This window comes from Scomber japonicus, chromosome 9 (genome assembly GCF_027409825.1).
Source record: "Scomber japonicus isolate fScoJap1 chromosome 9, fScoJap1.pri, whole genome shotgun sequence".
NCBI lineage: Eukaryota > Metazoa > Chordata > Actinopteri > Scombriformes > Scombridae > Scomber > Scomber japonicus.
This window is the reverse complement of record NC_070586.1, coordinates 22,056,209-22,340,710: the sequence shown is the minus strand read 5'-3', so window position 1 is coordinate 22,340,710 and position 284,502 is coordinate 22,056,209. Positions and strand designations below refer to the sequence as shown.

General features: G+C 40.2%; 21 protein-coding genes and 1 non-coding gene across 33 annotated transcripts; 13 read left to right on the top strand and 9 right to left on the bottom strand.

The window, feature by feature from the left end:
* The first annotated feature begins 4,228 nt into the window (after positions 1 to 4,228).
* fam222aa (family with sequence similarity 222 member Aa) lies at positions 4,229 to 51,252 on the top strand. Of its 2 annotated transcripts, XM_053325235.1 has the most exons (3): positions 4,229 to 5,122; positions 31,664 to 31,806; positions 47,727 to 51,252. In XM_053325235.1, exons 2-3 carry the CDS (start codon positions 31,710 to 31,712, stop codon positions 49,190 to 49,192), a joined length of 1,563 nt encoding a protein of 520 aa, XP_053181210.1. In that variant the 5' UTR covers positions 4,229 to 5,122; positions 31,664 to 31,709; the 3' UTR covers positions 49,193 to 51,252. The 2 variants fall into 2 exon arrangements, with proteins under 2 accessions (XP_053181210.1, XP_053181211.1); XM_053325236.1 differs by lacking the exon at positions 4,229 to 5,122 and having other exon boundaries at positions 31,353 to 31,806.
* A 7,497-nt stretch (positions 51,253 to 58,749) lies between these two features.
* trpv4 (transient receptor potential cation channel, subfamily V, member 4) lies at positions 58,750 to 70,374 on the bottom strand. Its single transcript, XM_053325225.1, has 16 exons — positions 70,167 to 70,374; positions 68,806 to 69,245; positions 68,058 to 68,215; positions 67,284 to 67,436; positions 66,312 to 66,452; positions 64,553 to 64,851; positions 64,261 to 64,440; positions 63,997 to 64,152; positions 63,159 to 63,251; positions 62,956 to 63,029; positions 62,475 to 62,640; positions 62,326 to 62,392; positions 61,293 to 61,597; positions 59,819 to 59,946; positions 59,235 to 59,356; positions 58,750 to 59,111 (listed from the first exon to the last, which is right to left on the bottom strand). Exons 1-16 carry the CDS (start codon positions 70,173 to 70,175, stop codon positions 59,011 to 59,013), a joined length of 2,592 nt encoding a protein of 863 aa, XP_053181200.1. The 5' UTR covers positions 70,176 to 70,374; the 3' UTR covers positions 58,750 to 59,010.
* A 3,645-nt stretch (positions 70,375 to 74,019) lies between these two features.
* Positions 74,020 to 77,439, bottom strand: gltpa (glycolipid transfer protein a). Its single transcript, XM_053325246.1, has 5 exons — positions 77,337 to 77,439; positions 74,803 to 74,861; positions 74,580 to 74,713; positions 74,329 to 74,479; positions 74,020 to 74,202 (listed from the first exon to the last, which is right to left on the bottom strand). Exons 1-5 carry the CDS (start codon positions 77,437 to 77,439, stop codon positions 74,020 to 74,022), a joined length of 630 nt encoding a protein of 209 aa, XP_053181221.1.
* A 1,420-nt stretch (positions 77,440 to 78,859) lies between these two features.
* tchp (trichoplein, keratin filament binding) lies at positions 78,860 to 83,388 on the top strand. Of its 2 annotated transcripts, XM_053325238.1 has the most exons (13): positions 78,860 to 78,927; positions 79,250 to 79,444; positions 80,488 to 80,698; positions 80,788 to 80,844; positions 81,181 to 81,249; positions 81,624 to 81,797; positions 81,941 to 82,053; positions 82,148 to 82,214; positions 82,310 to 82,482; positions 82,573 to 82,654; positions 82,743 to 82,928; positions 83,110 to 83,253; positions 83,348 to 83,388. In XM_053325238.1, exons 2-13 carry the CDS (start codon positions 79,254 to 79,256, stop codon positions 83,378 to 83,380), a joined length of 1,500 nt encoding a protein of 499 aa, XP_053181213.1. In that variant the 5' UTR covers positions 78,860 to 78,927; positions 79,250 to 79,253; the 3' UTR covers positions 83,381 to 83,388. The 2 variants fall into 2 exon arrangements, with proteins under 2 accessions (XP_053181213.1, XP_053181212.1); XM_053325237.1 differs by having other exon boundaries at positions 83,110 to 83,373.
* A 294-nt stretch (positions 83,389 to 83,682) lies between these two features.
* On the bottom strand, positions 83,683 to 99,317 carry git2a (G protein-coupled receptor kinase interacting ArfGAP 2a). Of its 6 annotated transcripts, XM_053325231.1 has the most exons (21): positions 98,974 to 99,317; positions 95,526 to 95,659; positions 94,982 to 95,094; positions 94,725 to 94,830; positions 94,535 to 94,621; positions 94,306 to 94,436; positions 94,100 to 94,194; positions 93,792 to 93,837; positions 93,314 to 93,365; positions 93,146 to 93,218; positions 92,905 to 93,002; positions 92,196 to 92,307; positions 91,942 to 92,084; positions 91,688 to 91,837; positions 89,425 to 89,673; positions 88,429 to 88,518; positions 86,756 to 86,838; positions 86,394 to 86,585; positions 86,005 to 86,136; positions 85,349 to 85,412; positions 83,683 to 85,038 (listed from the first exon to the last, which is right to left on the bottom strand). In XM_053325231.1, exons 1-21 carry the CDS (start codon positions 99,023 to 99,025, stop codon positions 84,826 to 84,828), a joined length of 2,415 nt encoding a protein of 804 aa, XP_053181206.1. In that variant the 5' UTR covers positions 99,026 to 99,317; the 3' UTR covers positions 83,683 to 84,825. The 6 variants fall into 6 exon arrangements, with proteins under 6 accessions (XP_053181206.1, XP_053181201.1, XP_053181202.1 ...); XM_053325226.1 differs by lacking the exon at positions 86,005 to 86,136; XM_053325227.1 differs by lacking the exon at positions 86,005 to 86,136 and having other exon boundaries at positions 93,314 to 93,362.
* A 1,268-nt stretch (positions 99,318 to 100,585) lies between these two features.
* ankrd13a (ankyrin repeat domain 13A) lies at positions 100,586 to 109,304 on the top strand. Its single transcript, XM_053325233.1, has 15 exons — positions 100,586 to 101,215; positions 102,677 to 102,812; positions 103,083 to 103,207; positions 103,299 to 103,344; positions 103,589 to 103,732; positions 103,830 to 104,019; positions 104,788 to 104,854; positions 104,970 to 105,051; positions 105,171 to 105,232; positions 105,318 to 105,448; positions 105,572 to 105,729; positions 105,856 to 105,993; positions 106,921 to 107,081; positions 107,188 to 107,252; positions 107,400 to 109,304. Exons 1-15 carry the CDS (start codon positions 101,108 to 101,110, stop codon positions 107,596 to 107,598), a joined length of 1,812 nt encoding a protein of 603 aa, XP_053181208.1. The 5' UTR covers positions 100,586 to 101,107; the 3' UTR covers positions 107,599 to 109,304.
* Positions 109,305 to 116,573: 7,269 nt separating this feature from the next.
* Positions 116,574 to 123,141, bottom strand: slc6a4b (solute carrier family 6 member 4b). Its single transcript, XM_053325548.1, has 13 exons — positions 122,913 to 123,141; positions 121,782 to 121,916; positions 121,382 to 121,601; positions 121,091 to 121,229; positions 120,858 to 120,992; positions 119,813 to 119,916; positions 118,763 to 118,890; positions 118,560 to 118,672; positions 118,005 to 118,136; positions 117,795 to 117,894; positions 117,551 to 117,651; positions 116,770 to 116,937; positions 116,574 to 116,654 (listed from the first exon to the last, which is right to left on the bottom strand). Exons 1-13 carry the CDS (start codon positions 123,139 to 123,141, stop codon positions 116,574 to 116,576), a joined length of 1,785 nt encoding a protein of 594 aa, XP_053181523.1.
* A 6,135-nt stretch (positions 123,142 to 129,276) lies between these two features.
* sgsm1a (small G protein signaling modulator 1a) lies at positions 129,277 to 168,008 on the top strand. Of its 2 annotated transcripts, none has more exons than XM_053325223.1 (26): positions 129,277 to 129,321; positions 129,461 to 129,504; positions 145,120 to 145,195; positions 152,978 to 153,140; positions 153,425 to 153,577; positions 153,668 to 153,735; positions 154,430 to 154,575; positions 155,002 to 155,139; positions 155,556 to 155,680; positions 156,275 to 156,342; positions 156,483 to 156,646; positions 157,064 to 157,199; positions 157,300 to 157,443; positions 157,939 to 158,068; positions 158,565 to 158,629; positions 159,351 to 159,496; positions 160,191 to 160,319; positions 160,406 to 160,588; positions 160,994 to 161,065; positions 161,331 to 162,542; positions 162,874 to 162,998; positions 163,437 to 163,519; positions 163,663 to 163,772; positions 163,903 to 163,999; positions 164,422 to 164,589; positions 166,666 to 168,008. In XM_053325223.1, exons 1-26 carry the CDS (start codon positions 129,303 to 129,305, stop codon positions 166,752 to 166,754), a joined length of 4,053 nt encoding a protein of 1,350 aa, XP_053181198.1. In that variant the 5' UTR covers positions 129,277 to 129,302; the 3' UTR covers positions 166,755 to 168,008. The 2 variants fall into 2 exon arrangements, with proteins under 2 accessions (XP_053181198.1, XP_053181197.1); XM_053325222.1 differs by having other exon boundaries at positions 161,268 to 162,542.
* A 2,240-nt stretch (positions 168,009 to 170,248) lies between these two features.
* Positions 170,249 to 170,321, bottom strand: trnak-uuu (transfer RNA lysine (anticodon UUU)). Its single transcript has one exon. It is a non-coding gene; the product is annotated as a tRNA-Lys (tRNA).
* A 916-nt stretch (positions 170,322 to 171,237) lies between these two features.
* On the top strand, positions 171,238 to 173,113 carry gatc (glutamyl-tRNA amidotransferase subunit C). The gene is made up of 5 exons (XM_053325669.1): positions 171,238 to 171,586; positions 171,703 to 171,753; positions 172,383 to 172,552; positions 172,652 to 172,755; positions 172,969 to 173,113. Exons 1-5 carry the CDS (start codon positions 171,389 to 171,391, stop codon positions 173,028 to 173,030), a joined length of 585 nt encoding a protein of 194 aa, XP_053181644.1. The 5' UTR covers positions 171,238 to 171,388; the 3' UTR covers positions 173,031 to 173,113.
* Positions 173,114 to 173,664: 551 nt separating this feature from the next.
* LOC128364777 (polyubiquitin-B-like) lies at positions 173,665 to 174,707 on the top strand. Its single transcript, XM_053325387.1, has 2 exons — positions 173,665 to 173,852; positions 173,967 to 174,707. Exon 2 carries the CDS (start codon positions 173,977 to 173,979, stop codon positions 174,433 to 174,435), a length of 459 nt encoding a protein of 152 aa, XP_053181362.1. The 5' UTR covers positions 173,665 to 173,852; positions 173,967 to 173,976; the 3' UTR covers positions 174,436 to 174,707.
* Positions 174,708 to 176,696: 1,989 nt separating this feature from the next.
* Positions 176,697 to 177,327, top strand: LOC128364759 (polyubiquitin-B-like). Its single transcript, XM_053325363.1, has 2 exons — positions 176,697 to 176,745; positions 176,838 to 177,327. Exon 2 carries the CDS (start codon positions 176,848 to 176,850, stop codon positions 177,325 to 177,327), a length of 480 nt encoding a protein of 159 aa, XP_053181338.1. The 5' UTR covers positions 176,697 to 176,745; positions 176,838 to 176,847.
* Positions 177,328 to 180,128: 2,801 nt separating this feature from the next.
* LOC128364518 (uncharacterized) lies at positions 180,129 to 180,828 on the top strand. Its single transcript, XM_053325061.1, has 2 exons — positions 180,129 to 180,204; positions 180,295 to 180,828. Exon 2 carries the CDS (start codon positions 180,305 to 180,307, stop codon positions 180,770 to 180,772), a length of 468 nt encoding a protein of 155 aa, XP_053181036.1. The 5' UTR covers positions 180,129 to 180,204; positions 180,295 to 180,304; the 3' UTR covers positions 180,773 to 180,828.
* A 3,450-nt stretch (positions 180,829 to 184,278) lies between these two features.
* On the bottom strand, positions 184,279 to 187,412 carry pxmp2 (peroxisomal membrane protein 2). The gene is made up of 5 exons (XM_053325672.1): positions 187,192 to 187,412; positions 186,644 to 186,766; positions 186,212 to 186,374; positions 185,644 to 185,763; positions 184,279 to 185,536 (listed from the first exon to the last, which is right to left on the bottom strand). The coding sequence occupies exons 1-5, from the start codon at positions 187,395 to 187,397 to the stop codon at positions 185,468 to 185,470; spliced, it is 681 nt and encodes a 226-aa protein (XP_053181647.1). The 5' UTR covers positions 187,398 to 187,412; the 3' UTR covers positions 184,279 to 185,467.
* A 710-nt stretch (positions 187,413 to 188,122) lies between these two features.
* unga (uracil DNA glycosylase a) lies at positions 188,123 to 191,025 on the bottom strand. The gene is made up of 6 exons (XM_053325687.1): positions 190,701 to 191,025; positions 190,523 to 190,618; positions 189,561 to 189,658; positions 188,849 to 188,937; positions 188,592 to 188,770; positions 188,123 to 188,497 (listed from the first exon to the last, which is right to left on the bottom strand). The coding sequence occupies exons 1-6, from the start codon at positions 190,995 to 190,997 to the stop codon at positions 188,357 to 188,359; spliced, it is 900 nt and encodes a 299-aa protein (XP_053181662.1). The 5' UTR covers positions 190,998 to 191,025; the 3' UTR covers positions 188,123 to 188,356.
* Positions 190,830 to 193,096, top strand: alkbh2 (alkB homolog 2, alpha-ketoglutarate dependent dioxygenase). 2 transcript variants are annotated; one of them, XM_053325688.1, is made up of 5 exons: positions 190,830 to 190,933; positions 191,974 to 192,290; positions 192,370 to 192,568; positions 192,648 to 192,975; positions 193,007 to 193,095. In XM_053325688.1, the coding sequence occupies exons 2-4, from the start codon at positions 192,026 to 192,028 to the stop codon at positions 192,961 to 192,963; spliced, it is 780 nt and encodes a 259-aa protein (XP_053181663.1). In that variant the 5' UTR covers positions 190,830 to 190,933; positions 191,974 to 192,025; the 3' UTR covers positions 192,964 to 192,975; positions 193,007 to 193,095. The 2 variants fall into 2 exon arrangements, with proteins under 2 accessions (XP_053181663.1, XP_053181664.1); XM_053325689.1 differs by having other exon boundaries at positions 192,648 to 193,096.
* Positions 193,097 to 193,263: 167 nt separating this feature from the next.
* On the bottom strand, positions 193,264 to 200,918 carry usp30 (ubiquitin specific peptidase 30). Its single transcript, XM_053325686.1, has 13 exons — positions 200,812 to 200,918; positions 198,476 to 198,585; positions 198,213 to 198,386; positions 198,012 to 198,115; positions 197,807 to 197,905; positions 197,366 to 197,411; positions 197,190 to 197,284; positions 197,040 to 197,099; positions 196,837 to 196,923; positions 196,641 to 196,721; positions 196,186 to 196,408; positions 195,988 to 196,096; positions 193,264 to 194,901 (listed from the first exon to the last, which is right to left on the bottom strand). The coding sequence occupies exons 1-13, from the start codon at positions 200,880 to 200,882 to the stop codon at positions 194,649 to 194,651; spliced, it is 1,512 nt and encodes a 503-aa protein (XP_053181661.1). The 5' UTR covers positions 200,883 to 200,918; the 3' UTR covers positions 193,264 to 194,648.
* Positions 200,919 to 202,897: 1,979 nt separating this feature from the next.
* Positions 202,898 to 208,748, top strand: svopa (SV2 related protein a). Its single transcript, XM_053324911.1, has 16 exons — positions 202,898 to 203,032; positions 204,250 to 204,407; positions 204,814 to 204,899; positions 205,004 to 205,102; positions 205,415 to 205,486; positions 205,747 to 205,871; positions 205,960 to 206,023; positions 206,133 to 206,258; positions 206,351 to 206,479; positions 206,572 to 206,645; positions 206,757 to 206,833; positions 207,296 to 207,400; positions 207,877 to 207,988; positions 208,093 to 208,174; positions 208,268 to 208,357; positions 208,456 to 208,748. The coding sequence occupies exons 1-16, from the start codon at positions 202,998 to 203,000 to the stop codon at positions 208,666 to 208,668; spliced, it is 1,647 nt and encodes a 548-aa protein (XP_053180886.1). The 5' UTR covers positions 202,898 to 202,997; the 3' UTR covers positions 208,669 to 208,748.
* A 1,560-nt stretch (positions 208,749 to 210,308) lies between these two features.
* Positions 210,309 to 214,394, bottom strand: LOC128364378 (D-amino-acid oxidase-like). Its single transcript, XM_053324910.1, has 11 exons — positions 214,347 to 214,394; positions 213,331 to 213,526; positions 213,131 to 213,245; positions 212,650 to 212,726; positions 212,328 to 212,393; positions 211,677 to 211,731; positions 211,475 to 211,579; positions 211,301 to 211,383; positions 210,896 to 211,013; positions 210,520 to 210,618; positions 210,309 to 210,441 (listed from the first exon to the last, which is right to left on the bottom strand). Exons 2-11 carry the CDS (start codon positions 213,522 to 213,524, stop codon positions 210,316 to 210,318), a joined length of 1,038 nt encoding a protein of 345 aa, XP_053180885.1. The 5' UTR covers positions 213,525 to 213,526; positions 214,347 to 214,394; the 3' UTR covers positions 210,309 to 210,315.
* A 2,090-nt stretch (positions 214,395 to 216,484) lies between these two features.
* On the top strand, positions 216,485 to 235,745 carry ssh1a (slingshot protein phosphatase 1a). Of its 2 annotated transcripts, none has more exons than XM_053324983.1 (15): positions 216,485 to 216,758; positions 218,817 to 218,854; positions 225,926 to 226,026; positions 228,660 to 228,724; positions 229,466 to 229,587; positions 230,036 to 230,104; positions 230,301 to 230,366; positions 230,657 to 230,851; positions 231,003 to 231,096; positions 231,267 to 231,395; positions 231,605 to 231,651; positions 231,768 to 231,914; positions 233,179 to 233,379; positions 233,488 to 234,178; positions 234,349 to 235,745. In XM_053324983.1, the coding sequence occupies exons 1-15, from the start codon at positions 216,543 to 216,545 to the stop codon at positions 235,435 to 235,437; spliced, it is 3,270 nt and encodes a 1,089-aa protein (XP_053180958.1). In that variant the 5' UTR covers positions 216,485 to 216,542; the 3' UTR covers positions 235,438 to 235,745. The 2 variants fall into 2 exon arrangements, with proteins under 2 accessions (XP_053180958.1, XP_053180957.1); XM_053324982.1 differs by having other exon boundaries at positions 233,488 to 234,190.
* Positions 235,746 to 243,898: 8,153 nt separating this feature from the next.
* On the top strand, positions 243,899 to 277,690 carry LOC128364460 (coronin-1C-A). 2 transcript variants are annotated; one of them, XM_053324985.1, is made up of 11 exons: positions 243,899 to 244,002; positions 258,303 to 258,499; positions 269,030 to 269,152; positions 270,622 to 270,751; positions 270,955 to 271,136; positions 271,684 to 271,803; positions 272,073 to 272,177; positions 272,277 to 272,422; positions 272,594 to 272,651; positions 272,789 to 273,031; positions 274,830 to 277,690. In XM_053324985.1, exons 2-11 carry the CDS (start codon positions 258,305 to 258,307, stop codon positions 274,947 to 274,949), a joined length of 1,422 nt encoding a protein of 473 aa, XP_053180960.1. In that variant the 5' UTR covers positions 243,899 to 244,002; positions 258,303 to 258,304; the 3' UTR covers positions 274,950 to 277,690. The 2 variants fall into 2 exon arrangements, with proteins under 2 accessions (XP_053180960.1, XP_053180961.1); XM_053324986.1 differs by lacking the exon at positions 243,899 to 244,002 and adding an exon at positions 253,278 to 253,372.
* Positions 277,691 to 282,424: 4,734 nt separating this feature from the next.
* On the top strand, positions 282,425 to 283,165 carry tmem119a (transmembrane protein 119a). Its single transcript, XM_053325993.1, has one exon. The coding sequence runs from the start codon at positions 282,425 to 282,427 to the stop codon at positions 283,163 to 283,165; it is 741 nt and encodes a 246-aa protein (XP_053181968.1).
* Positions 283,166 to 284,502: the final 1,337 nt, after the last annotated feature.

Here is a 284,502-nt window from a genome sequence, read left to right as displayed (position 1 = left end):
ACACTGCATAACCGCACCACATTTTAATAGAGACATATAATGACCTGACATTGTGAAATAAACAACATTTCATCTCAGGGTATCTGTGTGTTTTGTCTGCAAGATGTTTTAAGTTAAAAATGTGAAAAAAGGCCACAGTTACTTTTAATTTCCGGTTCAAGTTTATGCTCCTGTAATGTTCTGATTTTGCTGCTCTTTTACATTCATTTTGAGTTGGTGAACAGCAGTAATGGTACCCACCCCAAAAACACACCCAGCCCAAACATTATGGGCTCTGTATAACCTCAACTCGAGGCTGAGCGCATGAATGTTTGCAAACAGCTTCCTGTGTGTGTGTGTGTGTGTGTATGTGTGTGTGTGTGTTGAGTATGCGGGTTGAGTCTCAGGAAAACATCTCCGACTGGTCACACACAGGAAACTAGATGCTTTCGAAGGTTGAACCAAAGTGCAGTTCAAGAAAACAGCCATCTGAGACATAAACAAGTGACAATATTTGTGTCAAGTCAAGTCAGCTTCACTTATACTGAATCTAGGATAAAAAACAAAGTTACAAAGCACCTTTCAATCACTCTGAACAAAATAAACTGTTGAGGAACCCCACATCCTTTTAAAGTGCCAAACTTCACGTCAATCCAACTTGGTTTTTATTGCATGTTGAACACTAAACACACTATAAAGATAGAAGAACAAATGCTAGAAGAAAAACACACAAAATAGACCAAAGTTAGAATAACACAGATTAAATATTGCGGTTCTATTGCTTCACTACTACAACAAGGCCATAGGGAGAAAAAAAAATAAAAAAGTGTAATCTCTTTTTAAAAATATCAACCAATCTTTTTTGAAGGTTGCACCAGAAGTTGAGGGCTGCAATCGCAAACACACAGTTCCCCTCCAATTCCAACGGAGACGTGAGATTTCCAACAGCCACACACAACACAGGAGGATGTTGTAAAGATACCAAAGTTCAGGAGTAACACTTCATCGTCTGGGTCTGTGTGGCTGCTCTGGCCTCTGATCTCTGTCCTGGCTTCCCCTCTTCTCTACAACATTTGACTGTCAGTATAAAATCCCCGGAGAGGCATCTATTTGCCAATTGCTGAGACCTAAAATATTGCAAAAGATGCTTGTCTTGTCAAGCACTTGCAACAGCGGGATTTGATATATGCTTACACACACAGTATTATTGTAGCCAACAGACTGAGTAAACTGAGGATGGTGTACTGTTTGCTTAAGTTATAATAGGGGTCAGATATGTCATATTAATTTAAGATGTTGATATTGTCATCAATACAGAGCAGTTTTAGCTGGTTTTTTGGTTTTTCATGACAGTTTTTAGCTTCAGGCCTTTTGCTCTTTTAGTCAGTTCTCTACTTTCATGTCGATCTCTCCTCTCCTCTGTCAAAGCCATTTAAAAGCAACACTATGGAGACTCAACCCTGTGTAGCAGGTGACATCCCAGCAACATTATCCCCTATTATCAAGCCTTTCGTGTACCCGCCTTATTCTGTTTGATACTTCATACCCTTGCTCCCACTCCAGTCTACTCTTCCTCCCCTGCCACCTCTGGCTGCCCCCTGATCTCATCCTCCACCTCTGTGTCCTCTAACCACTTGACACCTTTTCAGATTCATCCCCATCAGTTGGCAGACAGCGTGCATTTCACCCGCAGGGCACAATGCAGCGATCCTGGCGAATCAATGGCAGATAAATCAATGCTATCTCTTTTTTCCATGCCTCTGCTGCCATCGATTTTTTTTTTCTGTTACTTTGCTGTTTGTGGAGATTTGAACTTTGCTCAATTAAACTGAGTTCACTTTCAGGAACAAATTGTAACAGCGTAAGGCTTTCAGGCTCTGAGACAGACACTAATGTTAGCTCTGGATGGGGCCTACAAGAGCTTTATTTATGAGATGCCCGTTCAAACAGAGGCTGCTGTGGTTTTTATTGAAGCTGAACCTGGATTTATTGTGAACCCCTCTTTCAGATGAGGCATGCCAAAAGCTTGCCTTGATTGCAAGGTCTTTCATTTTCAACCAGAGCTAATACCTAAAACAGAGACAAAGCAAATATCCTTTGATCATATTACCAAGAAAGAAGGAGGCCCAATTAGCATGTGAATAACCCTTGCTTTGGTGTTGTAGGAAAATGCTCACAGGGTTTCTTGGCAGGGAAATATCAAATATGATTTCCAATCTTGGGGCTCTAGATGCTGTCACTGGGAATGATTCCTTGGAAATGCACAGACCTATTTTGAAAACTACATTTAATATAGCCCACAGAAAATTATCCTCTGTGATATTCCGCTAGTCTCCCCCATAAATAATTCATTGTTTTTATGTGCCCTCATGCTGCCTTGGGGATTGGAACAGCTGAGTGTTTTCACAACGTATTTGTGTCCAATCTTCTGCGTATTGGGCGTTCTCTAATCAAACCACAGTAAACATGCCTTGAATGTTTGTTGAGTCATCTGCTTATCAGCTAATCAAATGGCTTATTTGCCTGCCTGCCTGCCTCACTAGAGCACAACACAGCTCTGGTTGAGTATTTTTCAATTAATTGTTCATGTGTTTGATTGAGTATGCAGTCACACAGTGTAGGTGATATGATTGAACTCTGCAGGCTTTAATGTATGCTCTGTAGGTCCACTGCAACAATGAAGGAGTGAAAGTATTGAAGCTAATACATTTAAGGGAATGATACAAGCAGGCGCTCTGTTGTTCTGGAAGTTGCACCTTTCTTGGAACACTTTTCATTGTTTTAGTTTTTTGTCATGCAGATTTCAGACCACATAAAAGACAGTACATGAACATACAATGTCTGTCTATTTCTCTGAGAGGTGTTTCTGTGAAAGAACTAGCATGAAAGTGCAAGTCATAGAGATAATTTCAAAGGCAGAAGCCAGGACAGCGACATGGAGCTGCCAGGGATTGGTGAGCAATCAGATAGGGCAGAATTGATGACCTGGCTCAGGATGGATTTCTTGGAGCGGGCTGCCAGACCGAGGTAATACTTTCAGGCTCTTATCAGCACTGGCATAAGCTGAGTGCTGCATCACCCACTTCCCAGCGTCAGCTTATTATGAGAGTCCATGATGTGTGATTGCTTGTACTGCCTTTGTGTGTCCCAGGGTCTGCGTGCACCAGACACAGTTGGCAAGAAGACGAAGAAGAGGAGGAAGAATACTAAGGGATTCTGTCAAAGTAAGACTCTCCACTTCCCCACTGTTGTAATGACATTTTGCAAAAAAATAGGTGTTTTGCAAGGTTTCCAGTGTGACTCATATAAGCCGGAGGTGTCAGTGATGGAATTCTGCAAAGTTAAGTAGACAGTCACAGATATGTCATACTTTTAAGAAATACTGCCCCATTCTTGCTGAAATAAATTTAGGCAATGTAACATTTGAGGTAGTCAGTGGATACATGCTGCATAGTATATGTGTAAGAGGAATCGTTGCTGCAAGAAATGATCTAAAATAACACACCTCAAAGTATAGATCACCTAATAAATCTGACATCTTGTAATAAACTTTGTATCCCTAAGGATACAAGCCAAACTTTTGATATTAAGAAATGATGATTGCAAGGCTTATTACCGGTAAGGGATACTTCTTTATGAGTTTCAAACCAATTACGTTAAAGATCATTTCACCAATTCATAAACAGCAGATTGATTGTGCGTGCTAATTACATTTAACTTCATTCTGGTTGCATAATAACTTAATTTCTCTCGGTATAACTGCTACAAAGCAGCATTCCTGCGGCAGGAGGTGATACGGTTTCTTGCTCAAGGGCACTTCTGCGGGGTAGATGCCTGTAGGTTTGAATCCAATAGGGGATGGTGGCGTTAACCTTTAATTAAGCTGGTGTTTTGTGTGTGTGTGTGTGTGTGTGTGTGTGTGTGTGTGTGTGTGTATGTGTGTGTGTGGGGGGGGGGGGGGGTCGCACTGAAACGCTGCAAATGATAAAATCGTGAATAAACATCTCAATCTGCATCCTGCCACTGCAATTTATATTAGACGTTTTTTTTTTCGTTTTTTGTGAATAAACAACGTGGTTTCAGACGCTTGGACGCCGAGCATCTCTATGGTAACAGTCCTCAATTACCGATGATTGGCCAACCCGTGGGAATGTTTCTATTCCCTCAGTACAGTGATTGGTCGGTGGGCGGTCTGTGCAGCCTGACAATCTGCAGCGTTCCGGGTTATTGTCAGTCTCGGCAGCTCGGCACAAGGGCAGGACCGCATCCCGGAGCTGCCTGAAGGAGCTAGCTCTTTAATCAGACTTAACCATTTGTTTTTTGGTTAATACACCAAAGAGAGCGTCTTGGAGCGTTGCTATCGAGGTTACTGGACAGCCTCAGCTGGAAATCTGAGTCTGAATCGGGAGGCGAGACATCTCAGAGAGGCTGCCGACACCGCGGAGAAAGTGACGGACGGAGCAGAGCCTGATCACCGGGATTTTATAGCGCATCAGTTAAGGATATTCCAGGCAGCAGCTTTGGCCCAGCCTTGATTTCTTTCAGGGTACCTTCACACAATATTGCCTAGATAATTTCATAATATTTGCTTGATACATTTCACATAAGGTCGTCTTTGAGCAGACGGACCACTTTAAACCCATGCGTAACAGCAGTGGATTTTGGAATACTGCGTAGCAGTTCAACCATCCAGTCATCCGATTAACAGTTTGGTTATTTGGAGGTATCTACAAGCGAGAAGAAGAGCAACCAGGACCTTTTACTTTGTTCCGGAGGCTAAACGTTAAAAACCCGAAGCGCACTTGGTGCGCAATTCTTCCGAGGACGCTCCTGAAATTGCCGACCTGCGCTTTTGCCCTCGACAAAAAATTGGCAGCCGAGTCGAGAAAAAAGGCAAAGCTTATTAACTTTGCAGGCTAGAGGCTAGAGTGTGGAATCTAATTCGCAGGGTTGCCGGTGTATTTGCATACCGTCGGAAGAGGAGGATAAACTTAATCAACATTTGACATCGACAAAGCGGCTGCTGGATTTTGGAGAACAGAATGAATCCTTTTTAATTTGGACCACAGAAGTGAGAGGCAGATTGCTCAGTGAATGCTACAATCTGCATGGAGTTCTAGTCTGCACTACGGAGCAATTTATGGTAAATATATTGTATGGTGAATGTTTTATCTTTCAGGTCTGTCATTCTTTGTAACCATTAACGTAGCCACCGCCAGAGCCCCGCTGAATTCTTTTGGGATGGTAAATAGCGGAGCGGGAGAGAATAATGAATGTTTGTAAATGCTCACTTTTCCCAGGATGCTGCTCACATAACGATGTCTCAGATTTAAACCCTTTGTGTTCATGCGTGACCCACAATAAAGGAAGTGTTGTAAAAATCGACTTGTTAGAGAGCCGCTCCCGAATGGCTTTAGGGACTGCTCTGTATTGGTCTTTTCAAGTGTGGGTAGCAATTAGGTGTATTGTCGAGGGTATTGCACCGCAGGCACCGCAGGCAGGAATATGTGGCACTGGAGGAGTTGCGGCTCTGAGCAAAAGGTGCGAATTTCTCATCTGTACGCCCCCGTGCGTCACTGCGTGTGAGGAGGGTGACTGTAGTGTCTGCTGCAATTAGTGATTTTTCACCCTGGAGTGCTAATGATATGCAATCTCTTTTTATAGTGCCCTCGCATATTGTGACAGGCTTTTATCAAAGAACTCATAAAATTCATGGAGATGTGCGCGTAAAACTGAAAAACTTTTGTACTGCATTGAAGTCTGGAGGCGATTTGTCATTGTCTTGTGAATTCTTCATTAAATGTGTCCTCTATCTGTCTGAGGTTTGAATGCAAATAGGAATGTCTGGTTATCTTGTATTTGAATATGAATGTCAGCTGATAAAGTTTTGGCAGTTTCTACTCTTGTGAACTTTGAGCTTTATGGGCTGCTGAGGTTGCTCTGCAATATTTAGCTTCACCACTCACATGGCACATAAATGAGCCTGCACATTATGCTGACTGTGCAGTGGAAAGGCTGCACACTTTGTTTTATCATTAGACTACAAGCATCCTCAAAATTTATCTTCCTCACTGGCTCCAGTCATTCTCTTCCCGGCAGCCCCGCAGACAGGCAGCTTGCTGAATGTAATATGGGCCCCTACAGCAGGGCAGGCGCCCCCACAGTCAGGGCACCTGCCATAGAGCCTTCCTGGCTGTATTGAATAAAACATCCAGTGATGTATGAGGCAGTGGCTGCACCCGAGGGGGCAGAACTGCCTCATTTACTTCCTCCACTCTGCGCCTATGACCTGCTGAGCAAATTGTGCTCATATTAGCTCTGCGGCTGCTCCTCACCTAAACAAATAGTCTCCCCAGCATAATGCTCGCCTTAACTCAACATGATGGTCCGACAAGGCAGGGGAAAACGGAATGACAGAAAAGCTTTAATATCTAGGTCACTGAATTACCTTTTGGAGTTTGTAGTTCTTGTTTAGCCTCTTTATTTTCTGGCTTGCTGTTAGGTCTTTTTTCCTCTCGTATTGGACCTTCAAGTGCCTCACTGCATGCTCAAGACTTTACTTACATTTCATCTTGCTTGCTTTTGTCTTTCACCATGTTTCCTGTTGGTGTCTACTATCAACTGTTTAAAAAAGTCTTAAGAAATATCAGTGTTACCAACATGTGAACCACACCTGTAATTTACTCTACTGTGCTCTACTTGTAAACTTAACTTACTGAAATAAAATCTGATATACTTAGGCTGCCAGCATTTGGAAGGTTGAGAACATATTTTAGTAACGTATTAACAAAAAGTAACACCCAAAAAGAAACCAGGCATTTTTGTCAATTTGCAACTCAAATTGCATATCAGTTTGATTGATTGATAGCATATCCATTCCTTACCATATTCTTTTCTTATTAAAGCGGCTGCCTGAAGTGAATAAGTGAGCTCCACTCATGAATATCGTTAAAGTCGCTGAAGTTTAATTTCCTGCGCTGTGTATTAATCTTTTTTAATCCCTGCATGGTTTGATTGTCTCAACACCTACCCAGAGGCAGCAAAACTCATTTTAGCACTTAAGATGACTAAAATAGTAGATACAGATGTGTGTGTACGTGTGTGTGCGCACATGCGCGTGCATGTGTTGCTAAAGATCTTCCCACCCCTGAAGTGTCTAAACTATGCCTGTCCATTCTTGTGTGTCACTTAATAATGAAAGTGCTTATTTTTATTCACACAAATGAAATAATATTTTAAGAATAGATGTTGCTGTCTACAGATTCCATTTATAGAATAACATACTGTAGATGTAATCATTTTTAAAAAAACAACTAATGTTTTGCTCTGCCATCAAAGAAAAGACAACCATTCCTAGATAAGCTGATATCCTAGAAAAACATGAAGCTTCTTACGTGGAAATATAATTGAACACTTTAAGGAACATGAACATTTCCTCTTAAAGCCGTCAGCAGCAGCTCATTAGAAAGCTGATCAAAGTGTTTCATTTCAGAAAAGATCTATAACCGTTCTTGTTTAACACTTTTCATGTGCAGGCAAACAAAAGAGACGTTTCCTTTCTTGTATTTTATAATGTTACATGATTTCATACAAACTCATATGTGTGATTTGTATGGCACAACAGTAGCCAGGATATAGACTCATGAAGATAAATAAAACAGAAGAGTTACACACATCGTGAAGAAACAAACACAAACCCTTTAGCCAGTCAGTGTGAATGAACAGAGGTCAAAACTTTTTTTTTTCCCCAGTAGAGATGATGGTGTTGTTGGGATCTGACATGTAATATACAGGCAGGGTGGTTCTGTTTGACTTCAGTGTTTGCATACTGAAGCATACCTTATTAGACTGTTAGCAGCTACAGTACATCAAACTCAACACTATATATATATATTGTAATGCTGGGTGATGATTTGACCCATAGTTGTATGAGCCGCACTGACAAAGTCAAACAAGCAGTTTCTTCCCAGTCTGTTGATTTTTCTTTCTTTTCTTTCTTTATCTTCAGTGCCAAGGTCAAATACAAAAAAAACATATAAAACTGCTTCTTAGCTTTCAATATTTTAAGGCTCCATTATCAGTTAGTCTGCCTATTACTTGAATGATCAATAATCATTTTGTCTATAAACCTGCTATCCTTTCTTAGAGCTCATAGTGACTTTTTATCTGACCAAAATCCAAAGATACTTAGTTTATCATGTATGACACAGAAAAGCTTCAAATCCTCACATTTGAGAATTTGCAACCAGCAAAATCTTTGTGCTTTTGTTGATGATTAAAACATCAATGTCTGTTTACTAATCAATTTATCTTTGCAGCTTTACAATATTTGATCAACTATGAGACATCTGTAACACTTCTATTTCCCCGTGATATTGATATGTATGAATGAAGTCATGGTGTTTAATATCTACCATAGGTTCTGAAATACCTGTTTACTCTTATGATGACAGAATGAGATTTCACTTATACAACTTAATAATTGATATCACACAAATAAATACATAAATCTTCAGTATACTGGCTGAGATTTAGCAGTGAAACAGTGTTAAATACAGTGCAGGCGTCTTGTTGACATAAACAGGAGTTTAAGCATTTCAATTTGAGCATGTTTTTTTTGTTTAGCGTGGAGTAGCTACACACAAATAGACTGCAGGCATGTGATGGCACACATGCCCCCCTGCAGTGTTTCTGATGAGTGGTATACTGTATGTTAGAGAGATGCCGTGTGTTCTTCTTTGCTTGTTACTCCGCTGATGGTTTCCTGTCATGTCGGCTGTATACGGTTTACCTGACCACTGTTGTGCTCACGTGACCTGAGCTGCTGTGATGGCAGACGTTGGCAGCTCTTCATCAGGGTTATCTGCAGCCACTTAGCGCATGACGAACGGTGATGATCCTCCGACCCCCCCCCCCCCCCCCTTCCCTCTCTCACCCTCTGTCAGGCTGAATGGAAGTCACGTCTCGCCAGGCCCTTAAGGTTAATGTATAGCCTTTAATTTGGAAAGGTTAGTGCTTCTTTTTTTTTTTTGGTTTAAAAATGTACATGGAAAATACAGTCAACAGGAACTGTGCAGTTTATAGTTGGTTAATGAGTATACTAGTGTGAGTGCTGTGCAGTTTATAGTTTGCTCTATAACCCAGCCAGAAAAGTGAGGGCAGGCATGCTCCTTCCAAAGTGTTCTTGGGAGAAGAATAAAGCAAATCTGACAAGCTCTCCAACAGCGAATTTGCTCTCCTTAAAAACAATGCCGCTCTTGCCTTCCTCATGGTCACATTGATTTGTTCTGGGTGACAGTGCAGGCTGCTGTGAAATCACCCCAGCGCCATTGATCTCAAGGAGAGGAGGAGGAGAGGGAATGAGAGCCTGGCGACAGTGAGCAACATGGGAAAATCCTCAGTGTGCCCCCTTCAACCTTAACCAGTAATAAAATGAAGGCTTTGGTTACTATCAGATCAGGCCCCGCTGTACTTCTCCAGCCACTGTATCGCAGTCTAGCCGGCGCTTTGATTTGTTTTGGAGGCCCGTACATGCTGTTTGATTTGCTATTGTGCCTCGCCATGTTTCACATTATCAGCTGAACTCTTTATTGCCACTGTTTTCCATGCCAGAAGCAAGGCTGTTTTTATCTCATGCAGGCCTCTGATTAATCTCCCCCTCTATGCTGGTGTACTTTAATCTTGAATGGGAGATATCTGATTCTCCTCGGCTATTGAGGAAGATCAAACTTTAATGGAACAAGGAACTGCACATCATCCTAATCTCCATCTCCTTGCATTTTGGTTGACTGCTCTCCCTCGGGCTTTGTAGCTTTCTGCAGAAGCAGGAAATACATCAGACAGATAAGATGTTTTCTCTTCATGCTTTGGTAATTTATTCCCTGTTGACAATAGCCACCACTTTACATCTCTGCTGTTTGATTACCTGGTTGAGGGAACAGCGGGTAAAAGCATGAGAATTGACTGACACGTATAAATGGCTATCCTGTATGACCTAAATGTGTGAAACTTTCCCAGAAGCTTTAATTGGGATTTCTTCACAGTTTAATCCTAGCATGGGAAGCGTACTGGCCCTGTCTCTATTTATTGACATGCAAGTGATTGGGCCATGTGTGACCTACGTCATCTGTCTATAATAGCCTGAGGAGAGATACATCAGCTGCATGGAAGTATCAAGGTTCAATGCGTTTGATTATACTGCAGTCAATCCAGGAATTAGCTATTGACTGCTAGTTTCTCCATTCACTTTCTCCATATCACTGAATAACAGTGCGCATTATGCTGACCAGCATCCGGACTGCGACTGGCTGGATGCATATTGTTGCAAATGGATAACACTTATTTGGTGTCACACCTCCCACAGTCGGTTTGTGTCTGTGACAAAAAGAGGCTATTACCCAATTCTAAGGCAGTTTCTGTAAGGTAATGAAATTTCCACTGACTGGAGAAAACAATGTAGTCTGGTCTGGATTGTAATTGCAGCAGCAACCTCACCATTTCCCTGAGTTCAGCGTGAATGCAACACGATTTAATAAAACTCTGGAGATTTTTATCATTTATTGCCAGCCCTGGCAGTCGCATCAGGGAGAGTAAGCTGAGGCTTGTGCAGATAAAACTCATTCAATTTACTTGTTGAATTTTAACCAAGCCAGAGACCATTTACAAGAGAACCAGCATATGACCCACCGGGAAACGTTTATGTATGTGTTTAGGGCTACTGCAGGTCAGCTATACGTTGAATATGAAGCCGCCATTTCCTTAATCTAAATGGAGGAGTAGCTGGAATTTCCATCATTTTCTCTCGTCTTATTATGTGTGTCAAGAGAGGGTTGAAAATCCGTAGGATATTAGGCCCTGAGGCCAAAGAGCTTCTGTGTGCCTGCCTCCACTCACATACAAAAACATAGGAACATTGACATGAGGACATGTATGGACACACACACTCAGACACACACACACACACACACACACGCACACACACACACACTCACTCCTAGCCCTGTTTTATTACCTCCTGCCTGCTGCTGGAATTGCTTTCCTCCCTCGAGTGAGCCAGGCAAAGCCGGCTTTATTGTGTTAACCTATTTGTGTGTCAAGAGCGATTGCAGCGTTCTTTATCTCTGTTTGTATTCGGACGGGGAGACGGCAGAGAGAGAGCGAGGAAGAGGGAGAGAGAGTGGCGGAGGAAAGCAGGGAGGGGGGTTTGCACAGGAGCCAGGCGAGCCACCGGAGTTAGACGGATGGCCGGTCACCTCGCTCCACTCTGGAGGATAATGACTGGTTGCTTAGCAATAACCCACCCCCACCCCTCTTCCAGACTTGTATCCAGAGTAATCACTTTTTTCCTCTAAAAGAACTCATATATAATTACAAGCCCACTGCCTAATGGGTCTTTTCATTTATTTAGGAGAGTGGGTTGAGATCTGGAACTGGAGATTTCAGTTTGGGGGGTGCATATCGGATCCTGTTTGTTGTAGGCCGCAGTGTATGTATGTGTGTGTGTGTGTGTGTGTGTTGGTCAGCACGTGTTTATATCTGCTTTGTGTTGAGCAGTTGGTGGAGTTTGACCAGGATTACGATGGGGCCACAGCTATATTTCCTGTTAGATAGCTTCCACTGTACAACCTCTGACCTACGTAATGCAGCAGTGGCAGCGCATTGAGCCACGCAAGCGCACACATCCACATATTCACGTTTTGATGGGCGACCAGAGGCTATGAGTGCTGCTTCTTGTGAGCTCTTAGTTTTATTAACATTTTTATTGAGTTGAACAAATTGCTGACCTTTTGTGGCATAATGAATGGCGCGGCCTGCTTAGGAAAAATGAGAGTTTTGGCAGAAGTGACTGGCGTCAATCCAAGCTGTTTAACTCATGATTTGCAGCATGTTTATTCAGCAAGCGACAACAGTTAATACTGTGTGAGTGTTTTCGAACATTTCAAGTCTTTCTCAACTGCTGTTTTTTTTTTTTTTTTTTTAATCGCAATCCTCAGTTAGGATGTTAATCTATAGACTGTCTTTAATCGGCACTGTTCTGCTGCAGGTCTCCATAATTTTAGGTAACTGTGTTTTTTAAGTGGCAGGATAAAGGTATAATATCTGAACATGACCCCAATTTAAACTGCTTTTCATCACCGGCAGCCACTGATGTTGGCACAAAGTCTGGAGTCGTTCTAATGCTCAGCCAATTATCCTCTCTGCTTTTGAAAATAGATTTTTTTCCCTTCCCTCTTTTATGAAGAAGTAAAAAAAAATAATTTGAAATTCCTTGTGAAGTTCATAATAAACTTTCACTTGTTTTTATGATGATAAAAAGTCATGGCTGCTCAAACAGACCTTGTGGATCAAATTAAATGTTCTGACTTATGCCAGTGTAGCCAGTTGGTGTTGCATTCGACTGTTCATTTTTGGATAAACAAATTGCAATTTACAAAAAAAGAAAAAATCAGTTTTGTTATTGAAGCTTCTTTAAATAGTGTCAGCCGTGTCTGATATTTACCCATCTGTGCTCTCTCTCCATATCCTGTTCAGTGCCATCTTTCCTTATCCAGGCTCATGCACCATTGCTAAAAGTGACAGCTTTGCACGTCCTGGGAACTTCATACAGATAAACTACACATACAGCACTATCCCCTACCCCCATCTCTGTGGCATGCTTCTGTGGTGCGTCTATAGGAACAGCTGTCCAGCTGTCACCGCAGCCAGCCAGTCAGCCGCTCTCCAAGGCAACATCTGTAGAGACTGAATGCACAAGGGCAGCCTGCCGTTCTCTGCCCGTCCCCAAAGACCGTGGAAGTGTGTCAAGCCTTTTGGCTGCACATTACCACTGACCACATCAACCGTATCACTGGGTTTGATTGAATGTTATCTGCTCCTTTGCCACTTAAATAAGCTCTGAGAGTATTTAGTTTTTTTTTTGTCACCACCTTATGGTTTCTTAAAAACAGAATGTGACTGCACAGCCGGAAAACATGGCACATTATCGTATCCATTAATAGTCATCTGCCTCTGTGTGGATATGTGTGTGCGCGTGTGTGTGTGTAAACAAAATCCCAGCGAGCAAGGTGCAATGGCCTGGAACTGACGAGAACCCACTGGGAGAGTCTCTCCTTGATGTAGCGCCCCACTCCCCCTCCCCACCATCTTTTCCTCTTGGCAGCGGAGCGACGGTGAGGCAGGCAGCAGGGGGGTGGGGGGGGGCACAGAGCCATGTGAGTGGGGAGATGAACAGAGCTGCGGTCCCCTCTGTCAGCCACAAACTAGGATCAGGCACATCGCATGGGACTCTCTCCTGGGATGAGCAAAGAGAAGAGGGGAGAAAGCAGCTGTTCAGTGTTTTTCTCTTACTCCTTCACCAGCTCACTTGTGTTTTTTTTACCCTCTCTGTTGTCTTCTCTGAGGCTGTCATTAGCTTCTGTCGTGCTTCTTTTTTTTCTTTTCTTTTTTGCTGGGTTTATCTTTTAAAGGAGGAAGTGCTTTGAGTGTTAGCGTAGCGACATGGATGAAATGAAAATTTGCACTTTGAAAGTGTCATAATCATTCCTGTGCCTCTTCTTGGATGTTTTTAGGAACTATTAAAGGACTTGATTTCTTCATCAGTTCTCTTGATAACTGAGGGCCTCTCAGGCATACTGTGCCTCTCCCCACAGACAGCTGCAGACTCAAACAGGCTCTGGGCGAAGTTTGATGGATCCTGTTTACTGGAGCTGAGAGAATGCCTGGGTATCTCAAATTAAGTGTCACTTAAAGCTTGTCTTTTAGTCAGCTTTCCATTTTGTTCCCCCATCTCTAGTGACAGCACTGTGCTGCCAATTGTAACAGGGATTGAGAGGAAGACATTTGGTGATTACACATTCTGTCATGATTGAGGGGTGAAGCCAGCAACTTAAGGGAAAACTAAATTCCATATGGCTGCAGTGAAATCTCTCCACCCATACTGAGTTACACTCAAACAGCCCCTGTCCTGATGACAGGGAAATCGCCTGCTCATGACTTATCGTTTTATCATTCAAATTTACCCCATTGATGCTTGCTGCTGTGATTGACAGCTAGGCTTGAAAGCCACAGCTATCTCAATTGAGCTGCGGCAGCCAGTTGGTAACCGTGACAATGGTCTCTCCTCTTTTCCTTGTTTTCATACTTTTTCTGCTGTCACAGAAACCTCACTGATTGCTTCTCTGCCAAGACAGCATCCTATTAATCTTTTAAATAAGGGCCGCAGCCCAGCAGTATTGTTTGCAGAAAACTGAGAGGACCTTGTGAGACCACACTGAAAAGGAAAAAGGGGCAACTGGGGCTGAATCCGTCTCATTGTGGCAAGAAAGCCGAGCCTCCTTAAAATCAGCAATATTAGAAATCTAATAGCTGCTGTGGAGATAGATGGGTGTGGAAGTCTGAATATAGCCAGCACACTCTGACCCCACCTGATGACTCTGTGGGCTCTCTTGTCCTCTGCTGCTCTCAGCTTTGCTCTTCAGGGGCATTCGGTGTTTTCACCTGCATCATGGCACTCTGAATAAAAGCCACTATGTCTATGGCCATTTTCTTTTTCTATGCATTTATTGATCCATTTCAGTGTGGTTGGAATAGTTGTTGTTTTTTTCTGAGCTCAAACAGCACAACAGCAGCATATTTCTGAAATGGCAAACCATTGATGTATTGTGATGTGACCTAGGGAAATAAGAATAACAGCTCAAAATGTTGTCCCTCTGTACTTAGCTGACAATTTGTTTGAAGGAGACAAATGTGAATGAAATAACGGTGTCCTTGCACAAATGTGTTTTTTTACAATGTAGAAAAACCTATCTCACCTCCATCTTGAAAAGGCTTTCTGCACTCTAATTTCATGGACTAGACTTTTGTGTTTAATTAGGTGTGATTTGTGAACATTTCCCAAGTGGCGGAAAGTGTTTTTTTGAGTCTTTCTACTTTCTTGTCAAGTGACTGTTAATGGAGAATTGCTGCAATTCTCCTCACACCTTCTGCTATGTAGTGAATGTCTTCCTGTGCAAAATAGCCCCATAAACCAAACTTTTCAAGGATGAGGAACAAGTGGCAGTAGTATTTGCCATTGGAGTAGTTTGGAAGTTTATGCCCTATAAAGATACTGAAATTATTGGATCACTGTGTACCTTCTTTGTGTCTTTGTCTCATGTCTGGCCATGGAAACCCAGCGAGGCAGGGCAACCTAGATGACTAATTGAATCCCAGGTCAGAGCCACATGATAGCAAGACTGCTGGTCAATGGAAATGGATATACTTTCCTGGGGAGGGAGTTTCAACTGCTTTGTGATCATCTGTGTGTGTATGTGCGTGTGCATGTGTGCGTGCGTATGCGCACGTGTGGGCATCAGTGCATGCACACATGCATGAGCATTTGAGCATAGAGCTATTCATAGTTTTTCATCCTCTGTGTCTCATCATTGCTCCTCCACTTTGAAAACACAGGAAATCAATCCATTAATAACAACTTCAGAACAATATAACAGCCCTATTTATATAGGCTTAAGTCTGGCACTTCCCTGTAATCTCACATGATGCTGCTGGAAGAATATTGAGTGTTTGAGCAATAAGAAATCATTGAAGTGAAGCATTTGTATTTTTTAATTATGTGCTTTTTTAACTAGAAAGAATTGCATTCTAGTTGTGTATTATTTAACAGCAGTTTTAAGTTTATCCACTTCAGGGTTTTATGGAAAAATGTCGTAGTGTTTTGCAGAGGTAAAGGTTTTCTATCCTCTCTGTGTATATAGCCTCACTGCACTGCTTTTTATCAACAATGAAGTTGTCTGTGCTTTACATGCAGCTTTTTATGCAGAGAGACATTCAATGTCTGAAACAGTTGTCCTTGAAATGTGCATTAAAGTGCAAGTCTCTGTCTTTCTTCTGAACATGCAAATGTATGTGCGCAGGGATGTCTTTTTGTTCTTGTTTGCTGGTTAAACACAAACACTGCTGTACCCGATTCACACACAAGCCCCCTCCACCTGAGTCTGATCCCCGGCAACCAGCCGGATTGCTTCGCATGCAGCCACGAGCCTCCTCCCCTCCACCCGTCACCCAAATAAGATTCTCTCAGTTCCTCCAGTTTCAAAGCACTCGCATTGCTCGACTCTGTCGAAGCATGCCCCTCCTCCCTGACCCCTCCTCCTGGAGACAGCACTCTTGACCTGCTGCCCCATTGTTTCCAGCGGGGATAGATGGGGAGCCGCCTCTGCCGGCGCGATCCTTCACTCAATAGCTGCTCCATCTGTTGACTGCGTGACTCTGGGTTACAAGCAGGGATTTTGCTCCGTCTGTGCAGGGTGTGAAAGGAGCTATCTCAGGGGGCTTCTTGAATAGGGTTTTAAAACTGCAGTTGCAGGGTGTTGTGATGCCCCCCACCACCCACCCTCCCCACCCGTCATCAGCACAACACAGCCGGCTGGGTGTGTGCAGGATGAGAGGCCGTCATTGTGCCTGTTCACAGGCCCCTAGGCAACAGGGTCACCTTGTCCCCAAACAAATGCTGCCCTCAGTGGGATTGTTGGCACTATGTGTCTGTGTTTCCATGTGTGTGTGCATGTGTGTGTATATGTGCGTGTGTGTAAAAGGGGAGTGGGTATTTGAGTATAAGAATGCATCATCAGGATGAGGGCAGAGGCCTTGGCTGTGAGGACATTTATCTAAAATCTCTGCCTTTCACATCAAGGCCTATTCAGTGCAACCCGTCTGCGTCAGGCTTTCAAAGGACATCACAGATAGAGAAACACTCTGGGGCTGCTTTACAGGTCAAACTGCTCTCACTGAGCATTTAGACCAACAAAGCTGCTGATGTCATTTTGTATTCCTCTTGTATTTTGAGCTTAGAAAGAGGAAAAAAAAACATTGGAAAACATTATCCTTATTATAATAATAATAATAATAATGATGCATTTTATTTAAAAGGCACCTTTCAGTGTGCTCAAGGACACATTACAAGGCACGTATAACACAACAACAGTACATCAAACAATATAAATCAGGTACAGTTAGTGCAAAGATAAAGAATAAATATGAATGTGACTACAAAGTGCATTAGTACAATAAATAAACAAGAACGTGATTGCATAGTTAGTGTGAGACTGAGTAGGCCACTCTGAATAGGTGCGTTTTCAGGCGGGATTTAAAGGTGGAGACAGAGTCAAAAGTGCAAATGTCTGGTGGGAGAGAGTTCCATAGGCGGGGGGTAGATCGGTTGAAGGCTCTTGACCCCATGGTGGTTAAGTTGGCAGAGGAGGATCAGAGAGATCGAGAAGGTGTGTAGATGTGAATAAGTTCAGAGAGATATGATGGTGCCAGGTTGTGAAGGATCTTAAAAGTGAGGAGTAGAATCTTGAAGTCAATGCGGGATTTGATAGGGAGCCAATGAAGTTGCTGCAGGGCGGGGGTGATGTGTTCAATAGAGGAAGTTCTGGTTATGATACGAGCGGCTGCGTTCTGTACCAGTTGGAGTTTGTGAAGAGATTTCCACGGAAGACCAAAGAGGAGAGAGTTACAGTAGTCCAGACGGGATGTGATCAGGGTGTTTACCAGGATAGCAGTGCAGGTTGGTGAAAGTGAGGGACGGAGACGATTGATGTTGCGTAGATGGAAGTATGCAGACCGAGTAACGTTATTGATGTGGGCTTCAAAAGATAATGTGCTGTCCAGAATGACACCCAGGCTCTTTATCTGAGGGGATGGAGGAACAGTGGAATTGTTGATGGACATGGAGAAAGTGTTGAGTGTTGCTAAGGTTGATCTGGTATAGATGAGGAGGACCTCAGTTTTGTCGCCGTTGAGTGAGAGCCATGATTTTATTTCCAGTAAGCAGTCGGATAGAGCTATGGGTGGCAGAGTGGAAGTAGGCTTAGTGGAAAGATAGAGTTGGGTATCATCAACGTAACAGTGGAATTGTATATCAAATTTCCTGAGAATGTGACCAAGAGGCAGAAGATAAATAATGAACAGGAGGGGGCGAAGGACAGAGCCCTGGGGTTCCTTGTTTTGTCTTTCATGAATTTGACTTCCCGTCTCTTGATTTAGGGAAGAGTGCTGCTTTGGACCTTTGAGGCTGTTCTGTTCTGCGGTTCGTCCTCTTTAACAGGGGGTATTTGTGAACAAAGCTAAATCTGTGGCTGTTTTGACAGCTGGTTCACCTTCAGTAATTAATGTTGAAATTGCTGTCTGCCAGACTTTGTGCTGAGGTCCTCTGTCTATCTGCGTGGGAGTTGTTATTTGGCATTTCCTCTTAAGTGAAAATAAGCAGGATCCTGCCCTCTGGGATCCTTTTCTTTCTCCTGAATAGAATTCCCTCCCATCAACTAAAAGGATGTTTGGAATGGTTTTGTTTATGGAATTGAATTCTTTTATTTGAATAAATAGGTTAAAATGCTTGTATATACTTATCGTGTCTAGACTTTTATCTGCTCTTTTTTTCTCTCTCCCATGCTTTAACATGCTTTTCGACAGTAAATACATCAACTGCAGTTTAATTCAGCTCTTTCTTTTGTTTAAATGCAATGGGGTGGTCCTCCTGGTTTCTCTACTCTTGCCAGGAGCTTAGTCCTGAAGAGGCACAGCCAAGCACCCTCATCCCCCCTGCTTCCTGTTCTTTTCCTTTATCACTCAGCCACAGTCAACCACAGCTTCACCACAGGGGCCCAAACCCCTTAGCTGTCACAGGATGTCCCCAGCACACCTTTACTTCACTTAAGATGATTAAAGTTAGTAGGTCTGTGCTTTTGTGTCATCTGTGTGCTTGTTTCGACTTTACCTTTCTTCGTCAGGCTGAAAAAAGACACAGTGAGCAACAGGCATCAGACAGAGAAGCAGGCAGTTGGTTCAGGCATGGAGGCCCCTCACCAGACGAGATCGAGTTAAAGGAGGAGGGGGTTGTTGAGTGGAATGAGTGGAGGTAGAAAACTGCAGTGACAGCAGAATGAATAAATTGAAAAATTCTCTCATTGTAAATTGTCTATCGCTCGTGACAAACGATCTGATAGGCGAGCGGCCCGGGTTTCCGACGCATCCGTCCCAATAGAGCTGTGAATAACTGGTCTATCTCCACACTGCTTAGCACTGGCCCCGCACTTAATAATTCATACAGTGTGAAATATTTTCCCCGGTACAGATATGCCAAAGAGCTGCCGCCAGCAGGCGTGGGCGGTGAGGGGGGTGTCCCTGCGGTGCTAATTTGGGGGATGGTGACGTGCATAGATTTCTAAGGGGGCTCTAGTTTAGAGGAGATGCCTCAGACACATTTGCTCTCCTGTATGCTCTGTCTGTTATTGGAAAGAGCTGAGCTGGAGATACAGAGAGTGAGAGAGATAGTGCAGATGACATTTAGCTCATGGCTGATCAGTCTGGAACTGGGAACAGAGCTGGGAAATACATTTCCATTTAAGCTGACTGAACTCAGTTATCAGTGACTGTGGGGACAAAGGGAGGCTGCAAACCTGCTAAGTACTTTTTGCTGTTTGCCCCGGTGAGTGTTGTGGTTGGAGTTGACATCAGTGGCAGCAGGTGTCTGTGGACACCTGGTTTATGTCTCCTGTTTCCATCAGGTGACTCCTCCTGCCTCGAGCTTCTTCAGGAGCTCAGCAGCCAAAAGCCGCTCTCATGGTCCCTGACCTTATTGTCCCCTTCATTCACAGTGCTTAGCTCACACCACCTTATTCTCCACGGCAATGAACCCAAAGTTATAATGGCCCCAGTCGCACATGCTTGTCTGTGATAGTGCCCTTCCATGTGTGTCATTTTTGTGCAGTGGTGCTGTGTGGTTTTGTCTGGCTCGTTCTGCTGCTCAGTCCTGTACAAACTGGGTTTTTATGGTCTGCATTCAGGCCCTGATACCAATTATGCAAACTATTAAAAATTTAAGGGGGACAGTCTTTTATAATTTAATCCTAAAGTAATAGATTCTATTAAAAATGCATGAGAGGAGCTTTATAGATGGAGCTAGAATTAGTGTCTATCAAAGACTCCAGTCAAGGATGCAGGGGGAATGGGCAGCAGGAGTGGTGGTATTGCCTCATTATTCAAATAGGATATGATTACCATAGAGCAGGAGTCCCTCAGAAATGAAGCAGAACTCGCTGGCCACTGTGATCATGAACAGAAGGAGTCTAGTTGGGCTCCTCAGAGGAAATTCTCCACGTTTTCCGGTGAAATTAAACCGGTTTTATATTTCCTGTCTTAACTTTGACAAATGTGATTTGTTGTGGTTTAAAGCACTCTGTCGTTGAAATACTCTTTGTCTTCTTGGGTTTCTCCTCCCTGGTATCTCGCTCAAGATTGTTTAGTCTTGTCCTTGCTGAAAGCATGTAGAAGGTGTTCAAGCATGAAAACAGGAAGCCTGCAGTGTTGTAACTTAATGGCTCATGCAGCAAGCGAGCCGTAGACCTTTTACTGGGCTTGACACTCCTTGGTTTGCCCCACAGAGCTTCCTGGACAAGTGGAAAGCAGAGTGAAGAAGTCTGACTTTCCACAGTCTATGTAGTGTTTTTATAAAATCAACAGTATTGCACATTTTTACTTTAGAACTTTTCAGTCATTTTGCACTCCAATTTATCCTACTCTGGCAGGGGAGTGCACCAAACAGTTTTTCTGCATCACAGGTTTTATGGGCTACAGATGGCAGTTGAATTTCAATCTGTTGTCATTGTGATTTGCTTCAATAATTACAGGTAGAGAACTGCTGTGATTCAGATACGAAAACAGCCCCTGAAAGTGCTCTGTGCTTATTAATGTGCTGAAAGAAGTGGTTTTAAAAAGTCAATAAAAATTGGAACCCTCATGAAGCTTATATGGATTTTAAGTTCTGCCTCTGAGGTAAATTCCTTGCCTATTTGATGTAATGGTTGCCTGTTTATGGAATAAATCCAGTGGGCTTAATCGATCATCTCCGCGGAAAGGTCAAGAGGAGAAGCTCTGGTATTTGAAGTGCTTATCCCATGGAGGAGTGCCAGAAATGTGACACCTCCTTATGAGTGGGCGGTGGCGGGCAGATTAGTGACGGACAGGGTGGCCCAGGGGGATGATTTAGGGAGATTCAGCTCTAAATACTCTGTGTATATCAGAGAGAGAAAGAAAAAATGTAAGCTGCCTTCACCCAATCCCTTTTTTAAAAAAGCATATTAGTATAAATTAAAAAAAGATATATTCTTTCCAAAAAAAAATAAATAAAGAAAACAAAGGTTGCACAGCTGGTGGTGAAAGGTGAACAAAAGTTTATTGGTTTTAACCTCCTGTCCACGCTACCCAGTTAATGTTGCTTGAAGTTACCAGTCGGTTTCATCCCTCTGCAGTCTAATCTAATCTGGAGTGGGTGGCTGTGGGCAGCATCTGTGCTCCGAGTTGAAATAGGGCATTCTCTCTGCCTAATCCTCTATCCAGGGATCACTCAGTAGGGTGAAGACAATTACCAGTCTGCTTTCTCATGCTAATGGAATCTCTAACTAGATCTTACAGAGAGAGGAAAAAAATAGATGGAGGAAGAAGAGAAGCAGGGACAATGGCGCAGAAAGATGACCCAACTAAAATGGGTTTTTAGATTACCATTTAATTATTGATAGAGACCCAGTTGCAAGGCCTAAGGTCAGGATTTGGAGAGCATTTTCTGAGAAAGGAGATAGATTATCAAGTTATTTTGGTGTGTGTGTGTGTGTCTGCCTTTCACCTTTTTATCACCTGCCTCCAGCAAGGTGTCTGGAGTGGTTTTAAATTGCATTAATATGCAGGAATTTATAGATTGCCTCCCTTGGCATTTCTGCAGGGAGGGGAAGAGAGTATTACAGTCTCCATCTGCACTAATTACTAGGTCTTGGCAGTGTTACCTGTCTCTTGTGAAGGACAAACCAAGGCGCTGAGCAGTAACGCACTGAGCAGAAGGAGTTCATCTGCTGGGGAGTCTTCAGGAAGAGGGATGTCTCCGGGGCATTTTTACGCTGCTATGTTTGATGTGCTTGGAGCCTTGACTACCATAAAAAATCTCTGCTAGCAACATCAATAAACTAAATGTCTTCGTCCAACTTCCTAGAGCTCAGAGAAAAGCTAACAGGCTTTGCCCCTGATTTCAGTGACAGTTGTGCCTTCACTCAAACTGTTAAAGTAAAATATATCAGCATACATCTTCTGTTAATCCTGGTGGAAACTTAAATTGTCTGTCTCCCTCACGTCTGAAGATTTAAAGTTGCAGCAGCACAAGAGTAAATCTTAACAGGGTCCACCTGCCGTGTTCTCCTTGAAGTGTAGTTCTGAAACCTGAAATAGAAAGTAAGTCTTTGGTCCACCAAATAAATCACAGGAGCAGAGAAATGTATCAAAAATCCTTGAGAGGCAAGAGATAATCAGTCTCCACATATGCTGTTATCTCGGCGATGACCTCGCCTCTCGATTCTCTCGGTGGCTGGTCAAACTCACTGATAACAGCCGCCCTTATCAGGTCCCTTTTGTCATGGAAAGCGTTGACCATTTTAAATCATTACAACCTGCTCGCTTTTTCACTTTCCCCAATCATTGAGCAGTGACACTAAGACCTTGCCCATGATAATGAGAGATCAATACTTTAACTCTTTGCACTTCACGTGGCACAGTAGCAGCCGCCTGTCACTGCCAGGTCTTTTGCATCCAATCTGCATCCAGTGATTCTTCAGCTCAGCCTAAGGTTTCTCAGGTTTCTATGTTTGTCTGTCAGCCTGTCAGAAAGACTTCTTGGATTGCTGCTGCATGAACATCTTGGTGATGTTTGTGCCATCTGTGCCTTTAGCCAGCAGGTGATTACCAAACGCAGCCTCACCTCCCACTCTGTCCAATTGGATTCCCTCTGCTGGCATGGTCAGGGACAGCTTTGAGAGGGAGCATGATGACAACAGCTGGAGAGCACACATTATGGATTGAAGGGGAAGGCTGCTGAGTCTTGGTGATGGAAACTGCAGTGAGGGAAAGATATGTGGAAAAAAATGCCTGCTTCCTTCCCGGCTAGCTTAGCTGTGAGCACTTGTGTCATCCTCTCTTTTTTAGGTCCTTAATATCCAGCAGAGCAAAAATGGCTTTGTCGCACTTCACATATATCAAATGAGATCAGTGTCAACATTTCGACGGTGCACTATTTGATTGCCTTGTGGGCTTCAGAACACACTAATGTTATGCATGACTGGCTATTGGATCTGTGACTCCATCCAGTGAAAGACTCCGGAGTTGTCCTTTGGACCATGGGAATTGGGGTCACCTTAGGCACTGCAGAGAGCGATGTTTGGAGTCGGGCTTCGGCAACTGAGAGAAGAAATCACATTGTTTGAATTTAATTATATTCCATTGATTTATTGAACACCCATTAACAAGCATACATTTCGAGGCAGGGCCATTTTGCGTGAAGGTTTTTTCTCTCTCTCATTCTCCCTCTCTCTGTCTTTTCTCTCGCCTGCTCACTCCATTTCATCATAAATTGACATAAGCCTTTCTTTGAAGTTCAGGAGCCAAGCTGAGGAATGACAGCACAACAAACAATGAACAAAACACAGAAAGACAATGAACACTGTTTGAATATTCAAGTGAGCCACCGTAGGATGGGTGAAGGAAAAAAAGAATCCTTGTTTTATTGTTGTTCCGTTAAGCCGTGAATGGACCTGTCTGGGACAATAAAGAATTGTGTCACATTGGGATAAGAAATTTTGCTATATCAACAATGCTTTACAAATGGTGTGTAATAAGGTTTACTGAGAATATATAAATCCTAGCATGAAAACCAAGAAAGCACAGCTCATTTTTCCCCATTTTGGCTAAAGTTATTGCGGAGGGTGTGTGATTTATGTTTGGAAGTTCAAGTCTGGTGAGGTTGTATCTACAATAAAAAAAATAAAAGGATCTGCCAGAGTGATATTAAGTTTTTTGATGCAGGCAGATAATTTAAATTGTCCTTTGCAGAGGTCCTGGGTCAACAGGATTGCTCTCATGTGTTGTACAGTTTAGCATGAACTTCACAGCTACCCTTCAACAGCATTTGCAGGGTCTCTGAGTAAAAGTGGTATTAGAGGACAAGTGATGCTGCTACCATGCAAAACAACACAACAAAGGCTGAGGCAATAAGAGAAGACTATGTGTTTCCCTTGTGGTTTGTCTGACAATCTTAAACCACGCTCTCATTGCTCAAAGTCCCTTGCTGGCAAAAGCAGGAGCACAGAGGCTCAGTCATGTTGTAAGAACACCTTGGTTGGCTGTATGAGAAACAGACAGTTGGGGGTTTTTTTTTACTGAGGGGACTATCCTAGCTTGCATTTGTTGGTTTTCAGATGGGTGATTAGTGCACCTTTTTAAAATCTAAATTAGGAACTCAAGGCTTTTCAGTTATGACTTGTGTATTTGGTTTGATGCAATTCTGTTTGTTTGCTCTTTGCTCCATTTCATTTTTTTGTTGATAAGATTACTTTTTAAAGCTCCAAATGAAATGCTATATTTTTTTCTTTGCGCTGTGTAGTAACATTCATTTCAAACTCTTGTTTGTCACACAGATTATTTTGTAGTGCAGTGTTTTTTAATTAAACGTTGTTTTCATGCTCATTCCAGCTTCCGTTTAAATATATCTTAGTTATCATACTGCAGCTTCTCTTCCGGCGTCGGCTGGTTCTTTCCTTTCTTCATCAACTCTGTAGCGTAACACATAAACATTTCTTAATTGTATTCTGGTCATGATCAATAGAAAAAAATATGTTCAGTAAAGTAGAATTAGTTCAAGTCTGTTGAAAACAAAGAGGACAACAAAACCTCAAAAATGTTAGCTCATCAACTTGCATTTCCTTGCAATACCAAATAACCCATTTATGCACTTTTCTGTAAATCAGGCTGTTCAGGTCTTGCACTGTACATGTATCACTTATTATTTATTGTAGGTGTAAAAAAGAGCAGTATACACAGACTTCTATAATTGCTGCTTTGGTAAATCCTACCAATAGTTGCACATGTGATATTTTCAGAGAATTGGTGTCTGGTTGTTTCCTAGGATTGAATTGGAAGATGGATTGTTTTGCTCGCTAGCTTTGGCGAGCATAGTGTTACAGGAACAAACCTACTACAAGGTCTACAATATGTGGGGGCACTTTCTATTTCAAAAAACATTCAAGGAAGCAGAGTATGTTATGAATCCAGGGTGCAGATAGCAGAGCTATGTGAGCTGGACAGCAGGGGCAATCCAGTCTCTCTCACCAGAACTGACAGAAAACTAAACACAACAAATGGCCCAATCCTTACCGTAACCACCTGTACGCTAGTATCTTTGTATTTTAACAGTCCTCATCCCAGTTTTTCTAACACATGCACCTAACCTTACTTTGGTGATAAGTGTTAATTTTGTATCTGCTGGGCTTTGGCCGTTTGCCTTTTCTACATTTTTGAGTGTGGTTGCCACATCGCCGTAATGGCTCACTGCCTTCTGTGCCTGTTATTTACCATTAATGAAACCTAGCCCAGCACAAAGATGCAGCAGTTGGCTGTGAAGTCAATTAGTCCTCATTGCTATTACAGGGTTGACATTAGTCTAGGCAGGCGTGTTTTGATTAGAGATGACAGACGACTCGCTGCTATTGGACTGCCAGACATTCCTCACCCTTCATCCCATGGGTGAAGCTATTGAAGCTGACTGGAATATGGAAACCTAACAGCTGAGTGTTTTTGCCAAGATGCCCTTCATTTGCAGAGAAATCTCCTTTTTATAAATACGACTTCACGGAATACGAGGCTGTATAAGCCCCAATAACAGTGACATGCTGCACTGTATATATGAGACTTAGCTGCCAATATGTTATTCCAACACCATATATCATGGCAATAATGCCTAAACTGTAGGCTTTTACACACAATGGCCTTTTGTTGTGCAGGTTATTTATTGTGCTGGTGTGAGGTTGTGCAGAGTTGGTGGGTGAGAGCATCCAGGGGCTTGTATTGTTAGGGAATCAGTGGCTCTTGTTTGTGGAGCTGGGCGGGTTTGTTAACAATGCCTTTTTTATGTCCCAGAGTGTGTGCCTGTCGGCAAACGTCCCCTCAGAATTTTTGTTTGTGTGTTGTTTTGTTGTTTGTGTGTGTGTGTGTGTGTGTGTGTGTGTGTGTGTGTATCAGGGTCGGTGAGCATAACCCTCTCATTATGTGCCATGTCCAAATAGACCAGTTTTATATCAGGCACATGTGAGCGTTAGTGTGTGTGTGTGTGTGTGTGTGTGTGTTTGAATATACAGTATGAGTGCAAATTATTTAGTGCGGATGTGTGGAAAGGGCCGAGCTAGTCCATTACTGCCAGGCCTTCCTAATGGAGCCTTTCACTCTCCCTCCATTCATGTGACGGTATGGTGATGGAGAAGGGGGAGCGGGGGATTAAGGGGGTAGAGGCAGTGCCTTGTTAAAGAAAAAGAAAGGGTTTGAGTGTGTCGATTGGATTAACTTGTTTGGGCTTATTAAGAGGGGAGACACAGCAGCTTGTTAAAAGCACTGCATGGGGCGTCCCACAGTGAGACGGCAGGGTCACCATTCAATTAGGTTGAAGCCCCACCCCTGCTCATTGTGGAGGCTGTCTGCCAAGCTCCCAGACCACAACTGGTCCTACATTGCTAGGGGGGGCTCTGGAGTTCATTGGAGACACTTTAACTAAGGCTAAGACAGTACAATCTCTACAAAAGTTAGATGTTGGTTTAAAAATCATAGAAGTGCAGTATCACCCATCAATATTAGTGCTGATACAATACCTGAATTTCGAGGTAGAGGTATCAAAATATTATTTTAGATACCTTCATTTGAGAAATATTCATATAATTTTCACAACCTCATCGCCAGATGGATTTATAGTCTACATCTGGCAAATTTTGAATGGTTAAGGCTTGGAAAAGATTGTGATCATGATGAATAAAAAAGGTGGATCTTAGGGAATGTGACAGGAAGTGGATCCCCATTCCCTGCATTAAAGTTAGGCCCATCCACACCATTGCTTTCCTTCTTGCTGCCTAAAAGACTCACAACTTCCTGTATTGGCACTAAACGTTGACAGTGGACGTAAATCATGAGGTGTTAATTCCTTGGATACTTGGTCAGTTTGTCTACGGAATTCATTTTTCAAATTTAACAAAAGAAGACAAAGTTCTTCATTGTCAGCAGAAGCAGCCATTCAAGAAGTTTGCCTAAATGCAGTTGTCTAAAATCAGTGTCAATATTAAACTGTAAGAACTTTGATTAAAGTCAGGAACTATCTAATCAAAGGAAATGCAAACTAAACCATGAATCTGACCAAACATTTGATACTTTATTTAAGTACCTGGCAGTTTTTGACACTCCATACTAAAGATTAGGGATGTAACAGTGCACACAATTCATGGTTCATTATGCACCTCTGTTTTGGTGTCACAGTTTGGTATGTTTTTTGTACAGCAGATAAAAAGCAAGGAAGAAAACAATATTTTGGTCCTGTATCTGGAAATATGTAAACATCCAACAATGGCTCATTGGCCAAAACTATTAATGAAACAGTTTAGTTGAGCTGCAGTAGAAAAGGAAATCAACCTTTCTGTTTCCCACAAGGAGTCTGGACACCTGCTGACAGCTGTTTTATGATGATTTATAGTCACTGAGAACTGGTTCTTATGACATGCCGTACAACCACAATGGAAATCAAATGTGTTTCTAGTTGTTCCAAACAGCTTTGCTCAAAGAAAGGGGTTGGGGACCACGAGATGCGAAATTGCGTAAATACTGAGATAACAGTGCATGTTTTGAAAATAATGACGGCAGCGACACTACATGAGTACTGGTAACTAGGCCAACTTAGCTAAGCCAGCGAGCATACATTCATGCGCATGCTACAGTTAAGTGCTGCACTGCCAAAATGTTCCAGGTAGAACTCAAGCACTAGAATTATTCTTCTGCACGTCAGAGAAAGTGGATCATTAAACTATTTTGACAGTAATTATTTGTGTCAGGGAGTGCACCAAACTCAAGTAAGTCATGTACCAAATTGAACATCCTCCACCAAATGGTTCAGGATAAATACACAGACTGTTACACTCCTACTACAGACACTTTTCAGTCCACACGGAAAAACTACTGAGGTTCAGTAGCCAGATCCAGTGTCAGCTACCTCACTCTTTCTTTCACCTGAACATGTCTAGCTCAAAACGCACACATAGACGCCGTTTATTCACCCATGACCACCCTGTTACACCCCGCATTTGGCAGGATGCTTATCTGGGCAGACAGCTTTGGGCGCAGGGAGCCATCTCCTCTGATGTCCTCTGCAGTTTAAGAGCCTTTTAACTAAGAAATAGCCCTCTGCCAAGCCCACTGCCTCTTGATTCCGGCTTATTCCATCATCTCATGGGACTGATCTTACGCCCCCATTGCAAACCCTGCAGCAGCGTTAGCAGAACAGGAAAGAGCCGATAGACATCCTGGCTTTTGAGATATCCCTGCACTGGTGTAATAGGAGACCTGTGACTGGATTTGATGAGTGAGTGAAGTGCAGGTAGTTTTTCAAACAGCATGTATAGCAGTGTGTATGTGTGTGTGTGTGTGTGTGTGTGTGTACTCACACACATTCTCCAGCACCTTCACAGGGATTGACCTAGGCATGACAGGCTGTTTTAGGGCAGCTGGATGATGGGTCATGGGGTTTTGCTTCAGAGATAATTTCCTGCCACTGACAGACATCTGCTAAGTAGTCCAATAACCTAATAGGAGGAGATGAGGCAAAAGGGGGACATGACAAACAAGCCAAAGACTTGCTCCTTCTGCCTCGCTCTTAAAGGCAATAATAGGAGAAAATTGGTTCTTGAAATTGAATTGAAAAAAAGTGGGTCTCTTTCAGTGAAGTATAATGCCTCAGAATACATTTGGTGAGCAGCAAATGGAGAAAAATTGAGGGTAGTTACACGATTGTCTTTCATTTCAGAGAGGGGAAAACTGTGGAGGTATCCCCCCCATAAGACTAGCTTTTAGTCTCAATCTACACCGTGTGTCCCCTTCCTCTCTCTCAACCACTATCTTTTAACAAATGGGCTCTGAGGATGGGCTTGTTGTGAAATTAGTATCCTCACAGAGAGGACACAGAGAAAGGATTATGTGAATAGCCAGTAATGAGCTCAAAGTGCTAGTGTGCTTGGGCCAGGCCTGCCTGTGTGTGAGAGGAAATGGCACTGCAAGCGACCTTTTTTTGCTCGAGCACCTGGCGAGAAATAGAGTGGCCCCTCTCTTCCATCTGCAGTGTGTGTGTGTGTGTGTGTGAGAGAGAAAGAGTGAATTAACAAGACATTCGGAGTCTAAAGTCTAATTTACTTACATTTATCAGGGAGAAGTATTTTTTTGCGAACACTATTTTCACACTGTCATATTTTTGCTGAAAGTGTTGTTTTGTGCAGCTTTTGACAGATTTTAAAAATAGACGTTTGACTTGAATGTTAAGTGTGTTATTCAAGCCTCAGAGTCTGTGGTCAAATTCAACGAAAAATGTTTTTAAAATGTTTTTTATTAGAGAAAGACTGAATTCAATGCAAGGATTACAATTTTTTTGTAAGCTTCTGATCTTTAACTATTCAAACCAGGAACTACCAAATGCTTTGCATTTGTCCATCATTTCTTTCTCAAGCCATACTTTTAATCACAATTGCTTTATGTATAAGAAAAAGCAAACTTGAAACAGTGGCGGTAAATTTGGATCGATTGATAGGAGCTTGTTTTTAAAATGTACAATCTGAGTGAGGAGCATTATTTAGGCACATTTGAATGAAAATCTAGTCACTCAAAAAATATATTTATAAAAGGGATTACCAGTCAACTCATCTAGTGAGATCCATCCTCTTAAACCAATGACTAAATTTTTTTCTTTTTTGAGAAAAGAGGTCAGGTTGGTATACCTTGTTCTGAAAAAAAAAACCACAAAAAAACCCAAACAATTTAGTAAATAAAAATTTGAATCTTCTCATCCTGTTAAAACAGTGACATTTTCTAAAATCTATCTTGTAGATTTCACTTTTTTGAACCAAAATTAAATCTTGGTTTTACACCTTGGTCAACTATTGCATGAAAAATAATTGCATCCTTTTTAAGGTTGGTTTGATTAGTGTTTTCTAATTTTGATGTTTCTTTACCAGTAACCCATATTTTTCCAGATTTCATAAATGAGAGAGAACAGGAGCTGGTGCTTTAAGGACTGCCATTAATTTATCTTGTAATCATTGTAATTGCTTTCTTTCATATTAAAATGATAATCTATAAAACTAAGTAATGGACTGATGGCAGGTGGCTAAATGTTCATTTAGTGATTCACTGAGAAAATAAATAACAGGGGACAAGCCTGTGACAGGCGCATGAGAAATAATTTTTCAATAATCTGCCACGCATCATGGCAGGAGACGCTGTCGCTGACAGCATAGATGAAATATTTGCCTCTGTTCTTTGTTTTAATATGGGAGGAGACCAGCCCAGATGGAAACGATAGTGTTTCATATCAATGCGTTTTGGACAAGAGACTCAAACACATGCACAGCTAAGATTAAGGCCACAATGCTTTTTACAGACACAGCCATGCTTTTTAGGTGAGAGTGGGCTTCTTCAGTGTTATTCACAGTGCAGAGAGAGCATATGTTTCCTGGAAACCAAACAATATCCGCTAAGTGAACTATAGAGGAGTGAATCTCGATCCTTATCATATAAAAACACTTTCTGGACCTAAATGGTTTGCTTTAGCTGTTCTCATCCGGCACATAATCCAAGTAGAAGACTTTGTAATCAGTCATCATTGTGCTATGTGACACTGGTATGTTGCTGATGAATGATACCCTCCATACTACTTGACTGTTGAGGGTTCTTAGTGAGGGAGCTCTGGGTTTCTTTTATATATATATGTGTCCAGTGTTTCCACTGGGGCTGTGATGGGCTTTTTGAGGGGAAACTAGCAGCAACTGCCTCCCTGTTCCTGAGTGAAGGTGGCTGTGGGGAAAAAGGGGGAGAGTAGAGCTGGAGATTTATGGCCTAGAGGGAGATTGATTATTGCCGTCACTAGCCCTGATGTACGGTTGGCAGTCTCCCCCTCCCAACCCATCACATTTGCTCACACACACACACACACACACACTCACACACACATGCAACCATACGGTACAGAACACAGCTACACATACATCCAGACACCGTTCAGTCCCCCAGGCCCTTCCTGACAGTCCCCCAGAGCTGTTGCATGTTAAGTTGTAGCAGACAGACTGCTGTTTTCTCAGCATTACCATTTTTTTTGCTGTCCATAGATAACGCCATCAATCACCACCACATGCATACTGCCCTGGAAGGAATGTGCCTGAGTGTTGCTACTTTCTGAGCTTGTCTATGTGTTTGTTTTGAGGACGGTTTCATAGACAGGAGACGCGGTTGACTGGCTGTGTGAATGTGCTGTTTGAAGCTGCAGAGTGACTGGCCTGGACTGTGCTCTGAACCCATGTCAACCGTGCTGCCCCAGTGCAGGTGTGTGTTTATCATTCAGCACACAGAGCTGAGAGGCAGGCAGCTGTAGGCGTGCTTTCCCAATTACATCCTGGGTGAGAAACCCAGCCCATCTAGCCCAGAGCCAGCTCCTGCCGGCTTGCCGGACACGGCCATGGAGCTTTGACCTCGAATCATCCTGCTTAACTCACTCAATGTTCCTCTTTCTTTTTTTCTGCTCCAGGTTGGCCGCAGAACTCCCCCGGCTGTAGTACTGTGCCCACCTCGCCATGCTGGCCTGTCTGCAGAGGAGGCAAAACCCTCCACCCCAGCACCCAGTGTGTGCCAGCAAGACCCTGGAGCCACCGCAAGCCCTTGGACGGAAATGTGAGTTAACAAAATGACAGAGAGCGATGGAGGTCAGCTCACCAAAAGCTCAGAAATGAGAGAAGCTTGTGCTTGGGTCATGGTGAAGGATGGAAATGGGTAGTTAACCCTGACTGTGAATAAGTGAAAGAAAATAGACTTTCTGGTTTCTGTTATTTGTCACTGTGTCTCCTCGCTACTCTGAGGAATTCTAAACAGTTTCATTCGCTCTGCACTTAGACCTTGGATTGCCATGTTGTTTGGCTACTCATTGTGAGGGTGGCTGTTTAGCTGTGCTGATTGTGCAGTCGTGGCAACAGGGCTGAACAGACAGTGTTTAGCGTGCCTCACTGGCCCTGGGTGACCCTGAGGGTCTGTAAACATTTACAGTGTCTGGCCCTGGCTGTGCCGGCCGCCTGTAAAGCATGACAGCTGCTCTGTTTGCTCCCTGAGCACCACCCTCTGTCCACTCACAAAATGGTGTAAAGGGACAAAGATGAGCCAGAGTTGAAGACTGTTACAGAGTTGGCAAAACTAGTTCTAACCAGTTTGGGATTAGAGAGCTGCTGCAGTCAGGCATCTGGAAGGTAAATTTCTCTCTAATTTTGTTGAAGCTTTTGGATAAGCCTTTTACAGTGAGTCTGGTTCCTGATGAGAAAAAAGAAAGGCCTTTCCTCCTTATTGAACATCCCTAGAGTCTTTAATGGCCTTTGTTTACATGGCAGGCCTACAAGATTCCTCAAGCCGATTAAAAGGACTGGCGGATGGAGAGCAGGGGATCTCTAACCTAGCAGTTTTTACCTCAGCTTAGAGAGGCTTAGGGAATAGCAAGTTCTGTGCTTCTTCATCAGTAGGACATTGTAACCTGTAACCAGACAAGTAAATGGCTTGGCTCTGGGAGAAGAAATTTAGCTCTGTCTGCATTTTTTTTCTCAACTCCTCACTAGCCAATTAGCTACTTCTTAGCTCAAGATCACACTCCAATCACCTACTACAGAGGAAAGGAGACATAGACCACAAGGAGACTGGGTTCTACCTCCGTCCTCGGATCTGGAGTTGTTTTTGCTGATCCGTATGGATGTTTTATATCGAGTTGTAAAGGTGTATTAGAAACAGAGAGGGAATGAGAGAGATAAATAGAGCTCCGGGTGCATTTGGAAGGGGCCACTCTTGAGCCAAGTGGGGTTCAACCAGTCTCACTAATGAGGTTTCAGAGGGAGGTGAAATGAAAGGGTGGACAAAGAGAAACTGGGGAAAATAGAATTAGAGAAGGTAAAGATGGAAAGGAAGGGAGAGAAATGGAGGGAGTCCTCAACAGTCGTCTTAATCGATTCCCTCCTTCCCTTCTTTCAATTTTGCAGGATTAGCCCACTTCCTCTCAGGGTCCTTTTATTGAGGAGCAGCCAGTGGGAGTCAGGGCTCAAATCAATAGAGAAAAAGAACAGTCTCCAGTCTTCCCTTTGCCCTCCCTCTTACTGACCCTCTCTGTCTGACTCTCCCTCTCTTTCTCCACCTGTTAAACCCTTTGATTGAAAGACTACTACAGTGACTGACTTGAGGTTCATAATGAGGATGTTTGAACATAATAGCCTCCTTTCTGTCCTTGGAGAAGGAGGGGGGAGTAAGTGTTGGATTTCCACCACTGTGCAGTTCTTGGCCTCAATACGGCAATTGTTCGTCCAGGCCCAGAAGGGGTGCAGAAAGGCAGACAGTGGGTCTGGCTGCAGAAGTGGGCACACTCAGGTCACCATGCTGAGCGGGTCCCCATGACTGATTGTTCATGGCCCAGTTTGTGCCAACATGGAAGGGGGTTTGTGGGTAAGGTGACCTGGGCTCTCAACAGGAGGCTGAATACCACTATACAGCCCTCAAATAGACAGAGTGAGAGCACAGGAGGGGGATTACCTGGCAGTGGGGTAGAGGTGAGCTGTGTCATTTGCATTTGCTGTCCTTTACACAAAAGTTGTGTGTGTAAGTGTGTGTGTGTAAGTGTGTGTGTGTGTGTGTGTGTGTGTGTGTGTGTGTGTGTGTGAGGGCTAGGATAGCAGAGCAGTTGGGATGAGAGGGTGAGAAGGGTTTTAGAAAAAGCCCCTGCATGCAGATGCAGAGTGGCTGCACAGTTCATTGATGCGACTCCCATTAAAAATCCCTCATACCCTCAATAAAAAAGGACTTAACTGGCTCTACCATCAGCTGGAAGCGTTCAGATCAGCTCGCCAGACAATCAATTTCCCCCAAGCGCGCAGAGCTTAGCGGGAGAAACGGGAGGCGGAGAGCGGGATGTTTCCATTATCACAGCCCGGGCTTGGGGGTGGGGTGAGGTACTGTAGAGCAGGGGTGCAGGGGAGAGAAAGGAGGGAGCGGCAGAGGGAGATGGGGAAAGACAGACAAGTGCAGAAGAGAGAGAGGCAGAAAGGGAGACAGAGAAGCTGGCTTTTCAAAAAGCCATTGACCGCCTGCCCTTAAAAATATCATATTGGATTAGCCTCACAGGGGCGGCCTTTTGATATTTTTTTCTTTGGCCGTAGAATTAAAAGGAGTGCAGAGCATTACTTGAATTATAAATCATAGGCACTTGCTTTCACTGCACCCAAATTCCGCGCATATGCGGCTGCACTCTCCAGCGCCAGCCCCTGTCATTTTTAATTAAATCCCCCCTTATGGGTGACATTTGTAGCTTGCCCCCTCCTTCTTCCTCCCCTCCACGTCTCTCTACCACTGCCCTAGATGGAGACATGAAAGGCAGAGACGGCAGCGGAGCCAGGGCCTCTCATCGTGTTGTGCCCCAGAGAGAGGGCACCCATCCAGACAGATGAGAGAGAAAGGCCCTGCAGGGGGAGAGGGGTGAATGGATGCCACTGACCCTGGCCACCCTCAGCCAGCGGCGACTTCCCTCGCTACCCATCCCTCTACTTGATAGTCACCCTCCACTGTAAGTCTGAAGGTCCAGGGAGCATGGGTGAGCATAACAGTCAGAGAGGGCGATGCACCAGTCCAGTGATGAGTAACACTGAGATGGCTGGACAGGAGGCCCAGCACCACCGCCCTGCTTCTTCCTTGGCCCAGACAGCAATTACTCGGCCACATGTCAACTAAAGAATAACAGGTCCAGAGTCCCTCAATTGACTGGTTGATGCTGATATTTCTGCCTGGCTATCTTCCAAAATAATATCTTTACAGATTTCAGCAGGTTTTCATTTGTTTATTCATGACTTATCGCTTACATGTGTGCCAAGGCATGACATTTTACAAGAAGGGGAATGTCATTGTCACGCTGGGTGTGCACGTTTGTGTTTTTTATCCTGGCGTGCTGCAAATTCTGCCCTCACTAACCACACAGCTCACTGCCACTCCCATATTTGTCCTGTGATTGGATTTGACTTTGGGCTAAAGCTGGGTGTTCCCTCACGTCGCTAACCCCAGCACGGCCTGGCTGCAACTCTTACACACACATGCATACATACACACCAATCGAGCATAGCATACTTTTGGTTACATTGCAATGACTTATGTAATCCTAATTAAAACAAAAACTGTTTCACATCATGCTGAATGCGACTGTATTGAAATCAAACTTGCAAAACCTGTTTTGTTCTCAGTTAAATATCTTGAACTGACTGGTATGAAGTCCAGAAATGTGTCTTGTAAAGGAGACACACACAAACACATAGAGAGTGCAACAGGGAGCACACATGCAGTGGTAATCCTCCGTGACACCACTCAGGAGGCCCGAGGTGCCAATCAGCCAGGTGTAGATGAGAAGTTCCCAGAAGGCCTGATATCCCAGGTTCATGCTATGTCAGGCCAGGTTCAACCCTCTCCCAGCTTGATCGACAGAGACAACCTGGGCTTGTCACACACAGCCTCAGGACATGACATGGAGGTTCACCTGGGGATTGTAGTTCTCCTAATAGCCCTGTGCCTCTGCAGTCAGAGCTGCCAGAGCCATTAGTTTGCTTTGCTTTTAGCAGCTTCCCAGGCCGCACCACCAGCGAGGGGGAATTTGCACAGGTAATAACCTCCAGGCACCTCTTTCCCACTGTTGTCTGAGGTGGTGCGAGACATAACATTGGAATTAGCTGGCCATATCAAATTGCAGTATGTTACTTCATCGGCTGTTATGCTGGAAAAACGTGTGAGCGTTTCCAGTTGAATATTTAAATGTGGTCACGAGTAGCAGCAGAAGGTAGGATACAATGGAACTGGGGTAAAGGGAATAGAGACAGAGAGCAGGAGAGAGAATCTGCATGCACTTGACCTTTTCCCACTGATTGAACTAGCTCGTTTCTAACTCCCATTTGGAATTCCACAGAGTGCCCACAGAGACTGTCATTATTCCACAGTCTGCAGCAGGGAAGCAGAGGTCATGAGGTATTTTTCATGGTGAAAGGTGATTGACAGTTATCCATGGCCTTCCTCCTCCTGGATGCCTACTTATGCAATCTCATTTTGGGGATCGCCTGGTTTGCATAGCCACGGGAAATGTGTCATTCACACTTTCATCACATTGCTATATTGCAAAACCCGGAGTATTAGTAGAGTTTCAGTTTATTTCAGAGGGACAGCCGTGTAATATTGGTTGTATTAGTCTTACCTCATGCATACTATAGCCTATTCTGTCATGTTGGCGTCTCAGCGCTGGCACACAGAGGATCATTTCCGGCTGGCGGCGTCCCACAGAGCCATGCCTTCCCTCTGCCCTCTGCCTTCTGCTGTGAACATGGGGGGCGAAGCAATCTTATTGCCTTGGGAGGTGAGCTTGAGGAAGAGGGGTTCTGCGTTAGTTTTGGTCACAGCGGGACTTGGGTTGAAAAACAGGTTCCCGGTTCCAAAGCCTCCAAGCTGGCATTTGGGCGTCCCAGGTGCAAGGCATCGACACCCTCTGTCTTTGCCTGCCAGAGAGTGGGGGTGGGTTTGGGGTTGTGAGCAAGGGTACAGAGAGTGTCCGCAGTCCCTTGCTGTCCCACAGGAAATGACACGCAGCCTGTGCCATCTCAGAGCTGAGCCCACCACAGACTGACTGAGAGAGGCATTCAGGAGGTGTCACTTACTCCTGGCAGGACACTCAGTGGTCCATTCAGTTTAACCACACACTGCAGCATAGTTAAAAACCAGAATGATTCATCAATTTTATCAATTTATCTGCCTGACAAACATAATATAAAGTTGGTATGCTGTTTTATAAGTGTATAAAAAGTCTTGTTTGGTGTTTAAGACAGCCTTACACACAGTTGTATTTTGTTACAGAACTACTTACCGTACCTATCCACCATAGCTGCATCTGTTCTTGCTAGGGTTTGTCTGTAAAGAGAGCCATTCCTTGGGGAAAAGTTATGTGTAAAGAAATGAGAAGAAAAGAGCGGACAGCAGTACAGTGTGTTTGTTTTGCTGGTAAAAATGTTGATACCATCCTTAGCTGTGGTTTTTCATTATACCGTAGTAGTTGAGAGGGTTTGGTTGGGAAAGAATGAGAGTGCAAACTGACCACAGCACAATGTTGAATGCATTGCTCCTGTGGGACATTAAACTGCGGTTTATTCTCAAGGAGGCCATCTTCACATGAATTGAATGCATCATCATTTTAGGTTACAAAAATGGTGAATCACATCTCCTGGATTATCGGTTTAGATTTAGGGTGTGTTTGAGTGCTAACTTCTGGCTGCTTAATCTAACTCTGAGCCATTGAGGGAAATTTACAAACCCAAACTTGTACCTGTAAGCTTAATCTAGGAGCAACTACAACTCCACAATGGTTCTCAGTGACAGAATCTAGTGCAGCTTCACACGATAAATGTAATTTTTTATTCTTCACCATAGTCTAATAAATGGATAGAAATTGATTTGAACTTTAAACAATCCGTCAATGTGCTTCTGTTTGATTGTTCTGCTTCCCTTTGTTTCTCTTCTCCTCTCCTCTCCTCTCCTCTCCTCTCCTCTCCTCTCCTCTCCTCTCCTCTCGGCATGTGTACTGCAGTGGAGTGCCTTGTTGTCTGTGCAGTGTTAAATATTAATTGGGAATCAGTGGTGGACTTGTCTCCTAAATGATAGAACAGAAGGGCCCAGGCTTGCCTGAGGCAGCCTGCGGGCGCCTTTCTTCTTCCATTTACCTGCAGGCCTGCGCACCGGCACTTCCTCCAGTCTGACAGGCCTGCCCAGGCGCCTCCAGCCTCCCCTCTTCTCTCCCCCACTCTCTTCCTTTTTTCCTCTTCTCTGCTCTGGTTCCTTTCTTATCTCTGTATGCGCTTACAATCTCTACCTCTGGGGTCCTGTACTCCAAACCTGTGTGTGTTTGTGTTGTTGTTGTGTCCATTTGAGTTTGTGCATGACTGTGAATGCTGCTGGCTCTCGGCTGTACATGTAGCCTTTTGAGAAAAGAGTGTCACACTGTGGCATCTTCTCTTAAACAGGGGCCAGGGAGGGCCTGACATAAATCTTTCAGGTCAGGATTTTAGCTTGTTGTGTTCCTTTCTTGGCTTTGTGTCCTGTGTTGAACTCTGCCTCATCAGTGAATTGGTTTGCTTCATCACTGAATGGTTTAATCTGTTTCCTCTTCCTGATGTTTCCCCATAACTGGCCTCACAGTTTGTCTTTCTTTTCTCTGTGAGCCTCCCTGTATTCCTCTCTATCAGCTTTATCATCTGGAGAGTTGCACAGAGACAAAACAACCGGCAGTGGTTGCTTCTTGGTGCACTTGCTAGCTCTAACCCTTTTGGATGGAGTTAATTATGCTCCAAAGATTTGTTTTGTAAAATCGCACCAGTCTGCCCTGCTGTTGTATTTTGAGTCTGTATCTGTTTGCACTGGAGCACAGCTTTTCACAAGGTTCAGTGAGGGTATATTGTGAAGTGGCTTGGCTGATGTAAAATGGAAAGACCAAGAGAAGGAGAAAAGGGCAGCAGAGAGGCAGGGATATAAATGGAGGAGAATAGGGGGTGGGGTTGACTTTGATGCCATAGGAATGAGTTCACAGGCTCATGAGCACAGGCCTAATCGCACATGACAATATCGGCTGGTGTGCCAGTCGCAATGCATAACCACCCCGCTGCTTGTGCTGACTCGGGGTATTTGCTGATAAAGCTCTGCTTTCTAGACCATGCTATATGCACAATGAGGGTGGCCCAGGCAGGCCTGGGGGCTGGCTCATCACAGGCAGCCCGCAAACCGGGGGCTATAGGTCCCCCCATCTATAAAGAGCCATGCATGCACTCCACTGAGCCCTTTGGCCAGACTTGATTATTAAACATAGTAGTTTTGTGATGAATATAGTTTTTTTTCCATTTATTATCTATTATGTTGCCCATTCAGGCCCATAAATTATTGCAAATGGAAAGAGCCTGGCAAACTCATGCTTGAAACAAGGTTGTGGCTGTGAGGGGTTCTGTTCACAGTGTGAAATTTTCAGGGTGGTTATTTTTCTATTGAAATTCCTCTTTTATTTTGTCTGTCAAACATGGAGCTGGGTTCTTTTTGTTTGCTCGTTTTGTTGATGGAGTGCAGTGTGTAGTGTGTGGTAAACATGTTGCCCCAGTTTCTGTGTTTGTTTGGTGCACGGGTGTCCCACAAAAGGCCTGACATGGCTACTCCTGGCCTGCATTCCTTCGTGGCTCAAAGAGGACATAAACTACCCACTGGTGTTGTTTTTCCTGGACACTCAGCTAGATCATCAGTAATTAAAACATGCCATTTGAATCTGTGGGGATCCTCTGTTCAGTTCTCTTTCACGCATGCTGTGATTTCATGCATTGAACAACATAAGATAATAACATGCCTTCCTAAATATCCCTCTCTTTTTTGCATTCCCTCATTACTCACTCTAAGGTTAGAGCTGATAATAGTGTTTTTAATTCCCAACAGAGGCACTAGGTCTGTTATGGTGGTGCCAGTGGTGTTAATGGGGCAGGAATGCAGGGCGAGTGCTTTCCCACGCTGTTAGTTTTCCTCTGCCGGGCGTGTTTGAGACGAGGCTCTGGGCCGGGTAGGCTCTGCTAATGCAGCCAGAGTGCAGACAAATGGAAAGTGACACTTGTGTGTGTAGAATGGTATTTGTGGTGACGCTTTGACTACAGATAATAAAGTGTTCGCCCTGAGGTGATTTTGCCCGGCAAGCACCCCAGATGAAACTCACTTACTCAGAGAGGGAGACGGAAGAGACAGAGAGGGGGGATGAAGACACAGAGAAGGGGATGAGGCAAGAGCAGAGCACAAAAGAAGATAGAGAGGAGGTAAAGAGACAGATAGGATGAAAAAGAAAGAAAGCAGCATCAAGAGACGTGAAGAGAAAAATTCAACCATTTGTAATTTCAATGCTTTATGGGTCAGAGGGTGCAACTCTTTTGCATAGTGATGCATTGCTGTTTGGCAGATTTTAGAGGTCAGATAACTCAGGTTGATATTTGTTCCTTTGACTCCATCTGGTTTTAATGGTTTGTCACATTTATTTACCTGCTGTTTGAAATAAGAAGTAAAGAACATGAGGAATATGTTTGCTTCTTTTTTTACGTTTTTAGGTTTTTAAGGTGTAATTTTGATGATTAATGGTTCAATTGATATTGTTGCTATGAATGGAAGAGGATGTCAATGTCAGGTTCAGCTGGAGTGTTAAAATGTTGGATCAGCTGTTGGTAGAGTTGGTGTGTGTGTGTGTGTGTGTGTGTGTGTGTGTGTGTGTGTGTGTGTGTGTGTGTGTGTGTGTGTGTGTGTGTGTGTGTGTGTGTGTGTGTGTGTGTGTTCTGTCTGCGTGTTCTGTCTGCCAGGCCATGTGTACAGAGGAGTCCTTCAGGATCAATCAATTCTTAGTAATTTCCCCTACAGCCCATAAAAGCCAGGTCTGTCTGGAAGGATCATGAGGTTGCCACATCAAACCAGCTAATTAATTTTCATGGCTGATTCAGTAACATCTGGCTTTAGAGATAGATTCTGATGAGTAAATGTAAACATGACAGTGTCCCATTGGTATAATATTTTACATTTCTTAAGAGGAAATGATTTATAATAGAAACCTAATTAGCAGTTTTGTTCAGTCCACCACTATCATGTGTTACATGTATGAGAAACTGTGAGTAAAATTAAAATATTAATGGATACTTTGGGCAGAAATGGAACATCTGCGGAAACAGATCTTGTCTTTCCTTTTCTCCATCTTAGAGTTATCTGTACCTGTGGACCTTATATCTCTCTCAGTGTGTACGGTATTAACCGCACACGTGCACGGCTTCACTGCAGGCTAACTAAATGACCTCATGCTGCAGTCTGTGTGAGAAGGAAGTCCAAATTAGGCTCTCAATTTGGTATTTCTTTCATCTGCTTGTGCAGGAAATAGGTAGATTAGATCGCAGATGAGATTGGCTTTAATGAAATGAAAGATTAGATTTGGGAGTTATGGCCAAGTTTAAAAAAAAAATCTCTTTTAATGATTAAATCCATTTTTGACATCGTGCCATGTCTGCATGCCTGCAAAGGATCAGTGTGCAGATTGCTTTAACATTCTCATTATCCTCTTTGCTATTTGCGAAACGTGTTGGCAGGTTAAGAGACCCATATGTGATTGCAGTATGATGGCACCCCTTCTGAAAAACTAACTACTGATTTTATTAACATAGTGATTTAGTTGATTAAATGCATTATTTTCTTGTTATTTGGTTTCTAATGTTTAACTCAAAAGTAACTGCATGTGACTATGAGACATAAGGTTTGTTTACTTTGCAAAATAGTTTTTTGATTTAAAAAGTTACATGACAAATGACATTGATAAGTCAACCTCCTCAATAATAAATGTGAACAACTGAGGTACCTTCAGCGAAGACAGAGAGGAGTCAGGTGAAAAGCATGTCTTCTTTTGCACTGTCTTAGAATATGCATTTGTTTGATGATTATGATGACACAGGCAGCTATGAATTCAGACAGCTCTATCCTCAGAGAAATCATTGCAGTTTGATTTTTATCTTTGCAATTATAGATAGCCTGACAAATAATTGCCTTGATGTTTTTTTCCTGTGCTGTTGCACAGAAAATCAACCTTGAGATGAACAGAGGGAGATGAGTGTTCCTAAAAATGTCTTTTCTGATATCAAGCAAGCAGCAGGGTTCCCTTTCCCCTCACGTGCACTTGAATTGATTAGTACTCTGGCTGAGGGCATATTCAACATGTCTGCCCCCTGCAAGGCTGCTCTACCCTGTTGATCACTGGCTCATACATGTGCTTCCCCTGCTCTTTCTCTCCTCAGGAAGCTCCTGTGGGGCACTGAGGCTTTGATTGACTGGCGGCCGAGTCCGCAGGATGCCTCTATTATTATCATCTCTACCTCAGCAGAGAGGCGGGGGCTATGTCCAGGGGGTCTGGCCGACAGCCCTTGCTTTGTGTGCCCGATAGTCAATTAGAGGCAGCGCACTGCCGGAGACGAGTGGGATGCAGGGTTAATTGCAGAGGACCAAACAGCTGGCTCTATCAGGGCCCATTGTGTTTGCAGCAGTTGTCACGGCAATTGAGGCCTGGCTGTAATCGCTGACTAATCAGCCCTGTGCCAGATGACACCTCCATTAGCACAAGGCAGGTATTGTTCAGGACGTGAAGCTGCCTCTGCCTTCCCCCGCCTGCCCGTCCCTTTACAGCAGACTAACAGAGATGGGGAGAGGATGTCATAGACCCTGATCCTATCTGCAAAAGAGCTAAACAATGGCCACAGGTCAAAGGTTCCTCCATGGAACAATGCTGTTGAATCTCCTACATTTGACAAGGCAAACGTTTTTCAAGCTGAAGGATTCTGGAGTGTAGAATTTGAAGACAGTTTTAGTCAATAAATAATTCATTAAAATAACTTCATTTCACTGAGGTTAAGGGAAAAGTGTCCATTAGTGGGGCAGTGTGGTACAAATCTGTGGCCATCTTGGTGGCCTAAAATACATGGTGACTGCAGCATCCCCAGTTTGAGTCCCGTTGGGATCCTTTATTGCATGTTATTCCCAAAAAGCAAATAGTGAAAACAAAAATGTTGTTAAAAAAAAAACCTGGCTTTTTGTAGTTTCATGTACAGTAGGTTGAAAGGACATAATCAGTGCAGCAGCTCATGTCCTACAGCGCATGTCTTTCTCTCAGGGGAAATGTCTCCCACGGACTGAGGTTGATGTTGGACTGAAGCTGACTCTCTGTTTTCTTTCATCATTCTGGCAATCTTTCCCCTGTTGTTTGCCCTAACCTCATCACGCACGGCTCTGTTTGTTTGGCCAAAGTTAATGTGTATTATGCACTCGCTGCTCTGTGAAATCTTAATTGCACTTCAACCGAGCGGTCCTCTCCCTTCATCTAAACAAGCACTTTTCCCCCCTTGCTCACCAGTGTACATGGTCAGATGGGATCAAAGCTTTTGGTAAGTAGGGATACAAGCTTGCAGGAGTGAGTGAGAAAATGCCAAGGGCTTTTTGATGTGTTGGGAGCGTTTTCTCCACTAATAAGAAGAAACTTCTCCAACCTGCTCATAATTTTAGAACACTTGAAACACTAATAAATGAGAGCAAGGGCATTTCAGGCAGGTCGTTCAGACTTTTTCCTCTGCTTATTCATTTAAACCTCTAATTAAAATGCAAAGCATTCTCATGGTCCTCTGGATTTGGTGTTGCACTCTCACACAGCCTCTGACTCCCTATCTCCTCTCCTTTTTTTCTTCACTCCCCTGCTATCCCCCCACCCCTCCTCTCCTGCTCTCATACTCTCTCTCTGTCTGCCTTTGCTTCTTGTGATCAACACAATTTGACCTCTCACTTGGAAGAAGTGCACAGAATTTAATGGATTTTTTACAGTCTATTGCTGTTTTGTACCCAGTGGACCTCATCTTTACCAGGCCTCCCCCTCCACCTCCTCATCCACCCTCACACCAAGAAAATTAGTTCATCAGAATTCAAAATGTACTGCTGGCTAATTAAAGGAGTGTTAATTGAGTGTTCAGAATTGGGTACCCCCTTCACCAAACGCACACAGACACACACACGCACACACTCTCACACGTACGTACACACAAGCACACATGCAATCACAGTGACAGCACTGAGTACACCAAGGACGGTGCGCTTGGGGAGTTTCATGCCAATCAAAAATTGAGAGAAAGGAGAGTGCCCATCCTCCAAGTGAAATGGGATTTCTAGATCATATCATGGCCTACTGCAGCTCAGTCTGGCTCTGTGCTGCCATGTTATCCTATCCCAGCCTTGCTATCTCTGTCTGACCACTGGAGAGTGTAACACTGCACAGATAGCCTCTCTCACTGCGTGCATCGTGCTAATGAGGGGTGGCATTTAGAGATGTGCTGCTCTGACACATGGGCATTGTGTGCCAGGCACTGGGTGATTAAGGACGAAGGTCAGCCCATTAATTGCCTCCCTGCCATCTCCGCTCCCTGGCGCGTGATCTCTCAGAACCAATGCATGTGTTTGCCTGAGCTTTTATCTCATCTCCTATGCACTTCAATCATATGCTTGGTTTGTTTACATTCCTTTCATGTGGAAGTTTTTTTTCTTGCTATTGTAAAAGATGTGCTATCCCAGGTTTCCCTGCTCATTTACTATAAGCTTTTTCATGTGCTTGTGAATGCATATAGCCTCCTGCTCTCAGGAAGGGAAAAAGCATATTCTTCCATCCCCAGGGGAAATAATTAATCCTTACAAGGCTGTCGCATGTCGAAATGAAGCGAGTGTGAAGCATTTAGCCCAGGAGGCATTGCAGGCTGTCGCCCGCACAGGCACCTGTTGTTGTCCCTGCCCTACATTTCATGAGAGAGCGCTGAGCAGAGGATAACAACATGCTCCACTGATGGCAAATGAGACACACAACTGCAGATGCAGGTTTGTGTGTGTGTGTGTGTGTGTGTGTGTGTGTGTGTGTGTGTGTGTGTGTGTGTGTGTGTGCACATGTGTCTGCACATGTTGGAGCCTTATTTCTGTTTTCATGCATTGCGTTTGCATGCACGGCCACATTGGAGAGTGTGCACAGGTGCAGGAAACCCCCTACCTTATGAGGAGGTGAGGGCTCACACAAAGGAGGCAGTGCTGGCTGCCTCAGAGGGTGTTTATCAGCACGCACCATCTGTATGCTGCTGCTCTTAGCTATGATCTACTGCAGCCTAAACCAATAAGTCACAGAGTGCCAGCCCTAAAAAGAGACTCTCTCCTTTAACCTCCATGTCCTCACTTATAGACTTACTGCTCTGGAGGAGAGAGATGTAGAGACCCTGCACATCAAACACCCACAGTGTATACTAGTGTGTATGGGAGTGAAATTACGCCCCAGTTTGTAGCCATACTTACTGTAATCAACTTTGCTATAAAATTTATACCATGGAACTTTTTAAAGAGGAAGCTGGAATCAGAAGCATCCAGATGCTCATTTGCCTCCTCCTCCTCCTCTTCTTCCTTTATGCCTGTGGGTTCTAATAACCGGAAGCCTTTGTGGAGCTGAGATGGGTTTTGTAGGCCTGAAAGGCCTCTAATCCCTGTGGCCTGTGAAGTGTGAAACCCTTTGATGCCAGGTTGGTGTGCCAAAGGCTCTGCCTATTGACAAACAAGGGCCAAGCTGGGAAAAGACGGAGGGAGAGGGCTTTCTCCTCTCTCTCAGAAGAAATGCAGGCTCAGGCATGGAAAATATGGACTCAGTCAGTGAGAAGGAATAGAATTAGCCACCCTTTAATGAATTTCCTGGCTGTTTTTATAGTTTTTTTTTCTCATGTGGCAGTAATTAGGTGGAATGATGGGCATATTGCAGCTGGGGGCTTGTAGGGGCGGCAGGGCACAGGCCCTTGATATGCCTGAAAGCCAAGTATCTTTCCTCATTTAGACCATGTGATGATCAAAGATGTTTTTTTTGCCCTCATGTAAAGAAGATCAGAAAAAATGCTGCCATTCCATTTGCATGTGGACCAGCAATGTGCTTTGAAATGAGCATGTTTTTCTCTTCGGAGCAAATGAAATAAGTCTTCTGTCAGTTTTCCACTGCAAGTCAGAACATCAAAGCAAATGGCGCTGCTGTCACCAGGGAAGCAGAGCTTTGCCTCAGTAAGGTTAGTTAGATCTGAGATAGGCTGGCCTGGCACAGTCAGCGTAGCCCATTAGGATGGCACCAGGTTTGTGCCCATAATCACCCTCATTCAAACTAAGCCATTGAAGCCTGGCTGTTTTTGCAAATTTAGATTATAATTTGAATTATAGTGTTTCTGATTTAGAAAACATGTTATCTGCAGGATGAACAAAACTTACTAGAGTAGTTCTTGCACTAAATTTGGCTTGGGATATTCACAGTCTCTCCCCTCTGCTGTTAAATTCCCAATTTATTTCTTTTATGATATGGATCTTGTAGATTTAATCATTTTCACAGTTGGAGACCCATAGGGTTGTTGAAATGAACTCCCCATGCTATCTGTAATGGGAGCAAAGAAATGAGAATTGTGACTACTTGGCTGTGGAGTCTCTTTAAAATGATTTTGCAATCGGAAAGGAAATGGAGTGAGTCCTAGTCACAGTCTGCACCCTGCAGACTCCTTAGGTCGCCAGGACATTTGCTGACGGCACAGTTATGGCAGTTAATTTTTGTGCGTTTTGTTAGCTTTTGCATAAAAATGTCATTTTTGAAGGGGTTGCAAGTCATTTGTGGCAGTTGATATATTGCTTGTAAATTGAGTTCTTCTCCCAACCCCCCACACTTTTTGTTGCACTGAGCTAAGTAGCCATGAAATTGCCTGAATAATGTCGTTTAAATCCAATCTCACCGCGGCCCCTCACCTCCGTGCCCAACCCCCAAACAATGACACATGGTGGGGTTTTTAGAAATTGCCATTTTCCTGTTTGCCACCTCAATTCACAATGGCCAAGCCTTGGCTCATTGAACGAGGGCCATTGCTATTCTCACTCGCCGCTGTCGCTGCTGAATTGAATTTTAGGATTGGAGTGGTTTCATATGGCAAACAGCACAGTGCATTTACATGTGCATTTATAGCACCGCCTTTGAGACTGGAGGCTGTACCTGCCTTTTGTTTGTTCCATCATGTGTTATTCTAGACATGTAGAAGAAATACGTGTAATAAAAATCTATATTACATGCACACCTAAGCCATTTTTGCACTACTCTTTTATCATGGAAACATTTTGTAGTCACACAAGGGCAAACAGCTGGCAGGTCTTATATTTGATTATATGAGCTTGGCAATTATGCTTGTCTGTTCTTTTACCATTTTTCAGCATGTGTTCATCTCGAAACCAATTTTCAGTGTTATCCAAAGACAAAGTTTGCACATAGCAGCACTCTAGCATTATTGACTTGGCTCTGTTCTAATGTAGTTCACCTTAACCAGGCTAGTAATTCCCGATAGATGTTTAATTGGTTTTTGTAAGGGCCTCTCCACGCACTCCTGGATTGAATAAATGTGGAAATTCTGTGGCCAAGGGTAAGACCCAGTAAGTGATACCACTTATAAATCTCAAATGTGCCACTGCAATTAAACAAGCTTTTATCCCCTCCCCTTCGTCCCTCCTTGCCTGGTATCCAAGGCTAACCCAATTCAATGCTAAAGAGAGTCCGAATTAATTTCACAATGCACTGATTTAACAGCGCCTAAGGTACCAGGCTTTGACAGAATGAGTTTTTAAAAAGATCCATTTGTCTAGGGATGAACTTCCACAGGAGGGTGTGAAAATGAGATGGAAAGAAAGCTCTCAAATGGAGGAGGGGAGTGAAAGAACATAAATGAATGTCAGTCCTGATTTACAATTTGCAGACTCTGTTTTGGTTGTTCTGCTGTATGTCTACTGTCTACATCTGTTTTTTGGTAAATACAAACCCTGGTCTGGTGTTCTTCTCTTATGGAGCCAACTATGATTTTTGTCGATTTCATTTAATGGACTGTTTTTGTCCATTCATTTCACTCATGCTTTTCTCTCTCTCCCTCTCTCTCTTCATCCTTCAGGTGAGCTGGTGGTGCCTACACATTCCCCCCGCTACCCCACTGCGGCAGAACTTGATGCCTACGCTCAGAAGACGGCCAACAGCCCTCTTTCCATCAAGATCTTCCCCACTAACATCAGGGTTCCTCAGCACAAGCACCTTAACCGGACTGTGAATGGATATGACACCACAGGACAGCGCTATAGTCCCTATCCACATATCCATACAGGGGGCTACCAGGGCCTGCTTGCCATTGTCAAAGCCTCTTCCTCATCGTCATCATCATCAACCTCCACCTTTCTCCCTTCGAAAGGTGTTCTCAAGAACTCAGAAGGCAGACGGACTAAGCTCTCTCCTGCCCACATAGCTGTTGCCCCATATCCACCCCCTAGTAGTAGCACTTTAGCCAGTGGCCACGGCCAAATGGTATACCACACTGGGCCCTCAAAGCCTCCAGAAGGCTCCGGGCTGTCGGTTCCCCCTAATGTCACTGTAGCTGGCTCAGTGATTCCTGTAACAGGGGGCCGAGGCCTGGCCTTGCCTGCACAGTCCAACCTCCCCTCCATCCAGAGCATCATTTACCAGATCAACCAGCATTGCCAGGCCCAGGCTCTGCAGCAGGTGTGTCAGGGAGCTGCAACTGCACCATCAAATTCAAGCCCCTCCAAGCAGGGCACAATTGTCATGGGGGTCTCTTCTAGCTCTTCAGGTGGAGGCTACGTGGTAGGAATGGGTCCCCAGGCTAACATGGTATACACAGGCCCTGGGCTGCCAGCTCAAAATGCAGAGTCAATGAAGACTGGGGTGTACGCAGACGGTATGGACTACATCCTCTGGCAGAAACAGCAACAGCAACAACAACAACAGCAGCAGCAGCAACAGGCTGTGCTTCGCATGTACAGCGGAGGCAGCGGAGGAGGGGGCGCTATCAGCAAGTCTCCCGAAACATGTGTTCCAGGGGGAGGGATTATGGCTGCCCAAGTCTCCTCCTCTTCCTCCAGACCTTACCACCTGACAGCGAGTGCCAGCGGAGGAGGCGGGCTGGACAAAGTCAGCTCTTCTCCTTTGAACTGTGTGGGCATGCATGGAAATTTCTCAGTGGGTCAATACTTTGCCCCACCATGGAACAGTGTGCTGGTGACACCTGACAGTGACTGCTACAACCCCCAGGAGCTTTTGGGCTCCTCCACAGGAGGGCCGGTCACAGGGCACAGAGAAATGGGCTACCCCCACCATCATCACCACTATCACCACCACCATCACCCTGCTATAGACAGCGGTGGAGGTTTGTGCTGCAGCCTGCCCAGCAAGAGCTTGTGCAACACGTCTGTACTGAGCAGCAGCTTGCAGTCTCTGGAGTACCTGATCAACGACATCCACCCACCCTGCATCAAGGAGCAGATGCTTGGCAAAGGCTACGAGACTGTGTCTGTGCCACGTCTGTTAGACCACCAGCATGCACACATCCGCCTCCCTGTTTACAGATAGAGGAGGAAGAAGAAGAAGAGGAAAAGAATCAAGTTGTGAATTTGTGAAGAAAATCAAAGTTAAAAAAACAGAGATGTTTTTTTGGGGGTGGGGGGTACAGAATTGTTGAGAGTGGCACTGCTTTAAAAGGTGTGGGAGCTTAGAGAAAAGCAGTTGTTGTGCTGTGTGACCCTAGGTTTGGTGGTTTCGAGGCAGGCTGTATGAATCCCAAATATATGACAGGGGGTGGTGATTGCCAGTGGGAGAGAAAAGGGATTTCAAGATTCTCCAGATGTTCCATTGTGTGGTTTGCCAATAGGAATTTTGGATTGATTTATTTGTCCTTCTGTTTTTTTTGTTGTTGTTGTTGTTGTTTTACTTGCCTGAACTGTTTTTGATGAGAATCATAGCTTGACATGAAGTGCATACGCCACTCATATCCCCCTTACAAATACTAAGGATGAAACTACTGTGTAGGTTGTCACTGAAACGGTCTTAAAGGGCCAAATTTTAGGGCTGCTCACAAAATCCCAAACTCTGAAAAAGTACACAGACACACACACACAGATGGATGATCACACACAGATAGACAAATGTACTGATACATGAGAAGAATACAGTTATAGGCAGTACTCGGGTGTTATGTACAAGGATCATAAGGTTGAATTAAAAGGATAGTACAATATTAGTTATTATTGCTGTTATAATTGATACATAAATTGCACTGCTTGAATCTTGTTAACTTTGAAGTTTGGAATTGGGTAGTTTGGATATGATATATTTAAGAAACTTGAAAAACTTGAACCTATTTTTTGTTGTTTTATATATTTGTAGGTATATTATATGCATTGGCTGCTATGGGGAAAAGCGTCTCGAAATGCTTTTTTTTTTCTTTTTTTTCCACTTTGGTTTTTATGATTTAGTTATTCCTCCTCAAGCTAATGTGCAGTTTCTTATGTCCTGGTGTGAGGCATAGTCGCTGCTTTGGTTCTGTAAGAACCTGGTCTGAGAGCTCTTTTTCCTAACCAACACTGGAATCTACAATAAATCTTGAAATACTTATTTAAAAAGAAAACATCACAAAAAAACTACAAGAAAAAGAAATGTTACAATGAAGAATGTGATTGAAAGGTTATATACATAACCTTACATGTATGTTTATGCGTGTATGTGGCTGAGTGCATGCGCGTGTGTGTATTTTAGTTTGTGTTCTTCAAAATCCTCAGACTTTTTTTTTTTTTTTTTTTTTTTTTTTAAATTGTGTGATTACAAGATTACCACCAAGATCTAAAAGATGATTCACCAGTACCATAAACATCATATCTGAGTAATGTACAGGAGAACTTTTGCAAATTTTACTCCCTTTTATTGGAGGCTTGAGATGCTCTCTGGAGCTGTAGTAGAGTTGAAGTTCTCACAAGACTTCTTTTATAACTGTGGTTACAGTACTAAATCCACTTTCTCTGTCAGGTGTTATCATAATGACAGAAACAGGTGGGGGGAAATGGAAGTCCTATTTTAGGGGTACTAGTCATCCCTAATCCTGCAAACAGAAGCAAAATGAAAACAATCATGCCCTCTCCTCTGGTGTCAGATGAAATGAGACAAAGCTCACTGCTTTTCCTTGTCCATTTTTGCCCCTGGTTGGGATGCATTCAGCCCGGACCAGTCTTAACTTGATGATTCAGAGCATTGAAATATTTATTATGACTGTGAGATTCCCTTGAATGTACTGCACTTAAATTACTGCGATGTTTTATTGCCTTGTGGGACTCAAGTGAAAGAGAAAAATTGGATCAGTGCAGCAGTCCTCTGGTCTTAAATTAGCATTTCTTTTGTCAGTCAAATTTCAATGGTAAATTGAATTTATTAACTGGAGAGAGAGTCAGAGCTTTGTTGTGGGGAAATACTGGCATCAGTCTAGATTTATGAAGTGCAATTATTATGACTGTATTAACATTTTTTCTCTGAGCTTACACCAAAAAATGTAAACTACAGTTGTCAATACATTCCCAATGTACCACATCCCTAATCCCTATCCTTTTTTGTTTTGAGGTGTAAAATAAATTTCTTTAAGAATATATTCAGAAAGCCATATCTTGGCTTTGACGTCTGTCATTATTTTTAAATGTATGTCCTCAAGAAGTCAACAGGAAATTGGGCCCTTGTTTCAGCAGCTCTATGAGATCCAGAATGAAGTGTGAAAACCTCTGCCGTTGCAAAAAGCAAGTGTGTTAAAGTGATCGTCTTTTAAACGTACACTTTGGCCTTCCAAAGATAAAGGACAGACAGCATAGTTGGAAAAAAAGATGTGATGAATTTGTTTTTAACAGAGACAGAAGTAGGAAATAAAGTTTCTTTGATCATTTGCACTCCATAAATAGACCTGTTTTTCCCTTAAGATAACCCTTGCTTAATCTTAACTATGAGCCTTAAATTTTGAGCTAATGGTGTTTGTAGACACGCTACTGTCTTTGAAGGCTGGCAAAGATTTCAGTCGAAAGAATACCGAGCCCCTTGGCTTAAATTTGCACAGTAAGCCTCCTTAACATTCCAGTGAAAATTTTTTTCATGTTGTTTCAACAGCTTAATACCCCAGCCACAGTCTGATTCCAGCATATTTTCTGTCTTGTAGAAATATTTTGACAGATTTACAGATACATCCCGTCCCTAAATCCCCTCCGTTTGGCTTCTGCATCCAAGCATTAAACCCTGTCACATGATGTCGAAGTGAAGAGGAGACACTTGAGGCAGTGGAGTTTCTGGTGTCTGGCCTTTCCCACCAGTGGAGGTCTGAGGCACCAGGCCTCTCTGCTAATGGGAATATTGGGTGACGCCTGGCTGCTGGACACTGCCAGTGGAGAGTATTCATTCACTCAAAGGGCTGAAATCAAACCCATTTCAAATAGCAAGGGATTTCCTATTAGGTACTGAGAGGAATCTGGCCATTTGGAGCCAAGTTCAACTCAACAAAGCATGGAAAATGCCACACAAAATAATGTTTCATTTTTTCAGCCAGTCGGGCAGTTTTATTAAATAGAAGGTGGTATTAAATACCTACATACTAGCTAATGTCTGCATTGTGGCTATTTTTTTTCTATTGTACAGGCTCCAACCTGTCTGTCCCCTGGTCCTTGACGCACATTAATGAGCTCCTATTGATGGGATGCATCTTAGCCCTGCAACTCTGCTCTATTCCACAATTCCCGATTTGGACAATGGACGCTTAGCCCATATTAGGATAATAGAATTAAATTTCAAATAGATTTGTGCCTGAGCTGATCCACGCACGGCTCACTCAGCTGCAGAAGCAGAGTGGCATATGGCATGTCATTATCTAAGCCCACCCTCCCCCTGTCCAGGGCCAACAGGGTTCAGCAGTGCTTAAACAAACTGAAGGTTAGGACTGGCTGGTGTTGAAGGGGAGGACAGCAGGGTTTGTTGGGGGGGTTGCTAAATCACAGCCTCCACAGCGTCTCAGAGGGCCTCCGCACCGCACCATGGCGTCTGGGCTCAGAGGCCTGCTTTAAAAGCTGGGCTGTGTTTGATCGAGGGGATTTGTTTTCTGTTGGATTATACATGGTTGCTCCCTGCCTGGCTGTGGGGCCCTGTGCAATGTGACAGATCTCAGTAAAAAAAAAAAAAGAGAGAGAGAGAGAGAGATACAGGGAGGGATTTTGGGGTCAGAGAAGCCTCGAAGCATCAGTAATCAGGATAATTGCCATGTTCCTGGTGCCGGTATCAGCCTCCCCTCTTTGGCTGTGTGGCCTCACATTTAGATTCAAGCTCTGTAGAAATCACCTGAAAGACTTGTTGTGCCTCAATTTACTAAATTCTACTAAATTAATTCTTTATTTGTCCTTTTTAACGCTTAAAATCAACATTTTAAATGACTCTTCCCATGAAATGACAGATTACACCATCCAAGCACCATCTGAATGAGGACATTGAGATCTGTAACTTACCTCTGTGGCCAGGGACTATTGACTGTTAACACATTTTCAAGGGCAATGAGACACTCACAAGGATGGCCTGAGGGTAAAGTGGAGGAGAATTGACTTACGCTGGTTGTAAAAATCCCTTAGTAAATCCCAATAAGTCCATGAAGACCTTTACCCAGCGCAAAGGTCTAGTTGCATATTATGCACCTTAAGTACTGCTGAGAAGGAAGGAGAAGGGACGGATCCGTTCAAAGCAGGGTCAGTCTTTCACTCTCAAAACAGAGGGGAGGGAGGGTTGGAAAAAAATAAAGGCAGCTGCTCGCTCTGTAGAGTCTTGGCGCCGCTTCTCTAACCTACAGATTACAGAGGGGGGGTAGCAGGGGGAAAACGTCCCCTCCACACCGCTTTGGTCAACCTCAGTCATGTCCCCTGGCTGCCCTTGGGCCCCTAGGGCTCTCATCTCAGACTCCTCCCCAGCATCCCTCCCCAACGTCTACTAGTGGCTGGAGAAGATAAAGTCATGAGGCCAGCCTTCTCCATTTGGCTCCTACCTAGCAAAAATACTTTAATCAATAACTTTGATGTTCCTGAGGAGGCTTGTATAGTTAACCCACCAGCCTGAGAGCTGTATTGCACAATATATTTTTTAAAGAGTTGCCGTGTTTTACCACAAACTAAGAGCACTTGCTTTCTCTTTAGTGCCACTGAATAAAACTGGATGGGTAACGTGAGCACTGTACAATTTGTATTCTGTTTTTAGTATTTATTAAATACCACACAAGGTAAAAATCAGCACAGATGTGGAAATATATAAGGATATTTTCCCCAAAGGCACAGTCCCATAGCTTTTTTCATAATTCCAGGAGCTTACAGAGTTTTATTTCTTCAGCATCACAGCTATGTATGCTCAGCTGAAAAAGCTTATGGCCTCCAAATATTCATCTGGCTTATGTGGTACGTTTATTGCTGTATCCAATCTAAACACAAAAGTCTGGGGATTTTGCTTTTTCTTCCTGTTTCCTTTACTGTTTGTGTGGCTCTCAGAATGTTCATGTGGACAAACAGGGCTGTTTTTTTTCCCGAATGATCTCAAATGTACCAACGCTGCCAAAGTCTGAGGGTGCCGCAACCTTGAGAAAATAATATATATGGAAATGGGAAATCTATAAAGCATCTCTCTTATTGTTCTCCCTGCAGTGTTGTATTTATGTTTAAAAAATGATTTTGTCTCCTCAGGATGAAAAAATGTAAAGAATACCTTGCTTTTTTGAAAATGATAATATATGAGTCTTAGATTTCGAAATAAGAGTCTGAATATGAAAAAAAAAAGCTGTAAAATCCTTTAGTCGTGGGGTTTTCAACTTTTGAATGTGCCTACAGCCAAGCATCCCAGTGATTGCTTACCTTCTACCCTTCTCCAGTTCTGCAATCTCCTCCTAATCTCTCCTCAACCATCATCTTCAATTTGCTGAAACTGCCACTGTACCCCTCCCTCCAACCCAACGACCACAGTAGATATTTGGTCTGTTCCCTGCTTTTTGTCAATCTCAGGACTGAAATTTCTTTATTTTAATGTAGATGCTTGGTTTTCATTTATCCTCTTTTCTCTTATGTATTATTGTTTGACATAAGTAAATAAAGCAGATGACTTCTACGCCTGTCCTGTTGCTATACTCATCCAAAGTAGAACACTCTCTCTCTTTCTTTTCTTCTCTCTCTCTCTTACTGTAAACATCTTCTTATACAATTTTTAAGACTCTGGACTAGGCCTTACTGTAAGGAAGGTAAGCATATTAGTCTTAGGATTCACTCTGCACATCACCACCATATGCCAGCCTCTACAATCCTGTTGTTCATTTGACCCTTTTCACCTTTGTGGCAGCAGTGGTATCACTAGAGCTTCACAGTTCATGAAGAATCCTTGCTGTCATTTGAAAACAACCTCACCTTGGGTAATAAAAAAACAAGAAAAGAGCTAGACTGTGCCGTCTTGTATGGTGCAAATGACATTGATTGATATTTTTCTTGGATAAGGATTTAGAGAAACTGCTCTTAGGCAGAGGCAAGCTAAGTCTCTTTACACGCAATCTACCAAAGTGGTCAAGGTGAGGTGTCCTCTTCTGATGCCTGGATACTGGAGACTAAGACCAAGCTAAAAAACACTTTATAACCTTGTTTGTCAAAAATCTCAGTAGAAACTTCGATCTGTATGCAGCTCCATGCACTTCACCCCAAACACCCAACACCTAAAAACATACTGCGTTAGTTTTTTTTTTGGGGGGGGGGGTTCTGAGTTTATGTTCTAGTGTAAATCTATCAAAAAATTGTATTTATTGTAACAATGTGTTAGTTAGAGTAGGATAATACCAGTATGGCATAGGCCTGCTACAAATTGCACTTCCTGACAACATACACTCAATCTGAATGTTTAACAACATAGGTACCTTCAAGAACTCAATATTGATGCCTTTTTTCCTCCTTTCTCTCCTCACTCACAACCTCTCCACCCACCTAAAACATCAGATAAGCCATAGACTGATGAGCCAGCCGCCTCCACCAGAGCGTGTGGTACTGGGAGAGCGCACTGATTTCATATACGCTCACTCAGACAGAAAAAGAGCTCTGTGGAGCAGAAATGCTTCTCTTATTAGCAAAACTCATTCACCTGCATGCCACATTGAGTCCCTGGCAATTTCACAATAAATCATGAGAGTTGCCTATGGAGGCCAAGCAGCAGGCTGACGCTCCGCTGCAGCCGTGCCCTCGCCTGTCAGTTTAGACACTCTGAATCATTTCGGGTCCAGCAATCGCGTTTCGTCGTAGATGAACTGAAAGGTCATCTCACACGACACCTCACCAATATGTCTCTGGTTCCTCATCTCCCAGTGCTTCCAATGATTGCTCATTCCATTTAGAAATACCACACCTAGGTGAAAAATTTCACTGGGGATCATGGGAGGAACTTCAAGGAATTATTTCAGCAAAGAGAAGATTAGCTGTGAGGGAGCCACAGAACTGCTCTAGGAGTTGTCTCTGAGTCTAGAGAGGGATTCAGTTATGATCTATCCACCTCTTTTGCAATATCACTGAGTGAAATGATCAGTGAGAGTGGGACTAATATGTTGAGAGTGGGACTAATATATGACTAATATAAGAGAGTCTTGCTTCACTGTGTCAGGCTGCTGGACATCAGGTTGACAATGAATGTTGTACTTGAAGCCATCAGACAGTCTGGAGCGTTGTTTAGTGAATGAGTTGGCCCATGTCCAGCCCAGTATCCGCTTGAGACTCATCAGCCTAAACACCTTAAAGCTTAACTGGCTGGACAATAGCTGAACAATTTGTACTGCCAATATCTAAGCTAGTTAGTTTACTTAAGACCTTTTGGCTGAGGCTGTCAACTTTCCCTTACGCATGGTTACTAAATGAGGGCCGTTACAACATGATCGTACTTGGCATCACATAGTTTGTTGAGACACATTTGTGGCAGGGAGCGTACAGATGCTGCAAGCAAGTGAGCCATTTTGTTAACAGCTCACACTTCCTGTGCAAGTGTGTGGTTCCAGAGTTGCTGACAGTGACACTTGCAGGACCGAGCTCTGCCCTACTTAACAGGCTGCAGCGAGGAGGGCAGGCCAAGTTGTCAGCGGCGCTAGGTGCTCACTGCTTAGATAAACCTGGAGGATTAGTGGCCCAGTTAAAGTTGGGGCAAAGAGGATTAGCCTCTTCTGTGAGGTGGCGAGAGATTCCCTGTGTCCTTCAGCGCTGCCGGCCTCAGTGAGAGATGAGAGGAGGAGTGGTGAGGGGTGAGGCACTGGTTATCGTGACTGAGAATCACCACTGTAACATTTTAAAGAGGAGGAAGAAAGGTGAAGTGTAATGATGAAAGGTGAAAGGCAATGAAGCAGTTCATAAATTCATGCCAGCTTGTGGTTTCATTAGGGAAGCAAAAGCCCATAATTACTGGCCAGGTGTTAGAGTGAGGTCAACCTGGGATCTAAAGGGAAAAAAGGGTGCTCCATTCTACAAACTATAACCTATTATAATAATAACAGTTAGCATTGATAATGTCATATTTACAGCTATAATTACAACAAATATTTCTGCCCTACACTAACAGTGGGAATAGGCACAGCCAATGCTTTAGTCTTTCTCTTCTGGGATGTCTACATGCAATAAAGCAGACGAATCTAGACCTCTGCAGCCATCAGCAGGCCACAGAAGGAACTGCAAATGATCAATTCCATAAAAATACTAAATTGAACGCAGAGCAGTGAGAGGACACATTTGCTTGATAAAACAAAAATGGAAACAGATATTATATAATCAGATTTTTTTTAATTCTCTAAAAAATAAAACAGTTTTCCAAATGAAACAGTTCCTCCTTTTTAATGACATATATCTGATCTCTTTCCATAGAGCTGTTATCTAGTAAAATTTTTTTTTTTTTCTGGCTGGTGGTCGTTAGTAGCACATGAAGTATCTCAAGAATGAAATAACAATCAATCATTAAAGTATTTACTGGAAAACATCTTCAGAAAGGCACATGATCAAAAAGACTGAATACAGCCTTCTTTTATAAAATAAATTATGTGTTTATTGTTCTGTGCAGCAATGTACAAACAATATAAAAATGCAAAGACATGTCTTTATAAAAGCAATGTAAACATAGTGAACAATGACCTGTGACCTTCGTCTGAAATTAATTTGTGAAAATGAATTGTACGCCCTATCTGCTCTTAATCAAACTGGCATGTACAACAACACAAATACATGCATATACACAATATGTATCTGTATAGGGCAAGGAGCCAATTGCAATGAAAACACTGCAGCAAATAGGGAGAAGTACATAATGGCAAGGCCTCAGAGTTGATTATGCAAATATCCCAGCTGCAAAGGAACAATAACTCTGGAAATTCAAAGACAAACCATAACATGGGAGGCTATTGTTTGGCATTTGCATATTTGCTTGACAACTATAACCTGCTCATCATGCACATCTTGTTCAGAACAATGTCTTTGTATTCATACAATAACACACATAAGAAACTGGCATAGTGCATTATTTCAGTTCAAAGAAAAGCTGTGCAGCCTGAGCTTGCAGTTTTGCAACTATTTCATTAATAAAATACAGAACATATACTGTCTAAAACAGATATATCCTGTGTCTACCTTCATAGCTTGAATAAAAAAAATGTAATCAGCATATATAGTATACTATAAGCTTTATGGACACATCATATAGGGAACCCTTAAATATAAAGCAAGCAAACATGAGCTGAGGTCTAAGTCTATACATATTTATTGCTGTCCTCTTGAAGAAATACCTCCCATTGTGATTACATTTGTAGATTGGTATTTGTTTTTATCAAAGCTTTGATTATACTGCTAACGCAATAATACAGTAATTATGCTTCTGCTCACTACAAGAAAAGCCATGATTCAGTTTTCTCTAACACGGTAATGAGGTTGGCACTGAAACGTTGTGACACTCTGAAATCCCTGAGTGATGAGCTTCTAACGTCTGAAAAGCAGAGGTATAGTATGATTTTACAGTAAATGTATTTTTTATGCAAGTAAAAAACAAATTAATCTATTTCTTAATGTTACTTTTTCCATTTAAAAAACCTCAGGGTTAATATCTTCAAATCTATTTAGTGTTTTTCATATGGGTCATTCTTTAAGACATTGTACATCCAGTGTCTTTTTGTGTGCTCAGTCTTCCATCTGTCCAGCTGTAATATTTACTACACTTCCTCTGAACAAAAGGCACATGAGATCTGTGCAAATTAGTGCACTTATTGGCCAAATTGTCCCCAGCAGAGTGATCTCCCTGATGCTGATGGCTCTATGCTGTCTCTTTGCAAGAAGGACAGCGCTAGTCCTCTGCAGGCGTCAGTGCCTGGCTGTCAACGGCTCCATCTCTAACACAAGATCACGAGGCCGTGGGCCCTTATTTAACTCCACCACCCGCGGGACGACTGTGGACCAGCGGTCTGGAGGGGGATAAAAAGAACATGGATTTTCTTTTATCTCTATGAATGAGTAAGTGCTGTCCACATGAATATATACTGTGGTTGTTTATGCATTTATTCATAAGAGAACAGCAAGAATCTCACCTCTCCTCAAGGCTCTGACGCTCTGCTGCAACCCGTTAACTTGACTGGTCTCATTCTTGCCTGGATCTTCGTTGATTATTGCCAGGTTTTGATTCCAGTGGCACCAGTTCACCTCATCCACCCTGACATAACATGATAATGTTGGTATGTTAGCAGAAACAATATGGTGTTGAGAATTTCTTCATTTGTTTTTATGTTTTTTCTTATGTATAATATTTGAATAAAACTCCCTTTCATGAAATTTACAACTTTTTTTGACATACTTTATTTCTGCTCCCACTTTTGGGAATTATTTACATCCAATTTAGTTTTCAATGTATACATCTTGAATTGTTAATCACTTTGTTCATCATCTTGGGCAGGTTCAATGGCACACTTGTCAACATTAGAGCTCATCAGTCTTCTTGCATACAGTGTATGGATGTGGTAATGCTGTTCATCTAAATACATTTGTGGTTTGTAGTTAGTGTCTGGAAGTTCACCTTGTCAACCCTGACACAACATGGCACCACTAGGATTGACTGTTGTCTTTGAATTGACATTTGGCTTCACTGTGTAACACTGGTTAGAGTCATGCAAAATACCTGAAGCACCAGCGTCGGTCAGGTGTACCATCGCTGTTCTTCCCCACAGTCACCATCTCCCCAGCTCGAAAGGACTTGCGAAGGCAGACTGGGAAAGATCGCTCAATGTCCAAGATTGTTGTTGCCCACTTGAAATAAATATAATTTAAACATGTTTAATATGTGTATATAAAACAGTATTAATATTTTAGGTGGGGGGTACATGGGGACAAAACTCCATAACAAGCTACAAAATATTATTATTATTTATGGCGTAATAATATTTTTATGTCAATTTGGTTAGAGTAGTCTCTAACCGAATAGACAGAGTAATCTGCAGAGTAACATTAGTATGAATTCTGGAATCATGTTTCTGGCTACTTAATTCAAATCCAACATTTGCTCTTCTTTCGGTTCTGTTTGGTCTACATCAACTTTTTAGGTGCTAAACAATGCTACTGTGAGCAGCGAGAGTAAATAAAAAAAGTTATACTTCAGGACAGAAAGTGAAAACAATAAAAGGTTCTGTAGAGTTGAGGGAATCTGAAGATTCAGGTGATAATTCTCTGTGGGTTCGTCACTACAAGTGGCATCTTTCACATTTAAACCCGTAGTGCAGGACTTTTGTCTCCCCCTTCTGGCAGTTAGAGCGAATAGTACCTGGATGTAAATACAGTTCTATGAGTGCATACATGAGCATCTTTGTTGCTGCTGTAAAACAGTAGATACATTTGTTGTGTGTCACAACTCCAATGAAATGACTTGTTTCACTATCTGAATTTGATCCATTCAGTCCGATAACATTTGGAAAGTTTAGAAGAGCTGCACAATTAAATTATTTTATCACTCAATTTAGCGGAGGGCTAAACCAGAAGTTAGCCAGCTTAAGTCTCTCTCGAAAGTCTCTGGTGTGCATGCTCAATGAGCGTCCTTCCATTCTGGCAATCCAATCATTGCTGGTTGACTTAAATGCACCACTATTGGTGTGCCAGTGCAGGAATATCGCCACAGACACCAGATTAAAAACTCTGTTGTACAGAGATATTTACTTGGTGGTGACAGGCAGCATTGTGTAAACTCAGTTGGCAAGGACTTGAATGTAGGAGACATTCATTTATATATAAAAGCCCTACACTCTAGTTTTAACATAGCAATTTGAGCAATGGTTTAGATAAAAATATTGACTGGTGCATCTTTAAAGGGTTGGTCTGACAGTTTCCACTCTTTCTATAATGAGATTTGATGGTTGAATATTTAAATTTATTTTTTCAAAACTGTAAGCACCACAAATTAAATTTGTTTTTATGACTTGGGGTTTAAAATTACATTTACCAAGACCTGGCCAAATTAAACCAAAACTATCTGCATGGCTAGTTTACCACAAGAGATAACGAGACAGCCCATCAGCCTTTTTAGGTTTTAGGTTATATTTAATGCTGACATTTAAGGTTGAATAAACACTACCCAACACAATTACCAAACACTTCCAGCTCACCTGAAGCTTCCAGATCTTCTTGCTCTCCTTCGACACCTGTCCCACTGTCTCCCCCATCAAAGCGATCAACATGTTGAGCAGTAGCACAAAGGTGAGGATGATGTATGTAACTAACAGGATAAGGAAAACTGCAGGATACTGTGCGCTGTGGATCATGTCCAGCTCTCCCATCCCGATGGTCAGCTTGAAGAGGTCCAGCAAGAAAGTACTGAAGGTGTCTGGGTCCCTGCAATTGGGGTAGGTGGGGCAGTCCCCATCACACACTGAGCCCGGCGGAGGACACACGGTGAGCAGGGACACCAGGGCTGTGGGGTGAAAACAGGGGGACAGATTATATATGTAACTCTATACTGAGAAAGCAATCAATACCACTCTCATATCTGTCTGTTGAATGCAAGGTTACGGCTTGGAGATAGTCAGATCAGTGGGAGTGGGGGAAACAGCTAGCCTAGCTCGGGAGCATGTCTATGTTCCCACAGCCATATGTTCCCACAGCACCTATGTTCCCACGTTTCTAAGAAATTATAAAAATTATAAAACTTCACAACCCAGACAAATGCCATTTATAGAATACTAGCTAAAATAGCAGACATAGATCATCTATATACAGTGTCTTTGCTACATGAATTCAATAAAACAGTGCAGTTTAGATTTTGACCTAAGGTCTGGTTCCCGACACGTGTTTGCAGCATACTTTTTTGCAGCATACTTTTTTAAACCATAATGATGAATTGAGTCCAAATATGTGACAGTCATTAAGTGCGCATATGTGTGATCCACATTTTGGCATCAAAATCTCACTCCAGCCAGCTACCCAAAGTTGGCAATCGTGTTACAGTTGGCTTATTAACATCAAGATTGGGAAAAAAGGGAAACCAGTCTCCTGTCTGCTGTTTCTTTTTTAGAGGACAGACATTAAAGTGAGTGAGTATCCCTTTTGTCATCTCACTCTCATCATATTTACCAAAAGCTAATTATCCCTACAAGTAATGTTGACATACAACAGTAAATTTAAATGACCATAATCGCTTACCTGATGCATATCCAATCATGAAGAGCACATAGACCAGTAGAAATCTAAAAAGATCTTTGAAAAGAATCTGAGAACCAAAAACAAGAAGAGCGTTAAGATGCACGGATAGTGATATTTGAGGTTGGTTGGTCACTGTTAATTTTCTTCACCTTCTGTATCATGATGCTGTAGGTGCCAGTGAGCTTCAGACCTCTGGTGAAGTAAAGGGTGTTCATCCATCCGAGGACAAGTGCAAACACCATCACAGACACATAGGCCTTAATGCCAGACAGGTAGAGAGCAGCTGTGACTATGATGAGTACAGAGTAAATGAAGCTGGAAAGGACAGATAAAAAGTTTGTCAAGGAAACAGCTACAATGCCAAAGTATCTTAATAAATAAGGCAGGATTGCCAGCATTTGGCACATTATAGCCTTTTTGCTCCTGATTTAAATCAACACAGTTCAGAGAGGTGCTCAACATTTTCTGCTCTTTGTTTGGATCATGGGTTTAATTAAAGATGTAAACTATATAACATACCAGTGAGGAGGCTGAGGAATTAATTACATGACTCAATTAAGAGGATACAAAATCCCTCAAGTCAGAGAGCTACAGCAAAGGTGAGGCAGAGGGAGTAAGGACAGGACTTACTACAGCAGTTGAAAGGATCCATCAATAAATAAAGACTTCACCCCGGGGCACTTCTTCAGGAAGAGGTCCTTAATCTGCAAAGTGCAGAAGAAACATTTCCATAAAGGTGAGAACACAGTCATTACAGATTGGAGTTTGCAAAAAAAGAGCCTGAGAGAGACGGCAGCAAGCAACCCGCGAGGCCCCAGAGCCTGTTGACTTACATTGGTGAGGAGGAAGAAGATTCCTGATGCTAATGTGAGGATCTCTCCAGACATCCGCAGGTAGTCTGTGGATGTTTTGTAGGGGTATGGGGGCTGGACAGAAGGAAGCAGAGATTTGTGGATGACAATCAGTTCAGTTTAATTTATAGCTGAAACTATTAGTTGATAATCGATTCCTCAAACGACAGACAATTAATCAGAAGATTTCTCCAGATGAGAAATGAATTGTTTAGGCATTTTTCAAGCAGAGATGTCAATTGCTGATTCCAGCTTCTCAGATATAAGGGATTTGCTGCTTTACTGTGTTTTATATTATCTTGAGTATCTTCTGACCAAAATACATATTAAGAGGTCACTTGGGAAATTGCAATGGGCATTTTTCATCATTTTCTGACATTTGCTTGATTAAGTAAGAAAATAATTGACAGATTAATCGTAATTGAAGATGATCATGGGTTGCAACCCCAATTCAGTTCATTTAGAACTGTTCAGCGGCAAAACACAATATATACACAATATACGTCATATTCAACATAGTATACGGGTAGATAAGAAGAAAAATGGTAAAAAAAAACATGGTGGAAATTCAGAAAACAGAATGTGCATATAGTATTTAGCAATCTAATCTACAGGACATTTAGCCTACATAACTCTGATAATATATATGCCAAATAAGCAGCATGATGGCAAATACCCGCTATGCTAAAAAATATGTTGATGTGGTGTCTTGACAGTTCAGTCCAACATGGGAACATCCAACTCTTTCAGCTCATGAATCACTAATCAGTTCCCATGCAATCTGTCTACACTGTGGACATTTCAGTAGTTTCACACCCACCGTTCCCTCTGGATGGTAATAAGCCACAAGGGTGAAGACGATCATGGTGATGAGGTAGGAAACCACGCTGATGTAAAAGGTGACAGCACCGAACTTCTGCCATTTGGCCCTCAACAGCTCATTAATGGGCTCCACTGCCAACATCTCATGGCGGTTCTGACACCAGGATGAGAAATATGACACAGTTACAATGTAAAAAACTGTCTTACGCCACTTTTTATAGCTGCTATGATACATAAACTTGAACAATGGTGTCTCATTCACCTCGTTGCGACTGTTGTAGACAAGGATCTCCAGCACAGAAGGTTCCTCTCCACAGGTGTCCAGTGAAGACAGGTCATAGAGGGAGGAGTACACCGGTCCGTAAGCCCAGTCCTTAAACTTGCGTGACAGATGACGTACTTCCTCATCTTTGATCTCACGTCGAATAATGTGCTGAAAAACCTGGAAGAATAAAGAGAGGCTGATTAATATTATGGTATGTAGAAATGAAATTATGAATACTTCTTTTATTGTATTGATGTAAATGTCTTCTTATTTTCATCATTGCCCCTACCCCTATCTTGCCCAGCTTGGCCGCCATCATGAGAGGTGACATGCCATCATTATTGAACACTGTCTCCAGGCTGCAGTCTGGGTATAGCTTGGCACTCTTGATTAGCAGCAGGTCATACATCTTTGTGAGGAAACGAGTGTTGTCCTTGGTGTTGTCCGCGATGTGAACCAGGGCATGCAGCACTGTGTTTCCGCGGGAATCCTGGCGCCGCAGGTCGGCCTTCTTGTGTGGATTCTCAGTCAGGTAGTGCACTATGTCAGGCTGGTTCGTGCATGCAGCCAGAGAGAGAGGCAGCTCACCTGGGAAAACAGAGAGGCAGCATTCACTTCATTCAGAATTCACAGGAGATTAAGAAAACTGCATTTCAGATTAAAAATAAGCAAATCAACAGGAGGGTTAATTAAGAACTGTAGCTGGCTTCTGTATGTTTTTGCAAAGCATACTAAACATGGATCAAAGATCTGACTTAAATCCCCGCTATGAAAACAGCACAATTAGCAGTTGTTTGAGGGAGGGGCGCAATGGGGCCAGAGTGCCAAAAGCAGCTGCTGAAAATGAGCCGTTGCCATGGGTGACAGATTACTTTGTCACCTCACATAGAAACGCTCCTCTTCATGGATTTGCACGGGTGCATGCAGAGTGTTAGCGTGAGTCTAAATCCCATTAGCCATCAGCCCTGCCAGGTTCCTGTTCACCTCACTGCAAAGCTCCGCAGCAAATTACTCACACTGTGCCCGGACACGCCGGGATTTGGGAATGACAACCGTGCTAAGTGCAAATAGAAATCATCTCCTCTGTGATGAGTGAGGAGTATAACGCATGAATGTAATCAAATAGGCAATTCTTAAAATTGGGTTGGGTAAAAAATAAAACTAGTCCGTAACATTTCATATCTACCTTTCTTTCAGTGTTGGAGAGCTATATTAAAATCAATTATATTTGGAGAGGTTTAAAATGACACACTGTTATAAATAAAATGAAAAAAACTCTGGGTACTGTATTCAGTAGTGATGAAGGAGGCAGGGACTTAACATACAACAGCAGAGGGCAATGTTGAGTTTAGTTTACAGCCTCTGATATATTTATCCTCTTGGTCTTCCAGGTTTGTGAGGTCCTGCCCATGAGCACAGGATGTTTACTTTACTTCATTGCAGAACACAGACACCTTTCACTGGATGTCCCTCTTCGAAGTATGACATAATGCTTGTCTTTTTATGTGTTTTCGGAGCACTGTTAATGACGGTTTCTCGTACGACACTTCAAGAAACTTTTGGGTGTGAGGTGGAGTTCACCATTGGACCGCAGCAGTGTCCTGACTGCCTTTGCCCAGCCCAAACATGCCACACTAAAAAGAGAGAGGGTGGGGTCTAATGTCAATTAATTTTACCAGGGCAACCAACGTTCTTCTGCCAGGAAAGTATAACATGTATTAACTATCTTATCTTGGCAGCTGCCGTAGTATTCATCACAAAACTTTGATGTCAATTCAGTTGCATAAAATCCTGAATAACCACTTATGGGTAAAACAGAAACTCAGAGCCAGTGGGGAAATTGAAAAAATGACCAATGATGTCACAGAAGCCACAGACACACCACATCATTACTGCTCTGTGAGGCAGAAAATACAGATTTCCAGAACCCTACTTGTCTGCTGTGTTTTATCACCGATATGGTTAGGGTTTGAGGTATACTAAAAATAGAAATGCAGAAGCACAATGAACTTTCCAAACTACATTTATGCGCTGACAAAGGTCATTACCAAAGTAGAAGTAGCCCCCCTCATCCCTGGGCTGGAAGAAGCGTCCTCTTGCTTGGGCGTGAACATCAGCTCCCATCTCCACCAGCAGCTCCACATACTGCTTACAGCGTCGCTCTATAGCAATATGGAGCGCTGTCTGACCTGACAACAAAGAAAAGAATTAATATAGAGAGGTTTTACTAGTAGTACTATTTAAAACTTCTTTCTGTGCTGAAAAATATCATCAGAATCACTTTTGTTTGCCAAGAACTGATTACTTTACTGAGAGGTTTGGAGTTAAATACTGTAAACAGTCAAACTGTAATTAAAAGGAAAAGAGTCACATGAGAGAAGAGTCTGCAGGATTGTGTTTCTCTGACAAACTTTTGTCAATAAGAACTTAAATGAGGGGGTAATAAATAACTGCCTAAATTCCTGATGAGTTAGGCTTACATTTATGTGCAGGTTGTTTTTATAATGTCAAAACCCACACATGCACTTAAACCTTTTCATGTGGTCACATAAAACCCTCACTTTAAAAAAAAAAAAGCACAAAAAGTAGACTCATTTTCAAGCTACAGAGAACTTGTGCAATGTGCAGAGAATGAGTAAATATGACTAACTCCGACAGAAAAAGAGAACAAACTAAAGGAAACAGCATATTTTGTGTTATAATGTTTGTTTGTTTTTAATTTTGCAAACCATTACTTGTGTACAAGTTTTAATGTAAGGAGTGAAAACCAAACACATGAGGCCTGGGTCCACACACATAAATACATATATTCTTTTTGCCAATAATAGAGCCTCTCCCACCAACCCGGCAATCATGTTCAACAAAATATCTCTGCCAGCTTCAACTCAGTGGAAGAAGAAGGGATCCCAACCTTGTATAAAACATATATAAAATTCAAATGTGGCCATGATTTCTTTAAAGAAACCCTTCAAATAAGCTATATCTTACTGAAAGTCAGAATGATTGTGTTATGTTCATACCTCTGTAGTAGACATCCCTGAAGGGAGTATTGATAAACTCTCTGAGGTTTCCAGTCTTCTCTGCTATGCCCACCAGCAGCGGGATGGTGTCGTTTTGACCACCATAAAGGTTCAACAGGGCTTTAGGCAGACATGTCTTACCGGTGGACAGCTCTGGTAGAAAAATAAGATTAAAAAAGGGAATATTTACAGAGGATTACTTATGATTTGTTGATGAATTTATGCTGTATTAATTTAGATATATGAAAAATGAGTGAGAAAGAAAAAAACAAGAGCCTTGGGAAGTGCTGCATGCACATAATTCAGTGTTCATAGGATTTATAGGCACATTTTCACTATTTTTAGACTCTCAGAAAAATCTGTCAGACTCTCAAAGAGTTGGCAGTTTGCTGTGATTTCTCTCTTCTCCCTGTTATAAGCCTGAAAAAACGTCTCAGAAACATACAGGAAGCTTTCCTTGGGCCTGCCCCTGGCGAGACAAAGACTGTGTTATCACTCCACCTTTTCCCTTTCACATCCTTTGAGCCAAAAAACAACAGAGACAGATGAGCAAAGCAATGCAAAAAGCCAAAGGTTAAGGAGTCAGAAGATAAAGTTTGGCAAAAGCAGATTAGTGACTTAAGACTCCGAAATGTCATAGAAACTGTGAATGAGTGACAAATTAAAAGTGGTCCCCTTATACAAATACCCCTATGATCGCTTTTCTGACTCTTGCTTTAGACAAGAAAATAGCAGTTCACTTACAGATGTGATTTCTACCATTTCTAAACATACCTTTGAATTCCTCATCAGTTAACCTCTTTTCGTGACTTTGCAGGTACTCCAACAGGCCCTCGAGGGCCTCCGGGTCACCACGTGACACACAGTCAAAGAGAAGAGAGCGGTTGAATATTTTCATCACCTTTGGTGGGTCTGGACTTGGATCATTGTCACTGGAAATCTCAGTTTTACTAAGAAGACACAGAAACATGACATGATGTAGTCATCACAGATTCACTGAAAGATGCAGCCTTTTTACTTTTCATTGACAGAAAATAAGTAATTCACTCCCTGTAGAAGTTAATGGGTGATTGATGCACAAACCCTCATTGAAGTGATCACCCACACAGACGATAAATAGATCTCTGTGAATGTAGAACAGGTAGGGCAGCCAGGAAAAGGGCAGTAGCCTAAATATTACCTCAACTGCTGCAGAGGAACCAACAACATGCTCTCTGTTAGATCCGTGAATGGGCTGAATAAAGGGCCCACAGTGTGTATGTGTGTGTGTGAACATGCTTCCTCGTGTGGCACACCTCTACAGACTGGCAGTTGTACAAGGTTTTCATTTTTATGACAACATTTTTCCAAACCAACCCTTTTGTCTCTGGAAAAAACATCCAGTCTAGGTTCACTACTGCTAGTGCTAAGTGAACTACAAGAAGTTTAAAGAAACACACAATTGTTAGAACCTGAAAGACACATGAATTAATCTCACACTGATTAGTGAGTACGGTTTAGAGATAGTGAGGCTACTTCTCACCCTCTTGGGAGCTTCTTCCTGCGTCGTTTCTGGTTACTGGTGTTCCTGTAGGTACCATAGTCAAAGAGGGAGTCCATGGGTGCTTTCTTTGGACCTGGAACCACATTTGACTCATATATGGTAGATTCCAGTAGGTCCATGGGGTTGGAAATGCCCTTCTTGAAAGCACCCTGGAACTTCATCCGTAGGTTCTGCCTGCTGTCTGCAGGCTGGCCGGGCGGAACCAGCTCCTGACTGATGTCCTGAATTGCCGGGGAGCCATCCTCGCTCTCAAACAAGTCTGAGATGTCAGACAGGGGGAACGCTCCATCGCCCTCAGGCTGAGCGGCCGCACCATCACCTGCATCTACAGAGAGAGTAGCTCTGGAAGAGGCAGAGCCAAGGGTGTCGGCCTTGGACAAGGCAAGGTGGCACCTTCTCAGGAGGGCAGCAGAGCGGCCCTGGAACAAACACAATATCATAAAAGGTTCTGAGTAAGCTGCATGGCATTTATGTAGTCAGGAAAGTCTTAGAAAAACAAGTCTTAATCTGTTCAAATTTAATAAGACAGCCACGATAGTGTGAAAAGGGAATGTTTCACTTGGTATACATTTCATAACTCATAAACTGTCGGCTTAAAAACACATAGCTTAAAGATCTTCTGCCATCTCAAGCATTTAGTCTTTTCTTTCTGCTCCTAATAGGTGCATCCGATTTATATAATTTGTATCCTTTTTTTCCCTCAGCTGCATGTTTTTCTTTTTCTTTCTCAGCAAGCCAACTACTGTAAGATATCCTTAATAATGGTGGACATGATCACGAGGAAGGATTATATACAGAACAGATGAAGGTGGAAGGAGGATGTACAAATGAGAGCGACAGATCCAGCAGTCGTAATTGCCGACAAGCCAATTTTACATATTGCAGTGTTGAACCATCAGGAAAGTGTGAAAAAAAATATCATGACAGCTTGTTTACCAAGATTTAATGTGATTATGCTGTTAGTATAATTTTCAGAGGAGCTTTTCAGAAAGAAGCACATATACGCTTTTCTTCAGAAAACCGAGGTGGTAAGCCACCCAAATCCTGACACGTTCTTCTCTTTTTCAATTTCTTTAGTCTATAAAAGCCTTAAAAATAGCCAAACAAGCATTAGCTAGGTCTTTACCCTGAAAGTTGATGTTTTATTTTTGTTACATTTGGTCTTTGATCAAGTGAAAAAAACTCTAGGAAATCCTGAAAATAAACAGCGATAAAGGTTTTTGTACACCGGTCAGATAAAAACAAAGTGGCCACGATAAAAAACCTATTAATTAATTAGCAAAGAGGCCCAAGGAATTTCCGCTTGAGAGTTTGACATTTGACATTTAACCCCTCTGTACCTCATTCATCCCTTTTATCACAATGATGTGCCAAATTCCTCTTCAGGAGAAACTGGAAATGATGCTGAAGCATGTGGTCGCCTTAAAGAAACAAAAACATACAGATGACATACAGACAGAAAAAGAAAGAAGCAGGTCCTGAAAAACATACAAAATGAACTTTGGTGTTTGAGGTTTGGGTACGGAAATCATAGCAAAGGACTGATGCCAAGAGCAATAACATGGCTGTGAGTTTGGACAGAAAGATGTGTTTTCTTTAAGAGTCAGGGTAACACCTGTCTGTTCCACACAGGACACACTCAAAAGGTATACAAATGCCCTACAGATTTACTTTTCACAACTAGCTGTGTATAATCTCACATTCAGCCTCTCTGCACACACAGACATACACTTTACAGTAGCTCATCACAGGATATGTTGCACAACATGTCATCCTCACATGTGTCCCTCCACAGCTTCCTTTCCAATCACACGCCTTCTTGAGTTTGTTCATGACATTGACAACTTATCCAAACCAGACACAGCTATGAAGGAGCAACACAAACAGGGGAGCTGAGGCCCCCGCTAAGGGAAGAGGCATGACTCACAACCCTATCTCAAACACAGGATTATCATGCCTTTACACTTCACCGGGCTGTTAAAAAGGCAGAGAGACAAAGAGAGGTTGCCCTTGTGAAACTATTATGAAAGATTCAGAACAGTGGATGGAGTTGTTTAATGGAAGTGTGCGAGGAAAGAGAGGTGTGCAATCAACCTGTCAGAGTGATAAATCAGATTCATAGTGGCTCGCACAGTAAACACTTAATAGAAACGTATAGGAGAGTTTCTGAATGCCCTGAGTTCTGAGTCTAATGTCCCTTCAGAGATGTGGGACTTCCTGCTCTGTCACTGCTGATGTGACATTATACAGAGCTAGAGAGGCTGGAGACCCTGACTGGAGCCAAAAGGCTGCTGGAAATATAAGGAAGAAAAAAAAGGGGGGGGGGCAAACCTAATATTAACATTAAAAGGTAAAAACCTTCCATCTGACAATATATAGTAACATAGAGTATACAGAAGCATGATGTCATCTTGAAAAGCAGATAAACATTATGAACAGTTTCAAACCCTTAAAACAGTGTTAAAGTGCTTAATTACAGTTACATCAGAAATGTAAAAAATAAAAAAAATAAAATACTTGAGATTTTTTTTTTAAGTTTAAGCTTCTTACTCATTATTTGTTTAACTTAAGTTAGTAAAGTAGGAAGAAACTTACAGAAAGCATAAGAGACGTTACTTACCTTGATCTAATCAGCTGATCTTATTTCTTTCTTCTTATTACTTCTTTGTCTTACTTTTCATCAGTTTGTCCACAGTTGAAAAGAGCAGAAAGTTGAATTTTCTCTCTCCTTTGTGACCTCTTCAGGTTCAATGTGTCTCCAGTCAGATTAACTAAAACGATAGAGTCCGTCTGAAGCAGTGTGTAACCGTGGTGAAGTCCACCAGAACAACGGATGCTTTCACACAGAGTCTAGCCTGGGTGGGACCAAGCTGCCTCCACCTTAAATTAACAGGGCTACACCCAACGCGGAAGTGCATGCAGCAGCACTACTACTACTTCCCGCTAGGGGCGCTGAAAACAGGCCGAGTCTGCAATAAAGGCACATTTACAACAAGGTGACTTTTAGGTAGCTTCTCAGTTATTCCTGGACAAATAAAGGTGGGTTTGTACAGTTTACAGTGTACCACGATATCATGTTACAGTTAGTTAGTTTCTCTTCTACTCAGTAATGTGTTGGTGTTCATTAATTAGAAAGGTCTTAATGTGTTTGGCAGGTCACATTAAGCATTTGCTTTGAATGTGAATTTAATTATATATTAGTCAAAGTTCAACTTACAAGATCTATTTTGTAGCTGTACTGGAGTTCTCCATCATAACACATGATCTTCCTCATGGAGGTGGAGTTTGCTTATGGCATTGTAGATGTTGAAATTTCAGGTTTCTGCCCATTTTTGTTGGCTTCAAAGTTGAGATTTATTCTTGAGTTTTCTATCCCAGTTGTCAGTGCATGTCGCTTAGTGCAGTATTTGGCTCAACTCTTTGTAGTAAAAGTCTCTATTCATAATTTGACTTTAGGAATACTACGTACTACATAGTATCAGCAAAATATAAAAATATCAAAGTAAAAACAATTATAGTGTTACATTATAACTGGACAGTTATTATGGCTTATGTAAGCAGCTTTGTAGGTTGGTTGAATTGGAGCTGATTTTCCAGTTGTATATAGTTGAGTAGATTAATCTGTGATATGACACACAATTAGATGATGAACTATATTATTTATTAAATGACAATCCCTATAACAAATTTGTCAACAATCCATGTAAATGTAAATGTATGTAGTGAACTGTAAAATATTTTCATTTTGAAATGTGATGGAGTAGAAGTATAAAGTAACAGAAAATTGAAATGCTTGTGTTAAGTACAAATACATCAAAATGTACAGTAGTACAATACTTATCTGAGTAAATGCACTTGATTACTTTCAAACACTGCCAGTTTCTTACTTTGATCTGTCGTGTAGTATAAACAACATATAAAAAAACACTGTGGAAACATGTAGAGATGCACAAGTAGTAAAAGAAAGAAAATCAAGAGGGAAAGAAAGAAAAACACTAAAACACATGAAGCATTACACAGATTTTTTTTATTGCAAATTATGTTACACATAAGTTGAAAATGTTGGATTTGTTATTTTACACTGCAACATAGTTTCAGACATATCAGTGCATGTACTCCAAACAGTATCATGTAGCCAAAGGCCATCAACATAACATATATCCATGCTAGATATTTTGTCAAAATATCACGTGACATCTAGCCTAGCTCAGCATCTGAAATGTCCCATTTATCTAAACACCATACACAGAAGACAAAAAGTTGTGATGCAACACTTTATGTTATCTCAACAATCAGGTTTCAAGAAAATATACATTTTTTTATGTAAGCACCTGAGAGGAGAGTGGACTGAAAAACACATTGCTTTGGAAGAGAAGCAAATATACAAATGCAACACGTGCATAGCATGGAAGTAACTAACTTCAAGTACAGATAGACCAGACCTTCAGTGATAATTAGGATATTATCACATCTGGCCTGCCTGGTGTGCACAAGGAGACGTGTAAAAAATATATAGGGCAAAAGGAGGAGCAGCTGGCAAAAGGCAAAAATAAATGTGCAATATTAAATGCCATGTACAACACTGTATGTGTGTATGTCAAAACTGTCTACAGTTTGTATAAGTTGTAGTAAATACAGACTTTAACACTATAAAAATTGAATTTAGAGAACTGAAGGTCTCACTTACGGTATCTACAGTAGTTGTAGTACTATACAGTACTTTTCTATACAGTAACTCTGAAACATAAATGATCGCTATGAAGGTGTCAATTATTATTACCAAGTTTTTGCATGATATTCCATGTTGAAGCTTTCAGTTTTGTAACAGTGCTGGTTTCCTGTAGAGTAAATATGTTTCTTGATAACATTTATAATCATCATTGGGCATATAAATATCTAACAATACTTTTTTCAATAAATAACATTTTTTCATATGGAGTTTTTTAAAATAAAGAATGAAGAAATAAAGCATTTAAATCTGCAGCTGCTTTGGGAAACTGTCAAATAACAGTGTTAGAGGAAAGGTGTGAGAAGGCCAGCAAAGCCACAAAGTCAAGTGGAAGTGCACAAACATTTAATTTGTATCCACAGCGTATCATAAATACACTCCCACAGTGAACCAACATGATCTGACCAATGTAAATTACTTTATATACAAAGTGCATCACTGGAGGATTGAGGGATGTCCTGCAATCAGACCGTGTAGTCAAGATCAGCATTCATCTTATTATATATCTCATAAATAGCATCGACGGTGGCAGAGAAGTTGATTAAGAATTTTCTGATTTTCTCCAAGCACTCCTCTTCCTTGACATCTCGGCCCTTGGAGAGAGCCTTCAGGAAATCTGACTTATGTGGGGCAGCGAACAGAGCTGCCTAAAAGCAAAAGATTTAGATGCATTTTATACCCATGCATGTACCTTTCTCAACTAATAACAAAGATCAAACATAAAAAGAAAATACAAGAACAGACACATCTGGCAATATATAATAATAACTAACCTTAAAAAGCTGTTGCACCAACCAGCCATGGTACTTCTTTAGGGCTAATTCATACGCTTTGGTGACATTGACCCGAATGAGGTGTGGGTTGCTGTCATCCTTCTCACCATCCACCAGGCTTTGAAGGAAGACTTGGATAAATCGTAGACCCCTGGTTAATGAAGAACATTTTCACAGAGATTAGAAATGCAGACTTTATTCAAAAAATCACAGAAATCTGAACAATAAATAAAACACAAAGTTTCTCAAACCTTTTCAGCCACATGAGTGCCAATGTTGCTCCAGCCTTGGGCCACTCTGCTCCATGCATTTCCTTCTCCGCCTCCAAAATCTGCTGGAGTGTCTTGAACCGTCCTGGGTTGGTATCATACACTGCCTTGATTTTCTAAAGTGAAACACGATATATCTTAATATATTACAACATTAACAAGAAATATGATGGGATATATTCACATGAAGGCAGGATATACTCACTGTGATATTTCCTGATATATCAGCCTTTATGGGTGCAAAAATAGTAGAGCCAAGGCAGTCTGTGAAGAAATATATTCAAACATATGTAACTGAGAATTTCAGAAGTTAAAATTTACACACAGAATGTGTAAACAAGAACAAATATTACCTTCTCATAAGCTAGTGAGACAACTGTGGACCTGTAGCTTTTAAAGTGCATTTATACATGGAAGATTATATTGATTTGATAGTATCATCTGAAACTTTTGAATTGTATTGGACTTTGGAAACTTAAATTTCCAATCAAGAAACATGCCAAATGTTTGACTCATCAGTGACAATTAAGATTTTCTGAAAGCCCTAAAGTAATTAATATTCAGAAGCTCGAGCTATGCCATTATTGTATAAATTAATTGTTACATTGAGAAAAGGTGAGAAATGTACAAATACGACTATTATACACTGGGGCACAGTGCACAGAGCTCTTGGCCTTTTCAGCAGTACAAGCTCTTTAGTGGGTCATATTGTTACATCTTTGAGCCACAATCAGGGCTTCCATTTGTGTAAAAAATATGCACAAGACTTTCTGAATTTTCCAAACTAATGAAATGGCACAGCACACATGATATTACCATCCTGGATTGGAACATTTAATTTGATTTACAGTATGTATTATATGGTTTCAGTTCAGTGGTGAAAATGTTTTACTTAACTTTCAACCTACATAAGACAAACTTTTAGGTGGAATATTGGTGATACTCAACAGTCTTGCTGCTGATATTAATGGACTGTACAGTAAATCCAACTACCGTTTTCAGAGATGCATCATCATAGTATTATCATTAGGTGTCCTTTAATTAGGCTACTAGAGTGCCTGAGTATTTGGTGACAGGACAGTGAACAATAACATCTAGAGTCCCGACCACACACGGCTCCTGGTTGACCCACTGACACAACAGACAGCTTTCAGCCCCTGAGCTGTTAGTGGAAACTACTCATGACATAGTCTGCTCTATTGTGCTGATGTGATGCATCACCACAATGCTAATGGCTACAGATCTTGTTTCGGAGACATTCTCATCTTTTATGCCTCTCTGTCTGTATATTTTCCACTCTGCTCACAGTATAAAGGTTTTTGTCACAAATATATATATATATATATATATATATATATGTGTGTGTGTGTGTGTGTGTGTGTGTGTGTGTGTGTGTGTGTGTGTGTGTGTGTGTGTGTGTATAAAATTGGAAACTGCTAAATAATGTAATTGAAAAGTAACAGTAAAATCATTTTTACATCAAAAACTAAAAATGTATAATGCAAAAAGTATAAACTTCTGTCAAAGACAAACCCTTATATACTGTGGTATTAACGACCTCATTTGTGCAGTTGTTGGCTCATTAAGGGCTCTGCACACCCACACAAGTATTAACTATTCTGGTTAATTTTTAATTTTATCAGGTTGGTTTTTTTTAAAGATTTTGTTGGCATAGACGCCTTTATGTATTAGTAGACTGACAGGAAACATGCAGCAAAGGACCTCCGATTGGGATTCGAACCGGGTTGGGCTGCATATATGGCATGCGCACACATGGGAATTTTCTGAGGTTACTAAACTGCATATTTAATTATAAAGTTATAACAAGTGTAACAAAATTGAGACTGTGTCCATACAGTCCTAATGAAGAGGTCCAATCAGGCATAATAATTAAAATCACCTGTATGGGTGTACTATGCATGTGTGCGGCTTTAATGGCTTGTAGGAAAGTTGGCCAAGAAATTTTCTAGGTCAGGAAAAACAATGGTGACAAGGAGCAAAGAGGTTAATATCGACATCAGACTTGGTTCCTCTCAAGGGTTTCACATGGCAATTTCAATAGAGGACCTTTGGCATATTAATACAGAATGAAGCTGCACAAAGATGCCCTGATGCACCATGCCGCCAGTGAATGGGCAAGGGGAACTCAACACCGTCCTAATCAATTTTCACAACTTAAAATCCAGGGCGGTCAATTAAATTATGCATGCAAAAGGATTGTGGACAGCTTGATGAAGAGAAATACGATCCAAAAAAGATTATCATTTTGGAAAAGGCAAGATTGTTTCATTATGCTTGATAGAGAGTGTTGTGACAGATTTCCCTCACGAAAAGTTTCGTATTTATTAATCAAGGTTGAACAAATCCCATATGAAAATCTGACAATGCTGGAAAAAGTTGGTCAATTGCAGGCAACATTTGTAAGATAAAATCCTGCATTTTGGTGCTACTTCAGATAATGTAATAGTCAACAGCACTTGAATTAATTAACAGCTATGAATCTAAATGTGTAAACTAATTAAAATCACTTAGTCAATAATTTGGTTTATACTGTAACTGTAAGCTTCTGACAACTCAATCATCATAATTAGCTGAATAACTAGACCTACACATTTGTGCCCATTTCCTCTGCAGTCACTGACAAATTAGAACAAGTTTTCACACAACTTCATATCCAGAAATGTCACAGGTAACTGCATGGCCTCTACTGTGGACTCACACAGTGGAAACTCCACTTACCAAAGAACGGTGGAAGGTATGACACAGCCTCCAGAAACGGTCTTGTTTCCACTTGTCTGTCAGCTGGCAGCTGTCTGAACTGGTGCTCCATTAGCAAAGCCATCGCTTTTAGATCGGGCGCTCTTACCTCCTGAAATGATAGCAACAGGCTGTCCAACCTCCACTGCAGATTTACAGTGACATCAAGCAGAGACTGTGTGCCATACCCCACTCTGAGCACACACAAACAGGCACAAACACATACACACACACACACAGACACACACACACACACACACACACATACACACACACACACACACACACACACATACACACACACACACACACACACACACACACACACACACACACACACACACACACACACACACACACACAGACTCTCTTCACCTACATTGAACCCAGGTGGTAGTGGAATATCCAGCTGACGGCTCATGTGATAGACTTGCTACTGATGGTCACTGATACCACTCAGGTAAAAGAGCTGATAAACGGCGTTTAGACAACAGTCCAGGACAACCAAAGCTCCCAGTGTGCTCAAATCAGCTGACATCTATCTTCCTTTAATTACTTATGCTGTTTGACTGCCAACCAATGGAGAATTAAGGAGAATCACAAAATGAGAATTAAAAATCACCCCCCCCCCCCCCCCACCCTTTCCAAGCGTGTAGGTGAACATATGGTGGCCATGAAACTTGTGAAAAAAGCAAGGTCCTTTCTAAAGCCAGTGTTTTCTACACACTGCACCTTTAACACCAGACAGGTCTCATTTTATGTAATTCTAAAACAACAACAATGATAATACTAGTAACAATACCAATAATATGAGAATACTACTGCTACAGTCAGAGTAACAGTATGCATGTGATGATTACTAGGTAAAAACAGTGACAGCATAATATTGGAGTGGAGATTTGTAAAGATAAAAAAAGATGTACCCAATATGCTACTTATAAATGAATAAATGAATAAAAAAAGAGTCTAATTTTTTTTTTTTACTTAAATCAGAATCAGGTTTTTTTTGCCAAGAAGGGTTGTACATTCAAGATATTTCCCTTGGCATTGTGGTGTATAACAGTCAAAATATACACAAAATTAAGCCGTTCTTAATGATAAAAAAGAAAGAAAGAAGTAGAAATGTTTATCAATTTATCATTAGCCCTACACTTAAGTTGAATACCACATCGCCACCGAATGGCCACTATTGAAATGCTTCAACAAGAGACAGAAAAACAAAATATAAAGAGGTCTGTATTTACACGAGCAGGTAAGGTTACTTATCTTTAACTATTTTTTCTTAGATGATCCCTCTGAAAGTAATGTAAAAGGCCACATAATTTAATTAGTACAGAAAAGTGACGTTACATAGATTTTTCCATGCATAACACTAAAACTGATGACTGAAGTAAATACAGTTCGCGCTTTTATACGAGATCGCAGTTTGTCCTTTCCTTCATTCCGTAGCGTCAGAGTAACTAGGATATTGGTTACTAAGGGACACGGAGGGAGAAAATAAAGAAAGAAATGCAAAAAGGCGTCTGAATTCAACAAGTATCAGGAGGGGACAATCCACTAAACATCTGTGAAGGTAAGAAGTTGTACTATTGAAGTTATACAAGCTCTTAAAGACGGAGTGTTGCCGGGTAACGTTAAGTGTGTGACATTGCGGCGCTTTGTTTTTATTGTTTTGGGTTTTCTCTCTCAGCTAATTGTCCATACATGTCCAACACACGGTAAAAACAAAGTGTACATGCTCATTTGTTGTCTTGTGTAAGAGCGCGACATCCTCACACACAAGCAGACTCAATTATTTAGACCAAGTTGGCCAGGTAACTAGCAAATTAGCAACGCTATAGGAGGAGGTTGAGGTCATTTCTCTTTATTTATGATATATATTAATTGTGATTTAGGTCCATGGCTCAGCCATACTTCTCTGCCCATGCGCCCAGTCGGTCCCGGGTGCTGGCCAGACAGCAAGCCCAGCAGAGGGAGCAGGAAGCCCGGTTGCGGCAGCAGTGGGAGCTGCATGCTCGGTACTTCCAGCAGCAGAATGTCCGCAGTATGAAACAGGCTGCGTGGAGCTCCCACCACTCCTACCATCAGAGGTAACTTCATGCTGACTCATTCAACTCACTCAGCATTTGACCAACAACTTCATAAGTGTTTGCATTAATTGTGGCATTAGATATAAAGCAGACACATCATATCGCTTTATATATATGTATATAGTGTGTGTGTTGTGTAGTGGTGTTTTCTGTGTTCTTCCATGTGTATAGTTCATATGATTGGCTCTGTAAGGTATCATCAGATGAAGAACCAACTCAAACCTATTAAATGTATGCTGGTGCTGGTAGTTTGGAACTCTTAACTAGTTGAACGAGGAGGACCACACAGGGACTTGTTCATTTCATCAACTTCTTCTTTATTTGAACAGCATTGTGCAATATGAAAGCCCAACATTTCAAATTACTCCTTCATCAGGGGCCACACAGGAATACTGGGTTGAAAAACACTTTTTTATACATGTACAAACATCACAAGATCTTGGATAATCATTTGGTAATCAAGACACCATCTGTGTTGCCTGTATTGCTGCATGTGGTTGCCTTACACATACAGCACCATTATTACTGTATATTATTATGGCTCCATTACCAAATTATGTGATTATCTTACAGGGTGCCTTGTGATGTTTGGAAAAGTGATTTTCAACCCAGTCATCCCGTTTGCCCCCCTGATACAGGCATAAGTCAGATTTAGATTCAGTATAATGCTGTTTAAATTAATCTGTGTGGGGTCCTCCTCTTTCAAAACTGAACATTTTCTTCTCATGTATGAGGGCTCTGTGTGACAAAGATAAAAATATGAAAAAGAGACAATGATTCATAAACTATTGCTCCCACTAAAGCAACACAGGCTGACAAATGCTCTTTGTTAGGGAAAAAACAAAAATCACCTGACTAAATCTACAGGTGTGGCTAAGTAAATCTCCAAATTGGAGGGGTAATCTTCAGGGTGTTTATCATACACTAATACATGCATAGCAAATGTGGTGAGAGACACTAAATAATATGTAATCAACAAACATCAATCTATTTTTTTAATTCACAATTCATGTCATTTACATACATTTTATTTGCTTTGTCAGTATGTCAGCATACCATAATCAGAGAGTGAAGGAGGAGAAGAGAGTGAATCTGGAGCAGCGCAGGAATCGACTCAGGGCAATGCTGGAAGAGGAGCAAAAGCAACTGGAGGCAGAGCTCCGGCAAGTGGTCCCGGACAGGAGCACTTTGACAAGTCAGTTAGTGCAAAAAACTGATGAGCTCCGTACAGCGAGAGAGGAAAGAAGAAAAAAGGTAACTACACTGAATTAGTTGAATATTTGCTTGCATGGTTGTTTGTTCTCAGTGTATAATGCTTATAATGCTATTTTTTTTACACCTAGCTTGCACAAGAGCTGCTGAAGGAGCACTGGAAGAAAAACAACACAGAGTTGCGAAAGGTAGCTAAGTTTTAACTATTAATGCAAAAGTGACAACTTGCCAAACTTCTCACTTCAAAGTCTGGTTGTTGATGAAGTGATGAATTGCCTCAGGAGTCCTGTGACTATCTGTACGTCTGAAGAGCTTCACAACTAGAGAAAAGGGACACTTTTTGTCAAGACCTCCATTTGATCTGGAAACAAATAGGGCTTGTGATGCAGATATTCCATGCCTTTCTGTTAACTTGAGTCCAAGATTGACTCAAGACAATGTTCTGGTGTCGCTTCCGCCAGGAGTCAGGTTCATCAGTATCTCTGTCTCATCACTGACAACTCCTGCTTTTAATCTGTCCTCAGGTTGAGTCGGCATTACATAAAGATCATGTTGTCGGCCAGTGGCAAGAGCAGATATCTGAGAAGAAACAGGTAGGAAATTCATCTCAGCTGTCCACACAAGCTGTCACACGGGTGCTTTCAACTTTTTGATCCTTATCGTGAGTTGTTGTACAACACTCAATTTTATTCAAACCAAGCTGCATACCAATTGTCCACCGGTATTAAGAAGTGTTACCTCCCTCATGTAGTGACACAAAGGATCCATAAGTCATTAAATATAGTCATTATCCTTTTACTTGACTAATTATATATGCAACAAATCAATTTTTTATTAAATGGTGTTCATGTCACCTGTGAGCACGGTATCTAGTCAGAAATGTACTCAGGTTAATCTCTTGAACACAATATGTAATTGAGAAAGTTTAGACACCAATTGTAAGTGACCCATCTCCCCAAACATGCAGCAAGAAGAGGCAACGCAGGAGGAGAAGAGGTGGTTTGCAAATGAGTATGAGAGGACCAGAAAAGAGGCTCTGGAGAGGATCAAAGAAGCGGAGGAGAAAAAGAAAGGAGATGAGCGTCAGAGAGCAGAAGAACTTTGCAAGCAGATGGAAGAACTGAAGCTGAGGGAACAAGAGGTATTGGGATATTAGACAAAGTAGAAAACATTCTCTCTCTATATATATGTAGACATAGAGAGAGAGATACATCTCTAATATATATATACACATACATACATACGTGTATATATATATATGTGGGTTTTTTTTTTTTATCTTAGGCGACTCGTCTAAAGAAGGAACAAGAGGCTCTGCTGGCCCAGCAGTGGGAGCTGGAGAAGATAGAGGAAGAGAGGAGAAAGTTGGAGGAAAGGCGAAAGAAGACTGAGATGGGGTAAGTGTAGCTCTTTCTGCAGATAACAAGTCACAAGTGAGATGATATTTCACGCTGGTCAGGCACTGGTATCATTTAATTTGTGTTCCACCAGGCGTTTCCTGATCCGACAGTATCGTGCTCAGCTGAGGAGGAGAGCCCAGCAGGTGCAGGAGGAACTGGTGAGTCTACTTCTGCTGATTTTTACTTTGGTATGTTAAATGTAATCCATCTTTTCTAGTTTTGACATCATTTTGAATCCCTCTGTACCCATTAGGAGGCTGACCGCAAGATCCTGGCAGCCATGCTGGAAGGAGAGCAAGACGACAGAAGGCTGGAGACCGAGCGAAGAGAAAGAGCTATTGCTGATGCTGCCTGGATGAAGCGTGTGATTGAAGAGCAGCTTCAGTTAGAGAGAGAGAGGGAGGCTGAGTTTGAAATCCTTCACAGGTGAGCACCAGGTTTCTGCAGGCTCTCACTCCACAGAAAAGACTACTGTTTTTTACTAAAATACAAACCACTGTGTCTCCCACATTTTAGGGAAGAAGCTCAACATGTGTGGGAGAAACGAGAGGCACAATGGGAAAAGGAGAGGAAAGCCAGAGAGCGGCTCATGCGTGAGGTAAACTTGCTGCAAATGCAACAGAAACCTAATTTGTGTAAAAATATATAATGACTTCTAAATAAGCTGTATTTGTCTTCTTGAAAAGGTACTTGTGGGGAGACAACAGCAGCTGGATCTGAAGATGCAGAAGAACCGTGAGGCTCAGGAGGAGTCCCTGAAGAGACGAGAAGAGCTGATCCAGGAGCTGGAGACGGAGAGGGAGTTCAGACGCCGGGAGAAACAGCAAGAAGAGAGCCGCAGAACAGCACGGATGCAGGAGATAGATGCTCAGGTTGGCATTTATTTCAGTGGTTCCTTCTATTCACTAGTTCATCTTTGGTAACTTTAAGTTTAACTTTAGTCTAGGGCTCTACAACTGACGTCACAATAGAGGTATTGAGCAGCTTATTTCTTTTCATGAGTAAATCATCGCTCCCTATGACTCTGATGTTGTTTGTGTGTGTGTACTGCAGGTGGAGCAGCGGCTCCAAGAAAAGTGGGAAGAGCAGCACAGGGTAGAGCAAGAGGAGGAGGAGGAAAGGGAGGCTCTCAGAATCAAGGAGGAGGAGCTGAGGCTGGAGATGGAGAGTATGGCCAAGAAAGGGTACCAGGAGAAGGTAAAAGATAAAAATCAAGTTGCCTGTTATGTGAATGAGTTCTCAGAGGAGACAGGATACTGAATGTTGTGTTTACAAACTGTCTCCCTCTCAGATTCACAGCAGACCTCGAACAGCCTGGACATGAGCAGCCTGCGTGACTGACATCAAAACTGTGACTGTATATTTTTATGTACTTAGCTTTATTACCTTAAAAAGAATTTGAGTGTTCATGTTGGCTATGAGGCTATATGTTGTACACTGTATGTGCCATTTCAATTTTAGTAATTTAATACTAGTTGTCTGTAGAGAACTGATGTAATTTTTGCACTTTTATAGCTCTTCAAGAAGTTTATATAAATATTAATAAATCTTTCCAATCAAATCGCTTCAGAGTTTTGTGTCAAGGCAACAGAAACAAAAAGTACAAATCTTGCAAACCTCAACAGGTTATATTTATAAATTAAGTTTATTTAGAAAATAGTAATTTTTTTTCCCGAATTGCAACTTCACAGCTGCATGACATACATCCCTGCACTCCATTCAAGTACAGAGAGGGACATTACCTTGATCAGATTTCATTGATGACCTCGGAAACACTTGGTGAGGATGAATCTTGTGCTGCACAGTTATACAGGAGACGCCTAAGAGATCTATCCCATATGTTGCACATTAAATACAAAACTAGCAGCAACAGAACAGAGCACAAAACACATGGACATACATATGGTTATTAGCTCTAAATATCTTGTAACATCACCAACACTGCAGTGGCACACAAGACTGCATAATACAGTGCAGAGAAGAGCCTTGTAGAAACACACCAAATCACTTTTTTTTTTTAACTTAATACAATGACGACAACTTGCTGCTGGTGAAGAATATAACTTGGCCCCTGAACAAGTGTTATTTGCATTCACTGACTTGACAAATGGGAATACATAAATAGCTGCAATAAGTGCACTGCAGACTGGATTACACTTGGGACAGGGGACAAACCATATAAATAGCTTTTCTATGCAACAAACATTAGCATTGCAGAGCTACAAAATGTGCATAAATTAAGTTGTGAACATTAAATGGAAGTAACTTAACAACCAGTTTGCTTACAGTTTGATGACACTTGCATGGTGCAATAATTGAGAGGAAGCTCCTTTTAACTACAAGAGTGTTAGCAATTGCATTCAATGACAATGGATTCATGACTTGTTTATGGCTTTTCAGCATCCATGTCTGGCTTTGGACTAATAACATTACTTGAACCACCATCATCACTGTGCTTAATTCCTTCTCTCAATGAAAAGTATTTACACAATGAGGTGGTTGAACATCATTTGTAAGTAAAAGGGAGTTACTCTAATTGTTAGAGAGTAATCAAGAGAAACGGTGCTGTTACAGCAGCCGGGTATCCGTAAGTAAAGCTGCAGTCTTTCCCTTCACACTCAGATTATGTCCCAAGTTCACTTTAAATATTGTCCATACTTATATTATTCATAAATTAAAATGGACGCATGCATATACCACAAATACAAAAAACAACAAAATCATTTTTTAAAATATAAGAACAAAACTGAGATGCTGACAGCTTTGCTGTTAGTTGGTATTCTCCTTTGTGGTGATGGTTACAAGCTGCTTGGCTGCCTTGGCAATGTCATAAGCACATTGGATGACCTGCTGGGTGACCAGCTGCATGTCCGGTCCTGGGCAGCCCTCTGAAGGCACCGCCTTCCTACACTCGCTCTGAAGCCTGTAAGCACTCGAGGTCAACAAGCGCAGAGAGCTCCTCACCGTCTCTGAGCGTGGCTTCTGTAGAGAAAGGTTGAAATATGATTACTGGAGGAAATTGTCTTAAAGTGTGCAGATTTGTGTCAAGATTGGCTGTTAAATGTTGACCTGTTGACACCACATTGACCTCTGCTGGCTTAGGACTGAACATGGTTGATCTTTATCTTACTAGCTCCCCTTTTCACCTAGTTAAAAGCAAACTGCTTTTTCATTTGAGTAAAGAACCAAGTGATTAGACAAAACCAGCCATCAGGGCCATTATGACATTATCTGTATTTCAATACCTTAAAAATACAAAATTTAAAAACAGATATAATACAAGTTTCCTCACCTTGGGAAAGAGGGCAGCCATTTCTGTCACAGCCACATGTATTCTTTCTGAGCAGGGTATGAAGCTGTGAGGAGGAGAGAACTGTCAATTAGTTTAACATATTCCAGATAAAATGTTTATTACCTACAACAAAAAGTAAAAAAACAACATGCAATTCAGTTGACACAATAATGTACTACATATCATTGACAGCACACCGTGCACCCCCGTGCAACCTCAAATTAACAGCAACTAAAAAACATGCTATTTAATATATGAGTGCACACATTTTAGCATTGTAAGTACAAAACCCTTTTACTGATACATTTAACACATTTCTGTATATAAAAGTTATAGAGAATAGTCAAAACATGTCAGTCAAGAACATCTCACATCAAAAACACACTTAGCTATGTAACAAAAGCAAGTCACAGCATTGATGTAACTTTTGGCACTTTTCATCAAGCAGATTCAAAGGTGGCACTTAAAGAGAAACACTTTAAAAAGGCAACTCTTTTGAATCACACACAAACTGAATACATTCAAGCATTCAGTAGTACATTAAAAGGAAAACGTTTATTAGTAGGTGAGAGAGAAGAAAAGGGATTAGTCAGAGACTGTGTGAGGGAGAGGAAAATAAAACTGTGCCTGGGAGGCAGGGACAGAGGCCAGAGTACCAGGAGGTGGGGTCAGGGGACCGGAGGCTGAGCGGCTGAAGGGGAGATGGGGCCTTCTCAGCCCAGGGCACCAAAGTGCTGAAACATCCCAGGCTATGCCTGAGCCGGCGCACACCTTCACGCTCACACGGTCTGCTCACAGGAGTGAGGGATGAAGATGCCGCAATGCCAAAACAACAACATAGCACCAGAGCAGAGTGGAAGTTGAATGAGGGGGAAGAGTGATGAAAACAGACAAAAAGAGGAAATGATAGGAGATAAACGCAACTGAAAATAACACAATAATAATGAATGTAAGAGGAAGTAAAGTTTTAAAATGGAAGCAAGGAAGTGAGAGTAAAACAAAACACCACCTAAACTAATAGAGATTCTTGTATCATAATTCTGACCTGTCATGTTTGTTATCCTGAGCAGCTCGCAGAAGCTCTTGGATATTCTTGGTGATCTGTTCGGTTTTGCGGATGACATCCTCAGTGCTGGGAAGTGAGGGGTCTGATTCCATCTCTACATCATCCAGCTCAGGGATAGAAGTGCCCTCCCCCAGCCAGCCACTGCTCCTCAGCCTCCCTCTCCTGCACAAACTGCAGGGGGGAAATTCAGAGGAAGAGGAAGAAGAGATGTTTACTGCTAAAAACTAAACTCCCGCTTCTTGCTTTAGAGACAAAATAGCATGTAATTTGACTAACAAAACCCTTTTGGACTGTATTCTTTATTCTTTCACTTCCCGGTTACTGTTGAGAGAAGCTCTTACCCTGAATCATCCATCTCAGAGTCATTGAATGTATTGTCATAGTCACTTTCTGGCATGCTGCTCTGCTTCTCTAACTTCGAGGCCTAGAAGGAAGAGAATTTTAAAAAATGTGATTATATCCCATTTCATTAACAATATCAACCAGAAACAGCTGTGGCGAAATCACAGTTTGAATGCTGCATGTCAAATTCACTGCAACATATATTGTACCCCTTCTGTTTCTAGTGATGCCAACAACAAACAGTACAAACAGTGTCAAATTGTAATATACACAAGTGAAAGCGTACGGCTCTGAAACAAGCCAGTAAAGCTGTGAAGCAAGAGCACAGAATCAACTTGAAGCCATTAACATGATTATCAGTTAGTATGAAACAGATTATGCAGGATTCAGAGTATACACACACATCAGTATGAAATAATCAGAAATCCTAACTTGCTTGAACCTGAGTGGATCTGCTTAAGGCACACATCATATTGGATCATCTGCAGCTTTATCCATTTAGGTTTATGGCATGCCAGAACAAGCAAGTGAGTAACACTTGGCTAGAAACATTCATGATCACAAATGAGTTGGGATTGCATCAGAAAAAAGGACAGACCAGCTTTCCTCATTCTGCAAACTGAAGGGAATAAGACCCCTGAGAGTCATAATGTGAGGATGGAAAGTCAGGGTTCAGATGACTTCATAAGTAAACTTCAAAATCATACAGAACACACATATTGACAAGTAAATGACTAATTTATCTTTACACTAGATGAGGCTCTCTGTGATCTGAGATGTGACTGTAACTTGCAGCTTTTTGCAGATTCAGTGACACACTCAGAGCTACATTTACAAACAGGAAGCAGAGACAAACACTTAAGCCACACGGGCCTATTGTAAAAATGTTCATACCCTTTCAGTCTGTGCCAAAAAGTTTAAACAGAATCCTCCTCTTGTGTGCTGTACAAAATGCTCAAACAGTCCATGGCAGGAAATGCGATCAGCTCATACATGTTTAGATAAGCCTTTTGTTCTGTTTTAAAAGAAGATCAATCTCTTTACACTGTAGAACAACTCCAGGATCACCACAGCGTTTTGGGGGTGTTACTGGAGGAAGTGAGAGCATGCTGTTGGAAGTTCACTGTGCAAAATGGCCAAGCGTTTGTTAGAGACAGAGCAAAAAAGGAAATTTCTCTTTATCTTGAAATTCAGCTAAGGATTCTGTTTCAGGAGTAAACCATGACACATTAAACAGTTAGAGAGGTATAAAACACACATACACGTTTTACATTATAGTTAAAAATAGTACCTCTTCTTTTTAAAGATATATAAAAGTAAAACAATCTTTCTAAACATCATCTGCAACACAGACTTCTTGGTCAAAGAAGCATTAAAATTAGCATGTGCCGCATCACAAGCGCAACTTTCTGCTCAGTGTTCAGTGGTCAGGCAGAGGTTTTTGCATTTGCAAAACCCAGACATTTCCATTTGTTCAGCTGCGCAATGAGGATGATGCTGATGAAGGCAGGTATCTGGTGGTGAGGGCAGCCGGTGAAGGGTTGGCTCATGCAGCAGGAACAGCATACGGAGGAGAAAGGAAAGTGATGGAGGGGGAGGAAGAGGAAGTAAAAGGCTCCCAGTGGACTCGCTGCGTCCCACAAGGTGTGGACTGAGTGAGGATGTACTTAACCTTTTGAGTACTTTCGTCCTTCGACCAAGACAGGGTGGATGGAAATGAGGGGAGGGATGAAGAGGTGGTCACAAAAACGCCCCTTTCCGTCTAAAGACAGGGTTCAAATCACATTTTAAGTAGACAGACTTCTTAAATGAGGAAAAAACTAACAAAAGAAATGCGAGTTAAATGAGATAATGTAATTTCCTTGGACTCAGGTCTCTTAAAAGCAACTTAAATCACTGAAGCTTCATGAAATCTAAATCTATGCAATAACTATTAATTAAATGATTCTATTCTTTCAGAGGGGGTTAGTAAAATCAATGCTATGTAGACAAATCACAAAAGCTCACTTGTTTTTACAGATCATCCTCCTACATATATTCCCAGAGCTCCTAACCATTTCCTTTTTGAGCAGAGTGTTCTGGAAAAATATGACTGAGGAGCCTGGGAGTTAATCCATTGAGAGAAAAGTACCAGAAAACTGTGTTTATACTTATAGCCTTAAATCTAACAGCAGAAGTGTCTTTTCAATCACTTGAACCAAAGAGAGAATCCAAACAGATGAGAAGAATAAGAATGTGAGTTTGTCATGCAGTACAAAACACAGAGTATTTGTATGGTAGTTTTAATGCTTCATCAACATAAAAACACAGTACAAACCTTCAAACCATATCATAATGACAGCATCTTCTTGCACGTACAACTAACTTTTTGTCTGACAAACAAGTAGCACGCCAGTAAACAACAGATGTGCAGATAATGGTCTTGACAATGTATCAGAACTGGACATGATGGGATGTGAAAGGCTGTGTATAAATAGTTTTTGTGCTTTTTTTTTTTTTTTTTTGACTGACTTTTAAGAAAGAAAACTTCCAAATATCAAATGACTAAGGAAAAACATAAAGGCAGAGAGACAGGTGGCAGACAGGGTGAAGACATGAGGGGAAAGTTGAGGAAATAGGGCAGTGGAGAAGAAATGGCAAAGGAGTGCAGGGAAAAGGGCTTACTTACATGAGGTGGGAAGGGTTGCAGGGTGGGGATACCCTCCTCTGGGTAGGGAGTTTCTCCTTTAGGGAGATAGGGCTTCAGGCCTGAACCGGTCTCATACATAGACATTGGCCGACTGGCCCGCGCAGACTGCCGGCGTTTCAAGGCTGAGGGGCTGGAGGGGTCAGGGGAGTCTGAACCGCTGGTGATCTGATAGATATTGGTTGGGACCTGCCGCCTGAGAGAGGTGTTCTCGCTTTGCAGAGATTGCAGCTGGAAGAGACGGTCAGCAATACACTAAGAGGTGCTCTCAGCAAAGCAAGCTTTTCCCTTGCTCTGATCTCTTCTGTCTTTATAGCATACCATTTCAGATTTGATCCTATGGTTCCTCTGATTATTTACATCATACTCACGCATTATAACTACCGTTTAATTCTGCCAAGGCTTTACACTGGCAGAATAAAAGTTATCTTTATAGATATCACATAAAAATTGAAAACAAGCTATTGCCATGATATAGAACGTTGAGTCAATATTTGGATGTGTCACCAATATACAAAACTTTAAACTGCTTCAGTAACAATTAATTAAAACGTTTACTGAAAGCTTGTTTGAGCTCCAGAGAAATATTTTATATTAGAGGTTAAAAACACAAAACGATCATCTTGTTTACTGCCACAACGTCTGCAACATTGACAATCCTTGTGACTGCTGTGATTGATCTGTCTTTAAAAGATAGAATTAAGACACATCTGTTTAGTCAAGCTTTTCATTGACACCTTATGTGTCACACAAATCAGTTTGAAATGCATAAAATTGAATAATAATTATTATTATTATAATTATTATCATTATTATTATTATTATTATTATTATTGTTAGTGGAACAGCTCAAGCCTGTTTCTTGATGACATCTCTTAAAATCACTTACAAAATTTTGCTTTGGGAATGATTTTCTCGAAGTTTAAAAATGCAAAGCAAGTGATAAGCAAGCAAGATTGTTGCACAGTTAAGCAACACAGGTGCAGATTGAGTCAAAGGTGCAGCTACAGTACAGGCAGATGGACTCAAGAATTATGACAGCATAGGAAGCATTCAAGAATGAACAAAATCAAGAAGATTTTGTCAAGAATATAACAGTTTAGGGGAAGAAAAAAAATGCAACTACTTGCATTAAATGCAGAGAAAATGGGAAATCTTTTGTACTGTTGTGAAAAGATGGAGGTTAAATCTCTAAAGCTGCAGTGTGACGCTACACCTGACTGTCCCCTCTGATGATTTTGGAGATTTCTGATCCAACCGATTGTTGAAGATTGGTTTGAAATAACGGTTACTGAATGATTTGTCCAGGAACTTGTGTTTAACAATGAAAAAACTATTCACAACAATGTTTACACGACTACAATATTAACATCCCAGCCCTACAATTACTATAACAGCACACTGCAGCACAATATGTCTACTATAGGCGAGTGCCACAATGATTTTTATTGTGCAACACAATCTAACAGGAAAACAAATAATCTGCATACTTCTTCTAAATAGTCAAATTAAATAAGAAAAGAAAAAACCCCTCACCTGCTAGTTTGTTGGAACAAAATGAGTATGTTTACAACATCTGAGGCCAAAATTGATCATTTAAAAATAGTTGGAGTTTAGTAACTGAGGAATGTAATCTACTAACTTTCTATGAAATGTGACCACTTAGAAAACATGTCAAACAATAAATCCACATGTAACAAACATCCAAAAGCATTCATTGTAATGAGCACACAGTATATGTGATGAAGCAAGGCACACACATACAATTTAAGTTAGTCATTATCTACACTATTAAAGGGATTTTTTTTTTAAACAGTCAATTACGTCATGCATTCTCTTAAACCATGCTTGTTAGTAACATGAGATAGTATAGCCTTTACTCTTAATTATCACACAAAAAGGAGGACTAGACTGTTTTTGTTATGAACTGAGGTGAAGGTGCATTTCTTCTTCTCAAATCCAGAAAAAAAAAAAAAAAAAAGAAATCTCCAGCTTTCATTCAAGCTTTAACACTGAACATGCTGGCCAAAACAGAGGGTGGACCAGCAGGGTGTCACAGCAGCCTTATCTTGCAACACAGTATTCTTGTTCAGGTAGCTAGGCCCTCATTACAAGCCACAGGTCGGGCCTCCACACCAGAGGAGCGATCACACTGGGCAGGAGAAGGGCTCTGCTGACCGCTGTGGCCCCCCCTCAGTCCGGCCCCCCGGTGTTAGTGATCTTATTGTTGGACCACGGCAGATACCTTTTTCTGCATCAGCCTCAGCTCGTCACTCAGGTTGTTGTTGGCTTTCATGAGGTGCTGGATCTTGGCTTCAGAGGCAGAGAGTGCGGTCTTCACGTCCAAGTATTCTTGCATAGTAATTGGGCTATCTGAGAGGTCAGAGTCCAGACTCTGTCGGAGAAAGCGGTTAAAGGCACTTTAGCAAGTATCCAATTATCAGCAAATTGACTTTGTGTTTATCTGCATTTTAATCTGTGAAAGCAATGCTCCGTTACCTTGGTCCTATCTCCTTTGCTTGAGGGGAGCTCTTGATCTGTATCCTCATCAGATGCCACGCTATCATAGTCCGGCTGGTCATTGTCCTGGCTGTCACTACAATGCCTGACACCCACACTTTTCAGGATAAGTTCAACGTTGTCTGGAATCAAGGGACACAGAGAGGAAAACTTATACCTGTGCTACACTTACAAAGAGGAAATGTTCAGGGTCAGTAAGATCTTAATGAATAAAGTAACAGTTGGATACTAACCTTTGGGACTGGCTACTGAATTCCCTTGTTGTCTACGCTTAGCATCACTTAGTATGTCGATCACAAGAGTTGCAAATTCATGTGCATTGAATCTTGCAAGTTTCTGGCGTCCCTAAATGAAGAAAAAGAGTCACCTCATCAGTAATTCAACTAACTTCAAAGTGAATGTGCAGAAGGAACTGAAGGTGCCTATAGTCTGTGTGACATCAACGATTGCGTACGTTTATTGCAGGAGTGCCTTTAATAAAATATTGGTTGCACAATATCAGTTTGAAGAATGCACAGAATGTGTCCTGAATCGTAGCACTTAGATGTCAAAAGTATACGAAAGCAGAGGCACGATATTAGCTCCCATCATCCATCGGTGCCACTTTGTTCTGAAAATGTAACAAACTCAAACAAACTTCTTTCTCATTTCAGTTCTGTTGTCTTGGCCAGTTCTGTTAGTGTGTTTTCTCCCTAAACTGCACTTACAAAATCTCTATTCTGTGTCATTTGGTTATAGACATGGATCACAGCAGCAGGAAATTTTGAAAATTTGGGCGGGGTTTGATCTCCAATTCTTTTGTTAGTGCATGTGTCTCATTGTGAACTCTGGGGGCACAGTTTTGGACTGACGAGCAAAGATTTCCCCTCAGACAGTCCAAAAATCACACCGTGTAAGTGGGCCTTAAATCCTTAGAATAGTAATTATGTGAAGCTAACTTGCCTGGTTTCGTGTTGATGAATATTCTGGATTCACAGGGAGGAAAGGCACCACAGTCGTCTCCGTCACCAGGGTGCTGTGATTCTGTGTAGCTAACCACACTGCAAAGAAAAGGAAAACATGAGATCACACTGTTGTGCGGTTCAGAGGTGTTCATTTAGCACAAGATCAACACCACTTGCATTTAAGTATAAGTGTGTTCTAAGGATATAAGACAGCACAAACAAACAAAAAAAACACGTACCTGCATCAGTCTCTCGTCGGTCCACCTCATCATACACATCCATGGCGAGCTCCTCGAATAAATGATTACTGAGCTGTGTGAAGGTTAGGAAATAATACTATGTCAGACTTAATTCAAGGTTTAGAAGAAGCAGGTCAGTACAATTGAAATCTAACATAAAATACTCACAGACTGCAGCTTCTTCTTTGCTGCCTTGGCCAGTTCTGATAAATCTAAACTGCTACGAACAGAAAATAACCCTCATTAACATGCTGTTGAAATATTTGTCCCACATTAACTTCCACTTCATTGAGATCAATACTTACATGTTCCTTATTCATCAATAGAGAGCAGTAAAAAAAAGATCATATATATTGTTTAAATTCAAAAAACAGAGAGCTTGTTCTATTATTTTGGAATATTTCAATTATCTGCAGCAATTACAGAGCTGTTGGGTATGTGAACTATTTCACTGGGTCTGTTTCCTCTAACAGATAATAAATGCTGCAGCGGGCCCGACAGCATGTTGGAACAGGCCTCAAAGCAAAAAAACAATCACAAACTGCCCTGCTGCACTCACTTTGTCAGCTCCATTTAAGTTGCAGTTGCACTCATTCACTTAGGCTCACTCATTCAAAGACTCATAATTAACAACATGCTTTCTTACCTGTCAGCCATTTGTGGAACAATGAAGTGCTGATTATTTTTATGATCTGCAAGGAAGTACAAGAACTTTCTGGATGATTGCCAACAATATGATCAATACTTGTGGGCAACGTTATCACGTTCTATTTAACAGAATTTAGATCCAGTGTAGTGCATCATCAGTGTACACAAAGCATTAAATACCATGATAAGGTGTCAGTTCACTCTTCAGTCATAGAGAAGTGTAACAAGACAAAACTATCTTTCACTCCAAACCGGTAGAAAAACTGAAAAGCATATTCTTTGTTTTCACACACTCTCATTGTGTACCTGGCTTTCTCCCACACAGGTAGAACGCCAACCGATCAGTAAGTTCATACTGAATCTCCACCAGTCTGTCTGCCAGGTCGTGATGGCCAGCTTCCCTGTGAAGTTATATATTAAAAGTACAATTTAAATATTTTTAAAAGGTGAAATTACAGGGCCATAATATTTTGTGTTAGAATGAAAAAACATGACTGGAAATAATCACTAACCTTGCATAGTCAATGGGAGTTTTGCCATTGCTGTCAGGGGCTCCAGGATCTGCCCCATAAACAGTTAAAAGTTCAGCCTGAGATACTTGTCCTGCCTTTGCAGCTATATGCAAGGGAGTGTTTCCTTTTTCCTGGAGGTGAAGCAAAATGTAAGTCCAACAATCCAGAGAAGAGCCAAAGAAAATGCAAAGATGAAAATGGGGGATTGAATATAAAGAGGGAATCTTACAGGGTGAAAAAAATTAGCTTGCGCTCCCAGAGAGAGCAACCTCAAACAAGTCTCCAGATTCCCGGTGCGTACACTTGAGTGAAGTTGCTGGATGAAAAGAAAACAAACAAGAAACAACCTATGAGCCCAATATTTACAACAAAGTAACACACAAAACATGTCACAATGAGAACTTTTTTTTTCTCATCACCTTGCTTAAATCCTTGGCTGTCAAGCTGTCGTCCTCCCGGCAAGGCATACGATGAACAAATGCCAGCATTTGATATTTGGCTCTTATGAATTCTGATTTGTTTGGGCTTCGAGGGCAACGTGAAACACAGAGATGCAAAGACAAAAAGAGAGAGGCGATGAGTGAGCCAGTGGCACATTTTAACACAAAATCAGTTTATTGGTCAGTAAATGACTATCAAGAGAGGGGAAAAAAAAGAAAAACAAGAATTAACTCACTGCAATTTGTCCTGAGGGTTAGCCTTGCGTTTTCCACTCATCACAGATGCAGGGTCCAGGAGGGAGTGCTCCCATATTGAATTTGCACCATTGCTGTATAATGTCTGCACCATCTAGGTGAAATGAAAAAGAAACTTGTAAATGTGTCCCATTGATTCAGACTCACTGAATGCTGACTCAATGTTAGCAATTCCCTTACTGAACAAACACTCTCTATATTTAGACAAAATCAATAAACCTCAATGAGATCTAATGTACAACTTCATCATCTAATTTATCTTGGGCCAAGACATAGGCTTGCTGATTTCAGAAGTATATAATAATAATAATTATTGTAGTGACATACTGACGCACGTGACAAAATGTGCACAGTCTAAACAAATACACAAACAGGCAAATGCACATTTTGGCTCCTACAATGATCATGAAATGATCTCAAGGCATTTTGTGATATGAAGTTTTGCTCAAACTAAACAAAACAATAATAAAGTAGAAAAGCACATGAGAAGGTGAACATATAATTTTCCTTGTGTGGGGTTATTACCTGAAGCTGTGTAGAAGGCCATGGTGTGTGCATTAGGTGGCGGACTTGAGAGCTGTGTCTGCCCAGACTTCGATGAACGCTGCAGCACTCATCACAAATCAACACACCTCTGTTCACCGAGGCCCAGCGCGGCTCTGTGAGGGGGGAGATAACCACAGCCAAAATCATGACACTTGCAGTGACCTCATTGTTGAATCACTCCAAAAAGTGTTCCCACTCTTCAACTCATCTAAGGTGTGAATGAGAGACAGCTGAAAGGACAATATTGCGTCACCTGGCTTTCACATGTTTCATCCACTGTGGCTTCATCTGTAGATGACCTAAGCTGAGTCAGTTGCATACTGTACAGTACATAGCCTTCCTCAGTTTACATACAGTAACTTTATTTAAAATCACTAACGAGTAGATGTTAGTATCCCACTTCTTTTTCACAGCTACACACTGCAACCCGAAACTAAAAATGTAACTAAATATTTTCTTAACTAAATTGTTACTACTAAAAAAGGTCAGGCTGGCAATACTTTACATTTTTTATTGTCAACAAATCCCAGGCAAAGACCAACACCAATAAATTGATCCTACTAGCTAAGTGTAGTAGCAACCAAAGCCTAACATAGTGTCTCAGTACCACAGATGTGTGAAAACTATTTCCACATCAGTGAGCCACAGCAGTGCGCTGGGTGACATTTTATTATTTACCAGGAACTTTCAAACTGTAGTTAATTTTGAGTCAATCCTACATTCATGCATTGTCCTGCTGCCTGAAATACTCACTAGAGCACCAAATGTGTATTGATCCTTGGCTGAAAATAGTCCCTGACAGATGCACTATTTCCTCTAGGGAGGCAACTAATAATAATTTGCATTATTGATTAATCGGTTGATTATTTTCTCAGTGAATTGATTAGTTGTGTCTGTAAAATCTCAGAAAATAGTGAAAGTGTTACAATTTCAGGAGCTAATAGATCAGCAGGTTCAAACATCTTGTTTTGTCCAATCAACAGTCTTAAATGCAAATATATTCATTTTATTATCTGTGATTAAATCGCCATATTCGATTATTTGTCATATTGTCAATATCTGCCATGTCTGCATTAAAATATACTTAAATCAAAAGAGTTTATTCATTTCCTGCTGATCCATTTATCAGTTAATAGTGGCTGTTTGAGTAACTTTTCATAAAAGCTACTGTGTCCTGTTGCTTCAGGAAATTACTGAGTCTTTATTAAAAATGAAATCCTATATTTTTGAACCTAGGTTTATGTGTTCACTGGTATCGAATGGCCTTGGAAAAGAAAGAATTGAGAAAAGGACAAATAAAAACAGTTGATTTTTGTCTTTTCATAATTTTTGGCATTCTTATCCATTAAAGTCTCTGTGTCTGCAGTGCCAAGCTCACACCACCGTAAGCATTATTTATACTAACACAACACAACAGAACGGAAAAACTATAAAAAGGACCTCAAAATTCAAGTTTGTTAAACCTTGTCCAGTCTGAAATTACTAGAATGGAGAAAGAAAGAAAAAGAAATTAGACTTAACCCTGTAAGCAGTAACACAGGTAGCAAAAAAAACACTTTTAAGGTCTTAATTCACCCGGGTTCATGTGGAGTCGCCCACTGTGCAAAAGGGAAGTGAAGGCTCGCAGTTAAAGGTTGAAGCACCTCAACCTTATTGTTGAGTAATACAGCAGCTTCCTCTTTCAAACACTGAAAAAGTGACAGGCAAATGCTATCAGGGTATTTTGCGCTGCACACTGAGGTAAAATGTGTTGTTCGGAATTAAGTGTGAGTGTAAATGTAAGCTGCAACCAAAATAAATGTGTTTATTTAACCTTGACCTGTTTAACACACTTCCTCTAATTCAAATGTCAGAGTGCTGCTGTCTGTGTGTAGAGACATTCTTCTGACAGAAAACATTTCAGGACCAAAAATACTGTAAATTCATATGACCATCGGATAGCCAATAAACTGTTCAGCAGATTGGGCGGCTGGCATGGTGACAGCACAGACAGTGCGGACTGAGAGTGTCTTAGCAGCAGCTGAGGTACAGAAGGAACAGCTGCAGGGGTTGCCGGTCAGATTCTGGCACCTGGTCCTTGATTTTTAGAGTCTCCTCCTAACTTACTCTCCACCGAGACCTGAGTGCTGGCATGCCTCTTTTACTCTTTCCTCAACAAGTGCTGCTAAATTTAATACCAGATCTTGAAACTCTAAAAATATTCACACCCAACAACTGGTAACAGTGGTATGGAAGGGCAAGTCAGGCCAGCTGCTGCGGAGACATGGGGAGTTTAACTAATCTGAATGACACCATGGGAGACTAAATAGTGGAGGGTTGGGGGGGGTTACTAAATATTTAGCAGACTTGTTATTGTTTCTCTTGATTCCTTGATACTCTTATATTGTGCAAAAAGACAAGTAAACAGTGCATAAATATCTTACTTTATATTATTGATATTTGGTATTATTATTATTTATATTTATACTATTTATTTAATATGCTATACTTTCTAAAAGAAAACGTACATGTTCTTCAGTTACAGTGTGTCACATTAACAATACATAGTGGCACCACAATAGAAAAAAAACTCTGCATTGAAAGCATGCAGTCAATTCATAGTGCATCCTGTTTTGCTTCCTGTGCTTGCTGAAAAACATCACGTCATTTCTATATAAATGGGACGTCTGAAAGTTCCTCACACACACGCACAGCTCACTTCAGCTTTCAGAGAGACATTTGACTGTAAAAGCTGAATTCTTATTTTATTCCTAATACCAATTACAACAAATACATGTGTCTAAAAATAGTGATATAGCTCCGATGGCATTTAATGGACCCAGCAGTAAGTACTCTGTTGATGAAGAAAACAGTTAGTTGCAGCTCTAAACTGGTTTAGTTCAATCACAATTTGTTAAATCTGGGATAAATCTCATAGACCACAACGCTTGGAGATCACTGTATCCACCCACTGACTTTATGAATGATGAAGTCAACTTTCACACAACAGAAATGACAGAAGAGAGCTTGATTTGTAAAACAAACAAAAAAAAGAAAAGTAAAAAGACAGAAAAAAGTTGATTAAGGAGAAAAATTATTAGTCTTCAACTGTATTGGAGACGTCTGCACTTCAAGGGTTACTTCACAAGTAAAATAACAACTGTTGACACACATCCCAAACGCCTGTCTGGTGATATTATTTACAGCAATAAATACAGGACGGAAACAGTGTAAAAAGACAGCCTTTCAGCTCTGATTGCTTCCTCACTCCTGAAGCTATAACACCTGCCATGCTAAAAACAACTATACACTACATATGTGACTCACTGTGAAGCAAAAAGCAGCGCTGATAATCTGATTTACACCAGAGGAGCCAAACGTCGGGGGATAATAACAGCTACCAGCTAGCACGGTGTTACTTAAACACTAACAGGGCTGGTTTGCTTACCTGTAACACTGCAATCAGCGCAGAGTTCAGCGTTTCTCAGGCGTTTAGACATCCTTCACCCAGGAGGAAATTCCTTGTAAAATGAGCTCAGTATTGTGTCCGTTCAGCTAATCATTGGGTACTCGTGGGGATGCCCGCCTGCCTTCCGCGTTAGCTGGAGCTAGCTAATTAAAACAACCCAAACAACGACCTGCGTCCTCATTTAACAGCTCGGCTCGCTTCTCCGTTATAAGCATTATAGTGTTACCTCATAGGGGTAAATGCACAGCGTTGCCTGTAAGTTAACTGACTCAGCAGCGGAGGTAACTGCCCCTGCCCCGTTCTGTTACTCTTTAGTCTGTGGCTCCACACGCAGGTTTTTTTTTCCCTGTAAAACTTTATTTATAAAAGTGTCATTAACAGCGTGTGTGACGTCAGTATAACAAAACAATTAGGCATCATTATGAAATTAACATGTCAAAATCAAAATATACGTCTTCAATTTCAGCTTGTTGATGCAGTCAACGTGATGATAGGATAAAGGGTAAAAGTAATAATTTTTATTTTTTTTTAAAATAACTTCACAGAAAATGGCAGGCAATAAAATATAAATAAAAAATGTCGCGGAGTATATTAATTATATATGCATGGTTCGTATTGTTTATAGGCCTTTATAGATTTATTGTTTATATGTCAAACAATGTCTATCTATCTATCTATCTATCTCCTTTCTATTTTTCTATATTCAATCATGAAAAGTTCAAATCAAATTGATCAACTCCCAGTAAAAATAATCAGCTGAGAGTCCGTTGAGTTTTCTGACTTTTTGCTTTCATGGTGTAATATTAGATCCTTGGGTTCCAGCTAATCGAATCGAAATAATCCTCTTTTCCCCCAGAATCGTGATGTATGTGTATGTATGACATTCATAAGATAGATGTTTAGATGAGTCTTTTTCTTTTTTCTTTAATTATTTATTTGAGACGAGTTTTTGGTGGCAGCTCAACATGGAGCAACAGCACTCCCAGTGGCAGCTAGGACCTACAATAGTGGAGATGAACAACATAGTGTTGTGAGCTTGGTAGACTAACCAAAGAGTAAAGAAACATAAGATGCGCTTGGTTTATGTACCGGTGCAGACAGAGCTGTTCAATAGCTCAGTAATGTCTCTCGGATTTCCATAACGCGACCGTCTTTTAGAATATGTATGGCACATCAATATCACTGCCCTGTCGTAAAATAAATAAATAAAATGAAATAAAAATGATGCCATAAAAGTCTGATAATACAGAAATGAGGACAGCCTTACATGTGTATCAATGGGCCCATCTTTGTGTTTAACACTAAATAAACAAACGTAAAATGGTCCAATCTCTCAAGATACATAATATTATACAAAACAAGTATAGTTTAAAACCGCTAAGTACTGTTATGTGCAGTGTGCATATATTGCACCGTATGTTGGCAGTGACGGTGCTTATATTTAACCTCCCTCTCTAAACGTAACCACCGACGGCCGATCTCATATCGACGTGTTAGGCAATACAGTCGATTTATTGTCTGGATACAATTGATTACAATAATGATAACTCTCCTTAAAATTTGAATTATTTAGCATATGTAAAACGTAAAAGTATGAAACGGAATTACGTTTTATAGGCACTTTTCTTCAGATGTAATGTTCTGGACACCCCCATACGGACATGTCGAATGGTCGCATCCAAACTGGAACTGACAATTTTTCTGAAGGCGTTTTTTCTTATTTACAAATCATGTTTCAGTCACTCAGTTACTCAACGGATTGATGTTATCACGCATATATTAATTTCAGTTTTAGAAATGGTTTGGTAAGCGTCTGTAACTGTTCGATATCCGTTTGATTAAGAGGCGGTTTTATATGTAGGACACCCCTGTCATTATTGTGTGGTACTCCTGGCACTTCCTTGTTCAAAAGTTTTATTTAGAGGAAGACTTGAGGAAAAGTTGTGCCACCGGCGTCCAAATTTCGACTTTGTTGTTGTCAGTTTTGAAGGTCATGGTTAATATTTGTCGCAAAATTTAGCATAACTAGCGTGTAGCTGTCGCAGTTTTCCCATGGCTGTAAGTATAAGAAGCTGGCTAACGTTGCACTGAGAGAGGCTCCGTAAAGAGGAAGATGTCCACAGCTAACATTAGCGAAGATATTAGAGACAAGTTTCCACTGCATGCAGCAGTGTGGCAGAATGATTACAGGACATTGGAAGCACAATTAACGTTGCCACAGGTGAGTAGAAACACTGGAAATGTTACACACCTACACACCGATGTTTTCTAGCTAGATGAAGCCAGAGAGAGAGAGAGTGCTGTTAAATCTGCACAGCCGTCCCAGTTAATGTAGGCCAGTCGTGTTGACAGATGCTCCGTAGTGTCACACACAACACGTTTTTATAAATGTATTCCAGCCTAGATTGATGACTTGTTTCCAGATGTTATTAGAGGATAGGGTTGCAGTGTTTCTGTCTTAAAACAACAGTCAGTTTCCCGAATAAAAAGGTAAATATTGTTGTTGTGTTTTTTTGCTGTAATCGTTCCTATTCATACTGGTCATTAGAAGATGCCTTCATAATGCACTTATAATGTGAGTGATGGTGGCTAAAGTCAACAGTCCTGTTTATCTCAAGCTAATGTGAATTTAAACCGTTCAAATTAATAATTTCAAGTAAATGTCTTTCAACGTTAGGCTACAGTACTTTTAGTGCCAAAAGTCCCTCTTTCTGTTTCTATGCTTCCACAGCAGCTCAACCAGGAAACACTATCTGAGGAAACACAAAGAGGAAATGTGATGCTAAAAAGACTGTAAATGTGGCAGATATCAACTGGATATGACTAATCCAGACCACTGAAGTCTCATATTAGATTAATATAAACACAAAGTGACTGTGTGGACTCACTGGGAATTTTAGCTCCCATTATATTGAAAGCACATTTGAAGAGGATCTTTAAATAGCCAGTATGAACAGGAGGAATGATTACAATGAGGAAAACCTCTTTCACTGTTCATATGGTCACCTGACTGTTGTTTTATGACACACCTATCCATTTAATGCTACTAACCCAATCAGTTACAATGCAACTTACAGACTGTCATGAATTGTGCTATTATTATATTAAAGAGTTTATAGTGGTGATCGTGTCTTGTCATTGATGATTTAAAAAACCTATTCCTGAGTAATCAAACCGGTTGTTTCTCATTTTTACAAAACCATCTCTAATCTCATGGAGTTTTGCTCCATAGTTACTCATTACAATAATGTGTTATGTTTGGGTTATGAGTTATTTGTAATGCAATCACTGTATTTCATGCTGAGAAATAACAAGCTCACCTTAGCAATGTGAGTCATATGAGCACGAGACATGATGCTCAGCTTTGTCAGTAAACTGACAGCGATGTAGACCTAAATTGAAAGTAAAACTATGACTGTATGAGATAATCATAATAAGAAATTCCCCAGTTACAGTACATGCTTGAACAGTACAATTCAAGCATTAAAAACAAGTCAGACACGGCTATCAGTATAAACAAAAATATATTGTTATTTTGATGCTCTTTTGTTCATATAACAGTTAATTGTGCTATGTTCATTGTAAAGTATTTTTTATATTAATTAAATAAGTCTAATCAGGTGGTTAGATGTTAATCAATTAAGTAAAACCTTGATAATAAGTTTCTTCTTGATTTTCTCAGAATGACAAAGAGGCTCTGGATCCTAGAGGTCGGTCACCTCTGCACCTGGCTGTGTCACTTGGGCACCTGGAGTCAGTGAGAGTCCTTCTGAGACACGGAGCTGAAGTGACTAAAGAAAATGCCAATACTTGGACAGGTTAGGCATTAATCTGGCTCCTTGTTATGATGAATGTTGCCTGGACTTGTCTTGCATGCATGCCTTTTGTGGTTTTATGGGTTGTTTTATCACTTAGCACCCTTCTGGCCGGCTGTTAATGGGATTTCTGGCATATCCTCCACTCCTTTATTTTCACTGGTCATCGTTGAGGTTTTTTAATGCATAGTTGCTGCTCCTGGTGAACAAATGCTGTTTCCTTGAAGGGTTTAGTGGTTTGATCAAGCTTGTCTGTCTCTTGTCTCTGTGCAGTGTTGCAGGAGGCAGTCAGCACCGGAGATCCAGAGATGGTTCAGTTAGTGCTTCAACGTAGAGACTACCTCAAAGCCTCCACTGCTCTGGAAGGAGTGCCTGAGCTGCTGGCAAAAATCCGAGAGGTTGGACTTTATACATTTTCCCATTGTCATGTCTCTTCCACAACAACATTTAATTACAAGGAAATGGCTTTGTTTGTCTTTTCATTCACAGTCTCCAGACTTCTACATGGAAATGAAGTGGGAATTCACCAGTTGGAGTAAGTTCTTTGTTCATAGAGTACCTGTTGGTCAGTATGCAAGTTATATCTAAGTGCACTATTGCGCTGTGACCTGCAATTAAATGTTCAGAGGTTTTATCAGATCCTACAGAAAAAACGACATACTGTACCTGCCTCTTTGTAGCTGAAACTTTTGTTATGGCTTATTAATGATTCATATTGTTATTCATGTGTTGATACATTTCTTTGCATTGTGAGACATTCATATTCTGTTACTTCACAGTCCCTCTTCTGTCCCGGGTTTGTCCAAGTGATGTTTGTCGTATTTGGAAAAGTGGCGCCAGCCTACGAGTGGATGCCACTCTCTTAGGCTTTGAAAACATGACCTGGATCAGAGGACGTAGAAGCTACATCTTCAAAGGAGATGGTGTGTGTTTTAACTCTCTTTCTGAGTTCTCTCTCTGTGATTCACACATCAATTTCTGTAAAATGATATAGGTTTATCCCTGACTGTTTTTCAACAGATTCGTGTGCAGAGTTGATGGAGGTGAACCACGATGATCAAGTGGTTGACACTGAACGTTTCAACATATCCCAAGAAATCGAAGATGTCACACTAGAGTCAATGCAGCCAGCGGAACAGGAAGTTGCCAAAAGGTTGACTACTTCTATTGTCAACACCTATTTGGACACCAAGGATATTGCTTTTGAAAGGCAAGTTACTCATCTTTTAACCCTAACCCTAACCCTAACCCCTTTCTCACAACACACAGGAATGCCAACTTCCTTTGATCAGCTAAGAACAAACTCCACATCGGCAGTATTTAGTGAGAGCTAACAGCTCAAATAGTATTTTCATACATGTTTAAAAATCATTACTCTCTGAGTGAGACTACTGTCCATCCATTTGGCTCCTTAATGATAATTATGTGTACTTATGTCTTCTGGATGAAAAAATATCTCCATCAAATATCTAATTAACATCTAATTGTGTAAAATGCAATACTTAGTTATTAATTTGGAGGATGTCAAGTTTACACTCACTTGTTGTGAAAGCATAAAAATGAACACAAGAGTGTTACAGCAGATATTAATAATTAGGAGAAATGGAATGTGTGTGCAACTTCTTGTCTGTACCTGGCTTATCTTTGTTCAGATAACTTCCTCAAACACAGTTGCATTTGACAGACGATTCTCATAGAATTGTCTTTGGCTGATAATTGGCAGCAGTTTTTTTTTCAGTTGCCAAAAAATACTAACTAATTAATAATAACATGAATGATGGCCACATTCAAACCATGTGTTCAGTGCTGTAGCCTGATATTATGCACATTGGAGAAGATTAGTGCAAATGGTTTAAATGCATTAACAGTCTACTTAAAATGTTTCTTGTGTCAAATTTGTGACATTGGGCTATACATATGATGGTGTTCTTTTCTTGTATGATGATTTTGATTTTACAAATTACATTTTTTTTCACAGGACCAAGTCTGGGATTTGGGGCTGGAGGTCTGACAAATCTGAAGTTGTCAATGGATTTGAAGCAAAGGTTCACACAAGTTATCCTTTTCTTTATAATTATAACTTTACAGTATTTGTGCATTGTCACAAATACGAAGGAGACTTTTTAAACGTATGACGTTGGGCTCTGGTTGTTTGCTCAGGTTTTCAATGTGAACAACGTAAATGTGGTCATCAGGACAAGAACAGAACATCTTACAGATGAGGAGAAAGCCAGGATAAAAAGTAGGAGGTTTAAGATTTTTCATATGTTACTTTGTTATCCTTCAGCATTCATATTTATATATCTTATGGCATAAATAGTTACCTTTTTCTCCAAATGAATAACAACCTATTGTTCAAAGGTGAGAGGAACGTCCTGGAGTCTCTGTTGGGGACTGTGGAACAGCACATAAGCGCACAAGGGGTAAGATGTACATTCAGTAATTACATAAAAATAATGCTTTTTGTTCCTACCAGACAGCTGATTTCATGAATACTTGACCCTACAGGACCTGACTCTGGAGTACGCAACTGCCACCAATCCCACTGCCATCACTCCACAGGAATATTTTGATCCTGACTTTGACTTGGAAGACAGAGACATTGGCCGACCCATTGAACTGAGCATTCGAACACAGAAGTAAGACACTGATCTTTAGAGCCGTAGAAACCTTTATTCCTGAGAGCTGTGTGTTTTGTAAGTTTTCCATATGTGAAATAAACTTGTGTGTACATTTGAATAGTTTTCATTAATCTTGCGCAGGTTCAAAGGTACACTGTGGATGAGCGAAGAACATCCCCTGTCTCTGGTGAAACAGGTGACCCCCATTATTGACCTCATGGCCCGGACTAGTTCCCATTTTGCACGGTTACGAGACTTTGTCGCCCTAAAATTTCCTCCTGGATTTCCTGTTAAAATAGGTGTGTGTCATTCCTGTGAGGTATTATAGAGACTACACTTTCAAGACAAACAAAGTTATACCATAATTCCCTGTCTGTTGTCCTTTCAAAAATATCTAACATCAGTTGTGGTTCCTTCTCCTGCAGAAATCCCTCTGTTTCATGTGCTGAATGCCAGGATTACCTTTGGTAATGTGAATAAATGTAGTACTGAAGAAGAAGCAAACACAACGCCAGCAGCCACACCAACATCCTCAGGAGGAGGAGAAGAAGAAGAAGCTGCAGGTAAGTAATGCAGTCACTTAATGCATCAGTGTATTTAAGTACAAGTTGCATTACATAGATAGATAGTTGTACTTGAAGTCAGCAGTGTAGAGGGGAGAGCACAGTTCCCTGTGGCGCATCTGTGCTGTTGATCACAGTCTCAGATGCAGTCTGACAAACTGAGGTCTTCCTGTGAGATAGTCTGTAATCCAGGACACCAGGTGTGGATCCACTCTCATCCACAACAGTTTGTCTCTCAGTAGAAGGGGTTGGATGGTGTTGAAGGCGCTGGAGAAATCAAAGAACATAATTCTCACAGCACTGCTCCCTTTATCCAAGTGAGAGTATGTCCTATGTAGGAGATAGAGGATGGCCTCCACGCCCACATTCTCCTGGTAGGCAAGTGGGTCAAGTGCATGGCGGACCTGGGGTGGAGGAGGAGCCACTGGTTGGCAGGGGAGATGTGGGGGTAATAATGTTGGGGGTTTTGCTGTGGTGGTGGTGGTGGTGGCAAAGGTAGCAGGACCATCAAACCTGTCTTAAAATTGGCTCAGCTGCTTTGCTCTCACCACATCACCATCTACTATGCCGCTGCTCCTCCCGCAGCCCAATAGTCTTCATGTCATCCGAGACCTCTGTCAGGTTATTTTCCTGCAGTTTTTTTTCCCACCTTCCTTCTGTACGACTCCCTGGCCTCTTTCAGCCTGACCCTGAGTTCCCCCTGTACACACTTCAACTCTGTCTGGTCTCCATCCTTGAATGGCCTCTTCTTCTTATTAAGGAGGTCCTTGATGTCACTAGTAATCCAAGGTTTGTTATTTGGAAAGCAGTGTACAGTTTGTGTGAACCACAACGTCCATACAGAAGTTAAGGTAGTCAGTAATGTAATGCATAATTAGTCATTATGTCATCTTTAAACCATGTTTTTTCTCATTTTCATCCTTCCAGCGCTGCCCCTATTTCAGGTGTGTCCCTCGGTCTTTGGGGTGCCTGCCAACTACCACCGCCGAGGGGGCAGTCGCCACGCGCCCGTGTCCAACAACGACGAGGAACTTTTGCAGTACGCCATCCATCAGAGTCTCCTGGAGTCCTGCAGAGGCCAGGGACAGGTCAGAAGGAAACAATTGTCATGCTACAGTCATATTATTTTCAGCTGCTCTTTTGCAATTCATTAATCACACATTTTAAGTGCTCTTCATGTTTATGTCAATGTAGGAGGGGATCTGGGATGATGCTGATGGGGAATTAACTGACCCAATGCCTAGTAGCCAGAGTGACAGGTAAGAACACAGGTTAAAGCTGTTAACATCACAATTACATGATTAGCAGCTCTTGCTTTACGGTTTGGAGACCAGTGACTGACCTTCTTACATTAATTTATGTAAGATGCGGGGCTTTAGACTGTATATCTTTCCCTGTTATTCTAGGAGTATCCCAGAGGGGGTGCTGGTGGAATACGGTGACACCTCCAGCCCTATAAGCTCCATCTCTGCCTCTAGTCCTGACTCAGACCTCCGCATGGCCATGGAGCTCTCCGCACGAGCTCAAGAGGAAGAGGAGAAGTTGAGAAAGCAGGAGGAAGAGGAGTTGGAGAGGATACTGCAGCTGTCACTCACTGAAAAGTAAAAGGAAAAAGAGGGAATAATAATAATAATAATAATAATAACACAACTTTTCCAGATCCAGAAGCAACCACCACACCTCAATTTTCCTTTCCAACCACTGTTGTCATCTATGCAACTGCAGAATTTTTTTATGTAACAGGCAAAATCAAACTCTTGGTATCCAATATTTTCCAGAAGGTATTTTTGGTAAGCGCATACTTCTTTATATATTTCTATCTCCACAGGGTGCATCTCCATCTTCAGGCTTGATTCATGGACTCCATACAATAATTTCAAAGGGGTTTTACTTATTTTCTCTTTTCCAATCTAAACTGCAGCAACACTGTTGTGTTGATCATATCATAGTCTGGAGGAAGGGTCAGATGTGGATAATTAAGGTTCAATGAACACAAGCTGACTACTTAGGTGACTTTGTGTAGTGTTGGCACTCAAGTTTGGCACATGAGGTCCAAAGCAATGTTTAAATTTTGCTGGTTTAAATTTACTTGTCTCAGTCTTAGATCAGAAAGCAAGGATGAAAAATGCCTTGCAGGGTCAAGAACCAGCAGTATTGTAGACCTGGTGAGGACAGATTTGAGTGCCGCCACTGTGGCGTCTTGCTAGAGTCACTTTGTAGAGGACCATGCATGGTTGGACAATACATTACTGAAATCTCAGGGTTCAGATTTTACACAGTCCCTTCACTTTAGAATTGGGTTTGTTAATCAGTTTAAAAACTTGTGGAAATTTCAGACAAATGTTTTTGTTTGGTTAAAAAAAACCCAACTATCTCATATGCATATCATTCAGCCATACCAATATTATTTCAGAAAGTCAAAGTCAAAAGTTCATAAATACTTGAATGTCCACTGTTCAGAGAGGTAAACAGTCTTTGCTGCAATAAGGTTCAAGGATCAGACTTTTTTTTTTTTTTTTTTTTTTGAAAATTTTCTTCCGATTTCTTGATGAGGAAGAATGTATTTTTGTTGATGTGTCATCAGCTGTCACTGAGCAACTGCAAGCAGTATCACCTCAGCTCAAAAACACCGTAGCAGAGACCAGTCTGTCTGGATGTAGTCATCATGCAGTTTAGAAGCTGTCACACAACCAGTGTTGCAGAGATTATTCAGATTTCTGATGGCAGTCTGTCCTAATGTTCAGCCTTTTGTAGCCACAAACAACTCTAAACCTCTGAGCAGAAGAAAAGACAGCACAGACTTGATGATCAAACATGCCCACTATATGTACAGTATATAGACTTTGTTTCTTCAGCACGTGCCAACAGATTGCTTTGCTGTGATAACGCTTGGTGGAGGAAAGTGGTGATGACAGTTTCATGTTGTGCCACTCTATCTAAACTTTCAGAGCAGATTTTTTAAAACATATTGTAATTTAGGAAACAAGATGAAGAGGTTTCAGTTGTTCCAGGGTGATGCTGAGTAACATGCATTAACCACTATAGTTGATTTCACTGACAACCAACCACTTATCAAAGGTCTCGCTGCATTGCTGTGTCTGACTTTCAGGGGCTCAAGCTCACAAACTACTAATTATAACGATCAAATTGCCAAACTGCTGAACAGTTGAGTTTAAAAGGCTAGCTTTGGTGAATTTAATGGAGATCTTTATAATGCACCGTTGAAGCTGCAAAGTTTTTTTTAATGTTTAAATTTTAAGAAAATGTTTCAGTTTCAAAATGTTTTCTAAAATAAACGCACTTTATTTCCATGAGGACTAAAATGTGACTTCATGTTCTTTATTTACAAAAATACAGTTGAGGCACAAAAGAAACAACTGTATGTGCCTTTCATCATGTCATTAGATCAATATTTTGTTCATATCAAAAGTTCAGGTTAGCATCAGGGTCATGTGATCATTTACCTCCAGTGTACAAATGGTTTTGTGTTACAGTCATACTTCAGTCACAACATCTGTACTGGATATAGTACATAAAGTATACTGTGATTGTACTGTGCAGGATACACTGCTACAACATAGAAAGAATCAGTTTTAGTAATAGACACTGCTTTATCTTTATCTAAATTAAAAATCAAAATGGGTGTTTGCCATTTCTCCAAATACTTGACAACCCCATGTATTTACTTTTTACATCTAATCATAAAATCATTTAGAAAAGCAGAAAGTGGAACACTAATCATTTACAGAACAACACAATATTACTGTCTATTCTTTATTTCAGAAAACTGATTTCATTTTCAAATTTTCATTTCTTGGTACCATTTCATTTTATTCCTCACGAAGGAGGACGAGCCATCATCAACATTGTTTCCACTATAAATTAAAGCTACCATAATACTTTCACTTCACTGTAATCTCATTTCTGCTGGAGGACGCCACACTTAGTGATCAACTTTACCTTCAAAGTGGATTAAACTCACACACAACCTTAAAATCAAACCAAATATAAATACCTGCTTACAGCATTTCCTGAGGATTAAAAGTCCTTATGTGTCACATGATTATGAAGATTGAAAATAAATTATAAATGTAAACTTGTGGGCAGATTTCCCCAATTAGGGGGTAAATATCAGTCAGCTTTTGTCACCACTTGACTTTAACCTGCACAGGAGGCTTGATCAATACTGCTATAACTGAGACTGAGTAAAAGGAACTTTGACTTTGTAATGTTACTTTTATCAATTTAGTCGATTCACAATTTAAGGCTTATTAATCTCATTTTCCTTTCAAAATGGCTAATAAGACAAAGATAAACTTGCAAAATTCCTTTACATCAAATAAATAAAAACGAATAGTGTGACAGTGGCCCTGACTAATAAGAGTAAAAAGTAGTTGATTTATATCAATCACATGTCACTGTGGTCACATGATTATCTTCATATATGTAGATGTGAAATTAAGAAATGATTGCATCCAGTTGTACCAGTAACATGTATGGATCGTGGGAAACATTTCTAACCCATTCAAGCACACAATGAGTCTTTTAAAAAACCTGATGTCATAACACAGGCAACCCCATTTCATGTAGACCGGTGCAGGCTGAGTGTTTCAGTGAGGCTTGCTGGCGGCTCAGTCTGGTCCCGACCCGTAGTGGTGGTGCTTGTAACCCGGTGCTGGTAACCCGGTGCTGGGATGACACCGGCCGGACTGCAGGTTTGATTATGGGTCTTTATCACCACCTTTCACCGCCGGGACAAAGGTTTGTAGACACAGACAGCCATGATGATCATTAGCAGCAGCAGGACTCCGAGGACGCTGCCCATCGTGACTGTACGGACACAAACACAGGCTGTAGCGACCAGTAACAACACGTATACACACTGGTTTTGATGGTTTAAACATGTCCTATGTGTGCATTTAGCAGGTAGTCGCCTCTAATAAGAATTAAGAGAACTGGCACGGATTTGACGTCCAGACACCTTGCAGGAGACCCGCCTGTGTGTCTCAGCATCACTGCATGCACCGACAGGCCTCACGTTTGTTTACATCAGGTCTTACCCAGATCCTGCTTGTGAAAGTACACATAAGCTCTCTCTGACAGTCCGGAGTCCTCCTGTTGCCCGCTGACTGACACACTAAAACACATTATCAAGGCTACAGGGATAAGATGCAGCATCATAGCGGTGGAGGCTGGAGGAGCGATGATGATGAGGATGATGATGACGATGAGAGTGAGAGTGAAGCAGTCATCTTCCGCTCTCGGATCAGGGTCCTAAGGCCGCTGGGTTGTGTGTTTGACGATTTGAGCTGTTAATTGATTTGTCAAATGGTATTTTTCAGTAGTGATGATTTAATTTAAGTCTTTATTTTTTAGGCTTAAGGGAAAATATTGTACAAAACAGTTTGGTTATGAAAGAACAGTTCAGTTTAAAGACAAGTAAATATTTAATTATTATTATTCTATCTAATTAGAAATGATATTTTTCATAAATGTTAGGTTGTGTTTTCATCTCCTGACATATTTCAATTTTTTGTATTTCCACCTGACCTGCTGTGACTGACTTAAATGTTTTCTGCTTCACAGTGGTGTGGAAGTGTTGAAGCTGAACAGTGTCTATTCTAACCTTTAATAAGTAAAAGAGAAGAACATTTCCACCTGCCAACAAGATTTTCTGAAGTGGATGAACTATGCGTGTTACCTGCCGAAAGTAAGGACCAAATTATATTGTTCTTATAAAGGAAAATTGATAATAAATAAAAGTTTCAAGTGCCAAAACATTTCACACTTATTCTTGCTTCTCAAGTGTTAATACGTAATGTGAATATGTAGGCCTACTGGGGAGGTTTTGATCCACTATAACAGTAACTTGAATATTTTTTAGGTTTGGGGCATCAGGTTTGACAAAACAAGCGTTACTGTGGGCTTTGTAAAATTGTGATTAAAGCGTTTTTTCAGTTTTCTGACATTTTATAGACCAAACAATGAATCCACTAGTGTAGACTATAATTAGCAGATTAAACTATGAATAATTTGCAGAAGATGTTGATAATACCAGTACTTGCTTGCAGTCATGTGGAGCTCATGCATAAAAGCTGGTTGATTGTCATATTGCTGATGTTGAATACATTGCATGGACATTTCTGGCATGACCCTAACAGGAGACTGACAGGTGCTGGCAGGTAGGACGACTTTGGCTCTATAAACGTTAAAAGTCTCGTCTTCTCATACTGGTAACCATCAAACAAGTGTGAGACCTCCATCACATTTCACATTTCTGAAATGTCAAAGAGCAATGAAGAATAGATATAAAGGTCAAGCTCCTTGGGGTTATATCCTTATATAATTACTGTGCATGACTGATGTATATGGCCTTTACCTTCATCCTCCATAGAACTTAAGAGTGCACACCATTACTAACACTTAAAGCTCTTAATTATTCGCTAGAGGAGCTTAATGAGCATTAATGAGCTTTAGGAAATGTCATTCATGCTGGTCTGAAATGAAAACTGGAAGCCTCCTAATCACAACAAGAAAACATTTCATTAGAGAACTTAGAGATCCTGTTTTAAGAACTTAACTGAAGACATAAGTCATATTTTCTGACTTGAGTAAACATAAATTGACTCTGAAAAAGCACCCTTTGTAGTTATGATCCTTTGAGCATTGTCTTTTTCACCTCGTCCTGTTGATTTGAACATTGTCATGACAGCCGATATAAGGGAGCATTACATAATACCGGTGCCACTTGTTGATGTGTCAGGTCTTTACATCATGTCACTCAAATGATTGTTTCTCTATGTTTTATCTGTGTACTCAAAGCTTTCTATCACCACATACAAAAAAAGAAATATTCATTCAAATGAGGACATCCAACAAATCAAGTAAAGTTCCAGTCATTTCAATTCTTGTGGATTAATGCTTTTGCAGTTTTATCTGATGTGAAGGAGCGTGATCAGTCTTTGCACAGAGCGCTGAGCATGTCTTCAAATCAGGGCACACCCTCCTTGGAGATCTGATGAAATTTAGACTGGTTGACATTAATCAGGGGGTTTCCTTCCAGTGGCCTCATATAGAGATAATTCTGCATAAAAACACATTTTTTACCAAAGTCAGATGGTAGAAGACAAAAAAAAGACCCTTTACCTAATTAATCAGTTGATGACAAAGAACTCTTACTTCAATTAATATGTAACGCCAACATTTCTGTGTGTAGACTTAAGTTGCCCATAGGTTTCAATATAACTGTTCATATATTTGTACTAGTTGTGGATAAAATATTATGTGACTTAAGGACAATACTGACAATTTGCCCGGGATAAACAGAGCCAGATGAGGCTCACATGTTCACTTTGAGAGAACTCTGATACAACTTAATTAAAGGTAGAACAGTTTACATGAAACTATGTACAGAACCCAGGGTGGTCACCTGCTGCTACTGTCATATAAATAATAATTAAATAAGTAAATTACAAAATGATATTACCAGTGAGATCAAATAAAGTCTGTTCTCGTGGGGGCTATGAATAAAATCCAGTTGTTCCAAATTTGGTAAAATTTGTCTTTTTGGATTCTTAATTGATAGGTCAATTTTTCCATCCTAAATATCTCTAGAGTAATTCCAATCCAATCATCCAGGGTAGGCTGAATCGGGCTTAACCATCTCTTTGTAATTGTTTTCTTACTTGCCACCGAGAGTAATTGCAGCAGCTTTATCTCGCTAATTGAATAAAGATTAAACAACCAGACAGTTGTGTTTTGAAATGCCTTACAAATAATCACACTCATGCACAAATGTTATAAAGATATAATATTGACTTTTTTTATCCTATTTTTGATGGGCTGTAAGTAACAGTAATATGTAGATGATATGTACAGTTACAATGCTTTGTGTCCTTGATATGTGGTAAACTGATTTCAGTTACCATGATCCCTGTCCCCTGGTGTGTGTATGTATGTTTAAGTTAGGTTTCGGACATTGATATTTTTGTAGTTTATATGTATGTATGAAAAATCAGTCAATAAAAAAGACACAATATTGAAATAAATCAGTCCTAACTATCTAACACACCCAGATATATTAAAGTGAGAGATACTATGTGATAAATCTATCCTTGTCGGTGCTGTAACTACTAGAGTAGCAACCAAAAACCACAACTTGCAAACTGTGTGCCTTAATGTAAATAAAATAATAATAAAGATGTCATTCTGTACATTCAGACTTTGCTGTTTGTTGTAAAGTTAAGTCAGACATTTAAATCTCATGAGCAAATAATCATTTATCCATCCAAAGAATCAAGAATCTCTGTAGCTGAGTTGTGTATCACTGGTACTGTATTATAAATTGTGAATGCTTGAATACACAAACTGAATTGCGTAACACCTAATTCCTCTTTTTTACTTCCTCTTTATTTATATAGTTACTGTACTCTATAATGTAACAACAATGGATGCACTGTCAGAACATAAACTGCATCTATGTAGTAATTTCTTTCCTTTATATGTTGCTTGTCAAGCTGCTCATGTCAGGTAGAGGAGAAACCATCTATTTAGCAGCATCTCTTTTATGTGTCTCCTGTGCTTGCCTGTTGCCTACTTCAATAGCAGTCACTGACACAAAAGGGCTTTGATCTACACGTCCGTCACCCAGCAGCTCAATGGGGAATCATATGTTCCAAAACACTTTATACTCTCATATACGTTCATACCTGCTGTCCTTGAAGTATTCGGGCCTGGTTTACCCATGAAAATCAGTTGTATAAGTAAGTATCTGAAGGGGGCTGTTCATGAGAACTGTGTGTGTGTCTGTGTGTGTGTCTGTGTGTGTTTGATCATTTGAAGGTGGAGGCTGCTCTATTCCCTTGTATGTTGATGGATTCTGGATGTTGCAAATTAGCTTGTTAATTAGAATATCTAATAGAGGTGAGCAGCACCAGCCATCAGCCATTACAAAGACATGGTGATCACCATATGGAGATTTTGAACTAATCTCTTACGCGTTCTCCCATACATTTATGATTGCGGGAAAAAATACATTGGCCATTTTACTGGGGATAGTGGAATTTCACTGCTTTAAATGCTCCGTGATGTTTCATTTGTTTGTAGTTTTATATTCTTGTAGGAATGAAAAGGAGCACAAAGATGGAATATGTAATTTATACTATAATTCATTTATAGACATCATACTAGTACAGAATCAAGGTTAAAGAGGTCTAAATTCACACAACAATCATCACCTTTCTCATCACATTATTCTCTGACTATAAAGGTGTAAAGCACTTTTAGATAAGTTAAAACACATGTGACTAAGACATTTACTGTATATCTGCAATAAAAAGTCAACAGTCTTCAATTAGAGAAAGTGAAAACATTGTCTGGAGAGGCACAATATCAATACAACCTTTACAAATTTTGTACATGTAGTTTAATATTCAGGCAGTTTAAGGCAAAAGAGGCTATATGGAGTTAACTGAAGCCTTCAGAAAAAGACCCATGGTTATTTTTTAAGTAATTTGAAAAACCTGTTGGCACAAAGTCGCCTGGAGTCCCTTAAAAATGTTCCTGTGGAACAGCCTCAACTTCAAACTCAACGTCTGTTGATTAGAAAATTGAAAAACTTCATCTTTCTGAAAACTATAAAACAAACTAACATGATTTTTGACTGACTGCCTCATTTATCTCCATTACAAACACTTGTGGGGAAAAACATAACTTTTTTTTAGCAGGTGTATTCAGCAGCTGGCCTAAAATCCTATGCAAGACTGCATTACATATAAATATATATAAATATAAAATACAGCATTAACAAAAATAAAGAAGTGACTGTAAGTTAACACATTATTAATCATTTTCTTTATGGGCTGAGAGGTACTACTTATCTCCAAGAAAAAACACACAGAATATCCGTTCAAACTAGCAGAGCTGGTAATAGTTGGTGTGGAAAAGTATTCATTTACATACTTTACAGTATGTAGCCACTGAAAGATAAACAGCCAATAAAACCCACTTTTATTACATGAAAGGACACGCAAACACTGCTCCTATCCTGATGAAAAAAGAAACCTCACTGTTGCTGCACCTGTTGTTTCCACTGTTACCATAGCTGAGCATGCAGAGCTGATTTCATCTAACGTTCACAAAGTACAGAAAATATTGAGCTTAACAAGAGAAAATGCCCCTGTGCAACTGAAGTTATGTTATGTGAATGTTACATATAGAAACACATGTTGTTTTTTTTCTTTTTTTCCCTTGGCATATTGTTCTTGTGAGATAGCAGACAAACTGTTGAGTTTAGGTAATTACTATTGACTCTGAGCACATGAATGCAACATTGGCAACATGTGAAAGCTACATATTGTCTGGTATACACACAGATTCACATATGCAGCTAAGGTTTGACTATTGCTATCTCTATAGATAGAAATTTAGCAGCATTTACCATTTTACAGAGTGTTTGACCTCTGGAGAAGGCAACAGTCAAGATGTCACCAATAATTTAAAAGTGTGGTTTGAATTTACAAAAAAAAAAACTACAAGCAGGGGAACAAGTGTGTTTTTCATGTCTAAAAGTATGTTTCTTTCTACAGAACAGCAGCCATGTTGAGGTTGTCAGGGTGGATGTCTGGTATGGTCCTCTCTGGTCTCAGGCACACCGCCAGCCTCTGTGGAAAAGGGAAAATATAGGGAAGAAGAGGAGAGATTTCATTTAAAAGGAAATGTGTAAGAAAGTTAGGGGGTGGGGGGGTCAGCTTTTCTGAGGATATAGAATCCACCGACCTGTTTGAGAGATCCCGGGGTCCACACCAACTTGTAGACCATGTAGATAGGGATCCACATGAAGGATGAGAAGCCGATTATGTATCCCACTGTAATGCTCCAGTCTGGGTAGTTATAGTCGAACAGTGTGAGATTCGGCGGTTTCAGCAGGGAGCTCACTATGATATACTGAGAGTTGGGATACATAACATTTCCATATGTAAATGTAATATCAGGGAGGGGTAATATAATAATAACTGTTACTCTTTTATACATTGTAAAGGAAATACAAAAGAACTTATGATAGTGTAATAATGCAAAATGTCAAGAAGGCAACTTGAGAGATGGATGCAAATAAGAGGCTAGGATATTAAACTGTATATAGTGGAGGGAAAATGACATTTACTCGCAAATGTTTTTCAATATTTATGCTGCACAAAAAAGTTTTGAATAAGATATTTAACATAGAGCAGGGATTAATGTTCAGTGTTCAGTGTGGGGGGGGGGGGGGGGGTTGTGCTGTTAGGTCTCCACAGCTTTCAAAGGCCAGTTCCAGTCATCTTTTGATCTTACACTCCCTTCGTCTTGGTCTACTACTGCCCATTGATCTCCAGATGACTTTAATGGATGGCACTTATTTAACCTTTCTTTTAAAGGTCTTAGTTAAAATGTGTGACACAGAAAAAAGAACCTGTGTTTTATGAATTATAAATTGTAAAATCATCATTGACCTTTAGATCCACTTGTTGCATGTTTACTTTAAATGTAGGTGAAAAATATGTTCTTCTTTCTTTTCTCTTACCGCCAGAAATGCTGGACTGATGGCGACCCAGCACACCTTCCAGAATAATCCTGGAGATTTTCCCAGCATGGCTTGAACATCATTGCTAAACCTTTTGATGCCTGAAAGCAATGACAGAAACACAATAAACGGTCACCTACAGTGTTTTTATGCTAATGATACATTTGATTCTCAGTGTTACTGATTGAATTTAAACGATAAAAGAAACTGAAAGCCAGTCAACTGATAATAATGTCTTGTTTACCATAGAACCAGGAAACTGCAATGGCCTCGAGGAAACCCACAGCAATGATGGAGCATCCAACCCCAAACTCCTCCAGCATCTTCACCACATAGGCACCACCCTGTCAATTACATTTTACACTGAATAGTGACATCAGCTGTCATCACTCGTTTTTCTCCATTTGAGCAACAGACACTGCTATGAAACCAGTTTGAAGTGTGAAAAGCTTACATTAGTAAGGGTGCTTAGAGAGCCCAAGAAGCACACAACTACCAAACCCAGAACAAACAGTTCACGTCTATGAGACAAATGATCTGGGTATTCATCCAACACTGCAGTGATGATGGCCTCCAGCCCACCAAACTGAAACACAGAGAAGGTAAGTGTTTTTAGTTGGTTAGTTATGCTATTTAAAATATATTATATCAAAGTATACTGTATGTTAAAAAATGTATTTATTTGGAACTCTTATGTTGCTAATGGACACTTTAGTAAAATGACAGTGTGTAGGCTGACATTTTCCATTTTTGTGTTAATAGAGTGAGAATTACCAATTTTATTGAAATTTAAAGAAAACGGGCAACTTTAATCTTTGGAGCTGTTAATAACATTACATTTAGACATGATAAACATGGTAGTATTTAATAAAATCTCATCTGCAACTTATGAATCTGCCGATAAAGGTTTAAAAATTATATAATTCAATTAGATATGTTATCTAGCTGAATCATGAAATGATGTTGTAGCCTTCATTTACTCAAAGCGTCTAGATTTCACATTTCATACCGTGCTGTCCAGTCCCAGCGTGATCATCATCACAAAGAATATGATGGCAAAAAAAGTTGAGGCCGGCAAGTTAGCAATGGCTTCTGGGTATGTGATAAAGAGTAAACTCGGCCCTGAAAACATAAAAACATTTGGTAAGAATGTTTGATTTTTAATGCAGTTTTCCTGTTCAGCGATTTTAAAAACAAAACTCTGTTGCTCACCTTTATCCCTGGCTACGTCCTCCACCTTCACTTGCCTCTTCTCAGCCATGTAGCCCAGTACCATGAAGATTACAAACCCTGACACAAAGCTGGTTAGGCAGTTCACCAAACTGGTCACAATGGCATCACTGGAGAGGGCGAAAAACAACCATACAGTAATTGGATGTTTTGAATACAAATAAAACTCTTTTTTTGCATTTCTCTCAGTGATAGTGTTGCTGTCTGTGCTGAAAGCCGGTCAGCGCTTTGTTGACCTGTCTGACCTTTGTTTAATGGGCTCCTTTTATTATTTCTTCAGCCTTGTTATGTGGTTGACACATGAGGACACTCCTGGCTAGTAACCACAGACATCTAAGCAACAATACTAATGAGGAATAGACCACTGAAGCATGAAGTGTGTTTGAGATATGAATCTATCTCACCAAACCAAAAAAAACAAACCAAATAACCAGTCAGTGATGTTCTTGGAGTCATGAAATAAGCTTTTAGTGAAGGAAATCTTCACAAAAGGTTAGACAGAATGAATCATCATTATATCAGGGGGTTTACTGGAACAGCTAAATTAAAAAATACAAGCGTTAAAACAGGTGCACTTGATCTTATCTAAATAAACTAACTGTGAATTCTTTCTCCCAAAAGACTTCAAATATTCTCATGTGCTTATGAGAAAATGTCTTCTTTACACCATTAAGTACAATGTTTCAAGCTTAAATTGGCACTTTGTCAGATACAATTAAAATGTACTTTATTTCCTACTTGCAAACCAAAAAGTCACCCATCCAGAAGAATCATTATCACAATGGCACTTTGTATTTTTTCTTACATGTTTGATAGATCTTGGAGCCAGGAAAATGTTGAAGTGAATCTCTGTTTTTGCTTGACAGCTGGGCCTGAGTTCACTCATACTCTGTGTGTTTACTATGGTTTGCTCACATGCCAATCTGCTCTACTTATCACATCAGCTGCACACACCACCACAGGCATCAAGCTGTGTTTAAGACAAACACAGGCTCCCATGACTCAGTTAGTTTCAGGTCGCTCGCTTCTTACCGATAGCAGTTGTTTGTGAAAGGGTTGTAGCTGGAGAGCGCCAGGAGCACACCAAACCCAGGTCCCAGAGAGAAGAATATCTGAGCAGCAGCATCCACCCACACCTAGAAAAGGCAGAGAAGGAGAGAGAGAGAGAGAGAGAGAGAGAGAGAGAGAGAGAGAGAGAGAGAGAGAGAGAGAGAGAGAGAGAGAGAGAGAGAGAGAGAGAGAGAGAGAGAGAGAGAGACAGAGAGAGAGAGAGAGAGAGAGAGAGAGAGACAGAAAGAGTTAGTATACTATCTGGGAATATAGCTGTACAACTTCTAGGTTGCTATGGACACTTTTCAGTAATTGGCACAAAGTAAGAGACAGTTTCTTCTAGGTCTGTAACACCTACTAGTTTCTTTTAAGTCATTTAACATCACCTCCCAACACAAATAAATGAGAGTGTCATCAAATCCTCCTTCACTTATTTTTCTTTTCCAAGCTAAGCGGTGTTGTGTCAGCCGTATAGAAATCTATTTGCCGCACAGCTGTATGCAGGGAGATCTGAAGAGGAGCATTAAAAAGAAGAGGGCAGCGCTGGATATTGGTGAGTGAAACAGAAAGGGAGGCTTTGTTAATGGGCAGAAAATCTAAACCAATTATGCATCTTATTATCCTGCTCTGTAGCTTATTTATGCATCTCATTTCATCTCATTCATATTCCCCTCCAACCAAAGCACTCACATGTTTAACAAACAACCACACCAAGCTGGAGAGGAAGATGAGGATGTTTGAGAGAGCTAAAAACACACAAGCAGAGTCTCAAACGACTAAATACATCAGATGAGGAGTGCAGTAGAAATAAATGTAGGTATAAGTAAAACTAAGGCACAGTGGTCAAAATTTATAGAAATAATGTGGAAAATTCATCACATGGGAAAAATGTTTGTGGGGGGAAAAGATGAAATAGCTGAACTATGTTAAATCAACATGCAACAATTAACTATTTCCTATACTGGAGGTCATTAAATTGTGTAATTTTCTGACAAACCAGTGTACAGACCAACGCTTTACAACTTACACTGGTCTCCAGCAGTTTCTCCCACTGGGGTTTTAGGTAAAACACCACACCTCTCCAAGCTCCTGGCAGAGTGGCGCCACGAATTAGCAGGATGAAAAGCACAATGTAGGGCAAGGTGGCAGTCACCCATACTACCTGGAGTGGAAGCAATGAATTAATCAGAAAGATGTACATAGAGAGAAGAGGTAATCAACGATGATCTTCCGGTGCTGTGAGGCACTACAATGTGTTACCTTCCCTGAAGTCTTCACCCCCTTCCAGAGACTGAAATAAACTATAGTGAAAATTAGAAAAAGGCAGAGCATCAGCTGCCAGCGAACGCCCCCGACATTTTTCAGCCCTGATGATTTGTGGATCTCAAGAACATTTCTCCTGTTGGGACAAAACACGTAAATCATCAGGCATTCAATACACAAGACAACTTCCCCTGTGCAAAAAACAATAGCAGACCATATTTGTATAGTGTACAACTGTAAAGCTATTTATGTTTGCTGTTTCTGTTACTCACACTTACATGCACTTACGTGTAAAATTCCTCTGCTGGAGATCTGGAGGAATTCGTCCAGGTGACATTGTCCATGTCAAAATAGTTGGTGCAGTCAACGGTATTCCACACATTGTCACAGTTTGTCCATGGCAAGACACTGGAGAAAGAGGAGTAGAAGTAGAAGAGGGCCCAGGCGATGATGGTGTTGTAGTAGAAGGACACATACAGGGCGATGATACAAATGGCATATCCTATACCTGAAACAAGAAGAGAAAGATATGAGATTTTTACTGGAACGTTCTTAAAGATCTGTTACTGGTCCTGGAATCAATTACATTATTAATAGTTGTGTTCACTTCATTCTGACACATGGATTTCCCAAAGTAACTGGATTTCATCTGAAAATAGTCATAGAGCACAATGTGTGGATGTCTTACCTTTGAAAATGGGACAGATGTGTTTCCATATGGAAATGGCTCCAGTTCTGTGGTACTGTCCCAGTGCCAGCTCCATGTAAAAGAGTGGCACACCACCAAAGATGGCCATCAAAATATAGGGAATAAGGAAAGCCCCTGTGAGGGAGGCACAAGGATACATGTTATGTAGGGCATTTAATGGTGGAGGGTCATGGTGTCACTTTTATATGTACCCTATCTTGAATTTATGAACATCCTCAATTTATCATTGCATGCAAGTGACAATGCAGAGATTAAAATATGAAATTAGGATTACAATTTGAAAATATGAGTTTTCACTGACTTTATGTTTACATCAGTTAATTACACTACTGTGTAAATTATGGTTTATGTCCCGGGGGGAATTACAAGAATCACAAATCTTCATTTGATCAAAGCATGAACAAGACTATTTCATTAAGGCTATGTACAAACTGGAATTGACTGCACAAAATTACAAAATAAAATGTCTACAAATATCTCCTGTTTGTCTCTGTGATCTTATTTCATTAATGGCTTTTTAATCTGGTTTATATGTGTCTTTTCATATGGTCTTTTGTCTATTTTATATCTTATCTAATGCTGTTTTAATGCTAATATAAGGCACTTAAATTGCCTTTTTGTTGACAGGTGTTATATAAATAAAACTGCCTTACAACCTGATTGGCTGTATTTTATTTAGTTGCTGGTAAGTGTTGAATAAAGCACAACATGCATAAGGACTTAACAAGCTATGTTGAGGATGAAAACTGCATTGAAGTGTTGTCAAGATCCTGTACTGTAGGCTACCAGTTATTGATTTTTTTATTTTATTGTATTTTATTTTTTAAGTGATAGATACAGACTATCTCCTGTGTCATAAAGTGATAAAACTAACTGTACTTTTTATAGATGTGAAGGCTACAGACGCACACTTCAGCGCCATGGACAGTGCATCTGCCAATTGCGCATCCTCAGCCTGTTACCTGATTCATCTCAAATATTCTATTTCAAGACTCTTCAAACTATCTGAAGTGTGTTTGCCCAAGTGACCCAACATAATCCCAATTTCTAAAATGAAGATGAATGGCCTGCTGTCAAATCTCTCTAAAAAAAAAAAAAAAAAAAACTTACCGCCACCGTTTTGGTAACATACGTATGGAAATCTCCAAACATTTCCCAAATCCACCGCAAAGCCAATGACAGACAAGAGAAAATCCATCTTTTTGCTCCATTTGTCCCTGGAGTCCGTCTGTGTGATGACCGGCACCGGGACAGCATTGTTGTTGGAGCTGTAGCCGGTGTTAGGGGAGCCTTGGTGGGTCAGACTGCCGGCCATGACCGCTGAGTCCTGTCGGGGCATCGGGCTGTGAAAAGTCAGTCAGGGGACCAGCTCCAGAGGAGGATGTTTCTGCTATAATGATGACAGGGCCAAGTGGGAGGAGTTGGACAGGCTGCAGTGGGCACTTGGGGATACCTGTTAGTGGAGAAAGATAGCAGAGAGGTTATGACAGCAGCTTTTAACACCTTCACATTATGGATCACTTTATAGTAGCTTTGTAGTTCCAGTAGCATTTTGAATGGTTTTAAATTTCCTCTAGTTAACCAGTAGTTTAGATTACAGCTTTTCACAGTTGCTTTGGTGAAATTCTTAACAACATACTTGTACAAAACAGAGGAGCATTTCTCATTCTTTGTTATCATTTGCAAATATTTAATCACATTAAGGCAAATGACTTAATGTGATTAAAGTACACAAAATAAAGTACCATTTTCTATATTTTGAACAATCATGATTCAGTATGTCCTGATGATCAAAACAGATTATGTTTCATCTTAGTTGAATAGTTTTACTCTCAAAAATATCTAAGAATTCTTTAATTGTGCAAGTCATCACATGCAGAATAGTCCAACTCATTGTCAAAATCTTGCAGCCCATGTTTCATGAATTGCATTTATATGTTGGTTGTAAAGTCTGCTAAATTGATCAATTTGTTGTCAAGTGAGAATGAGGACTTTCTCAAATCTTAGATAAACCAGTGGCACGTGCTGTTCAGTTATCTTACAGCTGTAAGTCATGAGTAAGGGTCTTGTAAAACATATGTATAAAACTTGAGGGAAACAGAGCTACTACAGTTAATGAAGCGGGAGGAGCCTGCTCAAATGAACATTAGACAGTGGCAATGAAGGTATAAAGTGTACAATCATAGACCATAAAATCAAATGTCTTTGCTTGCTGCAGTGGATGCTGCTTGTGATGACATAATAGCAGAAACGTGCTCCGTATAAAACGATCCCCCCCACCCGTTGCATTGCAAGAGAGAGCATGAGGTGTGAGGTTGATGATAATCTTTGGCCAAAAAGACACCACTGTAACTCTATGTTATTATACTGCTGCATATAGTATACCTATGTTTTGTTTCAATTTTCTTTTTTCTTCTGTTCAGTGTATTTTACTGTGTTTGTTGGGTACGTTGTTTTTACTCACATTACATGGAGATCTAAGTGCTGTGTTGCTTTACAAAGTGTAATATGAAACCTTGTACACTTGAAACCAGTGTCTGAAGTAAAGGGAAGAGTACTCTTCACTGCTGATAGCATCAGAATATTCTGATTCACAATAGCAGTCAATTCACTTCAGAAAAATAACAGTTTAATACAGTAGGCATTCAGTGTCAGTGAAAACATGTAGGATAAGACTTTGGAGATGAGGAACCCACTTTCTATTGTCATTCTAACAAAACATCTAAACATTTTGACCACCTTAGGTTTACATGATACAGGTTAAAGGATTGTGTCATTTTGGTGGCAAGGACATATTTATTGACACAATAACTTAATTTTGAAACATGAATTAAAGGCTTTGGGTGAATTTCAGCCTTTTGCAGGTTAACTAGTGTTTTGCTGCATGTATGAGCTATTTTGGGAAATGCATCTTTAAAAATGTTTCAAGGAATGTGCCATAACAATTAAGAAAAATGGTAATGTTATTTTAGCTTTAAGCAGTTCCTTCATCTTTCATTGTCAAAATGAAGAATTTATGGCAAATTATAATTTTGTTGAAATTTAAGGAAAAGGTGGGTCAGTAAAGTAAAAGCTGATGCTACAGTAATGGTTACTAAGAGTGTCATCTCAGTAGGAAAAACAGTGATCATTGTTCTAATAAAACCTTTGCAGATTAAATACTGATGTCACACTAAAGTTATCAAGATTTATGTCTGCATTTCATCATGCTTTAGTAACTATTGTGTGACATCCCAAGCTCATTATCTACTTGTTCACTGATATTTGGATTTCCAGTATGTAATACAAGTATTTGAAGATATGATTTTCTTTAATATTTCCGTCCTAGGAAATAGGAAATCGTTTAGGATCAATTTTAGTTGTGATAACATTCAAATAATGTATGAAAACAGTTTGACTACAAGAACCATTTAGTAGGTGTTCTGGGGTTTGAATCATAATCGCATGATCTTCAAATATTTGTTCCAAACTTCATCCTTGATGAAAAGAGCCTTTAGGAAAACCACAAGGTGCATTCATATCAGATGATCATTTACAGCCTCTACATGCTTCTCAAAATGTTACTGTAAGTTCATTCATAGCACTGTTGTAGATCTGACATCACAAAGTGCTTCAGGATAAAAGACAAAAACAAGACAATAAATATAGTCAGAATATAAAAGCAATAAATTAAATTAAATTTAAACAGGTGGGTCACAACTGGGAGAAAAAATCAAACTGACCAAAAAGTAAGTCAGCCTCTAGGCATACAAAGAGCAACAAGCAGGCAGCCCGTTTAAACTCTTAAAGTTTCATACAGAAAGCTATACATAGGACATTGAGCCATCTTGGCTTCCTGATCCTTTGTTAATATAGTTTGGTGAAGACAGGAGAATAGAATCACAGCAGCTAAACTGCACTCATTAGGAAAAACCTAATAAAATGACTTTGTAATCAAATCCACCCCTTTTAGCACTGAGCAGTTTGAAAAGGCTGCTAACTGGATATTCAGAGTGCAGCAGTCACGCAGGTCTGTGAGTGGAGAGAGTGCATCAAATGAAGTTAGTTTGGGAAATGGATATGACACTGAGATGGGACAGGAGATGTCCATCACCATCATGAATTTGACTGAAACTTAAAAGCCAAATGGCAGCCAAACTGTCTGACCTGTTGTCACATCATTTGTTGTGTAATTAGTCACCTGAATTATTCCGATAATAGTTTTAGTTTCACTATTTTTTACTTTACCTTTGACGGACATTTATATCTGCATCAAAGAAGCTGCAAAATATAAATATATATAAAGTGCAGATAGATAGATAGATAGATAGATAGATAGATAGATAGATAGATAGATAGATAGATAGATAGATAGATAGATAGATAGATAGATAGATAGATAGATAGATAGATAGATAGATTCCACCAGATTCAACATGTCGTCTCATGGCAGAGCTTGGATGGGGAGGAGGTAAACAATCAGCCAGGGGAAGGAGCTGTGGTTGCTCAGCCGAGGTGCGGGGCCCCCCAAGGGCCAGAAGCCTGACAACAAATCATACAGCGCTGGCCTTCTGTAACATACAATCCTGTCAATCTGCATTGGCACACATGGGCAGAAGAACATCAGACTGACAGGAGCCTCTATCACATGCCCTGGTGCCTGTTAGAGCACGTCGCCTCTAATCACACATGGACATGTGCATGTCAGGCCTGCACAGAGACTCAGCTGACAGGCAAACAGACATGGATATGACACAGCATTGTTATTTCTGAAACTCTGAGAATCTTTTCACTGGCATCAATAAGGTCTCTGCACTCTAGTGGCCCCTTTGTAAATGTTTCTAATCTCTATTGTGTGTTGGGTTGATAAAAGTTTGCTAGGGTTTGGATTTTCAGCATCCTTTCACATAATGATGTCTATGTGTGTGCAAGATATTGATTTCATTCATTCACAGTGACTGATGCCATCAGTGTGTGTTGTTTATTGTTGTTGTGTGTACTGTAGGTTTCCTGTTGACAAGCAAGCAAAGGCAAGCTGAAGAAGAGCGCTGGTGTGCTGTTTACTCGGGCAGAAGTCCTGGTATGACATTTAATAAGATGTGCTATTACAGCACATTATCTAAAGCCAAGGCAAGCAGGTGTGAGTCATCTCAGCTAGGGAATCCTGTGTTAAAGAGGAGGTTTGTTAGGAAAATAGAGGGAAAAAAGGCACTGGGGTGCAGCTCTAACAATAAAGCCAATACAGGAGAAGCGCTCTTACCTCTCAGTCAAGGACACATTAACTGCACTGTATTTTTAATTGAAATCACATTTGTTTGTATACACTGTATTCTAGTAATTGTGCTGTGGTGTGGTATTATGTGGTATCAATTGTAAGATTGCCTCAGCATGCAATTCAAGTTCAGGCTTAGGACTAAAACCATGTATCCATCTTGACATGTTCATCCACAGATGGATCCATGAGATTTTGATAGTGCTGGTGCTGAAACCATGAGGGCAGCTTTGGGGTTGTCCAGCCCTGTTCCTTTCAGTCTGTCATCCTGTGTTATACCTCCATCCTCTCACTACCTGATCTACCTGACAGCTCAGTCCTCCGGGCACAACTCAACTTATGGCCCAGAGACTCCACAGTATGGAGCAATGAAGCCTTTCAGCTGGTCCTGCTCATGCCCTGACCCAGATGGTGATCTTTCTAAACATGTTCTCACTTATATGATCCACAAACTTGTTGCCATGTTTTCATAAATGGTGTGAAAACAAATGCCACTTACATTTACTTAATCGTTTTTTGTCCAAAATGACACAGTCGCCATCTTCTGGACACTATGAGTTATAGCTTTTTTTCAACAAGCATTTTTGACACATTTCAGAGGAATGAATGAAATAATGCATGTTACATGAATTCATGAATGTTTGGCACATTTTAACACAGTTTGAACTCAAGGTTTTGAATGTATCCTGCAGAACCACATTTGGACTGAAGTTATCCTGACCCTAACTAAATATATAATGCCAAATTAAAAACACACAAGGTGGGTTGATTAAATAAATAAAAAAATTAAATAAATAAATAATATAGCTAAATAAATATATAAAAAGGCTATAAAATCAGTATGGTTTGCAAGTTCTGTAACTAGTTGAAGACAAGACTTTTACCTCAGTATTTTCATACTTTGACCACAAGATGGCACAATGACAAAATGTTTCCATGTCAGGGAAATTCACAATAAACTCAGAACTAAGACCTGCCTTCATAGTATGCCCCTTTTTTCAGTGCAGGATGGATTTTTTTTTCTTTGTGGTTTTCAGTTTGAATTGAATATATGTATTTATGTATTTAAATTAGTTTTTAAGGTAAAGTCATGCCACACTAATTCCCAAAACTGATACTGATAACTCAGAGTGAGAGGAGACAACAGAACACCGATTGTTTTCATCTTTTACTTTCATATGATTATGATATAATCTATTTATTTATACACCCAGCCATGAAGGTACCACATTAGTATTAATGTTAACTCATGTCTGTGTCTATCTGATCAATGTAGGTCCAATATCCAATTTTTTAGGAAAATATGTCTTTTTAGCTGCTAAATGCACACCAATGTTCACCAGCTGGATGCTGAATTTGTCTGTCTGCTGTTTGGCGTTGAGCAGATACAGTACAGTGGGAAATGTTGCTAAAATCACTGGTCTATTACAGCTATGAGAAGGGCAAGAATGAACCAAAACGGCAAAGATGTATGCCAGAAAATCAAAACAATGAGCTGAAAGATGCCTAAAAGAGCTTTGTTAAACTGAGGGCAGCTGCAGAGTCAGGCTATAGCAGGGACTCAATACTAGCTAACTACCTGTCACATTTCAAATGTAACTACAGCTGGGCGATACTGTTGACCATATACCTCAATATTCATACTGGGACAATATTGTAGGGAAGACTGTTCGTGTTTTCACAAAATATTTACACAATGAGATTTTTGATCAATAATAATCAGTAATATGGATATAATGACTAAGTGGGTAAAAACAAATAATAACATCCAGTCTGGTAAGTTTAGAAAATTACATCACTTTACTGTAATGCAGTATTTAAAACCATGGAAACACAACACTTATGCCATATCACGATATTACTGTTTTAAAATCTATGATGATATCTAGTCTTATAGGGATATCAATATAATATCAACATATTTCCCAGCACTAATTTGAACCATTCAAGAAAAAAAGATCAATTATAGTTGCTGTATTTCAAAGACAACACCAAAGCTGTTTTAAATGCTACAGAGCTGTTTTCACTTTGAATGTAAACTGATATATTGAGGCTAGGACCACCATTGAATAATATATAATATATAATATATATATATATATATAATATTGATGAATATACCAGCCAATTGAAACACTGTATGTGTCTTTAAGAGGCGTGTGTAAAGAGGAGGTGGAGCCACATCGCCGTGTAGCAGCCAGCACTCAGCTGATGGGAGGGGTGCTGCTTGCAGACAGGAGACAGGATCCATGGCAGCAATCATGGCAGGTGGGAGCAAAAGATTATGATAGACATATTTACATTATGTTTTAGGTGCTTTGTAATTGTGGAAACAGATTGGTTTTGATCCACTGTAAAAAATAAAAATAACAAATATTTTTATTCTAATAATCTGTTTGTATTTTAGAAGCTGAGACCCGTCAGAGGCTACTGCGCACAGTCAAGAAGGAGGTGGGTGTTTTCAGCTCAGCAGTTATCGAGTCGGAAAAACAAACACGTTTTGTTTGTATGAAGCTGTACAATTCACACTGCACTTAGGGAGGGCTGTCAGGTGATCTTTGGTTAAGACTGGTGGGATACTTATCTGTCTGTACTGAATGTACATTTTTTTTCTCTAATGATGATACCTGACAGATTAATCTATCTATCTATCTACCTCTTTAAAATATTAGAAAACTAATAGTAAATGTAGTACAATTGATTGCTTTGCTTTTTAAAAAAGCATTATTTCTTATTCAGTGGTCCCTGTTTGTGCTGCAGCTCAGTAAGAAGCAGAAGGAAACAGATTGACTATAGCCAGTGTTTGTGATGCTCTCTGTCAAGATATTTGGTGGTTTCAGTAAGACATAAAGCAGGTGTATATTTATGTGTGATGTGTGTCATAGAATGCTTTTGGGGACAAATTTCAGACTATAGGACTAGTTAATTGGGGGTGATTTGTCCAATTGAGGACAAAAGCTGTGTCCCCAATTGGGAAAAAGCCCATTTTTGGTTCAGTAGTTATGGTTAGGATAAGTCTACAGAAGGAAATTGATCATTCAATGATTTTCTTCCCTGTCAATTATCAGAGAGCTCTTTTGTCACAGAAAGAGACTTCTGTGCCAGGATTTTGTGTCCCATGACATGATATAATGTGACTGCATACATCAGGGTCGTACTTTTTAGAAATGTCACATCAAGTCTGTCATCATAAGATAGACATGAACAGTAGTAATGCTGCAAAGCTCAAGCTGATGAGCATTCATTATGTTGATTTGTTAATTTTTCTGCTGTTTTACTGCTTTTTTATTTGCAAAACAGCCAAAAAATAAAAAAGAGAAAATTCTTATTTATACAAATATACAATACTTAAACACAGCATGTTCATAATGTGTAAATTGGGTACTAAGAAACATCTGTAGTGCTGATCAGTCAAAAGTCATTCACATAAACACAAAGTGTGGCACATGTTAAAATAAGATAAGATATAAATATTTTTTGTTTATGAATGTGTGAATGAGAGGTTAAGGATTTAGCTAACCTAAATTAACTGTTATTTGGGCTAACATTATTGGCATGTGTTGTAATTTGAGATATAATTGTTAATATGTTTCAACAAAAGTGTACATTATTATTAAACAGCACTCTATTAACATGTTAAGTCAAATATATGACTATAATGACCTTTTCTACTCAATCTAAATTAGCTAGTTGTACTGCATATTAGCCTGCTACTGTTAGCTTTGTCAGTTAGCTAACCAACTGTTAGCTACATGTGGCAGTTACTGTGTGTAAATATTTAGCAGCATTTCTACCGAATATCTAGTTTGGGTGGTTTAACCCATTTTATTTTTCTGATGTTTCACAAGCAAGGACCACACCACCAATGAGATACATTTGACAGATTTATTAACAAGATTTGAATGAACCATTTGTGCTCTTGATGCGGTGTGGGGAGGCCATAAGAAGGATCCGCTGCAGCACCCAGGCAGCGAGGACCCCCAAAAACCTCCACCAAGATGGAGCCGATCTTAACAATGGTGCGACGATGATACGTGGAGAATGTGCTGGTATAGCCGGGAATGATTACGCGCTTGTCTGAATTCGGAGATGAAGAGAGGCACTGAGAGGCATCGATAATGAAATAATTATGGTGACTAATAATTATTATGTAGGTTACGTTGAACGCGTGAAAGTGGTGTTGAAAATGAAATGGTGGAAGTGACGAGAGAGAACGACAGGTAGGTTGTGTGGAACGTGTGAAAAGGGCTTTGATAATGAAATGAACGGAGTGACGATAGAAAGAAATGTAGGTTACAGCGAACGTGTGAAAGGGGCGTTGATAATGAAATGACTGTAGTGACTGGATAGAACGACAGGTAGGTTACGTTAAACGTGTGAAAGGGAGTGGTCTCAGCTGGCCATTTGGCGGAAACGGTCATCCACCATGGAACCCCCAAAATTGGCTTGCATGGTTCTGTCTGCTGAAGTTGCGGGAGTGGCGCTTGGGGGCAATGACATCCCGGTGTCACTGCCTGGGAGAAATGAGCTGCAGGGATCAGTGTAATCGAATATGGGTGATCCTGGTACCTCGATGAGGAGACAGCGGAGGTGCTTGTATCCCAGTGGCGAATGTCCCGGCTGAAGCAGAGTGCTGGCAGCCCTCAGTGCCAGGAGCCTTGACTAGAGCAGGCTGCTGTGGCAACTAGAGCTGGATGTCCCCGATAAAAGTTGCCTGCTGTCGAACTAGGCAAGGAGCCAAGGTTAGATTGAGTAAATGATGGGGTCGCTGACATCAAACTTCCTGGCCGAATTGAAGTAGTGCAGATGGAATGATGAAATGGCAGGGGTCGTTGGCATCCTGGTGGCGATGTTCTGGTCTAAGCGAAGTGCTGTGATTGGAGTGAAGAGACGGCAGGGGTTACGGGCATCCCGGTGCCCGATGTTCCTGTTGGAACGAAGTGCTGTGGTTGGACAGATAAACAGCATGGGTTGCAAGCATCCCGGTGCTCGATGTCCTTATCTAAGCAAGGTGCTGCACTGCAGTCGGAGTGAGGAAACGGCATGGGTTGCTGGCATCTTGGACCCGATGTCCACAAGTAAGCGAAACTTTGCGCTCTGAGTGGGGAGGCGGCATAGGTCGCAGGCATCCTGGTGCCTGATGTCCATGACTAAGCGAAGCGCCACTGTTGGATTTAAAGAAACGGCATGGGTGCCTGATGTTCCTGTCTAAGCAAGGCGCTGCGCTGCTGTTGGATTTAAGGAAACGGGGTCGCTGGCATTGTGGTGCCCGATTTCCCTGTCTAAGCGAAACGCTGTAGTCGGAGGGGGGAAACGGCATGGGTTGCTGGCATCTTGGACCCGATGTCCACGAGTAAGCGAAACGTTGCGGTCCGAGTGGGGAGACGGCATGCGTCGCAGGCATCCTGGACCTGATGTCCATGACAAGAGAAACTCTGCGGTTGTAGTGGGCAACTGCATGGGTTGCAGGCATCCCGGTGCCTGATGTCCCTGTCTAGGAGAAGCGATGCAGTTGTAGTGAGAACACGGCAGGGGTCGCAGGCATCCCAGTGCCCGAAGTCCGTTTGAAGCGAAGTGCTGTGGTTGAAGCAGGAAAACTGCAGGGGGTGCTTATGCTTATTTGATGATATAGAAACAATATCAGGTTAGTTGTATTTGTGATAAATTGTGTTTGTAGTTTGCAATCCGGTGCTTTTAACGTGGACGATACGGAGTGATTTCGGTTAGTATTTGTGACAAGCTGTGTTAGTAACATGCGACATGGTGCTTTTAATGGCCGATGATGCTTTAATGACGATTGACTAGATGTACTAGCAACGCGCAACCCTGTGTTTGTAATGTGCAAGTGCCGGTGTGCAATAGCAAAGTGATGTTAGAGTAGCTGCACGAGAAGCTTGCAGCTGGTAAATGGAAAAAGACAATGTGGAAGTGACTTTAAATTAATTATGAATTCTTAACTACAAAGTAGTGGAGATGGATAACGTATGATGCAGAACTGATGTCTCGTGCCGTTGGTATAAATACTGAGAAGTCTGAGTAGAATGAGTAGCACAATACTACCTGGCCCGCACCAGGGGGGCTGTGGCCGTGGGGATACGGGGCTCTGTGACGTCATGTGTGCTGATCCGGGCTTTGGCGAAAACCCGGAAGCGCGGGAGACCCAGTGGCTGTTGTTGCCGCTGAGTAAAAATGAAGTTTTGGTTTAACGTGTCTGAGGTTGATAGGGAATGCATCCTATGCAAGAATTATTGGGGGTGGGCGGCGGTTCAGTTGCTGATGTCGGGGTCCGTTTGTGGATGTAAAGGCGGCCAGACGGAGGTGCAATTATGCGGGAAGTACGATCTGTTTCTGGGACGACCATCAAACTCAAATACAAGAGCGAAAGAGGGGGAAGAGGGTTAGGTTTGTTTATATAGGAGCCGGAAGGGGTGTTATTGGTGTGTGTTCCCGCTCCTGAAACTGCGCATCATAAGCTTTGATTAAATCTCCATTTAGCCATTGATTGTCTTATAACTAAGTTAAGTCTGCATGCAGTGAACTAAACAGAACCACATTCAAGTGTTCAGCTGGAGTGTGATTAAATATTTAAAGTTGAACCAATTCAGCTTCAAACACATTTCTCTCTGTCACATCCACTGAACTGGGAATATTTAATTGATTTTTAATGACAGCTTAATATCAGCATGACATATCAGTAGACTGATCACTCCATTGTGTCTCCATTGTCCTGCAGTCATGTGTTTTTGTTGTCCGTTGGTTGAGGTTCTTGTTTCCCTTTGTTTGTTCAGGGTAGTGTTCAACTTAATGTTTACACATGGAAACACTGTGAAACCTTAGAAATTCCCAATACAACCTGAGTATCAGTTTTAATGGGCCAGAGGCTGTTACGTAGTCACTCTTCCTGACCAGATTTACACGAGACCAGGCAGTTGTTTTTTTTAAACCTTCATTCTGTTAACAATTGATTTTTTTTATTTGTTCAATCTCAGATTACCTCATAAATTACAAGACTTTATTTCTCCCCAACAAACAAAGATAAAGATCACATCTCAGATCTTGTGAAAGAAGAGACTTTAATCAGATTTGTTTTTTCTCCAAGTCCTGTTTGCAGTCTTATCAGTGAGAACCAGACTCTTCCTATGATTAACTGTGCCTCCTGTGTGCTGATAGGACCTTGATGAAATTCATCCACAGTGGCTCTTTCACTGCATATCACGAATGCAGCCGATTATGAGTCTGTAAATGGACCAATGAAACAACATGTCAGTATAGCAGCTCACTTTTTTCCCAAATAGCACTTAATTAAGGAATTAATTGAAACAAAAGCAATACTAATCTAGATGAATTAACAAATGTGTATATTAGACAATTCCTAAATGTATCCATCCATTTTCAAGGAAACATAGATTTTGTTGTTGTTTGTACCATTTACCCATTAGTTTATGATTATTATTACTCTGTGTGGGTTATACCATATGGTGTCTCTATGCTGAGTTTTCTCACACTCTCCATGTCCAGCTGGTTATATGCCACCAGTCTGTTCAAATGTACCTGGATGTGGGCCATTATCCAGAGAGTTCAGGACGTCTGTGGCAGCAAAATTACCTTCTGGCACAAAATTGGTTTGAATGAGATCTCATATTTGCCATAGCCTTGATATAAAAACCCCTTTCTGTCTGTGTCTGTCTCTCTATCTTCTTCTGATCGTACCTCTTAATAGAGCTCCTCTTTTGTATATCACACACATGCACACAAACACAGATACACACCTGTGTTTGCTAAAGGAGAGAGAGAGGGGATGAGAGACTATTAAAATACATACAGGCCACAGAGATCTGCATCATTTACTTCCCTGCGTTGCTTTTTTTTACAGACTGTAGCCGCTTAGTCAGGATAAGGTTAAAGATAGTTGTAAGAGAGTGTCAGATAATCCATAGTTGCTGTTTTCTGCTTGAGATTTTTAGATTCCAGGTAGCATATTGATAGAAAACATTAACATAGAGTTGAGTCATACTGCAGGAACCAGCTGCAGGGAAACCATCAAATATTATTGTTGTCATAGATACTGATAGAGATCATTACACTGTCATACAGTTTTTGACCTTTGTAGGTAAATATATATGTGTCATAAATGTACTCAGAGAGATGCATTACTGCCAAAAAGAGAAATTACATACAGACCAGGGTTTGTACAACATGAGAATAAAAAAGGGTCTGTCGGGATGAGGAATGTGGAGCCTCCTTTTTCTGTTAACATCAGAAGCTATGCAGCAGCCTTGGGGGGTTACCTGTGTTGGCGCTGGCATCATTAGAGTAGGAAAGATTAATTACACATATTTCACGGAGGAATAATCACACGTGCTCATCATTGTTACTTGAACCGGAAGGTTTCTTTATTTGCACATGCTCATATATACATCAATCATAGGTCATGACGTCAGTGTACAACTTAACAACATCTTAGCCTTTAATTAAACTCCCTCACTTGCTCCTACATGTATATAGTAAAAGTCATACTCAACACAGCTGTATCAATTGCACACTTCACAGCTGTCTGGCAGTTCACCTTCCAAAAATATAACCCAAACATTTTTCGATCTTGTTGCAGACTTAGTCAAAACATGATATGTGGCTAGGCTATGTGTGCTGTTGGGGAATATTTAAAGGTTGTTTTATTATCGCTGCGTTCAAACTGAATCAAATTATACCTGATGTTCACATGTTTACATCTCTGACAACATACTGGTTTCTTTGACAGAGCAATTGCATCTTGGTTCATGTTCAGCCAGTGCCATATATTTTGCTTTACATGTAGATAAAGCTACTGTTGGCTGCTTCGTAGTCTTCCATGAAATGACCATTTTTGTTTAAGTAAAGCAGTATCTTGTTGTACATCATCTGTTATTTTGATCTGCGGCCCAATCAGTATCATTATATAATACAAGTTTGAGTTTTTCTTCTCCATTCTTGTAACACAGCTCCTCATTTATTGTGTCCTTCAAGTACCTCAACACATGTTTAGCAGGTATCTAGTGTTGTTCCTTTGGCTCTAATGGGTATTATGACAGCTTACTGACCATCAAGCTTAGCTCTGGTCTCATACATTTCAATATCAAGCGACTAATACTTCATAACATCTTGTTGGATCAAAAGGTTCACCATCATAGTTTTGTTTATGTTCACATGGAGTCAACCTTGTCTTACAGTCAGACAGACATACCAAATATCAGCAGTATCTTTGTTATGCACCTTTTTTTGATCATCTTTATTTCCCCTCCTCTCTGTGTAAAGTCAACACCTAGGAAATGCTTACGTTTCCCAAGATCCCCTTATCTTGAATTTGCCTTCAACATTTCTTTCACATTGGGTGAGTCACTATCATTGGCAGCAATAATTAGATAAATGTACCAAATGATCAGAATTACCCTTTCGTTTTCTGTTAGCATTTTCAGGATCATATGTTCTGATTTCTCCATAATTCAGACTATAATCTGTCTGAGTGTCATTGTCACTCTCTGAAGTTTCTATTTTAGGCTCTTGTGTCTCTTTTGAGCTTTGATCAACCATCTTGGCTGTTGGCATGCATGGGGGATACAAATCTCTTCTCATGAAGATCATCATTGTTTGGTGGAAGCAATAAGAGAGTTTAAAAAAACCCTGCAAAATCTTAAGGGGAGAATGGGGGGAGACCATCATTTCCAGTAAAGTTTGTCCTTGACAAAATTTAAGAGGTATAGGTTTGTTCGTGGTTGTTCTTGCCACAGTTCAAGTAACTACTGTGCATTAAGAAAACCCTCAGTAGGTCGGTATCTCCAGTTGTCTGTTATTACAAGCCTACCTCCATGTAAATGTGTAGTGTGGAGTCTGTCGTCCACTTTTCTTGTAGCACCTGCCGCATTTGTCAATAACTTATTTGGTATATTGCTCTTGAGTAGCATGCATCTTGCCATTTTAGTGTTTTCCAGTTTCTCCCAGTGGTTTGATTTTGATTGAGTAAGGTACTGAAGTCTTATGTCTTATGTGCAACTTACAAGCTCACTGAGCAATGACTGGAGCCATTAGAGGCTAAGTCAGCAATTAATGTTTTAGTGGCTTTGACAGTATCACCCTTTGCTTTCAGAAATTACACAGACACTGCTCCTAAAAAATCATCAGCAAATGCTAGAGTGTATCTAAACCCATCTTTAGCCTCTGACTCTATATGGCCAGCCAAATCTGTGTGTACAGTCTCAAGTTCTGCTTTTACTCTTTCATCAGGCTCTTGGTTCCAGCTCTGAGCTAATTCCCCTTTTGTGCGGGCTTCACAGTTGAGACTAGACTTATCAATCTTACCCTTGACTTACATTCCCTCTTTTATATTCCAGCTTTGACACATTATCATAATTACAGTGAATTTTTCACCATGTTTCAGTATTAACATTAAACACCCATCATTCATCATGTTCATCATTTACAATGTTAAGATAGTAAAGTCTATCATACTCTTTGACGTCGAACATGGTAACATCCTTGTTGATGAGCTGGTCACACTTTTGTCAGAAGTTGACTGATGCCATTGACTCTTTGACAGAGAAAGTGTCTTTTGCATATGACAGTATGTACAACGCATTTGTCCGCATTCTATTCACCTGATGCCCTTCACTGTTTATTGCTTTTGTATCAACTTGTCAGCCCTTTTGTTTCAGTGCAGTCATTACTCGACGTGGCTTTGACCTCATTAAAAGTTATCATCTTATCACCGTGCATTATGGATGCCATGCCATTGGTCTGGCAGCACCTTATTCCGAAACCTCAATAGTTTGAAAAACTTCCCATTGGACCAAAAGCCAACTTCTTCAAAGGCCTGTTGCTACAAAAATTACACACTCTCCCTGGACTTTTCTGCTCTAAATATCTATCTGTATCTTGATGTGCAAGTGATAATTCTAAACCAAACGATGTCTTTCCCTAACCCTTACCAAGTGGCTCTTGTGCACAAACCTTACAAGACCTTAACGACAGTGTTGTTACACCATTCAACATAATTATATTTTAGTAATAATAATAATGATAATAATAATAATAATAATAATGATAATAATAATAAAGATTTTTATTTAAAGGCACCTTTCAAAGCACTCAAGGACACCTTACAAGGCACATATAACACAACAACAGTACATCAAACAGTATAAATCAGGTGACATTTAGTGCAAAGATAAAGAATAAATATGAATGTGACTACAAAGTGCATTAGTACAATAAATAAACAAGAACGTGATTGCATAGTTAGTGTGAGACATAGTATGCCACTCTGAATAGGTGCGTTTTCAGGCGGGATTTAAAGGTGGAGTCAGAGTCAGAAGTGCAAATGTCTGGTGGGAGAGAGTTCCATAGGCGGGGGGCAGATCGGCTGAAGGCTCTTGACCCCATGGTGGTTAAGTTGGCAGATGGGGCAAAGAGCTGGTTGGCAGAGGAGGATCGGGAGATAGTTCAGAGAGATATGATGGTGCCAGGTTGTGAAGGATCTTGAAAGTGAGGAGTAGAATCTTGAAGCCAATGCAGGATTTGATAGGGAGCCAATGAAGTTGCTGCAGGGCGGGAGTGATGTGTTCAATAGAGGGAGTTCTAGTTATGAAACGAGCGGCTGTGTTCTGTACCAGTTGGAGTTTGTGAAGCCCTAACCCTAACCCTAAGCCACAGAAGACCAAAGAGGAGAGAGTTACAGTAGTCCAGACGGGATGTGATCAGGGTGTTTACCAGGATAGCAGTGCAGGTTGGTGAAAGTGAGGGACGGAGACGATTGATGTTGCGTATATGGAAGTATGCAGACCGAGTAACGTTATTGATGTGGACTTCAAAAGATAATGTGCTGTCCAGGCTCTTTACCTGAGGGGATGGAGGAACAGTGGAATTGTTGATGGACAGTGTTGAAAGTGTTGAGTGTTGCTAAGGTTGATCGGGTACAGATGATGAGGACCTCAGTTTTTTCGCCGTTGAGTTTAAGAAAGTTGAGTGAGAGCCATGATTTAATTTCCAGTAAGCAGTCGGATAGAGCTATGGGTGGCAGAGTGGAAGTAGGCTTTGTGGAAAGATAGAGTTGGGTATCATCAGCGTAACAGTGGAATTGTATGTCAAATTTCCTGAGAATGTGACCAAGAGGCAGAAGATAAATAATGAACAGGAGGGGCCAAGGACAGAGCCCTGGGGAACACCACTATCGACTGGAGAGGAGCTGTATCTCAGGTTCTTGAGTTGAACAAACTGTGTGCAGCCAGAGAGATATGATGTAAACCAAGCCAGAGGGATGTCAGTTATTCCAATGGAGGCTAACCTGTCCAGGAGGATGTCATGAGAAACGGTGTCGTAAGCTGTGCCCAGGTCGAGGAGAACCAGAATGGAGAGAAGTCCAGAGTCCGATGCCATCAGGAGGTCATTTATGATTTTCACTAGGGCTGTCTCAGTGCTGTGGAGGGGACGGAAGCCTGACTGAAATTGTTCATAGAGGTTGTTGTCAGACAGATGGGTGTGGACCTCAGCTGCAACAGTTCTTTCTACTATTTTTGAGAAATGGCAAGTTTGAGATGGGACGGAAGTTGTTCAAGTCATTCGGATCGGCGAACAACACCAGCAGTCAGAGAGGAATTAATGATGTCAGTTATTAACGCGGACAGGGCAGGTAGGCAGATTTTTACCAGGTGGGTAGGTAGGGGGTCTAACTGGCAGGTAGATGACTTGGATTTATGAATGAGACCAGTTATTTCAGAGACAGTTGGCAGTATGAAGCTGGCGAGCGGAGAGCTGAAGGAAGATGTAGGCCCACAGTGCAGAGAGGATGCAGAGTTATTTGTAGCAGTCAGTGTCTGGTGGATATTTTCAATTTTGGCATTGAAGAAGGTCATGAAGGTATCACACTGTGTAACTGTGAGTAAGTGAGGTGGTAGAGCATCAGGTGGTTTCAGAATATTGTTGAGAGTTGAGAATAGGGCTCTAGTGTTCCCATCAGCTGTCCTGATTAAGGTTGAGTAGTATGTGGTCTTGGCTGAGGAAAGAGCATCCTTGTATTGAAGTATGTGATTATAATACATTTCTTTGTGAACTGCAAGACCGGTTTTTACATAAGATAAAGAATACACTAAGGGCCTAATTTACTAAGATCCTAAATAGTGGGTACTAAATTGCGTGCACGGTGCAATAGATTGCGCGTTTTGTTTGCGTGCGTTTTGCTGGTGATCTACTAAGAATAACTGCGTAAATGAAAACAGGTGCAACAGGGTGGAGACAGCAGTACTTTAAATGAGGGGTTTGTGTGTCCTTCTGGAGAGTTTAGACGAGCAGAAAGCCCGCAAGCGCAAAATGAAATGTGATCAGGTTCTAGTGGAAGAGGTCAACACATATATATATAGTTATAACAATATTACCAGAAAAACCGACATATGGGAGATTATTTATATTATTATTATTATTATTAATACAGGTGGAAAAACTCCGTCCTGTATATATTCTGTCATTGTGCCTCCTTCTCCTCCTCTTCCTCTCCACAGTAACAGTAGTCATCTGAGGGCAATGATCAGCCGGTTAATACCTGCCCTTCAAAGATATTATTTATAGACGCAGTCACCGTCAGTAAAATTACCTTCAGGTTTGGTAAATCACAATGCGCGTGCTAAATAACATATTTGCATTTTCTCCTCCCTGTATTTTGCACACTGGGGTTGAAACGCCCCACCTTGCATATTCATTATGGCAAACGTACTAAATGGACAGCACGTATATCTTACACAGTTGAAAGATGCAAACCTCAGTAAACTGCGTTAGTAGATCAGCTTGCACATTTTTTGCAGGTGATGTCAAGTTTGCACACGTTTTTACACACGCAGACCTTTAGTAAATCAGTTAAAGGCTAAGGATGACAAAGGTAACCTGATTGGAATGCTTAACCATAAATGATGGTATTGCATTATTATTGGTTATCACACTGATAATGTTAATTACCTGACAAAACAGACTTTATAACTGTGGTCTTCTGTTGATGTCGTGTTTCACACAGGTGAACTCTGATTTAGTAAATCTAAGAGTCAAACAAAATGATACACATGATTTATACACATGAGTATCTGTATAATGGGGAACCAAAATCTGTTAAATTGAGCAATATTTTAACAGTCTGGAAGGTAGTAAGGGCAGCAGTCACTGAACTCCAGCAACTCATATAGTACATATTTTCAGAGCAATGGGGCTCTAGAACAAGGGGCTTTTGTTTTTGGGATAACAGGCCATCAGACTAATGGGCTTCTGGTCCAATGGGACATTTTTCAAACCAATGGTGTTTCGGAATAATGAGTATTTGGACCAATGGGCAGGCCCGTCATTATGTGGATGGTAAATGGCTTAAATGATTCAGGCATACCTTTCAGAATCATTACAATCAACAGCTCAATTCTAAGAGTCTATTCAGCATTTCTCAGTGCTGTAATATAGCTGTCTCTGCATGAATGATGTAGTCTGTAACACCCATTGGCTTTCTGGAGAGTTGTTACATCTGTGTTAGAGGCTAATCATGCATGGCTTCCCTTTACTTGCTTAATGATCCCTCAATATCTTCAAGGCTTATCTCTCATTGTCTGCTGCTTCTCTCATAAACAGGGAAATACTTTTTTCATCCAAAATCTTTATCAATTCAGCGAAGGCTTCTTCATTTTTCTTACATCTTCCTCCTCCCCATTAGATTCAGACTCATTCAGTTTGGTTCTTTTTAGCCCTAGCAACCAGAGGTAGCTGAAAAACTTCATAATTCGCAATATTTAAAAATCTGTTTAAACATAACCGGTGCCGTTGACTTTGAAGTTCCTTCCTGGGCCTATAACTTATTGGCACTGTCTTCATAAGGATAGGAAAATCAGTTTACTTACACATATTTTACAGAGGAATAATCATACATGCTCATCAGTGGTGGAGGATTTCTTTATTTGTACATGCTCATTTGACTGAGAGTTAAGATTTAACTTTGGTTGACAAAACAGTCTCATCAGGATTAAGCGAAGAAGAAGCCCTCAAAATACTCACATCTATAAACCCATGAGAACTGGGCAACTGCTGTATGTCACAATCACAGGGCCTAAATAGGCCCTATGATGAGACTGTTGTGTCCACTGTTTCAGGTTGTGTTGTGGTGCATTGATTTAGTGGTGGGATCATGTTCACTGACCCTTTTTAATAGCTGATCAGTCTGTTCATTCATTCAAATTGTTATTCTAAATAATATCATCATAATTCAAATGTGTAACTGCGGCTATTAACTTTAAATGAAAACTGCAGCTCCATGCGCATGGATTAACACACATAACAGTGATGGTTTTTCTTCTGTCTTTTCTCCATTGTGTGTGCGTTCCTCTTGTTCATCAGTGGCCACAAAGATGATGAATAATGAAGGGTGGATGTTAATGGATGGGGCTCTCTCTCTGGCTCTTATTTCTTGGCTCTGCTGTTGCAGGAGTTAATTGGAATACTCTGAAGATTTTTTATCACTCTGGCTGATGCCTTCAGGCTGCAGTGGTTAGTTAGAGGAGATTCATCAGGCTTTGTTGCTGCAACAGACATTTAATGACTTGTCACGTCACGCACACTGTTGTATATGTGAAATCTTGTGGAAATCTAGTTTGTGTGGTAGTGTTTTAGTTTGGTATAGCTGCTCTAAATTGTGTGTTTTTTTTTCCTAGAATATGTTTTAATGATACTAAACTAAAACATGATAGCTCTACATGGCTGGAAAGTCTTTGAAATCACGAAGGCAGAGTGCTTTTAGATATTGTTAGTTACTGTTTATTTCAGAAATGAATGAATGCTGTTGACGCATCTCCTTAGGCGGAAGTGATCCACTGTGCGACACGTGCCGTCTCCATAGAAACCTGCAGGTTGTCTGTGCTTCGACACTTTGCGATATAAATTCCTCCGAGACCTGTTCTGTAGCCCAGATGAGAGAGATGAGAAAACACAGCAGCTGAAACTCAGGGAGGAGTCTGCATCCTCAAGTTGGCAAATCAATCAGTATGTCATTTGTATGTCAGGTGCAATCAGTGAGAAAGCTGATGCATAAATTTCCCCAGCATCATATATATACATACATACGTACATACATACATACATGCATACATATACATAGATATACATATACATACATACACACATATATATATATATGTATATATGTGTGTGTGTGTGTGTGCATGCAGGCTTTATATAAGTCTGATCATGAATAGAGCGGATGTGCATCACATCAGACTGAAGCTGTCTCTGTTGAGTTGGCAGAATGAATCATTTCTGTTGATGCCGAATATAACAATGCTACTGATGCCAACAGGCCAACTTTGGATAAAGGCTGCTGTCTAATTAGTGAAGTTTTTAAGATCCAAAAGTTTTCAGGGGTGCAATGTTCTGTGCACTTTTGTTTGATAATGTTTTGTAAACCTTTTTGTTCATTTTTTGAGGAGTAAAGGTTTAGATCCTCATCTTGAATTAATAATAAGGGTGCGATCAGCACTCAGTTGGCAAATTCTTCTCTGCACCTACACAGAACAAGTTGTTTTGTGTGTCACACTTAAATCCAAAATCTTCTAAAGTTTCTAGTGTGTTCTGTTCTCCTTTTATTTAGATGTTGTTTTTTTGAGACAAAAATAAACTCCATATGGAATTATGGATGTGTATGGATTTACTTGTGTCTATTTAGCCTTTTAAGTTTAGTGTTATAGTATAGTTGATGTGATATCTACTGTGAGATGGAAGAAAATTGTAAGCTGTCAGATTTCATTACATTTCATAATTGCTGATTTTTAGAGCTGCATTACTTTCATTATTGATTTATCTGGTGATTATTTTCTTGATTAAATCATTGTGCATGGATATATCAATAAAAAAAAGTTAAATATACACTGCTAGAAGATTTTATCCTTATTCTTGACATCCTACCATCCCATCTGTGTAGAGTGGGTTAACTAGATATCATAAATGCTCTTTGGTCCATAAATTGAGCCATAGTGAAATATTTAACCTAAAGAGAGAATATCCTGGAGCATTTTATGATTGGGCTGTAAATATGAAACGATGAAAACTAATATTGTTAGAGGACAGCCGACTGCTTCATGACTACTGGCCTGCCTCACAGAGAAAAGATTTGCTCTCAGCACTGAAAGATTGAATCAATGTTTAGATTGGAAAACTGGTTTAAAGATGGGGCTGAAGGCACTTGGACCACTGGAGTGAACATCTGTGCATGTGTTTGTGTGTATCTGCATTTGTGTAGAAACTGAACTTGGCAGTGGTTTTGTGTAATATGGTCATTGTGGACAGACTCATTTCGACAGGAAATTACAGCTATCTGTGTGGCTGTGTCCGGAGGTTGATATTCCCCGTGCAGATTGCAGAGCGATGTCCACACAGGGGGATATCTCCATAGCCACAGCAGGGATTGATTTATCAGTCTTCTTTAACTATTGGTCTGTAGCTGTTGTCAGGTTAGCGGGGAGAAGGGCACATCGCCGTGACGACAAAACCTAACTAATGAGCATTGCCTTTTGAGCACGTGTACCTGACCTTCTCCATATGCTTTAAAAGAAGTTGTGGGTGCATGCAGAGGATGTCATCAGCGTTTGACGTAATAGAATCAATTGCTCCCACTGAGGATTATAAACTGTTCAGAAAAGGGGTCTGTGATGGATGAATGTCCCTCCCCTCCCTTTATCCCCCCCACACACACCCCAAATGTACCACCTCCAATTCTCAGTACAGGTCCTTGGGATGAGAGCTGGTGACTCATCCACCAACTTAACATGTACTCTTCCCACTCTGTGTTTTTCTTCCCTGTAACTTCAACCACAGTTCATACTCTCTTGACATCATGTTACCCTCAGCTTTTACAGACAGACGTGCATAAGTTTGATCAAATCTCCTGATTATTCTTTGAAATATGTTAATCACTCAAGCAAACTCTCACCAACAAGCCCCTCACAGCCTGGGTGTGTGTGTGTATGTGTGTACCAGTAGTGGCATATTAATGAATGAGTCATCCGGCATCTCCCGTGTCATTGACAGGTGAAGCAGATTATGGAGGAAGCAGTCACCAGGAAATTTGTTCACGAAGACAGCAGCCATATTGTGTCCTTTTGTGGTGAGTAAACCAAACATACAAATTAATCACACTTTAATTTACAGCCTCTTCAGTTTGAACAGTTCTGCCACACTGAAGTCATTCATTTGAAGTCATTCTTGGTATGACTCATGACTTTGTGTAAATAAAGTATTATTTCAAAGTAATCACAGTTTGAAACTTTGCAAGGTTTATTATCTGTAACTTGTTTTGCCTTTATGTCACAGTCTTTATTTATTTTAATTTTTTATAGATTTATTTTTGGCCTTTTCATGCTTAGTAAGTAACTGGCAGAGAGGCTGACAGGAATCAAAGAGAGAGTGAGGGGAATGACCTGCAGCATAGGTCCCTGGCCGGATTCGAACCAGGGACACTGCGATTATGTGGCATATGCCCTAACCACTCGAACACCAGGGAGCTCTGCAGTCTTTATTTTGTGACCTTCAGTATGCTAGTTATTATATGTGATATCTGATTAATTTTAACCTGGTGGGTAATGGTGCTTCCCCCTTTCTGTAGCAGCACAAGCAGTCTAGAGTTTGAATTATCTTAAACCTGCAGTGCAGAACTTTGTGTGGCTGGCGCATACACCAAAAAAAGTTTCTAGCTTCTGCATTGTGCGGCCTATTGATTATATATGCACAGTGTGTTTTCCCCCATTGGCCCCATCCGCAAGTTTCCTTCTGGCCATTAGACTGTATACTGTGGTGGCATCACAGATATTTAAATTGCTTTTCTTATCTTGAGGAAAGATTTACAATATAAAACCTCCACAAAAATTCACAGAAAGAGTCATAATTGACCTTGTCTAGAGTTTGGGGTGTCGCTAATTTTACAGACATCTCTTTTACAATGGAGGTCTATGGAGAAAATGCTCACAAGGACAGTCCACCACGGTAGACAGTTGCAAACCAATCAATGCTGGTTGATGTAAAATTGATCACTACCAGTCACAACAGACAACAGATTTAAAAACATTTGTGTGCTGTGAAATTCAAAGCAAATTTACCTGGCAGTGATAGACTTAATCAGCATTGTGTGAACTCATTTCTCAAGTGCTTGAATGAAACGGGCGTTCATACATTTAAGTCCTGCAGTCCAACTTTTACATTTACAAGATGGATTGGCACACAATTTGTCACACACATTCATGTCCCCTTCTGGATGACTTAAATAACTTTGGTGATACCTTATCTCTCCATACATAGCACCATTATCACGTCAAAATTTAATTTTGTCCAATGCTTTAGTTTTATGACCAAATACCTGCCAAAATAATTCCATCGCTATCATCATCAGCTGTGCTTATAACTAAAGCCTCACAGAGCCGCTAGTATGTCTGTAGACATTTAGTCTTATTTAATTTTCATTGTATTGTCATTTATTTCTGTAGACTTGTTGGTCTACAGTCTAGCTTACTTTGCATCAACATAATGTGGAGTAAAGCTGGCAGCAGTTCTTCAATATATTATTGAGTCAAGTCAATTAAAATGATATAGCCCAAAATCACACATCACAAATTTGCCTCGGAGGGCTTTACGATCTGAACAACATACAACAGCCTCTGTCCTTTGATCCTCAACTGAAATAAGGTTAAAGCATTTTAAAATTTGAGATGAGGATTGTGAATCAGAGAAAACATAGTGTATCAAGAATCTTAATCCAGCAAGTCCCAGATGATGATGATGATGATGATGATGATGATAATAATTGTAAAAAACTTTTCTTAAACAGGGAAGAAAGTTGAAATTTTAGATGTCCCTATGAAGAAGCTGTCGGTTCCAGTGACGCAAAGTTCCACATCATCAACATAACATTTGTGCAAGTTTATAATTAATGTTACATTTAAAGTTCATTATTTCACCAACTGTTATTGTTCTTGCCTCCACATGGCACTGATACAGTGCAGTATGATTACTGTGCGAAGCACACTGCCCACATGCAGGCGCTCACACTTGTCAGATGTCTGGCTCAGTCCAGAGCTGTAACCAGCAACAGAATATATCTGAGGATATCAGTGTGAATAATATGACTTTCAGCCTGCAGAAATTGAGTTATTTTTACTATTTGGAGACCATGTGTTCAACAAAGACATAATAGAAGGCTCAATAATTGTTACTTTTTAATTTATTTTGAATTACAGTAAAGTCCCTCAAATCATATTTGAGTCCGGAAACCATTTTCACAGTAAACATCCCATGATTCTCATTACTGTGAAAAATTGTGCAAATGAATGAATCGTCTCCTCGTACCATGGGGTAACATGTGAGAGGGGAGTGGTAAGAAGGAGAAACTATAATGACTATCTGTGCTATTAGATCTCTAAAGACTTGTCCACTCTATATTGTGAAAATATAATTGTACGCTATTGCAGACTTGTCACAGTGGGCGACACCACTATATTTAGTAACAGACATTGAGACATTAAGGTTTAAGCCTATGTTTGAGTAAGTCACAGTTTCACTACAAGATAAAGGTAGTGAGAATGTTAGAGAAAGTGAAATCTTTCTGTAAAGGCTCGTACACACCTTCAGTTTCTTGTAGACAGGTGCATAGTTGCAAACGTCCACAGACGAGAAGAAAGAATTCCTGCACACCATTGTGAGCGTGAATTCTCTCTTCTGGAGAGAAAGTGAGAGTGTGAAGATGTTTGTGCTTTCTGGGTCTTTGAAGATAGAGTTGGTTCCTTGTGATGTCCAAGTTCAGCTAGTTTGAATTTTCATCATCTCAAAGTGTGAAAGTAATTAGGAGAACTATTAAGCTTATTAAAACCACTAAGTGAATGATATTGGACATGCTTCCCACCCAGTAATCAGCTTACCCAAAATCTCTTTTTACAGTTTCTTAGAGTGTTATGAAAATAATTTGTCACAGAGCATAGGTTTTTATGTGATGGAAAGACTTTATTACACAATGTTTTAGTGTTTTTAATGTGTTTTATGTTTTAGCGTTGCATGTGCTTTATGTCCCCAATAACTAGCTCATGTTAGTGTTCATTTTTATGTATCCACTGGATCATTTTTCTAGTGGTTTCAACAGCCGCCGGTCAGTCTGAGGAATCTCTCTTTACTATTATCTTACATCCCATTGGACACGTAGCAGCTCAGGATGACCCTCTCCACTCTCTGTTTTGTTGTCAGCCAGCTTCCTCCTCCTCCTCCTTACTCCTCCTGTGATCCTCATAGTAGCTCTTGTTACTACATGTCTTTGTTCAGCTGTGGTCTGTTAAGAGATGAGAGTGTGTGTACGATGGGAGAGCAGCTCAGCCAGCTCACCAGGGAACAGTTAGCCTCCAACATCATGGCTACTTTGATGAGCCGCCCAGTAGTAGTCTGAACCATAGAGACACTGTGGAGGGAATGTATAAGAAAATATCTCCACTGACTTTGAGTTGTGAATCCATGAAAAGTCACACAAATAAGAAACAATTTTAGCTTTCATTGATAGATCAGAATTAATTAATTAATTGAATTGCTGATCCCCACCAGTTATGAGCTGCTCTTTCCTCTCCTTGCAGCCTCTGTTTTAAACTCTAAGTTTCAGATATGAATCTTGATGATTTTAGATTCCTTTCTCTCTGATTCTTTCTACTGCAGTGGACAGATTTGAATTAATTTGATTCAACTTTAGAAATGAACCCCCAGCTTTAGTACCTTTCTCATTAGTCAGCTTCACTTAATTCTGATAGTGATGCAAGAAATATTGTTGCAATTTTGCATTCAAAACAAAAAAACATGTATCTACTTTACACATCTGAACCCGGTCAAGACAGTACAGCTCAGTTATTTTACTGTCCTAACCACAGGACTTAGTTTTAAAATGCTTCTCTGACAACTTGTGTTTGGATTTCGTTACTACCTACGTCACTTCTGCTAGAAGAGAAGAGACCCTCGTCTGATGTTTCACACAGACCAGCTAAGAAGACAAACATGTTTCAAGAACTAATATCCATGTAGGCTATGAGCTATTCCAACTGTTGAGAAGTAATTTGGCCTTGTCACCAAACAAACACTATGTCTTGCATTGATGACGTATTTTCCTGTTAGGTCCTTTTCGGTGGAGTAGGATGACGCAACCCTCAATCCCTGACCCTAACCACCTCACTACTGCTCATGCTTAAATCTAACCAACTTGTATTTAGTGTTGTCCATTTGTAATCTGATCATCTGAGACACATTTTAAAACCAAGTGTAACACCAGTGTAAACAGGGTCAAATGAAAGTTAGAAATGCTGCTTAATCAGTTGAAATGAGCTGAAATATAGTCCCAACAGCTGTTTTTGACATATTAAGACTCTTTCATCCTACTGGTACAAAACATATTTCAAGGTAAACTACATTTCTGACAATGTGCAAATGTTTCTTCAGCCAAACAAAGACTATCTAAAAAGCTGATGAAATGAATATTCTGCTTATTTTAAGATCATAGAAAATTATGAAATGATATCAAATAATATATGTAGATAGATGAACTTGAACTGCAGTGAACCATCATACATATTCAGGTCAGCAGTTAATGGCTGTTTTAATTGCTGATTGCTGAGCATTTAAGTGATTAGTCATTGTGTCAGTGAAATGTCAAATATTAATAAGTAGCTCCAACTATCCAGGTTATTAAAGCCTAAAATGATGTCTGATAATTGCCTAATTTGTCTGAACTACAGTCAAAGAGAGGATTTTAGTACACGGTATGAAGCAAAGCTGAAAATGTTCACCTATCAGAAGCACTTATGAGCAAATATGTGCTTTTAACTAAGTATTGATAATGATAAAATTATTTTCAAATGTGTTATTAGCTAATCTGGGGATTGTCTTATTGACTTATCAAATCATCCAATAACCATTTCAGCATTTCACATATTCAGACTTTGTGTTCCTGAGATCTGTTCTGAGTGAAGTGCTGGTCAGCTGTGTGTCAGTGTCCAAGAGTCTCTTAATGCACTCAGTTGCCACAGATACAGGCTGATTAGAGGCAATTTAGTGCATTGGCTGTTTTTACCAGAAGGGACCAGAGTGATCTTGCTGTCATGATGCTCATTACCTCGCAGCACATTAAACTGCTGTTTGTGGGGAAATGATTCAGAATAAACATTTCATTTTACAAAATAAGTGGTAGGTCTCACAATTCATATTTTTGTCTCTGTTGTCCTTGTTGTGTATCTGTCCGCAGCTAATCTCGAATACTACTGGACCGGGTCTAATATTTTTTGTGCACATTTATGACTCTATGCTTGAGGACCTCATAGTTGCAGTGATTCACAATCAACATATTTTATAACACATTTTACAGCGCTGACTCCTCACCGCTCTGAACCATCTGGTAGGAGCCGTAAATGATCAAGAACTGCAGCAAAAGCCACTTCCAGCAATTGGCTAAAAACAAATCTGTTGCAGACCACATTTTGACCTTTGTCGTGGCTCAAACACTGACATCCTTAGAAATGTTTGATCTTATCTTGCACTGGGGCATCTGCAGTTAATACCATACCCAATGTGTCATGATCCACTAAAGTTAAGCATGATAGGAGATGAATAAATCCCTGTTTTTGTTAGCTTTGCTACCATCTTGACTGCAAAAGAGTAGAGGGACAACTGAGGGAGATTCCTCTCTTCTCTCTTTGTGAATAAGACTGTAAGATTGCAGCTGCAGAGACTGTGGTTAGACAGTAGCTAAGAAAAGTGCAAAGGTTTGGGAGTTGCTTTCTTTGCACTTTTGCCATCGGAGACTAGTTAGCACTAATGATGAGACAGTAAGGAGGATGAACTATATTTGGAGACCTTTTAATGTAACTCTTTGTTCTGACATTTAGCTTCTTGCTCTTATAATGATGTGAGGAAAAAGCAGCATAAAGAGATGAAGTGAAAAACTGCAGGAAGACAGGAAAAAAGAAAAGATCAATAAAGATTCAGAGATCTTGAGGACATATGTTAGATAACAAAACAAAACCTGAAGGTTGATGGATATGATGACACTTTCATTGCAAGGATGAAGTAAAACCCTGCTAACAGTGACTGTAGTAACAGCAGTGAGAGTGAAAGTGATTCAGATTTGCAGAGCAGCAGGATGGTGGAAGGAGAAAGCTGCGTTTTGAAGGAGTGAGGATGATGGAAAGAGAGAGATCGTGATGCTGATGAGTCGTAGCCGCCCCTCCCTCTGCTCGTCTCTCCCAGAGCTCGATCGCTCCATCAACAGGGGTTGCCATGGCAACCCCAGCATTCCCCCTGACCCCATGTGAGCAGAGCCACAGGATTAGTCCTGAAAGAGAACTCAAATGTCAACACAGCTCCAGGCGCTGCCACGTAGGCCTGAGAGAGAAGAGAGGTGTCTGTTTTTCTGCACAGTCGAGTGATTGTGCAAGTGTGTCATCATGTCATCGACTGTTTGTCGCTACTTGTGTGTCCAGTACAGCTTATTGGTTAAACTAAGCAAAGAGGAGAAAAAAAGAAGAAGAAGAAAAGCCAATTTCAGCCCAGTAAACAGTGAAAATAAATAAGCAAGGACTTTTAAATACCTAAAACATAATCAAACAGATTTATATATTGTCCCAGCAGTATAATATCCTGTCATTAAGACACATTTTATAGTCATGATAGTACTAAATGCTGCACGCTACATTTTGTATTTAAACTTGTTTTAAAAAATCAAATCAAATGTAAATGAAATAAGCATCTTTTGTGTGATATCAGCTGCCAAATGCATAAACTGTGCTACAAATTAAAGCTGTTTTCAGGGTGCAAAATTTATATTTTTGTCCACTGGCCAAATGATTAATGAAAGGTCATATTTTACCAACCACTTGCATATTTTTGGCTGGTGGCTGGTGCTAATTGTATGCCCTGACTGCATTTATCAACCTTTTATTTAAACAATAAATTAAATTATTTTGTGTAATGTTAAAGGTTGCTCATACTGACAAAATCACAGAGAATAATCACCAGCTCTGCTGTCTACCTAGGCTCTACAGAGTGTTTTAGTATCTTTTGACTTCATCACAACTGTAATGTGTTGATTCACTCTCACAGCTCTACAGACTCACTGCATGCTACCTGCCCAGCACCAAACAACAGACACACAAAGTTACTGACTAGCTAAAGAGCATGATGGGCATTGAGCTTACCTTTTGAGGCGGCTAGATTCATGAGATCACAACATCATGTGAGCATCCATCTTGTTAGTCTTTAGCATTCCTGAGCAATCTTGTGTGAACACAGTGATCAATGATGGTAAACAGATGGTTCATCCAATCACCTGCCAAGTATTTTTTGAGAGTGCCTGCCTCTCTCTGAGCAATTTCCAAGGACGACTTCTTAGATGGTTTCATGTAACAAACTACTGGCATGTCAGGTTAGCATTTAGCTAACAGCTAAAAAATGATGTAGACAAACAGAGCTAAAAGAAGAGTGAATATTGAACTCACATTTGTCAGAGGCCAGAAATACGACTCCAAATGAATGTTAATGCTATGAAAAATTGCTTTGTGGTTTTTACAGATTATTGTACTGCCCTTAGGAGGCCAGAAGAAAAAAATACTATTAAAATGCTTTAATATTGTAGTGATGTCACATTATAATTACCCCACTACATTCTTTTACAGCAAGACATGCTTTCCAGGGAAGGAAATGTCACATAATACACCTTGGACATAATGCATAATGGCTGCTGTTTTCTCTTTGCTTATGCAGTTTGTTATCTTATCATGTTGGTTTCTTGTTCTCGTTATACTGTTCCAGCACACAGAAGCTGGAGTACACATTTGTGAAGTGTTTTCTTTTTTTTAACCGTGGCGCATGTGTGTCCAAACAGCTGCAGTGGAGGCATGTGTTCTGCATGGGTTGAAACGTCGTGCAGCAGGCTTTCTGCGTAGCAACAAGATAGCTGCCCTCTTCATGAAAGTGGGGAAGAACTTTGCCCCAGCCGAGGAGCTGTGCAGGAAGGCCCAGGAGCTGGAGCAGATCATCGAGACCAAGTGAGAGACACTGACGTCACAGCAGGCATCAAAGCTTACATCAAAGCCTGTTTGATTGTATGAGCAAAAGCACTGAAAACAAATGGCCGTCTGCTGACTTGAAGGGCTATTTTGTATTTTTAAAAGCCTCTAAATAATTCATATAAGCTTCTATGAATCAATAATTACTACTCCCATTAGTGTCGTGCTTTTGCAATTTTACTTGTTAAAAATAATGTAGTCATTTTAAGATATGTTATTCTTGCTCTACAACTACCACTTATGACTCCTCTTTCATTCTGCAGACGAAGTCAAAGCTTACAAAGTCAAGACAGCTTGCGCAAAATGCCTCGACTGCCCAGCCTCACCCCACAAACCGTCAAGAACCTGTGGATCCGCACAGCTCTATTTGAGAAGGTGCTTGACAAGATAGTCCTCTACCTGGTGGAGAACAGCAGGTGCGTTGAGAGAGGCAAATGACATGTTCAGCTCTGTGTGTTACTAGAACTAGAACCCCTCAAATTCCCTTTTTCACGTTTGTCTTCCAGTAAATATTACGAAAAAGAGGCTGTTCTAATGGACCCTGTAGATGGACCCATCCTCGCTTCTCTGTTGGGTAATTATTTGTGACATTGTGAACATTTGTGTTGTTTACTGTAATCATCTAACATCATGTGACCCCCCCCCCCCTATTTTCCTTCTGCACTGTGGTCTCTATTGCAGCTAACGCTCACCCATGACCAGAGGAGGTTGTAGACTGAATGAACTAGTAGTGAAGTAACAAAAACATGATCCCTCACCAGCTTCCCACCACTGACTACTATGTTTGATTGAACAAAGCCATTTGCTAGTACCTGTAACTTTAGGCTGACTTGGTACAATTTTGTACTATAGAGTGGAATACATACAAACCATGCCCCCAAGAAGGTTGCATTATTAGAGGTATTGAGTTGATAACAAGAAAATTGTATGTCATAAAAAAATGTTTGTTTTTTCTGATCTTAGTTTTTTAGTCTTTTATTGTTAATTACTAATAATATAATATTTTACCTTTTAACATATGAACACATTTGACAACATTCTGGAGGGGGAAAAAAATCACTAACATGTCAAAAAGGTTGGGAGCTACTACCCCAAAAAGTCTTTGTACTTTTATGGGTTAAGGATAGGGTTAGAGCCACTTGATCTGTACCTCTGTTTGTAAGTGTTCTCATTAATTCTCATTAATGTCAAAGATAATCTGATTAGTTAACAAACTCTCACTGCTCATGCCTGCACGATCACTTAACTGTGCTCCCTCATTGTTTCAGTTGGCCCTTGTGCCTTGGAATACACAAAGATGAAGACAGCAGACCACTTCTGGACAGATCCGTCTGCTGATGAGTTGGTGCAAAGACATCGCATCCACGGCGGCCACTACAAGCAGGATTCACCCACCAAGAGGCCTGCACTGTGTGTAAGTGTTAAAACTAATCCTGGGCTTCTTTCATGTTATCCCATGTGTCTGTATTTCATGTTTATTCTGATATATTAGCAGGCAGGCAGAGTTTCAGAGCCATGTCTCATCAGTCTCAGTGCTTAGATTACTCTGTATCTGAAACTGTCACACTTGTTTTCAAGTTATCAGTCAACCAGGTCAAGTCAGCCTATCGAACAGCACCACTGTACTCTGTACTGTTAGCTTTTGCTCTGCATTCATATGTGAATCCAAGCAAAAGTGTCCTGATCCTGGTCTTAGGCATCAGGAACAAGGAAGGATGCATCTATGCACATGAAGGGATGATAAACTGTATTCTCCTTAGTTATTTGAAAGAGAGGCTTTATCTGTCTTATCAGTGTAGCACTGGCTTACAATTGTCCAACACATTGTTTATTTTTCCAGATCCAGAAGCGGCACTCCAGCAGCAGCATGGATGAACGCCCCTCTCCCTCGCCATCAGCTCGTGAATATGTGGAGTCACTGCACCAAAACAGCAGGGCGACACTACTGTTTGGCAAAAACAACGTGCTTGTTCAACCGGTAACTGTCTGATTCCTCCATATCACCCATAGATATATTGATATGACACTCGTTAAAAAATATTTTAATTTCAAAGTTAGGTTTTATGGAAGATAAAAAAGACATTCCTCACTATTGAAAATATACTGCAAGAACATTTAATTGACAGGCAGACGATATATATACTCTATTTTACAGTAATGTCATGTCATAACAACAGAGTATCATTAAAACCAGAGGAATATTTCATTGCAGCCCTGAATAAAATGGTTAGCTACACATTATGTTGTCATCTCATATAACTCAGAACACTGTAGAAAAGCCTAATACAAAACAATTGAGTGTTTTTCTTCTCCACCAGCAATGCAGCTTGTTTCAGTCTGATGCCAATCTTGCATCAAATGAAAATATCCATCCACATGCTTTATATGTTTCAGAGGGATGACATGGAGGCTATCCCGGGTTACCTCTCTCTGCACCAGACTGCTGACATCATGACCCTGAAGTGGACACCCAACCAGCTCATGAATGGTTCTGTTGGAGATCTGGACTATGAGCGCAGGTGGAAAAAATATCCAGCTGCAAATTGATTATGTGATTATAAAAAAAAGCTGTGGTTTTGATAGAGTTAGTCATCTTTTTACATATACTGTGTATATCTAAAACAATCATGTTTCCACAAAGACACACATGTAAACACTCTGCATTATTTCTTTGCTGCATCTTCCTGCTGTTGGTGTGACTGAATAATGCAGTGTGTTTGTGTGTAGCTCGGGGGCTCTGTGTGCACAAAAGATGCAGTAGTAGATCTGATGAGGCTTATTTTCAGCTCACTAGCAGCCAGCTGATGGTTTCGTGACTGAGACACTGTCAGACATTTCTCAAACTAGCAAACCATGTTATGTTCCCCTGTGTGTGTGTGTGTGTGTGTGTGTGTGGTTTTCCTTCACCAAAAGAATTGATTATTGCATTATGTAATTCCGTGCCTGCTTGTCTGTATGCATGATTTTGACTGCTTTTTATTAGCCATAAAATTAATGTTTCTTGAGACTTGCATAAACATTTTCTGTGAATTTGTGTTTATTAATATTAGCTGGCAGTCCACTCAGCTTCGACTGTTCTGACTACTGACTGTGTGTGATTAAATGTTTTTCAGCGTATACTGGGACTATGCCATGACAATCCCTCTAGAGGAGATAGTTTACTTGCACTGTCACCAACAAGGTGGGTCCACACAAAACCACCATAATATCACTAGTTTTTTTTAGTGTTTGTGTTTTAAGTATTTTCTTTCTATTGTGACTGACAGTTAAATGTCATCATGGATAATTTAATAAAGAAATAATCCTGTACATCTCCTGCAGTTGACAGTGGGGGCACAGTGGTGCTGGTCAGTCAGGATGGGATCCAGAGGCCTCCACTTCGCTTCCCCAGAGGAGGCCATTTGCTCCAGTTCCTCTCCTGTCTGGAGAATGGTCTGCTTCCACACGGCCAGCTGGACCCTCCGCTCTGGTCTCAGAGGGGAAAGGTCAGTACCAGAGGTCATTCTTTGGGGTCAACCCACAACACAGATTACACTTATGAACTTACAGAATAAGAGCCCTAAAATGCTAAATCAGCTTTATCCGATCAATAAATCAATAAAAAATACATTTGCGTTTGGAAATGGATGCACCACCTGGTTGCAGTATGGGTTGGAGTGATAGTGATGAATGTGGGGCTTACTGTTCTCTCTGCACTTGAGTTAATGGATGTTTTTGTAGGCCTGCGAGTAGCATTGTATCTGCAGCTAAACAAAATAATGAAAACCACCCACGCCTATGCAGCCACTATTAATAGGCAGAAGCATGCAGACACTAAGATGGATGGCTTAGCTGCGTTCTGGTGTTTTAGTGATTATTTTTTTCTTGGCATTTGTTTAATAACAGTTATTTTCTCATTGCAGGGGAAGGTGTTTCCAAAGCTGCGGAAGAGGGTTCCTCAGGGATCTGGATCCTTAGAGTCGGTCTCAGATAAGGAGGAGGATGAGGCCACAGACTACGTCTTCCGCATTCTCTTTCCAAACAGCCAGTCAGAGTTTGGTGAGAAACTTCTCCCTCCAAAAATAACATGGGCAGTGCCCACGGGCCTCTTCAGATTGTTGAGTTTTTTCATGAAAATGTTACTCGTTGTTTGTTACAGTGACTGTAACCCATCCTCCCCATCTGACTTTCTCCCTCTCCCTTCAACTGAGTGGACAGTCCCCCTCCAAAACAGGGACTTTGGTTGTCCCCAAGAGGTCCAGCAGCTGTCCTGGAGAATCCCCTACACTCACAGGAAGCAGCTGTAACACACCTTGGCTCATCTGTCCATCTGTCAGCTTGCTTTAATCCCCTGCATCTAATATCCTCCTGTCTTGTGCCTCTGGCCACATTTATTGATGTGTTCCATTATTAAAATCCCACCCACTCACTGCCACCTTGTGTCACACCTTTTTTTCCCCTGCTTTACAACGTGGTAACCTTTTAACAGCTGATGGGTGGACAACTGATTGATTGATCATGGCTCCCGAACTGGGAGAGGTTATTGCTCAGTTGATCTCTGCTGCTCTAGTTCTCATATAAAGTAATTTAATATGATGGCTTTTTGTTTATATACTTTATCTTTGCTCTAACAGAAATCAAGTGCAAAGCAATTATATTCTGCACTGCTTTCAGTAGATCACAATTGATCAGCCTAATTCTGCATAAATCAATCTATGTCTCAATGTAATTGTTCTTGAGAGCAGTCCAGGCATAATGTTTTTTAAAGTGACAGTGATGATGTATGTGCGTGTTGCAGTGACTCCACCAGACTTGATGGATCAGGGAGCTACCATGTGGCATCCGACTCTCAGGAAGTCCTCATGTTCCTCCTGTTCTCAGGGGAGCTTCTCTGATGGGGCGATGCCTAAAGGTTGCAACCATGAGAGGTGAGAGATAAACACACCACATTCCTGAAGCTGCTTTTTAAATTTTTAGTTTTGCTTTTGTTAAATTTGACGTCTGCTTAAGGCTGCAGAGACAACCACTCATCAGACGCATCTTCCTTCAGTGTGAATTTGAAAAAAGACAGCAGGATGGAAAAAAAGATACAAGAAACAAGCAATTGCCTGGAAGACAATTATGTGACATTTACTTCACTGGCACAAGAATGTGTTGGGGAAATGAGGTGATAAGCAAGGCAGATAAAATGGTTAAAGGCTGTGAATGAAGGCACGGCACACTGGGCTGGTTTGTTCTGTACAGCAGCAGAATAGGTTATCATTTGAATGAAAGGTTGGCCCTGATACCATTAAAAGCTACATTAGACACAGACTCGCATTTTCAGGACAATCTGAATAACTTCTCATGCACTACATGGAATGGTTACATTATGCCAAAGTGTTTTCTCCACATCAGTAAAATATTCGCTCTATTTCTCTGCAGGACTCCTCTGAAGCTGCTGTGTGACAACATGAAGTATCAGATCATCTCTCGGGCTTTTTATGGCTGTATGTAATTTCTTATTGTGCACAATTTGCCTATTCACATTCACTAGGAAATTGTACGCTATTTAATCCTTTGCGTCTGAGGGATGCAGTTAATGCCAAAATTTGTACCAGTTAAGTTCAAAATCACAACACAAAGTAGGATGAAAAATCAGTGCAACCTACCATTTACACAGAGGCATCAACCAGAATTATGTCACAAAACATTGTAATACCTTGCTGGCTGATACAGAACAATCAACAAAACAACAAATAAATGAAAAATTCTTTATTTTGTTTATTTGGCACAATCAATACATTTTCTGACATTACTACAGCTCAGAGTTTCCCATTAACATGGTTTTTATATTTCAGGAACACTTACAATCTTCTCTATCCTTTCATATATGTATATTTGTGCTGTATTGAAAACCCCTGGACATACAGTGAGGACAAAAATTACAAATGTGCAATTTTAAGTTTTTTTATTCCATAAACACTTCACTAGAGCATGTATAGTACTACTCATATGCAAATAGTGGCATTTATGAATAGCCAAACTTGTCCTTTTTTAAAAAAACCTATATGGCATGCCTGTGTGACATGTGTAGTATGTGCCATTATCCTGTAAGAGAAGAAAATTAAAACGAGCAAAAATGCAGAGGTTCAAAGGATTAATATTCTCATTTTAATAATCACCAGCTTCTACAGAAGCATTAAATAATTAACATGTCTTGTCAACCAGGGTTGGCATACTGCCGTCACCTCTCCACTGTGCGCACTCACCTTTCTGCCCTCGTCAATCACACCATTGTGGCGCCCGACGTGCCGTGTGATGCCTACAAAGGACTCACACTAGATGTGTGGCAGACATTCCTCCAGGACAGCACAGTAAGCATTACCCGTGTCAAAGCACTGCAACATTAACTTCACATTAACTGCTGTCAGTATGCTGTCCATACACACACGCATGCACACACACACGTCCACTCTTAGACTATCTCTTTCACTCTGTCACTCTTCTGTCTTCTCCATATTCTGCTAATCATGTGCCTCACACTATTAGTTTCACAATAGAGTTCATGAAGCATTACTAATGGCCCTGTCAGTCTAAATGTCCACATCCAGAGTGTATGTGGATCAGTGAACATAAGATACAGTTACCTGGAGTCATGCAGAGTTTGACTTATTTTTCTTTCTTGAAACTAGTTTATCTATAGACAAAATAACCCTGCTCATTACAGCAGTAGATAACTGGTTGCACAGATTTTTATATTGAATCCGAAGATGAATTTCTGATCTCCCTTTGAAGTAAGTTCAAATGGTACAATATGGTACTATATATACAGTATATGACAGCTTAGAGATGCCTGTTTTCCATCTAATACATTCTCAGATGCATTAAACATGACCTATATTGAAATAGGGAGAGCCACTGTGAGGCCTCAGTATAAAAGCTGTTACGTTGTTACTGTAAATCGTGTGTTGTGCAGCATCTTGATGTTTTTAGCATAAAGTTAAAGACCATTCATATTTACTAGGAAGCAAGTAGTGAGGAGACTGAAGGCATGTCTTCTGTTTTCAGGCCTACCAGGAGCAGGAGCTGCTTCGTTTGGTCTATTTTGGTGGTGTGGCCCCCTCACTGCGTAAACAGGTGTGGCCTTTCCTCCTGGGCCATTACCAGTTTGGAATGTCTGAAGCAGAGAGGAAGGAGGTTTGTCATTTCCATGATTATGGGTTTGCCTCCAGAGCATTTTCCACCTGAATAGTTGATCCTTGATTCCTCACCTTTCACCCCAGGTGGACGAACAGGTCCGAGTGAGCTACCAAGAGACCATGCGTGAATGGCTGGGCTGTGAGGAGATTGTCCGCCAGCGGGAGAAAGAGCAGCATGCTGCAGCATTAGCAAAGTGCTCCTCTGGGGCGAGCATAGACTGTTCCAATCAGAAGATGGTCCATCATGACTCCATTGTCAGCAATGAGGTGATGCAGTAACACAGACTTTTACTCAGAATTAGAAACATAGCCTGTTCCCTGTTTAAAGGAATATATTGTTTATGTTGTTATGAAGGTTAGTTTATTAGTTATAGGCACAGTTTTATAACCTCTTTTGTAGATCTGGAGATTTTATAATTAAAAACCTGCATCATAAAGACACATAATTGAAAGATACTGATAGCATTATGAATGTATTATGCAGCATTTTTGGAGCTTTACCCATGTTAGCGACTGTTGGAGTCTTTTTCCTACAACTTCAATATGAGTTATGAGTATGTGACAAATCATCTTTGAATCTAATATGAGCACAGCACAGGAGCCAACATACAATAATATTATATATTATATTTTATATAATAACATGTTGGCTTGAATGTCTTTGTTACTCAGTCCCAGTCCTCCCAGAGCTCAGACAGGCAGAGTCTGGCTCGCCTGCAGAGTGACTCCAGCAGCAGCACACAGGTATAAAAAACTGACCACACTGCACCTCCATCGAATTTGTCATTTGTTCATACAAGTTAAGTAATCAATTCATTTAGATCAACCAAAACATAATTTACAGTTTTTAAAAAAAAAGTTTCTTAATATGTGATTAAAATGATGCATGCAACAGTCTCGACATTTTGAACCAATATTCCTCCGCCCGCACTCTCTCTCCTGCTAGTTCTTCACATCCTCCCATCCCTTCCCCTGGAGTAGCCTGCTTCCCTTTGGCTTGTTCTTTCAGGTGTTTGAGTCTGTAGAGGAGGTGGACCAGATCGAGACCGAGCCCAAGAGTGAAGAGACCAAACAGGTGCCAAAGATGCCCAACGGTGCTCTCCAGAACGGGACGAGCTCCCCTGACTCTGGACATCCTTCCTCCCGTAACTTCTCCGTCACCTCTGGTCTGTCAGATGGCTCGCTCAGCACAGAGGACAGTGCTGCACCAGATGCAACCCAGAGACCTGCAGCTGTCCCTCAGGTGCCACAGAGCCCAGTCAAACCTCCTCAAGAAGCAGTGGTAGAGAGTAGAGGTCTGACAGAAGAACCAAACATGCAGGTCAAAGGTGAAGTGAAGGGAAAAGAAGAGGAGAAGGAAAAAGCCCCTGATGTGAGCAAAAGTGCAGAAAACACCAAGACTGGGGTGCCAAGTGATAACATGATCCAAGAAGATTCCAACAATGAGACAAGTCTGCAACCCAAAACTGATGAGGCTGCTCCTGAGGGCACTAATATAGGGGTGACCAAGTGTGAAGATGGAGGTCCTGTTGCACTAGGAGACATTGAAGGAAAAGAAGTGTCTGATGAGGATAATATGATGGTACCCACAGTGTCCGCAGAACCCAAAGGAGAACTTGTTGAACCAAGTCTTAAAAAAGAGGAAGATGTGAGTATTGAGGAAACATCAAAGCTCAAGAAAACTGCAGAAAAAAATGTGGAAAAGGAAGAAAGTGAAGGAAAAGTTAAGAGAAATCAGACAGAAAGGTTGAAATTTGAGGATACAGAAAAATCTAAGACAGATGTGACAGCAGGAGCTGAAGAGCGAGATCCTAAAGCTCCCCAAGTGGAGAAGAGCCTCCTTTTCTCAACTGACATCAGGACCACGAGAGCAACAGAAGCGTACTGTGCCTCTCAGAAAGACGAGGCTCCGGTCATGACTGAATCCGATGAGTCTCCCTCAGCCATAGAGATGGAGGATATCCCCAAAGCCAAATTTTCCATGGTGCCTTGGAGCAGGAAGGGACGGTGTGAACCATCGTCTTCCTTGGATGACTCGGTCGCTCACATGGTGCTCAGGCCGGAGGAGGAGCATGAAAAGCCCAGTCCAGAGGGCACTGAGTCCATTCTGTCTGAGGAGCCGGAGATGGAGAGCCTCTACTCACACTTTGACTCTCTGGCCGGACCTGGAGAAACCAAGAATGAAGTGACCTCTCAAGAGTCTGCTGGGAGTGCCTTCTCTGTAAGCTTTTTTTGTTTGACAACCTTTGACACCTTTCATACAAAAAAGCAGCTCAAAGAAATGATATGCACCAATGTAATTGCTCTGTCTTTTTTTGCATCAAAAAAAAGGCTTAAAATGAACATGAAAGCATATAAATGTACATTAAATGGGAAATAATACCCACTTGATAATATTTCTAAACATAAGATAAAAGAAAGTGAAAATACAATAAATGTCACATGAATGTAATCAGCAAATTGGTGTCTAGGTCTCTGAAGCATAGAGAACTTCCCTTTTCCTACTGAATACAGACTCACCACTGGTTTTATTCATGTATTTAATGTTTCAGCAAGAGCTTTTGGACTTGTATACATTAAATCTGCACCGCATTGAAAAGGATGTCCAGCGCTGTGACAGGAACTACTGGTACTTCACTCCTGCAAACCTGGAGAAACTGCGCAACATTATGTGCAGGTAAAACACTGATAACTGGCAATGAGAAATATATAAAATAATATAAGCCCTGCACTTTAACAGTAATGGATATATTGCAGTAAAAGGGAAATTATATTTGAATTTACTTTAACTAATCTTTTTCTTCTGTTACATAAGCACAATTAAAGGGAACACGATACCAAACAAAGACCTCAGAGGGCAAGAAATATAATTCTTGATATAATATTAATTCAGCCTTATAGAGAAGCTTAATAATGTAAAGAGGGCAAACAATGTTCTTTTCCCTTCAGACGTAATTGCTTTGATAAATGTTGAATGTAATTTTGAATAACTTTGTTCATTGCTGAAGAAAAATGTGGAAGTGCTTCTAAATCTGGACAGCAGAGTATGACTCAGCCTGGCAGATAAAATAGCAAAGTGCAGTTCAGTTCACCTTCTCAGTTGAATTTTTTACAGCTACATCTGGAGGCACCTCGACATTGGTTATGTACAAGGCATGTGTGATCTGCTGGCTCCCCTTCTAGTCATTCTGGATGATGGTAAATCAACATACTGAATCTTTTTTTTTTAATCTTCTGACATTTGGGTGTATTTGTACTCTTACTGATGGAGCAACAGAGCAGTTTTCCCACTAATTTTCTCACTCCAGCTTCCTCTCTCTCTCTCTGTCCCCTCCTTTCAGAGGCCATGGCCTTCAGCTGCTTCACTGAGCTCATGAAGAGAATGAATCAAAACTTTCCACACGGAGGAGCCATGGATACCCACTTTGCCAACATGCGCTCTCTAATCCAGGTGACACAGTAAAGTCTTCACACATATTGGTATAAATGTATTGTAAAAGTCAGATACTACTAAATTCATTCATTACCCACAAACTCTACAATTTTCTTTATTTCTTTCCCTGAATCTCGTCTCTGTATAGATCCTGGACTCTGAGATGTTTGAGCTAATGCACCAGAACGGAGACTACACCCACTTCTACTTTTGCTACCGCTGGTTTCTCCTAGACTTCAAGCGAGGTAAAGCAACGGCACAGTGTGAAAGAGTTCATGCCAATTAGAGGAAGAGGAGAATAGGTCCTCTCTAAACCCTGTCTGTTGATAAAATGCTAAATGTCTCTGCAGCTTGTTAAAAAGATGTGCAGGAAGGGATTTGGAAGTCAGATATATTTGTGGAAAAACGTTTCCTGGGAGTTTCTGATGAAATAATTGGCATGAACTGCAACTGTATGGATAGGGTTTTAAGTCAACCATGCTCTATACTAGAGATTGAAATACTGGTTATTATACAGTAGTATGTATACTGTATGTTTCCACCAAACTCTCTCAACTGATAACCTCTCTCAACTGATAACTTGGCTTCTTACAAATTTGCCTCCCATCCGAGCCCAGAAACACTGATGTGGTGGTTCGACCCCGCTCTTTTGTGCTTTGTCTTTCAGAGCTGGTTTACGATGATGTGTTTGCAGTCTGGGAAACTATCTGGGCGGCTAAGTTTGCCTCCTCTAGTCACTTTGTTCTCTTCATTGCCTTGGCGCTGGTGGAGATCTACAGGGACATCATCCTGGAGAACAACATGGACTTTACTGACATTATTAAATTCTTCAATGGTAATACATGATTCTTTTCAACTGTTTCTGTTCACATATATGCTCCATCATCTGTTTATGGTACGGTTTTCTAAATTAAGATGCTTTACTCATCATGGGGAATGAAAACAGGTGTATAATACCTTTTCTAATTCTAAAAGAACTTTTTTTACATACTCGGAGACTTTGGTTTGAAGGCATGGAAACATTTCTAACAGAAAGACTGTGTTTCATACTGGAGGCAGTTTTAAATCTCTTCATTAGTTAAATTATGGGAACTGTAGGATCCAGAAAATCTGGAGCTTGACTCATACTAAGAACTAAAAGTCACAATAGCTCACCCTCTGCTGCACCAATTTTGGCCATTCATTTTTCAAATCTGTCTCTCACACAAGCCCCCAAATATTATTGATAGTGATTATGACACTGAAACATCATTGTTTTACTTCACTATTCAATCTAACATTGTCTTCATGTCTTATGGGCTTTATTTTCAGGAAGAGGTCCTAAGTAACCAATTTATCCTGTTCTGAATTTGTGGTTTCCAGGATCAGCTAACAAAACATTTTTCACTTCAATTAGGGCAACAAAGATTTTCATTTTGTATTTGGTGACCCCTCTGGACAAAAGTGGTAGTGTTTCCTGGCATGAAAACTGCATTTCCCTTGAGAACCATTGCCTCTTGTTGTAAAGATCTGGCTAGCAAGTGCATTTGTTTTTGAAGTGAGTGAAAGAAAGATGCAACTTGGTCGTAAATAGGTTTACCCACTTCTGTGATCTACCCTCTCACCTTCATACAAAGTTCTGTTGATTGCCTGGTGAATGTTGGTCGTTGTGCTCATAATCACAGAAAGCTTTATGGTGCTTGCTTTGCTCAATAAATTCAGCTAAAGTTGATTTCATTCAATTAACGTTAGCCAAAGCGTTAGCTAGCTTTGTTTAAGCCTCCAATGTTAATTAATATATTGATGTAAAACCACATCTCACAATGTATTATGTCTATGAGGAAGAGGGTCAATTACGGATCAGTTTCAATCTTTTCAAATTTTGTTAGTTTGTTTGTGCTCTATCACTGTCCTTTTTTAAAAAAGTTTTTTTTGTTCTTCTTTTTTCTTTATTCTCCTTACTGATCCCACAGTATCAGCCATAAACACAAAACATAACATCCAAAAGAAATTCTCTAAAATAAAAATCTTTCTTTACTTCCTTTTACCTGCTACTACTACTCACTTCAAAATGTTGCCTGGGAAATGTTAACAGTGGTGCTTTCGGCCTTGCAGGGAATCTGACTTGGAGACAGGCATTCAAAATAACTATTTAGAAATAGCCAATCCCCTTGCTGATTGTCTTGTTGCTTATGTCGGTCATGTAGAGGCATAAGTATTAAATTGAGACTGTTTCATAACCATTTTAAAATTCCTTGTAGTTGCTTTAAAGAAATGTGTTGATTTCAGAACTGCTCTGATCTCATTAACGCTAGTTAATGTCAATATTTCTGTCACAAGAAGTGATAAAAATTAATTATACCAAATTCCATGGCAAAGATTTTTGTCTTTTGAAAAAGGATTGGCTAGGTTGTTTTTCCAACTGTGAGCTTCTTAAACATCTACACAAAAAAGACTTTAGAACTAATGTTCAGCTAATATCTTTCTGCACTAAAGTCTAATTTTCAGCTGTAGAATTTTCATCTGGTTTCTCAGCAGGGACATTTCAGCAGCTGACTCACTGTATTTGTTTTCAGTCATCCACAATATATTACACTAACTAATACCCTTTTAATTGGGACATGATTTGTCCTATGAAAATGGGATCGAGTGAAATACAGAGCAGAAATGGAGAAGAAATATTTAAAACTCTCACAGGCTTCTGTTCAAATGATTATCATGCAGGGCTTGATTTTAAATGTGTTTCTGATAGATACCACTCCAGGTTCCATGAAGTTAAAGGACTACACGTCTGTTCAAATCTCTGGAAATTTAATAAAAATGTTCAACTGATTCTTTTGGTTTGAAGTAGCTGAAGCTGTTTTTGACGTTCATGCATTTATAGAAGATGTGGAAAATGAACCTGATTTTTTTTTTTCTTTGTCTCTTTTAGAAATGGCCGAGCATCACAACATAAAGCAGATTCTGAGCCTGGCGAGAGATCTGGTGTGCAAGGTGCAGATGCTTATAGAGAACAAGTGATTGGTTGTGGTGTTTTGTCTTCTTTTCCTTCCCAGTAAAGTGTAAACGGCTGTAGCAGCACAAGAGTTAAACACATGTACACACACAAACACACACACACACACACACACACACAAACACCAACACACTACAAAAAGCCTTTACAATCACTGTTTGCTGCTATGAGCTTTACTAACTGTATCCACTATGTTGTTTGTGTTGTCAACGGGTGTACGAGAATATTATGCTTCATATTTGTCAGTATGTTCAAGTGAAAGCAAACGTAACAGGAGAACTATTTCTTTGATTTGTAAATGTTTTATTCAGAAATCCCTCAAGGGTCAATCTTAATCACAGTGCACTTAATATTTTGAGATAAGGATGGTTGTAGTTGCACATTTCAAACCAAAATACAGAGCTGAATTCAACCAGAGACTATATTTATGAGAAAAACATGTTATGATAATAGTTTTTAGTACTTATTTTAATAGTTAAAGCCTACAAGATTACATAGAATGTTGGTAATAAAAGCAGGTTCTCCCTCTATTCCTCTCCCCTAATGAAAGAATGAATGTCAGCAGACTTTTATGTTTTTACCCCAAAATCAAACTGATTTTCACTGATGACTGATCTAGAAAACTTTTAAGTCTTCTAGTCAAAAATGTAACCTCCAATCATGTTTAACAGACTGAACCATTTCAGTGATTTAATATCCGACAGTGTTTTCAATGTCTTGAACTTGCCTTGTCTGCCAAATAGTATGTCTTTATTTGTCATGTGTGAATTGTATTGTAACGAGGGAAAATTGTGTTTTAAATTACGAGAATTATATTAAGTTATCACATGTAGAATCATATCCTGATATTTAAGTGGCTTATGGATATCTGAGCAAAGGTTTACACAAAACATCAAACCTGATTTAAAGGTCCTCCAAGTTATGTTCATCATCCAGTGAAACGCTGTATATTTTGTAAACTTTACTCACCTTGATTTTTTTTTTGTATTGTCTTGTATTATCTGTTAGCATTTCCTAGACGTCTATTCTTTGAATCAAATCTTAATTTCAGTTTGAATATGATTTATAAATTGGGTGATATTTTAGTCAATGTGACCAAATCTTTAGTGTGAGTGGCCTCATCACAGAGTTGAAAATGAAAGGTTAATTATCTGCTTCTGACTGATTTTCAAAGTTGATTGCAAATGACCTGATGTGAAGAAAACCATTTGTTTTATTGCTTTGAATATTTGGAATTCACAAGGAAATACAATATATATATATATATATATATATATATATATATATATATATATATATATATATATATATATATATATATATATATATATATATATATATATATATATATATATATGCTTTTAACCCCTTCAATTAATATTTTTCATTTATTTTAGTTAAATACACTCATGCTTTTCATTGCTTAAAATTGAACTCCTTCAAGTGTTGTTTCATGAATGTGGTAAGATGAAATGCAATTAATATCAGTGTTTCTTTGTGAATGCTAACTGCTGTCAGAAAAACTTAATTTATTGTAACATTTATTTGCCTAAAAAATATTTATTTATTTATTGATTTTGTCATGCAGATGCTGCTTTTTTTTGTAAAGCTGATATTTTTATTTTGTGCCCAGTTCTAAATGTGTATTGTACAACAATCAAATTCTATACTAAGAGTTCATATATAATATATATATATATATTAAATGGTATATGTTCTTATTAATAAAAAATAAAAATGGAATCATTATTTTTCCAAAACACACTGTACTGTGCTTTTTACTATATGACATTATTGTGACATGAATGAGTCAAAAGTATTCAATAAAGAGAGTCAATACAGATCAGGTTATTCGTTTTAAAAAAGCACACCCTAGTTACATACATAGTACTCAGTACATTTATATGTATAAAGTAACATATTTATTCAAGTTCAGGTTTCTTTTATTACCACATAGCTCGACTGGTGGAATAAATCACAGTATAACACAATAACTGTTACACCAGTGCAAACATAAAGGACATAAGCGCAAAAATAGAAGATAGCAATATCAGTTAGTCCATCTTTTGCATTATTAATAAAAGTAATATGTTTTCAAATATTGAACAAACTTTTGTACAGATACTCATCAACCCTGCTGACCTTTTTAATCCCTTGAATTTCCCTCTAGCACCACCAGCAGGTCAAAGTTTTCAGTTATTCAGTGAAATCTCTTGTGCAATGGAATAGTTTGGTTCAGATGTTCATGGTTACCACATGATGTGCAGTATATCTTATATGCTATCTGTATCAACATAACTATTGGATGGATTGAATCAAAGAAATTAGGCACAGACATTCATGTCCCTCTGACAATGAATTGGAATAACGTTGGTGATTAAAGGACTTCACAGTTTTTTTACATCTGTCTCAAACCTACAGTTTTATGCCCAAATAAACATTGAAATTGGTGTTTCTTGCTGTAATAATTCCTCCTGTTCATACTGACCATTAGTATAGGCTACCCCTTCATAATGCACTGACTCATAAGTGATGACAGCCAAATTCTACAAGCCTCATCTTTGCACAATTGTATTTAAAAGTTTATCTGCAGCTAATATGAGATAATGATGTCCACATTAGTCAAATCAAGTCTTCTTTAATGTAAAAGTATTTTTAGTGCCAAAGTCCCTCTTTTTGTTTATATACTTCCACCACAGCTGAACAGGGCAACACTGTCCAAGGAAACAGAAAGAGGAAATGTATTGACGCTAAAAATACTGTAAATGTGGCATATATACACTCAATATGACTAACTCAGACTGCTGACTCCTCATATCAGCTTCAGATCAACTTTTAAATACATTTTTGCACAAATTGACTGTGTGGACGCACTGTGGACTTTAGCATCCATGACTAACATTGAAGGCACATTGGAAGGAGGAATAATAATAATAATAATAATAATAAATACTTTATGTTTGGATAGGGACAATGCACATTGATGAACATCGATATTTAAACATCTCTGTAAACATGCTGGATTATAGCAAAGCTGCTAATTTGCATCCATAGTCCTTAGTAAATAATCAAAAAGAATATAAATAGAAGAGACAGCAAATAAATAGATAAAATACAAATAGAAGAGACAACACACACAGCACAATACAATACACAATCAAAAGGATACCAGATCCAGACAGGATATAACAATGTAATTCATTCAGCAGCGGTGGAGCAAGACCATGGAGACTTTTATACACAAAACAAGCAATTCTAAAAGTTTTAATAGTCAGCATGAACAAGAGGAATGGTTACAATGAGGGAAAGCTCTTTCGAAATTCATATCGACACCTGACTGTTGTTTCTGAACTTTTCCTTTAACTATTGCCATCATCATTATGACCAAATTCATACAAGTTGTCAGCTTCGTGGTTACGAACTTATTGTGGTCACGAACTTATTGTGGTCTGCAACAAACATCTCTGCTCTGAACACTATTAATACACAAAAACTCTACCGCCCGAACAGGGACTTGAACCCTGGACCCTCAGATTAAAAGTCTGATGCTCTACCGACTGAGCTATCCGGGCGCTCGAAGTACTCAGCGCCCTACATCAACCATAAAGTCGTTTAGTGTTTGATTTTGCACATTAACTTTATGATTGGTGTACTGTTGCACTCTACAGGATTAGGGTTAGTTTTACGCCGGAGCGGTTCATAAAACATTTTCTAACAGTACGCCTGCAAAGAAAACATGCCTAATGGCGAAGCTTGATCCACTTTTACATCAGTGATGTTTCATGGAACGCCCTCTTCTGTGGTTGGGCTTGTAGATTATGTTGTGGTTAGGTGTAAAGTCCTGCATTTGCCCAAGTAATACCTGCTTGGATTAACAGGAAATTAAAATTTGGGTTACGTAAATCATTATCATATCAAAACGACAGGTCGCATTTTTGGAAAACATTTATCGATAGGGCAACTGTTTTCTACAAAAGCTCTCTAGTTTCACAATGCTAGCAAGTTATGCAGCTTATTTCACAAATGTTTTGGTGACGTTTTGCTAAAGAAAGTGGAGTTATTTAACATAGCGACGGTGTACCACAGTCTAGACACTGTATTTAAACTACAGCCATCGCTGTGTAAGCGAGTAAGGAAGTAAGTGGAGGTAACTTCATGTTGGCCTTCTTCTCGTCACTTCTAGGATAACTGCCATAACCTTAGACATACGTGTATATGCATGTATGTCTATGGACATAACTACCGTATATATGTCTATGATAACTACGACAAGCTTGGTTTTTTTCTAGGACAGAAAAATTATGTCCCGCCCTACTCTGCCTCGGATTGGCTTATACTCACATTCGTACCCTAGCCCCAACCAATCTCACACCTCATGGCTAAACTTTACTTGACGTAACTAGAGTGCCTTTAGACGCACTCTAGACGTAAGGACGTAACCAACTGATATAACGAGTATTAGCCAATCAGAGGCATCATCCTGGGAAAACAAGTTAGCACGTCCCTGTAGCTACAAACGTGAAGCTAGTCAGGACATGGGTCCTTAGCACTGACTTTCCGGATGAGTTTGTGAAGACAGAAGATAATGTGATACTCTTTTAATACCTCTCTCACACAGCTGGCTATAAGGTTGCCAAAAATGTCGGTGTTTAGTTTCAGCGCTGGGCGCACATGGAGTGGCGTGTCACAGAAAATAATACAGTCTTCATTGAAAACCACAAAAGGTCGATACTGTGTATCAAACGTGGTGAACCTCCACAGGAGAGGCAACAATCGCCTGTCGACTCACACCACTAATGCCACGCGTCTGTTCAGCTCCCAAACACACAATCCAAAGGTATCATAGAGGTTAATGTTTATTTGAACTGCAGACGCTTTAGTCATTAGCATGCAAAACTGAGGAGGTCAGACCCCCCCTGAGCTTATCTTGTCTACTGTGTGTGTCTATTGTAGGTACCACGGGTTGCAACATGGGAAGCAGTACCAGAGGACCAACTTCCCCAGGTACAACCATCATAGTTATGGTAGTTAGATATTTAATAGAAACCCTACACAAAGGAAGCTATTAAAAGGATAGGTTAACAATTTGTGTGTCTTAAAACAACAGTCTGGTGTCAATATGAACAAAAACCTGGCTGGATGAGTGAAGCTTTATATTACCTTCAGATAATCTCTTAAATCCATTTTTGCACAGAAGGAGGCTTGCAGATTTTGACCCACATCACTCTTAGACTGTAAGGGTGTCATGCAGGGATCTTCTACAGTCCGTACAGAAGGGATAGATATTGCCACATAAACATATCTCAATGTTCATCATGGCACACAGATGTTGTGTTAAGATGGGCCTGAAAAATTGTGAACCTATCCTTTAAGCGTGACTAGTTTATGTAACTTAACAGAAACTGTGACATCAGTATTACACCATGAATTTGCCTTTGACCTGACTAAACAGGTTTTCATGTTTTAAATGGCAAAACTGTGCACAGTAATGTCAACAAAACAATTATGCATATAACAAGTAACAGCACATCAGGCCTGACATGTTAGCTGAATAAAAGTTGGAAATTACCTTATGAATGTGGGAGGAAACTGTTATTATCAAAGTTCTTTCCAACACCACTTTGATTTTACAGCCAGCCCAAATCCCTGCTGACCTGGTGGACAAACTGGAGCGACTGGCCTTGGTTGATTTTCGCACCAAACAGGGACTGGACTGTTTAGAGAAAGCGATAAGATTTGCAGATCAGCTTCATGTAGTGGACACATCAGGGGTTGAACCAATGGATTCAGTTCTAGAGGACAGGTATGGCTCAGATGTTATGTGTATTAAAAAACAGGCAGTTTATCATTCAGCTGCAGCTGAATTTTCAACAGGTGTATTGTTTCATCCTTGCACATTCAGAGCTTTATACCTGAGAGAAGATGCAGTGCAGGAAGGGGACTGTGCAGAGGAACTGTTGCAGCTCTCCCAAAACACAGTTGAAGAATATTTTGTGGCACCGCCAGGTAAGGAAAAATCTGAATACATTTATTTTTAAACATCAGTGTTATTGAAAGCATTGGTTGTGTGTCACATGAAGGGCAGAGAATGTACATGTGCATATGTGACTGTGTGTGTCTGTGTGTGTGTGTGTGTGTGTGTGTGTGTGTGTGTGTGTGTATTGAATGTCTGTTCACTAAGAAAAAAGGGTCAAATAACTTGTTTGTTTTTTACCACAGGAAATATTCCACTACCGAAGAGGGAGGAGAGAGCCGCCATGCTGAAACACTCTGAGTTTTAGAAATGTATTGATATTTATAACTTTTTTTTTCATTATTTTGGAAAGTTGATGTGTCTTTGATGAAATAATAAAGCTGACTTTGACTTTTGACTTTGATTTAACATGAATACACCATGTCCTTAGACATGCTCACCTAACCTGTGTCACATTTCTTACGTAGTTCATTATTAAAAACTCTGATGACCACAGGTGGGGCATTAAGGCTCATAAACGTGGCTCGGGCAAAGTTAATAGTGTAACGTGAGGGTTCGATAGGTGGTATTTGGACACTCTTCAAAAACAGCAGGATGGAGACAGATGACTTTTAGGCAGAACTTTACTGTAGCTCCCGGCATGAGAATTCAACTACCCCACTTCCTGGTCTCTAACCCCCAGGTGAGTAACCCAACCAATCAGAGGAACGACTTAAACCTAGACAAATGTAACTGTAATGAGGTAAAACCACAGAAACAGACTCAAGAGACTATTTTAACTGTTTAAAACGATGCTGGTGTAACTGAATCTGTAAATATGTAAATAATAAAGCACAAATATATAACTACTTAACCTGCGTAAACATTGTAAATATATTGCTGGTAAATAAACTCAAATTAAATTTTACAATAGTAACACCAGTCCAGCAGAGTCATGTTTGGAGAATAGAAACCGAAAGTAAACAATGAATGGAAAACGAATCTTAACGGTGACTGTGTTGATCAGCTGACTCAGCCTATAAAAGCCACAGTGAGCTGAAACCTGCAGCACTGCTACAGCTGAGCATCTGTTTATCTGTCACTGTCTGAAGACTCGAAGTTTTTCACTGACTCAACAAGTGATCACAAGGTAAGAAAACTCTCTTTATAACTCTCTTTTTCAATGTTGTGATTAAATAAAGTGTAATAATTATTTTAAATTCTTTGAAAAATAGTGAACTTATTTTAAAAATTGTACTTTCAGGCCACTTATCATGGATATAAACATCACTATGCTGGGTGGGCCTTCCCTGAACCTGTGTGTGAATCCAACGGACACGGTGGGCTTTCTGAAAACACTCATCCAGGAGAAAAAGGGATGTGCACCTGAGAGCCAGAAGCTGACCTTTGTCAACGGCCAGAAGGTAACTCTCAATGACGACTCCTGGTCTGTCAGTTCCTACGGCTTGCACTCTGGCTGCCAGGTGTCTCTGCTGGTGACCGATATCATCCAGGTGTTCCTGAGAAAAGACGGCAGGTCAAATACCTACGATATCAAACCCGACGAGACTGTCAGCAACTTCAGGTGCAGGGTCCAGGCCAGAGAGAGAGTCCCGAATGACCAGTTCAGACTGGTGCATGAGAGCCAAGATATGACAGAGGGGAAACTGGCGGACTACAACGTCAAAGCAAATAGCACCATCGACCTGATGCTGCGTCTGAGAGGAGGCTGAGGACACTTTGACTTGGCTGATATATCAGAGGTTTAATATATTATTTTATTCCAAATGAATGAAGACCAAATAACTTGTTTATTTATTGTTATTTAAAAGGGAAATAAAGCGTATCTAATGAAAACGGTTTATGCATTGATATGTTTTTTATGTGTGTAATTTAGTTTTGGCAATACAATAAAAATGTTGTAGTTAAAAATGGACAAAAACAACATGGTTTGATTATGTTAACTGGGAACAAAAATAATAATAAAGTTCCAAATGTGAACACATCTCTGTATGTTTTGTCTTTTAAAGCCTTGTGAGTGGAGCTGCATCCTGTTCACAACCACAAGTTAGAAAACCAGCACAGGATGAAACAGGATGAAACATTACATTAGTGTTATTAATTCTTATTTAAAAGGACGATCCACCAATTTACACATTAAAATCTGTTGACTTGTCACAGAGTGTACACAATTCATAACAGAAAAGTAGAGTTGCAAACTGGAGACATGGAGTTTGAAAGATATGGACATTAACCAGACAAGGAGGGTCTAATGAAAGATAATATTACACTGCATTATGGGAAATGTAGGTTTCCGAGTTTTTCTTTTACCTTGATTAATACTACAGCCTTAAAGTCCTGATATTTCTACTACAGCAATTTCAATCTTTTCTTTAACATTTTCCCCAAACTTTATAGAGGTGCAACATCAAATCACTAGTGCATGTTTAATTGAGGTGATCAGCAGAGACAGTGTGTGAGATGAGCCACCTCCAGGATGTTCATAACAAAGTAGAAAAGGAGGAGAAAGCCAGGGGTGACTGCTCCTTTTTTTTCTATCCCTCCCTTAACTATAATCTGTTCAGTGTAATATTTCTCCAGTTTGCTGAACTAACTCCTCTTTCTTCCGTAACTGAACATTTTCCTTCTTTTATCTTGTGTATGTACAGTATTTCGTTTTTTTTATGGATTTCATATTATTGGATTCTTATGCTGTATAGTGCTATACTTTTAATAGTTTTTATCCTTAATTAGTTAATATTATAATATTTAGTTAAAAGCCTGAAGTGTGACTGCCGGTAAATGACTCCAACAAAATAAAATGGCATATTAACAGCAGAGATGACCAAAGGTCAAAGGTCAAAGAATAAATGCAGCACTGTCAGGTGATTAGGAGTTATACATGGATGTGATGATTTTACTGAATAGTTACAGCTCTTGTTATATCAAGACAATAAATGAATAATATTTTAAATAATGCAAAACATCCTTATCTAATATTTATTTTCTCAACACAGGAAATATTCAAATATCAAAGAGGGAGGAGAGCACTGAAACAAAGAGAAACTCCTGATATTTATAACTAATCTTACATTTTGGGAGTTTATATGTCCTCCAAGAACTAGAGGATATGTTCACATCTGTCAGGTGAAGCCCAGATTGATCACTTTACTGTTGATGTTCATCTTAAAAGAGAGAACAACTTTGTCAAGTAAAGGTTTTACAAGTTCAGAAACAGGAAAGATAAAAGTTGTAGATCCTGTTTTGAAATGTTGTTTTTCAGTTTCATCTGACACCTGAGTTTCTGTTTTGTTTCCTTTGCAAATAGGAAACAAAACTTTGCAAATATACCATAAATTATATAAATGGCTATAAATAGACAGTGATATCATCAGATGATTAGTCAGAACTGGACATTCCTGATTGATGTTTACATAATCAATCCACCTACAGATCTCATAGTAATTTGCCATTTCTTATGACCATCTGTTTCTGTTCTGCCTCACCTCTGTTTATGGGCCCACTCTGGGTGAAGATGGGTTTCACAGACAGTAAAAAAAAAAAGAAAAAAAGTGTAATAAACCAGGTTAAAGAGTGATGTCACCTGTCACAGGGCTCAGTTAGTTCATGACATCACAGCCTGATGCCCACTGCAGGGCCTAATAGTTCAAAATATCATTTAACATGAAACCAGCACGTCCATAGACATGCTCACCTAACCTGCGTCACATTTCTTATAGTTTATTATTAACAACTCTGAAAATTACAGGTGGAACATTAAGGTTGGTTCATAAATGTTGCTCGGGGAAAAGGTGTGATCAAAACTTTGCAATCATTCCAGCAAAGTGATGTTTAGAGAATAGAAACCGAAACTAATCAATGAATGGAAAATGAATCTTAAAGGTGACTGTGTTGATCAGCTGAGGCAGCCTATAAAAGCCACAGTGAGATGAAACCTGCAGCACTGTCGCAGCTGAGCATCTGAGCATCTGTCACTGTCTGAAGACTTGAAGTTTTTCACTGATTCAACAAGTTATCACAAGGTAAGAAACTCTCTTTATCAATGTTGTGATTAAATAAAGTGTAATAATTCTTTGAAAATAGTGAACTTATCTAAAAAAAATTGTACTTTCAGGCCACTTATCATGGATATAAACATCACTATGCTGGGTGGGACTTCCCTGACCCTGTGTGTGGATCCAACGGACACAGTGGGCTCTCTGAAAACACTCATCCAGCAGAAACTGGGATATGCACCTGAGATCCAGAAGCTGACCTTTGTCAACGGCCAGATGGTAACTCTCAATGACGACTCCAGGTCTGTCAGCTACTACGGCTTGCACTCTGGCTGCCAAGTGTCTCTGCTGGTGACCCAGCCCGTGACCCAGCCCGCTACCATCCAGGTATTCCTGAGGAACGAAAGAGGGACAGTGAGCACCTATGATATCAAACCCGATGTGACTGTGAGCGACTTCAAGCTCAAAGTCGAGGCGAGAGAGGGGGTTCCTGCAAACCAGCAGAGGCTCATTCACCAGGACAGAGAGATGTCGTACGGGAAACTGGCGGACTACAGCGTCGTAGCATTGAGCACTATCGATTTGGCTCTGCGTCTGACGGGAGGCTGAGGACACTAGACTCTGCTGATATATTAGATATATTATTTTATTCCAAATGAATGAAGACCAAAATAACTTGTTTATTTATTGTCATTTTTATAAAACAATATTGAGCTGATCAATGAGGTTTATTCATTGCAATGTTTTACTGTCTGTGTAATTTAGTTTTGGCAATACAATAAAAATGTTGTAGTTAAAAATGGACAAAAACAACATGGTTTGATTATGTTAATTGGGAACAAAAATAACAATAAAGCTTCAAATGTGAACACATCTCTGTATGTTTTGTCTTTTAAAGCCTTGTGAGTGGAGCTGCATCCTGTTCACAACCACAAGTTAGACAACCAGCACAGGATAAAACAGGATGAAACATTAAATTAGTGTTATTAATTCTTATTTAAAAGGACGATCCACCAATTTACACATTAAAATCTGTTGACTTGTCACAGAGTGTACACAATTCATAAGAGAAAAGTAGAGTTGCAAACTGGAGACATGGAGTTTGAAAGATATGGACATTAACCAGCGAGGGAGGGTCTAAATAAAAGATAATATTACACTGCATTATGGGAAATGTAGGATTCCGAGTTTTTCTTCCTTGATTAATACTACAGCCTTAAAGTCCTGATATTTCTACTGCAGCAATTTCAATCTTTTCTTTAACATTTTCCCCAAACGTTATAGAGGTGCAACATCAAATCACTAGTGCATGTTTAATTGAGGTGATCAGCAGAGACAGTGTGTGAGATGAGCCACCTCCAGGATATTCATAACAAAGTAGAAAAGAAGGAGAAAGTCAGGGGTGACTGCTCCTTTTTTTCTATCCCTTCCTTAAATATAATCTGTTCAGTGCAATATTTCTCCAGTTTGCTGAACTAGCTCCTCTTTCTTCCATAACTGAACATTTTCCTTCTTTTATCTTGTGTATGTACAGTATTTAGTTTTTTATGGATTTCATATTATTGGATTCATGCTGTATAGTGCTATACTTTTAATAGTTTTATCCTTAATTAGGCACCCACAGGCTTGCTCCAAACAACATTTCATTGTATTTGTAGTACAGGGACATTAAAGTTTGATCTAATCTCTTATTTTATAAGCATAATGTAAACTTCACATTCTAAATTGGCTGCCAGCAATTCATGTATAGACAGAGGACATAATGCCTTGAAATTCATGTTAAATGTTAGATATTTAGTTAAAAGCCTGAAGTGTGACTGCCGGTAAATGACTCCAACAAAATAAAATGGCATATTAACAGCAGAGATGACCAAAGGTCAAAGGTCAAAGAAGAAGTGCAGCACTGTCAGGTGATTAGGAGTCATACATGGATGTGATGATTTTACTGAATAGTTACAGCTCTTGTTATATCAAGACAATAAATGAATAATATTTTAAATAATGCGAAAGTGAGGTTAACAGATCCAGTTAACAGTTTCTTTCCCAAAGCCATCCAGACTCTGAAAATAAACACACACTGTGACCATTCAACCACTTTATACCTCATTATATACCTGTGCAATATATACCTGTGCAATACTCACAGACTTGTGTACTTACAGCACTTTTTTTTTTTTACTTACCTGCCTTGTCTTAATTTTACCTGCTTTGTTTTTGTTCGTTGTATAGTTTTAAAAGGGCTGTTATTGATTGTGTGTGTTGCCGAATGTACGTATGTATGTATGTATGTATGTATGTATGTATGTATGAAGTATTATGTCAAAATACCACTCTGATGGGCACTAGCAATTTCACTGTATTTGAAGTACAGTTACAATAAAGGAATCTTATCTCTTATTTATTTTCTCAACACAGGAAATATTCAAATATCAAAGAAGGAGGAGAGCGCTGCCATACTGAAACAAACAGAAAATCCTGATATTTATAACTAATCTCACATTTTGGGAGTTTATATGTCCTCCAAGAACTATAGGATGTGTTCACATCTGTCAGGTGAAGCCCAGATTGATCACTTTACTGCTGATGTTCATCTTAAAAGAGAGAAAAACTTTGTCAATTAAAGTTCAGAAACAGGAAAGATAAAAAGTTGCCGATCCTGTATTGAAATTTTGTTTTTCAGTATCATCTGACACCTGAGTTTAAATCTCTCTTTAGTTTCAGTCTCATTTTATAAAAATGGCGAGTGAGCAGTTTTGTCATGTGAATATTGAGAGCAATGCAAGAACATTGTTTTAATTTATATTATAATCTACATGTGTTGTATTTTCATTCTAGCAATGATCAACTATAATAAAATAATAAATACTTGATCTTTCTCTTACTGTTTTGTTTCCTATGCAAACATGCCTAAAATCAGATAAATGTCTATAAATAGACTGTGATGTTTGTTTATTGATGATTAGTCAGAGAACTGGACTTTCCTGATTGATGCTTACATAACATCTGTTTCTGTTCAGCCTCAACTGTGTTTACAACCCACAGGTAAACTAAGTGCAATAAATGAGTCATGTCACCTGTGAGAGGGCTCTGTTACAGCCTGATACCCACTGCAGGGCCTAATAGTTTAAAACATCATTTAACATGAATACAGCGCGTCCATAGACATGCTCACCTAACCTGCGTCACATTTCCTCGTGTTTATTATTTAAAACTGTGAAGATCACAGGTGAGAGATTAAGGTACAAAGTTGGAGCAAAGTTAGTAGTGATCACAACATCTGTTCAGCAGAGTCATGTTTGGAGAATAGAAACCGAAAGTAAACAATGAGTGGAAAACGAATCTTAAGCAGAGGTGACGTCACAGCTGACGCAACCTATAAAAGCCACAGTGAGCTGAAACCTGCAGCACTGTCGCAGCTGAGCATCTGTTTATCTGTCACTGTCTGAAGACTGGAAGTTTTTCACTGATTCAACAAGTGATCACAAGGTAAGAAACTCTCTTTATCAATGTTGTGATTAAATAAAGTGTAATAATTCTTTGAAAATAGTGAACTTATTTTAAAAATTGTACTTTCAGGTCACTTATCATGGATATAAACATCACTATGCTGGGTGGGACTTCCCTGACCCTGTGTGTGCGTCCAACGGACACGGTGGGCTTTCTGAAAACACTCATCCAGCAGAAACTGGGATATGCACCTGAGAGCCAGAAGCTGACCTTTGTCAACGGCCAGATGGTAACTCTCAATGACGACTCCAGGTCTGTCATGTCCTACGGCTTGCACTCTGGCTGCCAGGTGTCTCTGCTGGTGACCCAGCCCGCTACCATCCAGGTGTTCCTGAGGAACGAAAAGGGGAAAGTGAGCACCTATGATATCAAACCCGATGTGACTGTGGACGACTTCAAGCGCAAAGTCGAGGCGAGAGAGGGGGTTCCTGTGAGCCAGCAGAGGCTCAATCACCAGGGCAGAGAGATGTCGTACGGGAAACTGGCGGACTACGGCGTCGTAGCATTGAGCACTATCGATTTGGCTCTGCGTCTGAGAGGAGGCTGAGGACACTAGACTCTGCTGATACCAGATGATTAAAGACTCTTATTTTTAATATAAATGACGCGCGAATAACTTGGAATAGCTTATTTTTGTATTTATTTTTATTGTTATTTTTAAAAAATCAGTAGGCTAATGCGTAATTAAATCTGTCTTTGGCTTCATGTCATTTCCAGTATTAATCATGTCACTGCTTAAATAAATTCACTGCTTAAATAAAATTCACTAGTCTGTCGGGGTTTTTTGTACTTTTTGAGGTAGGCTACTTGTGGTAGGCTATATTACATTTCAGAGGGAAGTATTGTAGGCTACTTCTATATTGTGTATTGTACTCATGGTTTAACCAGAACGCATCCTAAATCATTTAGCTGGCTAAATGATTTAGACATGTAGCTGGCTTAATAATCAGGGAAAACCTGCTCTTAACATGTTTAGTCTGATTTAGAAGTCAGACTAAAGCTCTGGCTCTAAAGCTGAGCCAGAGCTGTAGCCTCAGCCTCAGCCTCTGGGAAAAAAGCTGTTCCTCAACCTATAGTCCCAGAGTGCAGTACCTCTTCCTTGATGACAGGGATGTCCCAGGTGAGTTTTGTCTTTGCTGATGCAACTTGCCTTCCTCTGCAGGCAGTCAGCATACAGCAGTACATCAAGTGAAGTCCCAGTCTAGGCCTTTTGCAGCATAATTAGGGGCTGGTCCTAACCTCAAGCTTCATAAAAAAGGAAAGCTGTAAGCCTACTCTTAAATGTATAGAGGGTGTCTACCTTGGACTGAGAGCGATGGTTCCACAGGAGAGGAGCCTGAAAGCCGAATGCTCTGCTCTCCATTCTACTTTTCCAACCTTTTTGGCTTTTCAGGGTCACATTTCAGATGTCTTTGAGTTGTTAACAGCTCCACCAAATAGTGATTTTTCCCTCTAAACTTCTCACATAGTATAATTTCAATAAATGTTAAAAAGACCCAGTATTTCACCAAAAATCAACATATTTGTGCATCAGAACTTTATTTTTTCTTCTATCCTCTCCCATTAATCATCTCATGACCCCTCACATTTATCTGGTGACCCTTTGGAGGGGCTCGATACATAGGTGGGGAACCACTGCACTAAACTAGCTAACTGTATATGGGTCAGTGATAAATAAGGGTTGGCAATTTAAAAATGTCTTAAAAACAATTTTTTAAGCATGCATTAGGTTTGTTAATATGTGTTTTTTGTGATTATGCAGGGTTTTATGTCATTTGAAATGACATTTGCAACATTTTCCTGTATATAATCAGATTTTTATGGGAAAAATACTGCTTACACCAACTAGACACTGGGTTGCATCAATGGGTGTAACCAGTATTTATCATAACAATCTGATACACTTCCGATGTTCCTTCTACCATCAAACACCACTGTTTCTTGCAGAAATGGAATGAAAATCAGATATGACAATCAACAAGGTTCAGTGAACTTGGTTTTTCATGTTATTTCAGTTTAGAAAACAACAACTGTAAATTCTGTGCGAAAATATATATTTTTTACAACAACAATCATGGTAATTTAACTCATGTGTTGTATCATAGAAAAAAGAGTCAACTCATAACTTGTCTTCTATGGTGAATACAGTTTATAAATATTCAATCTCACACTTTTGGATAACGTATCTTTAAAATTTGTGTGTGAGCAGAGAGAGAGAGAGAGAGAGAGAGAGAGAGAGAGAGAGAGGAACTGGTTTGAGTCCTCCATCATGAGTTCAGAGGTTCTGGCTTAGAGATGATGTTATTATATTATAATAAAGAGGTCAGATGGTTCAGATTAAGTTATTATATTATAAAGAGGTCAGGTAGTTTTAGATTATGTTATTATATTATAAAGAGGTCATGTTCTGTTTCCTTGTTAGAAGATGGCATTTTATGTGGGAAATTTGATTTTATCTATTTATTTAGTTTGATTGTTTTAGTTTTGTTTATATTAGTAATGAAATAAAAATAATTCAATCAATCAATCAATCAATCTTTATTTGTATAGCGCCAAATCACAACAAAGTTATCTCAAGGCACTTTACACATAGAGCAGGTTCTAAACCAAACTCTTCAGGTTTTAACTTTAAAGAGACCCAACATTCCCACATGAGCAACAGTGGCAAGAAAAAACTCCCTTTTAACAGGAAGAAACCTCAGGCAGAACCAGACTCAGAAGTGGACGGACATCTGCCTCGACCGGTTGGGGTTGAGAGGAGAGAAAGGAAGGATAGAGGAGAGAAGCACAATGAAAATCAACAATGGACTGGAATCCGTCATCCGGACGTCTACAGGCCCAGATTACCTGTGAGACGAATTAATTATATTTGATAGATGTGATGTTTGAATAACATTTCTCATTTAAATTAATTATCATATTTTCTTTAGGTATTTTAAAGCATGTACATGTTTTGTATCCTCTAACAGAAAGGCTTTTTTGGAGTTATACAATTTTGACATTCCATTTTTAAATCAAATTTGACACCTGTGTAAGCACATTGCTTTGGTCTCAATATTTGAAATGTAATTCTTAAAGTAAATATTCATTTTAATGAATTCTTATGAATTATCAGTGTTTTTCTAGGTTTACTCCATTAGACATGTAAACTGAGCAAACCTCAACCTCTGGCTCAATCACCAGGGCAGGAAGATGATGGGGGGCAGACTGGCAGACTACGACGTTGTAGCATTGAGCACCATTGATTTAGCTCTGTGTCTGAGAAGAGGCTGAGGACACTTTGCCTCTGCTGATTAACATAGATTCTTATATTTAACATAAATGATGAGAAAAAAGCTTCAAATAGCCTTTTTTATAAATGTATTGTTATCTTTTAAAAAATCTATACATTCCTTTCGTTTTGGCTTCATGTTCGTTAATTTGTTATTAATCGTGTTAACTAGTCACTGCTTAAATAAAGTCACCCATGTAAAATTCATGTGTCTTTACATTCCCTGTACCGAGTGTTGAAAAGTAACTAAGTACATTTATTTAAGTACTATACTTAAGGAAAAGTTTGAGGTACTTGAGTATTTTTATTGTAATGACTGTATATAAAGTAGCAGCACCTCCAGCAGCTACAACAGTAAAATACTGCTTACACACTGATGCCTCAGTCAGTATTAATAATCTAATGATGTCATATATAAATCAAAGGGACCAAAGCACTACTTTTACTGCAATAGTAACATTTTACTGCTAATACTTGTATGTACTTTTACATATATGCTAGATTTCTTGTATGACTTTTAATGGAATATTTTTACAATGATGTATTGGTACTTTTACTCAGGTAAAAGATTGACTGTTTTGTTTTTACCAATGAATGCTAGTACAGATTATGTGGACACCACCAACATTTAATTATCAATCACCATCAAAGTTTTAAGCATGCTCACTAATTTGTGTGAAATTGTACACTTCAGACCAAGATGATGAAAGCAATCTTTCTCAGGTAGACTAATGGGACATCAGATGGGACAAGTGAGGAATGTGAAAGAAAATATATAAGGCCACTGATTAGTCTTGTTTAATCAAGTTCACATGTTCAAGTAAGTAACCCAAATGAAGCCTGAGTACAATTTTCAATGTAGTTATTTTAGGAGAAGTAAGAAAAGAAAGGTTGAGCTTGAAATATATGTGTCTGACAGGGCATTGTTTGTGGAAAGCAACAGGTTTGAGCTGTGTAAGACAATGAATCATTTGAGGTTCAAGGTAAAACATTCTGGCTGAAACCTCTTATCTCTGATGTACAAGTAAGGAGTAACTAGTGACGTTGGTGCATCTCAAGGCAAAAGGCATGAATTAATACAACTCCAAACCCAAAGTTGGGAGAACTGAAAGCAAGTATTTTTATGTAGAGAATTTATTTTCCTCCTTCCCTTGAATATTTGAGATTTAATTTGTTGCACACAGAGCTCCTGACTGGGGAGTCTTTATTTTTCCACAACAGTCTTCCCTCCCTACTTCAGTTACCTACCCCTTTTTTTTGTTTAATGTGCACAAGGTCAAATTAAACCTTAACATTCTTTGTATATGAAGTAAAAATTTGAACCTCTCATTAACCGTACAGTACCATCTGCAGGGACCAGAGACTGAAACACCGCCCTGTGCAGAGGATAGCAGCCACCACCTGCAGAGACAGCTTCAGTAAACTAACTCTTTTACTTTTAATGGAGTATTGTTATATCGCTGTATTGGTACTTTTACTGTAGTAAAGGATCTGAGTACTTCTTCCACCAATGCCTGTACCTTCCTCCACTCTCTTGTTGGAGGTGTTTCATTTTTCTGCCAGACCACAAACCACTAGAAGCAGACTTAAGCATTGCATATGTACATTTTACATTACTCCAACATTTGAAAGAGTCTCAGTTATATTATTCAGGTTTACTATTACACAAGATTTTGACAGTGCTTTGTTTAAAAAAAAAAAAAAAAAAAAAGAAAAGTTAATTATAAAGTACATTTATTCAGTTCTGTTATTAAAACACAGTCATATATCCAAAATATCAAAGCAGCACATTAAAACGTATTGAACAGGTTTGCTTGAAGTTAATCAGAGGAGCTACTGAGTATGAAAATTATTGTCCAGATTGGTAACAGTTTGCATGACCTCAGGTCTCTGGCATTCCCAAGCCAGAAAAGCTACAGTGAAGAAGACCTTTCCCTCTGCATCGTTTCCTGTGAAGAAATCCTGGAGGCTTCATTTCCTCACTGATGCAAGGTAGGCGTACCAAAATAAGGCGATCACGTTGGCAAAGAGCACTCGGAACTAAGAGCAAAAACAGACACAGAAACACATGCAGACAAAAAAAGATTACAAGAGGTGTCAGTTTCCGCCTCATTTGTTTGACGACAGCATGCTAGTGAAATACATACCTGAACAGGCACAAAGTTGATATTGATGAACTGGAAGGGAGTCCAAACTTTCCAGTTCATCTTCAGAGCAGTCCAGTAACTTCTTCTCATCTTCTTTTCAAAGTCCTCCCACCCTTTAGCCTGAGAACAAATTAGAATGAATTTGTATTTTTACTTACATTACATGTCCAATTTTGTCCATATAAAATGGTTTCAGGATAAAATATTACATGAGTGGCAGTAATTTTGATTTAAAGGGACGTGTCACCAATTTTCACATTAAAATATGTTTACTAGTCACAGTGAGTACACAATTCAAAACAGAAAAGTGGAGTTACAAACTGGAGACATGGAGTTTAAAAGATGGACTTTAACCAGACAGGGGGGGTCTAATGGAGTTGATATTACGTTGCATTGTAGGAAATGTAGGATCCATTTGATTTTTTTTAGCTTGAATTATACTATGGCCTTAAAGTCCTGATATTACTACTACAGCAACTCTATATACATATATATATATATATATATATATAAATGAGTGCCCCTTTAATTGAGATCATTAGGAGGTGCACAGTTTGAAATGACCCACCTCCAGGATGTTCATAACAAAGTAGAAAAGCAGCAAAAAGCCAGGGGCAAAAAAAAGCCGATCCAACAGTAGACGTTTGACTACACAGTATGGGTCTGTGGTGGGCATCCACACCTCCATAAGCTGGTAGAAGTAATGGCTCACCGGTCCTGTAATTAATAATCTGGAATAGACAAGAAGGTATACTATAAACAACAAAAAATAAACTTGAATTTATAAATGTGAGGCAAACAGCTCAAGTGTAGAGGGAGCTATGTTTCAAGATACAAATGTTCTCTCTGTATAGAAACATTGCGATCAGTGAAATCATTATGTTGCACCACAGTTGACATATTTACAGTTACTGGAACACACTATTACATTCATGTTCTTGTTGAAGATGGTCCATTGAACAGCGTGTAAACTCAGTTTTCTTTCTGTATAAAGTCTCACCCATAAATGGCATATCGTGCAGCTCCAGCTGCATCAATCTCACTGGCTGGGCCTCCTTTTTTGGCCTTTTTTCTTGCCTCCACAATCTGAGACAGAAGATTGCCTAATGCTGAGAGGATGCCACTGAAAATATCAAGAACACACAAACACAATTGTATCATAACATGCAAGAGGTAGATTCATTTTAATGCCGTCTGCTAAAGTAAAGTAAAGTGTGTCACTTATAATAATTTTTAACTCAGGGTCAATTATTAGGGGAGGTTCCGCTGGCAGATGCTGATTGGCTGAAGCCAAACAGCTGAGACAGGAGGCCAATGTGTGGTCAGCGCAAACAAAGTGGTCAAAAAGAGACACTTTGAAGTCAACAGCACAATTTACCATATGGCATTAAACATATGGCAAACAGTGAACTGACTAAATAAGATTAAACTGTTTGACTTTTTCAATAATTGAAAAAACTCTTATCTAAACTGAGGAAACACGACAGCAGCAGATAAAGCAGCTGGCTGCAGAGCATCAACAGAGCTGTCAGTGACAGAGCTACACACCTCGTTACAGACTTCGTCAGAATGGGGTATTTCCTCAGCAGAAGCAGATATTGCTGGAGGACACGAAAATGAAGGGGTGCGTCACAAACTGGTAAACTCTCGACAGGCATTGTCACTTCTCCGACAGCACAAACATCACCACTCCAAAAAACAGACGAGGGGCGAAGTTGAAAAGGGACTCTGCCAAAGTCTTCCGCTGACGTCATCACGTCACTCTTGGAGCCACGCATTTACGTCGACATCAGTACCAAACCAGACAATCATGGACATTTGCTCATTGAACATTAATTAACGTTGAATGTATCTATTCTATTTTAAAATGCTTACATAGTATAGTATTGTACAGTACAGGTATATAATGTACCTTTACTATTTGGCTAACCATTTCTGTTAATGATGGCATAGCACATTGACTTCTAATAAAACTATAAAGCTGTCAGAAATGGCAGACACATCAACTTGTCATACCACAAAAAGCAAAGGTGAAACCACTTAAAACATCACCACTTGATCAAGTTGTGCCAGTGAGGTAGCATGTTAAATTACAGGTAGGCAGGTACTTAAAGGAATCAAACAATACTAATATTGCTAATTGCAGAAGTATGTGTTTTACACTCAACTTCTACAGTACCTTAAGCACATTTCCTTACTTAACCGTTATGTCGTGAACTCACAAAAACTGCAAGCAGCTCTGAGATTCTGCTGTGGTGCATGAACTACACCTGCTATGTTATGGGTGTCTGAGCAAGTTCTCATATTAGATTAAACTGCACTGAGCATACTTTAGAAGCATTGAGACATTAAACTACAACGTCCACTTTTTTAGAACCACTTTAATGGAGCCAACGTTTCAGTACAAAAAGTTAAAAAAAAAAAAAAAAAAAATTAAAACAAAGTTTAATGTGCTAAAAAAAAAAAAAAAAAGCCAACAATGTACACAAACATATTTACAATGTTGAATCTGACTAGAAGTGCAGATGATACAAATATATATATTTATCCCAACAGTTTGAAGAAAAGCCCTTTCAAGAATATTCAGTCACTCTTTTATAAAGAAAACTCTCCACATATTGTTGCTGAAACAAGAAACTAGGAAAAGCTTATTGGTGGATTTTGGTCTGTAGTTAATCAACATGTGTAAGAAAAGCAGACATTCATCAACAACTTAAAGTGCCTTCCAGTTCACGGGAGACTTTCCAGATTTCTTTAGCAGCTCATTGGCCTTTGAGAAATGCCTGCACCCAAAGAACCCACGATGAGCTGACAAAGGAGAAGGATGCACGGCCTGCAGGACGTGGTGGCGTTTCTACAAACCCCAAGTACAGAAAGTGAGATTCAATAAAACGTAGTAAGTAAAAGCATTGTTTCAAAGTGTCTTTATTAAAATAGTGTAAACTCACCCTATCAATTGCAGCTCCTTTCTTCTGAGCATATGATCCCCATAGCATGAAGACGAGGCCTTCCAGGTTGTTGCTGAGCCAATGCACCACAGCGTCTGTGAAGGTCTCCCAGCCTTTGTCTTTGTGGGAGTTAGCCTGGTGAGCTTGAACTGTCAGCACAGCATTGAGCAGTAACACACCTGACCACAGATGAAGAAGACATTAGGTTTGTCTGACAGCTCTTTTGTGTTGCAGACAGACTGGTTTTGAAAAAGTACCTTGTTTGGCCCATCCAGTCAGATCTCCGTGTCCAGGGTGCTCAAAACCTTCAATGTCTGAGACCAGTTCTTTGTACATGTTCTCCAAACTGGAAACAAGATTATTCAAAGCAATGCATCAATGTATAAAACAGACTTATTAGTGCTGGCTGATTTGGAACTTAAAAGACTAGTTCAAAGCATGGACTGTAAAAACAATGGACGTAACCACCTTGGACATCACCCACTGGATTGTGGACCCCCATCTTAAAGCCTAGAATTTGGCATCATGACTGTCTTACCATTTTGGGGTTTTTTTGGGGACCAGAATTGATGAGATGTGACTATATTTAAAAGAGTGTGTAGCCGGGAAGGAATCCCCCAGGGTCCAACTACAGCACCTCATGCACTGCCGCCATTTATCAATAATAACTACAAAATGTCAATCATTTAAAATATGAACATCATGCTGTATTGAAGAAGACATGAAACTACTGATAGAGGCCATCAACTCATTAGGAAAGTGTTTACTGAGGTAATAAATCAAGTAAAGCAGGGCCATTTTGTAATAGATTTATATACAAGCACACTTCTTTTTTCAGTGGGAGGGATAGTCCCCTGCTGGCCATTAAAGAAAGTGCAAGTTTAACACTTTTACATTAGCTTCACTTTTCAGACCCAGAGCTTCCTGTTTGGTTCACAGTTAAGGAGCATGCTGTCATGTTTAGTTTACCTGGGTGGGGGACGCACTGGTCTTTTGACACTGAAGCACAATCCATGTGCTTGGTTAGGACCATGATACGGATCCTGGCCAAGAATCACCACTTTGACCTGCAGTTGGAGAGACAGAAAAGGATCTTACAGTGAGGCAACTGAAACAAGCACAGCTGAGAGTCAAAGAGCTCATTTGTTAGTTAACTGAAAATGATCAGCGTTTATATTGGTAAGCAATTCAAGACATTTTCCCAGATAAAATGCTTCTTAATAGTAAGGATTTACTACTTTTCTCATGTGATAATAAACATACTGTTATAGTTCTTCATGACCAGGTGACTCCACATCCATAGGCTTGTCTTTAGCTCCAAGAGTGTTACTTTATTACACACACTTGTAACATGCATTACATGCACTCTGGTAGAACGGGAACTAGACTCATCCAAACTTGTATTACTGCGCCTACACATCACTAACATCATCATGACAGTATAAGTGTGTGGCACTATATATTAGAGAGAAAACAAGATGTCACCTTGGATTACAGGAAAATTGTCACAATTTTCTGACATTTTAAGGACCAGTTAATCAAGAATAGTCTGCAGATCAACCAATAATGAAAATACATGATGTAATTGCAATATAATTAAAATGTCTTAATAGTTTAGACTGAAGGTAGAAACTTTGTAGCTGATTTTTTTTAGCTTGTTTTCAGGTTTTTAATTAAGTTCCCTTTAATTTTCTAAGATCCATCCTCTACTCCTACCAGAGACTGTAGGATTGTTGCCTGTTCACCACATTAGAGGCCACAGTTGTCAAGATAAAGAGGGTTTTTTGAGTGGGAAAGAAAAAAAAACATAAAATTCAGTGTTTTTATCCGTCTCTTTGCAGATCTACAACAGCCATTTTAAATGATAAAACGGTTATCATACAGCTGACCAGAATATTTTACATTTTGAAAGCGGTGTTGTTGTGACTTACATCTTTGACGTCACACATCTGACTCCAGGTGAAGACATGTTCAGCAGGTGGGTAGACTGTGTGGCGTTTCCGCTCTGCAGCAACAAAATCCATCAGCTGTAGAAAAAGTTAACGTCATTAAACAACTCAAAACAAACACAAGTGAAACCTCGTGCAGTTTGACGGCTCGTCCTCTCACCGTTTTGAAATACGGCTTTCCAAACTCAGCGGACAGTCCTTTTCTCCAGCTCTCCCCGAAACCAGGAGGTGTCTGAGCGGAAGCGAGCCTCTCCAGCGCGGCTCTCTTGTTACTGGCGATCCTGTCCAGCTGCTCCGGGGACAGAGGAGCAGCTCTGCGCGGCTCTGGCTCCACCGCCGAGGACTTCTGCTTCTTCTGCACAATTTTAGTGTATTGAGCAAAATACAAAACAGGTGAGAAGTGCGCAACTGAGGGTGAAACTGGCTTCAGAAAGCGTGGACAGCGTAGTAGAAACATTGTCGTGCTATGGTGGCGGTGTGCAACACTTTCTACAACAAACACGAACACTGTGTGGCTGTGAACGCAGCTTGGATTTTGCTGAGCGCGTCGCGGGAAACGACAAATTACTGTGTTTTAGATTCTTTTAAAAGCACACAGTGAGTTGTAATTAAATATACACACACACAACCCTGGCTTTTAACTGGGTAGACATGAGACTAATATTAGCTGAAACTGAAGGAAATAACGCTTACCGGGTCTTTGGCATCCTCCTCTGATTCATTTAACTCCGCAGAAATCCTCTTTTTCGAGACAGGCGAAAAAAACGAGTTAATAGTTTTCTGTCCAATCATTTTTTTAAAAACACCTTGTCGGTTCACTAATTAAGTCCAGTAAATTGCTGAAATGTAAGAGCTGAACAGCGGTGTGCTCTTAGGAAAACGCAAAACTCATGATATTTCGCGCCGAGACAAAGTGACGAAAGCAAGTTATGATAATGAGCTGAGAGCTGTTCAAGACACACCGTGCTCCTAGATGTTTTCTATACTCTGCAGCACCTAGCTTTCATCTGTAAGACACATTTTGCTGTAGGAATAGGACATTTTTTGAAGTGTTTTTGTCGAGGTATTTGTTGTTTACACAGTTTTGAGGAGTTAAAACTATTTGTCAACTACTTTGCTAACCAATTAATCAATTAAGACATTTTTCAAGCGAAAAATAGCTACCGAAAATATGGTTTCAGATTCTCAAATGTGAAGGTTTGTTTATCTTTTATGATAGTAAAATGAATATTTTTGCATTTTGAACTTTTGATTGTACAAATAAGCTATTTGACTGTATAACTTTGGGCTCAAGGGGCATGCAGCCTGTGTGCATTTTAGATACTCTAACATGTTATAGACTAAACAACTGATCAGTTAATTGAGAAAGTGTTCAGCACATTAACTATGTTAATTACAATGTATATTGATGTTTGTTACTTCTTTGTATTCAGGTCTTTAAAATCCCTCAAATTAAGTGGGGCAGACAACAGATTACTTGGTGCAATGGAAACGTTTGTGAATAAACAATCTTGCACTGATAATGCTTCAACAAGAAGTCAGAAGAAGATCAAACTGGAGAACAATGAGAGGATAAAGCAGGAAGATGCTGAGGAAGATGAGGATGAAGCTTCAGCAGAGTTCTCCCATCCTGTCCCCTGGCAAAAAATAGAGGCAGAGGGACTGGACTGTGACTACGCTTTGCTCTTCTCCAAGACGGAAGCAGACCACTTTTTCAAACTACTGGAAGAGGAAGTGGTGTACTCAACAGGTACACATCCTTTCTTTTCTGGAAAGTTATGATGAGAAGCAGTAATGTGGTTGAGTGATCCAGGCTGTTTTTGTTCCAGGTGAAGAAGCAAAGGTCCAGGTGTTTGGAAAGGTGTACAATATACCGAGGAAGCAGGCAACGTATGGAGATGCAGGTCTAACCTACACTTATTCTGGGGTGACACGTTCAGCCTGCCCATGGACCCCAACCTTGGAATACATTCGGGATGCTGTCACAAAAACAACAGGACAGACATTCAACTTTGTCTTGATCAACAGGTTAGAAATGACTGAACTTGAGCTACAGAGTTCAGTTTGACATTGTCCTCCATGCTGAAGGTGTTCTTCTCTCCACCAGGTACAAAGATGGGCAGGATCACATGGGTGAACATCGTGATGATGAGAAGGAGCTGGACCCCCTCTGTCCCATCGCTTCCGTCTCTCTCGGGGCAGCACGAGACTTCATCTTCCGACACAGGGATGCTCGGGGCAAACAGAGCTGCCGACAGATTGAACCCGTGAAGCTGGAGCTCGCTCCTGGAAGCCTGCTCCTCATGAACCAACCCACCAACACATACTGGTATCACAGCCTTCCAGTTCGAAAGAAGGTCCTCCAGCCTCGCATCAACCTCACCTTTAGGCGCATCCTACTGAACTGCAAAAAAAAGAGCTAGCCATGGCCAGATGTAGATTATAAACCTGGCCAATGGGGCCAAGACACTTCTGACCACGTTGACCTGAATTTAGTTAAATTTTTTGTTAATGTAAAGAATAAATAAAAAAGTCTGAGTAACTAAATGAGAAGCATGGTGAAATAAATAAAGACCGTAGATGGGGACTCTGGACAAAAAGCATATGGATTGAAATGCCCAACAAGTTCAACCTTAAATACCACTTAAGCTAAACTATCATCGGATTAAGTTTTGTATAAGAGTTTGAGAAAATTTTGAAGGAAGAATTTAAAGTATGCTTTGACCTCTTTGGCTGAACACCATGTAGGCTAGTTTTAGCTGCATGTGTTACTCTGGAATGAACTGCACATGTGGCCTATTCATTGAAAGACACTCTCTATAACCACAAGTCTAACTCTAATGTGCATATAGCAGGCTCCCTTTAAGAAAAAACCCTCTAAAAGTGCATGTTTGTTTTTATCTTTTTAATATCTGAAAACAATCACCTTTACAGATTGCACACAAATACACACAATCTGACATGAATATACATTAGTGCAAATTGCAAAATTAACAAAGGGTTTTGCACAAGGCCCTTTCTCAATTTGACTTCGCTTGTTTGGTAGGAGCAAAATGGTAGTCATCAGTAACACAGAATTAAAAATAATGAGGATAACTTGCCCAAAAACCTGCAGTCATACTCTGGCTTGTGGATATTTTATCCATTAAACCACACCCTGCAGAAATCTTGACACCATACCAAACAGCTTTAATGCATCACATTTTATCTCATGTTCACAAATCTGGAGCATTAAAAGACAACATGGCACTTTAATCTCAACTGTGCAGCTGTGCAAATCTTGACAGTCTAAGGATCATTATTGGAAACAGAAAAATATCAAATTCAATAGCTTATGAACAATGTCGATTGAAACCTAATTTTGAATAGTTTACATACACTTCTGGGAATTATTAGGCAAGTTAGATTCGATTAGACAACAGAGAACCAGAATTGAAGAAAATTCTACTTATTTGATTTTTCATAATGTGCAACAACTGCTAAGTAACATCTCCAAAATGTCATAATAAACCATTATCTGTCTGTTTGTGTGTCTGTAAAGTACAGGTGTTGGACAAAAGAAGTTAAATAACAGGAACACCTTAAAGTACACTGCATTCAAACACTACAGCATGAAAATGCCACAGAATTGACAGCATTAACAAAGCTGAACATGTAAAGCTTCATACATGTACAAGTTATTGCAGGGCTATTAACTTGGAATGCACTATATTATCAGGTTTTCCTGTTTTTTTGTCTGGTGGAAGCCAAAATGTTCAGTGACAGACATTTTCACATAACTGTAAAAAGAAAGGTTACTTGATCAACAACATTTGACTGAAGATCCTGCATGTCCGAAGTCTTTGGGATTAAGAGCCTCCTGCTCTGCATCAGAACAGCAAACTTGTCCACTCATGGATTTCCTATCATAGCATGACCTTCACTATGTTGCTATGATCCATGATGCATTATTATCACTACTGTACCTGTATCTAGTGTGACTTTCCCTTCTGGTTTCAGTGTCACAAAGTCATGATCCATCACATTGTAACTGGCACATAGGTACAGCTGTGACCGTGTGACTGGAAAGGCAGACAAACAGTCAGGCTGTTGAATTGCGAGGTCCTGGTTACTCCTCTGACCGAAGAGCGAGGTTCAGTCTTCGGACTCTTTCGTAGAAGAGCATATAAGCGTTGGAAGACAACACCTCGTGGAGGCTAGCTTTGCGTACAGAATCATCAGACACCCAAAGCCACTGGGAGCTAAATGGTGAAGAACTGCGAGGTGAGGGAGGGCTGCGCCGGTACGTTACGAAATGTCCTGAGTGCATGTCACCATGGTGAACCAGCACAGCCGTGAGTTGGAAAAGGTACTCTGTGGGGCTGAGAGGAAAGAGAGTCAGATCAGATGACATTTACAGATGCTTCCATGATGTGGTGGAGATCGGTGTCTAAACAAGTCAGATCAAAATGTTCCTTACAAGTTCAACTGGGTTGAGATCTGCTGTAGAAAGTCTTGATTTTGTGATTTACATAATCTTATCAAACAACTCAGTGACCCATCCCTGCCTCTGCACATCATTACAGGTAGGACAAATAATACAACAAGGTATGTTGGAATTTGTTATAAATATGTTAGATCCAATAGTATACCAGTCTTGCAAAATGGTACCAAACAACATTGTTTTTAATAACTCTGGCTATTTACAAAGAAATGTCATATTTTGAATTGCACAGAACATTTGATTTAGAAGACAACAGTGTCTCATTTCTTTTCTTCAGATATTTTAACATGAACTGTTCTGCTTTTCGTACTCGACTATTTACATTTTGCTTTCCTCTACAGTTGCACAGATATTGTGATGTTTCTGCTAAAATATACAGAATCACCTGTACCCCTGATACTGTTTACATGAGATATTTACTGCTATGGTATTGTGCACAATGATTTAAGCTAGGATTCTAGCCATAACACTGAAGGGCATAAAGGACCAAGATTTGTGTAAGATTTAGTGGCACCTAGCGGTGAGATTGAAAATTACTACAAAATTAATACCCGCCAGCCCCCCCCATCCAAGCATTAAGAGCCTATGGTGGCTGCTAAACTCGCAAAAAACACAATAGGCCTTCTCTAGAGCTAGTGTTTGGTTTATTTGTTCTAGGCTACTGTAGAAACATGGCGGTGCAATATGGTGGTGTCTGTGGAAGAGGACCCACTCCCTCTGTAGATATAAAGGGGCTCATTCAAAAGGTAACAAAACACAGCAACTCTGGTTTATTTTCAGGTAATTATACACTAATTAATTTCATTAGGATTATTTAATGACACTTATACTTATACTGAACATTACATTCAATTTCTGCCAAGTCCGTTCCACTATATGCCACTATGTTTTAGACACTGCACCTTTTATATGCCTGACTTCTTGTATTGTGGCACTTTGATAAACTGTGGTTGTAATAGTTTACCTGTAGTCATATGTGAGGCTGAGCTGCTGGTTCACAGCAGAAGGATGGAGAAAAACTGACGAACAGCTTCCATTGGAAAGAGGTTTGTTGTTGTTATGATGCTCTGCATCTGTAAATTAAAATATAACACCCTGATGATGAACGAGTAGATACAAACATGATGATGATATTATTACAGAGTCAACAGATCCAGCATACCAGTGCCATTAGCAGTATGCTTGTCAATGGAGTCATCTGATTTTTCTGCTTTTAGGGGCTTTGGAGCACATTTGATCCGCTGACTCCTCTGGGTGGAAGCGTTGTGTTTGTAGTGGTCCATTGATAGATACTCTGTAAACTGCACATGCTCCTGTCTTTTAATGGGAGTTCCTTCACTAGACCATGTCAGTCTTTGTAAATGGATGCAGAGACACTGAGGGAGCTGGCAGACAGAGGAAAGAGACAATTATGTTAAATGACCACAACAGTACAGTTTAGAATATCCGTTATTCATAATTGAGATGTTTTCTTTGATTTTAATGACACAAACATTTTTGTCCATCTAATTTGGATGGCAGAAAGGTTTAGAAGTCAATGTACAGATTTTAATGACTAGTGATTATCATCTACGAACATTAGATACGAGTAACATGATACATATAAATGACATTTACCTTTCCCAGTTTAAGCTGTTTAACAAATGTTGTTCTCTGGCTTTCCAGAACCTGCCCATTGGCTGTGGTCCCTTGTTGAAGCTGAGCAGAAATTGTGAGAAAATGATATACCCTGCATTTAGTTTGCCATGACTGATGTTTGTCTTTGGTTTTCAGTCAACTACAAATTTAAGAAAAATGACTAATGATGGCGTACCTTGGTGCAGTTTTCACACTCTACTTCTTTGATGGTTTCTGAGGATATGAAATGTTGTAGACACTGATCTAGAGAAATCGGCCGACCCTGAGGACAAATACCCATCAGATTAAACAGTACAACAAAATGTATATTAAGTTGGTCTACTGTGATAACTGGACTTAAGTTAATATTAGAATAATGGTATTGACAATTCTGCTTACCCATTGAGGTAAAGGGATGGACAGGGAAAGACTCTCAAAGGAGTCATACCGTACTGGACTCTTTAAAAAAAGCAAAGCAAAAGCATGAATTACATCAAAAACCCCCACAAATTCACTTGTTTTTCACTTCCGCAGCTTTATCAAACTTACTTGTTGTTCACAGCGCTTGCATGACATGTTGCTCGTTAAACGACCATGAAAAGGATGCTGGAACTTCCATGGACATGGTATTGGATGAAGAGGAGCTGCAAAACAAAAAATAATCTTGTAAATGTACTTCTTTGTGACCTGATGGTGTAATGATCCTGATGTCTTGGACTCCTTACCTCGACTTCTGCAAGTCATAGTTTTCTCATCTTGATCAGGAAGACTCTGGTATAACATACACAAAAGAATAATAAACAGGTGCACAGTAATTGTGATTTGGGTCACATATTAAAAAAGGTGCATTAAGCAGAATTTGTCTCACCAGAAAACACATGCAGTCCACCTCTTCTCAAACACTTTTTTTTACTTAACTTACATTCACTTATCACCAGAGACAGACATGCTACTATCAAACAAGGCCATTGCTATATCTACTAGGTGATAAGTTTAATCCTTTTCATCATGGGTCTGTGTACAGGACTGTGGACATGTCTTATCTCTTTCTTCAGATCTTAACATTTATTTTAAGAAAATTGTTCTGTAGCTCATACCGGAGGCACTGACATGCTAGAGAGATCTGTTTGCAGATTAAGTGCCTAAGCAAATAGATAATAATTTACCTCGAGCGACTGCATGTCAAACAAATGAGTGACTTTGGGTTGGCGATCCCGCTCCTCCTCCAGAGAAGATGTAAGGACATGAAAAAGTTCATGGGCATCCTAAGAAGAGAAAAACAACACAAATAGACATTTGTTAAGATGTATGTAAACACTGCACCATTCATTCTATGTACACATACAAATTACCACAGTGCTATTAACCAACCTGCTCCTCAAATGAACTGATGTGCCACCGGTAGAGTCTGAGAACATCCAGCAGACATCCAGCATCAAGTATATCTTCCTCCCCAGGCTCATCACTGGACAGAGCTATCAGTGCATTTACAAAAACAACATACATGTCAAGAATATGGATGAACATTGGGGTTCACCTGAGCTCTACTGACTCACTGATTGTTGTCTTTACCTTTGAGAAGCTGAAGTAGTGTTGTGGACAGCTGGTTGTCTTTACATGACTGGATGGGAGGTGAACCTGAAAACTTCTCAAGCCACCTGATGAAGGACGGACATGCTGCCAAGCCCTGAAGCAAGGAGTTCAGGAAGCAGGTGTTGCCCAAGTTCAACAGACCAGGAACCATACCTGCAGGGAAACACAGGCCACAGTTAAGCTGTTTTTATAACCGTACTGTACATATAATCTGTCTAATAGACTGTTATACTGATTCTCACCTCTCTTTCTCTTCTTTCGCTCTGTAATCGGGCCCCACAAAACGTATACACCAGCTGCAATGGCAGCAGCTATTCCACCAATGACACCCCAGTTTTTTATCATCTTGTTTCTGTAAAGAGAAGATTATGTTAATGAATCACCAGGCTTCAGCCTGAGAGGAGTGGGAAAAGACAGACAGAGAAAGAATGGAGAGGGATAAAGTTATGAAGGTCACAGGTGAGTATACACATACATACTATATATCACTCCTGTTGATAATTTAAAAGTCAGTAGTTCAATTTTTGTTGGAGGAATCTGGCTAATGTTGACACATTCAATTCTTACATTTTTTTTAATTTCTCTCACTGTCAAACAGACATTATCTGGGGTTACAAGATCTGTACAACAAAAGGTTTCCCAGACAGCAAAGTCCATCCTGTGTGGCAGTTCCCAACCCCTGCAGCCTCTGAGAGATTAAGATACTGCCTTCCGGCTCCAATTAAGTGTCCTTTAGCCAAAACCCAACTCCCTGTTGGCAGTCCAAAACAGATTCGGTCATCCCCAGTACATCACCTCACCTTTTGACGACCACGACTCCTAAGTCACAGAGAAATCTAGGTGTTACGTTTGACTCTCTCCTGACTTTTAATGATCAGTTAAGACATCTATGCAACATCTCTAAAGTATGTCTGTCTCTCTAACCCTGTCAGATGCAGAGACACTTGTCCATGTCTTGATCTCCTCAAGACCGGACTGCTGCAATACGATCTTCACAGGGATCCTGGCAGGAGCATTCAGAAGCTCCAGTACATTCAGAACAGTGTTGCCAGGATCCTGACGAGGGAGCAAAAACACAGACACAAATCCTGTTTTCACTGCACTTGGCCCTCTTGTCTTCTTCAGGATTGACTACAAAGTCCTGTTACTCACACACAAATCAATCAATGGAGATGCGCCTTCCTACTTACAGGGACTGATCACATCACAAACCTCCACCCGCATCCTAAGATCTGTCAGTAGCCTTCCCAACCATCTTTTAAACAGGCCTAAAAAACCTTTGTGTGTTTTTTATGCTGTAGCTGCGAATGAAAAGTGCAGTACACATTAAATGCATTATCATTATTAATTATTACTTATAATACACCTTATACCCTCTTCCTTTCTCTCAACTTAACTCTTTGAGGCAAAGACGACTTGAGCCCATGTACACAGTCAGAGTTTGTGTAAGAGCTCAACCTGGATTTTTGGAGCCAATGCTGATACAGTTATTAGAGACTAAAAAAATCTGATATTGATACACTGGCCGATAATCTTATATGTACAGAATATGTACATAAACACACATTTTTTTGTAATGGTCCCTCAAATGTAGTTACCAATGGAGGCTGTGATATTTACCAATTTAACAGTAAACTTTGCTGTAAAAAACAAGCATCTGTACATATCAACTTATGTAAATGTATCAGTTAAGAAAAAGGATCAAACACACAGAAAACGTGCCTTATATAAATTTACATAATAAAAAAAATATCGGACAACATAAAGGCAGATGCCGATATATCTGTGAGAGGCCAAAATCGACCGATAATATCAACTGACTAATATATCAGTCAGGCTCTAGTTTGCATGTAATGTTCACATTTGATATCAGTGACAGTAGACTGAACATTACCAACACTTCTCAGTATGACAGTACAACTCCAATTACAACCTCCAAAATAAGCTTAGAGTGAGTCAACACACACTGAACATTATAACATTCACGACAGCAGGATTTATGTACCATTTGTTATGACTGCATACCTCCACACATGAAAACGGACTTACTGTAAACTAAATACATTAATAATGTGATTAGTCAACCTTTGAGCTGTTTATCTGCGTTGAGGACAGAACAGGACGTAACTTCAAATCAAGTAAAGCCTCTTCCACTTCAGCCTGGTCTGCTAGTGTCCCACTTTTCAAGCTCGAAATGTTAGTAATTAGGTTAGTTACGTTATTTTCCAGCTTCTGTGCGACATGATCTGAGTGAACAGCCGCCTCCACCTGACCGATGATAGGAGAGCATGGAGGAGGCTAGCTTTAGCACCCGAGCTAACTTACCGACAACACAGAGGTTACGCTTCCCCCGGCGGACTATGTCGCCTCCATACCGACGTACAAGAGCTGTTTTCTTGAAATATATTCAACATGTCTTTACGTTAAGTGTCTCCGCAGTTTTTAAGCTGTAAATTAAACCGAACTCCGTGTTTGTCTGTCTCAACTGCGCATGTTTACTCTTCTTTGTATCAGACGTCATGACCCGTTTCACTCCGGGCCAAGTGAAACACAAATGAGCTTTAGTAGTTGTTTTTACCTGACTACGGGTCCGGTGCCAAGAAACTCCCCAACGAGCTTATCGGAGCTCTCTGGTCTGCACCACAACATCCTGCTTTCATTACGGAACCTCCGTCTTTGATGGCATGTTGCACCACGGACTGGCTGAGGGGCGCACTAGTGTGTTCAAGGTTAAAGCTCCGACCAGCAAATTGTCTGTTGCGCACATTTTTGAAGTCCTGACTCATTTTCAGTTGGAGTTCAACTTTCTCACGCAAATTAAAACACTTTAAAATTATATTCATCTTGGGTTTGTTTTCATACAAGAAATCGTGTACAAACTGTTGATAGATTTATTATTAATATACAGAAATTCTGTCTGGATTCCTAATTTTCATCATTCTTAAAGATCCTCTCCATCAAATAAGTTATATTATCTAAAATTACATCTACTCCTTCTCCCTCTATAAAAGATAAATAATATATGCAAATATTTTTCATTTGTAAAGTTTAACTGCTGGACACAAGGTGTCTCCTTCATTGTAAAGTTCATTCTCAGTGTTTGTGCACTTGATGCTTCAAGTTTCCACTTCACATTTGTGTAAATTGAAGATTGGACTATGATTGGCTTTTTTAATACTTGTAATCTGCAAGGTAATCAAGGAACTAAACATATAATACTATGAAACAAGCCTTAAATTTGTATAGCCATGCCCACAGATATAAAGGCTTTTCTTTTACCATCAACCACCTTAAAAATATATTGTCTCACCAGCCGTTGCACTGTTGTGTGAAGAACATTTAGTTTCAGGATTCCTGATATTTCCCTAGGATATTCTGGCTGCAGGAATATTACCAACTCAATGGCTTGTCTGTTAGGACAAATCAGTAAAGGCAGGAATTCCAGTCGAATCATTTATAAAGGAATAGCTGAACTGCTTAATAGAAGAAAAAGTTTAACAGAGGATATTATCTAGACATCATAATTCGTAATTTTAATAATTATTAATCCAATAAAAGTAATTTGACTTCAAACACACTTACTTTGTAAACCTAGAAAAGTAGAAAAAATGTTCTCACAACTTAAACCTTAAAATTAGTAAATAGGCTAATTCATAGTAAGCTTTTAAAGCAAAGGAAAGCAGAAACATGTGGTTACACTATTTCAATGAAACAATCAGAGAAGTTAAGAGGAGAAATGAAGGTTATGAAATTGCAACCATCTCTTCATATGAAGCAAATCATCTCTGTCCGTCTAATTGTATGTTTGCCCTTTGCATGTCTTGAGAACCATTCATTTGATCTACTTCTTGGCAGGTGGAAGTTTTGCACGAGTCAAGTTGTTTGGATGAGTGATTCTTGGGAAATATATAAGAATACCTCTTAAACAATGTTGATTTGATTCTTCTCTGCTTGTGGAGTCAACATGGATACACTTACAGCATCATTCTTCCACATTGTAGTTGGAGGAGGGAACTTATGTTCTCTTTATACATCCATGGAGGTAACATCCAAGAGGAACATGGGTGAATTATAGAGTCTTCTGATAGTCTGTGTTTAGGGGCCTGTTACTGGTAGTGTACTAGTTTACTGCTAGTGTTTGTGTTTGTTTGCATGGATGTTTCTGTTTATAAGCACAATTTTGCTGTTTATTCTGTTTTTATGTAAAGCACTTTGAACTGTGTTTGCATAAAAATTGTGCCATACAAATCAAATTTGAATTAAACGGATTTTTTTTTTACAATGCAAACGGAATTGATCATCCAAAATCAGGTCATGGGTGACTTACAGGACAAGCAGGATGTGACCCGAGGTGTTAATAAATGATATGACAATTTCAAAGGTCATGTTGACATGATCCGAGCCCAGCTGTGAGGGCACTTGGTTTGCTTCCACTACAATGATGTCCCATTTCGCCTCTTGCTCTCTGACTATCTGTTGTGGTGATGAACCATGTGCTGTTGGACAGTGATCAGCGGACAGATCCTCTTGATCCTCATCCTATCTCCTCTTCTCTCTATTGGTGTGTGTGTGTGTGTGTGTGGGCGTGTGCGTGCGTGCGTGTGTGTGTGTGTGTGTGTTTGTCGTGCTGTGACTCGGCTTCTCATTGGCTGTCAGCGGACACCCGGAGCGGGTCGCTCTCCTCGGTGCTGAAATCGCTGCTGCTCGTCGTGATAATGTAAACGGAGATGAGGCCAAACACAGAGCGGGCCAATAAACACCAAAATGGACGATGATCTGTTCCAACTGAGACAGCTGCCGTGAGTAGACGACCATGTGCACATTTGTATGTTTTTATGGAGTCGGTCTTCCACCTCGGCAGCATGTTTGGCTGACGCGTCGCCCTTTGACAGCTCGCTCTGCCCACCGTGTTTGTTTGCTCAGTTCGCTGGTTCACAAATAGCATGTATCCTTTAAAAAGCAGCACTGTCATTAGCAGTATATGTCATATTAGATTATATGGAGATGTTCATAGTTTAAGGCGTTTGAAAAAAAAAAACCCATACATAGGCTATAGCATTGTGAAGGTTGTACAGTTTGTTTACAGTCATAGCATTTTAACCTGAAGACCAATTTGATTTGATTTATTCATAAGAAGCGGATTTGTTGTGAATGACATGATGATACGTTCCCCGTCTTAATTTGTTATTGTGCTTTCTGTCATGACTCAGGACCTAATGCTGGCTTATTTAACCCTGCTGTATATACATTAAGCTAAAGGCTGGCCCATACTGGTGTAGCCTGGCCTTCATAAAGAATGCTCCTCAAAGACAGACAATAACATAATGTTTCTTTACAAATGAAATGGATAATCAATCAAACCATACAAATTATAACAAATCTATTCCAGTTGGGACAAAAGAGAAGAATTGGCTGGACTAACAGGGATTTTTTTTACTGTATTAGTGGATAATTGCATATTAACTTTAATGTATTTAACACTAATGGAAGCTTAAAACTGAATATAATAGTGGCGTACAATACAAGACACCCATTTCTGTACATCTCACCAACTCATCTGCAGCAGCACTGATGCTTCCCACTGCAAGCAGGCTATGTTATGTAATTACAGTGATTAGGACATCACTGGCGCTCAAGTTCAAGTTCTCTTATGTTGTTTCATCCTCAGTGAACCATCTATTATCTGCATGTGGGTGAAGATTACACCTTCCATCTGTAGGAAACGTGTGTATCTGTGTGTATTCAGCTGTTATAAGCTTGCCAAACAGTAGACTGCAGTATCCAGAGCTGTCAGTTGGTGTGACATGGTTCGCCCATTGGATAATTTTACCACCCATTCAAAAATCACAGCCATAAAAAGCTTGTACCACCGAGGCACCTAGCCTCCAACTCTCAGCTTTGCCTTGACACTAGACCTCTGAAACTCTTCTGACCAGACATATATATCTACTTTTCCCTGCATTACATTAGAAGACATGTAATTTTTGAAAATCATTTTTTAACTTTTTTTTTGTAGTGTTGTCCGCTTCCGTCGCACAGGTGAGAGCACACGCTCTGAGGATGACGGTGAGAATCGGGAACAGGTTGTTAGGATCCCTGAGCAGACTGATCTGGAGTCTGTGGCATTTGCTGATGGAGCTCCAGTGCCTCGAGAGTTTGCCAATCCAACTGATGGTAGAGTTTCCTGTTTCTAATCATTCCTATCAAACTCATACTTAATAGTTTTCTCTCTTCGCTATGTGAAATGATTTCAGTTATCTTTGGCTTCAAAGATTCTCACTTTTCTCAAAGATATTGTGTTTATACACAATACTGTAAATTTAGATTCACAGTTGCCTAATTTCCAATTTCCTTATATCTGGTATTTGTGTATCTATATTCATTGTTTATTATGTTTTATATTTTGTTCTGATACCTTTCTTCACTGTTTAAAACACCTTTCCTCTGTGTTTGAAAGGTGCTACAAATACATTTGCATTTCCTTACACTAACCAATTAAAATATGCATACTAGTTTTTGCATAATAATTTTAATCTTAAAAAAGCAACTTCAAAGATTCTCACACTTCTCATTCCCTCAGACACATTCATGGTAGAAGATGCCGTAGAGGCCATCGGCTTTGGGAAATTTCAATGGAAGCTATCCATCCTCACTGGTCTGTCCTGGGTGAGAACTGCACTTTATTAAAATTTCATCCACTCCAGGTACTACATCTCTGTGTGTAGTGAATACTAAACTATTGTGTGCCTCGTGGTTTCCTGTTTTTTCAGATGGCTGATGCTATGGAGATGATGATCCTCAGCATCTTAGCCCCACAGCTGCACTGTGAATGGAGACTACCAAGCCTTGAGGTGGCACTGCTTACATCGGTAATGGCTCCCTAATATCAGTAGAGAACTCTTGGCTGGCCATGCTGTATAACTGTCCTGATAGTTATAGATCAAGCGTTTAGGAATTGTTCTGAAATAAGTTCTTGTGTTGAATAATGACCACTATGTGGAAAACAATGGAGCCCGTTGTGGCTTTTGATTGTGTTGCATCATATTGATTTAAATGACTACCAAACACACAGAGACCTTGAGCCAAAGCTATATAAAGCTAAAGCTATATATTTTAATTTTGTGCATTAAAATTCTTGCAGAAATACATCATTAATTCACATTTTTCTTCCATGAATGCAGGCAGTGTTTATTGGAATGATGCTCAGCTCCTCCCTTTGGGGAAACATATCTGACAAGTACGGAAGAAAGACAGTAAGTTCTAATAAAGTCTCTGTTGTCTGTAAGATAAACATTGGATTGAGATTGTAGGTGTTCACAGTGTTGCTTTTGTATTTCTAAATGGAAGAAAGTGATTAATATCATACAAAAGTGGTGTCCCATTTATGATGTCATATAAGGAAGTACAGTATGTGAGGAGAAATTGAGTTATTCTCCTGAACAGACGTATCAGATCACCATGATTTATTTAGCAGCATTTATTTATGATTTATTTTGATCGTATGCACACACAGGGTCTGAAGATGAGCGTGTTGTGGACCATGTTCTATGGCGTGATGAGTGCTTTTGCGCCTATTTATGGCTGGATCCTCGTCCTCCGTGCACTGGTGGGCTTTGGCATTGGAGGAGCACCGCAGTCGTCAGTAACCCTCATTCATTGCTCTAAAAGCAGCACTGTAATTAATGATTTGAGTTCAAATTAACAGTGAAGTGTCTCTCTTTCTAAGGGTGACACTGTATGCTGAATTTCTACCTATGAAGTCCAGAGCTACATGTATTTTGCTGATTGAGGTATTGATTACACTATCTCATCCATCGAACCATAGTGATTATGTCACCAACACATTACAAAATGGGCAATTTTTCTCTTACATCTTGTTTTCACTTCTCTGCCTCACAGATATTTTGGGCTCTGGGCACCGTGTTTGAGGTCCTCTTAGCAATCCTGGTGATGCCCACTCTGGGCTGGCGTTGGCTGCTCGGCCTCTCTACAATTCCTCTCTTCATCTTTGCCATCCTATGTTTTGTGAGTATGAGGTTATGAGTAGGCTATTTATACATCATATACAATAAGGAAGCAACATTATCACCTGACATGTCACTTCTCTTGGGGAGTAGTGGCTGCCGGAGAGCGCTCGGTATGACGTACTGACGGGAAATCAGGAAAAAGCTCTGGCCACATTAAAGCGCATTGCCACAGAGAATAGAGCACCCATGCCACTGGGAAAACTTATTGCCGCCAAACAGGTAAAAGGATGTTTCTGAGGATTACTAATAATTCATGTATGACCTGCTGTTGTGTTGTCATTCTCATTTTTTTATTTTTGTTTTTGAATCAGGAAGATCGAGGGAAGATTCGAGACTTATTTTCATCCCACCTTCGCTGGACTACAATTCTGCTGTGGTTCATTTGGTGAGTACCAGTCACTTCCTCATCCATTACTCACTGACTTTCTTTTCTTATTCTCAAAAACTTTCTCCATATGCACAGGCGTATTGATCAGCTGAGTCTCTGTCTCCTCAGGTTTGCGAACGCCTTCTCCTACTATGGATTGGTGCTGCTCACCACAGAGCTGTTTCAGGAGGGAGGTGCATGTGGAAGTGAGTCACTGCTCCAACAAACATCAACAGAGGCCCTCACACGCTCAAGGGCACACACAACTTTTTATCTTGGTTCACATATAAAAGAAAGATTGTAGTTCTGTGACTAAATGTGAGAGTGATATAGTCTACATTTGTAGAAAGTAGAAACGGGAGAAGTAAACTATGTATTTGTGTGTGATTGACTACATTAATGATATCTTACTGGTACACTTAATGGAAGTGAGCTATGGTTAATGTTATTAGTCACACGTGTGACTTCTTTCCTCTACAACTCAAAATATATGATGTGAAAAAAGGTACATTACATATATTATATACACATTAAGTTGTTTTTTTTTTGCACAAATTTGGTTATACAGACTGTACAGACTTGGAAAAGCAACATCACAGACACAGCAGACTGAAACAATGCTGGGTGTGTACTAACTTGTTTATCTGTTGTTTTATATCTCCCTCTAGTGTCCAAAGGTAATAAGATGGAGCTCCGGTGCAACTTGGAGTGTAAATATCTGAACTCTGATGACTATAAAGATCTGTTGTGGACAACCTTATCTGAATTCCCAGGTACACCTTTTCAATTAAACAATAATAGTTACGGTAGTGGTTTTCACTATATTTCAATTATATTTAATGGATTATTAAATATTCATACATGGTTTAGTTCTCTGAAAGTATGCAGTGAAATATGAAAGTATTAAGTATTAATGAAGTGGTAATAACTACACTGAATGCTTTTTTCTTTGTATTCAATATCAATCCTCCTAATTTCTGGGTAAATGCTTATTAGTTAATGCAACAATTGCCATGTTATAATTATTTTACCTGTCACTACATTATTTTCAGTTTATTTCAAGGACAGACCATTAAAACAGAAAAATTGTCCTCTTTCTCATAGAGGACATATTGGCAAGGTGTAACTTCGGTCAAACCCATATGAAGCAGTGTCATCATTAATGTCATAAATACAGTAGATATGAGCGCAAATCAGTGTTTTTCTATCTTGCACACATGCTGTTTGTTCACTGATTTATGCTCCACAGGACTGCTGGTGACACTGTGGGCTATTGATCGATTGGGAAGAAGGAAGACCATGGCACTGTGTTTCTTTGTCTTCTCTATGTGCATCATCCCACTCTACGGTTGTGTTGGGAGGTAAAGTGGACCTTCATGGGAATGATGAAATGTGTTTTTTCTTTCGATCAGATGGCAGATCCACCATTTATCCTCTGTTACTTTTTTTGGTTCATCTGTTCCAGAACAGCCATGACTGTGTTGATATTCATTGCCAGAGCTTTCATCGCAGGAGGATTTCAGGCTGCCTACGTGTACACCCCAGAGGTAAAGTATAGACAGACAGAATGAAGTTTTGCATGTATTGTGGGAAATGCAACAAACGATAGGGCCTCCTTCATTTTTTCTGATACTCTGCAGGTGTATCCAACTGCAACCAGAGCTCTAGGTCTGGGAACAAGTAGTGGAATGGCCAGAGTCGGTGCCCTCATTACACCTTTTGTTGCACAGGTAACGCCCCTCTAGAAGTTTTCCCCTTTTAAATACTATACAAAGTGAAAAAGCGGCAATGTGATAATACTTGTTCATCCTTTGGCTTTCACCTGCAGGTTATGTTGGAGTCCTCTGTATACCTGGCTCTCTCAGTGTACTGCTGCTGCTGCCTCCTTGCTGCCGTTGCCTCCTGTGCATTGCCCATTGAGACGACGGGCCGGGCCCTGCAAGAGTCCAGCCACCGTGAGTGGGGCCAGGAGATGATGGGCCGGGCCTCCTCCCCCAGCTCAGGGCGGATCCCTAACTCCAGCTCCGGCTCCCAGGGCTGAGGACACGCCAGCTGGAGTACAACTGAGAGGTGACTGCAGTGGTGAAAAGAGGAAACGAGTGGCAGAAAAAGCTCAAGCAGCTTTCCGTGTCCATCTCCAGTCCCATCCTATGATCCCTCAGTTTAGGCACCACAGTGGCTTCAGAGAGCCAGGCAGCACAATATTTTTTACATGTTACTGTAATTATCGTCTTCAACCACCATTGCCGTCACAATTTTGCCACTGTATAACTGCACACTGGGTGAGTGTAAAGACAAAATTGCCTATAGGAGGAGGTTTGAATAAACGAATAATGGTGTGACAAGGAAGAATTTAAATACTTTAAGTAAAGTATTTGAATCCTGCTTTTCTTATGTAAGAGAAGCAAAGGAGAATAAAGAGTTACCCTCTTTAAGAGTTGAAATAGCTTCGAACAACTAACTTCTGATCAGAAAGCCTTAAAACTACCTATTCTGTCATTGAGAGACTTTCTCTTCACCTTATGAAACAGCTGCTTCAGACGTGTAGGTGCACATAAATTGCCTGTCAAAACACACGGATTACTAACTCAGTTTTATAGGAGGTGCGTTGCTGGACATCAACAGATCATTAGATTAAATCAAATCACCCTCAAGACATGAGTTGTAATAAAAGGACAAGGTGTACAGTAAGTCAGACACTTGCTGGCATTCTTTTTTCCAGTGTTTAAATGTTTTTTGTTTTAACGTGAGGTTCAACAGTATTTTTGTTGTTCCCAAAGAAATAAGGAGAAAGGCCGGTATTATTCCCGTAGTAATAACAGAAGTCAACGTATGTCTGGATCATTTGTGTTAATTGTATTTACAACAAGCAGATAAACCTGACGAAGCCATCAACCATCTAAAGCCAGCATCAATTTGCTGTTCACAGTATCAGTATCATTTTTACAGTACAAGATGAAAGCCCACAAATCCTGCATTACATTAGAAGACATGTAATTTGAAGTATTAGGTGATTAAAATGAGAATATTTTCATCAAATCACCCAAAACCTATTCAATCTATTTAGAAAGAATTAAATTATTAAAAAAAAGACGTTAACATGAGTATATGATGTTAGGATCTATAACCCATTCTGCATCTACCGCTCTACTTTAACAGACTTTGAGGCTGTGCACACATAGACACATCAAACATTTATCAGGATGTTACAGTCTGTCTCTCTGTAAATAATGTATCAATACCTGGTTTAACTGTTGTCTTTGTAACAAAGGTGATGTGGAGATGGACTTCGCCCAGTCTGATTCAGTCAGTAAACACACTGAGCAAAGTTTTGTTTAAAAATAAAAAGAGATTAACAAACACAGGTCCAACAAGCTGACTCCTACCTGCCAGTGTTTGAGATATCATGCTGCATTAAGTGTCTGTGCACAGATTCTTGTCAATGCACTGGATGTAAATGTGTATGATACTGTAGTAAATGATCTTTCAAAATGAGCAGCGGATTCATGTTATTATTGATTATCTATCAGGTATAATCATTATCAATAAGTTTCTCTACTGTTCATATTCTAGATGTCTTTCATCTTACATATACATAACACTGTTGTATGAAGGGATGTAGTTATTCCAAAGATAAGTGATACTGAATATCACTTTGCTTTGAGTGTTAATTACAGACAATAAAAGTTTACAAGCGAGCTTTTGGCCCTTTCCCCTTTTCTTCCACAATCTGACCGAAGAGCCTCGCTGCTTCCTGAGCGCAGCCTCGGTGAATGGTGAGTCCATAACCTCCATGGCCATAGTTGTGTATCACCTGAATGAGAACCATGATGTATCAGAAACTGACGATCAATATTCATATGTAGAGTACGGATCAGCTGTTATGGATTACCTCTAACGAAGTTGCTCCAGACGGTATAGTCTGCCTCTCCAGTCTAACTTTGCTGCGAACAGGCCTGAGACCGGACCAGTCTTCCATTATCCTGGCATGCTGAGGTTAGAGAACAACAAGCCTCAATCTCTCTGAAGCTTGACATTTTTTCTGAAATATTAAAAAAATTGATGCAGAAATAAACTAAAGTATAACGTACTAAACTACCAGTACTAGTATTACATAGCACTTTGAAGAATCTTGATTTGATTTGATTAGAATCAGTAACATATTAATCCAGATGTATCAATTTTATATGACTCAGCCTATATTGTAAATCATTGAGTAACAAAGTCTTTTTATGGCCTCTTAGACAAAAAATCTTTTGATATCTCACCTTGAGGCTAGGCTCCAGCTGGCAAGCCTCTTCCCAGATTTTTTTATGATCAATGGAACTGTTTTGTTCACTCCAGTTTCCTACTTGAAACACCCCACCGACAGTCACATGACGACTCCTGCAGACAATAATTAACAACTCTTGTTTTCAGGCTACAAAAATACTAAAAGAAACACCACTGCAGTGTAAATGGACAACACAGCAGAACCTTTGCAGCCAGTAGTAAACATGACACTAAAAACATAACTGAGCAAAATGATATATAGAGCTGGTGAATTATAAACCTGTATTATCTGTAAAATACATCTAAAAGTAAAGAAGTACTACTAGTCATCACTATAAACACTACAAGATAAGTAGTATGTTCCTGCAGTAATGATCAGTGCATTGTGTCACTGACGTTACCCTGGAATGATGTACGGTGAATTGTAGACCCCTGTATCGAGATCGTGGGTAAGAATCCAGTGCTTTAACCATGGGGCATCCACCTGAAAAACAGGACTAGCAATATTTATTCCCATGCTGCCTTTAAAGTGGGTTATATAAACTGAAAACACCGTTGAACTGTTTCATTCTCACCTTCAATATCTGTCCCCGGCCCGGTTTGAGTTCCGGGTCAGGCTGGAGGTCTCCTGATCTTATTCCAGTGCAGTTTATTATCACGTCTGCCCCAGTTTCTGACAGCTAAACACAGGCAAGCACAATAAGAGATTTTGAACGTCTGTATCTTCCCTAAGTGCATATACAATATTACAATACAATATAAAAATCCCTCACTAACCTCCTTGAAGGATGAAATCTTCCTGTGATAAAATTTCACACCCCTTTTTTGCAACCTGGGGATAGGACAGAATCAGATGGACATTACAAACACCAGAAAACTACTGCTAACAGACAAGCTTATTTTAATTCTATTAAACTTAAGCTTTCTAAACCAGTTTGGATACTGGGTGGGTGAAGCTTTAATCTGGGTATAGGGCTGTTTTTTACACTGTGAGACTTTCTATGTAGATGACTTATAGTGTGTCAGGCTAGAATTAAACAAAAACAATTTCAGACACTAATTGGGTGATTATTTATGTCTGGCAGCTGTCTAAATATGACTTTTTCCCATGTCTACACAATTCATGATGCTAGTTAGCTCTCAATTACTGGCCATTGAAAGCACACTACTTGCAATGCACTATGGGATAACATTCAAACAACACTACAAAAATGAAAACACTTTTGTGATATCTTGTGAGGAAAATTAGGATTTTAAAAGCCAACAAAATTAAAATTTAAATAACACAAGTGTTTTTCCCCCTTCCATCTTTTTATTTGATAATAAATGATGTTACTATGAGGTGATAAAATAGTCAACCCAGGACTCAGGAATGCTGACACAACTAAACTGCCATGCAAGGTCACTTAAAAGAAGTTAATCACTCACCAATCCATCAGCCAAGGTAAATATGTTTTTCCTTCCACCATAAGTGCAGTGTTGAACCACCCATAACTAAAGTGTTGGATAAGAAGAGATATACATGTGTCAGAGTGCAACAGGTGATGACAAAGAATAATTTGATCATTCATATCTTTTTATCTTGTATTATGAATAGCCACTATACTGTTTAGTAAGATCAAAACAGAGAGAAATATGGATAATGCACATGAACTAAACATTTAGGTTAAACAGTAACTTGAAAAAAGCTCAGGAGATGAGCTTTTATCAAGATACATTTTTCATCTATAAACTTTTAGCAAGAACCTACGTGTATCCAGGGAACATCTGCAGCTCTCGCTCTGTGAGCTGTCTGAAACCCAGGACAATGTCTTTAAATGATGGATCCTGCAGTCAAAAACAAGTGACTTAGTAAGATATCGTCTTTTATGTCCTCAACATGTCTGTGTTAGTTAACAGTCAGGATACAGAATCTCAATTAACCCCTGAGTTTTACCCGTAGTGTGGCCTCACTGTTATTGTTTTCTAAGCATTGCTGGTGCCCCATTCTTGTGCAGCTGAACAAAGCTCTACTTTCAGCCAGGCTGAATACTAATAGACTGTATTTATGGTATATAGTCCACTGGTATGTGATGAGTACGTTATCTCAGGGTACACTTTAACTGTCATCCATTTATCTGCATTTTCATTGCACAGTACCTTTGCTCTCAGCTGTAAAAGTCTTCCCAAGCATGGTCAAATCTTATCCTAGAGGTCAAATCAAGTGTGCATGTTCCAAGTGCTTTACTCACCTGTGCTGGTTCAGTGAAGAGGTTGTAGCCAGACTGGAGGAATACTCCCATCTTTATGGACTCTGGTGAACTGAGGCAGCTCAGCAAGTAGTCAAATGTCTCTTTATTCCATTTTCTAAAGGTGCAGAGGAGCAGAAGGCAGCATTAAAATGACAGCCCGTTCTTGTACATAAAGAGGGAGTGAAAGAGGAAACACTTACGTCTCCTGGATGTTGCCCTTGTCATAGAGGTATGGCTGCCAGAAGCCAGCAGCTCCATCACTAGTGGTCAGTGGAGTGAAACGGTCTGCATACACCTCTATAGTCAGTGGGCTGACAACAGAGTGATAATGCTCATATATGCTCTGAGCCGTGGACAGGCCAATGACTCCAGCTCCGATCACTGCCACCCGCATATCTGAATTAACATGAGACACAATACTTTTACATCTGAGACTTACATATGAATGCTTCCTGTATGGAAACAGACTTTTGGAGGACATGATCATCTGGATATATCTATTTTATGTACATTGAATTATATTACACAAGATTGGGTATGATTAGAAATGTATTATTCTATTATTGTATGTATAGCCTATCATAAAACAATGTATTTTTCAATATATTGTATTATTGTTAGTACTGTACTATTATTACAGCACATATTGAATTGAAAAATAATAGAAACACATCCAAATGAATATTACTCAGTGTAGATCACTATCTTACATAGACTGCATTGTTGAGGGAATTCTTCAATAAAACTGGGCACTTCAAGAAAGTTTAGAATATGTAGTGTAGTTTTTAATATGAGTTTAATAACCTATATCAGCATTTCTAAAACGTTTTCACGTCAAGGACACCTTAACTGACAGCTTAGATTTCGGACACCCATTTGATTTTGTCCCAGCGTCAATCACCTGAGAAGATTTTCGCTTTTAGATGTTTTGTGTATGAAACCTATGACCAAAATAGACATACATTCTGTCACTGTGTTACTTATTGAATCACTTATGGACCCCACTTTGAAAACACACTGATCTTCATTATGTAACAGGGTGAGCAACATGTCGGCAAAAGATTAATCAACTTTAGCGGAGCAGCATTTTAAAGCAAACCGTTAGTGTGGAAATTGAAGTGTTGCATTTTAAACGTGCAGATAAAATACTGACATGGTAGCTACAGATTATTACTCAAAACAGCATCAGTATAAGTGTCAGAAAATGTTGATTTACCTCCGGTAGTACACTAGTCCAACACTGCAAGAGTGGCTGAAGTCTGCCTCAGCGTGTGAAGTTGTGAAGTTCAGTGGTGAAGCTGTCACATGGGCGAGGGGCGGAGACACGACGCTGGGCAGCACTGAATCAATCTCTATCTATCTATCTATCTATCTATCTATCTATCTATCTATCTATTTTTTTACTCCATATTCGTAGATATGCAGTTTTTGTAATCTTTATTTTGTTTTTCACATTGAAGTTCTTCTGTGTATAGTAAGCCCATATTTGTGTATGTGTATATACACATATATAATAAATATCTATTATGTTTAATGTCATTTTTTATCCTTATTGTCCACTGTTTTAAGTTATTTTTAACCTTTTCAGCACTTTAGATGACTGCGGTTGTTTAAAATGTTCTACATAAATAAACTTGTAATTTACATGTTTACGTTATAGAGGTAATTCTAAGTGGATTATATAAACTATGACCACTGTTGTGTTTCTCAAGTTTTATTGTAACAAATGCAACACAGCTTGATGCCTCACCAGAGAGCATCAAATTCAAGATATTGTTCCACAGGTATATTTATATTCCTCAAGCACCATGTGCACTAAAAGTTATAAGACTTGCTTCAAGGTAACATTTGTCTTAATGTAATCAGTCTTTTTCTGTTATGAGAAAACATGATTGCTTATTCAAAAATCAGATCACAACTAAAGTGTTTGAAGATATTAATTCCTACAGTGGGTCCAAATTCCTTTAAAATGTAGGCCCTGGTAGCATGTCACAATTCATAACCTTGTAAAATGAGGTACGTTTAACCCTCATCCCACCAACATATTTAACATACAAGGACTACAGACTGGGGTCCCTGAGGACCCTAAGAAGAAAACCTAGTTAGTTAATCCAAATTGCAGCTTTTATCTGAAGTAAGATTCAGATTAATCAATACATGTTTGGTTTGCAGAGGTTGTGAAAATAACTAAACTCATGCTTATTCTACAAAAACAGTCTCAAATAGCCTGGATAAAATTATTATCACCCTTATATTAATAATTTATTTGTAGTGATAGCAGACTACTGTGTTTTAAACTACAAGTGTGCCACTGTGGGCATCACATTGAACATGGAAAACAGAAGGAACACTAGAGAGTGCCTTAAAGACATTAGAAACAAGGTAATAGCTGAGAATGGTCAACATAAAGATTACACGACCATCTCCAAAGAGCTTGATGTTCCTGCAACCACTGCTGCCAACACTGGTTTTGGTAAATCACATCAACCCCACATTTACAGAAGAAAAAATGAAGCCTTCAAAGAAAAGAACACTATACTGTCTCATGTTACAGTGATGTTTTGGGATTGCTTTGCTGCCTCAGGTATTGGGTGCCTTGAATCTGTGCAAGACATAATGAAATCAGAAGAAGCTGTGTCTTAGTCACAGATCATAGGTCTTCCAGCAGGATGATAACCCCAAAAAATACATCAAAATGCACTCAAGAGTGGATGAGATGAACAGACCGGTCTAAAATTGCCCTCTATGAGTCTGATTCCCACTGAACATCCATAGAAAGAGCTGAAAATTGCAGTTAGGAGACAGCATCCATCAAGCCTGAGAGAAGTGGAGCAGTTTGCACAAGACGAGTGGACCAAACTACCAGTGGACAAATGTAGAAACATTATTCAGAGTTACAGAAAGCGTTTGACTGCAGTTATTGCCTATGTGGGCTGGGCTACAATATAATAAGGGAACAAATATTTTTGGCCAAGCCATGTTCATTGATTTTATTGTAGCCTTGTTAAGTAATTAAATCAAAAGCAAACTTCCAGTTATATTCAATGTGAAATAAAGATTGACATACACCATACTTCTGTCAGTTTCAATTTAATAGACTACAGAGAAAATTATTATTTTTTAAAAGGTTGGAAGGGTACCAATATCAGGCACGTCGGTAATTTCACTAGTTTAAAGAGTATTTTGTTAAATTCAAGTATTTTGTAGTGTATATAGTCTTTTTTATAGCTACTGCTTTGACTTTCTTGTGTTTATACCTGAACTGCCTTGTTTACAGGTGGTATGCAATATGTTCCTTGCTTCATTATTGTTGTTGTTGTTATTATCTTATTATGATAAAATAATCTAAAGGAAAGCTCCACTGGGATGGACGGAGCCTTGGAGGCACCACCTCCTGCACAGATAGCGTTGCATGCAGGATATCACCGCTCCTCTCCATCCATCCGTCCATCCATCAGTTGTATGTGTGGTTAGCCCAGCAGCAGCAGCAGCAGCTAGCAGCTCTCCAGGCCACAGCGGCCGGCCGGTGCATCCTCAGCTTCCAGCCATGGCGTTGGTTACTCTGCAGCGGTCCCCGACCCCGAGCGCCGCATCCACCGCCAGCACAGCCACGACGACCGCGGGAGAGGTCAGTTTGATGCCGGGTTAACAGAAATGCTTCTCTGGTGTGGGTGAGGTGGAGAGGATGAGGGAGAGTTGGAAAGATGTAGCCGGTGAACAAGGCCCGTTGATTGAAGCTAAATTAGCAGCGTTAGTGAACGTGTTGTGCTAGGTCGTTAGCCGGCGGTAGCTAGCATCGTCTTCGATACTTCTAATAATAACCAGATATATCGATGGTTAACACATATGCCAGTAGAGCTGTTAAATAGTTTAAAAAGCCTGACATCTGTTAGCTTGGTTGGAGGTGTTAATATAGTAGTATTAATAAAGAAATAACTGTAACGTTAGCAGTAGTTGGCAAGTGTCTTATGAATGATATAAGCTTCAGCTAGCGTTAGCTGTTTATGATGTGACTGGCTGACATTGAAATAAAGGTTTTATTTCTTTATCGTTTTGATCAAACTGTCTGCCCGCACAAAGTCCAAACGACATTAACAACCTGACCTGCAGTCCGCTCATAGTCAAATTCACATTACTTTGGCGTTAAGGATTCAAAATAATAATAATAATAACAATAATAAGAGGTTGTTTTATCGCGGTTGCTATTTTCGCATTAACGGACAACAAACAGGAGATTTCCGTGTCACAGTGTTGTCCTCTTGGTTCATAGGGAGGATGGGGAAGTAGCTATTTCGGTTTAAATAAACACTCAATGTGAAAATGATTTAAGATTCCCCCTTATTTCTTCCTAATACCTCCGTATAACTCCGGAGAGATTGAGCTGTGTAGTTTCTGGACCCACAAAGCAAGAATAAGTGATTGTGTTTGCCTCATTTATAATCATTCAAAATAACTTCCCATTGCTATTTTCAAGTATAGTTATTTTCTTCGTATGCACTGCCGGGTGGGGGCGCTAACTACCAACTGTAGTATACTACAGTAGCTCACCTCATCCTGTCTTGTATGACAACATCAGAGAATACAGGTTTGATAATTAATGTATAATCATCAGTGTTTGAGCAAAAGATGGGTTAATCCAAACAAAGTCAGGCAGTATACATCTTTTTCAATAGACTGAGGTGTTCAAAACCACGCATGTTGTAACAGATGTCCTCATTGCAGATAGATTGCTCCTTTTTAATGACGTGGTTTGTTATTTTGACTGGGTTCCGTCCCTGTACCTCCTGGTCCTGCTGTGTAGTCCTGCAGCCTGACGAGGTCTACGGGTTGCACAGAAAAAGCTGTCAGGAAGCTGCTGCAGCTATGATGTCATCTACTCATGAGGGGCGGGTGGGGTGGTGGAGTACTACAGTAGGAGGTGCAGAGAAAGGGAGCTGAGGTAAACAGGGATGAAATAGGTGCTGAAATGTTGGTAATATATAAGAGTTTTTCTCCTAATACTCAGTTATAGAGAGTTAGTTGAAGTGAAATGAAGTGTGTGTTACTCCCATTGTAGAATAATTGGTTCTTAAATAAAATCCCACGTACACGTTTTCCAACAATAAACATTCATATGCGTATTTCAGTGGCCAGAAATACGATTTCATCATTTACATTCCTTAATTGTTACCCCCGCTTATGTGTTATGTGTAATCCTGTATGTTAAGCATTATCCCAGTCAGAATTTGATATTTATTCCTAAATGAATTACTATACTTTTTGTCAAAGTCAGTCATGAATATCAACACATTGAGTGTTGCAGTGTTATTTTTACTTACCATGCACCATAGCTCACCAGTGTACAACAAAGCAAACAAAATTATGGATTTACCTTAAATTGGTCAAAGAGGACTGGGTGAGTTTTGGTAAATCACAATTTTAGACATGACTCACAGTCTCTCCATTAAAAGCTTCAAGACTAGGAGCTGTATTTTGGTGCAAAAACACAAGACACAGCAACCCTGTTAAAGCAGATGAAACGCAGGTTTGCTGCACTGTGCTCCAAAACTGTTCAATATGGATTTCGTCCTGATGTTACTGAGTGTGGTGGGCTTTAAGCAGGAAAAGATGCAGGACTGTGATCAGCAGAGTAATGGTTAATGTCTGTCTAGTGTGGTATTAATTTTTCCTCTTATCTGTATTGCAGGACTTTGGGAGTGAAGATGAACGGCGAATAAATCAAAGGTAAGTTTACTCAAAGTTTAGCTCAGCACCTCTGTTGCATGGTACATGGCAAAGTAGGTCAAATTTTATGAACAGGTGTTGTTGACAGATTGACTGCATCAGTCTTTGAGTCATTTACTGAAATCTGAAGTGGCGGCAGACTAGCTGGCATCAACGAATGAACAACCGAGTGTCAGTGTAATAAAACTTGCCTGTCTGTCTTGTTGGCATAGTCATCAATTCATAATAGCCAACTGTAAAACTGTGTTATTCTCAGTAGTTTTTCAGGTAATATGTTGACAGGTGTGCCTGTATTTTTATCAGCACTTAGACTGATAAACATGTTCCTGATCCATGTATCATCAGTTGAGTCACTTTGGCATCTCCACAGCTTTTTGTTTTTAGCTTTTCCACAAAGTGCATGTACTGCATGTGTCGACAGAAAGTTGATTATAATGTTGATACTTGGTTGTTGTAGTGACATAAAATAGAAGAGTTCACACAATGAACCTCTCCCACCATGCCAGTTGTGGTACAACGTCATTATTTGACTTGTAGTTGAACTGAGACATTAAAAACCTTGTTTTAACTGCATAAGTGCAACAACAAGTGCAAGATGGCAGGTCTGAAACACACAGACTGTGTGGGTGTCTCCAAGCACACCTGCTATTTTGGTTCATGTATGTGCAGCAGTGCGGCATGCAAAAGGACTGAGTGAATATATCAGATATATTTCAGCAATAATTATAATGTATCTCACCTCATGCATGGTCACATAGTGTAGAAATTGTTACACAATAGCATTTCAAGGATAAAACATGAGCTAAAAAGAAAGTTGGAAAAGAGTCTGTACTGAGCTCTGCTAACTCCTTCATAAAAAGCAGAACTGTTTTAATTAACCGGTCTGATGTGTGCGGGTTATACTGTAGCAGTCTGGTGTAGTTTTAAGGCGATTTAATGAAAGTGAACACAGTGAACGGTCATGAGTGTAACAGCACTGTACTCTAGCAAGGCACTTCTCAGAGACTTATCAATGCTGCCTTCAGATGCTGCAGGATTTTAATGTACTGAAGGAAAAGCTTTTCACTCACATTCATTTACAGATCAGTGCACACTGATTTACTGACTTTCCTGCTTTAATCACATTAAATATGATTTTCTCTGCAGATTTTGGTTGGAGAGTGTTTAATTGAAATGAATCATTCATATTTAAAGCATTTTTAATCTGTTGTTGCAGCATGTCTGCAGGCGTCTGGTTTCAGGCTAACATCTAGGACCAAATTTCAACCAAAATATAACATCTGTTTTTGCACTACTTCATTTGAATGAACCTCCCACCTCCCTGCACCCCCAGTCATTTGAAGACATCACTGATTTTTAAAACATTTTACAGCAGAAAACGATTATTTATCAAAAATAATTAAATGATAGATGACTTTATTCTAAAAATAATTGCAGCACTTCTGTGTATGGTTTTGTTTTCTGTGGATTAGAGATCAGTGCTTTTCATATTGTGACAGAGTGACTTAGTCCTTTTTCTAAAGAATAATTATAATCATCTGTGAGTCCCTGGGGCCATTTCAAAGTAAGAAAAGCCAACTGCAAACCAACCATAATAAGTTTGTTTATTGGAGAGATTTAAGTTTCAGTTCAGATGTGTAATGATGTGTTTATTTGGTAAGAAAAATACATTAATGTTTGTTGAAGCCTCGCTGTCATGATGGTAGTGCAGGTCTGTGTGTGTCATTAATATTGACAGAATACTCTTTAGTAATGTGAACATGCATTCTTGGCATGAATTTGTTATTTGTTTTTTTTTTAATATGCACTAAACTTCATTTTTGGATAATAAGAAGTAAAACACTTCTGACCCCAAAGATGACCAAATGCATTATTCTAGTTTCTATCAGTTATACAACAGTCTATGAAATGCCCCCCAGCTGTGCATGTGTGTCAGAACGATCTATGCGTGATGCAAGTCCTGTCATGCCTCAAGATTGTTTCCATTTCTGAGGGTCTGGTAAGCCACCTTATGCAATTCAATTGCAGGTCAATTCATGTTTCATAATATTATAGTATACTAAGTTATAGAGCTGTGAACGGATATTCTAAATTCAATTATATAATCGAATTGTAAAAAACAAACAGACATTCGATTGTGAAAATTAATATTAAATTGTGGATACACAAGTAGCACCACCGTGGCTGGTTGTCTTGTATGTGTTCTTGTGGGCCGCTGCACTGAATGAGCTGCATGACAGACAAGAGTCACACAACTCCACTTTTTGGGCAGTTAATCATTTTTTAAAGGTGAAATGTGTGTCTCAATGCTATTTTAAATTAAATATTGTGGTGCTGCAGACTTAAGAAAACATCTTTGTTTGGTACAGATCTCTACAAAAATCACACCATAATCATTTTAATATGTTCTTCAATGAAAATGAAATTACTGTAAAAATGATCTTTCCCTCAAATATTGCAAATCATATTAGTATCATTATATCAATATCAGTCAAAATACACAGTTAGATATTTTTTTAAATTCTTCAGACCTAATCACCTCATTGATTGAAATGAAATGTAGGTCAAACTAAGGACAGGTCTACAGTATTTAAATGAATTTATACCATATAGGACATTATTTTTATTTTTCCATGTGTAGGCCTATAGATCTTTTAAAATAAATGTTTATGTTTAAATAAATACACCTATACAAGTAGTTATGTCTCTCCGTGTTTTGGTTTTCCCTCTTATGGACAAAATGCGATATAAAAATAGATATTCAAACAGTTCAAACCTAACCTAGTTCAAAGGAATAATTGAACGCCTTTTTTGGCAGCCCTATTAAGTTGTCTTTTATTTTGACAGTCATATTTCTCTTTAGATCAGGGTGTACTGAACTAGTACACTACTGATAGATCCGTCTATTGATGGACAGCTAAATGGCTGCCAAGTGGGAATATTTGCACTTGATGTTCTTAGCTGACCTTGACAATGATGACAAGCCCAAGAGGTTGACAGAGGCCAAAGTAAACATCATGCAGGTGTTTGAGGCACTGAACCGATGAATGATTTCATCTTACCACCTTGTACTAGGCAGAGCTAGGCAAGAGGCAGAATTGGGCAACGTGTTTTTATGCAGGTAGACATGGAGTGCAGGGCTTAGAATGAAGAGGAGGGATTCAGTACAGATGATGTCATCAGTTACATGCGCAGGCCAACCCCCCCCCCCCCCCCAGAATAAAAAGAACAACAAAAAAAAACACCCGAGGAGGTTTGTTCCTCTCTGTGCCGTTGTTCGCTCTCTACCTCTATCTGTGTCAGTGAGAAAATGCCAGCATTATGCAACTAACCGCCCCAAGAGGAGCCTTTTTTTCCCCTCAATGTACCGGTGTGTGCAAAACACTCCAAGACCATGGAGCCACGCAGCCTTGTTGTATTGAGTCCTCCTGTGTGTAATCCTGCACCTCTTCCACATACCGGCACCTGGCTATTCAGAGCAGTGGCTTATAGGACATCTGGTCTTATTTGGCCCTGTCCAGGTCCATCTGGCTCCTGCTGCAACAACAAACTATACCTTAATACTGTGACATGCCATCAACTCTGCTTGCTGCTGCTAAAGCTTGGCCTCATCATGTGTGGAGATCGTACCTCAGTCCAACCTAGTCCCTTCACTTCTAGATGCACCTGACATGTAGATCCGTCCAAGTTGCCATCTGGACCATGACTGAGCCCACATCAGCTTATGGAGTATGTGTTACAAACATTGTCCTATTGTCGGGAAAGAATAGGAGGGCTGTCTTGTTATGCGCAGAGCTATTGTAAATGTCTGTCAGCAAATCCTTCCAGATTAGTAGAGTTGGGCCACTTCATTGTGTGTGTGTGTGTGCGGGGGGAGTTTGCATGCTCAGTGTGAGAAGGAAAGTGAGAAAGAAGGTTATAGCCTACATTATTTTAGCCCCAAACAGAGACTAGTCTTCAGGCTCAGTTTCAACAGATCTTTTAGGTTGGAACTTCATAAGTTGTTTTCATTACACCAGGTCTATATTTTTTTTCTGCTTCTACAAAAAGCAAGTAACTATTTTTGCAGATCAAAGGCATACTTGTTCTTCCTCAACCATTGCACCATCAAATAATCTTAACACATTGTGGGCTTTTTTGCGGTGTATGTGAGTGACAGCCAACGCTGGCCACTTGAAGGAGAGAGACAAGATAATCCCTCCCTTATAAGCCCGGGTATAATGAGATTTGGGAGTTTTGGGAGATTGCCAGTTCTCACTGCCCTTTCCATCCATGCTTGGCCCATGTGTTAAGCTCTCTGGACGCACTACCTTGGATTCTGTTGACCCAAAAGGTGGCATGCACATCAGGACATCCCATTTGGAAGTTTTGGCACAATGCCTTTGTCTGGCTTTTTTTTCCCCCCTCTAGTTGAACAAGTGGCTGCACTTCTCCCAGCGCTCTCAGTGAACGGATTTGTGTTGGACAGAACAGCACAGTCCTGAAGGTGGACTTGTTTCGCACTGGATGAGTGGAAGACTGTTGGTAATTTTTCACTGAGTCAGACCTGATGAAATAGGAAAGTACAGAATCGCAGAGTCCATGCTCAAGGAAGGGGAAATCCATCTCCTCTGAGTTGTACCAGATTCGTCGCCCTCTGCAAACTTCTGGATATTTGCTCACGTCCGTTGTTCTTCCCGACAACAAACACAAGAATGACATTTACTCTTTATGTCTTTTTTACGGAGTAACTTCTACTGTTGGAGAGTGTTAGAGGGAGTGGAGGCTGCGGTACGTCCCTCCAGGCAGGAGTCTGACTCGCACACCGACACTCAGAAGAGAGAGGAGGAAACTGAGGGAGTGGCATTCAAACAGATGGCACCTCTCCACTGAGCAGCACAGATGAGTGTAGACTGACAGTGTAGTCAGTCTGTCACTCAAAAGCAGAGAGTCCTGAAACCACCGATGTCTTTCTATTGCACTTTGCTCGCTCACTGTTTCTGGAGGCTGATGAAGAGGAGGTAGTTCGTGTTGGAGAGGCCTGGGTTCGCTTCTTTCAACAGGATGCATCTGGTTGTAGAACCCATTCAGGAGGCTGTGATGAAGATGCTACCTTATTTTGTGGAGAACGCCATGTTGACCCAGAGTGAGATAAACCGCATGTGAGTTCTTCACTGATGATGTTTAAGAACAATACTCAAAACTTTACCACAATGTGGTCCATGCAGTTGGCACTATGATAATGTGATTTTAAATATGATTCAAGTTTTAGTTCATTAGTTCAGTGTTTGTGTGAATGATTGGCGGGTCACTTCATGATTTCAGCTGATTTGCACTTCTATCAAAAAACCAATCATTCACTGCTGTTCAAAGGAACATAAATCACTGTAATAGCTGTATTTCTTGTACTCTTCATCTGCAGTAAATGGCCTGACGTATTGGCGTTCAGTGTCTTTTACAGTGAATGGGGTATAGGTGCTGTAGGTTGTAATCATGTGGAATCATTGAAGCTATCCACCAAGCTTTTCTGTCATAGTCTTTGTTTGCTTTGATACCAGATGTATTTTTAGTTCTAGTGTTTGTGGAGAGGCTGATAGCAGGGTGCCTCAGGGCAAGAGACAGTAGAGCTGAGGCTGTTTAATTAGGATGTCTGAGTAGGGCCTGTGAAACACTGGGTCGGTTTTTGATTTACACACATCCTCAGGTTTCACTAGTCTGCAATTTTAAAGTTTTTCGGGAAGTTATCGGGTGCCACAGTTCTGCTGACTTTAAGTTGGGAAGAATGAGCAGCAGGGATTTGTTCACAGTATTGGACAGTAATGGAGCTGTGGCCCTCTTTTTGCTCTTGTGATTGCCTCATATTATCCATCATTCCCTGACAGTACACCCTCCTGACAGCCTCGTAAATCTCAAACACTGAACAGACTGAAACTAAAATCCACCAAAGTGAGACAAAAGCGCTTGCTGAGAAGTGTCCACCCCCATGCTTTGTCACTGTGGAACTTTTTTCTGTGGCGCTGGGGGTGGAGGGAATTTATTGTGAGGTGCACAAAACGATGTCCATTGTTCCCAGAAAATCATCTGTTTGGCCCAGGCCTGCTCTTCTGTACGTGGGTTTTGATAGTCTAATCAAAGAGAGCTGATTGAGCGTTTTTTAGAGCTTGTCAGGGTTATTGTAGTTAGTGACGCTGGCTGTACATAAAAATGTGATGCAGAAATTTGTAGTCATTAATGTCAGTTTAGATGATCACTTTTTAACATATTTAATCACAAAATAATATCAGCCTGATAAAGGTGTTGCTGTTTTACGTTGAGAGTTTATGGTAAGTGCAACAATTATGTAGCTGTGTTTAGAGACAGGTCTGTCTTAAGTGTGGATTGTAGATCTTGTTCCTGTCACCTGTCAGCTCTATACTTTGCTAATGATGTCTTGAAATGCCAGACTGCACACATAGTATGTGTGCATGTGTTCCACCCTGCTGCCAGGTAGATTCAGGATGTATGAATGTGCTCACTTTGTGTTTCACTGACACAGAATAATTGAATTCAGCCTGGAGGAAACACCTCAGTGCCTCTTTATGGCAGTTCCTTGCTTATGTCATCTGTTGACAGCTCCAAAGTCTAACCTGAGAAAGTCAGGTTTGTTTGTTTTTTACAGGCAGGTGTGAACTGTTATTGTGATTGCTGCTTTTCAGTCATGTGAATGTTTGTACCTGCAGTTGAGTCACTTATTTAGGGCTGTGTTGCATTAGACCAAGCCAGCAGAGAGCTGATAAGTCAAATCTGCGTGCAGCCCATGCAGCAGAAAAAAGACAGATAAGCATTCAGGATCAAAGCTTGATTCATGGCTGCTAGAGACCTGAGGTCTGTCTCTGTAACGTGGCAGCTGGGCTTTTCCACTCAGCTGTTGTGGTAATTCAGCGGCAGCAGACAACCATGATTTATGCTCATCTCGCTTCCTGCCTCTGCTGAACTGAACCGACCTGTTAAAGCTGAATACTTGGGCTTAGCTGCTGCTCTGCTGAGTGGCGTCTGATGTATAGCGTCTTACTTGTCAGTGATTATAACTCATGTCTCCCGTTTGTTTTGCAGCCTGAGTGAGAGCTTCTTCATGGTGAAGGGTGCTGCTCTCTTCCTGCAGCAGGGGAGCAGTCACCAGGGCCAGAAAGCACATCCTCACCACAAACATGCAGGTGAGACCCACAAGGCCACAACACTCACAAAGCTCAACAGCAGTTCACCTGATTATCTACGTCTGTCCAAACTGTTGTTTTGATCTCATCAATCTGCTCGACAGACCGCCAGACAGTTATTAAGTCCAGGTTATGTTGCACGTTCGTCTGATGAGTTAATGTTCTTCAGCAGATGTTTGTGAGGAGTGACGAAGGCTGCCTCATTGATAAGCATGTTCCAGACCTATAGCTTAGACAGATTAGAGCTTAAATCCAGCGTATGGTAGCACTGTGGGCAAAACTTCTGTTGACGGTTAAAAGACGGCCTCATTGTGTTATTACCGTATCTTGAGTTGCTTCCATTTTTCTTATGATGCTACATTTACTCAGTTATGGGTACAGAAGGTAAATGTGACTATGCTCAGTTCACCTGCATTACATTTTGTTCATTTGATGATTTTTACTGAAGAAAGACAGCATTAATGAGACATGATAAAAACTTAAATTAGCTTAATTTGTAATTGAGTTTGATGGTAAAACATTTTTTTGGCAGCATGTAAATTAACTGCACTGGAACAGGACGACATTGATCCTACACTACAGTTACAGAGGACAGTGCTGCTGACTTTAGTTTGAACTCTGAGTGTATTTATTAGTGCTTGACTGCAGTGGTCCAAAGGAAGCTGATGATTACAAAGACTTTTGCTTCCCTACACACCGACTTTACCCCGATGACTTAACTGTATAGAAAATGTATAGATTTGGAGACGCTCCGCTTTTATTGTATTGTTTCAAATCTGAGGTCTCACAACAATTCGGCATGAGCGATGAACTGGCCAGTGTCTTTAATCAAAGGCTGTTTTTAAAATGTGGCTTTCAAAAACATTGAAAGCCACGATTAATAGCTTAGCTTTAAAGACACTAGGCGGACCTGGCCTGATGGGAAATCAGTGCCAGCCAACAGCCAAAACCGTGCCAAACCATTTGGCAAGTTGTGGCTGTGTCCACTCTACCAGTCACTTTGTCAGGTAGCCCACATATTTGCTGGTCCTGCTTTGTTCTCCAAAACGTTTGGCTGTAGAAATAGCTGTGTGATTTCCCAGTAACCATGGCCTTCTGGGAAAAAAAGAGATAGTGTTGTGACTTATGTACAGTGCTCAATAAAGGTATTAAAGCTAAAAGTAGCCGCTGCACACAAAATCAAATATCTTTTGTTTGTCAAGTTTTTGTAGAGAGAAAAAAAAGCATATTAAATAATTAATAAAATACAAAAAAAAACTTCTAATTGTGGAGAAACAGTGAATGCTCACTTTAAGAGACTAGAGTTTTATAGGGCGCAGAAGTAGAGCGAGTGGTGTCAGTCGAGGTTCTCGGTTGAACTGGTTTGAACCTTTCACATCATCATGGACACATGATACATAATTGTCTGTAGATGTATTTATGTTTCTGTGTAAGACTCTAGTTGGTTGCAGCTGTTATGATTTAGAACAGATGCCAACTTGGCGTCCACAGAGCAAGTGAACTAAGGCCATGAACTCGCTCGTCTTTTAAAACAGTTTGTCCATCAAAACCAGGTTTATACCAAATGTTCACAGCCTGCTGATAGGCCACAGTGTTCATCAGATTGTGTCAAAAGAACAATTCATAAGTAACTAATGCATTTTACAGCATTGTAGGAAATGTGTTGTAAGTCTTCAGCTGTATCAGTACAGCTGTTTTACCATAATTAAGCTGAATCTTTCAATGTTTTTATTTTTATCTTGAAGGACAATTTAGTCAATATGAGTTCTGATTTTATGACATTTTCAGCACTTTTGTGATAATCTATATATGCATTTACATACATCAGTTCAAGATAATTTTACCCAGTTTGACAAACGTCTGGCGCTCTTGTGAATTCAATTTAGTCAGAATCATGATTTCTTCCTCAAGCTAATTTTAGTCTGCAGTTGTTAACACCAGAGCTTCAAAAGGATTTGTTTACTGTTAATCAGGATTTTAAAAAAAATATATATTATTATCATTTGAGCGAAGAGAAATTTAGTCACACTTTACAAAGAGGACTGTGCGTGACCAGGCAGAGAGTCGAGGACTTTCTGTTTCATGCCTGTAATTAAAAGCAGTTAGTATGACATGATGTGTCGACCTGTTGCGACATGTCACAAATGCGCTCTCCATCAACAGCTGCCTCACGTTGCTGTTGGTCCTGCTGATCTCCACACCCTGTTTTATTTTCAAGCTTCATTGACATATCTCAGCTCAGACCTGCACAACAAGTGCTCAGGGATGTAAGAAAGACAAAGACAAGCTCTTGAATTGTGGTTTTATAAGAATAATAATAACAATGATAATAAGTGTACTTGTGCAAAATCAGTCCTCTTCTCTTCAATCACATGTCTATTTAAGCTTTTGTGTTCAACACTAGGGAGCACTGTTATTTCACAGACTGGAGTAATGCCTTTCAGTATATGAGCTCATTGTGTCCCAGCATGCATTATTTTTCTCAATAATGTTCTCGCTCAATGTTTAAAACAGACTTAATCATCTTCAGAACCTCTCTTTCAAGTCAAACTCTATCAATTGAATGTCGATGTACATTTATAATCAACCACCGCTCATCAATGATCAATATTCTTTGTGATCTTCCTCAACAGGCGACTTACCTCAACACCTGCAGGTGATGATAAACATCCTTCGTTCGGAGGACAGAATCAAACTGGTGAGACAGTAGAAGTACATGCATACATCAAAACATGCACACGCACACTCCAGTAACTTAACAACCTGGCATGGAAAACCCACCAGAATGCATTTTATTGTGTACTTAAGATGCTTATTTGCCCACTGCAATTATTAGCTCATGAGAGCAGGCTTGAACACACTCAGGAGAGCATTACCAAATGTTTCCATGGTGTGTGTCTGTGTTAGTGCAAAGCAGTTATTTCATTTTATGTTTACCGCCTCGGTTCTCCCACGTCCTGAGGGCTCCGGTACCCTATTACTTCAAGTTTGAAATTCAGTTTCCTTTGCACATCCAGCTGTGACTCTTTGTTGGACACAGGAGGGTCAATGTGTTCGAGTGCCCATTTCATTGTCTCTATAGTATTTGCTGTGGTGTACAATCATAGTTTTATACTTCAGTAAGGGGGCGTTGATAAGAACAAACCTGTCCTACTAGATTTATTTGGATAAACAATGTTTCAGTCCACAAGTTTGAATTTTAAAGCTGATACTAATACTAAAATTGTTAATCTTATATGTAACATACTTTAATTTGTATGCCAAAAGTGACACAATCTCAGAGAAACTCCTTAAATATCACAGTAATTAAATGTAATCCGGCTCTGCAGCACTTACATAGCTACTACCACCGAAGCAGGAAACAAGATCTCTTACTCTGGATGTGAGTAAACAGGAAATATAACTTTGTATTAAACGTAATCTGTCCGTCCCTGTGCAGGCGGTGAGGCTGGAGAGTGCATGGTCAGATCGTGTGCGGTACATGGTGGTGTTGTACACCAGTGGGCGACAGGACACAGAGGAGAACATCCTACTGGGAATCGACTTCACCAACAAAGACTGGTAGGAATATTACAGCTGTTTGTGGGGTTTTATGATCACTGCTTGGTAGATAGACATAAACAAAAGGTTAGGAGCCATTTATAATTTATTATAAATATCCAATAACTTTTTGTTATAAGGTGACATTTGTCTACATGTATGAATGCAAACAACGCCTCAAATATGGACTAGAGCTGCTCTACACACAATGAACAGCACAAAGATTGTTGTGTACAGTCAGATGGTTACTTTGAGTTTTATTTCCACTGATGAGCTTTGTTTTATTATAGCGTTGTCAGCTTTGAACTAAATTATGATCCTTTGTGTGCACAAAAAAATCACATCTATTACTTTTGTAAAACTGCTTAAGACATAATACTGTTCCTACAAACAATTATTTTAGATGTAATTCTATTATTTCTTGGTTTGCTCATTTGCCTGGTTTTAAATTTTCATTCTCCTCTGCCAGCAAAAGCTGTTCGATCGGCATGGTGCTACCTCTGTGGAGTGACACAAAAATCCATCTGGATGGAGATGGGTGAGTTTCTTCTGTCAGTGTGACCCCTGTTTGTAAGGACAGAGAAGACATCTGATGCATTTAATCCAGTAATAATTATCTACCTTTTACCCACACTGTGCCTACACATGACTCTACAGATGAACATAACGCATATGCATAGAGCTACATGATGCTCCATTTCAGGGAATGACCGTCTGTTTTGTTTGCTCCTCAGGGGCTTTACAGTGAACACAGCAGGTCGGACTCATGTCTTCAAACCTGTGTCAGTGCAGGCTATGTGGTGAGTTATAAACAGCCTCTGGAGCCATAGTGGCTATCTACAGTTTCATGACACAGCACAATAAATCCCCTGATTGCATGTGATGAACATATGTGGCACTCAGCTGCAAAGAGGCAGGTTGATGCTGTACTGCTCCATTTTGCCACCTGCTGGTATTGAAGGGCACACGCAGAGCACTGCTTAGAGCTTTTAATAGATTTTAAACAGCACAGTCATTGTATTTTTATTAATGTACTTCCTTCAGTCATCTATAACTCTGACCTGTCTTTTTCCTAACCACCACAATCTAGGTCAGCTATCCAGGTGCTGCACAAGGCATGTGAGGTGTCACGCAGGTACAACTACTTCCCTGGAGGTATGGCTCTCACCTGGATGGGCTACTATGAGAGCTGCATTGCTTCAGATCAGAGCTGCATCAATGAGTGGAACGCCATGAAGGATTTGGAGACAACACGGCCGGACTCGCCCACTATGTTTGTTGACAAGTCAGTGAACAGACACTCAAATCTGATTTTTAATGTAAAGACTATACTAATCACTTCCAACCTTATGGTTGAAGGTGTGTGATGTCACAAACAGCTGTTATTTTGTGAATGTTGTCCACATGTCAAAAATTTAAGACTTCATCTCTGGCAGGCCTTCAGAAAGAGAGAGGACAGAGTGCCTTATTAAAGCCAAACTCAGAAGCATCATGACGTGCCAGGATCTTGAGAATGTCACCTGCAAACAGGTAAATCTGATGCACAATGAATTAAGCTTCTGTTTTGTGTTTTTCTTGTGGTGTACTTTTATTTGCTCAAAATACAATAAGCAAACACATCTGTGCACATTTTCAGTGGCTGCATTTACAATTTCTGATGCTTTTGATTTAATGCCAGAACTGTTCTTTTTTTTTTTTAGATCCGTACAGAGTTGGAACAACACATGAACTGCAACCTGAAAGAGTACAAAGAGTACATCGACAATGAGATGCTGCTGATCCTGGGCCAGATGGATAAAGCCACTCTCATCTTTGACCACGTCTACCTGGTGGGACAATCATACCATCTCTTACATGCACCAAAACATCTGTTACGTCTGTTGTTTCCTGTGAACAACTTAGATAGGACGATGTCCTCTCCGTTCCCTCCCAAAAGAAGACTGGTGTTTGAATAATCTTCCTTATGGAATAACTGTCAACAGTCTGACAGAGATTTAAAAACAAACTCTAAACTGTATTTTCCCTCATTTGTTTTTAGGGTTCTGAGTGGAATGCATCTAACTTGGAGGAGCTGCAAGAGTCAGGGTAATTTTTTTTTATATTGCGGAGGAGCAACGATAACCACACGCAAAACATATTTTCATTGTGATTTGAGCAAGAAAGAATGTTGTTGATGAATTAACATTATCTTTCCTCCCCAGGGTGAGCTATATCCTCAACGTTACCCGGGAGATAGACAACTTCTTTCCAGGCACATTCAGTTATCACAACATACGCGTCTACGATGAAGAGGCCACTGACCTGCTGGCTCACTGGAATGACACGTACAACTTCATTGTTAAAGCAAAGTGAGTCCTGAGTGGAACAGAAAACATATGGCGCATGTAGTTATCAGATTATAAAAACAATTCATCCTCTCGGGACACTCGACCGTGATTGTGAAATGTCAAATTATAAAAATCTCATTTCACACATTTATAAAGGATTTGAAGGTTAAAGTTCGACAGACAAAAGAAGTCATTGGAGGGTTGATCCAAAATATTACTTTTCAGCACATTTTCGATTAAATTTCTATAACTGTACTATCGGGTGTTCCAATATTTTTTTCACTCTTCATTCAGTCTTTGATTTGGTAACTTCAATAATAATTTAAATTTAATACTACTAATAATTTTTAGCCTTTATAAATTCCAACGTGAAACTTAAAGAAAAATAGTCTAGGTCAAGAAATAGTTTGTCACCAGTTTATTAAAATTAGCCTGTTTCCACTGCAGGAACTGTTTTAGGATCTTAGGAACTTCTGCGTTTTGACTGACTAAGTTGAGTTGCTGTTTTAGTTGTCCCCCCTGCCAGAGTTCCTGGTGCCACAGAAGTTTCCAATTGACTGGACTTTTTGGGATGTTTTTTGCAGGACTGAACATTGCTGATCAAATACAAAACTGGTGACTGTTACAGCTTACAATTATAAAACACTGGAATCCACAAGGATCAGAACAAGGGATACAAAGTTATGGTATCAGATTCCTGGTATCAGAACTAGTATAAAAAGAGCCAAAAATACAGAGAGACAGTGTGTGCAAATGAGCTTAAAGCACAAGTGAATTATATTGAGAAGTGATCAAGAGAGCTAACGACCGAAAAAGTGAGAGAGGAAGTTGCAATGAGCAAAGTGAGAAAAACAACTCTCAATTTGCTGATTTTGTTCATTGCAGTTCTGTTCTAAAATGGAAATAAATTACCATGAAACGCTGTTCTGTTTTTTTCTGGCACTCTGGAGTTTTCAGTCTCCATTTCCACCTCTGTATTTTTGTTTGCATCAATTCATTATATCCATCAACACTAAATACAAAGAACAATACAAAAAATCAGCGTTGTTGTTACTGTGAGTTTCTCTGATGGCAAAGTCGTTTTGTAATCAGTTTTCAGACCAATTTGTCTAATCTTCCCAGTTTTTCAGATGTGGTGAAAAGGCAAACAGGAATGAGCAAAAGAGACTAGAGTTAAGTTCCTGTGGCTGTGGCATAGTTTCTGGACTTAAGTGGATGAAAAGTGCCATATATATACATAATTAAATAATAATAATTATTATTATTGTATAATTCTCCCCCACAGAAAGAACCACTCCAAGTGTCTAGTTCACTGCAAGATGGGCGTTAGTCGGTCTGCATCCACTGTTATTGCTTACGCAATGAAGGAGTTCGGCTGGTCACTAGAGAAGGCGTACAACTTTGTCAAGCAAAAGAGGAGCATCACACGACCTAACCCAGCTTTCATGAGACAGCTTGCAGAGTACGAGGGAATCCTAGATGCAAGGTATAGTCCCTCGCTTGATGTGTTGGCACAGTTTAATTTACTGCCTGTCTTTTCTCAATCAATGTGTTATTTACCTCTTTCTCTCCGTCTGCATTTGTATATTCACAGTAAACAGCGTCACAACAAGCTGTGGCATCCAGATGCAGACTGTGAGATGGCAGAGGGGCAGCAGGGGTTGGCACAGTGTTGTGGGGGAGAGGAGGGAGGCCACCTGACCCCAGAGCCGGGGATGTCTCCCTGCTGTGAGGAGGCACTGTCTGATAAAGGTGCAGCATGCCCTTCCCCATGCAGAACTGTTTCACTGGAGATCGATCCTGCCTACAACAACTATTATTTCCGCCGGCTCTCTGACTCAGCACTGGACAGTGAGCCCTCGACACCTGTGCGTGGCCCTCCTCTCCTCGGCATGGAAAAGGTCTTCATAGAAATCGAGGATGTGGAGCGCGACGCCCTGCTGGACGATGAAGCATTTGATGGGCGAGAAGGTCTGCCATTGCCCCCGTTTGGGCCTTCAGCAGAGGGTACCGCTGCCCAGACTAGCAGTCGTGGCCCGGAACCCCTGGAGGAGCTCCGTCTGCGGCTGGAGTTTAGCACAGTGGAGGAAGAGGATGAGGAAGAAGTGCAAAAGGAGGAGGCAGAGATGGAGGTGCTCATGCAGCCAGATGACGGAGGGGGTGGGGAAGGAGGCGGAGGAGAGGAAACTCAAGATGTGGAGGTAGAAGGTGATACGGAGGGTAACGGGATGGACCTGGCAACCCTCAATGAAAATTCCAACAACAACAACCATTTGAGCACACCAGTTAATCTCTTTGTGAGTTTGAGTTACATTATAAACTTTAATCAATACTGTATTAGTTTATGTGAAATATGATCAAATTTCAGAATCAAACTGTTAAACTTTATGAATCTAGTGTATGGAAATGATCACTCTTCCTCTGACATTTCTTTTTCTTTTTTCTGGTTATTTAGGAAAAAGCTTCATCGATCCCTCCTCTACTCTTTTTGGATTCTAAGTCCAAGCAGAAAGAAGTCTCTCCAACTCTGGCTTCAAAGTTTTGCCTTAACTCCAGCCCTGTTGAAGTCCCAGCTGCTTCAATCCCACCACCCCATACCTCTGCTGACAGCCTCCAGCCTTCAGTGGGACTCCTGCACCCCTGTGGCCCTCTGTGTGACTGTGCCAACTGTACTGCCTCCCCTCCCAGAGCTGTAATCGAGAGAGAGGGGCAGCCAGGAGACTCACTGCACCCAGCGGATGCAAAGGACAGTGGTGATTTGTTAGAGGTAAACACAGAGAGTGAGAAAAGGCAATCTGCAGCCTCTTCAGAGGCTCTCCCTGAGCTGATGAGAATGGATTTGGAGGAAGAGACGCCTGGGATGGCCTGCTTTGGCCAACAACAGGAGACCCTTTTGCAGTTGCGGACGTCTGGTCTGGTGCGCCGACGTGCCGAGAGACTTGAGAAACTTTCAGGTTTGTCTCAGGAGAGCTTGCACTCTCTGAAACCTTTGCACGAATGCCACATGTCCAAGATCAGCCCCTTTCATACCGAGGAGGATGAAGAGTTCTCTGGCTTTACGGGGGAGTTCACGAAATCTTCTACACCATGCCAAGTTCGGTTAGAGCCACTGGTGGTGCCACTGACCAATGAAGCCTTGTTGGGGGTGGTGGGGTCTGGGTTGCTCACACCCACCTCCTCGCCTCATGGCTCCACTTTGACACGCAGCTCCAGCAGTGACAGTCTGCGCAGCGTGAGGGGGAAACCTGGCCTCGTCCGTCAGAGGGCGCAGGAGATTGAGACCCGCATGCGTCTGGCAGGCCTAACCGTGTCCTCAAGGCTCAAGCGGTCCAACTCACTGGCTAAATTGGGCAGCCTCAATTTCTCCTCTGAAGACCTGTGCTCGGCCTGCTCCTCAGACGCAGGAACACTACTACTCCTTTCGCTGTCCCCAGAGCCAGACCATGGCCTAGAGTGGGAGTCCTCCAGCACCTCTGCTCAGCCCCGGCTCTGCAAGGACCTGCACACTCCAGAGAGAGCACTACCTGGTGAGCCAAGAAGCTGACACGTCAAGTGGAGGTTATATGCACTCCACCCACCCCCTCAACTCTCACCCTGTGGAGCTGTGGAGGGATGTACAGAAGGAGGAGGAGAGAGTTGAGTCTACAGAAACAAATAAAATAAAATAAAAAACTGAACAATGCCAACTGTCGTTACAAGGAGAGTACACTCCTTAGCCACATTGTTTCTCAAACTGCTGTTCACAGTGATGAAAGTCATATTGCTGTATCTGACAAGTGTGTAAAGCCATCAGTTCACCTCTAACTTGGTTTGATTCATGGACAAACAAGTGCCTTACGTATGAGACCAGAGGCACAGAGCTGTGTGTTAGACTGCAGGATGAGACGGTACAAAAAGCTTGATAACCTTTAACTTCACAGCTATTTAGTACCTGACATGTACCAAATGATGGTATGGTATCCATTGGCACTTAGATTATTTTAACCTGTCTGGTACAAAGTGGTAGCCTGCGTTGATGAACTTGGGTCACTCAATGGAGCTTGACCGAAAGCAAAGTGTTAATAAATGTAGAGTTGTTTACCGCACAGTTTATGTTTTAGATGCTAGAGGGTTGTAAAATTAATTGTTACCTCATGTTGCATTCATAGAGCTCCTTCTCAGATGAACACCGAGCTAGAGTTTAATTCAATTCATTCGCTGACAATGGGACAAACTGAGGAAATCAGTTTTTGAACTCATTTTAATCCAGAGGTGTATGTCAAGGAATTAATATGTAACTGTATGAGAGTCTGAGTGAGTGAATGAGATGAAAGTGAAAAGAGAAGGTGGTGACTTTGTTTTGCCAGAGGCATGCTCACTGTTTCCAACAAACAGAACAGAAACATTTCTGAGTTTGTTGTTCCTTTGCACTGCTTTTTTATTGTGTGAATACTGGTACACAACAAGCTATCTTCCAAAATAACATTAGAGTAATGTTATTGACCTCATAATTCCCCACAATGATCCTGGGAGTGCAGAGTGAGGAGTCACGCTGCATGGCTTGAAATCATAATGCAAACGCCTGGTGTGACAGGAACTGAGGATTTACAGCAGTCAAATCATACGATGTATATGTGAGGTTTTTTCCCCACATACAGAGCTCACTGAACATTTTTGACAAGATACAAACTCAATAAAAAGATTTGACATCCAAACCTTCCTTACTTTAAATTAGCTCATCCTTGAAGGTTGCCAACATTTAAACTCATTTCTGCTTCTCGAAATGTGAAAAGACCAAAGTTCTTTGACTGTCTCAACTAATTGGAAACACCATTGAAGCTGTACAAAACATGTGAATCATAATGTCAATCATGTTCGTATTTAAATGCTGTCACATCTTTTTTGCACCTTTTTGGGAGAAACGGACGAGACTCAGTGGAGTCATTGAGGCTCATAGCTGTTAAGCTTTTATGCTCATATCATCAATGAGTTTTAAAGCTGCGATCACAATAGGTTACAGTTTTGTAACCATTTTCTTTTTATATTTAAGTATGCAGTAACTTTTGTACTGTACATTGCTGTAGTTTGAATGCATATTGCACTTTTTATGTTGGTCAAATTATTGTACTGTATGTGTTAATTATGGAAATAAACATTTCTTTTACATGATATACTGTGAATCTTGTTTCTTTATGACTTTTTCTGAACAGTTTGCTGCTTCCTGCTTGATTCTGGGAAATGGAGTTGGGATACACAATGTATCATCCACCCAGCGTGCTACAGATGCTTTTGAGATCTGTGTGAATGGGGAAACTATCATATACATAACTAAATATCTTCACAGTGACTTGACTTGTGCTGGTTTGTGTGTACCCTGAAATTACATCATCATGCCCCCATCTGTATGCTTTGGCAGGAGAGCAGTTTTCTAACAGCCAGGTTATATAACATTTGGCTTCCCGTCCTTGTTTGCATGACATCAATGAATTACTTAAGTTACATGCTCTTGTATATGACTGTGCGTGTCTGTATTATGAATGGCAGGCCTGTGTAGTGTGCAGCATGTGGTGAGGCACTGAAGCAGCAAGGATGTGTATGAATTGACAGCAGAATAGAACATTTTAGCATCTGGGTTTTGTTTTTTGTTTTTGTGAATGTACTGTACATGAAACTTGAGACTAGAGTTTCCAGAAATGCGAAATGGAAAAAATGAAGCGCAAGTAGCAAAACTTTTTAATTATATGACAGAGGGATCGAACAACAAACTCACTATACACATCCTGAGCATGCCGACAAACCTGTTTAACCTGTTTTGAATTAATAATGATTTCAAATTAGAGGCTGTCGGCTGTCGTCTAGACGAGAAGCAGAGTGACCTGTATCTGAAACACAAAAACAAACAGCTGCCTGTCTGTCAACACAGCAACCCTCGGCCTACAGTCACTGGGTGTGGGCCGGCCCCTCTTCCCCTTCTTCTGCCGGTGAATTCTTGGCTGCCATACCTCCACTTTTGTTTTATTATCTGAGTATGTATCCTGTTTTGGACTGGTTACTATAGACACCAAAAGAAACAAAAGAGAAGGGTCTAAGCTATTTTGCAGATAATTTCCCACCCACCCTCCTGGACTTTACCACAGTGGCTACAATTACTCACCATCTATCCCAGACACAAGCAATCTTTTACCATCTCCTACTTATCTCAACTAGGTTCCTGGAGTGCATGAACTGCACGACTCATGACACCAGTATGCAAACAGTAGTGGGTGAAAGAAAGCTGAAAAAAGAAAAAAAAGTGGTTATGCCTTATTTTCACACCTATGAGTTTGAAGAGTTAGGATCTGAGCTGGACAGCCTCATCCTGTCTGATTTAAGACAAAATGGTGAAAAAGTTAGCACTTACTTAGTGTCGAAAAATCTCAGTTCAAGATCACACTCTCTATGTGCCCGAATTCACACAAACAAGCACACAGATGAAGATATTAAAGATAACTTTTCCCAAGGTTTCTCAACATAACAAGTCTGAGTCTCCCCTGATTGTATTAGTCAAATGTGCTGTGACATCACATGGATGTAATATAAGGCTCCCATTGCCTGTGCATCTCAGGGAGGACTGAACATCACCAAACAGCAAACAAAGAGCACTCTGTCGGTCCTGGGAGAGAGAGAGAGCGATCGACTCAGCTACAACGCCTAACTGGTAAGTGTCAACCGTAACAGACCTGTATATGATAGGAGATCAATACTATATCAGTCATGTTGCAGTAAGTAGAGATCAGTCAAGAGTCGTGTCTGTACCCAGTTTGTTGTGTTGTTCTAATCAGGACTAGTAGAAAATGTCTCTTTTCCCCAGAAACTTGTGAAAGATTCCTGTTTATTGGTTTGAATTCCTGTATGTTGAGGCAGCATAGCACATGGTGGTCAAATGATCAGCTTTGGGCATTTGAGGAGGATGAGACAGGATAATAGTTCGGTTGTTAACAGGGATGGACTGCCTTAAGGGAAAGGGTTCCCCAAAATGATTGACAGAGTAGAACGGTGATTAGTGTTTGAGGACAATCAATGAAAGCAAATTCCACAAGTGAGTCCACTTTAACCTGATGAGTCCACATGATCGGAGGAGTGAGGAAAGGCAATTCTGCAACTTGTTTTATTGATCTTTTTGTCTTAAGTGTGTTCTTTTGTCATCCCTTCCTCGTCTCACACTTTATATCTCAATATCACAGTATGACAAACATTTTTGTATCTCCTCCACACAGCTATGCCACCATTTTAATCTGATAACATTAGCTCCTTTAGCCATGTGTTTGGCCAGCAAGCTGACCCGTCAGATGATAAGACAACAACAGTCATATGTTGTCACGCAGAGAAGTGGGGGACTGTCAGGTCATTGTCCATAGTTTTTGAGAACTCAATAGACAACAAAAGAATTATTCTCAGGGAAAAGTTTGTCTCAACATTTAGGTGATGCTTTATTTTATGTTTTCTTGACAACAAATGGCATAATTTCTCCCTCTGCCACAGTTACTACTAATACACACACAGTAACCATTGACACAATTATTTAAGAACAATAACTGCAGTCAACAGCATTGCATAATACTGCTCACACAGACCTAATTAAATACAAAACATATCCAAGATTAGATTCATATGATGCAGAGCTCTGCAAGTTTATTTTTTAATCATTGAGTGGGAAACTCATTAACAGTGTTTTTGAAATGCTGAAATCATGTCATCCTGGCATACTGTTTGTAACATACAGGAACATGAAAAGACAGGACAAACTGTTACCCAACCAATTAAGTGTGGTGAAAAAATTCTGACATCCTCTGGTTTGACAAAATAAACTGACTTTTAAAAACTGTTTTTTGAGATGTGTGGGCAGAAAAGGGTGAGAAAAAGGCTTGCTGACAGACTGTCATAAGACTAACAGAGGGATAAGTCAATTAGTGCGACTACAGTGTCCCTGTTGTCCATATCTGCTGGGATGTTGATTTGCACAAGTGCTAACTGGAAAAAAATTATCTTTAGCTTCAATGTGCGAGACAAATAATGTTGCAGTGACAGACGAGCATGGTTTATCAGTCCAAAACAGCTTAAAATTCACAAGTGGGATTGTTGCAAAATCTTGTGACTGTAATTTGTCTTAAAGTTGAGCTACTGTGGACATGGCAAGTGCATGAATAACCCAACAGAGGGTATACTATTGCAGTTAAAGGTCATAAGATACTAAGATTCACCACTTCCACAAAAATGGCTCCTGTGTGACCATGAATTGTTTGCTACGTGGTCCCTTCCCAAGACTAAACCATTTGTCATATGTAGACTGTGGTTTTAATCCCACGTGTCTGCTCCTTTTTCTCCTTTTCTGCTTCAGCTATTTTCAGTTGTCAGCATTATTCAAACAGCAAGTATTAGTGAGGATGCTGAGAAAAACAGCGGTTGTGGTGGAGCAGATATCAGTCATGGTCAACAGGCAAAAGAAAGAACTTTGTAGGCTGTTATTCTTACACGTGGCATGATTTTAATGGTGGGGTGGTCTTTTATTACAAGGTTAACGCCATGTCTTTCTCCTCAGACCAGTATGGGACAGAACCAGGACAAATTGGAAGGGGGAGAGCAGGCCCTCAGTGAAGGATTGGAGGAGACGGGGCCATGCCCTGACTCTGGGAGTGCAGGCAGTCATGCAGGTGATGTCATGGAGGGAGGAAGCTCCTGTGAGGAAGAGGCTGGTAACACAGGGGAAAATTCCGGGGAGCCAGACGCTCAGGATCTGGATGAGAGCCCCAGCCAAGAGCCAGCAACACCTTCTACTGAGAAGCACATAAATTTGTGGGTGAGCCCTTTCACTGCGAGGGAGGTGAGACAGGGAGGGGCGGCAGGAAAAGAGGGAGGAGGAGAAGGAGGCAGGACTGCTCCACTGGTTCCACAGGAGACCAGCAAGAACCAAAAGAGCCGTGCAAAAATTGAGGAAAGGGCCAGGACGTACAAGCTGTTCAATCAAATCAAGACAGAGTGGAAAACAAGTGAGCTGAGGACCTCCTCAAAGATCAAGATGGAGCATCAGGACGATGGAACGGTCCCACATGAGGAAATTGAAGATGAAAACTTCTCAGTGGATGCAGAATATGAAGAAGGCTCTGTGATGGGGAAGATCAGCAGATTTGAAGCTCATTCAGCAGCTAATGATGACCTTATCCAGGGAGCAGGAAGTGAGTTTTTACACTTTGTTCAACATGATCATAATGAGACCATGATGGCTGAAGTTGGGAACGAAGATATTAAGCTCTATCCAGGAACAGCGGGCCACTTGAGCGAAAGGAAGGAACCGCCCACTGCTCAATCCCAACATCCTTTGAAAAACAGTCTGCAGAAAGAGGCTCTATTAGATATGAGTGATACCATTCACTGTAGAGCTCCAAAAGAGAGAAGAGAAAATAATACAAAAGAGGAAACATTCACACGCGAAGTGAAGCCAGCTTTGAATGACTTCTCTTCAGCAAAACGAAAGGTCAATGATACTGATGAACAAAGGAAGTCAAATCAAAAGCCTTCAGATTCAGCATCAGATCCAGCCCCACCCGCTGAGCCCAGTTCCATTTTGGAGAAGCTGCTAAGGAGAAATAAAAAAGAGGCAACCCCTGCTCTCTCAAAAGTCAAAGATGTTAAAACAGAAACCACGGATGCTCCTGTGGAGATGAATGCAGCGACTGGTAAAACTGATAAAGAGAAGAGAATTTTACCGTCATTGTCAGCTTCCAAAGAAAAATCAACAAAATATCACCGCGGCAAGGACCTGGACATGAAACACACTGCTGACAGTATGACCTCAGATGTACTTTGTTTTCAGCCTGGAGTGACTGGAAATACAATGTGTGAGAGCTCAACCACAAAATCACATTATTGCATAACTGATTGTCAGAATTCAGAGAGGAACTCAACAGATGCTTCAGTCAACAAGGAGATGGAGATAATGCCAAATATAGGCCCCTCTAAAAACCTGTCCTCAGACAACTTACAATCAGCTGTTCCACATGAAAGAACGTCATGTGAAGTGAGTGGTGTGATCTCAGAGGAGTCTGCATCATTCTCTGTGCCTCCTATAAAAAGTGATGGGCAAATTGCAGACTCATGCCATTTACTTACTGGTGATAAGACAGGCCGTAGTTCAGTCTGGCCGCCTCTTCAAATAAAAGGTGCCTCTGAGAGCAAAACTGATCCACAGCTTCATGGCCCTGAGAAGTCAGATGTTCAGTCTAAGATTAAGAAGAAGGTGAGAGACTTCATTGACACGACTGCTGCACGGGATGCGGATGCCAGCTCAGTTTCGGTTGCAGCCAGGACAGTTAGCTCCGAAGAAAGCAGACAGATGACAGAAAGTATGACACAAAACCAACCTGATAAGAAACCTGGCAAAGAGAGAGATGACGGTGTAACAATGAGAGAGAAATCCCCAAGCACTCCCAAATCTAGGCCTGTCTCAGATCTCATAAGGGAGACCATCCAAATGCATGAAAAGCTGCAGCACCAGGATCGCTCAAAGCCACAAGAAGTCAAGGTTGATGAGCAGGGTCAGTCAGTAAAGGTGGCACAGATGAAGGCGGCTTTCGACTCAGCTCAGAAATCCCCAGACAAGGCCATCGAGAGGAAGCCATCTGTGAGAAAAGGTAAGGACATTAAAATCTAGCCAGCTGCAATATACACTGCATCATAAAATAAGTAGAAACTGCAGGTACTGCAGAACATACTGGGGACAACAGGATAGCAGGTAAATGAATCAGCCAGTCACTTTTTATTGAAAAAACAGTGAAAAAAAATGGATTGGATGATGCAGCACAGCTGTTTTTTCTTCTGTCAAGAGTCATCACTCTGGATTTGTGAAATATCGCCATCTTGTGGTCCTCAAATACACTAGATTGTAGATTGTGTGGTAGATTGTGTTTTCCAGGAGAATTAATATGTATTTTAATATTGTAAAAACAACATATAGAACACTCATATGAATTGAGCGGAAGCCAGTAGCATGTGCTATTGTCTCACTACCAATCATAAACCCTACATTATATTTTATACTCATATAACATTAGAATTAGAAACAACCTGCATAAAAAAATCAAAACACATTGAGGAATTACTTTTGCACACAGAGCCACTTGACTTTTGTTTATATCCTTATGTTAAGTATCCATAATTGTTTTCCCACTCTGTCACACATATGTGCACCCACACATAGCCTATATATGCTCTCTCCCTACTCCCACAATTATTACTGCCCCACCCTGATTTATGTTTTTAATATTATGGGTACTCTTAGCATAATTCTTTGCTCCTAATGCTGTCAGATAAGAGATGGGATGTACTTGTTTATCCATAAAGAAATACATATATCTTTTGACTGATAAGTAAATGGTCAAAGTGTGGATATGTTCATCTTGATTACCCAGTTTACACATACAAAGAAATTGACTCTGGTTTAGTGGCTCTCAATGTGCTTACATACTAACACATATTAACAACACAACAGTCTTCAGGATGGACTACAAACAGGTGAAATTGTTTCTGTGTACTGTAAACAGAATACAAATAGGGCAAAGAAGTGCAAGGAGTGAGGAGATAAATATTAAACAGTAAAAAATAATGTTACTTTATATACATACAGTAGGTGGTTATTTACAGTATATACTGTCTGTTCATATATATATATATATATATATATATATATATATATATATACATATATATATAAATAGTAGTGAGTGCTATCTATTTTGTATTTTAGACTAAAATAGCAGCATAACAATAACATCACTGGTGCTACAAAGCCACCTTAAACACACAATTAATGGTGATTTTACTGGGAACCTGAAGAAAGGAGGCGCCCTTTTTATGCCAAAATTCATGCTGATTGGCTTTTCGAGCTGTCCGTCAAAACCCACTGCTCCACTCGTTGCTCGCCAAGCCAAAGAAGGGGGCGGGACTAGCGGCGGAGTGGGCGAAAGAGGCTCCAGAGCGTCTTTGGTCCACAGCACAGCAGCGGCTCCGGCAGAGAGGGAGGAATCAACTGGGACACGCGTTGGGCTGTGTTATATCATTCGGCTTTTCGGGAAGACTTTCATTTTCCTCTCAGAAGGTAGGTTATAGATCATGTGGTTTGTCTAGAACATTTTGGATCGTTTTTTCCACCGTTAAATTGTTTGCAGCGGCTTTCCATTTGTCCACCTTACAGCCATCCTGAGAGAAAAGTGCCTGCGCTAGCTAAAAATGAACCGGGATAGTCTGTAGACTGAACAGTGTGTTTTTTTTAAGCTAACACTAGCATTCAGCGGTATTTTGAGGTTACTGATAATACAAAAAAAGAAGCTTCTTATCCATAAGCGAAGAAATAACTGCTTTTTAAAGGTTGGTTTTGGTGTTGGAGGGGTGTTTTCGTTCACTATCCACGACATGAAAATGAGCTGTTGTACGTTATTAAGCGGGGTGGGGTAGCTAACCAGAGAGCAGGCAGGAAAACTTATCTCAGAAACGATAGATCCACAGAAGACGGAGGTGCAGGCAGCCCAACCGCGCCCTGGCCCCTGGCAGCCTGAGCAGGCGTCAATATGAGCTTAAGAAAACGGAACAATGGACTCATAACATTAAATATCCAGCTTTTGCCTCCAGCCAGTTATTATTAACGAACTACCTTATTTGATCCACGTCAAATAATCCGTAATATTCAACGTATTTCACCCATTAGCACACCGGCATGGAAGATGGTAAACGGGCTAAGCAACGCTCGCTGCTTTCATGCTAGCGACTACAAATGCTGCCCAAAAGACGTCTTAAATCACTGCGTCCTCCATCAGCTCTGCTTATTTAGCCTCAACACGTGGATAAACGTTAGTATGAAATTATGCAGAATCAGTGCAGATAATACTTTAACCTAACCTAGTGACGGTGGAGTTATATTTGATGAGCGGAAACACTAAAGATAGGATGCACCTGAGTTAAAGCCCGTTTCTAAATGGCTGAGTTCATTAACATCATGTTGACAGCTGTTTTAAATTACAACAAAAACAAGGATTTGGTTTAATTATGCTCCAGTCAACCTTAAGAGAAGGGGTTCATTATTTATGAGAGAATGTTCCTTGTGCCTTGATTTACTTAAATATTTAATTTTAGACCACATATTGTATTTTGCATTTAAGTTGGGTCATTTAATGAGTGGTTTGATTAGTAAACAGATTACTGGACTGTGTCATTATTAAGGCTACAATTAATGTTTTTTTAAATTATCTTTTAGATTCTTGATTATTTATTTGACAAATCATTTAATCTGACAGTCCAGGGCCCAAAGATATTCAATTCACAGTAATATTAAACAGAAATAAAGCAACAAATAACTCATATTTCAGAAGCTGAAACCATAGAATATTTGACATTATTGGACAATTAAATGAATGAAACAATCAATTGATTATTAAAATAGTTGCACGTTAACTTTCTTTCAATTAATGGACTATTTCTTTCAGCACTGGTCATAAGTGTTGGCCTTACCTTTGATTCGGCTAAGCTCTGGTCTTTCACAGCATCCTGGGAAAGCAGTATATTGGATATTGATCTGAAACTGAAGGTTGTAAAGGGATCATTATAGATTTGATGGTGCTCACTTCTCCACTTCAGTCAAAAATAATCACTGCAATTGAGCCGTAGTAGCTGGGCGATGACCCAAATAGTCCTCTGTGTGACCCTTCTGTCTGTGTGCCGCCACCGGCTCATTTACTTGCTCGTTACAATGGGGCAGTTTGATTTGTAATGACTGTGGTTAGTGTGCCAAAAGGCCAGCATGATTTGCATATTTGGCCCCCGTCTTGAACTAGGTTACTCATCTACCGTGTGTAATCAGCTTTGGAGTTGCAGGAGTTTCCCTCGTTGGGACTTGCTGTGGGACGCAGAGCTAGGTGAAGGCTGACCCCGAGGGTCGACAGTCAGCAGCACTACAACTGTGTTTAGGCTTGTTAACCATTCCAGACGCATCAACCTCTGGTGGTTGTGCTGCAGTACAAGGTCTTTAGAAGTGCGTAGCCTGCCTTCCTATGGCTGGGCTGAGAGAGGAAGTAGGTCAGGAAGCAGAGGGAAAGTAAGCATGAGATGTGAGGGAGTGTTTGCTTCTATTAACTGCAGCAAGGCGCGCTGGTGTGGGCTGTGGTGAACTCTCCTATGCATTTTTAACATTTTGAAGAGATTGTTGGGATTTCTATCCCGTATCCAACATATCACTATTTGTACTTCATCAGTGTTAAAGGAGCTCAGAGCTATGTCCAGCTGTTCTCTGCTGGCCATCTTTTACGATTGCCCAATATTAAGTTTCTGTTTCTGCTGAAATTGTTTATAAGTTGTGGTTCAAGCTGAGGCTTTGCGTTGTGCTCTAAGGAATGTGCACATTAGATAGAAAGTAGCTAAAGGTTTGTTATCGCTCTTGTTAGCATCCTTTGAAAAGAAGCTAAATATTCAGTCAGCAGTTTGGCTTGTGCATCTCAGTTGGATTCAAAGATCACATTCTTCAAACATGTCTGACATACCTCAGTATGTGTCCGGTCCTGTCTGTGCAAGATACTATCTCAGTCCACACTTTCGAGAAGACACAAACTTGCAGAATAAAACTTGTAAAAAAAAAAAATGTAACTGATTGTGAACTTACTTTATGGGTTAGTTGTGCTATAAATGTTTTCTCCCCCCAGACAGGATGTCCGGTGTTTTTTTTTAAGGACAGGTGGGATCAAACATATCATTATCCAACCACCTGCTTAGCATATTAGAGTTTTGTTGATTTGGACCAGCCTGGTAAATGAAGAAGATCCTATGCCTAAATCTGTACCACTATATGGTGACACACTAGAAAACAGACACATGACCCACTGACTGTGGATTGGAGCTTTTATGAAGACTCATAAATAACAAAAAAGGGAAAAAGTAATTCAGTAAAACAACCCAAGCTTGGTCATTTAATAGGCCATGCTTCATTTTTGTTAAATGTGTCTGTTTCAGCTTGTCTGTAAAAAGTTACTTGCTTTTTTTACATTTACATGTAGCATAATCAATAGTGACTATACAAATTAAAGTTATAAGTTTACTCATTTTTCATGGAATATCAATCACAGTTGAAGTTGATGCCCTTTCTCCTGTTTGTTGAACTGAAGCAGTCGTTCTTTGCCGCTGAGCAAATCCGGCAGATGCACAAACTTCTTCCACTGGTCTTTCCCACCACAGCTGACAACATCTGTTGAAATGGAGCAGCGGTTCAGTCAGTTGGGGGGAGGAGGGGTAGGTTGCTGATCAGGAAGAGGAAGGCACATGCAGGGTCCGAAATTAACACCCGCCAAGCGCCAAATACGGACAGATTTTCCGTTTGGCAAGTAAATCTCACAAAGCTATCCACCACATTGTCTGTTATATTTTTGTACCAAATGTAACAACATAAAAATAAAACAACCCTGGCATGATGGCTCTGAGAAAATTACCCATGTACAGTAGGGTTGGGTCAGTTTCTAGTTTTGCTGGTCTGGTCCACTGTACAAGCTTAAACTGGTTTGATTTTATACAAACTGGCTGAACCGGCATTTGTCATTATGAGCTGTGTCAGCGTCTCACACCGATGCTCCGACACCGACAGGGCCGGCTGCTGCTGTCCACCCAGCTGGAGGTAGGCTGATCTGGGCACATATCTCAGAGATAACCTGGATAAACCAGCTTCCAACAGAGCCTGAGAGCAGCTCGAGTTTTGAAAACATGCAGATACAAAGGGACGCAACACATCATTTTACCCACCTGCACGGCAGTTAGCAGCTACTTAGCATGGCTAGCATTGTTAGCATATGTGCTAAAACAAACGTATATTTGACACAAAAAGGGCAATATATTATTTTAGCTAGTTAAACAAAATTATACTTGTCGACTAGTTGCCGTTGAATTTTGTCATCTAATGATCCCCTTTGAGTCAAAAGTTCAGTTTGCACACTGGACACATATTTTTTACTCTGAGGATATAATATTTAGAAATAAGCTTTCTTTTCTTTTGAGTAATGTGCAGGTTTTGGTATTTGCTCCTTTTGTTGTAAGGTATGTTGTATTGATCGCCTGATAGTAAAGGTGCTTCTATAAAGTACCTATTAAGTACGTATGATAAATTTGCGATCCCCACACACAAATACACAAAAAACAGAGCTTTTCCTGTTGCAAGTAATTTTATAGGATTTTAAAGTCGTCTCTCTTAAACCTTGACTTTTAAGTAGGATAAGAAGTTTAGTATTTAGTCTTTTAAGTCTCTCAGCACGGAAAGTGATAGAGGGCTGTGTAGGGTTTATTGCTGAAGTGCAGTTAAAGGCTTGCTCTGTGTCACACTAAACTTACAGACAGTTTCTGACACATTTATGTACCCCACGTCTCAATCTAAAGAGTCTGCTTTTCCTGTTTTGGAATGAGGAAGTTGGCCAAACCTCACCATTGGACTTCTGGTGTTGAAATATTTCTCATCTGTGATAACCTTAACCTTCTTGATGGAGGAGTTCGATTGGATCTGGCAGTTGGTTCTGTCTGTGCTACTTAGCAATGAGTTGAACGTTTAGCCCCATTACTCATGTGTCTGCAAATCTCATTTCCTCCACAAAGTATAAAAGTATACAATAGCATTCCTTGAAACACTGATGCGTAATGTATTGTGTTCCAGTCTTATAAATTGAGCAGAGCACAGACCGCATGGTCACTTGGGTTTGGAGAGAGGTGAAAAAACAGCACCTTATCTCATTGTTGCAAAAAGCACTGGAATGTAGCTGGAATCTGATTACAATGGTGGTCTGTGGCCTTGGTTACAGGAAGGGGATTTAGGTGGCGTCTCATGCGGTCTTGGTGACAAAAGGCAAAAGGCGGCCCGTGTATGGAGAGCACTGAGGCGACATCACTGCTGTGTGTGTGTGTGTATAGTGGGGGGTGAGGGGTGGCATGGGCAGCAAAGTGTGGGAAAGAAAAGCTTGTGAGCATTAAATGGCTGTTATGTCTCTAAAGTTGAAATATGAAACTTTCTTTAAATACCAATATTTAAATACCAATATTAGTGTGTATGTATCGCATGCCATACCATTCTGTATTGTAGGCTGCATATTAGCATTATAATGTGTCGTAGTGATGCACTCTCTGTGACCAATGGCTGTGATGACGCTAGCAGCCACATTGCAGGGAAGTTAGCGATAACCGTAGTGATGAAAAACATTGACCAACAAAGGAATTGCAAAACTAAACATGTAGGAGATAAGATCACTTGAAAAACATGGTGAAGCTTTTTTTTCGTTTTCTGATTGTAGTATCAGCTGAGGTAAGGGTGACAGAATAGGGTGACTGTATCACAGAGCCTATTTTGGCTTTGTCATAATTCTACTCTAATTCTGCTGCCCCTCCTCTCCTGCGTAGCTTATCCTGATTTGTAGCTGGGATTTTCATGTTATGTCACATCTTACTCACTGAGTGCACTGTGAAAACACATCAGGGACAGTATTGCTACAAACCATCAATGTGATGAACAGATGAGCAAAAAGTCTGGACAGTTTGTATTGGCAAACTGTGTCCGCTCTTTGTTTTTTTTGCATCAACCATTGTCCAGAGTAATCCGTTATCTTCAGGTTTCATCTTTGGGGCTGGTTAACAGTTAAGTCTCCTTCTAGTCTCTTGCAACTAAAACTGGAAATATGTCTTTTAGCAACTCTGTAAACAAGTGTTTCTTCACTGCCTTCTAATCTTCATATCAAGAAGAGACAATAACATGCAACAATAATAATAATATTGTGCATGAGCCTTGCCGATGAGAAACCAGAGATCGAATAGCTGCTGACAGAATGGGGTAGCCCATGTTTTAATTGGAACGTGTGAACATAACTAAACGTGGCAGCGATGGGAAACATTAAATTTCGCCTGTCACTGAGGACGTGTGATAACTTTACACACTCTGACATCCATACACACTGTCTTTCCTAGCGGTGGATTTCTCAGGTTTTAGCAACTTGGTTAAAACCCTTACGGTTTGTTCTCAGTAGCTCATAGTATTAGTAGGAAGGAAAAATAGATTTTCCTTGATGAAGGTCACTTCAGAGTGCTCCATTGATTTTAGTGTTCAGTTACTGAAAAGCATCTTGGATCAAGTGACAGAAAAGGTGTTTGTCCTTCCAGTAAAAACATGTTACTGGAATGAAGGAAGACATCCCGGCACAGTGGCCAAACATGAGCCCTCACCAACCTTTTTTTTTTTTTTTTATTATTAAGTGGTTCCTCTCTGTAGCTGGTTTTCAAGTCTTATGTCAGAACAAAACCATTTCCCCTTGGTTTAATGGAAGGCAGCAATCTGTACTGTGATTTTTAAAGGATAGTTGTGAGGGACACCCTCAGTGGCTTAAACCAGGCTGCTGCTGCTGCTGCTGCTACAGTGAGTATGAAAGAATTCTCACCTTATCTTTGCTTTTCATGCTGTATCTTTACTCTCTGGGGTGTGGGATTGTCTACTATTTGACATCAGTGACACATGACAAGACTGCCAGATACAGAGATAAATATGATTTAGTGATATACCCTAACAACTGAAACAGCAGTCTAGCACTCAATCTGCCAGAAGACCCATTTCCTCAACAGATGTGAGAGGACCGCTGGAATGTAGATAGCGATACTAAAAATTGTGTCACACTGGTCGTATGTCCTGTTGGTCATTTCCTCAGGCTCTGGGGTCCTCCTTCTGTCTCTTCACATCAGTGTCAGCTCTGCTGGCTAAGGAGGCAATAAGGTACATAGCTCTCGTTTGTTCTTATTTGAGGTCTTCTTGCTTGAATTAGGGCTGGATCAGTGAGCCATAAGTCTCAGGAGGGTGTCACTGGAAAGCTTAGCATAGTATTCCCCCAAGGTTTGTCTGGCTCTCTGTGGTGTATGACTGAGGCTACAGTCACACTAATATGTTTTGATTTTAAAACACTTAACTTTTGCTACATTTACGCCTAGCACTCTGGTGTTTTTGAACCCCTTAAACATTTGAAATTGCTTCTGATGTCTAGAAGGTTTGCACCATTGAATGATTTGTTTCCCAGCCAAGTTAGCAGAGGGCTAAACCAGACTGACAACATCACGGCACCCACATAGAGGCTGGTCAGGTTCGCTTTGACGATTCATCTTGTTGTGCCATGACTTAGCACAACTCGCCGTGTTTAAACTGGTTAGGCTTTCCGCCGATCTGATGAGCTATATCGGATCGGCCAAGATTTTGCATTTTACGATGTGACAGACAGTAACGTTTTTTGAATCTTGAATCAGTAGCTGTCACATTCAAACAGACATGTCGGTGGTGTGGGACTTCTTCGGAGTAAATGAGACAGATAAAACACAAGCTATTTGCAATCTGTGCAACACTAAAGTACCTCGTGGGGGAGCATCTGCAAAATGTTTCAACACCACAAATTTAATCGTGCACCTGGATAAAGAACACAAGGAGGAGTTTAAGAAACGGACTGTGGACAAAGAAAAGCGAACACCAAAACGGATGCTAAAGCAAACGACTTTAGACAGAACCCGTCTGTATAGCTGTGACAGTGAGAAGGCAAGGGGTGGCACAAGGAAACTCATGGAGTTTATCGAGCCGGCCAACCTGCCATTTAATATTGTGGAGAACCAAGCATTGCAACATTTGCTGGCATACTTTGATCCACGCTACCTTGATTGTTAAACATTTGCAAAAATGCTTGACAATACTTTTGTTCATACTCGGTAAACAGTAAATTAACAAGTTTATTTAAATACACATATTGCTCCCTCACGTCGGATCGGTGATTGGTTTATTTAAACTCACTAATCGGTGCCACAAAAATCCTCATTGTGTAAAGCCTAAAACTGGTAAAGGAAACGCAAATCAACATGGCATGGTTTGGTTTGATTCAGCTCAGCCAAAAGTGGAAATGAAAAATGACTAATCTGCTTCTTGTTTACACCGGCACATGCATGCCTAGTGTGCATGAATTGTCATGTGATATGCGTTTTCAGGCATGTTTGTATGGATAGAAATGATTTTTGAGTCAAACACTTGTGTGGACAGAGATTGTCTTTGTTTTAAAATGAAAACCTGTTAGTCCGAAGCTGTCAGACTGGTGCCGATCCCTCACTGTCTCAACAGACCCTCCTGACAAATGTCACGATCATTTAACGAGGTAGGGAACAGGATGAGTCATAAAAACCATATCTTATATAACTGATATACAAGTGTTGACTCTTACATTTAGCTCCTGACGTTATTTTCATGTTTTTCTTTTATGAATTTGTAGAAATAAAAATGTCACTTTATTCTACAGTTTATTTTAATTTGTTCAGTACATCGTACTCCACTGAATGAAGCATTTACTATTTTGATAAAACCTTTTCTATTTTTGATCAGAATAACACTGCCCTGTTGGTTCCTGTGTGCTCATTTAAAATTCCTATCTGGTTCAAAATGTTAAGAAAAAAACATCTCCAGCCATGTTATTTGTCTTTTATTAAAACCAACAACCACCTGCCCCGAATCTTTATGAAGCATTAGATCCTCTGGTGTTTGAAGGTTTGTTACACTTAATAATTAAAAGTAGTGTTACATACAGAGAGTGACACATTTCATGCCTTTTTTTTCTTCTCTCGAGTGTACAATCACATTACTTGCAGTGAGATGATTCACTTCAGCTGCAGTACTTTACTATCCTACTGTCAGCACTGTTGGACACCTCAGTTCGGCTCTGCTTCACTTAGATCACGCTCAGTATCTGTGTCAGGTGTCCACAGCTCATCAGTGTATTCAACGCGCTTTTAGTTTTGAGCAATTTTACACACAGCACACATAGTTACCACTATACAAGCAGATGCATACATTTTCTCCTGTTCTGGTTTCTGTGGAGGTCTGCTTGTGTCAGGCTCAGCACCAGGTGCAGGATTGGGATAGTGATGATGTTACGTAAGGGTCCTTCTGGATAAGGGAGTTTTAGGTTTGGCATTTGCTCATGGCAGAGTTAGCTCTACATTTTCCAGTGAGAGAGGTGAGATTTGTTTGAAACCTTGATAGGTCTGCCTGGGAGGCGAACACCCCCCCCCCCTCCCCCCCCAAACACACACACACACACACACACACACACACAAGTCCTGTCATGTGTAGCTCCGAGGTCCAACATGATTGAGGGTTAGGGTTAGGGTTTGAGTCTTGAGTTTAAATCTGTTTCCAGGTGCTTGTCTCTGGATTTCTGAGATTGGTTTGCAAATGACCCCGTTTCATTTTGGCTCGTCTTTCATCATGTAATGGTGGGAGTAACTGTTGAATCTCCTTCATCGAGGATTCACTGACTAAGAAGTAATGTTATCTTCCTAAAGGAGAACCATCAGGATACAGCACCACACAACAAGGCTTACTCACCAAGACCCAGTGTTGCATAATCAGCTGCAACCCCGCCCAGTCTGCTCTGACGTACAGCACCATAAAGGTTTGCTATCCAGTGTCTGCAGATTCATATTCAAAATCACTTTATAATCACACCATATAAACATACATGAATCAATCTGGTGACATTTGATTTATCATTTTTGAATGTTGACTCTGAAGTAATTTTGGTTTCAATCAACATTTGTAGAAATTGTGTCAGTGTTGGCAAATATACGCAGACCTAATCAACGTGCTTTTGGGACAGAACTGGCTCTGAACACTAACATATGATATTAAACATTTCCTGCTGTTTTGTAGAGCTTTGGATAGTGTGACTGGGGATCTTTGTGCAGGCCCAGACTGACCTCAAGAATGCAGTGATTGTTTTGTCTAAGCTAGTCACACTATTGTGGTGATAAACCAACACATCTAATAAAGCTCTCCTACCTAAAACAATGTGTGGCTCTACTGTAAATGAGTAGATCCACGAGTAGCCAGAGAGTCAGTGGCGCTTACCTGGGGTATTGATCAGAAACAGCAGGAAACAGGTGATTTTCGAATGCTCTCCTTGGTTTAGACATCACCGTGAAACTGTTCTGCACCTGACTGGACAATCACACCGCTTAATAGGTCGATGTTGGGTTTTACCAGATGTTCTCAAACTGGAAAGACATTGTGGCTGTTTTGTAAAATGATGCATTTGATCAGTTTAGTTAAAATTACAATTACTCTGCGTTTTGTCATTAACATCTAAACCTCTTCCCATAGTTTGCTGGTTTCCAGTTGCTCAGCTCAGGGGATCATCAATGGATGTTATCCAGATTAAAAGTTCATACTGACTGAGATCATTAAATTCTGGGTGTTTTTTTTTTGTTTTTTTTAAAGTAATTCCAAACGTGGAGATATGATTAAGTTTAACAGTTGTTTGACTTTTTGAAATAACAAGTAATCTTTAAGGCACAGTTTTTAGTTTAGTTTGTATTTTTTAGTATTGTGTGTCTTTATTGGGTCGGTATTTCCCTGATGTTGCTAAGCAGCACGTCTGTGTTACGAAACACGTTTTGCAGCCAAGTGAAGACGCATGCATTTGCCCATGTAAAAATTTTTTTTTTCCTCTTAAGGTTTGTTTTTTTTACCTCAACACAACCTGACCCAATTTTAGACACACATGTAAACTGTTGGAAGTTAAATTTATTGTCACGTCACCTGTTCTGAGCAAGACTCAGCAGAATACGCAGGATAAAGTGCAGTATGGCTGAAAAAGCACTAGTTATATTTTCCACTGACGCAAATTCCTGTAAAGAGTTGAAAGATGTTGAACCCTCTGATGGATGCCCAGAGAGTTCAGCATCAATGTACAATGTAGCTACAGTAGCTTACTTGAGAGTGATCATGGCAGACCTCTCTTTGCTCTGCCTGCTAAATTGTTGATGAACTGGAAATGTCCTATTAAGCCAGTTATGGCTTTACCCCCCCCTTTCACTTTTTCCTTATTAGGAAAGAGCACTCACTCCAGCCAAGAGAGCATATGGATCCATTAGAAAACCAGTGGGGACCAGCACTAATTGACCACTTGCAGTGGCCAGCAATTAGCCTGTCAAGTGCCTTCAAACATACAGTTAAAGATGTATGTATCTCAGCTATCTTCCAATCCTGTAAAGCACAATTTTCCCTCCTACATCATATTTTAAAGGGGTTTCATCCCATCTTTGCCTTTTTATTAATGAAAATAAATGTGAAATGGAGGAGGTGAAACACTATCATCATTGTGTTTGCACTGCTAGTCTCTCACCAGTATTTTAGACAACATGGACCAGATGAATTTTAATTTAGTAGCTGAATAACTTTGGTAATAAATTCCCACATTCCTAATAACACACTTGTATTCTTCTGGATGTCTAACAAGACTGTGACAGGTCTAAAGTGGTTAATGTCCCAATCTCTTCTGTCTCACTAACTGTGGCAGAGTTACACATTTGGCTGGACAATCCTGAGATGGTTCAGATAACTTTTCTCTGCTGCATCAGTTTATAACAGCATGTTGTGGAGAGACAAATGTAGAATTTGAAATCCCCTGAAAACATGGTCAAGATGATAAAAACCTGCAACAACAGAGAAAGTTTCTGTTCACACCACGATAAAGTTTTTGACACCGATATAGTCAGCCACTGGACAGGTGGTTGATTTAGGTGTCTGTTCACATGCAGCTTCTATCCCAAACAGACAGATCTATATCTCTAAAAGTAGGCAAACAAGCCTCACCCTCACAACAAGGTTGTCCTTGTTGAGTGTTGCCCCAGACTACCATCACATTACAAACAAGGCTTCTTTTCCCCTTTTTGACATACTTCAAATGTAATTGTAAAATATTCTTAGCAGTGACAGGAGGTTGATTTTTGATGTAATGTCAAGTTAGAGAAAAAAATGATCTTTTAAATAACTTGTCAGTTTCTTGCCTTCAAAATTCAGCGTATACTCATCAGTTCAGTTTTCTGTAAGTAGAGGTGGGAGAAAAAAGTCCCCTACCATGAGCATGTCATTAACAACACTGACCTGTTTGAAAAGATATTTAAGATTGTAGTGTTGGGCAGTTTATTATTTACACTTATAATTCTCATACTGGTACAAGACTGTAACTTTCAAATTAATACAGCTAACTTTAAAAAAAAAAAAAAAAAAAAAAGCTTCATACATTCAAACCTAAAACTAGTGCCTACTTTTCAATGTATTGAATCAATCAGAAACAAAGAGCGACACCAAGAATCAGGATCAAATTGGGAGATTGTCAAAGATCACATTTCATCTTTTAACCCACCATCTAAGTTTGAAAATCTAAGACCTGAACTGTTGCAATGACTGGTGTGTTTTACGGAAGAGTTGGGGAGTTAGGACACTCCCACATCCCTACAGGAAGAGCTTCCTGCTTGTGTTGTCCTGTCGGAAACATGCCATACAAGCGTTTCTCGCTTGCTCTCATTCTTCTTCTCTCACTCACACACACTCACACACAATGGAAAACCACCACTGAAACATGTCCCACATCCTGTGCAGCTCTTTGGTCATGTTGGTGAATCAGGCTGGGAAACTGTTAACATGTGCTGTGTCAAAAACTTTAAAAAAGATTTGATGAGCTTCACAAAACGGAGACCACTCAGGAGCTTTTGTCTGTCTTGAAGTTGTAGGTTAGTTTCGGACTTTGGTTTTGGTCATTTATCTGAAATTGGCCAGCTTTCCATTATCTTTGGAAGTGGTCTGTTATTGTAAGCTGAGCAGTGGGACTTGTAGCTTTTGAATGGGCTTGTTTTCCAAAGCTCTCTTGTCTGCCAGCAGATTCTTGTCTGGTGAAGATTTTAGCTGAACCAGCTACAAAGTCTGTTTTTGTTTGGATTGGATATGTCCTATTTTCCTTTGGAAGTGGCTCTTTGAAAGTGTGGCACAGATAAAGGGTGTTTGCATTTCAAATGTTGGATATGTGGCACAACAGACGACGAAAAGAAACAACAGGGTTTTATATAGAATTTGTTTTGAGTCATTCGAATCATTCATCAAGTGCATTTAATGTGCTTTGGAGCTAAAATGATTATTCCATTAGTTGATCAACAGAAATAATATTTTGAGAATCACATAATTCATTAAGTAGATGTGCCAATCATTCTGTTTCCAGCCTTTCCACTGACAGGATTTGCTGCTTTTCTTTGTTTTACGTTGGGGCCGTGTGATAAAATGATGCCTGTGAGGCATTTAGGGAACATCAGTAACTTGTAGTGTTTACTGATAGTCTGCATGTGAGGCGTTTGATATATCTTAATTTTTAGCTACAGAAAATAATCTTGGTTACACTTACATTGATGTGCATTATTGGACATGTAACTTCTCAGAGTTTTACTCCTGCATATTTTGATGTTGAAATAATATAATCATTTCATCATAAATTGTTTTAAACCTAATTAGAGATAATAATTTGAGTCTTACCATGATGATTATCGACTGATTTGAACATTTTTGGCCACGTGGCCCAGTCCTATCTTGTGTCATTGTAGTCTGAATATTATTGGTGTTTTTAGACTGGTCACATAAAACAAGATGGGATGACATCAAATTGTGCTTTAGAGAATTGTGCATTTATTTTTTTTTTTTTTTCAGACATTTCTGTAAAAAATTGTGATTATATCTGGGATTTTATGCATTTTATTAGATGGCGCCAGTAGTGAGATGGCACGGTGGTTCGTGGTTGCCTGATTTTGAATATCTGAAAATTGATTGTTTAAAAGTTTTAAACACAAAAATAGTTTTGTTCCTAGTGAACTGTGCTGCATGCATGCTTGTAACTTACATTTGAAGGATCTCTACATGTTTGCTGTGTGATTAGTGAGCAGGCAGAAAATAGATAAGCGAGTGCTGCTGCAGGGTCTTGCTCTTTTTTTTAACTTGAACTTATCTCATTTCCTCCTCCTTACTTAACAAAAGGATTAAGGACAGTGACACATGGTATAGAGGGGGAAAAAAGAGTGAAACTGGAGCTGAACCATCAGTATAGCATTAATTAGGACGTTAAATGCATGTTCTCAATCTAATAAGATGTTGGTAATATTCTTCTATGAAATTGTTAGTAGCATGGTGCTCTGAAATTCCTGGGAGACCTTTGGAGTAGTGAGTAGTAATGGTTTGTTACAAAACAGTCCTGCAGCAACAGAGTCAAACATCTGCAAAGGGAATGTGTTTTTGAAAAAAAAAAAAAAGCTCACTCATGAACTCAGTCTGTTCAACAGCTTTGCTCCAGTTTGTGGACAGGATGTCTTGTGTTCTCAAGTCTTTCAATGTAGCTCAAGTAATCCATAAATGTGTTAGTTCACATTGCAGTCGTCTGTTTTCTTGTCGGTGTCTGTGTGACTATAAACCTGTTTACTGTCTTTATTTCAGCACTGCGTGTCTTTTTAAGCAAGTTTACAAACATGCAGCATGTTTAATCCTCCTCTCCGCTCTTTACACAGATATGAGACGAGTTGTACGGCAGAGCAAATTCCGTCACGTCTTTGGCCAGGCGGTGAAGAATGATCAATGCTACGATGATATCCGGGTGTCAAGGGTCACATGGGACAGCTCCTTCTGTGCAGTTAACCCCAAGTTTGTTGCCATAATTATTGAAGCCAGTGGCGGTGGAGCTTTCCTCGTTCTCCCTCTTCATAAGGTAAGTTTATGGTGTGTTGTAGAATGATTAATGTAGTGGATTAGCACTGGAGATGTAATGTGTGTTTGTACAGTCAATCACAGCTGAGACTGAAGGCCTACAGTTAGCCATGGTAAGAGTAATAGAGATAACCTGGCTATGAAAGCATGAGTGCATTTACTGTGACTTTATGCTGGGTCAGTTAGGTTATTTGAGCATTTAAAATGGCATTGATTTAAAAAGTTTGCATTCATTTTATTTTCTGTTGTGTTCTAAGATGAAAACAGCTAGTTTATTTACTGTGGTGTACTTCCTTATACTTTTATTTTGTGTGTGCTGTCTTTTGGTCATCAGCTGGATGCAGGTGAACATGTGTGTACTATCTAATGAGGCTGATTGCTATGTTGATCTCTATGCATAAAAGCTGAAACTCTTTTTGATTGGTATGAACAGCTTTTCCTCTACTACCGCATAAAAATAAAACAAACCAGTCTCTAATTTTTGAGATCACACTGCCCTGCTACAGGCAGGACATTTATGATTAATGGTGTCCATTTTGTTAATGATATTGTCAGATGATGTTTACCATTAATTGAGCCTTTAAAAAAAAAAAAAAAACTGGTTTGAAGGTTGTGCGTTTCTTCTTGTGTGAAAAATCGTTGCATTGAAATGGTGTAATGCTACCCTTTTAAAGGCATTGTGTGGTTATGCATGTGATGTTTTTGTTACAGATGATTTAAGCGGATCAAATTACGTCTGGATATTTTTAGGTGGGGGAAAAATCTTGTCTTCACGTCAGTAATGTCGTAAAGAGTGAATGTTAAGTCATTCTGTTGGAGTTATTATAGTCAGACTGACATGAATGTAAACATATAGCACATAAAAGGTAGCAAGTTGAACTTAAAATCTTGATTCCTCTTTTGATGTTTTTGAGAGCAGCAGCCCATTTCTCATGTTTTGTATACAGTAAACAATCATTTGCATTTAAAACTTAACCTCTTGCTGCCAGGACTGCTGACTCTTCATGTCAGTGTACCGCAGGATTAATGTTTACCAGCGGGCTGCTTACACACCCTTATGTGTACAACAGAAACTACTCCAAAGCCCTGGAGTGAACAGCGTCTTCTGATCCTTACCTCCATATAAGGAATCGCTCCACTCCAACTAGAGTTACTGTTGGGTTGGGCAAGACAGCATTTGAAGAGTGTTTGGCTGTAAATAAGTTTGCTGGGTGAATACATCCCTCCCTCTTTGTTCTAGTCTTGCTGTCATAATTGGGCTAATGATGGTATAATAGAGGCCTGACTCTGAATCCAGCAGGGTGCTCTGGCATGTCCCCCAGAGAACCCTTGTGTGCCATTACGGTTGATAGCAGTGAATTGCAGGCCGCTTGTGTTTCTGTTTGGCAGCTCCAACCAGTGGCCAAGTGGCAGGTCCCGACTCTGTGAGTGACACAAGTGCTGTAACACTGTTGACAGATGTAACCTGTGCCTGTAATTAGTGCACACCAGTACACTGCCATGTCATCTGAGACGACTCTGGCATAGGCGACCGGATCCTCAGGCCTGTCATCACACAGCTTGCAACTCTCAGCACCTCATTCAATACGGGACTTGTACTGGAGGTGGGCTGTGAGCTCGACCGGTTTCACACTACTCCTGCCTTCCTCTCTCTCTTTCTCTCTCTGTGTCTTGTTTGACTGAGCTGCCCTCTGCATGCCATGTCCCAGTACAGTAACAAGTGTGTCTACTGAACAAAATCTACATTCACTACTGTATTAAAGAGGAGTGGGAGACTGAGGTCTTTATGTGCGGAGCAAACCTTGGGCAATTTCCTCAAGTGAGAGATTTAAAAAAAGCTCTTGATTTTTAGATCTTCCCACATACAAGCTGGCAGGCGTGACACAAGACTAATCTCTCAGATATAGTGTTTTCCCTCATTTCAACAGTCCATGCATTGAAAGTCTGGAGCTGGAAAGGGAAAACCATGTTTTTTAAGAATTATAGTATGTTGTATATCTAAGTTACGACTTTGGACACTGACCAGTTTCAGATACCACCAAACCAGTTTCACAGCTTTGCATAATAGAGGAAGTCAGATGTTGTGACATACGAACAACAATAATTTAAGATCTTAAATTAATGGGCCTTGCCTTTTTTTTTTTTTTTACATGTATTTTTGGCATTTTATCACTGTTATCCTCACATGAGTTTTTGTGAAAAATCAGATTCATATGGATATCTCAGTATAGCCTCAGCTGGCAGCGCTGGTCCCAAAAGTGGGGCAATACTGTTCTGTTGGTGCAGACGGTGTGACAAGACCGCAGTGCAGTGGATCAGTATTACAGAGTTCCTCCCAGTACCTGAGATCACTCTTTATGAATTGAATTAAAAAGGATTATTAGAGTTAATTAGAAATTGGTTTAAACTCATTTGAACAATGAATCAAATACTTTTCCTTTGGTGATTTTTTTTTTTTTTTTTTTTTTAAGTCTGTACAAAGTGACTCTTTTACTTTATGAGCTTTTTGTCTGACTCAGCTCTGCTTGGTGCCTGATTAAAGGACACTTGGGTCTCATTTCATTTTTGCTGCAAGGACACACATCCCCTTAGCGCCCCCACCTTCTCACCCTTTCCCGTCCCTAATGTGAGGGTGCATCTGTCCGGCTAACCCATCTGTGTATGCTGTGTTGCTCCCAGTCTCTGTGGGCAGCCAGCTGCTCAGGGTCTTTGTCCCACACTTACTCCCTAGCCGCAGCCCTTTGTCATTACCACACTTTGCTAGGGGGGGAGGCAGAAGTGTGATGATGCTCCTTCCCCCTTCACAATTAAGCCATATGCAACTGTGCACCGTCTTTTGTTGTGGTGATGCAATAACAGGAGCATATTTAGGAGGAGCCTACACAAAGCATTTTACTCGCTCTGCTTTTAGTTTTGTGTCTAGAAACGGATGCTAAATCATCTCTTGGAGTTCAGAGGTTGGTGTTGTGGATCTGTGACCTGACCTGAGGCCTGAGCCTTATTCTGTGTCGTCAACCAATGGGGCCGTCTCTTTTTGTGTGTGTGACTCAGTAGGGTGAGGTTGGTAAGGCAGGCCACCGTGACTCAGCACAGCCATGAGTATTGTTGCTTCCTAATGTCAGAACACAGAGATTCATAGAGAGGCCATCAGATGTCCAGCTCAACACATGTCATTCCCTTCCCTCATGCTTTCAATCTCCCCCTTTCTCTTTCTTAGCAGGATGCCTGCTAATTTATTCCCTGATTTCCATATGAAGGAAGCTGTGGGAGTGAATGCAGCAGCTAGCAAGTGCTCAGAGAAACATTCCTGATAATTCCTCTCTCTGTCTGGTTCAGCATAGAAATAGATAGGAAGTCTCACTAAATCACCACAATTGTTGTGATTTATATCCCTAAACTAGAAATCCCTAATTTTACATTTATCCAAGCGTGACATTGTTAAGAAAATTATTGCTGTCCCCGGTTTAGCCATCAGCATCTTTATTTTCCATGCAGACTGTGTGTGTGTGTGTGTGTGTGTGTGTGTTAGTCACTCTGTGAACTGTCCACATTGCCGGTTTCCTCTTTTGTCGGTTTTCTTTTTGACCTTAACTGAAGACATAGTAGCACCAAAGTATATTGCCTAATGTAGAAGGCATGTTCCATGTTAGTGCTTCAATCACAGCCTCTATACAGAAAGGACGATCAGATGTGAAGTGTGCGTTTGATTTGGATTCAATCTCTCAATGCACCATTCATCCAGTGCACAACCTTTGCTGTTAGTAATCCCTGGGTGTGTGCACAGTGACATTATTTTTGCTCAGTCTAACACAGACACACTAGCTTGGTTGTTAACTAAGCTGCTCTGTCTCTACACACAAAAATACACTTGGGGTGCGTGATATCCAGGGTCTTCCCCGATACTTTGGTCAGTTTGTGCTCCAAGACCTCTATACTGCTCAGCTGCCTCTGCCTTTGCCGCTTCTGCCGCTCAGTCCTGCTGACTGCAGATTTTACCATATATGGTCAAATCTGCTCCCTGCCTGACAGCCTTCCAAGACCATTTCCTCCCTGCCCTGCCATTGGCTGCTTCATGCAGTGTCAGTACACATGTGAATTCTGGGATAGGCCGAAATATGAAGAGCGGCCAAGATGAGAGAACTGGGTTGAAGTCAGATGTTGTCTCTGTCACAGAGTCAATGACTGCATCCAAGCACCACATTACATGAATTATTATTATTATGTGATAATCAGTTTGACTGCTGCTGGATTACTGAATATTTATACATAAAGAGCTGTGAATGTATTTTTTCACTGAATTAATTATTGATAGATTTTATTTTCCACCTCACTGGAAAATTGTTTTTAGCTCCTCCCAAAAAGCAGCTAAAGTACAATCACTGCCTATAGCACAGCTAACTATTAAAACATACAAACTATACAATGTACAATAGTGCAAATAGATAGGTAGCAGCAGATAGCTTATATACATAATACTAGAAGAGTGAATCTTATAAAATAAAAACTGTTGCCTAATGCCTGTATGGCAAAGGGAATGAAAGACTTCTTGTATATGTGCTGGCTCGCCCTGTAGACGAGTACAGACCTATCAAAGGAAAATAAATTTCTGACAGCTTAATTAAAGAAACCAGATTGTTTATCTGTAAACCTTCTCTCTCTATAATAACTTTTGAAATAAGATATGATGTATGCAATGGCATTCTTCCACAGGGCAAATTCTTCAATCATTTAAGAATTTATAGTTTGTTGCAAAAAACATTTTCTTTACAGACCTGTTACAGTTGCACATGCACATACCAATCTGACCAACAATGTCTCAGAAAAATCTGTCAGGGTTTGCTGCCTCTGATAAAATATCATCATATTCATTCATCATCGATTGTCTGTTTCTCCAGTTGATCCTCTTTAGGGTCACAGGTGCCGCTGTATCACACTGCGTACAATTTCATATCGCTTGTTAGCAAATTCTCAGTTTCCCCAAATATAAAAGTATAAAGACAAGCATGCTGCTACTACTGCCTCAGCTGTTTGTCTCTGCCGTACAGATGAAGTGACTTGTAAAAGTGGAAATTTCCATGGAGCTCTGAACAGCACTGGACAGCATGCATGAAGACCCTTCTTTAGTGGTGTGCATGTGCGAATCACATGTTGAGCTGCAAGGAAAGGAAGTGTGCAGGCCTCTTGTGTGAATGAAAAGAATGTCTCTCTCTCGCCTTGAGGGAGTGTTGTTCATCCATTTTTTGTGTCTTTCAGTGTTGTGCTTTGTATCTATTGCTATGTGATTCACTCTCCATTTTTTGCAGTCGCACTTGTTGCTATGCAACTGGTTGTTTTCTAGGCGTCAGACATTCCTCTCGAAGGATATAAATGCCTGTAGTGTAGTTATGGACATGTTAGGTATTCAACTGTTGAGTTTAGACCCTTGGTGTTGGTGTGGGTGGATTTTTCAATGCTAGTGTGTTTCATTTTCCTTGTTCTGCTCAAAATGATGCTTACTTATACATCTCAAGTCTTGCTAAGCTCACTTCCTATAGACTGGCTGCCTCCGAGGTGATTTTGTTGCTTGGCTGGTTTAGTTAGTTAGGGCCTTTTTGTGTGTGTCAGTGTCAGTGTGATATTACTGGCTGTGCTATGTATCTTATCACCTGTCAGCTAAGGTGTTGAACCTTGATAGATCTTGTAAACCTAAAGTCTGATGTCAGAACTGGGGGGAAAATTGTCCATATCACACCACTAAGTAATACTGGTGTTAAGTTATACGTGTGAAACATGGATTCAATAACTGAAACTGTACCTGGAAGTCATAATTGATATCTAATACTCACATACACATACACTGATACACATCCTTACTGCTGTTCTCTTGCTAGCAGGCTTCACATAGTTAACTAGTTGGTAGTCAGGATGTTTATACAATGTAAGGGATTATCAGTTTTACCTGCTCTTATTATTAGAGAGAGTGGAAAACACATCTGGTTCAGTGGCACAGGTGAGGAGTTATTTACTATCAAATTATTATTCATTGCCAAACAGCTTCAGGACAAAATGACCTAAAGGACTGGTTTGCAGTATAGTCACGCCTAATACTGAATGGTTGTGCCTGCTCCTCCTATCAAGATATTTTTAAATATATTTCTCCAAGTAAAACTATAAAGTTTATCACAAACGTGTGGTGTTGAGAAACGCTACTGTTGTAAGTCATTCAGTTCTGTCTCTGTCTTTACGTTCTCATTCACAGTTGTGTGTGTGTGTATGTATAAGTATAAATAAGTTTCAGTTTAGTTTGTCTTTTGCATATTTTGCTCTATTTGTTATGTCACCGTCTTATTTAAACAGAAATTCCTGTTTTCACAGCAGATTGCAGTCAAACATATGTTGCAGATGCAGGTAAAGACCAGTTCCGCCTAAATCAAATATGTCTGGTCTTGAGGGTGTTGGGAGGGCCGGAGTCTCTTACTTGGACCTGTTCATACTCGAGAATAATCAATTCACCAGCCAACAGTTAGGATGCTCCACTACTGTTTTTAAACTAAGATTTTGTAGTTCTACTATGTGACTGATCCACAAGGCTCTTTTCTCAGATTTATCATCTTTCTTCTGCCGAGTGACATCTCATTATGCTTGTAATTGGGACATGACAGACGACTGGTGGATGTTTCAGTTAAAATATCTCACTTTAAGACAAATCTAGACTTGCAAATTTGCCTGAAGCTCTGTTTTTCTAGAGGGACCGAGTGGAGGGAGAATGCAACAAGTTGGTACAAGTTAGCTTATCTGTGCTGCTCTTCTGAGGTGATCCCTGAAGTGCGCTTTTTTTTTTAATGAGCTGCCTTGTATACTGCCATGCTGGTTGTTTTCAGTTAAACTGTTAATTAGCAGCGCCAGCAATTAGAGTGACCTCACTGCATACAAACTGCATTCCTGCCTCGTGTATCATGTTATCAAATGTTTATGTAGGCTTGAGGCACTTGTGTTCACTCCTCAGACCCTGGTGTTCCTAATTGTGCGTATCAGACACAAACAACATAAACACCACGAAGGGTGCTAGATTTGACACCCCAGCGGCCCTCTTGCTCTCATTAGTCATACCCATACCAGAGCTGCCCAGGGCCAAGGTGTGGAATGTGAGGAACGCCTGGCTCCCTGGTCTAACTGTCGGCCTGCTCTGCCCCGCCGGGGTTGATCAGGAGGTCGACCTCCATGGCTCGACTCAAGTGTTACGAGGGTTTCATGGTTCATTGCTACTAGTCAATCATACAGGCTACAAGGATTCTTTTTGTTTGTTCATTTGTGTGATTTTAAAATGCGTCGATAAAAATTGCTGAGACTTGTGTTGGACTCCTGCACTGGTTTCCAGTTCAGACATGCTACAAACACTCCTGCTCGAGGAGTATTTGTAGCATGTCTGAACTGGAGCAGTTAACATGCTGCCAGATGTGTGGAGTGTCTATGTCCCAAAATGTTCTCTGTACAATAGATGGTTTTAATCTGTGCAGGACGGACATAAAATTGATTGTATGTTTATTATACATTTCTTTGCTTGCTTCCTCCATCAGTTTAAAACCAACATGTCCACTCCGCCACACTGTCTGTGGTCAGTCCTGACTTCTGAGGTTGAAATAGATTTTTTTTTTTTTTTTTTCCTGTTAATTTGGAGTAAACAATCACAATATACTAACACATCCAGGTCACAGTCTTCTCCTTTTGTCTTCTACATGAACCATTGCATCTGCAGCAGTTATCCACCACAGTGGTGTATTTCAGCTTTAAAGCTTTAAAGTAAGAAGCCATGTGAACATAAATCCACAGTAGTTTAAGTATTTGTCTGTTACAACATCTACCACTTTGGATAACGCACAACGTGCCCCTGAAGTACCTTCAGACCTTTTAGAGAGGATATTTGAGCACGTGTACAGCAACAATTGATGGTGAAATGTTTTACATGACAGAACTGGTTTGAGAATTTATTTTTTGCGGATGTACACATTTCTAAATTTGTCTAAACACGATTCATAATACTGTGGTTCTGTTCAATATTTTTTATATTGTGAAGTAATTACCATTAAAAAGCTTTTTAAAAATGAATAAGTAATGTACAGCAGCAAATAACTTTGAATTGTGAGCTCATTTTATCTCTGTAATCAGTTTGTTCTGTCAGACTTGTTTATGCTGTTTCTCTTACTACACCTGGTCATGAGTCTGTGTCCTTCCTGCTTTACATCCTGGAAGTCATTTACGAGAATAGTACAGTCAACTACAATCGTATACTGTACCCATCTGAGAGATAAAATGAATAAGCTTCATCATTGTGTCTACCTGATAATGCAAATTATCAGTAGTTTGTGATTTACTAAATCAAAGTGTGGCTTTTAAATAGACTCGGCCCCAGAGGAGAGGTCACTAGTCTGTTATCTGATAGCAGACGGTGGCTCATACATCCGTATTGACAGCAGAGTCAAAGTCTGCTTTCTTTACACTCAGCTTCAGGGTGGATTTCAGGATATATGGCCATCAGGGTGAGGTTTAGACAAAGATCTTGTGATTTTCACTTACTACACGTATACATGCCCACAAAGTTCATTCTCACATTCACCGGACTTTGATCACTAAAGTTGGAGTAGGAGTATGTGTCACACCCCAACTCTATCAGTCAGGTGACTGCCTGGCTACAAGCCAGTGCATTGCACCAAGAGTCCATAAGGCCATGCCATTCAGTTCAGACTTTATTAAGGACACAGCTCCATTATTTACTCAATTCTGTATTTGTCTCTCTGACAGCTCCTCCGTTTTGAAAGCTTGAAGTCGCATGTAATCGTTTGGCTACAGAAGCCATAATTTTCAATTTGGGGTGAGCGTGGTCTCTGTGGAACTTTTGAGACTGTCACTTTACCAGCAGCCGGGCCATTTATATCCACTGACTGACTACTAACATCTCCGACTTCTACCTCTGTATTTGTAATACAGCTTTAAAAATAAATAAATAAATAAATAAACCCTTAAGAAATACAGTCCAGAGGCCAATAAAAACACAATCAGTTGTGTCACATGCACACATGTGACATGTGTATTGTCGATGGTGAACAATTTTTAGGTGAAAACTTGGAACAGACTCTGTACCAGTTGATGCCAAATGCAGTGCTTCATGTCAGTCAAAAACACTCTATTTTGCTCCTGTGAACACCACATTTGTTTGGTGTTACTATCATTGTAAATCATTTAAGTGTACAGTGTCTATTAACTACATCGTGCTTGCAGTGGTTGTTTAATATCTTGTTTGAATTAACATTGGTTTTTAGCTGCACCTCTTACTCATTATAAAGTGTACAATTCTGAGATTTAGTAGCTCTTCTTCAGCCATTATCATCACTGTTCCCAGTGTAATGGCAGAATAGCCGGGGGCAGCAATGATTCTCTTTTTCTGTATTAGGGAAGCCATCATGCTTTAAATAGGGCTGCAGCAGCAGGACTCTTTCCACAGTGAGTGACATCATCTCTCCAGCCCTGCGGTGGTACTTGAGTCAACAGCACAGAGCAGGGTGTGTCTCAGACACCCACACTGCATAGCATAGGTTTGCTAAGTCACCTTTACGGTGTAGAGAACACCTGGTTCTCCTGGGTCTCAGAATTCAAAGGTCGAATGTAGTTGCAGGCAGGTTTTAAGAGGATGTAAGATGATGCAGAGTGTAATTGAAGGACTTTTATGTGTGTCAGTCAGAAATTCGTTGGTAACAAGTCCATAAGTTGTATAAATTGGTTATGTAAAGGGCACAGTTTGATTCAGGGTTATCGTTTTTAAGCAAGGAGATGTTGTGGATAACTAAGCATCTGTTGGCATGCGTCTACTGTATAATGATGTCACCACTAATAACTTTCCTTAATTACTGTGGGTGGTCCAATAGGGGGGCAGGCTAAGTCTAATCTCAGTTTGACTCTGTGAAGCTCGATAAAACCCTAGTCTCTTTTTTTGGCTGAACAATGCAGTGATAAACCAAGCCTGATGATTTTCTGTCTGTAGGCAGTTTTTAGGTTTGTTTTTCCTCTGTGGTCATAATTTCCCCTTTCTGACCTCACGCTTTTGATTTTATTCACACAGTTCATACCCAGCTCTGGGTAAATGTGGGTGAAAATGTTTCTTGTATTAAACTAAACATTTCCAGTATGATATTTTATTCCCTCAAACCATGTTAGTAAATAATGTAGGTTCTGGTTTCCTTAAATGCAGTCAGTAAATTAGTTGGTGTTTTCTCATCCCTAAAAAACACAATTATTGAATTAAATTCAACAGTACACATTTCTTCAGTTTGTTTTTGATCGATGCAGTGAATGCTGCCATATCATCCTCAGTTCACTTCTGATTCTCTGCTCCCATGTCATTTAACTTCTGTGTGTGTGTGTGTGTGTGTGTGTGTGTGTGTGTTGCAGGTGGATTTAGGATTACACTGTAATTGTCCTGTTTTCAAAACATGCTCACTCCTCCAGCAGGACCAGTCTTAAGACTAATCTCATTACTCTGTGTTTTTTGTCTTTACAGTCGGGACGCATTGACAAAGCCTACCCCACAGTGTGTGGTCACACAGGCCCGGTGTTAGACATTGACTGGTGTCCCCACAATGATCAGGTGATTGCCAGCGGCTCTGAGGACTGCACAGTGATGGTAAGGTTTGCTTCACCCTTTACACCTGGCCTCTTAGTTTAGGAAAAACTGCAACACATGAGCTAATGAGTGACAAAAACTTAATTATTTTATTGCTAGTGGCCCGTTGTAGACGCCACCCTTTGGATTAGATTAGGCTCAAATATGTGTCATAGAAAGCAGAGCTGGGGAATTATTTAGCTGTTTATTGAGCTTAGGTCATCGACTTTTTGGAGACTGTAGTTCTTTCCTTCAAATGTCCTTATTTGGGCCGTGAAAGGTTGAGACCAGTTTACTGCCGGTTGAGGTATGTTGTTATCACTTCCTCACCTGAAAGTCCTGACTTCCTGTTCAACCTACAATGTGATAGTGCTATATTTATTTCATGTTTGCAGAAGTACAAGCCAGGCACAGAGGAACTATTAAGGGTTCCTCTTTTTGTAGTATTTGAATTGTGGAATTTCGCAGCCTCAATAAGCTCTTGATAATGTTTAGTTTAGATTAGGAGTGAGTGGTGTAACCAGTGCACACAGCATACTGGTAGAGATATGAACACATGATGTTTAACAGTTTTCACAAGAATGGATTTTAATTGTCACATAAAGTGCACAGCGGACATCAGAACAATTCACAGCAGGTTAAACAGTTCTGTTAATGTTATTGTTAATCAGCCTTTTTTAAAAACGTGAGCACATAGAAAAATAGAATAGAATGGCTAAGCTAAGAACAGCTGAAGAAGTGAAGACAGATGCCACAGGAGAAGCACTAAACAATGAAAAGAGAGATGCTTCAATTGTGGTTTGGACATGGCCTGGTTTTTAAGTGACATCAAAGAGAAAATGATTAGACGGCAATGTAAGCAATCTTTTTATCACCTAAAAAAGAAAATGTCCACAGATTTGGTTGATTTTGTCCTTTTGACACAAATAACCTTTTGTAGACTAAAAAGTAAGTAGGAGTGCTTTTACCTTCCACCATGTTGATAAAAATGTAACTCGGAAGCAATCAATAGCGACATTAAAAGTCATTACAATTATGAGAGTTACCTACCTCCCAGCCTTAAGATTAGATCCTTTTTGTCAGAACCACTGTATGTGTCATCAGTGGACGTTTAAGTTAACTTGTTTTTATCATATGTCCAGTTGTTTTGGTTGTCAGGAAAACTGCATGTACTTTATTTTATTAGGAGAAGGACCAGTATTGTATCTGTTATAGTGATAATAACTAACCTTATTGTATACTTTACTGTATGAATGTTCATATGTTATTAAATCACGTGCTCTTATTGGAGATCTTGGTCACTGATGCCCCCCTCAGGTTGTTTTTGGTAACTGCTGTTACTGTATTGGTGTTCATGCTGAAGTACAGTCGGTTTGACAATGGAATTGTAAAAATTTTATGATTTTTGTCAAACGCAAATTTAAAGTCTCCTGTAGGCTTTCTTGTCTGTCCTGTGTTCCTCACTTCTGTCATGTTGACGTCCTCCACAGGTGTGGCAGGTTCCTGAGAATGGCCTCGTCACCTCCATGTCTGAGCCAGTAGTGGTGCTGGAAGGACACTCCAAGCGAGTTGGCATCATCACATGGCACCCAACAGCACGCAATGTCCTTCTTAGTGCTGGTGAGATTCCCCTCTGTGCCCTTACACCTACAATACAAGGCTGCTGGAGGGATTTTTTTATACTTGCTGAAATTCAATGTTTACACTAATCTTCAAGTCATAATATAATGTCATGATAACAGTAGCCTCAAAGACTAAACACTAGATCAAAAGAACTTTTTTTTTTTGTGTTCCCGCTCAATTTGACTTCTTTCTGTCGCCAGGTTGTGACAACCAGATCATCATCTGGAACGTGGGCACAGGTGAGGCTATGATCAACCTGGAGGACATGCATCCTGACGTCATTTACAATGTCACCTGGAACCGCAACGGCAGCCTCATCTGCACCGCCTGCAAGGACAAGACCATCCGTGTCATCGACCCCCGTAAGGAGGAGATAATTGCTGTAAGAAGTTTTCAAAGAATTTTTTTGTTGTATTCACATTTTTTTATATTCAATTATATCGAATATATCTTTTTGTGAAAAATAAATATGAATCTGCAGTAGGTGGGATCACAATGGGAGGGAGATTGCTTTATCCTTGAATAAAACAGCTGCAGCAGCTTCACATTTATTTTCTGAATCTCACCCCCTGTGGAGAGTCCAGTGAAAACATTAAGTTGAAGTGAAGTTGAAATATTTAATTTAAGAGTTGTCTAAAGTTAGAGTTTACAAATGATTTACAGGTAGATAATAAACAGAGCAGTCAAATAGAAGTATATAAACAGAAAATCACTTAGTAAAAACAATGACCCAGATTAGAAGATGAGTTCAGAATTTAGACATTCATAAAAAAGAGTCTGAGAAAACACATTTTTAAGATTTGCTGTTTATAAGCTGATTCTGCATCAACCAGCTCCATTTCTTCAGACATCATCTGATACACTTACTGATTAAAGGTGTGTTTCAGTAAATAGTGACTCGTGCTGACCTTTTTAACTTTACTTCACAGGAGAAGGAGAAGGCACACGAGGGTGCTCGACCCATGAGGGCCATTTTCCTGTCCGATGGGAACGTCCTCACCACAGGTTTCAGCCGCATGAGTGAGAGACAGCTTGCCCTCTGGAACGTAGTAAGATGCTTCATGTTTTTCTCATAGCACTACATGAGTTCACTGATTGTGTTCTACACTGTTGTAATTATTCAATATTCAACAAGCACGCATAGTTCAGACCTTCATTTCCACCACAGTACTTCAAGTGAAACAGTACACACATGTTAAGAATATATAACATATTCACAACTTTGTTACTGTGGAATCTGCTTTATCATTCACCATTCTTAGTCTCACATTTCTGTTTCCCTTGCCTCTCTGATTTCTCTTTATACTTTAATTTCCAGCAAAACATGGAGGAGGCCATGGCTGTTAATGAGATGGACACTAGCAATGGAGTTCTCTTGCCCTTCTATGACCCAGACACCAATGTCGTTTACCTTTGTGGGAAGGTAAGTCCGAAGACCTCAGCAGCCAAATCAATCACGTGTGATCTCCACATATAAAAATACACAAATAAAACATTTCTCTATTTCTTGGGGGGTTTACAGGGTGACAGTAGCATCCGCTACTTTGAAATTACGGATGAGGCTCCATATGTTCACTTCCTCAGCACCTTCGCCACTAAGGAACCTCAGAGGGGCATGGGCTACATGCCCAAGAGGGGTCTTGATGTCAATAAGTGTGAAATTGCAAGGTAACCCTTGTCTCTGAAGCATTTAGAGCTTTTACTTCTACTGTGAAGTTCCTAGTATCGCCACTGGGAGGCAGAATATAATCACTAAACTCGGTCGGGACAGTCTGTTCCCTTTTGTTGTCTCATAATGCATGTAATTCTGGGTAACGGGTTTGAATTGTGTCTTGCCAGATTCTATAAACTGCATGAAAGGAAGTGTGAGCCTATCGTGATGACTGTACCTAGAAAGGTAAGTCCTCATTCTTGGCAGTCACTTTGGACACTAAACCTCTAATCAGCTTGTTTTATCTCAGGCTGTGAGGTTCCATCATATAGCATGCAGGTTAACAGTGTTTTCCTAACATCTCAGCACTCTTTCCCTTTCAGTCTGACCTGTTCCAGGACGACTTGTACCCTGACACAGCTGGACCAGACCCGGCCCTGGAGGCTGAGGAGTGGTTTGAGGGCAAGAATGGAGACCCCATCCTAATCTCCCTCAAGAACGGCTACGTTCCGGGCAAAAACCGCGAGTTCAAGGTGGTCAAAAAGAACATTTTGGACAACAAGGGGACCAAGAATTCAGAGAACTCAAGCCCTGCCAACAAGTCTGCCTCTCCAACTCCATCGATTGTGAGTATTTGATTTTTCTAAGTTGTCTAGAGTGTATCATAAATGTGGCATTACATTAGGAGGGTTGAATCGAGGGCAACTGGACTTGGTTGTAGTTGTAACCAAGTCCAACTGCGACCAGCCTTGACCTGGGTGACTGAAAATCTTCAGACATTAAACAGACTTTTGCCTACTAGGAGTAAAGGGAATATCCTCTGATATGGACCACACCATCTGTTTAGATATTGATTTAAAGACTGTGGACTGTGTGATATCAGGGAAATCATGTCAGTTTTTTCCAGTTGATGTACTTCATAGATGACTCTGGTGGTGGTTTACAGTTTTTATTTAGACAAATAACTGTTTAAGAACAAATTTTATCTACAATGATTAAGATATTAGACATTAAACAGTAAATACTGACAGATTTCAGAGGACATGAGTCTCCTGAGTCTGTCCCCATGACTCCCACCTGTGTCTCTATTCTGGTCTCGTTCTCTTTTTAGCGAGCAGTGTTAGGCAGACAGATTAAAGATGCAGTGCAGATCACTGGCTGTCTTCGTGAGGTGGTTTGTAGATGTTTCACAAACTGAGGGGTCCACTGCTGCAGTGGGCGCCTGCTGCTGCTGGGCGTCGTGCCGTACCTCACCCACAACACAACCACCCGCCTGCGACCCAGCCCATGTGTCTCTCTACAGTTCTGCTCTATAATCATAGCTCAGTGGGCTCCAGTGCAGCCTGCTGGTGAAACATGTTAACCCTCAGAGTACCAGGCCCTGCCACATGGCGTTTACATTGTAGTCCCTGACTGTTTTTGTGGCTCTATGTAGGTCATGTTCCCCACTTGTCCAAAACTAACCACATTCCCATCAGCCTCAGCTGTACTTTGTCTTGTAATAATTAGTAAATGTTAGCATGCTGACATGCTAAACAATGATTATGAACATGGTAAAGATTATATCTGCATGTTCATATCAGCATTTAGCTTAATACAGCCTCCCAGAGCTGCTGGCATGGCTGTAGACTCATGACACAGGTGGTGTTTTTTGCACTGTGCCGACTTGCCTTGTGCTCAGACAGCACACCGCCGCTGTTGAATTCTCGGCGCCGCTGCACACGTATGCACACGCACAAAAAACGATTGGTTTTCTATCACTTTTGCGTGTCATATCAATGATGTAATGTCACTGTGTGGATCATTAACCTTGTTGCAGTGTGCTCCCTGGTTATAGTTAGTGAACTATCAGCTTCTACCTGCTCAGATCTCAGTCAGCAGCAGGAGATGAGGAGAGCAGCAGGGGAATCTAGCGCACATAGTTTGTATGTGCGCTAGAACTGATAACTACAAAAATAAACCATTATTATTATTTATCTTTTATTTTTTGTTCCAACAGCTCAGGTCGACTGAACAACAGAAAATACCTCTTTTTGTGTAGCATACATGTTGTTTTGTATGAATTATTATTTATAATTTCATATTACTTTAACAATTCAGGAACGTCCAAGAAGCAACATGTTGTTTGAGCACTTTTTTGCATTGTCAATTTGAAATAATGTTTTGTTTTTGAATGAAGGGGTGGATATTAATTTTTTTTTTTTTTTTATCGGATTAATCGAAAAAATCAGTTGCAGCCCTATTATTTTTCTAAATGTTCTTAGTGTTGCTAGGTTACTGACACACAGCACCACTGCTACAAACATTTCAGGGGGAAACACTGACTTAGAGTTAGATTTGACATTAGTGTAAATTCTGACTGTAGTTGTTTGCACTGTTCAAATATGCCAAAAAGTCCAAACTTGTCCCTTGTGTCTCCCACAGAAATCTGAAGCCAAGCTGGAAGAGATCTTGAAAGAAATCAAATCCCTCAAGGACCTGGTCAGCAGTCAGGAGAAGCGAATCATCAAACTTGAAGAGCAAATGTCTAAAATTGCCATTTAAGGACCCTTTACTCGACCCCCGCTACAATTCAGGACGTTCCATTGGCTGGACGGTGGGTGGGACCAGTCACTGCCTATCTCAATGACAGTGTTTCGTCTGAGGCCTGCCTAGCAACGATCCCTAGCAACATTCCAGATGAACTTTTTCTTAGCCAGCCCCCAATCCTCAGTTTAACACAGGTGGAATAAGAAGGACGTGTGGCAAATTTAGCAGAAAATGTTCTTGCTTTTTGGTGACAAAGGACTCCCCCCCCCCCCCCCCCCCCCCCTCCTTTTTATTCTGTGGCAGTCATTTTTTATTTTGTCTACTTGTATAAAAAGTTCTTACATATTCCTTTTCATTTTAGCAAAATTGACAAGAAAATTCCAATTTGAACAGTCCCAATTTACTGTTGTATTCCCAAATATTTTTAAGTAGGTCTCGACGTTTAATGTTAACATACCCCCAAAATGATTATGTTGGAAAAATTTGTTTACAGCTCCTGGACAGTATTTCTTTCTCTCTGTCTTTTTGTGGGAATATTTAAAATGCAAACAGGGAAGCTCAGTGTAGTCTCTCGAGGAGGGATTTCATTACAATTTTGCTATGAATTAAAATAAGTTAATTGGATAGTTATCAAAAGATCGACGTCTCCTCTTCTAGAGGAAATAAACTCTTAAAAAACACATTTAGCTGCCACAGTCCACATCAAGCACTCAAATGACAATTCTTGCTATCTGTGTTGAAGCTGCAGAAACCAGCACCTGCTTTCTGGCATTTCTTTTCATTCCCACTGCTTCCCGTCATTCTGACACTCTACTGACAGTGGACACAATAATCCACGTAAAACATGCATTCCTTTCAATTGCGCTTTAACACGCACTGTGTGCTCTTTTTTTTTTTCTTCTTTCTTTTTCTTTTTTTTGGAAAACGACAAACACATTCCACAAATCTCATCGGCATTTCTTGGTGTGTGTGTTGTGTGGGGGGTGGGTGGGTGTTCCTACAACGTTCTTTGTTTTGTCAACACTCTACTGTAGTGACTCACTTACACTTGGTTGGTTTTTATTACAACATTTACGTGCTGCCCAAGGAAAAACCAACTGGATTTTCAAACTTTTCTGCAGCTCTGCTTTGTTTTTGTGAGAGGTTCAGTCACCAACCTCAGCGTTTGTTGTGCACTGGCTCGCTCAACACACAGGTGTAGTCAAGTGTAGTGGGATTATTTTGTGTCACTGGTCCGCTTTGCGTTACAGATCATCTCCAGCTCAGATCTTTATTCTCTGTACAAAGATAACAGTAATCGATAAATGACACCAAGTAATCACACGTCGACTTGACTGGATTTAAAACCGTCTAGTGGTAAAACTTGCTACAGAAACTGTTCATGACAGACCTTAAAGGCCTAGATTGTGTGAATATGTGCCTCATGTCTTTGGCCTGTTGGGTATCTGTCACTTTGGATTTTCCTGCTTTGTTTCTTATGGGGAGGGAAATGGGGGTGGGGTGATGAAATGGACTCACAGCAGAACGTCCAAGACTTGCCTCTAACTTGGATGAATTGAATAGTTGGGTTATTGCTTCACTGTTAATTTTAGCCTGTTTCTTGTTCCAGCTGTGCTTATATCCCTCTTAGCACATCCACTTCTTGGGTTTTTTAATGGTTTTTTTCTCAGATGTCCCCTTTTCAGTATAGTTATCACAAAAACAAGAAACCATTGGATTGTCCAATCTGAGCTGTCTTGCTACGATAAAAGCTCTATTTTCTTGATGTTTTTTCGATCTGTTTCCCAGTGGGAAGCTGAGACGGGTAATGGTTCAGTCTGTTGTTTGCCTTCAATGTTTGTTACCACTGTAAAGACCTGAAAGTGCCATAGAGGTGACCATGGAAGTGTTTGTAGAGGACTGTTGTGTGAGTAGTTTGATTTGTGTAGTAAATGGAAGATTTGATAGGTGCCCAGATTTGAAACCACTTTAAGGTGCTACAGCTATTGCAGACACTAAGTTCAAAGGACTCGGGTTGACATCGTGAAGTCCTGCCAACACATCTCACAATCTGCCAGGCAGCGTTATTGATCAGGATTTGTTAGAGGCATTGCGCCCACAGACATCTTGACACTCCACCTTGGTACGGGTATTCAAGCCATTTTTAAAAAGATGATGTCAAACTAAGAAGCCGTCAGTCATCTTGACTTCAAAAGCAGCGAGTCAACTAGAATATTAGTGAAAGAAATCTAGGGTGTGACAGAAATGTCGTTCTGAATTATACTGCCCTATCATGTATATCAGACTGCCACTCTATGGATTCTTTATTGCACTGTTGGCACACGAGCTAAGTTTTGAGGAGTAGTGAATAGCGATCCAAAGGGACATTGTAGGTTGGAGAAATGTGCAGTTGAAAGATAGATGTATGTTTGTAATTAAGGTCTAGAGTGAAAGCTGTGTAAATAACATGACCATATTTTCTGTTGTTTTTTTTAAATTCTTTTTGTGGTTGTGCTGAAGAGGGTATTTGTATGGGAGGTGGGTTTTAAATGTTTCTCCTTGTCTGTGTTCCCTGCACCTTGCCATAATGCATCATCAGAAAAGCAGAAGCCTCTTGTTGTTATTGGAGGTCGTATGAATATCAAGAAAGAAAATCAGAAGAAAACAAACCAGGATGAAGCCTCACGTGGAGGTCTGCTCAGCATTTTTGTTCATTATTCTTGCTTCAAGTATCAAACATTGATTATAAGAAATTAATAAAGAATTTTTAAAATGGGCTTATTGTGTAGTTTTGAATTGACAAATGTTTGTGGTGGAGGTTTTTTTTTGTATTCTGCCATACAGCCTGCAGTCAACGCTGCCTTTTTAAGGAAAGCCATGGTTTGGAAGAACGACATATCTGAATCTGCACTCCAGGAGAAGTGCTCATTACAGCACAGAAGCCTGAAAATGTTTGAAGGAGAATGAAGCTGGCACTGTCCAATATTTTCTTTTCAGCAAACCTCACGGAAAGAGCAAAACTAACAATGTATGAGTCTGTCTCTCAGTGCTTTACACCGTCCCTGTCCTGTGTCAACCTCACATGTTCCCTCAGAGATTTAACGCTTTAAAAATCAAGTATTTAGTTGCATTAAAACTAATTTCCTAATTAAACAGCCAGACACTCAAGTTTTCAGAAAGCAAAATTTGCAATGACTGGTGCATTTTAGGGACTATTTTCAGTAGTGTGTTAATACACATTAGATTGTGAATAGTCTCAGCAGCAGGCTGGGTTATGTGGGATCGACTGGAAATAAACTCTGATGGTCCTGTTTGTTGATGAAAGAACGTCATCCAGTATAACTGTGTGTGACTCAGACTACACCTGTTAGTAGCATGTTCTTTGTTGCTTTTGGTGTTTTCATTGAATTTACTGACAGGAAAAAAGGTCAAGTTACACTGTTCTGAAAATGTAACATGAATCCTTTGTGCTGATTATTGCCACATTAATACATAACTATACATCATTAAAAAGCTGTGGAGCATAACATGTCCCATAGTGTAAATTTAAGGTGACATGATACTTTGAACATTATTGTGACTCATTGGTTTATTGCATTTATTCACAGGGCAGCTGTTGTGTTTGAATCAAAAATGTCCTAACACACTATTTCAGTACTATGTGTCAAAGGTTGTAACACTTGATGACAAGTATGAGTTGCAGCATCCAGAAACAAAGAACTGCTGGGAGTCACGAAGCTATTTGATGTGCTGTAATGGCAATTACAACAATGTGTGAAGCACTTTAATCATGCTGTGCATATATTAATGTGTGTGAAGAATCTCTCCATCTAGTTTTCAATATGGCCTCTAGAGATGGGGAATAATTTGCAAAGCTGTGGAGAAGAAAGGTTTAAAGAAAATGACACTTCAAACATTTTTAAAACATACTTTACTTTTAGGTCCTCTAGTTGCGTTAATTACCACCTTAATTCACTGACCTACTATAAAATCAACATTTCAACATTTCACACCAACTGTCAAAACAGCTCTTGCCTGGATTAGTCTGTCTGAATAAAATCAGAGAGGAGGGTGAGCTGAGTTGATGAGTTGCCTTAAATAGATTTCCTTCATCTTTAGAGACACATCCAGAGATAAGTGCTGTTGAAAAGACCATGAAGTTTATATGTTCGCTCTGTACATATGTTTTGGGATGAGAGGCTTGCTTTCTCCCTGCACTGGTCTTGTATTCCCTGTACTCACAGGCTGTAATCAAAGCAACTTAATTAGAGAGGGCTCAGTGGGAGGCAGAGCAGTCTTGGGACTCGCCCCGCCAAGGACAGAAATACCCCATTCCCTAAAACATGGGACTGATGTACCAACTTTAATGTGAGTTTTTAAGTAGAAAACTCAGGTTTAATAAGTCAAGCTTTAAATGAATCAATACAAAATCTTGTAAATTACACTTTTATTTCAAATTGAAACCCTTTAAAGAGGCATCTATGTAAGTTTAGTGTTGATCTATGTACAAGAAAATAATAACATACAGTGTCACTTCTGCATGACTGTTCTCTCTGTAATTATTAAAGTAAATGTAAAGGGTTTTTTTGTTTTTTTTAAAAGTCCAATCCTAAATGGCTGCCTCTCAAGGGCAGGAGGATGAAGATGGAGGATGGGAGGCAGAGAAAGAGGGAGGAGAAGCTGAAAATAGAGGGATGGACATCATTTTGCAGCCAGCAGACTTTTTAGAGCCGGATAAAAAAACACTCAGTATAACTTAGCAGGGAGGGCGAATGCTTGGAAACTCCTTTTCACTCTTACTTTCCTCTTACTTTCTTGTTGTTCTGTCTCCCCCCTTTTTCCCTTCTCTGTCCTCTGCACTCTGCCGTGCTGTTGTAAGATAAACTCAGGATAACTCAAGACTCTGTAAGTATATTTTTACCTTTGTTTTATATGTGTGTTTTACATTGTATGATCAACATAGTTCAAATTGTTAATATTTTTAATTCTGCTATACCCTTTTGCTCCAGTTATCCAGTTGTAGAAAGTAATAAAGTATATTGCTCAGGTACTTAAGTACAATCTGGAGCTATATTTTCTATTACTTTATGTTTAATATTGTACTTTTTACTGCACTATATTTAACTGACAGCTATCATTACTGGTTACTGTGATGATTTAGATTTTACTTATAGAATATTACCTGTTTACCTGATTACCTGTTAAAAAAGTAACAATTCAACAATACATAAAGTAGTTTATAATAGTTACACATGCAACTGTAATAATGATGAAATCATGATATATAATAATCTAAGTCTTGCAGGGGACCCTTTTCAGCAGAGTGAGCACTTTTGCTACTTTTAAGTACATTTAATTAATAATACTTGTACATCTTTACTTCAGTTTATTAAGCTTTGTTTAAGTATTTTACTTTGTGACAACTTTTACCTGTGGCTGGGCAATATGTTGATATTATAGGTATTTGGTTGAAGATATCAATATATTTGATTTTGTTCATATCACCCAGCCATGCTAAACGTACATCCCTTTTCAAGTTTTAAGATTTTTTAAAATTCTAAATTCTCAATATAGTTCACGGAGTGTAAAAAGTGAATGTTTTATGTAAGGATATATTTTGGGATGATGTAACCTCAGCAAATCATCTTATCTGGACAAACACTTAAAAGGAAAAAAAGAGTAACTTTATTCTGAAATGTAGCTGACACCTCAGTATTTCTAAAGTGACATTTTGCCAAATTTGAGTAAATATGTATAAAATGATGCCGAAGATATCTACTGTAGTACATTTAAAAACATTAACATTATAAAGAAGGTACCTTGGATGGATTCATTGCATATCTGGTGTCTGCATGGCCTTCAGTTGAAGGTAATGTGGACCCACAGGTGACATACTGGAAATGTAATTATGGCTGTAAATAATTATGGGGATTCAAAGGGTAATGCAGTCCTATAGCTGTACATCCAAGGCTGAAGACCCAGCCTACCATCTGGTCCAGCAGGATATATAATGCACTTCATGTTTGACCACACAAGGAGGGAGTTTCACACTGCACACTGTAAATCAGAGGAGCAGCAGGTTCACCATAGCATGATGCCTGATTAGAAGCTCGTCTTCACAGTGAAGCACCATGCAATTACACACACATTTTTAAATGGGAACAGACTGAGCTCTGCACCAAAGCTTACTGTTTTACTTTGTTCAGTCTTAACTTCACATTGACAGGAAGAGTAGAAATATGGAGAGAAATAATAATAGTAGGAAATATTTGGATGGGAGGTTTATTTAGTCAGTTGTACTGTCAGTAAATGTAGGTTTCTCTGGAAGCAGAAATATCTCCATCAGGTTTGGGCTGATGTGGGCTGGTGCACAGCAGTTGCTGCCCAGTGTAAATATAGAGGCCACAGCCGCAGGTCTCCCACGCCTCTGTGCACCCTCTGCAATATAGCTTCCTCCTGGCTTTGGTGTGGTGGATGGGTGGCCTCCCTCTACTTTACAAATTATAAGGCCTTCAGCACCAAACTCACTGTCTCCACCCCAAATAAGTAATGGCTACTCTGCTGCCTGCTAAAATAGATCTGGTGTAAGACAAGGAATGGAAGAAAACCTTAGAAAAACCTGAGTCAAGATGGACGCTGTAGTTACATTACAGATGGAAACAGCCCTTAAAAACACAGTTTTATTTTAGTGTAGTGGTTCCCAATGTGAGGTTCGGCACCCACCAGGGAGTCACAGCCTGAGGTGTCACAAGATCATGATGAAAAACAGGAAGAAAAAATGTTTCTGTTCATAAAAGTTGATTCTTGATATCAATAGTCTGACAATAGAAAGAAAAGCCACATTGGCAGCTCTGTGAGTCTGCATGCCACAGCTGGACATTGCGCTTTGAGTTGTATAAATGGTGTTTAGCAGGTATAATAATCATATTCACCATTTTATGTTGTTATCTAATGTCAGTAGGTATTTGGTCATAAATACATTAAAAAGTAAGGAGGAGAAGTTTTTACAATTTATAGTGGTCAAGACACTTAAAACCTCATGGACCTCAGACCCTCATAGTGGCACAAGAGGAAAAGACACAGGATCACAGACATCATTAGGATTAAACATGTCTGTGCCAGTTCATTCAGTAAGATGCTGAATATTTCACTGGATTGGTGAAAACGTTGATATTTGTATCAGATCTCATGGCAATCCATTCAGTAAAAATATTTCAATACACTTACAGAGCCACATGTCTGTTCATAAGTTGATGCCATATGGGTAAAACCTTAACTTATTATTTTATCTGAGGTGTATTTAAATTGATCTTTTTTTTCAATCAAATTTAACAATGAAACCACTCAAGAAGACAAATCCTTCTTAAGTTGAACAGCTCACAGCCCAAAAAGTTGGGAAACGCTGTTAGAGGATCCCTAGAAGATCAATGCTTAGTAATACTTCCCTTTTTTAAATTCAACTTTTAAATGAGTTTTCTGTTGTTTTGTTGTTGCAGGATCTAGTAGGGAGGATGAAGTCCCGCTTGGTTTTTCACATCACCTGTGTGACCCTGCTGTCACTCTGCTGTACTGTGTGTCACTCCACTCCTCTGTTCCATAACACCACCATGGATGGCAGTGGTGATGCAGAGCTGGAACTCCTTTTCCCGACTTCTTTCTCCACCCGAGCACCTGTTCAAGTCACCGCTGCCACTGGTGCTCCCAGCCTCACCAACACCATCACCACCACCATGATCCGCCTGAAGGACTTTGTCCTGAGCAGAGTGGTCGACTTCCTGCAGGAGCATCTACTAATCATCATTGTCGTGACCTCCCTTCTCATCGTCATGGTCTTCATCATCTGCTGCGCCTCTGCCATGAGCCACAAGCGCAAGCTGGAGGCCTACAAGCCCCCTGCTCAACCATCCAGGAAGTATATGGCAGACAAAACTGCAGGGAGCAAGAATTCAAGTGACACCCAGGAGAGGCCGTACGCTGTTGACCACGTCAAGAGAGTCCAGACTCAGAGCATGGCCTCCCCCAAGAACCTGCGCCTGCCCTCGAAGGCTCTGGTGGGAGAGAGGGGGAGAGACGTCAGGTCTTCACCTCGCCAGGAGGTCAGGAAGGTCAGGGAGGCAGAGGAGGTGGAAAAGCGGAGAGAAGAGCCCAAGCACAAAGAGAAGCACAGAGAGGAGGTGCATCAGAGCTCCAGTCCCAGCACCAGCTCTAGTAAGCCCGTCTGCACCTGCCATCTTAAAAAGGCCCACCACTAGAGGAGGGTCAAGGCTGCTTTTGACATAAAAGGTGAAAACGCATGAAATAAAAAGAGAATCAGACAGGTTCGTTATTTCATCTCACACGGGCAAAATATATCAAAATGTCATTAAAATGACAATTTTTTACAACTGGAAATATATTAAAATGAAGCTTGTTTGAAAAAAAAAACTTCTTTAAGAGCAAACTCAAAAATTAATGAAAATGTGAGCCACTACCTGTTGCTTAATCCAAAGTAATTGTATAACTAAACGGAATAGATGACGTGACTAGAAACCAAAGATTCAGTTGTGATGATGCACAAATCAAACGTGTGTCTCAAAGTTTGAAATTCATACAGAGATTAACAAGCCAGTACTTATCACTGGCAGATGTGGACAAACAGACGGCCCATCCCTTTGAATGCTGGTCGCCTTCCAGTTTGTCCTCATGTACCTTATAATGTGTTTTACATTCAGTTTTTATCATTACTGTCAAGTCTCAACATCCTGATATCATACCACTGTGTTGCTGATGTAGCATCGCTCAGTAAAATACATGTTTTTCTTACAATTACATATTACAATATTTTTGAGAAGAAAGACAAGAAAAAGTCATTTAAGATGTTAAAACTTTGGGCAGCTTGTAGGTATTTTATTTCTCAGGCTCGGCAAATAAAAATGAAAGAAAATATTAATTCTTCGTGTGTTCTCATCACATCTTTGTATTACTTTATATGCCTGCCAAGACAGAGGAATCTCCTCCGTTCATCCTGCTGTATGAATGATGAAATCTTTCTGGTCAGAACATGGTGAAGAGCTTTGAGCTCAATCAGTCTGAAGTTCAGATCAAAATCTTTGGTGCTGTAAATAAGCAAAGTGAGATGCCAGTAAACTCCAGCTGTTGGACTTCAGTACTTTAACAGTAAACATTTCTTTATATTTACTTTCATACTCATTTTGTTTTGTGTTTGCATTGTTATTTTATTGTATTTTGCTTTTATACCCTAACCCAAAATCTTTACACCAAAAAATATTATAGGCTATCTATTTAAGTATCAATTTGTCTAAATGTTTATTCTTGGTTCATAAAAATGGCCAAAATATTCTGGACTTAATTTGTTGTTTGCTGTAAACACTTTGTGAATCTGGGTTTTTTTTTTTTTTAGTAATAGGCAACTTATGTATACGGTAAATTATACTTTTATTGCATATAATGTTATTTTTTCTCTGATCTGAAGTCAAAAACATGAGTATCAGGATAGGGATTTTAACTGGTGGCTAAATATTACTTTAAAATGATCTGTCATATTTATCTGACATGATTAGACTTCAAATTCAGGTTACACTGGAGAAGA

Bases quoted from the DNA above. Each gene is read 5' to 3' on its own strand.
- fam222aa (XM_053325235.1), top strand. From the start codon at position 31,710: ATGCTGGCCTGTCTGCAGAGGAGGCAAAACCCTCCACCCCAGCACCCA. The intron at 31,807-47,726 runs GTGAGTTAACAA...TTCATCCTTCAG, and splicing joins GCAAGCCCTTGGACGGAAAT to GTGAGCTGGTGGTGCCTACA.
- trpv4 (XM_053325225.1), bottom strand. The intron at 67,437-68,057 runs GTATGTTTAGAA...TTTTTCTACCAG, and splicing joins AACTGATGAGGAATTCAAAG to AGCTGTCCACCGGTAAGACA. The intron at 64,153-64,260 runs GTGAATGAGACA...TCCTGGTGTCAG, and splicing joins TCTACAACAGTCGCAACGAG to AACCGCCATGAGATGTTGGC.
- gltpa (XM_053325246.1), bottom strand. From the start codon at position 77,439: ATGGCTTTGCTAATGGAGCACCAGTTCAGACAGCTGCCAGCTGACAGA. The intron at 74,714-74,802 runs GTGAGTATATCC...GTTTCACTTTAG, and splicing joins ATATATCAGGAAATATCACA to AAAATCAAGGCAGTGTATGA. The intron at 74,203-74,328 runs GTTAGTTATTAT...TTTTGCTTTTAG, and splicing joins TGGTGCAACAGCTTTTTAAG to GCAGCTCTGTTCGCTGCCCC.
- tchp (XM_053325237.1), top strand. From the start codon at position 79,254: ATGGCTCAGCCATACTTCTCTGCCCATGCGCCCAGTCGGTCCCGGGTG. The intron at 82,483-82,572 runs GTGAGCACCAGG...CCCACATTTTAG, and splicing joins GAGTTTGAAATCCTTCACAG to GGAAGAAGCTCAACATGTGT. The intron at 82,929-83,109 runs GTTGGCATTTAT...TGTGTACTGCAG, and splicing joins TGCAGGAGATAGATGCTCAG to GTGGAGCAGCGGCTCCAAGA.
- git2a (XM_053325231.1), bottom strand. From the start codon at position 99,025: ATGTCTAAACGCCTGAGAAACGCTGAACTCTGCGCTGATTGCAGTGTT. The intron at 95,095-95,525 runs GTAATAACCCCA...CATTTCACCTAG, and splicing joins GGCCTTCTACACAGCTTCAG to ATGGTGCAGACATTATACAG. The intron at 92,085-92,195 runs GTTAGTATCCAA...CCTTGATTCCAG, and splicing joins TTCAGTAGCCAGTCCCAAAG to ACAACGTTGAACTTATCCTG.
- ankrd13a (XM_053325233.1), top strand. From the start codon at position 101,108: ATGTCCACAGCTAACATTAGCGAAGATATTAGAGACAAGTTTCCACTG. The intron at 105,994-106,920 runs GTAAGTAATGCA...TCATCCTTCCAG, and splicing joins AGAAGAAGAAGAAGCTGCAG to CGCTGCCCCTATTTCAGGTG. The intron at 107,082-107,187 runs GTCAGAAGGAAA...ATGTCAATGTAG, and splicing joins CCTGCAGAGGCCAGGGACAG to GAGGGGATCTGGGATGATGC.
- slc6a4b (XM_053325548.1), bottom strand. From the start codon at position 123,141: ATGCCCCGACAGGACTCAGCGGTCATGGCCGGCAGTCTGACCCACCAA. The intron at 121,602-121,781 runs GTAAGACATCCA...TTCTTGTTTCAG, and splicing joins CATCTGTCCCATTTTCAAAG to GTATAGGATATGCCATTTGT. The intron at 119,917-120,857 runs GTAAGTTGTAAA...TGCCTTTTCTAG, and splicing joins AGAAACTGCTGGAGACCAGT to GTGTGGGTGGATGCTGCTGC.
- sgsm1a (XM_053325222.1), top strand. The intron at 154,576-155,001 runs GTAAGTGTTAAA...TTATTTTTCCAG, and splicing joins CCAAGAGGCCTGCACTGTGT to ATCCAGAAGCGGCACTCCAG. The intron at 161,066-161,267 runs GTATAAAAAACT...CTCTCCTGCTAG, and splicing joins ACTCCAGCAGCAGCACACAG to TTCTTCACATCCTCCCATCC.
- gatc (XM_053325669.1), top strand. From the start codon at position 171,389: ATGTCGGTGTTTAGTTTCAGCGCTGGGCGCACATGGAGTGGCGTGTCA. The intron at 171,587-171,702 runs GTATCATAGAGG...TGTCTATTGTAG, and splicing joins CCCAAACACACAATCCAAAG to GTACCACGGGTTGCAACATG. The intron at 172,553-172,651 runs GTATGGCTCAGA...TTGCACATTCAG, and splicing joins GATTCAGTTCTAGAGGACAG to AGCTTTATACCTGAGAGAAG.
- LOC128364777 (XM_053325387.1), top strand. From the start codon at position 173,977: ATGGATATAAACATCACTATGCTGGGTGGGCCTTCCCTGAACCTGTGT.
- LOC128364759 (XM_053325363.1), top strand. From the start codon at position 176,848: ATGGATATAAACATCACTATGCTGGGTGGGACTTCCCTGACCCTGTGT.
- LOC128364518 (XM_053325061.1), top strand. From the start codon at position 180,305: ATGGATATAAACATCACTATGCTGGGTGGGACTTCCCTGACCCTGTGT.
- pxmp2 (XM_053325672.1), bottom strand. From the start codon at position 187,397: ATGACGTCAGCGGAAGACTTTGGCAGAGTCCCTTTTCAACTTCGCCCC. The intron at 185,764-186,211 runs GTGGGTCATTTC...ATTTGTTCTCAG, and splicing joins TTGTTATGAACATCCTGGAG to GCTAAAGGGTGGGAGGACTT. The intron at 185,537-185,643 runs GTATGTATTTCA...TTTTGCTCTTAG, and splicing joins TCAACTTTGTGCCTGTTCAG to TTCCGAGTGCTCTTTGCCAA.
- unga (XM_053325687.1), bottom strand. From the start codon at position 190,997: ATGTTTCTACTACGCTGTCCACGCTTTCTGAAGCCAGTTTCACCCTCA. The intron at 188,771-188,848 runs GTACTTTTTCAA...ATCTGTGGTCAG, and splicing joins GACTGGATGGGCCAAACAAG to GTGTGTTACTGCTCAATGCT. The intron at 188,498-188,591 runs GTGAGTTTACAC...TGGGGTTTGTAG, and splicing joins AAGGAGCTGCAATTGATAGG to AAACGCCACCACGTCCTGCA.
- alkbh2 (XM_053325689.1), top strand. From the start codon at position 192,026: ATGGAAACGTTTGTGAATAAACAATCTTGCACTGATAATGCTTCAACA. The intron at 192,291-192,369 runs GTACACATCCTT...TTTTTGTTCCAG, and splicing joins GGAAGTGGTGTACTCAACAG to GTGAAGAAGCAAAGGTCCAG. The intron at 192,569-192,647 runs GTTAGAAATGAC...TCTCTCCACCAG, and splicing joins AACTTTGTCTTGATCAACAG to GTACAAAGATGGGCAGGATC.
- usp30 (XM_053325686.1), bottom strand. From the start codon at position 200,882: ATGTTGTGGTGCAGACCAGAGAGCTCCGATAAGCTCGTTGGGGAGTTT. The intron at 198,387-198,475 runs GTGAGAATCAGT...GTTTCCCTGCAG, and splicing joins GCGAAAGAAGAGAAAGAGAG to GTATGGTTCCTGGTCTGTTG. The intron at 196,409-196,640 runs GTAAATGTCATT...TCTGTCTGCCAG, and splicing joins AACAGCTTAAACTGGGAAAG to CTCCCTCAGTGTCTCTGCAT.
- svopa (XM_053324911.1), top strand. From the start codon at position 202,998: ATGGACGATGATCTGTTCCAACTGAGACAGCTGCC. The intron at 206,259-206,350 runs GTGAGTATGAGG...CTTGGGGAGTAG, and splicing joins TCTTTGCCATCCTATGTTTT to TGGCTGCCGGAGAGCGCTCG. The intron at 206,480-206,571 runs GTAAAAGGATGT...TTTTTGAATCAG, and splicing joins AACTTATTGCCGCCAAACAG to GAAGATCGAGGGAAGATTCG.
- LOC128364378 (XM_053324910.1), bottom strand. From the start codon at position 213,524: ATGCGGGTGGCAGTGATCGGAGCTGGAGTCATTGGCCTGTCCACGGCT. The intron at 213,246-213,330 runs GTAAGTGTTTCC...CTGCACCTTTAG, and splicing joins AAGGGCAACATCCAGGAGAC to AAAATGGAATAAAGAGACAT. The intron at 212,727-213,130 runs GTGAGTAAAGCA...TTTTGACTGCAG, and splicing joins TCTTCACTGAACCAGCACAG to GATCCATCATTTAAAGACAT.
- ssh1a (XM_053324982.1), top strand. From the start codon at position 216,543: ATGCAGGATATCACCGCTCCTCTCCATCCATCCGTCCATCCATCAGTT. The intron at 228,725-229,465 runs GTGAGACAGTAG...GTCCCTGTGCAG, and splicing joins CGGAGGACAGAATCAAACTG to GCGGTGAGGCTGGAGAGTGC. The intron at 234,191-234,348 runs GTGAGTTTGAGT...CTGGTTATTTAG, and splicing joins GCACACCAGTTAATCTCTTT to GAAAAAGCTTCATCGATCCC.
- LOC128364460 (XM_053324985.1), top strand. From the start codon at position 258,305: ATGAGACGAGTTGTACGGCAGAGCAAATTCCGTCACGTCTTTGGCCAG. The intron at 271,137-271,683 runs GTAAGAAGTTTT...TTTACTTCACAG, and splicing joins GTAAGGAGGAGATAATTGCT to GAGAAGGAGAAGGCACACGA. The intron at 273,032-274,829 runs GTGAGTATTTGA...TGTCTCCCACAG, and splicing joins CCTCTCCAACTCCATCGATT to AAATCTGAAGCCAAGCTGGA.
- tmem119a (XM_053325993.1), top strand. From the start codon at position 282,425: ATGAAGTCCCGCTTGGTTTTTCACATCACCTGTGTGACCCTGCTGTCA.